The sequence below is a fragment of the Tamandua tetradactyla genome, chromosome 23 (assembly GCF_023851605.1).
Source record: "Tamandua tetradactyla isolate mTamTet1 chromosome 23, mTamTet1.pri, whole genome shotgun sequence".
NCBI lineage: Eukaryota > Metazoa > Chordata > Mammalia > Pilosa > Myrmecophagidae > Tamandua > Tamandua tetradactyla.
Genome location: NC_135349.1, coordinates 37,838,321 through 38,126,678, shown reverse-complemented (window position 1 = coordinate 38,126,678; position 288,358 = coordinate 37,838,321). Strand labels below are relative to the sequence as shown.

Here is a 288,358-nt window from a genome sequence, read left to right as displayed (position 1 = left end):
CCCAGGCCAGGAGATACTAGGAAGGGCAGAGAGAGGGTGTACCCATTTGATCTGACTCTAAAAGCTTTCTTAGGAACCATGCAGGGTGGGGAGGAGGGGAGGAGAGTGAGGGGATGGTGAGGGGTAAGGCAGAGTTGGGATGGCTGGGTCCAGCAGGCAGAAGGAATGGGGGAAGGATCCTCAGAAGTAGGAAAGGGATGCAGAGACTGGCAAGAGCAAAAGCCAGTGGTGCAGTGCTGGGGAGCCTGGCGCCAACGCAACCCCTCAGAATCACCTACCAGCTTGCTCTGGGTGTCCTATCACATTGACTCTCAAATCCTATGCAGCCAAAGCCTGACTGTTACGGATCCAATGGTGTCCCCACCACCACCACCACCACCCCACAAGTACAGGTTGAAGTTCTCACCCCTGTACCTGACTTTACTTAGGAAAAAGAGTCATTGGGATGGAATTAGTTAGATTAAGGTGAGGTCATACTGGATAGGGTGGCCGTTAATCCAACATGACAGGGGTCCTTATAGGAAGAGGAGAAGAGACACGGACACAGAGAAGACGGCCAGCATGACGACTGAGGCAGAAAATTAAGAGCTGCAGCTGCAGGCCAAGGAGCACCAAGGATCTCTAAGGAGCACCAAAGAGCGCCAAGGAACTCCAGAGAGCACCAAGGAGCACCAAGGAGCTCCAAGGAGCACCAAAGAATGCCAAGGAGCACCAAGGAACACCTAGGAGCATGAAAGAGCACCAAGCAGTGCCAAGGAGCATCAAGGAATGCCAAGAAACCTGGCAGACCACCGTAGCTGGAAGAGGCAAGGCAGGACTCTCCCATACAGGCTTCAGATGGAGCACGGCCCTACTGACACCTTGATTTCAGTCCTGTGGCCTCCAGGACTGCGAGACGATAAATGTCTGTGGCTTTAAGCCACCGAATTTGTGGTATTTTGTGACAGTTGCCCAAGGAAGCTATGCAGTAACATACACACTGTGTGCAGAAAACCTCCTCTTGGAGCCCTGAGCCATGGCGAGGAGGCAGGTCCTGAGAATCCAAAGGGACTCGTCAGAAAGAAATTCTACCCCGTCACGGAGTGGCAACAACAAGGAGCCTCTGGGTGGTTTCCACGTCTTTCTTCTGACCGCAACAATAGTAGTGACAAGAAGGGGAGTTCAAGGAGACCCGCTTGACACGGCCAAGGGTTTCTGCACAGGGTCAGGAGCACTGCCATCATGCCGGGAATAGTGGAGCTGCCCACTCTGGAGGAGCTGAAAATGCAGGAGGTGAAAGTCATCTCTTCTGTGCTTAAAGCTGCTGCCCATCACTATGGCGCTCAGTGTGATAAGCCCAACAAGGAGTTCACGCTCTGTCGCTGGAAAGAGAAAGATCCAAGGCGATGTTTAGAGGAAGGCAAGCTTGTCAACGAGTGTGCTTTGGACTTCTTTAGACAGATAAAGCGTCACTGTGCAGAGCCTTTTACAGAATATTGGACCTGCGTTGACTGTTCCAACCTGCAGTTATTTCGTCACTATCGCAAACAGCCGGCTAAATTTGACGAGTGTGTGCTGGACAAACTGGGTTGGGTGCGGCCTGACCTGGGAGAGCTGTCAAAGGTTACCAAAGTGAAAACAGATCGACCTTTACCTGAGAATCACTGTCACTCAAGACCAAGACCAGAGCCCAACCCTGAGATAGAAGGAGATCTGAAGCCTGCCAGACATGGCAGCCGTCTCTTTTTCTGGACCATGTGAAGATGGAGTCCATGGCCCACACTTTGTCATGTGCCCAGACAACGAGTGATGAAAACGCCCATGCAATTTGCATGATTTGATAGGGTGTTCTTTCCGGGATCACAAGTTAACAAAAAAGTTAATTTATGTGACTTGGCAGTTATTCTATACCATTTCCTGGCCATTAAAGACTTTAAAGGAAAAGAAAAAAAAAATAGTAGTGACAGCTGGTGTTTGCTGCGCCCGCCACCATCCAGCGAGGTAGGGGCTCTGATTGTGCTGATACGACAGATGAGAAAGGAAGACCCAGATGAGGGCCTCACCAAGGTGACACAGCGCGGGAATGGCAACGAGGGAATTCAATCCTTTTCTGCTGTTGGACCTCGCTGTCAGGTCTTTGACAGACCCAAAGCTGAGGGACCAGAATTGCACCAATTGGATGCGGTTCCTTAAAGCCTAGAAAAAGAGTCACCACCAGTGTGTGGCTGCTCAGACAAGGGGCCTTGGCTCAAGGCATTCACTGAGTTCCCAAGCGCTTCCCCAGCTATTGCCCAAGCACAGGTTTAGAGAGTTTTTTGTGTCTTTAAAAACATTTTTTTTTATTGTAAGTATTTTCAAACAGAAAAAATATATATATAAACTGTACAATAAACACACATATGTACATTATCTAGATGCAACAGTTGTTACCATTTTGCCTTAACTGCTTCATCTATATCTACACATGTAAATCAATTTACTAATAGACTGAAATTGCAGAGTCATTTAAAAGTAATTAGACTTTTTATGACACTTGACCCTTAAATATTTCAGTAAGTGCCTCAAGACATAATGACTGTTCTAGTTTGCTAGCTGCTGGAATGTAATATACCAAAAACTGAATGGCTTTTAAAAAGGGGAATTTTGATAAGTTGCTAGTTTACAGTTCTAAGGCCAAGAAAATGTCCCAATTACAACAAGTCTATAGAAATGTCCAATCAAAGGCATCCAGGGAAAGATACCTTGGTTCAAGAAGGCTGATGAAGTTCAGGATTTTTCTCTCTAGTGAGAAGGCACCTGGCAAACACAGTCACGGTTTTTCTCTCATTTGGAAAGGCACATGGCGAACACAGTCAGAGTTCCTCTCTTATCTGGAAGGGCAAATGGTGAACATGGCATCATCTGCTAGCATCTTCTCCTGGCTTCCTGTTTCATGAAGCTCCCTGGGAGGCATTTTCCTTCTTCATCTCCAAAGGTCACTGGCTGGTGGACTCTGCTTCTTGTGGCTGCATTGTTCTCTGCTCTCTTAGAATCTCCTTCATTCTCCAAAATGTTTCCTCTTTTATAGGACTCCAGTAAACCAATCAAGACCCACCCAAATGGGTGGAGACATGTCATCACCTAATCCATTTTAACAACCACTCTCGATTATATCACATCTCCAGGGAGATAATCTAATAACAGTTTCAAACATACAGTATTGAATAGGGATTATTCTGCCATTACGAAATGGGATTTTGATTAAAACATGGCTTTTCCAGGGTCCACACATCATTTCAAACCAGCACAATGACATTCATTTACGTAACCACGATACCAGGGTTACGCCTAACAAAATTCCCTCACAACCTCTAATACTCAATTCATATTAAAATTTCCTCCAAACGTCCTTTTAAAAAAAATCTAATGTTTTCAAGCCAGAACCTTATGGTTGTAACCCACTCAGCAAGCACAACCAGGAGCAAACCTAGTTCCAGAAATCTCAGGTTTATTTATTCATGGCAATGAGAGAGAGCACACCAGAGGAACTGTGGGACATCCCAACAGACAGAGGGAAAGTTGAGAGTTACCGAGAAAGGAATGGTATAGCAGCTTTGCATCATTTGTCACCTTCCCAAAAGGAAAAGAAACATTGACCCAACTGCAAAGCAGCCCCTGGGTGACATCATTTTGTGTGTGTGTGTGTGTATTTTCCCGATCCACCTGTGGGCAAAGCCAGAACTTTGGGAATGCCACAGAGTAGCAGCTTGGAGGAGGACCCCTTTCTTCTCGGATTCTGTTACTGCACACAAGAGAAAGTATGCAATAGATGATAAGTTTTTCTGAACCTTCTGGGAGAGATTTGCTCAGCATCTCCAATGGTAGAGGAAGAGCTCATAATCATAGAGGACATAATGATGGTGAGGAGTCCTTGACTCCTAGAGATGTCAGCCCTTTCAGGTAATGGATAGAATGATGTCAAATATGCGAAACAGCATGCAGGTATTACAAAGAAACATTGGTCTGCTGTCAGTGAGTCCGAGTGGACATTGGTTCTGCACTTCCAAGTTATGAATTATTCCAAAGTAGGAGGTGAAACTACCAAAGGTCTTCCAGGTCCGAACTCAAACCCATATGCTCCTGGAGGAATAAAGGAGACCAGGAGAGCCTTGAGAGATTCTGACAGTGGATTGGAAAAAATGGCTGCTGGTCATCATTTCCATGTGATTATAACATCAAAGGACAACAGGACTGAAGATGAAGAGACCAATCAAGAGTTCATCAACATGAATGACAGTGACACTCATGCTTTTCATGTTGAGTGGCAACATTTTGAAGTCAGACCAGGGGATCACGGCAGAACCTCAAAAACATTAGGATGCAAAGCCTTGGTCATGAAAACTCAGGATCCTGTGAAGTTAAAAGAAGGAAGAAAGCTTACCCAAGTCCAGCCATTGAAAGTGAAAGAAGAGCAAACGTTTTTGTGGACAAACTCAACGTCAAAGGATCTCCTGCCAAAAATCAGCATGCATTTGATTTATATAGTTTGGCATGTATGGCCAGAAAAGTGATGGTGCTGGGTTAATTTACATAAGCTCATTATCTTGTTTTTAAATCAATACTGTACTTCACAACTCTCTCCTGATAACTGAATGTTCTTGGAACATTATATCGGCCTTACTGTAGGAATAAATGCTTGATTTTCAACGGTGTGAATAAATCATTATTCTGCAAAACTCTTTCAGCTCTTTTAAAGCTAAGCTGCTGATTTTGCTTTCCCAATTATTTTATTATGGTTGTGTATTATTTTATACTTCATCTCAAATTTTATAATGTGTTTCATGGCCAGACTTAAAATATATATATATTGGTGTTGTTTTATGAGAATCAAGATATTATTTTGTTGAAGAAAATAAAGAATAATCAAATACTCATTTTCAAAGAAAAATATTTTAAACTGAGAATGTAAATGAGTTTTCTTGTTACAATATCCTTACACAGTGTACTCCTTTTGTTCCATATACATTTTTTTCACAATATCATCACTCCGTATACATTTTTAATATTCATCAAACTTTACATTGACCATGGACCTTTCTCTTCAACATCTCCTTTCCCCAAAACAGGTTAATCTCTGCCCAATGTTAACATTCTACAGTTGCAGTGCCCTTGGACAAACTCAGTTCAGCATTTTTGTCACATTTAGAAAAATGCGTTTGGGATTCTGCAAACCTGAATGATCGATTATCTCAAAATTTGTTGGACAGGTGATGTGTACTTTTGAGTAAGCTGCCTAATAATTCAGTTGCAACCTTTTAATTACACCATTTAAAAATTCACTTGTCGCTTCTTCATTCTGGAATTCAAGCATTCATCTGTTTGTTTGTTTGTTTTTTCTGGCATGGGAAGGCTCTGGAAATCAAACCTGGGTCTCCGGAAAGGCAGGTAAGAATTCTGTCACTGAACACTGTCACACCTCATCTGTTTTTATAAAGGTTATGTTTGAAGTTTATGTTTCTCTCAAGGAAAAAGAAAAACAGAACAGAAAACTCAAACTATCACTCTATAGTCCTAATTCTAAATGTCCCCTTTTTAAATTTTAAAAGTAAAATTATGTGGCCATGTTTATACTCCCCTAATTTTCTTTATCACTATTCATTTCAATAACCCATAAGTTTAGTATTATTTCCATAGTATCTAGTTGTATTTAGTGGGAGGAATAAGGAGTACCTTTTCCAGTACCAAAAGCCTCTTCTGTCAAATTCAGCTTTATATATATATGTAAATAGATAGATAGATAGATAGATAGATAGATAGATAGATAGATAGATAGATAGATAGATAGATAGATATTGCACGGGCAGGCTCTGGGAATCAAGCCCAGGTCTCCGGTATGACGGGTGAGAACTCTGCCACTGAGCCACCGTTGCACTGCCCTTGGCTTTATATATTTTAATGTTGATATCAGGCATATATAAGTTTAGAAATGATTTATCTTTTTGGTTAATTGCATCTTTTATTGTTATGTAGAGTCTCCTGTTATCTCTATTAATACCTCTGGCATAAGTGTTTTATTATAACATACATTATTAATTATATTTTATATATATATATTACCAACACAAAAGGGAATGTCTTTTTGGGTATACATTTTAGAAACATCTGGAGTTAATTTTTTTTTCAGTTTGGACTGACAACTTTATTCTTTTAACTGGAGAATTTAAACCACTTCTTTTGTGATTACTTATCTTATATATTTGTATTTCTTTCTCACCAACTTATTATGGCTTCTTTGTATTCTACCTTTTCTTTTTTCCCCCCCTTTTTGCCTTATTTTGCATTTCATTTCTTCTTTTCTTTCACTTTTGCATTTACTGCTCCAAAGTAACTATTTTGACATTCATAACTGAGCACAGGCATCAGTAATCATTTATCTTTGCTTTGTACCCTAAGAACACAGGACCTTAGAAAATTTTAATGCTGGTCACCCTCTTCCAATTTATATCTGTTGCCCATTATTTTAGTTCTAGCATGTTTTTCTAAAGGATTATTTATTTTTTTTGAAGCAGAATTTCTTATTTTTTACAATTAGAAAATTATCTGTAAAACAGTTTCATAGACCTGAACACATTGTTTTTACAGACTTTTAAAAACAATTTAAAAGTGTATCCCTTTAAAATACCCTGTAATACATACAACAGACTACTGAGCAGCTGCAAGAGGGAATGAAGTTGTGAGCCATGCAACTAGGTGAATGAACCTTAAGGACTGTATGTTGAATGAAATGCCAGAAACAAAAAGACAAATGTTATCATGCCTCACTCATGTGGATTAATTGTAATAAACAAACTCAGAGATTTGAAGTCAAGAGCATAGGTTATCAGGTTGGGATTTATAGTAAATGTTCCTAGATTGTAAGCTCTTACAACAGTCAATATATTTAGAAGTTTTAACTGTTACTTCTATATTCTGAGCTGTTGAGCTTTTTATATATAACCTGGTCATTCCCTGAAACTTTGCATATTATGTGATATCTTAGACTCAGAGTTAGAGCCCTGAAGCTATGAAAGTCAGTAGTACCCCATTCAGCAACTGTTAAAAAGGCTGAAAAAGTGATTGGGCTTTGTCTAGAGATATGAATGAAGCTGATCTGGAAAGGACTAAGATAAATCAGAACACTGGGTACAGGATGACATGGCCTATAATCTGAAACTTCAACCTCTGTGCAAGACCAAAGGGAGAGATGTTTATTTGGTGCAAAATTTATATTTTGGGTAGCACATCATCTAATTTAACCTGTATGGTCAATTTACTTGAACACCATAATTACATGGAATCTTGAATAGGGTGTGAGACTTTGTTGGTTTGTCCAGGTTAGTGTGATGCCATAATATATCCCTGAGTAATTAGGGCAGAAAATTTTAAAAAGTATTTGCAAAGTCTTGTTGGGTGGAGAAAGGAAGAAATATTCAACTTCCCAATCTGGGGAATTCCTCATATTCTCGCCAATAGTGGGGACAACCAATTCAATAGGCTGAGCCTTCAATCTTGGGACTCGCCCCTATGAAGCTTATTCCTGAAAAAGAAAAGCTAAGCCTACTTATAATTATGCCTAAGAGTCACCCTCAGAGAACCTCTTTTGTTGCTCAGATGTGGCTTCTCTCTCTAAGCTGACTTGGCAGGTGAACTCACTGCCCTCCCTGCTACGTGGGACATGACTCCCAGGGGTATAAATCTCCCTGGCATCCTTGGACCTGACTCCCAGGGATGAACTGGAACCCAGTATCACGGGATTGAGAAAGTCTTCTTGACCAAAAGGGGGAAGAGAGAAATGAGACAAAGTAAAGTCTTAGTGGCTGAGAGATTTCAAATAGAGTTGAGAGGTTACCCTGGAGGTTATTCTTGTGTATTATATAGATATCCCTTTTTAGTCTATGGTGTACTAGAGTGACCATAGGGAAGTTCCTGAAACTGTTGAATTGTGTTCCAGTAGCCTTGATCTTGAAGGGGACTGTATAACTATAGAGCTTTTATGATGTGGCTGTGTGAGTGTTAAAATCTTGTGTCTGATGTGCCTTTTGTCCAGGTATGGACAGACGAGTAAGAGGGAAAATAAGAATGAAAAATGGGTAAACAGTAGGGAAAGATAAAGTGTGGACATTGTGTAGATTAAAAGACCATGGCCAATGAGAGAGGGAGAGGTAGGGGGTATGGGATGGATGAGTTATTTAAAAAAAAAAAACCCTATAAAAGGTCACACTGTAAAGAAAAATACGTACTATTTCTGGGGGAAAAAAATCTTCCTCTTGTCAAAGACTTTCAAGAATAAAAACAAAAGGCAGTCCTATGAAACAAAAAATAACGTACAGATGAAAAACAAGTTTCCACTTTCTATTTATTTCATTTGTAAAAACCCAATTCATATGTAAAATAATTCATTAGCTCATAAAAGGAATGGAAATATATTAATTTAAAATTAAATTAGTTTTAAAAATACCCAACATGCTATATAATGTGTCTATAGTCTTAAATAGTTTAATTTATAGAATAACTTGGTATTAAACACCTAGCTTAGGGAGCCATTACAAACCCAAATATTCTTCTAGGGATATATAAAGACAGTAAATCCTCTTTTTTTGTGGTACAAAGATACTGTGAAGTACTAACTTTTAAGAACACATCTTTTCTTAGTGCTGTAACCGAGAAATTAGGATTTAAGGGATGATTTTGATTACTGAATCTTTATATAGATAATCCTTTTTGCTTTCTGGTATATTGGAGTAGACAGAGACATTTCTGAAGCCTCTAAATTGTTATCCAGTCGCCTTGATCTCTGATAATAATTGTATAGCCTTTATCTTCAGCCCCTGTGATTGTAAAAACTTTGTGACTCACCAAAGACAGCCCTAATGTTTATTAATGAAGGGTCTTGAGTCAGCCCAGAACTAACCCACCCCAAGTCCAAAGATATCTTAACCGAAAATGGACCTAACCAAAGTGGGCCCGCCTGACATGTGCAGTAGCTTAGACTTTAACCTACAAGCCACCTATACCTCATTCTGCCATTTTCTTACATACATTCTGTGACTAAGCATGTAATTAATCTGCGCATGCTCAATAATTAGATCACCTCTAATTATATCAGCTTGGAGCCCCCGTGCTCCTTATCTTAAACCCTGTCCATCCTCTTCTCTAATAAAACCATCAGAATTACTGCAGTTTGGGGAGACAGATTTTGGGCTGGTAAGCCATCTGATCTACTACAGTGCGCCTAGTAATAAAGTTTTTCTCTCATTGAAACCTCAGTCTCAGGAATTGGTCATTTGAGCACATCAGGCAAAAGAATACATGGCCTTTGGTAACAGTACTTCAGTCTCAGAACTTGCTTCACCACCAGAATCATGTATTTCCAAGAGCTGAAGCTTTCTAAGTTTTTATTTTTAAAATGATCAACCTTGCTATTTGATTATATCCATTGTAGAACATTTTTTAAATACAGAAAAATATGAAAATCAAAATTGCCCACTTTCCCTCCCATTAAACAACACAAGATTTGTGTGTCACCTTCTAGACTTTATTTGGTGAAAATACAGAATTAATACTGTAAAACATATATATATTCTGATTGACACTTTGTGCTATCAAGTAAAACAATAAATACCATTTGAAATCTGAAAGAAAAAAGGAGTTACTGGGGAAAGGTGGGGTTTAGATGAAATTGAAATGAAACAGTGTTTTGATAGGCTCAAGAAGCAGAGCTGTGAGTAAAACCATCAGTTTTGGGTGTGGACTGCAAACTGAACTCAAGGTTCTGTTCCTTTGTATTAAAAATAAATGTGGGCTATTGGACTCAGAAATCCCTTATCTGAGGCTCTGTAACTGAGTTGGAAAGTACGGAGACTTTCCTGTGTCAAAGTAGCTTAGCTCCACCAAGTAAGAGTCAGAGTAAGAGGTGTCATGCAAAGTGTGAATTTTCGGACCGTCTATCATTGTAGAGAACAATGTATCTTGTGAGAAAGAAAGCAGTAGGCACCCAGAGAAGGGGTGACTCTGACATTTCCCTTTAACATTGCAGCTGGCTTTTTCTGCATTAGTTATCCCATCCTGATGAATGGTCTACTTGAGTTTTGTTCTCTCAGTCTGATCCCATTTTGTACGTTCTCACAATTAAGGACCATGCATTGCATTTGTCTCTTTAGTGTCTTTTAATATAGAACAGTCCCCTGCCTATTTATTTTGATGACATTGCCTTGTTGAAGAAGCCACGCCAATTATATGGTAGAATGCCCCATGTTCTGGATTACCCTGTTCATTTCTTCGTTGGTGTGGTTTAATTTGTTCTTCCATCACCTCCATTTTCTATAAACTTTAGATCTAAAGGTTTGGTTAGATTCACGTTAATAAACGTTCTTCCCAGATTAAGTGCTCTGGCAAGGAGAGTTTTAAGAGGATCCCACATAGATTTACCAGAAAATACACTCCTAGATATTTGCCCAAGAGAAATGAAAACGTTTGTCTAAAGTACTTCTACTTGAGCGAGCACAGCAGTCTGATTATAATAACTCCAAACTGGAAACAACCCAAACGTCCATCAACAGGTAAATAAGAAACAAGCTCTAGTATGTCCACACAATGAATACCACTCAACAATACAAAAGAACCAATGACTCCATAGATACATCTCAAAACTCTGCTGAGTGGGAGGAGCAGGATGCAAAAGAATACAAACTGTATAATTCCTTTATAAGAAATCTTAGGACAGGTAAAACTAATCATTAGTGGCAGAAAGCAGATCAGAAGTTGCTTGGCACTGTGGGTGAAGGTAGGATTGACTGCCAAGGGGCATGAGGGAACTTTCTGGATTGGTGGAAATGTTCTTTCTATATCTTGATTGTGGTTACACAATACGTTGTATTGCATTAAATTATATCTCCCTCCCTATGCGGGGGCGGAGGGAAAGAGAGGGAATCCCTTCAATCCTCAGCTTCTTGTTCCCTTTCCTAAAACTGATCTGCTTGAGAAAGTGCCTAAGTTCCAAAAACGTCCCCTCCTTCAGCATTGCGCTCCCCTATTTCACAACAGTAAGATAATACCTCCCCCTCACTTTGAATCCTGCTGAAGTGTGTTGGCCTGGGATGTAAAAACCTCCTAGTACCAAACAGAGGCCTCCTGTGGAATAACAGCGTGTGACTAGGAAAGAAAATTAACCTACTGGTTAATTAGGCTAACTATTACTGATTAACAAATCCTTCTGTAATTTAGATGTTTTCCAATTCTTTGCTTTCAACCACCTAGAAGGGAAACCTCAGTGAGTCATGGGCTCACAGATCTTAACAAATAATTTGTGATAATGGATCATAGTATGATTATTAGCAAATTAACTAAGAGTTCAGACTTGGGTGATTGTGAGTTGAATGACTATAACAAAATTCCCATTCTCATCTCCTGTTTAGGTGAAAAAACATTTCTCAATGCTTACTTTTATAAAAATAAAAATTTGGAGTAGCATTTATAAGTAATATTCGTCCACAGATACACGAAAAAAATAACCAGCCCCATCTGTCTTGTTAGAGACTCATTTAGAATAAAAATATACTTTGTATGTATAGTTATTTCTGATCTGAATGTAGTACATTTAGGTTGTTTTGATCAATTATATTCAAATAGCAATTGTAATGATAATCTAGAGAAAAATTTTAATATTTAAACCCGTATAACCACAGGATATTCTTTAAAGTCAGAGCCACAGGTATTATATATATATATATATGTATATATATATATATATACATATATATATATTTATACAAATATTTTCATTGCAGGAAGTGTAAGTGATTAATAAAAACTTTAAAGTATATTACATTAGTATAGAAACTGTAACTGAGAAATCAGGATTTAAGGGATGATTCTGATTACTGAATTATTACGAGTCACCTGTACTTCGTTCTCTGTTTCCTTACACACATTCTGTGACTAAGCATGTAATCAATCTATGCATGCTCAATAAATAGATCGCCTCTAATGACATCATCTGGGGCCACTGTGCTCATTATCCTAAACCCTGCCCATCTTTTTCTCTAAAAAAAGTAGTATCAGAATTATTGCAGTTCAGGGAGACAGATTTTGGAATGACAGGTCTGTTAAGCCTCAGAAAAAGAACTTTAAATATAAAAAGGACATTTTGACTCAGGGGTCCCACAGCTTCTTTTGCAGAACCAGAAGTGGTGGCAAGATAAACGATCACAAGGTTTACAGCTCAAAGATGTGTGAGAGCGCCAGACTTGCCAGTGCTGCACCAACTTGGAGGTGACCTGCTCGATAACCCTTGTCAGTAGAGGCAGTTGCACATCAAAGGAGAGCAGTGCATCAGAACCCCAGCAACCAATCAGATCATAAGTTAACAAGCCCCCATCCTATCAAAGGAGGATGCATCGCCTAGTGGGCACCCTCCCCACCTGGCATAATTTTCTTTTTAAAATGCCATTCCCAGAACAAGGAGCCGGAGCTATTTTTCTTTCCTTTTGCTGGCAGGTTTCAGCTGGCTCCCACCTGCCTTCTACCTGCTTTCTCCCTGCTTTCTCCCCTCAATAAATCTGTTAAGCTTTGACTGTCTGTCCTGTGAAGATTCCTTAATGACTCCACTGCCTAACAAGGTCATCTGCTTTCTTACTGCCTATGTGCAAAGTAATAAACTTTTTCTCTCTTTGAAACCCCATTGTCTCAGGAATCGGTTATTGTGTTAGTTAGATTCAGTTGTCAACTTGGCCAGGTGAGCATACCTACTCTTGTTGCTGCGGATATAAGCCAACGGTACGTGAACCTCATCTGTTGCCAATTACATCTGCGGTTGGCTAGGAGGTGTGTCTGCTGCAATGAGTGACGTTTGACTTAATTGGCTGGTTCTTAAATGAGAGAGTGCAACGTAGCACAGCCAAAGCATCTTGGCATTCCTCATCTCAGCACTTGCAGCTCAGCCCAGGCCTTTGGAGATGCAGAAAGAAGTCACCCCGGGGAGAGTTGTTGGAACCCAGGGGCCTGGAGAGAAGACCAGCAGAGACCATCCTGTGCCTTCCACGTAAGAAAGAACCTCAGTGGAAGGTTAGCTGCCTTTCCTCTGAAGAACTAACAAAATAAATCCCCTTTTATTAAAAGCCAATCCGTCTCTGGTGTATTGCATTCCAGCAGCTAGCAAACTAGAATAGTCATTGAGTGCATTGGGCAAAAAAATCCATCGCTTTTGTCTGGTAACAATTTGGTGACCGAGAAGGGATGATACCCAAGGCTCTGAAACCCTGGCAGAGCAGGTAGGCCAGGTGACCAAGCCTCTTGTGACTGCTGGATTGAATTTGTTCTAGAGGCTTGGCAGCCAGGGTTCCCTGTCCTACTGGCACTCTAGAGACTTGGGGCACCTTAAAAAGCTTCAAAGAGGGAAATGGTTGCCAGTTCCAGGTCCAGACATCTGACTGGGTGAGTGGGTCATCAAGGAAAAAGTGGACTGGGGAGTAAATATGGCAGTTTGAGTCGCCTTGGCCTAGGCCTGGGTCATGCTTCCAGGACAAGCCCCTTACTCTGACCTCTACACCTGCCTTCTGAGAACCATGCTGGATGGAGTTTAAGACTTGACCTAAATTTGTCTGCTGTATATACTCTTAAAAACTGAGTAATCCAAAAATTAATGAGTATGCAATGAAATTAAGTAGACCTGTTTGAGTGCCAGCCAATGTGCTACCTGAAATAGTAAGAGAGTTTAATGTTCGTTAAATTGCTTATTGTGTGTTAGGTGTTTAATGCCTGTTTAGCTGTTACTTGATGTGTTTGGTCTAGTTATTAATTGGTGTGTTACATAAATATGATAAATGTTAAGTGTCTGTTTAAATTTGTTGATTGGTATGTTTCTGATTTGTATTGATCAAATGCTCCTAATTGGTTACTGATTACGGAAATTCTTTAAAAAGGGAACCCTTGGGCTGTATGGAAAATATTTTAGTTTTATAGACTTTTTTAGTCTATAAAAAAGGTTTATTTCTGTAACACAATCTGGCCTCAAAGTGATTTAAAATGAAAATACTACCATTACATTTAAAATTAAAGATATTACAGTTAAAGTTGTTCTTCAAAAAAGTAAAAATTGGATAATATATTCAGTCCTTTATTTGTCACTCTCAAATGTATTTCTGTGTTTCTGTTTCTTGCATAACTAACTTTCTATTTGTGTCTCTCTGCCTACTCAATGTATATTCTCATACCTCCAGATAGTAATAACAAAGTAACAAAAATTCTTTTAAAAAAGCTCTATTGGAATTGCTTAAGAAATACATAGGTAGCTTTATATATATTTTATATAAATTGATACTTCTGAAGTAAAAGGAGAAAAAAGATCATAAAAAAAAGAAAAACCCTCTGAACAACAAGATTCAAAACCTTGGTTTTGCAATTACTGTAAAGTAAACATTAGAAAGAAACTGCCCCTGGAATTTCCCTAAGGCAGAAGAAAACTGCCAAAGGGCTGCCTCTGGAAAAAGCAAGGACCTTTTCAAATGGTTCTGTTCATAGCTTTTAGTAAAATAAATATAATAATTGGAAATAGTTACAGAAGGGCAAAGGAACTGCCAAAATTCCATGTCCTTCACCTGAAACTTTCAAATGCAAGCTCAACGAGCCGGATGCTTTACTTGCCTCAAGCCCTAAGCACCTAAAGCAGTTATGGGGAGAGGGTTAGGCACAGAAAGATGGGGGAGGTGTGCTTTAGAAGTCTTTTCTTACTGGACCTGGAGATTAGAAATAGTAAGCATACAAAATGCTACAGAAATGGCTATGTTTGTTAATATTATTATTTCCAATAATACCTTCGCAATGGTGTGCTGGTTTGAAAGGATTATGTACGCTAGAAAAGTCATGTTTTAATCTTGATCCAACTTGTGGAGAAAGCTGTTTCGTCTCATCCTTATTCAGTACTGCAGTTTGGAGACCTGATTAGTTTATCTCCACCAAGATATGGCTCATCCAATTGGGGCTATTAACCTTTGATTAGATGGAGATGCGACTTCATCCATTACACATTAGTTCACTGGGATCCTTGAACAGGGGAAATATTTTTGGAGCGATCCATGAGAATCACGAGAGCCTATGCACCTTTGGAAATGAAGAAGGAAAACACCTCCGGGGTAGCTTCACGAAACAAGAAGCCTAGGGAGAAAGCTAGCAGACGTCGCCATGTGACTTTCCAGTTGTGAGAGAAACCCTGAATGTCATCAGCCTTTCTAGAGTGAATGTAACCTCTTGTTGACGCTTAATTTGGACATTTTTATAGACTTGCTTTAATTGGGACATTTTCATGGCCTTAGAACTGTATATTTGCAACATAATAAATCCCCCCTTTTAAAAGCCGTTCTGATTCTGGTATATCGCATTCTGACAGCTATCAAACTAGGACAAATGGTAACTGTGGTAATCAGATCATTACTAAAAATGTAAATAGATTTGTGAGAGGAGTAACTGAATAAAATCATGACCAATTTTCAGTAAGTAAAATGAAAGATCTTTGAGAAGTGGAAAAGTTTTTCTGGATTTAGGCTTGGGACAAATTAAACAATGGCAGTATATTTTCCAGAACTTGATAATGTACTTTTAAAACTGCTTGTAATTTTATGATTTTATGAAGACAAAGGGATTTTTTTATCCTCTGATAAAAGGAATTGTATGATAATTTTTTACCTAGGCTTTTCATTGTGAAAAATAACATATATACAAAAAAGCAATAAATTTCAAAGCACACTTCAACAATTAGTTTAGAACAGAATTCAAAGTTTGGTATAGGTTACAACTCCACAATTTTAGTATTTTTTGGTTTTTTTTTTTTAATTATCCCATCTCAGTCTTTATTGTCTATCTTTCCTTCTGATTTCATTTGTGCTCCCAGACCTAGCATTCTCACATTCAGCTTCATTCAGTGTTTTAACATTATTGTATTGTTAGGTATTGTATTGTTAGGTAGTATTGTGCTGTCCATTTCTGAGTTTTTTCAATCAGTCTTGTTGAACAATCTGTATCCCTTCAGCTCCAATTACCCAATATCTTACCCTATTTCCATCTCCTGATGGTCTCTATTACCAACTGATATTCTCCAAGTTCATTCACTAATGTCAGTTCATATCAGTGAGACCATACAGTATTTGTCCTTTTGTTTCTGGCTAATCTGACTCAGCGTAATGTCCTTAAGGTCCATCCATGCTGTTACATGCTTTATGACTTTATTCCGTCTTACAACTTCATAATATTCCATCATATGTATATACCACAGCTTGCTTAGCCACTCGTCTGTTGATGGACATTTTGGCTGTTTACATCTCTTGGCAATTGTAAATAATGCTGCTATGAACATTGGTGTGCAAATGTCAGTTTGTGTTCTTACCTGCATGTCCTCTGAGTAGATACCTAGCAATGGCATTGCCAGATCATATGGCAATTCTATACTTAGCTTCCTGAGAAACAGTCACACTGTCTTCCACAGCAGTTGTATCATTTGACATTCCCACCAACAGTGGATAAGTGTGCCTCTTTCACCACATCCTCTCCAGCACTTGTCGTTTTCTGTTTTATTGATAATGGCCACTCTGGTGGGTGTGAGATGATATCTCATTGTGGTTTTGATTTGCACTTCTCTAATAGCCAGGGAAATTGAGCATCTCTTCATGTGCCTTTTGGCCATTTGTACTTCCTCTTCTGAGAAGTGTCTGTTCATGTCTTGCCCATTTTGTAATTAAGTTGTCTGTCTTTTTGTTATTGAGTTGAACACACTCTTTATATATTCTGGATACTAGACCTTTATCTGATATATCATTTACAAATATTGCCTCCCACTGTGTAGGCTGTCTTTTTACTTTTTTGATGAAGATCTTTGATGCGCAAAAGTGTTTAATTTTGAGGCATTCCCATTTCTTTCTTTCTTTCTTCAGTGTTCGTGCTATGGGTGGAAGGTCTAGGAAACTGCCTCCTATTACAAGATTGATAGGATATTTCCCTGCATTTTCTTCTAAAAGTTTAATGGCATTAGATCTAATGTTTAGGTCTTTGATCCATTTTGAGTTAATTTTTGTATAGGGTGTGAGATATGGGTCTTCTTTGATTCTCTTGCATGTGGATATCCAGTTCTCTAGGCACCATTTATTGAAGAGACTGTTCTGTCCCAGGTAAGTTGGCTTGACTGCCTTATCAAAGATCAATTGTCCGTAGATGAGAGGGTCTATATCTGAACACTCTATTTGATGACATTGGTCAGTATATCTATCTTTATGCCAGTACCATGCTGTTTTGACCACTGTAGCTTCACAGTATGCCTCAAAGTCAGGTGGCATGATACCTCCAAATTCATTTTTCTTTCTCAGGATATTTTGAGCTATTTGGGGCACCCTCCCTTCCAGATAAATTTGGTTATTGTTTTTTCTATTTCTGAAAAGTAAGGTTTTGGGATTTTAATTGGTATTGCATTGAATCTGTAAATCAATTTAGGTAGGATTGACATCTTAACTATATTTAGTCTTCCAATCCATGAACACGGTATGCACTTGCATCTATTTAGGTCTTCTGTGATTTCTTTTAACAGTTTCCTGTAGTTTTCTTTGTATAGGTCTTTTGTATTTTTAGTTAAATTTATTCCTAATTTTTTTATTCTTTTGGTTGCAATTGTTAATGGAATTCTTTTCTTGATTTCTCCTCAGATTGTTCATTACTAGTGTATAGAAACACTACAGATTTCTGAGTGTTGATCTTGTAACCTGCCACTTTCCTGCACTCATTTATTAGCTCTAGTAGTTTTGCTGTGGATTTTTCAGGGTTTTCGACGTATAGTATCATATCATCAGCAAACAGTGAGAGTTTTATTTCTTCCTTTCCAATTTTGATGATTTGTATTTCTTTTTCTTGTCTAATTGCTCTGCCTAGAGCTTCCAACACAATGTAGAATAACACTGATGATAGTGGACATCCTTGTCTTGTTCCTGATCTGAGGGGGAAACTTTTCAGTTTTTTTCCCATTGAGGATGATGCGAGCTGTGGGTTTTTCATATATTCCCTTTATCATTTTGAGGAAGTTCCCTTCTATTCCTATCCTTTGAAGTGTTTTCAACAGGAAATGATGTTGAATTTTGTCAAATGACTTTTCTGCATCAATCGAGATTATCATGTGGTTTTTGTGCTTTGATTTGTTTATATGGTGTATTACATTAATTGATTTTCTTATGTTGAACCATTCTTGCATACCTGGGATGAACCTTACTTATTCATGGTGTATAATTCTTTTAATGTGTTTCTGGATTCGAGTTGCTAGAATTTTGTTGAGGATTTTTGCATCTATATTCATTAGAGAGATTGGTTTGTAGTTTTCTACTTTTTTTTTTTTTTTGTAATATCTTTGGCTTTGGTATGACGGTGATGCTGGCTTCAAGAATGAATTAGGTAGCTTTCCATCCTGTTCAATTTTTTTGAAGATTTTGACCTGAATTGGTACTAATTCTTTCTTGAATGTTTGGTAGAATTCACATGTGAAGCCATCTGGTTCTGGACTTTTCTTTTTGGGGAGCTTCTTAATGACTGATTCAATTTCTTTACTTGTGATTGGTTTGTTGAGGTCGTCTATTTCTTCTCGAGTCAGAGTTGGTTGTTCATGCCTTTCTAGGAAGTTGTTCATTTTATCTACATTGTCTAGTTTATTAGCATAAAGTTGTTCATAGTGTCCTGTCATTACTTCCTTTATTTCTGCGGGGTCAGTGATTATGTCTCCTCTTCCATTTCTGATCTTATTTATTTGCATCTTCTCTCTTCTTTTTGTCAATCTTGCTAAGGGTCCATCAATCTTATTGATTTTCTCATAAAACCAGTTTCTGATTTTGTTGATTTTCTGAATTGTTTTCATGTTCTCAATTTCATTTTTTTCTGCTCTAATCTTCATTATTTCTTTCCTTTTGCTTGCTTTGGGGTTAGTTTGCTGTTCTTTCTCTACTTCTTCCAAGTGGACAGTTAATTCCTTGATTTTTACCCTTTCTTCTTTTTTTGATATAGGCATTTAGGGCAATAAATTTCCCTCTTAGCCCTGCCTTTGCTGAATCCCAAAAGTTTTGATATGTTGTGTTTTCAGTTTCATTTGCCTTGAGATAGTTACTGATTTTTCTTGTAATTTCTTCCTTGACCCACTGGTTCCTTAAGAGCCTCGACATATTTGTAAATTTTCTGGCATTCTGCCTATTATTGATTTCCAACTTCATTCCTTTATGATCTGAGAAAGTGTTTTGTATGAGTTCAATCTTTTTAAATTTATTGAGACTTGCTTTGTGACCCAGCATATGGTCAATCCTTGAGAATGATCCATGAGCACTTGAGAAAAAGGTGTATCCTGCTGTTGTGGGGTGTAATGTTCTATAAATGCCTCTTAAGTCTAGCTCATTTATTGTATTATTCAAATTCTGTTTCTTTATTGATTCTCTGTCTAGTTGTTCTGCCCATTGGTGAGAGTGGGGAATTGAAGTCTCCAACTATTGTGGTAGATGTGTCTATTTCTCTTTTCAGTGTTTTCAGTGTTTGCCACATGTATTTTGGAGCATTCTGGCTTGGTGCACAAATAATTATGATTGTTATGTCTCTTGCTGCATTTTTCCTTTTATTAATACATAGTATGCTTCTTTGTCTCTTTTAACTGTTTTACATTTGAAGTCTAATTTGTTGGATTTTAGTATAGCTATTCCTGCTCTTTTCTGATTGTTATTTGCATGAAGTATCTTTTCCCAACCTTTCACTTTCAACATATGTTTATCCTTCGGTTTAAGATGTGTTTCCTGTAGATAGTATATAGATGGGACCTTTTTTTTAATCCATTCTGCCAGTCTATGTCTTTTGATTGGGGAGTTTAATCCATTAACATTTGGCGTTATTACTATATGGGTAGTACTTTCTTCTACCATTTTGCCTTTTGGATTTTATATGCCATATCTAATTTTCCTTCTTTTTACCTTAACTCATATTATTCATTTCTACACTATTCTCCACATCTCTCTCTTCTGTTTTTTCATATCTGTCTCAAGTGCTCCCCTTAGTATTTCTTGCAGAGGTGGTCTCTTGGTCACAAATTCTCTCAGTGATTTTTTGCCTGAAAATGTTTTAATATCGCCCTCATTTTTGAAGGACAGTTTTGCTGGATATAGAATTCTTGGTTGGCAGGTTTTCTGTTTTAGTAATTTAAATATATCATCCCACTGTCTTCTCACTTCCACGGTTTCTGCTGATAAATCTACACATAGTCTTATTGAGCTTCCCTTTTATGTGATGGATTGCTTTTCTCTTGCTGCTTTCGAGATTCTCTCTTTCTCTTTGCCCTCTTACATTCTGAATTATAAGGGTCTTGGAGTATGTCTATTTGAATCTGTTCTCTTTGGGGTATGCTGCACTTCTTGGATCTGTAATTTTAAGTCTTTCATAAGAGTTGGGAAATTTTCAGTGATAATTTCCTCCATTACTTTTTCTCCTCTTTTCCCTTGTCTTTTCCTTCTGGAACACCCACAACACGTGTATTTGTGTGCTTCATATTGTGATTCAATTCCCTGAGTCCTTGCTCATATTTTTCCATTTTTTCCCTATATTTTCTTTTGCTTGTCGGATTTCACATGTTTTGTCCTCCAGTTCACTAATCCTATCTTCTGCCTCTCAAAATATAACATTGTAGGTTTCCATTGTTTATTTTGATCTCTTCTACTGTGTCTTTCATTCCCATAAGTTCTGTGATTTGTTTTTTCAGACTTTCGATTTCTTCTTTTTATTCATTCCTTGCCTTCTTTATATCCTCCCTCAATTCATTGATTTGACTTTTGATGAGGTCTTCCGTGTCTGTTTGTATATCCTGAATTAATTGTTTCAACTTCTGTATCTCATTTGAATTGTTGGTTTGTTCCTTTGACTGAGCCATATTTCCAATTTTCCTAGTGTGATTTGTTGTTTTTTGCTGGTGTCTAGGCATTTGATTACCTTAATTAGTTTATTCTGGAGATTGTTTTCACTTCTTTTACCTAGGGTTTTCTTGCTGGATGAATTTTTTGGCTGTTCTTTCACATTCAGTTCAGCTTTTTCTGGACCTCTAGCTTGGGTTTTGTTTAACAGAGGAGAATTTTTCAGTTCTTATTTTCTTATTTCTTGCCCTGCCTGGATGGTGCCTTTTCCCCCTCACTCTTAGGAGGGTCTATTTAGGTATTATAGATCCCAGCCAGATTTTCTCAGACCAAAATGGCCTCCTGTCAAGAGGAAAGAGTCACCTGTGTCAGTTTTCCCTGAGGGTGAGACCCAGCAGGTTGAAAGACTTTCCTGTGAAGTCTCTGGACTCTGTTTTTCTTATCCTTCCCAGTATGTGGTGCTTGTCTGCCTGCAGGTCCCCCCCAGCATAAACTGATGTGGTACTATTAACTTTGGCAGGCTCTCCCTGCTGGGACCATGGTAGAGACAGAGAAGAGATTGTAGTGTTGTTTTAATGCCTTCAAATTACCAAGACCTGGTGTCTGAATTCCTTAAGGGAGGGATTCTACCTCGGTTGGGCTTCACCCCTCTCCTGGGGAAAGCACAGGCTCCAAACAAACCTTCAAACAATCTTGTTCCTGCCTACGCCTGGGGCAGTTGCAGCCTGAGAAGTCCTGCCAGTGTGTCCAAAAGCAGTCAAGACTTTGTAGAAACACAGCCACAAAAACCCCTGTGTTTTTCTTTTTCCTTTTTCCATCAGCCCTGCCCCCTTGGCACCTGGGCAAAAATAAGTGTCCTCCACTTTGATCAGGTTCGCCTGAGCTGGGGGCCTATTTTTAGTTGTCATAATTTGTTAATTAATTCCACAATTGACGTTTGGTTGGGCTCAGCTCCTGTTGCTGGTAAAGTCTCTTTCCTTTCCCCTCTGGGAAGCAGCCCGTGGGGGAGGGGCGCCGACCACCATGGCTTGGGGTACTCATGGTTCTGGGGGTGCTTGCAGCAAGTCCAGCTGGTTCAGCCTGTGTACACTGTGTGTCCAGTCACTGATGTGGCCCCGGGAGCTGTTCTGTACTGTTCCTGGTTATTTAATAGCTGTTCTGGAGTACGAACTAAATCGCACACCTTGCTAACCACCATCTTGGCACCCACTGTTTGATTTTTGATGAGGTTTTCCATGTCTCTTTAAACATTCTGAATTAATTGTTTCAACTCCTGTATCTCATTTGAATTGTTCATTTGTTCCTTTCACTGGGCCATTTCTTCAATTTTCCTAGTATAATTTGTTATTTTTTGCTGGCATCTAGGTATTTAATTACCTTAATTAGTTTATTCTGGAGATTGTTTTCACTTTTTTTTCCCTAGGATTTTCTTGCTGGATGACTTTGTTGTCTATCTGTTCTTTGACATTTAGTTCAGCTTATTCTGGACCTCTAACTTAGGTTTTGTTTAACAGATCAGAATTTTTCAGTTCTTGTTTTTTGCTTCTTGCCCTACCTGTATGTTGCCTTTCCCCCACCCTTTAGGAGGGTCTACGTAGTTATTATAGATCCCAGTCATATTTTCCCTGACCAAACTGGTCACCTCTCAGGAGGAAAGAGTCGTCTGCATCAGTTTTCCCTGAAGTCTCACACCCAGTAGATTAAAAGGCTTTCCTATGAAGTCTCTGGACTCTGTGTTTTTCCTATCCTGCCCGTATGTCGTGCTTTTCTGCCTGCGGGTCCCACCCACATAAGGTGATGTGGTACCTTTAACTTCAGCAGACTCTCCCTGCTGGGGGCATTGTGGAGACAGAGGAGAAGTTGTAGGCTGGCTATAATTGCTTCCCTTTTCCAGACCCTGGGGTCTGAATTCCTTGAGGGAGGGATTCCACCTGAGCCGGGCCCCACCCCTCTCTTGAGGAAGACACAGTCTCCAGAGAAGCTGTCAAACAAGCCTGTTTCTGTTTATGCCTGGGGCAGTGGAGCCTAAGAAGCCCTGCTACTGTATCCAAAGAGTAATCAATCCATAGAAATACAGCCACAAAAGAGAAAAAGAAAAATCATTTTCAGAGCAGGACCTCGTTCCTTGGGTTTGCAAATCAAGAGCTTAAGTTGGTATGTTGCTCTGTATATCTCCAGGTCCTATGTGCCCCCTCTTTTCCTGCAGGGCCAAGACCTCTTCAGATCCAAAAAAAAAACCCTGTTTTTTTAAAATAATTTTTTCATTTTCTGTCAGCCCACCCTCCTCTGCGCTGAGGCAAAAACCAGTGACCCCCGCTTTTACTCATGGTTCAGCTGAGCTGGGGAACTATTTTTAGTAGTTAGAATTTGTTAATTAATTCCACAATTGGTGTTTGGTTGGGCTCAGGCCCTGTTGCTGGTAAAATCTCTTTCCTTTCCCCTCTGGGAAGCAGCCTGTGGGGAATGGGCTCCGGCCACCATGGTTTGGGGAACTCACGGTTCTGGGGGGGGCTCGCAGCCAATCTAGCCTGTCCAGACTGGGGTACACTGTGTGTCTGGTCACTGATGTGGCCCCAGCAGTTGTTCTGCACTATTCCTGGCTATTTACTAGCTGTTCTGGAGGACAAACTAAATCCCACACCTCACTATGCCACCAACTTGGCTCTCCTCCCTTAGGTTTCCTTTCTAGCTGCTCCAAGACACTGGAGACTAAAGAAATATCAATGTAATGACTCAGCAGTCATACTCATTTGTTAAATCCTATCTTCTCTGTTACAACTCCACCCTCAACTTTGGTCTTTCTCACAATATTTAGGGGTATTTGGGCTATGCCCATTCTAACTCTTTCATGTCAGGAAGGGCTGTTGATAATACACAGTAAGGGCAAGGAGCTAGATGACATTTTGGAGAGGCTGGCCCCCTGGGTTTCAGAACTTATCTGGCCTAGAAAGCCAATTGGAGGTTGTAGGTCTATGGAAAATAATCATAGTGGATGAAACCTTTGTAGAATCTCAGATAATGCCCTAGGCATTCTTTAGGGTTGGAAGAATGGTTTTGGCTAGGGTCAGCAAACCATTGTAAGTAGCAATATCTAGCTGAAGCTTACATAAAAGTAGCCTCTAGAGTAGCCTCTTGACTCTATATGAACTCTTGCAGCCACTCTAATACTTTATTTGTTACTGTTCTTTTCCCTCTTTTTTCAGGAAGTCATTATCTATCCAACAGTGCAGGGCCAGGCTCATCCCGGGGAGCCATATCCCACATTGTCAGGGATACGGTCACCCCTGGATGACATGTCCCATGTAGGGGAGCAGATGATGATTTCACTTGCAGAGTTGGGCTTAGAGAGGGAGAAGCCACATCTGAGCAACAAAAGAGGTCTTTTGGAAGTAACTCTTAGGCATAGCTATAGGTGGGCTAAGCTTCTTCACTACATAAATAAGTTTTAAGAGAGGGAGAGGCCACATCTGAGCAACAAAAGAGGTCTTTTGGAAGTAACTCTTAGGCATAGCTATAGGTGGGGTAAGCTTCTTCACTACATAAATAAGTTTCAAAAAAACAAATCTCAAGATCAAGGGCTCGGTTTATTAACTTGGGAGTCCATAATGATTGAGACAGTATCAGGGGTTTCCCCCATGGTAAAGTTTAGGAATTCTTATGATAAATTTTGAATTGAACAAATGTGATTTTTTTTGCCTGGGTATGTTCTTGCTAAATTTATACAAGTTTACTGATAAAGGTAGCTATTATTATAAATATATTCTCAAAATTCCTCATAAAATAGCCTAACTAGATAAATTAAGTCATGTAAACTGAGCCATGTACCTATTAATAATAACACATATAAAGTATAATAAAACTAAGAATGTGTTGATCTTCAAATACACCCTATTTAAGAAAGCAGTTAAATTTAGTAAGAAATATAATTTTTTTATAACCTTCATTATCTGGATTTCAGAGAATCTGGCTTTTGGTTATTTAGCCATTGGTCTATTGACTTGGGAGTCAGTATGTGGACGAATATGAATTTGTAGTGGCTTTGTTAATATTAATCAGTATATCTTTGTTAGTAAATGCTGTGATAATAGAGAAAACCTAATTCTTAGCTTCAAAGTGATTATATTCTAGTTGGGATATACATGTACTAGGGTATAGCATAAGATAGTAATCATAAAGGAATAAAAATTCTTGGAGAGTTTAAGAAGCAAATAGATTAAAGAATGACCTAAAGGACCTCAAAGAAGAAATGTCACTTGTAAGACATTTAAATAAGAAAGTAGCATTCAAATAAATAGAGTGCTGAACTAGTTTTTTTAGAAGCCATAAATTAACTTTGTAAGCTAACATATTTCTGGTATTGTTTAGCATTTGGGAAATGTTGTGGAAAATTTGAGGGTTTTTTTTTTTACTATAAGCCCCTGAAATATTGAAAAGTTGATTACATTTCAAACTTGGGGCTTTTCTGACATTTGAAGGTAGTGCTGAATTGGACAGAGATTTAAGCGTATTGTAAAGTAATCACTTGTTCATATCCATTATTTTGTATCTCTTCTTCTCCCCTTCATGAATACTATAATTGGAAGGAAATATGCAGATTCAAAATGCTTTGTGAATTTATTTTCAAATTTATTTCTGATTATGTGCAGTCTAGATAAATAAAAACTATAGGTGGAATGGATATGGAAGGTGGTGGAAAGTTTAAGCAAATCTATTTTGTTTGTTATAGTTGTTGTTGATTACGAGCCCTGAATGAATACAGAAAGTAGTAGAGAGTTAGACTATGTGAATTTTTGTTGTTATTGTCATTGTTGACCATAAGCTCTGAACGAATGTGGAGAGTTGTAAAAAGAGTTTATGAAAGTGAATTCAGTCTGTCTTAGTCAATGCTGACCAAAATTTAATAAGTCTGTTTATTATATATTTTTTAAAAAATGTGTTCATGTCAAACCAGATAGTCATACAAAACTAAAGTTTAGTTTTCTCCCTGTTAAAATAATATGGATTGTAAAAGAAGAAAAATTAGATATGACATTTAAAATCCAAAAGGCAAAATGGTAGAAGAAAGTACTGCCCTTGCAGTAATAACACTAAATGTTAATTGATTAAACTCCCCATTCAAAAGACATAGACTGGCAGAATGGATTAAAAAACAGGAACCATCTATATGCTGTCTACAGGAGATGCAATTTAGACCCAAGGTCAAATATAGTTTGAAAGTGAAAGTTTGGATAAAGATATTTCATGCAAACATCAATCAGAAGAGAGCAGAAGTAGCTATACTAATATCCAAAAAATTAAACTTCGAGTATAAAACAAAACAGATAAAGAAGTATACTATGATTTAATAAAAGGAACAATTCAACAAGAATATAACAATCATAAATATTTATGCACCAAACCAGAGTGCTCCAAAATACATGAGGCAAACAATGAAAATAGAAAATAGACACTCTACCATAATACTTGGAGGCTTCAATTCCCCACTCTCATCAAAGGACAGAAAATCTAGGCAGAAGCTCAATAAAGAAACAGAGAATTTGACTAATACAATAAGCAAACCAGACTTAAGAGGCATTTATAGAACATTACACCCCACAACAGTAGGATACAACTTTTTCTCAAGTGCTCATGGATCATCTCAAGGATAGACCATATGCTGGGTCACAAAGCAAGTCTCAATAAATTTAAAAAGATTGAAATCATGCAAAACACTTTCTCAGATCAAAAAGGAATGAAGTTGGAAATCAATAATAGGCAGAGGGACAGAAAATTCACGAATATATGGAGGCTCAAAAACATACTCTTAAAAACCAGTGGGCCAAGGAAGAAATTACAAGAGAAATCAGTAAATATCTTGAGGCAAATGAAAATGAAAACACAACTTATCAAAATTTATGGGATGCAGCAGCAAAGGCAGAGCTAAGAGGGAAATTTATTGCCCTGAATGCCCATATCAAAAAAGAAGAAAGAGCAAAAATCAAGTAATTAACTGTTCACATGGAAGAACTAGAGAAAGAACAACAAACTAATTCCAAAGCAAGCAAAAGGAAATAAATAAGGAAGATTAGAGCAGGAATAAATGAAATTGAGAACATGAAAACAATTGAGAAAATCAACAAAATCAGAAGCTGGTTCTATGAGAAAATCAATAAGATTGATGGACCTCAGTGATGTTGACAAAACGAAGAAGAGAGAGGATGCAAATAAATAAAATCAGAAATAGAATGGGAGACGTAACCACTGATAGCACAGAAATAAAGGAGGTATTGAGAGGATACTATGAATAACTTTATGCTAATAAACTAGACAGTGTAGATGAAATGGACAACTTCATAGAAAAGCATATACAACCAATATTTACTTGAGAAGAAATAGACAATCTCAACAAACCAATCACAAGTAATGAAACTGAATCAGTCATTAAGAAGCTCCTAAAAGAGAAAGCCCAGGACCAGATGGCTTCACATATGAATTTTACCAAAAATTCAAAGAAAGAATTAACACCAATTCTGCTCAAACTCTTCAAAAATATTGAAGAGGAGAGAAAGCTACCTAACTCATTCTATGAAGCCAACATCACCCTCATACGAAAGCCAGACAAAGATACTACAAGAAAAGAAAATTACAGACCAATCTCTCTAATGAATATAGATGCAAAAATCCTCAATAGAATTCTTGCAAATTGAATCTAGCAGCATATTAAAAGAATTATACACTATGACCAAGTAGGATTCATCCCAGGTATGCAAGGATGGTTCAACATAAGAAAATCAATTAATGTAATACACCATGTCAACAAATCAAAGCACAAAAACCATATCATCATCTCAATTGATCCAGAAAAAGCATTTGACAAAATTCAACATCCTTTCCTGTTGAAAACACTTCAAAGGATAGGAATAGAAGGGAACTTCCTCAACATGATAAAGGGAATATATTAAAAACCCACAGCTAACATCGTTCTCAATGGGGAAAAACTGGAAACTTTCCCCTAAGATCAGGAACAAGACAAGGATGTCCAGTATCACCAATGTTATTCAACATTGTGTTGGAAGTTCTAGCCAGAGCAATTGGATAAGAAAAAGAAATATAAGGCAGCAAAATTGGAAAGGAAGAAATAAAACTCTCACTGTTTGCAAATGATATGATACTATACGTCAAAACCCCTGAAAAATCCACAACAAAACTACTAGAGCTAATAAATGAATACAGTAAAGTGACAGGTTACAAGATCAACACCCAAAAATCTGCAGTATTCCTATAAACTAGGAATGACCATTCTGATTGGGAAATCAAGAAACAATTTCATTTGCAATTGCAATGAAATAGATAAAATATTTAGGAATAAATTTAACCAAGGATACAAAAGAACTATACAAACAAACTACAAGAAATTGCTAAAAGAAATCACAGAAGAACTCAATAAATGGAAGGGCATACTGTGTCCATGGATTGGAAGACTAAATATAGTTAAGATGTCAATTCTACCTAAATTCATTTATAGATTCAATGCAATATCAATTAAAATCCCAAAAACTTACTTTTCAGAAATAGAAAAACCAATAACCAAGTTTATCTGGAAGGGCAGGATGCCCGAATACCTAAAAATATCCTGAAAGAGAAAAATGAAGTCTGAGGTCTCACACTACCTGACTTTAAGGCCTATTATGAAGCTATAGTGGTCAAAACAGCATGGTACTGGCACAAAGATAGATGTACTGACAAATGGACTCGAATAGTGTGTTCAGATATAGACTCTCTCATCTATGGACAATTGATCTTCGATATGGTAGTCAAGCCAACTCACCTGGAACAGAACAGTTTCTTCAATAAATGGTGCCTAGGGAATTGGATATCCACATTCAAAAGAATGAAAGAGGATCCATATCTCACACCCGATGCAAAAGTTAACTCAAAATGAATCAAAGATCTAAACATTAGATCTAAGACCATAAAACTATTAGAAGAAAATGTAGGGAAATATCTTATAAATCTTATAATAGGAGGCGGCTTCCTAGACCTTACACCCTGTGCTGGTTTGAAAGGATATATGTCCCCTAGAAAAGCCACTTTTTAATCTAAATCCCATTTCGTAAAAGCAGAATAATCCCTATTCAATACTGTATGTTTGAAAGTGTAATCAGATCATCTCCCTGGAGATGTGATTAGATCAAGAGTGGTTGCTAAACTGGATTAGATGACTACATGTCTCCACCCATTTGGTGGGTCTTGATAAGTTTCTGGAGTCCTATAAAAGAGGAAACATTTTAGAGAAAGAAAGAGATTCAGAGAGAGTAGGGCAGAACGACATAGCCACGAGAAGCAGAGAGTCCACAAGCCAGTGACCTTTGGAGATGAAGAAGGAAAACCCCTCCCAGGGAGCTTCATGAAACAGGAAACCATGAGAGGAAGCTAGCCGATGACACTGTGTTCACCACATGCCCTTCCAGATAAGAGAGAAAACCCTGACCGTGTTCACCATGTGCCTTTCCAGATGAGAAACTCGGACTAAGTTCACCATGTGCCTTTCCACTTGAGAGAGAAATCCCGAACTTCATTGACCTTCTTGAACCAAGGTGTCTTTTACTGGATGCCTTTGATTGGACGTTTCTGTAGACTTGCTTTAATTGGGACATTTTCTCGGCCTTAGAACTGCAAACTAACAACTTATTAAATTCCCCTTTTTAAATGCCAAATAAATAAATAAATAAATAAATAATAGGGGGAACAAATGTTAAAATAAATTTAGTAGATTGAAATGGTAGTGATCAATGAAAGGGAGGGGGAAGGGGTATGGTATGCATGAATTTTTTTCTGTTTTCTTTTTATTTCTTCTTCTGAATTGATGTAAGTGTTCTAAGAAATGATCATGATGATGAATATAAAACTATGTGATAAAAAAAGAATGTTCATATTGTGTGTTGATTGGTTTTATTAATAAAAAAAGAACAGAGGTCATCAAGAGGTAGAATAAAGGTAGATATTGTGTAATTGGAGATGAAGGGATACAGATTATGCAACAGGACTGATTGTAAAAATTCAAAAATGGATTGCACAATACTACCTGACTGTAGTACAATAATGTTAGCACACTGAATGAAGCTGAATGTGAGAAAGATTGAGGGAAGAGGCCTAGGGGCACAAATGAAATCAGAAGAAAAAATAGACACTAAAGACTGAGTTGGTATAATCCAGGAATGCCTAGAGTGTACAATGATAGTGACTAAATGTACAAATTAAAAAATATTTTTGCATGAGGAAGAACAAAGGAATGTCAGTGTTGCAGGGTGTTGAGAACAGATGGTAATATACATTTTAAAACTTTAACTTACGTAAGAGACTAAAGCAGAAAATGTTTATTTGGTACAAAATTCGTATTTTGACTACTGCATCTCCTAATATAACTTATCTAGATGGTTTAATTGGACACCATAAGTGCATGGAACCTTGAGTAGGGCATGAGATTTTGTAGATTTGTCCAAAGTGATGCCCTGATAAATCCCAGAGTGATTTGAACAGGGAATAAAAAAATATTTGCAAAGTCCCCTTGGGGGAATGGTGAGAAAGAGGGAAAATTCAACTTCCCCATTTGGTGAAGGCCTACTATTCCAACAAACAGTGAAGACAACAAAATCAATAGGCTGAACTCTCAATCTTGGGGTTTGTTCATTTGAAATTTAATCCCACAAAGGATAGGCTAAGCCTACTTAAAATTAGGCCTCAGAGTCACTGCCAGAGAACCTCTTTTGTTGCTCAAATGTGGCCTCTGTCTCAGCCAACACAGTAAACAAACTCTCTGCCCTCCCCATCTCTACACGGGACATGACTCCCAGGGGTGTAAACCTCCCTGGCAACATGGGACAGAAATCCTAGAATGAGCTGGGACTCAGCATCAAGGGATTGAGAAAAGCTCGACTGAAAGGGGGAAGAGAGAAATGAGACAAAAAAGTGTCAATGGTGAGAGATTTCAAATAGAGTTGAGAGGTTATCCTGGAGGTTATTCTTATGCATTATATAGTTAACCCCTTTTTAGTTTAAGGTGTATTAAAAGGGCTAGAGAGAACTGCCTGAAACTGTAGAGCTGTGTTCCAGTAGCCATGTTTCTTGAAGATGATTGTATAATGATACAGCTTTCACAATGTGACTGTGTGATATGAAAACTTTGTCTGATGTCTCTTTTATCTACAGTATAGACACATGTTCTAGTTTGCTAGCTGCCGGAATGCAACACACCAGAGACGGATTGGCTTTTAATAAAAGGGGATTTATTTTGTTGGTTCTTCAGAGGAAAGGCAGCTAACTTTCCACTGAGCTTCTTTCTTAGGTGGAAGGCACAAGATGGTCTCTGCTGGTCTTCTCTCCAGGCCCCTGGGTTCCAACAACTTTCCCCGGGGTGACTTCTTTCTGCATCTCCAAAGGCCTGGGCTGAGCTGCTAGTGCTGAGATGAGGAATGCTGAGTTGCTTAGGCTGTGTGCTACATTGTGTTCTCTCATTTAAGCACCAGCCAATTAAGTCAAATGTCACTCATTGCAGCAGACACGCCTCCTAGCCGACTGCAGATGTAATTAGCAACAAATGAGATTCATGTACCATTGGCTTATGTCCGCAGCAATGGTATGCTCACCTGGTATGCTCATACCGCAAGACTAGGCATGCTCACCTGGCCAAGTTGACAACTGAATCTAACTAACACAACAGATAAGTAAAAAATATGGATTATAAATAACCAAATAAATAATGGGGAAACAAATGTTAAAAGAAACTGGGTATAGGGAAATACTAATGGTCAATGAGAGGGAGGGGTAAGGGGTATTGTATGTATGAGTTTTTTCTTTTTTCTTTTTATTTCTTTTTCTGGAGTGATATAAATGTTCTGAGAAATGAACATGGTGATGAATATACAACAATGTGATGATAATGTGAGCCACTGATTGCACACCAAGTATGGAATTTTCATACATTAAGAATGTTCCTGTTATATGTTGATTGGTTTTATTGATAAAAATTGAAAAGAGAAAACAAAGTAACAAAAATTCAACAAATGATGCTGCAATAATGGGATACAGAGATGGAAAAGAATGAAATGTGACCCCTCCCATACAGCCTACACCCACACACAAAATAATATGGATCGTTAGTCTGCTCTTTTTTTTTTTTTTTTTTCCCGCATGGTCAGGCACCCGTTAGTCTGTTCTTTCTTTCTTCTTCTTCTTTTTTTTTTTTTTTAAATATGGAACACTTCACGAATTTGCGTGTCATCCTTGCGCAGGGGCCATGCTAATCATCTCTGGGGCCGTGCTAATCGGCTCTGTATCGTTCCAATTTTAGTATATGTGCTGCTGAAGCGAGCACTAACCTGTTCTTAATGTAAAGTTTTCAAAAAGCTTTACTTAATCATCCAAGTAGTCTGTCTAGAGAACAATTATTTTACATCGGAATAATATCCTTGTTAATGTTTATGTTGGGCTTATCGTTTATTTCAGAAGTCAAGTCTTCTCACCATTAAGGGAAAAACTTACCAATAATTTGTTCTTTCACCTTGTATAAGTAAGGTGCTAAAATATTTTGACCTATTGCATAGGAGGTTTTTGGGTAGTATTACAGTGATTAAAAGAGATTTTCCATCCTGTTGCTGGTTAAATTAGTATAGGTAAAATAATATTAGTCATATATTTAGAGACTATAAAATTCCTAAAAATTTGGCAGTGTCCTCATTATCCATGCTATATCCTGACACTAATCCGTATGATATTAAACAATGATAGGGTGTTGTGAGTCATGGTTTTAGTTTTTCTTAAGAAGCCGCAGATCATAGAAACAGCCAAATTGTTGGTTGCACTGCTTTGCTCTAATACGTCTCTAAAAGTATTTGTGGTCAGCTGTGGATCAGAACTCCATCCGTAACAAGGAAAGACTATAAAAGAGAGGCAAGACAAATACATACATTATATTGTACCTGTTAATTAAGATAACTCTGGTAAATATGTAAAAGTGAAACAGAACTAAACCTTGGCTATAGTTTGCTAATATAAAACAACTGTCTAATGTTTTTATTTCTGAAAGTAGCTTCATTTAAAAATGCTTATAAAAATTACAGTTTACCACATGGGAGATTCCTGGACCGTGCACCGCCCCCCCCCCCAAAAAAATGACAACTTACATTGTAAACTTTCACTGTTATCTTTAACTTCTGAAATGCTTTGCACTTCATATGACTTAGTCGTTCCTTGGAACTTTATGTATCTGTGTGACACCTGAGACTCAGATTTATTTCTCTAACTCTGAAAGTCAGCATAAATCCATATAGCAACTGTTAAAAAAATCTGAAAAAAAAAAGATCAAACTCTGATTAAAGATGTGATGAAACTGTTCTGGTTAACACTGAGGTAAATCAATATACAAGGTAAAAAATAATGTGGTCTATATTTTAAGGCTTTAACTTTTGTGTGAGACAGAAAGAAAAATGTTTATTTTGTCCAAAATTTAAACTTTCTATTGCACATTATCTAATTTATACTGTTTAGTCAGTTTATTTAAACAAACTAATTCAGCTTTCTTTGATAGATCCTAGAATAAGGAATAAAATCTTAATATTATGTACAAGTTAATGTTATATCATGTTGCATTTCAGAGTATTTTGGGCAGAAAATGAAAAAGTGCTTTCAAAGTCCCATGAGAGACTAGAAAAAATAGAACTATTAAACGGCAACTGTTTAATATCCCACAGGGGAATTCCTGGTATTTTCTTAAGCAAGAGAATCTCTGAATTTATTAAGCCAAGGCCTCAATTTTTTTTGCTTTAATTTTTTTATTAATTAAAAAAACAGCAACAAACACAAACATTCTTAACATATGATCATTCCGTTCTACATATATAATCAGTAATTCACAATGTCATCACATAGTTGCATATTCATCATCATGATAATTTCTTAGAACATTTGGATCAATCCAGAAAAAGAAATAAAAGACAACAGAAAAAAATTCATACATACCATACCTTTTACCCCTCCCTTTCACTGATCACTAGCATTTCAATCTACTAAATTTATTTTAACATTTGTTCCCACTATTATTTATTTTTATTCCATATGTTTTACTCGTCTGTTGATAAGGTAGATAAAAGGAGCTTCAGACATAAGGTTTTCACAATCACACAGTCACATTGTGAAAGCCATATCATTATACTATCATCTTCAAGAAACATGGCTACTGGAACACAGCTCTACATTTTCAGGCACTTCCCTCCAGCCTCTCCATTACAGCTTGACTAACAAGGTGATATCTATTTAATGTGTAGGAATAACCTGCAGGATAACCTCTCGACTCTGGAATCTCTCAGCCATTGACACTTTATTTTGTCTCATTTCGCTCTTCCCCCTCTTGATCAAGAAGGTTTTCTCAATCCTTTGATGCTGAGTCTCAGCTCATTCTAGGATGTTTGTCCCATGTTGCCAGGAAAGTCCACACCCCTGGGAGTCATGTCCCACGTAGCTGGGGGAGGGCAGTGAGTTTGCTTGTTGTGTTGCCAAGGCCTCAATTTTGAGGCTTGCCCTTATGAAACTTATTTCTGTAACAACTAATTGGACCTACTCATGATTAGCAGCTCTTTAGAATCTCTGCTGTTGCACAAATGTGGTCTCTTTTTAAGCCAGTTATGTCTCCCTATGTGTGACATAATTTTGGGGCTGTAAGCCTGGCCCTGGCATCACAGAACATAACTGGTCCTGGCATCGTGAGACATAATTTCCAAGGATGAGCCTGGCCCTGACATCATGGATTAACTTACAAAAAGGGGGGAAATAAATAGAGTTTCGAGGGCTAAGAGATATCAAACAGAATCAAAAGGTCCTTCTGGAGGCAACTCTTATGCAAGTTTCAACTGGATATTGCAAACTGCCACAGTATGGCAAACCACCAACCAACAGTATTCCTGGAAACCCTAAAAGATATCCTGGGCTCTATAAAATTTTTCTTATTTGTTTGTATTCAGAAATTTAAAACTTTGAGATTGTTCAAATACCAGAGAAGCTCTGAAATCCAGAAATACTGGCCTCTCAAGAGCTACCACCAGTCTCATCATGGCATCCATTTGTCCCTTAATGACAATGCCCTTTTTCAGCCTTGAAGCAGTTAGAAAAGTCATAGCCCAAATATCCCTCAAGACTGAGAGAAAATTATCAAATGGGAAGAAGAAATTGTAACCGAGAAATCAGAATTTAATGGATTATTTAGATTACTGAATCATTATACAGATATTCCGTTTTGCTTTCTGGTATATTTGAGTGGACAGAGGAAAATACCTGAAATCTCTAAATGTAGTCCAGCTGCCTTGATCTCTGATAATGATCATATAGCCTTTATCTTCTGCCTTTGTGATAGTAAAAACCTTGTGACTAATTTTCATTTGGATCCATTTATCCAGCTGTTCAGCTTTAGAGTCTTGTAGGCACTAAAGACAGCCCCTAATGTTTATTAATGAAGGGTCTTGGGTCAGCCCAGAACTAACCCACCCCAAGTCCAAAGTTATCTGATAACCAAGACTGGATCTAACCAAAATGGGCCCACTTGACATGATAGTAGTTTAGACTTTAACCTCATTCCACCATTTTCTTATATATGTTCTATGACTAAACATGTAATCAATCTGCTCATGCTCAATTAATTGGTGCTTAATTACATCACCTGGGGCCACTATGCTCATTATCCTAAACCTGTCCATCTTTTTCTCTGATAAAACTATCAGAATTATTGCAGCTGGGGGAGACAGATTTTGGGCTGATAGACCATCTGCTCTCCTACTACGTGTCTAGTAATAAGCGTTTCCTCTCTTTGAAACCCCAGTGTCTCAGGAACTGGTTGGTCATTGAGTGCATCTGCCAAAAGAATCTACCACCTTTGTGAAGTAACAAAATCTGTAGGGAAGTGGAATGGAAATATAAGTTCAAGGAGAAAAATAAGTGAGGTAAAATTTCTAACTGTTAATGAAGACCTGCTCTTGTAAATTTTTTCTTTGAAAGCATTCCATTTATTTTCATGATGTTGTATGATTATGCTCATGAATTTTTAAAAGGAGTGAATGGTAAGGATCAAATTTAGATATATTTAAAGTGTGAAATAAATGTTATATTCTAAAATGATATCTTTTAGTAAGTGGGAAAATACACTCTTGGTAATTATTTACACTTATGACAAACAAATTTTAGTTATCAACTTGAAAATGTAAAAGAAATACACAGTTCTCTGCAATTCTTTTAGGGGGAACACAGAGAACAAGATGCCTTGTCTATTGAGCATCAGCATGTGCCAGACAAAATGTTCAGGATAAGATTGACAAGTTCTCAGCTCTCATGTAGCTAATGTCTAGTAAGTAATAAGGATAAACAAAGGAGAATAGCTGGTTTCAGGAATTGATGATATTTTGAAGATCACAATGTAACAGAAATTCCCTTAGGTGAGGATGGGGGTGAATGTAGGAGTAGAGGGGACAAATGGATTGGTAAAGTTAAGCACAGGGGAAGTGACATTTGAGCTGTGACCTGAATGATGAGGATGTCAGTAACCAGAAAACCCAGGAAAGAAAAAGCCAGGCTGAGGAAGCACCAAGTGCAAAGGTGCAAACCTGCAGAAGGAGCAAGCTTGGTGTGCCCCAGAAATGGAAGGAATGTGCTTCTGGCTGGAGCACAGTGACCCACAGGGAGCATAGGTAGACTGGGGCCTTAAAGTTGTGTAGAGTCTAAATTTTACTCTAAAAACAATGGGAAGCCTCCCCTCTACATGGGACATGACATCCAGGGATGAAAATCTCCCTGGCAAAATGTGGGACCTGACTCAAGGAATGAGCCTGGCCCTGGCACTCTGGGCTCGACAATGCCTTGTCTGACCAAAAGGGGAAAAAGAATTGTAATAAATAAGGTATCAGTGGCTGAGAGAGTTCAAATAGAGTCAAGAGGCCACTCTGGAGGCTACTCTTATTGCAAGCTTCAGCTGGACATTGCTACTTATCATGGTTTGCCAACCCCCAACCAATACTATTCCTGCCAACCCTAAAGAACACCCAAGGCATATATAAGATTCCACAAGGGTTTAGAATTAGAGTAACTTTCCAGTAACCTACGACCTCCAGGTGGGTCCTGGACCAGATAAGTTCTGAAACCTGGAGGGCCTAGCCTCTCCAGACCATCATCTCCCTACCCCATATTATAGACAGACCCTTCCAACATTAAAAATTTAGGATGGGCATAGTTCAAATACCCCTAAAGAGAGAGAAACAAAGATCAAAGGTGGTAGTGGAGTTATACAGAAAAGGTAGGGTTTAACAAATTAAAATGATTGCTGAGTCATTAAATTGATATCTCTTTCAGTCTGTAGTGTCTTAGAACAGCTAGAAGTAAAAACTAAAATTGTGGAATTGTAACCCAGGCTAAACTCTGAAGTATGTTCTACAACTAATCATGGTGCCATGCTTTGACATTTATTTATTTATTTTTGTATATGTTTTTTCACACAAAAAGAAAAAAGTCAATTGTGGTGATAAAAAACTATTTATGCCTTCTAGCCTCCTATATTCTGGAGCAGCTAGAAGGAAAAATCTGAGAGGATCATATGGGCTAGCCCATGACATACTCTGGGATCTGTCCTGTAACTACTTGTTGAGGAGTGCTTTGAAAACTATGGCTTTTGTCTTTCTTTGCTTTCCTTATATGTTATATTATACAATAAAAAGTTAAAAAAAAAAATAACAGAGGGTTGCATCAGAGGAAAAAAAAGGCAATACCAGCCAAGAGCTTCCAAGTCACTTTTAGAAATAAGCTTGCATAGTAAAAACTATGTGATATTGGGCGGGCCACGGTGGCTCAGCTGGCAAGAATGCTTGCCTGCCATGCCGGAGGACCCGGGTTCAATTCCCAGTGCCTGCCCATGTAAAAAAAAAAAGACTATGTGATATTAAATTCATAGACATGGTGGGTCCCAGGTAAGGGAAGGAGGCCATATTACCAGGAGCATGAAAACTCACTCTGGAAGGAGACTTGTCAGCCTGAGCAAAAGAACTTGAGGAAGTCAGAGAAAAGCCTTCAAATCAAACTGCAAAATCAGACATAATGAAAACAAAACAAGTTTGAAACAGGAATAATGATAGCTCACAAAAATAATCATAGGTAACATTTTTTTTAGTGCTTACTTTATGCAGGCTCCAACTAAGGTATTGGATGTTCTCTCTCAAGAACACTGTGTGGCTGGGATGCTTAATGTTACCATTTTGCAGATGAGGGAGTTGAGGTCCAAGAAGCTTGCCTAAAGCCACAGTGGCACTAAGAGGCATCTTGTCTCAAAGCCAGGTCTATTCAACTCAAAAATGCAAACATGATGGGGGAATTGCCCAGCAATTCTCAAGGATAGGAGAGAGGCTTGGGAATAATACTTATGATGATTTCAAACATCTATCTGTCCAAAGACAGATTGTAGGCAAATACAGGGTCTTCATATGTTAACATAGAGGCATACACTCAGTTGCACGGTATCACTGAGACTTTTTAGGATATGAGTTAAAATGAATGGAAGACATGTCCCACAGCAGGATTATTATTATGTGTTTTTACATTGAGGAGGTATACATTTAAAGTCAGAAAGATTACACTTGTTACTAGGAAACAAGTCAAATATCTATCAACAGGGTTAAGCCAGGTATGGTACATCCACAAAAGGACACTACACAGCCATTCTAAATGATGAGCTATAGCTGATGAACAGGAAAGTTATGGCAGATTAAACACACTTTATCTCTGTCCCCACCCATAAGCTGCCTGAAATAACCACTGAGGAATAAAAAAGGTTGAAGTTCAAGAGGAAAATGTGAATGGGAGAGGAAACATCAGATAGGGAATGTCAACAAAATTTGAGAAGACGGAAAGCAGATGGTGAGTGGATTAGCAGAACACATAGATGGAAGGGATCAAGAACCCAAGCTTATTCCACCATAGAAGTCAGAGAAGTCTGAGAAACAGAAAATGCCAGTTACCAATGGAGGCCATGGTGAGATGGGAGAGAAAACTAAAGACCTGCTTGAGAGTCAGTATAAGGAAAAGTTAGATTCCCAGGCCCTCTCTTCCAATCCCATGCATCCATGTGACTACATTAATTCCCACCCACAGCCAAAGACAGGAGGCTTACTCTGCAGAGAAAATGAATCAGAAAGAGGCTTGAATTTGGGAATAGGTACATTAGAGGACAAAATATATCATGGAACTGAAAACAGTTTAAGTTCCCCAAGGAGGGTTTAAGGGAAAAAGTACCTAGGAATGGTGAGATCCCTAAGCCCCCATCCTCATTTTACTCCCAGAATAGTGTCCATCAGGCTGAGACCTCTGAAATAGCCACAGTAGGCTAAATTATGCTATAGTAACAAAAATCCCTAAATCTCATAGTTTGGAACAATTTAGCCTGATTGTTTGCCCAATCCTGAGATTAGCAAGGGGCACTGCTCATTGCATTCACTCAGTCTGATGGAGCAGCCACCATGCGAAGGGGAAAGAGAGCTTTGGAAGGTCCCACATGAGCCATGTCATTGGAGGTGACAGTGACATGCAATTTTCACTCATAGCTCATTAGTTAGAACCACTCACACAACACCACCAGTGACCACCGCAACCTTGAAGAAGGAGATCGGAGAATTATCTGGGGAACTCAGTAACCCAAGAAAAAGCACTTATGGCTACTGATGCTTAGAGATTTCCAGTGAAACAGCTGGGCCCTCCGCAACTCCCTACAATGGAGCCCACCAGTTGCAAACCTTGCTTCACAGGCAGAGCTTCCAGTCTTCTTTTAGTGCCGCTCCAAAATGTGAATACGCAACCGAAGACCCTAGACATCAGAGAAAAGTTGTTGTTAAAATGAAAGACAAATCCAAAACAAACAGGCAAATGGAACTTGGAAAATAGTGACAATGAGGGGAATAAAGTAAACTTCCAAAAAGCTACCCTAAACATCCTTGGAGATACAGGAGATAATATAGCACTCCTGAAACAAAAACAGGATACCTTTTTTTTTCCCTATTTTCAGCACACTGCAGTAATGACATTCTTTTGTTCTTCCTCATGCAAAAACATTTTTTAAATTTGCACATTTGGTCACTATCATTATACACTCTAGGCATTCCTAGATTATACCATCTCAATCTTTATCGTCTATCTTTCTTTGTGATTTCATTTATGCCCCAGCCCTCTTCCCTCTATCATTCTCATATGCAGCTTCATTCAGTGTTTTAACACAATTGTATTAAAGTTAGGTAATGTGCTGTCCATTTCTGAGTTTTTATATTCAGTCCTGTTGCACAATCTGTATCCCTTCAGCTCCAATTACCCAATATCTTACCCTATTTCTATCTCCTGATGGTCTTTGTTACCAATGAAATATTCCAAGTTTATTCACTAATGTCAGTTCATATCAGTGAGACCATACAGTATTTGTCCTTTTGTTTCTGGCTAATTACACTCAGCATAATGTCCTTAAGGTCCATTCATGTTGTTACATACTTCATAACTTTATTCTGTCTTACAGCTGCATAATATTCCATCGTATGTATATACCACAGTTTGTTTAGCCACTCGTCTGTTGATGGACATTTTGGCTGCTTCCATCTCTTGGTAATTGTAAATAATGCTGCTATAAATATTGGTGTGTAAATGTCCATTTGTGTCCTTGTGTAAATGTCCACTTGTGTCCTTGAGGATACCTTTTAAAAAGAACATTAGAGGACAAAAGGAGCTTTTGGAAATTAAGAAATTAAGAAGCAAAACATATTCAATGAGAACAGGGTATGAAAACGATAAGGAAATCTTGCAGATAGAAGAGAAAATACCAAACATTAGATCATGTCAGAAGGGCCAACATCCAAACATTAAACATTTCAGAAAAATGAAAGTGAAAAAATAGAGAAGAGAAAATTATCAAACTAACTGACCTGATGGGTATGATTATTTTTTAGAGATGTGTACTGAAGTAGAAATATTTTGATCTTTACAACTTTGAAATACTTCCACAAACTACAGTGAGATACTGCATACTAGAATGGTTGTAATAAAAAAAGACAATGTCAACAAAGAGATGTGTTTCAATTTGTCCTGCAGGTTCTGGTTTGTCTTCCCTCCCGCCGCTTCATGTCTAACTTTTTTTTTCTTTCCAACTGCTGGCCTTGTTGATTTAGAGAAATTTTTTGCTCATCATCTGAAGCACAGATAGCAGCAACCTTCCACAGACTTCTCCCCCCCACCACAATTGGGAAAGAGTTCATCTCTACAATAAATCCCTTTTTCTCTTATCATTCATAATGGTTCTGCCTCCCAAATAAAACACTAACTGATGTAAATCTGTGTATTAGTGAAGGTTCTCCAAGGAAATAGAACCAACAGGAGATAATTGCAAATATTTTGAGATTTTATAAAAGTGTCTCATGCAACTGTGGGGATGCATGAGTCCAAATTCTGTAGGGCAGGCTACAAAAGGGAACTCTGATGAAGATTTTTGATGAACTCTGCAGGAGAAACTGACTGGCTGATGTAGAGATGAAAATTCTCTCTTTTGAATGCAGGAAACATCACTTCTCCCTTTAACGCCTTCAATGATGGGGTGAAACATCTCTCATTGCTGAAGGCAATCTCCTCAGTTGATTGTAGATGCTGTAGATGCAATCAACTTGATGATTTAAGCCCATAAAATGTCCTCACAGTAACAATTAAGCTAGTGTGTGCTTGACCAGACAACTGGGCACCATTACCTGGCCAAGTTGACACGTGAACCTAACCATCACGTTATGCTACTAATTATCTGAGGAAAGGGGCTGTGTATGCAAACATGCTGTTATAAACATAGAATATCTTTGAAATGCCACACAAAAAAAACTGGTAACAGTGGGTGCCTGGAGGAAAGAGCTTGGAGTCCAGTGATAGGGAGATTTACTTTCCGCCCATTTGCTTTGTTTGAATTCCTTTTTTTTTCACTTTGTGCATGAGATTTTGTAGGTTTGTTCAGAGTGATGCCCCAATAAATTCCACAGTGATTGGAACAGTGAATAAAAAAGTATTTGCAAAGTCCCCTTGGGGGAATGGTGAGAAAGAGGGAAAATTCAACTTCCCCATTTGGAGAAGGCCTTATATTCTCACAAGCAGTGATGGCAACCAAATCAATAGGCTGAACCCTCAATCTTGGGGTTTGTTCATATGAAGCTCTCTCTCTCAGCCAACACGGTAAGCAAACTCTCTGCCCTCCCCCTCTCTACATGGGACATGACTCCTGGGGGTGCAAACCTCCCTGGCAACATGGGACAGAAATCCTAGAATGATTTCAGCATCAAGGGATTGAGAAAAACTTCTCGACTGAAAGGGGAAGAGTGAAATGAGACAAAATAAAGTGTCAGTGGCTGAGAGATTCCAAACAGAGTCGAGAGGTTATCTTGAAGGTTATTCTTACACATTATATAGATAACCCCTTTTTAGTTTAAGGAGTATTAGAGAGGCTAAAGGGAAGTGCCTGAAACTGTAGAGCTGTGTTCTAGTAGCCATGTTTCTTTAACATGTTTGTATGATATAGCTTTCACAAAGTGACTGTGTGATTATGAAAACCTTATTCTGATGCTCCTTTTATCTACAGTATGGACAGATGAGAAAAAATATGGATTAAAAATAGATAAATAATAGGGGGAACAAATGTTAAAATAAATTAGGTGAGTAGACTACTAGTATTGACTAGTAGTCAATGAGAGGGAGGGGTAAGGGGTATGGTTTGTATGAGTTTTTTCTTTTTATTTCTTTTTCTGGAGTGATGTAAATGTTCTGAGAAATGATCATGGTGATATATACAAGTATGATGATATTGTGAGCCATTGATTGCACACCAAGTATGAAATGTTCATACATTAAGAATGTTCATGTTGTATGTTGATTGGTTTTATTAATAAAATTTTTTAAAAATATATGCTCATGGTAAAATATACATCAAGAAAAGACACATAATGTATGTAAACTGTATAATGACATCTCTTTGTCATTGTAATTTGCATTTCCCTGATTAAAAATGAGGCTTGAGCACTAGTTCATATTCTTACTGACCATATTAATTTTCCTCCTTTCTGAAATAGAATGTTAATGTCTTTTGCCATTTTTCTGTCATTTTTATTAGTGATTTGAAGGAGTTCTTTACTTAGTCTAAATACAAATCCTTTGTCACTCGTATGTTTTGCAAATACCTTCTGTTGCTCTGCGGTTTTTGTTGTTTTTCTTAAACCCTCTTTTTTAAAACTTTTTTTATTGTATAATATAACATATATACAAAGCAAAGCAAGAAAAAAGCAGTAGTTCTCAAAGCACTCTTCAACAGTAGTTAAAGAATAGATCCCAGAGTTTGTCATGGGCTACCATACACATATATTTTTAATTAATTAAAAATTTTTTTAAATACCAAAAAATCCAAACAAATGCAAACATTCTTAACTTTTGATCATTCCATTCTACAAATATAATCAGTAATTCACAATACCATCACATAGTTGCATATTCATCATCATGGTCATTTCTTGGAACATTTGCATCTATTCAGAAAAAGAAATAAAAAGAAAACAGAAAAAAATTCATACATACCATACCCCTTACCCCTCCCTTTCATTGATCACTAGCATTTCAATCTAAATTTATTTTAACATTTGTTCCCCCATTATTCATTTTTATTACATATGTTTTACTCATCTGTTGATAAGATAGATAAAAGGAGCATCAGACACAAGGTTTTCACAATCACACAGTCACACTGTGAAAGCTGTATCATTATACAATCATCTTCAAGAAACATGGCTACTGGAACACAGCTCTACATTTTCAGGCAGTTCCCTCCAGCCTGTCCACTACATCTTGACTAACAAGGTGATATCTGTTTAATGCATAAAAATAACCTCCAGGATAACCTCTCGACTCTGTCTGGAATCTCTCAGCCATTGACACTTTATTTTGTCTCATTTCACTCTTCCCCCTTTTGGTCAAGAAGATTTTCTCAATCCCTTGATGCTGAGTCTCAGCTCATTCTGGGGGATTTCTCAATCCCTTGATGCTGAGTCTCAGCTCATTCTGGGGGATTTCTCAATCCCTTGATGCTGAGTCTCAGCTCATTCTGGGGGATTTCTCAATCCCTTGATGCTGAGTCTCAGCTCATTGTATTTCTGTCCCACGTTGCCAAGAAGGTCCACAGCGCTGGGAGTCATGTCCCATGTAGACAGGGAGAGGATGGTGAGTTTGCTTGTTGTGTTGGCTGGAGAGAGAGCCACATCTGGGACTACCATATTTTAACCCTCTTTGATAAAGTTTCTTAGATGAGAGTTTCTAAATTTAGTATAGTTGAACATATTATTCTATTTCTTTATTGTTAGTGCTCTTCACATCTTACTTAAATCTTGCTAACTGTAGTCTTTTAACTCTTGATATCCAGTAAAGCAAATCTTCTCACTTTGTTGTTTTTTTCCTTCAAGTATCTTAGGGTATTTTTGGCCCTTTTCATTTCCATATACATTTTGGAATCACATTGTCAAATTCTAAAAAAAAAACAGCTTAAATTCTCATTGGGATTGCATTTGATCTATAAACCAACACTAGGAGAATTGACATCTTCAAATTCTGGATCTTCTGATCAATGAACATGGTATATTTTCCCATTTATTTAGGTCTTCTAACATCTCTCGACAAAGTCTTATAATTTTCTCCAAAAAAAAAATGTACTCTTTTGTGAGATGATAGATCTTTTAATTAGATCCTTCTTGAGTAAAGGAGAGATTTGCTTTTCACCCTTTCAAACTGTTTGGATTTTTTAGCCACACGCATGTATTCTTCAAAATAAGAATTAAGATCTTTGAATCAGTATTGTATTGTCAGTGTTCAAACCTCAAAATGCATATAAAGGTACACAGTGGACAGTCTCTCCCAGTCATGTACCTATTCACACAGTACTCAATCCCTCCCAACAGGTAGCGGCTATTAATAGTTTCTTGTTAATCCTTTCAGCATTCTTCAAGCGCACACTCCTAAATATGTATCACTTCTGTTTTCAAACAAAGTACCATAGACTATGGATGTTTTTGATAAAGATGCGGATGAGTAAGATGAGATAACATAGACCTGTTGGCTGTGTCACTTGCATTCAGGAGAAGCTGAATCTGCATTCCCAACAAGTGCTGCTAAAGGGACCGCTGGGAGACATTTTCTAGGGTTACACTCTGCTCTCTGCACAGATCTTTTTTCACATTAGATCATCACTCATTAAGTTACAAAGAGCCAGGGCCTTGGCTAAGCGCTTTATATACTTGCCATATTTTCTCAGCAACCATAGCCCACGTATTCATCAGGCACAGAAGGTACAGTGCCTACCCAGGGCACAAAATACTTTTAGGGCCTCAGAAAAATGTTTTATTTTAAAATCAGAAGAGAAAATGAATATAATCCAGCTTCTTTACACCAGCATGGTTGCAAAATACAACTCTAATTTTTTTATAGGCAAGAAGGGTCCTTCCAAAGTCACAATGTGGCCCAGCCAGCAACGCTGAGAGGTAGTTAGCACTGTTGCATGAGTTATCCAAGGGAGAACTCAAGTCTAGGAAGTGACTTGGCCAAGGTCAGACAGCTAAAAAGTATGGGAATAGGGCCTCAAACCCAGGGCTAGGGGACCCCTAGCATTTTCATATCCAGGAGATGTATCTGGCCAGAGCTGGAAGGAAGGAGACATAGAGGAGACTTGAGACAGTCTTCACCTATTTTAAGGTCTGTCATGTGAAAAAAGGATGAGGCCTGCTTTGTGTTGTTCTAAAAAAAAAGTTGGGACAACTAGGATAGGGTTGCAGGAAGGTGGATGCTGGCCCAGTGACATTAATGAACTTACCGGACATAATGGAATTCCTGTTAGGGGTGAATTTTTCTGAAAAAACAGAGATGAGGCTTTGATCCCAATCCCCAACAAGAAAAGAATTCAAGCTGAGACTGTGATGTAAAGAATTGCTGCCTTAGGGTGGCGGAGGTGGGAGGGAGGTAAGGGAGTAGGGATGGGAGATCCACAAAACCTAGATAAACTCTTACTGTCCTTTCAACACTAAGATTCTGTGGTCACAAACATCAGCAGTTCAGCAGGGTAGAGAAGTTGGGAACTTCTTCCCACCAACCCAAATTTAAGAAATACTTATTCAGCCTTCTCATATACAATCGGTGAGAATATAAATGGAAACAATCTGTTTGGAAGGGCTGTTTGGCAATATCAAAATTTAAACTGTTCATATCCTTTGACTTAGCAATGCTCTATGTGAGAATCTATCCTTATGAGGGCACACTACGCAAAGATACTTGTCCAAGAATGTTCAGCACGGTTGGTTTGTAATAGCAAAAGGTTGGCAATAATCTAACCGAAGTGTCCATCAAAAGGAGACTGATTAAATAAATGATACTCCAGCCATACAGTATAATGAGCCAGGTTCTGTTGTGGACCCTTGGGACCCATCAATGAGCAAAACTGACAAATATCCTTGCCCTTGTAGATGTGTGCCTCACGGAAGGTTGAGAGAATGCTAGACAATGAACAAACACATTTAAGAAAATTATATAGCACATTAATGTTAGATAAGACCCCTTCCCCATGATGCAACTTGCCCTTAATGGATATTCCCACATAACACTCCCTTGATGGCTAGCCCCTAACAGATATTCCCACAGCAGTTCCATAATGGTCAGCCCTTAACAGATATTTTCACACAGCAGTTCCACACTTGACCCCATCCCCACCCTCCAGCAGTTACAGCCCTGCATGGCTGCAGCAGCTTTTAAGTCTTCACCTCGCCCAGACCCTCAGGTATAAAGATACCCTAATTGCTCTCCCCAGCCAGCTGAAGTCTGACTTCAGATCCCCACCTTGCCAATGCCTAAATAAATTCCTTCATCTGTGGTCAGTCTGTCTCCATGCCTTCTTTAAATCTAACAGTTAGGAGGTGGTGAGGGCTATGAATTTAGACTGTTCATATCCTTTGACTTAGCAACGCTCTATGTGAGAATCTATCCTTATGAGGGCACAATATGCAAAGATATTTGTCCAAGAATGCTCACCACGGTTTGTTTGTAATAGCAAAAGCTTGGCAATAATCTAACCGAAGTGTCCATCAAAAGGAGACTGATTAAATAAATGATACTCCAGCCATACATTGGGAATGTGGGGAGGAGGTGGGGACAGGTCACGATTCTAAATAGGACGGTCAGGGTAGGATGCACTGACAAGATGACGAGCAAAGTCTCAGAGGTGGGCAGGACACCTGCCACTTCCTATGGGTCTCAGGCACAAATTCCTTGGGAGATCACCTAAGAAGTTCATGGCACCCAGCAGGTCCTCTAAAGACAGTAGCTATCGTTCACTTTTAGTCCTGAAATTAATGAGAGCTCACAAAATGCTTACCTAAAGATGCCTCAAGGTATTACGTTTGCAGGTGAAGAATAGGGAAGGTGTGGGCTCTGGTGACTGTTTTATCTGCCTCTCAGAAACAAATCTGAACATCTTGTTCCAAGGATGTTCCAAGGAGAAGGTTTCTGCCTATGGACCCTGTTTGCCTGCCTGCCTGTGTAGCAATCTGCCCATGTCTTTCCATGAGTTTAACAGCATGGGGGCGATCCTCAGCACCCTTCATCCTTGATAAAGCCCCACAAAGCCTCCACTATTAGGCAAAGATAAAGACACTGGTGCAATGAGCAGTTCCTCAGTCACAGGAGTTGGTCCATATCAATGCATTTATCCTGAGTCATGACAAGACAGTGGTACAATGTCCAAGAAATCAGCTGCTTGCTTTCCAGGACTCCAAGCAGGCTTATCTAGTTCCTTCTGAAAATGGCTCTGCCCCTTTCTTTAGGGTGGCAAGGATCTCTTGGAGTCTTCTCAAGAGAAGAAAAGACAAATAGACTTCAACACAAAGCTGGAAATAAGTACCCCAAGAGACGTCATAAAATTTTCTTAGGACTGATAATGCCTTGAGGCCAACTAGGAGAAAATCTTTGCTCTCAGCAGATACATGCCCAAGTATTAATGGTGAAATGTCATAGTGTCTGCAACTTAATTTCAAATGGTTTAACAAAAAAGTTAAAACATATAGGTAGATGAAGATACAGAAAAATTTTTATAATTGATAAGCCTCATTGAAATCTGAGTGAAAGCTATTTGGGGTCAAATTTCCTGCAAGTTTGAAAATTTTCAAAACAAAAACTTAGAGAAAGATTGTGCAGTTGATTCCTCTACTTAGACATCATAGCTGCCCTTCTTTCTAAGGCTTAGTTGTTGTGCTTTTCCCATGAATAACTCCATATCTCTTCAACACATTTCTTTTTGTTTAGGTTTCAGATAATTTTCTGTTTGCTATCCCAGATCTCTAACAGGATCTAACCAAGGCTGAGGACAGAACTGAGGGAAATGCTAACATATCTATGGGGCAGGGCAAAAAGGAGAGGTCAAGCAAAGACAAAAAGAAGAGGTTAAACATGTTGAAAAAGATTAGCAGAGTGTGGTATAAGGACAAACTAAGGGAAAAAAATAATTTGGGGAAGGGGAGGGAAACTAATACCATGAAATGTCACAAGGAGGTCAAAGACAGTAAGAAAAGGAATTCCAGTGGATTTGGAGATTGGGAAGGATTTGTGAATTCTGAGTGAGCCATTTCAGTGACATGGTTGGGATGGAAGTCAGGTAACTAGATATTAAGCAGGAGATGTTAAGAGATGTTAAGCAGGAGATGAGGAAATGCAGGCAGAGGTTAAAGAGACTCTCCTAAAGTTTAAACAGGAAAGAAAAGAGAGGGATAAGGCAGTAAAAGGAGGGGGCTATAAGGCCAAGAGACAAGGTTTCTTCTCACAATGAAAGACAGAAAGGGAGAGAGATAGAGAGAGAACTTTACTGATGACACAAAAACAAAGGAATAGCTGGAAACAAAAGAACAATTATGGTGTGGTCTTCTTTAGAAAATACTTATAAGAAAACAGGGCCTGGATTGTAAGCTTTTATAGCAGACACATTTAGTCTGGAATGGTAATTATTATTTCTGGATTCTGAGAGGCTGTTTTACATATATATATATATATAACCTGATATTTAGAGATAAGAATAAAGTCAATCAGGTTGGGGTTAAAGTAATTCAGAACACAGGGGTAAAGAAGGCATTGTCTATATTTTAGAACCACACATACTCTTTGAGACCAAAGATAGAATGGTTCATTTGTTCTGGACCTGAAATTAGCACATAATCTAATTCAACCCATCTGTATAGCTCATTTGAACAACTGAAACACGGGGAGCCCAGAATAAGAAATAGGTCCTTTAATCCTGTTTAGATTAATGTAATGACTGGATACATTCTAGAGTATATTAAGCAGATAATCAAAAAGTATTGGCAAAGTCCCTTGAGAGATGGGGGGAAAATATGGAGCTATTAAACTCCCCTGATATTGTGTCAAACTTTAGGGACACCCAAATCAATAGGCCATACCCTTGATCTTGAGGCTTAGTCTTGTGAAGCTTATGTAGGCAGTGGAGAAGCTTAGACTACCTATAAGTATGCCGAAGACTTACTTCTGGAGGACCTCTGCTGTTGCTCAGATGCGGCCTCATTCTCTCTAACCCCAACTCTGCAAGTAAAATCATTGCCCTCCCCACAACATGGGACATGATATCCAGGGGTGAAAGTCTCCCTGGTGGTGTGGAAGATGGCTTCCAGAGATAATCCTGGCCCAAAACAGTCAGATCTTATAAGAGAAATAAACTTCTATCTTATTTAATCCCTGTGGAAGTTAGGTACAGGTGACAACTTTGCCAAGTGATAGTGCCCCCTTGTTTGTGAAATTAATCTATGGCTGATCACACCTGTGGTTGGCTAAAGGGCGTGCCTTCCACAATGAATGAGGCTTAAACAGAGAGGTCAGAAGGGTGCTCAGCCCAGCCCAGGACAATACAGCTCAGAGCTCAGAGCCAGCTCAGAGCTCAGAGCCAGCTCAGACCCAGACATTTGCAGAAAAGAAACAAATGACCCTGGGGAAAGCTGTTGGAACCCAGAATCCAGTAAAGAAATCCAATAGACATCACAATGTGGCTTTCCATGTGACAGAGAAACTCAGATGAAAGCTAGCTGCCTTTTCTCCGAGGAATTGCAAATTTGCAACTAAATAAATCCCCTTATAAAAGCCAGTCCATCTCTGGTGTATTGCATTCCAGAAGTCTTAGCAAACTAAAACAATCCCCTATTAGTTGTTACTTTCAGCTGAGCCTAATAATAAAAAGTACAGAACATCACACATACTTTGATGCTGACGCTGTTGGACTCTGACTACCTCCTCCATCTGAACTTCTCAACAACTGAGAATAATGAATACCTTAGTTTGTTCAAGCCATTATTTTGAGGGGATTTCCTGCCTTATAAGCTGTGTAAAAATCCTTAACACTTATCCCACCATTAAACTGTGAACTCTTGATGGCAAAGTTTATGTCTTGCTCTCTAATTATCCTACAGCAAAACACATTATCAGCCTCAACAAGTATTGATATAATGATGGAGCACGTCCCAGGAAGAAGACGTGCTCTTCTGGATCAAGATGACAAGTATAAGGGAAAAAAATCACAGATACGTATATTGATAATGGCAAAAAGAGAGAATCATCAATTCTTCCAAGATAACAATGAAGAAAGAAAACAAAAATGGCAGAATAGGGAACTCCAAAAGCCCATCCCTCACAAAAATGGTGACTAAATTGGCAAGAAATGTCAGAATCAACTTCATCAGAAATCTGGAAAAAATAAAAAGTTTACAGCAATGACGTAAATGTGTAAACAAACAAACAAAAAACTGAAATACAATTAAAGGTGGTATTTTAACTTACCTTGGCTGCATCTGTGCTCACCAGCTCAATGGTGGCCTTCAAGACAACAGCCTCCATTCCCAGAATAGGTTCCTAATATCTGAAGGCAGGTCACTTGCTGAAGTCCTTTAAAAGGGAACCATTTTGGAACAAGGTTCGGAGCTGACACAGACAGAGACATTTGAAAATGAAAGTGAAGCTGTTTGAAACCAGAAGCCAAAGGGCCAGTGGACACTAGCCATATGACTTCCCAGCTGACAGAGGTATACCATATCATCGGCCTTTCTTGAATCAAGATCTTTTTCTGGATGCCTTAGTTTGGACATTTTTATGGACTTAGAACTATAAACTTGTAACTTAACAAGTCTCTTTTGTAAAAGCCAATCCACATGGATGCAAGGGTAGTTCAGTGGTAGAATTCTTGCCTGGCATGTGGGAGACCTGGGTTCGATTCCCAGTCCATGCACTTCCCCAAAAAACAAACAAACAAAATTCAACAAATCGTATTGCAATAACAGAATACGCAAATGGAAAAAAAAATGAAATGTGACCCCACCATACAGCATACAAAAAAAAGCCAACCCACTTCTGATAATGCTGCATTTTGGCAGCATTAGCAAACTAAAACAGTGAGAGATGGGGCAGAAAGGCAATTAAATAGATAATGGCCCAAACTTCTAAATTTGATGAAAAACATGATTCTATGCAACCAAGAACCTCAAGTAGAATAAATAAAAAGAGATCCACACTGAAACACATTATAATCAAATTTCAAAATCCAAAGCAAAGAGAAAATCCTGAAGAGTAAGAGATGAATGACTCATCACATACAAGTAATCCTCAATAAAAGTAACAGCCAGATCCAGGGAGGTCAGAGGCAATAGGATGACATATTTAAAGTGCTCAAAGAAAAAAACTGTCAACCAGGAATTCTATGCCCAGAAAAACTGTGCTTCAAAAATGAAGAAGACTAGCCCATGCACCAAAATAATAAAAGAAAAGAAAGAGAGACTTCTGGGGAAATGGTGGAAGAGAGCGGGAGCTGCAAGGCTCACTCTTCTCCCCAAAACAGTGAGTGGAGAGAATCAACTGCTCTAGGGCTCCAGAGACCAGGGGAGCATGGTGCAGCATCCAGGCAGATGCAGGACAAAGAGACTGAGAAACCGTGGGAAAAGACTGTGAATAATTTTGCTGTGGCTCAGGGCACTCATCCTTCACCTTTGAGACAAGCAACTTCAGGCAGTCTGAACACTGATTGGCAGGCTGCTGAAGATTGGGAGGGCTGGGAGAGATCTCTGTCCCAAGAACAGAGGGGAACACCACCCAGTACTGAGCCAGTGGGACTGTCCAGTGAATTTAGACCACTGGATCCCACTGTTCTAACCCATCCCCAGCAGTCACCACTGAAATATTGTTTCCATGCTTAAGAGGTGGAGCTGGCAAAGGGCTTAAAGTACCTTAGCTTCTTTGGGCTGGGGAAAATAGGTTACAGAAGAGTGCCACCTTCTGGGAAGCTCAGGAAAGCATACTTCTTGGAAAAATGAAAAAAGGTGTTTTGGTGAAGATTGCCATCTGCTGGGAAGGTCAGGAAAGTGCAGCCTTGGGGAACTGAAAGTAAAAGACCTTTTGTAGTCTTTCCTGACCCTCTCCCCAGGACCATCTGGATCTGGTCTGCATCCCTTTCAGAGGTATCAGGCCCTGTTTGGTCAGGGAAATACTGATGAGCCAACTGTCAAAGAAGAGCTTTAACACAAACCCAATCAGGAACAATCCTAGATAAGCAAGAGAATCTGACCTTCAGAATAGACCCACTGAAACAATAAGATGCCCAGATATCAACAAAAAATCATAAACCATACTAAGAAGCAGGAAAATATGGCCCAGTCAAAGGGACAAATTTAAAAAGTCAGAGGAGATAAAGAATTTGAAAAAAAAAAAACTAATTGAAGATGTTAAAATAAATCTCCTAAGTCAACTCAAAGAGATGAAGGGAAAGATAGTTAAACAGATAAAATATATGAAGAAAACATTGTGTGAGCATGAAGTACAAGCTTTGAAAAAAATTAACCTTATGGGAATGAAAGACATAATAGATGAGGTTTAAAATACACTAGAGACATACAACAGCAGATTTGAACAGGCAGAAAAAAGGATCAGCAAATTTGAAGACAGAACATCCAAAATCTTACAGACAGAGGAGTAGGGAAAGGAAAGAATGGAAAACTTGAACAAGATCTCAGGGAATTGAATGACACCATGAAGCACACAAACATACATGTCATGGATGTTCCAGAAGAAGAAGAGAAGGGAAAGGGGGTAGAAAGAATATTTGAGGGTATAATGGCCACAAACTTCCCAACTCTTATTAAAGAGTTGAATATACCTATCCAAGAAAGGCAATGTTCCAAACAGAATAAATCCTAATAGACCCACTCCAAGACACATACTAATCAGACTGTCAAATGCCAGAGGAAGATAATTCTGAAAGCAGCAAGAGAAAAGCAATTCATCACACATAATCCCAATAAGACTAAAGTGTCAATTTCTCATCAGAAATCATCCGGAGGGAAAGGGAGTTGCATATGTTTAAGAGACTGCAAGAGAAAAACTGCCAGCCAAGAATTCTTTTTTTTTATTTTTTTTTTATTTTTATTTTTTATTTTTATTAACGGAAAAAAAAAAAGAAATTAACACAACATTTAGAAATCATACCATTCTACATATGCACTCAGTAATTCTTAACATCATCACATAGATGCATGATCATTGTTTCTTAGTACATTTGCATCGGTTTAGAGGAACTAGCAACACAACAGAAAAAGATATAAAATGTTAATATAAAGAAAAGAAATAAAAGTAGTAATAATAGTAAAAAACAACAACAACAAACAAACCAACAAGCAAACAAAAACAAAAAAAACCCTATAGCTCAGATGCAGCTTCATTCAGTATTTTAACATGATTACTTTACAATTAGGTATTATTGTGCTGTCCATTTTTGAGTTTTTGTATCTAGTCCTGTTGCACAGTCTGTATCCCTTCAGCTTCAATTACCCGCCAAGAATTCTTTATCTCACAAAACTGTCCTTCAAAAATGAGAGGGAGTTAAAAAATTCACAGATAAACAGAAGCTGAGAGAGTTCATTAACAAGATATTTGCCCTACAAGAAATTCTAAAAGGTGTTATGCCAGCTGAAAAAAAAGAGAGAGAGAGAAGCTCAGAGGAGAGCAGAAATGTAGATTATCAGGAAAGGTTTTAAAAAAAAAAGGAATAAAGAGAAAGAAAAATAATACAATCTGACAAATAAAAGCCAAAGGATAAAGTGGTTGAAGTAAGTACTGCCTTTAAAGTAATTACATTGACTATTAATGGATTAAACTCCCAATTAAAGACCCAAATTGGCAGAATGGATGACAAAATGTGATCCATCTACATACTGTTTACAAAAGATCCGTTTTCAGCCAAGAATACAAATAGGTTGAAAGTGAAAGATTGGCAAAAGATATTCCATACAAACAATAATAAGAAAAGAGCTGCAGTAGTTATACTAATATCAGACAAAATGAAATTTAAATGCAAAAATGTTCTGAGATAAAGAAGGACATTAAATATTAATAAAATGGGCAATTCACCAGGAGGAAATAACAGTAATGTGTATTTATGCATCTGATCAAAAGATCTCAAACTATGAGGCAACACTAGCAAAACTGAAGGGAGAAATAGACAATAATAGTTGAAGACTTCATCACACCACTCTCATCAATAGATAGATCATCTAAACAGAAGATCAATAAAGAAACAGAGAACTGAATAAATTAATTACATCTAACAGACATATATAGAACATTGTACCCCCAAACAGCAGGATATACATTCTTCTCAAGTGGTCATGGATTATTCTACAGGGTAGACCACATATTGGGTCAAAAAATAGGTCTTAATAAATTTTAAAAGATTGAAATTATACAAATAGTTCTCACTGATCATAATGAAATGGAGCTGGAAATCAATAATAGCTGGAGGACTGGGAAATTCACAAATCCATGGAGTTTAAGCAACACACTCTTAAGCAACCAGTGGCTCAAAGATAAATTGCAAGAGAAATTAGTATATCAAAATGAATGAAAATGAGAATACAACATATCAAAACTTATGGGAGGCAGCAAAGACAGTGCTGAAAAGGAAATGTATAGCCCTAAATGCCTACATTAAAAAGGAAGAAAAAGCTAAAATAAAATACCTAACTATAGAAATAACAGCAAAGCAAACAGAAGGGAAGTAATAACAAAATTAGAATAGAAATAAATTAAACTGTGAACAACAACAAAAAAAAGAGAATCAATAAAATTAAAAATTTGGTTCTTTGAATTATTGGATAAAATTGACAAACTCTTTGCTACACTAACAAAGGAAAAAGAGAGAAGATGCAAATAAATAAAATCAGAAATGAGGGGGGGTCATTACCACTGACCTCATAGAAATTAAAAGATCATAAGAAGATATGATGAACAACTTTGTGACAACAAATTAGAGGAAATGGACAATTTCCTAAAAACACACGCTCTACACTGACTCTAGAAGAAATAGAAGACCTTAACAAACCAATCATAAGTAAAGAGATTGAATCAGTCATCGAAAACCTTTCAATGAAGAAAAGCCCAGGACCAGAGAGCTTCAAAAGTCGGTTCTAGGAATCATTAAAGGAAGAATTAATAACAATCCTGCTCAAAGTCTTCCAAAACACTGAAGAGAAGGGAACACTATCTAATTCATTGTATGAAGCCAAAATCACCCTAATACCAAAGCCAGATAAAGATACTACAAGAAAAGAATATTACAGACCAATCTCTCTAATGAATATAGATGCAAAATTCTAAACAAATACTTGCAAACTGTATTCAGCTACACATAAAAAGAATCATAAACCATGATCAAGTTGAATTTTATTCCAGGTATGCAATGGTGGTCCAACAGAAGAAATCAATTTAATGTAATACAACACATTGATAAAATGAAGGAGGAAAAATGAAATAATCACCTCGATTCATGCAAAAAAAGGCATTTGACAGAATCCATCATGCTTTCCTGATTAGAAAAAACCAAAACTTTGAAAGATTGGAAAAGAAAGAAACTTCCTCAGCATGATAAAGGACATATATGAAAAGCCCACAACTAACATTGAACTCAGTGGTGAAAAACTGAAAGCTCTCCCTCTAGGATTGGGAACGAGAGAAAGATGATAACGGTCAGCACTGTTATTCAACCTAGTGTTAGGAGTTCTAGCTAGAGCAATTATGCAAGAAAAAGAAATAAAAGCCATCCAAGTTGCAATGGAAGAAGCAAAACTTTCACTATTTGCAGAAAATACGATCCTATAGTTAGAAAGTCCCCAAAAATCTACCACAAAGCTACTAGATCTCATGGACGAGCTCACTAAAGTGGTGGGACAATCAGTAGTGCTTCTATACACTAGTACTGAGCAATCTGAGGAAGAAAGAAAGAAAAAAAAACCCCATTTACACAATAGTAACTAAAAGAATCAAATATCTAGGGATAAACTTAGCCAAGGACGTAGAGGACCTGTATTCTGAAAACAAAAAAACATTGTTTAAAAACATCAAAGAAGACCTATATAAATGGAGGAATATTCTGTGTTCATGGATTGGGAGGCTAAATATCATTAAGATGTCAATTCTACCCAATTTGATTTACATATTCAGCACAATTCCAATCAAAATTCCAAAAGACTACTTTGCAAAATGGAAAAGCCAGTTACCAAACTTATTTATTTTCTCAAGGTTGTCCTTAACCTTAAGAAAAGAAAAATGAAGTTGGAGGACTAACACTTCCTGGCTTTAAAACATATTACAAAGCTACAGTGGTCAAAACAGCACAGTACTGGAATAAGAATGACCTATTGATCAATGGAATCAAATTGAGAGTTCAGAAATAGACCCTCACATTGATGGTCAAATGATCTTGACAAGGCTTCCAAGTCCACCCAGCTGAGACAGAGCAGTGTCTTCAACAAACAATGTTGGGGGAACTGTATGTCCATAGTCAAAAGAATGAAAGAGGACTTCCATCTTACACTGCTTTAAAAAAATAACTCAAAATGGATCAAAGACCTAAATTTAAAGCCAGAATCATAAAGTTCCTAGAAGAAAATGTAGGGCAGCATCTTCAAGATTTTGTGTTAGCCTGTGGTTTCTTAGACTTTACACCTGAAGCACAAACAATAAAATAAAAAATAGATAAATGGAATCTCCTCAAAATTGGATACTTTCTTGTTTCAAAGGACTTTGCCAAGAAGATGAAAGACAATCTACTCAGTGGGAGAAAATATTTAGAAACCACATAATAATAATAATTTAATATCCCAAATATATAAAGAAATCCTCCTACTCAACAATCAGAAGACAAACAACCCAATTAAAAATGGGCAAAAGATATGAACAGACATTTTTTCAAAAAGGAAATACAAATGGCTAAAAAACATAGGAAAAGATATTCAACTGAGCTAGCTATTAGGGAAATGCAAATCAAAGCAGCAATGAGATACCAATTCACATCTGCTAGAATGGCTACTATTAAAACTACAAGTGTTGGAGAGGATGTGGTGAAATGGGAACACTCATTCACTGCTGATAGGAATGTAAAGTGATACAGCTGCTGTGGAAGACAGTTTAGTGGTTCCTCAGGAAGCTAAGTATGGAATTGCCATATGATCTGGCAATCTCGCTACTAGGTATATACTCAGAAGAACTGAAAGCAGGGATGTTAACAGACATTTTCACACCGCTATTCATAGTGACATTATCACAATTGTCAAAAGATGGAAGCAACCCAAGTATCCATCAATGATGAATGGATAAACAAGTTGTAGTACATACATATGACAGAATATTATTTATCTTTAAGAAGGAATGAAGTCCTAATGTAGGCAACAACTTGTATGAACACTGAGGACGTTATATTGAGTGAAGTAAGTCAGACATAAAAAGACAAATATTGTATGATCTCACTAATGTGAACTAAAACTAATGAGCAAGTTCATGGAGCTAATATCCAGAATATATGTTACCAGAAGATAGAATGAAGATAGAGAGTGGGGAAGTGATGCTTAATACGTTCAGAATTTTTAAATAAGTTTGATTTTAAACATTTGGAAATGGATAGAGGTGACTGTGGCACATTGTCATGTGTGTAAATAACAGTGCCGAATCACACGTGTGATTGTGGTTGAAAAGGGAAGTTCAGGGTTACAGGTACTACTAAAAGGAAAGCTGGAGGATGAAAATGTAACATAGTTGCATTTGTAACATAGTTAACACTGTTGTGGATGATGAGGTGGTTAAAAGTACAAACACAAGAATGTTCTTTCTTGATTTAGAACATGTGTATGTCACAAATACAAGGTTAGTAGTGTTGTGATATATGGGGAAAATGTACCTAATGCAACAGTTAATATCTTAACATTCTTCCATCAGTTATAACAGAGGCACCTACCAATGCTAAGTGTCAGTAATAGGGGGGTGTAAGGAGTGGGGGTTTTTCTTTTTGAGCTGTGAAAATGTTTTAAAATTGATTGTGGTGATAAAAGCATAGCTCTATGGTTACACTGAGGGACACTGGTTATACACTTTGGATCGAATGCGCAGTGAATGACTAATAGTGTTTTGAAAAAATGAAGGACCAATTAAGGAATTCTCAGATAAACAAAAGCTGAGGGAGGTCATTTCTAGTAGACCTTCCTTACAAGAAATCCTGATGGCAGCCCTTCAGGCTGAAATAATGAACACTAGGCAGTACCTGGAATCTATTGAAAGAAAGAAAGAACATTGGTAAGGGGGACTACAGAAGTAAATAATTAGGCCAGTTTGAATGTGCTTTTGGTTTGTTATCTCTCTTTTTTCCTATATGATTTAAAAGACACTATATAAACTATAATTATAAATCTATGTTGATGGTCATACAATGTATAAAGATTAATATATCGGTATATAGGAGCAAAGTTAGTATACTATTGAAACTAAACTGGTATTAATTTAAACTAGACTGTTATAAATTAAGATGTTAATTGTAATCCTCATGTCAATCACCAAGAAAATATCTTTAAAATAAACCCAAAAGGAAATGAGATTATCCAAATGCTATGCTATGAAAAAAATCAATTAAATACAAAAGAACGAAATAATGAAGAAATTAAGGAACAAAAAAATATATGTGATATGAAAAAAATAGTATAAAACATTAAAAATTACTTTAAGTGTAAATGGATTAAATTTTCCAGTTAAAAGGCAGAGATAGAATAGAAAAAATAACATGAATCAACTATATGTTGTGTCTTAGTTTTCTTGAGCTGCTCTGAAAAATCCTACAAATTCTTTTTTATTTAGGATTCTGCTGGTTCACAGGATATAAAGACAAGAATGCTTGCTTACTTCCAGGGTTGGTGATGTTCTGACTGGCCAAAAAGCTATGGTGATAGCCTCTCCTTTCTCTCAGGTTGCCTCTAACTTCTGGTTTCTGGGTCATCTCCATAGCTTTCTTTTCCTAAGACTTCAAGTAATAAGGTTAACTCTTAACTTGATTCATTTGGTGACACCTTAACTAAAAATAACATCTTCAAAAGATCCTATTTACAAACAGGTTCACATATGAAGGAATGAGATTTATATTAAAAACATGTTTTTTTTTCTGGGGTTTATGATTCAACCTAAAACAAATTGTTTACAAAGACACGCATTAGATCCCAAACCACAAATATGTTGAAAGTAAAAGGATATAAAAAGATAGTCCACGCAGAGAGCTAGAGGGACTATATCAAAATCTGACAAAATAAGCTCTAAGACAAAAATTGTTACAGAAGACAAAGAAGGGCATTTTCTAATATAAAAGTATAAACTGTCAAAGAGATGAAAATTATAAACGGATGCACCTGACAACATAGCCCCAGAACATACGAAGCAAATGCTGACAAGATTCAAGGGAAACATAGTTAAACCTTAATAATTGGAGTTATCAGCACCCCATTTTCAATAATGGATATAACGACTAAAGAAAAGTTAAATAAGAAACGGAACATTTGAACAACACTATAAAGCAACTAAATCTAACAGGCATGTATAGAACACCTTACCCAACAATATCAAAACACACATTCTTCTCAAGTCCATATGAAACATTTTCCAGGGTAGACCAAATGTTAGGCCACAAAGCAAGTCTCAATAAGTTTTACTTTTTTTTTGGTGCATGGGCCATGAAATGAATCAATAAATTTTTAAAGATTGAATCCATACAAAGAATCTTCTCTGACCACAATAGAATGAGGCTAGAAATTAATTACAGTGGACTAACTGGAAAATTTGCAATTACATGGAAGTTAAACAGCATGCTTTTAAACAATCAATAGGTCAAAGAAGAAGTCACAAGGGAAGTTAGAAAATACTTTGACATGAATGAAAATAAAAGCAGCATAACAAACATTTATGGGATGCATCAGAAGTCACGATGAAGGGCACATTTTTAGCTGCAAAGGCCTACTTTTTCTTTTAAAGAAAGGAAGATCTAAAATCCATCACCTTACTTCATGCTTAATAGAACCAGAAAAAGAAGAGCAAAGTAAAACCAAATCAAGACAAAGGAAGGAAATAAAAAAGAATAGAATAGAGATAAATTAGAGAATAGAAAAACATTAGAGTCAAAAATTCAAAAGTTGGTTCTATGAAACGATCAACAAAACTGATAAAGCTTTAGCTAAGAAGAAAAACAAGGAAAAAGACAAAAAGAAGACCCAAATTGCTAAAATCATGAATGAAAGTGGGAACATTACTATCAACCTTACAGAAAAATTTTAAAAAGACTATGAGTACACTATTAAAAATTGTATGGTAACAAATGAAATAACCTAGATGAAATGGGGTAATTCCTATAAAAACATATACTACCAAAAACTGGCTCAAAAAAAGAAATAAAATCAGTGACTAAGGGATTTCAAACAGAGTTGAGAGGTCATTCTGGAGATTGCTCTGATGCAAGTGTCAGCCAGATATTTCAATTTGCCACAATATGCCAAGCTCCCAAGGCCATATTCCTGAAAACCCTAGAGAATACCCTGGGCTCTATCTAAGACTCTAGAAAAGTTTTTCTTTGTAAGTTTATTTTTTCAGAAACTTAAGTTCTCCAGATTGTTCCTATGCCAGATAAGTCCGGAAGCCCAGAAGAACCAGTCTCTCCAAAGATATCAACCAGGTTCATTCTTCTACCCCAGAAGGTCAAGGCTCCTTTCCAGCACAAAGAGCATTGCCCAGATGTCCCTGAACAATGAGACAGTGATCAAGTGGGAAGGAGATGTCATTGACAAATTAGGTCCTAACAAATGATTATGACTCCCGACTCACTAAATAGATCTTTCTTTTGAGTTCCTAGTGTATTATAATAACTAGAAAAAATACTGAAAATGTTGAACTGTAATCCAGTAGTCTTGAGCTTTGATAATGATTGGTAATTATTTATCTTTTATCATGTGACTGTGTGATTGTAAGAAACCTTGTGACTGACACTCCTGCTAACCAATGTATGGGTAGATGAGTAATAAAATAAAGACAAAAAAAGAAACAGAAAATCTGAACAACTTATAAAAGAGATAGAATAGATAATAAAAAAAATCTTCCACCAAAGAAAAGTCCAGGACCAGATGCTTTCCTGGAGAATGCTACTGTGGTAGTTAGATTCAGTTGTCAACTTGGCCAGGTGAAGGCACCTAATTTTGTTGCTGCTGACGCAAGCCAATGGTACATGAACCTCATCTGTTGCTAATGACATCTGCAGTCGGCTAGAAGGTGTGTCTGCTGCAATGAATGATGTTTGACGTAATTGGCTGGTACTTAAATGAGAGAGCACAAGGTAGCACAGATCAAGTAGCTCAGCGTACCTCATCTCAGCACTCGCAGCTCAGCCCAGGCCTTTGGAGATGCAGAAAGAAATCACCCTGGGGAAAGTTGTTGGAACCCAGAGGCCTGGAGAGAAGGCCAGCAGAGACCATCCTGTGCCTTCCCACATAAGAAAGAACCCCAGTTGAAAGTTGGCTGCCTTTCCTCTGAAGAACTAACAAAATAAATCCCCTTTTATTTAAAAGCCAATCTGTCTCTGGTGTGTTGCATTCCGGCAGCTAGCAAACTAGAACAGCTACCAAACATTTAAAGAAGAATTAACACCAGTCCTTCTCAAACTCTCCCAAAATAGAAGAGAACGATTTGTTTAACTCCTTCTATGAGGCCAAAATTACCCGGATACCAAAACCAAACAAATACATCACAAGAAAAGAAAATTGCTGTCCAATTTCCTTTATGAACTATAGATGCAAAAATTCTCAAAAAATAATATCACCTTGAATCCAGCAGCATATTAGGAGGATTATGCATCATGAACAAGGGGGATTTATCATGAAAATTCAAGTGTTGTTCAATGTATGGAAATCAGTCAATGTAATACCCATATTAATAGAATGAAAGAAAAGTAAAATACACAATTATCTCAATTGTTGGGAAAAAAGTCTTAGATGAAACCCAGTATCCATTCATAATAAAACACTCAATGTTTTATTATGGGAACTTCGTGATAAAGGGTATATATGAAAAACACACAGATAATATCAGGCTTAATGGTGAAAAACTGAAAGATTTCCACCCCAACATCAAGAATAAGGCAAAAATGCTTGATTTCACCACTTCTATTCAACATTGTACTGGAAGTTCTATCGGGGGCCTATTAGGCAAGAAAAAGAAATAAAATGCATCTAAATTGCAAAGGAAGAAGTAAAGCTACCTCCATTCACAGATGCCATGACCCTAAAGAGCTAATAACAAATTCAGTAAAGTTTCAGGATATGTGAAAAACATACATGAAAGAAATCAGTTGTATTGCTATGCACTAGCAATGAACAGCCCCCCCCCCAAAAAAGGAATTACAAAAACAATTCCACACACAAAAGCATAAAAAGGAATAAAATACTTAGGAATAAATTTAGTCAAGGAGATAAAAGTCTTGTACACTGAGAAATACAAAATATTGATGAAATAAATTAAAGAAGACCTAAACAAATAGAAAGACATCATATGTTTATAGATTGGAAGCTTAATGTATTGATAAGATGGCAATACTCCCCAAATTAATCTACAGATTCAATGCAATTTCTCTGTGCTGTACAGTTCCATTGTTTGTATGTGTGTAGTAACTTATATACAACCAAAAATTTCCCCCTTTTAATCCTTTTCAAATACGCAATTCACTGTGTTAGTTACATTCCCAAATTGTGCTTCCATCTCCCTCAACCATTGCCCAAATGTTTCTATCACCCAAACAGAAACTCTTTACCTATTAAACATTATCTCTCCATCTCCTTCCCATCTGACCCTTGGTAAACTTTGTTCTGCTTTCTGGCTCTATTAATTTGTATATTTTACTTGTTTCATGTAAGTAAGGTCATGCAGCTTTGCAATTTTATGTCTGGTTTATTTCACACAACATGACGTCTTCAAGACTCATCTATGTTGTGGCATGCATCAGAACTTCATTTCTTTTGACAGCTAAATAATTTTCCATGGTATGTATGCACTGCATTTGGTTTACCTATTCAACTGTCGAGGTGTATTTGGGTTGCTCCTAACTCTTGGATGTAGTGAATAATGTTGTTATGAACATCGGTGTGTAGATATTAGTTTGAGTCCTTGCTTTCAATTATTTTGGATATATTCCTAGAAGTGGGTTGCCAGGTCATATGGTAAATCTATACTAAAATTTCTGAAGAATCACCACACTGTTTTCCACAGTGGCTGCACCATTTTACATTCCCACACACAATGCACAAGAGTTCCTATTTCTCCACATCCTCGTCAGCACTTGTTATTTTCTGTTGGCTTCTTCTTTTTTTTTTAATAATAGCTACAACCTAATGGGTATGAGGCTGTATCTTATTGGGGTTTTGATTTGAATTACACTAATGGCTAATGACATTGAGCATCTTTTCAGGTACTTATTGGCCACTTACATATCGTCTTTAGAGAGATATCTATTCATGTTCTTGGCCAATTTTAAAAATTAGGTTGTATGTATTACTATTGTTGAGTTGTAGGAGTTCATATATTCTGGAAATTAAACCCTTATATATATATAGTTTCTCAATTTTTTCTGCAATTCTTTAGATTTCTTTTACTTTCATGATAAAGTCCTTTTATGTACAAATGGGTTTTTTAAATTATTTTGATTAAGTCAGATTTATTTATTTTTCTTTTGGTGTAAAGGCGAAGAAAACACAAGTTCCTAAGGATGTTCTCCTATGTTTCCTTCTAGGATTTTTATAGCCTTCATTTTTATTTTTAGGTCTTTGGTTAATTTTAAGTTAATTTTTGTATATGATGCTAAGTACAGGCCAACTTTCGTTCCTTTGAATATAGCCACCCAATTTTCCCAGCACCATTTGTTGAAGAGATCGTTATTTCCCAATTGAATGGATTTGACACCCTTGTTAAAGACAATTGCCAAAAAGTTTCAGGGTTTATTCCTAAACCTCAATTTGATTCCCTTAGTCTATATGTCTGTCCTTGTGCCAGGACTATGCAGTTTTCATTACTCTAGTTCTATAATTAATTTTAAAACTGGAAAGAGTGAATCCTCTAATTTCTTTCTTCTTTACAAGACAGTTTTGGTTATTTAGAGCCAAATTAAATTTGACAATTGGCTTTTCCATTTCTGCTAAGAAACTGATGGAATTTTTATTGGGAATCATTGAATCTGTAAATCGCTATGGGTACAATTAAAATCTTAACAGAATTTAGTCTTCCAATCCAGGAACACGGAATGTCCTGCCATATATTTAGGTCTTTAATTTCTTTCAGCAATATTTTATAGTTTTCTGTGCACAAATCCTTTACATTCTTGGTTAAATTTGTTCCCGGGTGTCCTTGGTTAAATTTTTTCCTGGGTGTTTGATTCTTTTAGTTGCTATTGTAAATGGAATTGTTTTCTCCATTTCCTCTTTCTGTTACTCATTACTAGTGAATAGAAACCCCACTGATCTTTGCATGTTGACCTTTTACCTCACCACTTTGCTGAATTCATTTATTATCTCTTGTAGATTTCTTGTGGACTTTTCCAAGATTCTCTGTAAAGGATCCTGTCATCTGTACAGCAGGAGAATTTCATTTCTTCCTTTACAGCTTAATTCTTTTTCTTGCCTACTGCTCTGGTTAGAACTTCCAGTCCAATGCTGAATCACGGTCATGACAGCGGGCAGGCTTCTCTTGTTTCTGTTCCTAGGGGAAAAACTTTCCGTCTTTCACCAGTGAGTTTGATGTTAGCTGTGGGCTTTTCATATATGCCCCTTATCGTGTTAAAAATGTTTCCTTTTATTCTTACTTCTCTGTGGCTTTATCTGGAAGGGGTACTTTTCTCTTTGTTGGTGTCACTCTCAGCCAGGCTCTTCGTACCCAGAGGCAAACTTAACATCTCACGCTCCCAGCTTTATCTTGCTCAACAACCTCCAAAGAAAGAGAGTATGACTTGTCCAATAGTTCCCATAGTGTCTTGGGTTTGAGTCTCCTTGGCTCTGCTTGGGTCACATGCCCATTTGAACCAATCAGAAAGGCTGGTGGGATGCATGGAATGCCTGGAATGGCTAGACCTGAGTCTTATGTCCACTTCTGCAGCCCACTGAGGGCAGCGGGAAATAAATAGTTCCTCAATGGAAACTTGCTGATGCTGGAAGAATGGGTGATGGAAGCTGAGCAGAAGCAGCAGACGTCCAAAGCACACAACCAACAATATCCTGTGTGGTCAATCCCTGCCTCCCTCTCCTCCTCGCTCTGCTCATTATTTGGGCCTGCTGTCACATCTTTGAAAGTGCTTATCTTTCAACCCACTAGTCGCTCTTCGTGGAATGCTCTTCCATCACTCTGCCTAGTTAACTACTTATCTCTCAGCTGCCAGCTCAACCTTCACTTCCTCAGGGAAGTTTGGGCAGTCGTACTTTCCAAATATGACCACAACTACCTCTCCCATTCCAGAGGCTCTTCTTACAGCGTGATATTGACACTGACTTCACTGAGAGGTGTTGCCTGTATTCCTTTCCTTTGAATCCAGATAAGCTTGAGGGGACTGCGGAAGTGACACTACATGACTTTAGAAGCTAAATCATAAAAGATGGAAAGCTTCCCCCACATACTCTTGGGAGGCTCACTCTTTTTTCCTCCTTCTTTTTTTTTTTTTAGTTAGGAATGAGAGTCTTTATTTTTATACATATTATTTTATATTCATATACCATGTGTGCTAGTTTGAAAAGATTTAAGAACCCTAGAAAAGCCTTGTTTTAATCCTGATCAGTCTTGTGGGAGCAATGGTTTCTTCTAATCCCCATTCAGCACTATAGGTTGGAAACTTGATTAGGTTGTCTCCACGGAGATGTGACTCAATCAATTGTGGGTATTAAACTTGATTAGATGGAGACATGTCTCCACTCGTTCTACATAGGTCTTGATTAGCTTATACATTCTAGATGGATCTTGGAATCCTATAAAAGAAGAAACATTTTAGAGAGTTCCTTTTGAGAGCCGCAGAACCAGACAGAAGGATAAGAGAACCACAGAGTCCACAAGCCAGTGACCTTTGGAGATGAAGAACAAAAACACTTCCAGGGCAGCTTCATAAAGCAAGAGGCCTGGAGAGAAAGCTAGCAGATGTTACCATGTTCGCCAAGTGCCCTTCCAGCTGGGAGAGAAATGTTGACCATCATTGGCCTTCTTGAACCAAAGTATCTTTCCCTGGATACCTTAGGTTGGACAGCCTTAGAACTGTAAACTAGCAATTTACTAAATTCCCCTTTTTAAATGCCATTCTGTTTCTGGTATATTGCATTCTGGCAGCTAGCAAACTAGAACACCGTGTAATCATCCAAAGTGTGTAATCAGTGGTTCACAATATCTTCGTATAGCTGTGCATTTATCATCACAATCAACTTTTTGTGAAAAATAACACATATACAAAAAAGCAATAAATTTCAAAGCACATCACAACAATTAGTTGTAGAACAGATTTCATATTTTGGTAGGGGTTACAATTCCACAATTTTAGATTTTTATTTCCAGTTGCTCCAAGACTCTAGAGACTCAAAGAAATATCAATATAACAATGCAGCAATCATACTCATTTCTTAAATCCTATCTTCACAATTGTAACTCCACCTTCTTTGATCTTTCTCCCACTCTTTAGGGGTATTTGGGTCATGCTCATTCTAACTTTTTCACGTTGGAAGAGGGTTGCCGATAATATGGGATAGAGGGGTGAAACTAGTTGACGTTCTGGAAAGGGTTGGCCCTTCTGCATTTCAGTACTTGTCTGGTCCAGGGACCCATCTGGAGGTTGTAGGTTTCTGGAAAGTTACCCTAGTGCATGGAATCTTTTGTAGAAGGGAGGCTCACTCGGAACACAGCCACCATGCCGTAAGGAAGCCCAAGCAGCCTGTGGCTTGGCCTCCACAGGGAGGACCTGAGAATGGGCCCCTGCCCTGGCTGAGTTCCCAGCCAACAGCCATCACAAGCTACCCATCACATTAGCAAGCCGTCTTAAAAGTGGGTCCTCTGGTTGGGTTCCCAGTGCCTGCCCATGTTAATAAGGAAGAAAAAGTGAATCCTCCAAAACCTTGAAAACATTCTGCTAAGTGAAGGAAGTAAGACACAAAAGGGCACATTTTGTACAACTCCGTTTATATGAAACATCCAGAATGGAAACAGAAAGCAGATTAGTGGTTGCCAAGAATAACGGGAAATGATGTTAATAGATACAGGGTTTCTTTAGGGAGGTGAAAATGTGCTGGAATTAGATAGTGGTGATGGTTGAAAAACCTTGTGAATGTACTCAAACCCTTTCGTATGCACTCTTTAGAAGGGTGAATTTTATGGCATGCAAATTACAATCTAAAAATAAAAAGTGGCTAATCCAGCCACAGTCAAGCTGCCCCTGCTGACGCTGGGGAACCGAGACTTGCTGCTTAGCTGCATTCTGCCCACAGGGGAGCAAAAGAAATGACTGCTGTTGTTTTAAGCCACAAAGTATTGGTATGGTTTGTTATATAGCAGCAGATAGCGACACCACCCCTATTCACCTCCCTTTTCATTCACTCAAAGCCTCTGCAGTTTTTTTATTGTAGCACTTATCTCAGTTTATAATTAAATACTTCTCATTATTCGATGAATTGCTATCTTCCCCCAGTTGAACTGTGACCTCTGTGAGGCAGTGAGAAAAAAAATATTTTGCTCACTTCAGTATCTTTAGTACCCAGCACAATGGCTGGTGCTGAGTAGATGCTTAGTAAATATTTGTTGACTAAATGAATGAGTGAATAGAAGGTTATCATGCAAGGAATGTAGGATGGAAATAGAAGGCTCATAAGGTCTTCCTAGTTGAGTAGGGGGCAGAGTCGCAGCTGAGAGAGTGGGAGGATGGAGGAGAGGTTGAGGACCTGCTGAGAATGGAGGAAGGTTAGAGAGAAAGGACTAGGAAATTAACAAGAGCTATTAGGAGCATGAGTGTATTTTTCTAGACCTAATCCTAGCAATTCAGCCTTCTGGGGACAGTCATAGAGGCAGGGGAGGAGTGGACTAGGCTGGGCTGGAAACTGCCAAAACGGAGAATGTCAGAGAAATAGCCATTTATTGAGGGTTTACTTTGTTCTAGACGTTGTGCTGTGCTTTTCATGCATTAGCTAATTTGTAGCTGCAACATCCCAGGAGATGCAGAAATGGAGGCTCAGAAAAGTGTAGCACTTTGCCCAAGGTAACACAGCTACCTAGGATTCACACCCAGATTCCTGTGGAAACAGAGCTTGTACAGATAGCCAGAACCCTGCAGTGGTGTCATGGGCAGAAAACTGGAGCTCCAAGGAAACTAAGACTGTGTCTCTACAAATGTTATCCAGAGCCAGTGCAGCAGGGTGGCCTGGCCACCACTTTGCCTGGCTGGGTTCAAGCCTGGCTCTGCCATAAACCAACCACGTGATCTTCAGCAAGGCCCTTCTGTTCCTCAGTTTCCCTGTGTATTATTATCCCTGAAAGGATCAGTGCCCAGAGTGGCAAGGAAAGTCTGTACTGGGAAAAATGCTAGGAAAATTGGGAGTGGTGACTTTTTCTCCTTAAACGCTAATTTTCTCATCTTTAAAATCAGGATAACAATAGTACCTGCCTTCTGGGATTTGGGAAGGATTAAATGGAATGGTGTATACAATGTTTCACAAAATACAGGCAAAGGGATAAGCACGCAAAAGCAACAGCCTCTCCTGTTCTTACGATTACATGCAGTGCAACAACATTGTAAATAAAGGTAGTTGCTGCTTTCCTCCTTAGTAAATCCAGAGAGCATTTGAATTTTCTGGAATTCAGAGCCATCCCTTTGAACTGGCTGCTTAGATTTGGTTGCCATAGCATCAAGAGCTGTGAAGGGCTGATGCGGAGGCATGTCACATTTTCAAAAGATGCCTTGACTTGTCGGATGAGGTAAAACAGTTGCTGTAAACTAGCCATCTCCAATTTGTAAAATTTCTTCTGTGCAGTTTCCCCGTATATTCCATAACCTCTCACTGCAGCTCCTAAGGAAAGCACACCAACTGGAATGAAAGTTGGCTAAATCTTGGTAAAGGATATCTGATTCTTCTGAACTCAACGTAAAGCTTTTGTCCAGCTGAGTTTCTCTCATAATACACATTTCAGCAAGTTACCTCAAGAATTCCTTAATCTCTAAACCCCTCATAATCAGGCATTGAATGAATTTATTGTTCATCCTTCTGTAAATAAGCTGTTGAAAGTGGCATGCAAATATCAAGTTATCTCAGAGGGTTCGTTTTTACCTCCTCTAAAGGAATGACATTCATATCCAGCCCCCCATCCCATTAAAAAATTCTACCTTATGACAGTGTGGTGCAGGGATGGTTCAGTGGTAGAATGTTCACCTTTCATGCAGGAGACCCGGGTTTGAGTCCCAGACCATGCCCGCACCCGAAAACAAAAAACAGAAAACAAAAACAAACCAACAAAAACATGACAATGTGCAAATATGAGGAATATATACATATCTTTATCTACAGCTCAGAGATGCGCACCTCTAGTCCCCGTGGATTGCATGTTCTCAGCCACCACATAGGGCAAAGAGCTGGGATTTGGACCCACCCCAATCTGGGTTTGAACCCCATTTCCACCACTTCAGAGTCCAACTGCTTTGGGCCAAGTTGCTTCATTTTCTCTGAGTGTCAGCTTCCTGATCTGTGAGATGTGTGTGACGATTGGTGTCAGGCGGGAATTCATTCAGTCATTCTGCAAATATTGCTTCTTGTAGAAATAAGCAAGGCAGACAAGGTTTCTGTCCTACAAAACAGCCCAGCGTGGGCACCACACATTGAACAAAGAACAACAGCAAAGGCTTGGCAGCGCTGCCAGGGTGGTGGCGCAGGACGGGGAGATTCTGGGAATTTCTGAGGGATGACTGTCCCCCTTGTCCTCCAGAGGCAAGGCAGGGAACACCCTTTGGGGGAATTACAGGCCCTTTGGGGTTATCGCAGAGCAATGAGTCAGCCCAGAGAACCTAGGGAGGTGGTGCAGGTAGGCAGCCTGTCCCTGCCCCTGGGATTGAGTCATGGTTTCCCTGAGAAGCTGTCACTGAGAGAGAGATGAATGTGCATATTTATTAGGGAATGCCCTTGGGAACAACACCTTGGAAGGGGGAGTTGGAGAGGGGGGGAAGAAGTTGGGCCGCCATGTGGTCCTGACCAAGGGCTCAGTCTACCTCCTCAGGAAGCTCTGAATTCAAGAGGACCCAGCAGAATTTTTGCAAGCAGGGGCAAGAGGGTCAGACCATGATACCTCAGCATGGACCAGGCATTGGGAGTGGGCTGTCCCTAAGAAGGGGACATGAACTGGAGCCTGGGATTGCGCTCCACTTGGAAGCCTTCCTTTATCTCTATACCCCTCCGTTCTCTCAGCCCCTTCTTCTTCCTAAAACACATTCGAAAAGAGGAACCTAATCTAATCAGGAAAGAAGAGTGAGTAGAAATTAAGAAGGGAGAGAAAGAGGACAGGAGGAAGTTAGGAAATTATTATGCTGAGGGAGAGATTGAGAATGAGAGACACCATCCAGGATAACTAGAAACAGCAGACTTGGGTCAAGTCCTGACTCAACCACATACTCACAAGTTGCTCAAACTCTCCAAACCTCAGTTTCCTCATCTGTAAAATGGGGATGACAGTATCTGTCTCCCAGTTGTGTTTAGGATGATATGAAATCATATACACACAGTAACGGCTGGTAAATGTTGATTGTTGTTTTTATTATTATTTACTATTGCTCAGAAAATAATGATTTGTTAATCATATATTCTTCACCTAGAAAATTCTGGAACAAGAATTCAGGAGTTGGCAATTTTTTCTTAAAGGATCAGATAAAAGATTTTAAGCTTGTGGGCCATATGGCCTGTTGCAATTACTCTGCTGTTGTAGCGCAGAAGCAGGCAACGTGTAAATGAACGGGCATCACTATGATCCAATAAAACTGTTTTATTTACAGAAACAAGGGGTGGTCCCATTTGCCACCCCCTAATACTAGATTATTAAAACATCAAAACAAGCTCTGTTATTTGAGAATCTTTTCACTCTCTTCTGTCATTAGTGCTTTCCTCCTGGCCTGGAATGTTCTTTATAAATGTCAGTTGCATATCTCTGCATTGTCTTCCAATATTGCATAATGATAAAACAAAAGGCAAGATGCTGTACTAGTCAGGATTCTCTAGGGAAACAAAGCCAACAGGAAACATCTGTAAACAGGAGATTTTATAAAGGTGTCTCACACAACTGAGAATCACAAGTCCAGATTCCGTAGGGCAGTCTGCAAGCTGACAGCTCCGATGGTCTTAACGAACCCCTCAAGAGAGGCTCGCTGGTTGAAGCAGAGAGAGAGAGAGAGAGAGAGAGATTCTGTCTTCTGACTTCTTTAAAGCCTTCAGGTGATTAGATTAAATGTTACTAACCATGGAAGACACTCCCCTTGGCCGACTGAAGATGTAATCAGCCATGGATGCAATCCATTAGTGCTGATGATTTAATAAGCCAACCTTCTGGTTTATTAAGCAGCCACAGTTAGTCCAGTGCTTGCTTGACCAGACAATTGGGCACCATCACATGGCCGAGTTGGCACATGAACCCAAACCATAACCAATGCCAACAGTGAAATTTCCATATTATCATCACAAGAGTCATAAATTCAGATTGATGTTCATGAATGGTCATTTATTCCACCTGAGATAATTGCAATTTCCCTGTATTAGAAGTTGAAGCTTGTAATTGTCATAATGAGGAATCACACAGAACTCTGCTTTTACTTAAGGTAATTATTCTAGCTTAGTTTACTCCAAAAAGCAGAAATTTACTTTGTGATAACTCAATGAACTACATACTTCTGATTTGTGCAGGTTACATACTTGGATGAAACAATTTGAAAATTAAAAAAAAAGGCAGAACTTGAGACAAGGACTTCTGTGCAAATGGTGTATTTGGGGAAGAATTCTAGGGAACTGAAGTGGGGGGACTTGGAAGAATGAAGAGTGAATAAGATGGGAGACAAAGCTATTGCAATGGTGGATTATTGTGCTCCGTATCACTCAAGGCAACTTGGGGTTCAATCCCTCTAGAGAGACCCTGAATAACTCTGAGGAATATGTCTCAGAAATGTCAACCTGATCCATGGATTATTCACCAGCTGCACCTACCCATTGGTCAACGGAGGTGTTAATTCTCTCACGGTTTCTGAATTGAGCTGGTGCCAACCTGGCTGAGAGGACTCATAACAGGCAGCTCATGGAGTATGGCAGCAGATGTCTCAGGACAGAGAGGAAGAGATATTCAATGCAGACAAGAGTAAGTGCTATCAGGATGCACTCTAATAGAGCTGAGTGTGCACAGTAATGTACATACATAATTGAACATTGAAATTAGTCTATGGATAGAAAAGTAAATCTCTTTCTGATCACTGACCTCTAACCACCCACTCCTTTCCGTGGGCAATTCTTGTTGATACCTTCTTTTCTTCTCTTTTTTAAACTTTTATTGTGGTGACATATATACAACATAGCTCCCATTTTAATCAGTTACTTATAGTCACAATATTGTGCTATCAGCACCACCGTTCATTACTAAAACTATCCATTACCCTAAACAAAAAATCTGTACCCATCTAGTGCAAAATTATTCTCCATTCTACACTCAATCTCACCCGTAATTGCCTGTAATCTATTTTCTGTCTTTATGAATATGCACATTCTGGTTATTTTATGTAAATGGAGTCATACAATATTTGTCCTTTTGTGTCTGGCTTATTTCACTCAACGTGATGTCATCGAGGTTCATCCTTGTTGTGGCATATCCATTCCTTTTATAACTGAATAATATTCCATTGTATGTATATATCACATTTTATAATCCATTCATCTACTGATGAAAACTTGGGTTGCCTCTACCTCTTGATTATTGTGAATAATGCCACTGGTAACATCTGGCATTATGGACAGCTATCTGAATCTCTGCTTTCAATACTTTTGGGTATGTACCTAGAAGGGAAATTGCCAGGTCATATGATAATTTTGTACTCAAAACTGTTTTCCAAAATGGCTGCACCATTTTACCTTCCCATGAATAATGCAAAAGGATTCCCTGCTTCTCCGCATCATTGTCAACACTTGTTATTTTCTGTTGCTTTTTTTTTTTTTTTTAATAATAGCCATTCCACTAAGTGTGAGTGGGGTTTTGACTTGCATTTCTCTAATGGCAAAGATGTTGAGCATCTTTTCATGTGCTTATTGGCCATTTGGAAATCTTCTTTGGAGACATAGCTATTCAGATCCTCAGCCCATGTTTAATTGGGCTGTGTGTCTTTTTGTTGTTGAATTGCAGGCTTTCTTTATATATTCTGGATATTAAACCTTTATCAGACTTATACTTTCCAAACATTTTCCCCTGTTCTCTTGGTTACCTTTTCACTTTCTTGAAACACAAAAGTTTTTAAGTTTTTTTTTTTGATGAGGCAACATAATTTTTTTTTCTTCTGTTGTATGTGCTTTTGGCATTATATTTAAGAATCCATTGCCTAATCCATTGTCACAAAGATTTGCATCTATGTTTTCTTTGAAAAGTTTTATAGTTTTAGCACTTACATTTAGGTCTTTGATATATTTTTGAGTTAATTTTTGTATATAGTGTGAGGTATGGGTCCATTTTCATTTTTTTGCATGTGGATATCCAGTTTTCCCATCAACATTTGAAGAGGCTATTTTTACCCAATTGAATGGGCTTGGCACGTTGTCAAAAATCAGTTGGCAGGGGTGCAAGGGCAGTTCAGTGGTAGAATTTTCACCTGCCATGCGGGAGACCTGTGTTCGATTTTCAGTCCATGCACTTCCCCAAAAGCAAACACACAAAGAAAAGAAACAAAACTTTAACAAATGGTGCTGCAATAACAGGATACTCATATGGAAAAATATTAAATGTGACCATGCCATACAGCATTAAAAAAAATTAGTTGGCAATAGATGTGAACATTTATTTCTGTGCTTTTGATTCTATTCCATTGGTCTATATGTCTGTCCTTCTGCCAACACTATACTGTTTTTTTTATTAATTAATGGAAAAAAAAGAAATTAACCCAACATTTAGAAATCATACCATTCTACATATGCAATCAGTAATTCTTAACATCATCACATAGATGCGTGATCATCGTTTCTTAGTACATTTGCTAGTACATTTCTTAGTACTAGCAATACACCAGACAAAGATATGGAATGTTAATATAGAGAAAAGAAATAAAAGTAATAATAATAGTAAAAAAAAAAACAAAAAAACAAAAAACAAACAAAAAAACCCAAAAACAAACAAACAAACAAACAAACAAAACCTATAGCTCAGATGCAGCTTCATTCAGTGTTTTAACATGATTACTTTACAATTAGGTATTATTGTGCTGTTCATTTTTGAGTTTTTGTATCTAGTCCTGTTGCACAGTCTGTATCTCTTCAGCTCCAATTACCCATTATCTTACCTGTTTCTACCTCCTGCTGGACTCTGTTACCAATGACATATTCCAAGTTTATTCTCGAATGTCCGTTCACATCAGTGAGACCATACAGTATTTGTCCTTTAGTTTTTGGCTAGACTCACTCAACATGATGTTCTCTAGGTCCATCCATGTCATTACATGCTTCATAAGTTTATCCTGTCTTAAAGCTGCATAATATTCCATCGTATGTATGTACCACAGTTTGTTTAGCTATTCTTCTGTTGATGGACATTTTGGCTGTTTCCATCTCTTTGCAATTGTAAGTAATGCTGCTATAAACATTGGTGTGCAAATGTCCGTTTGTGTCTTTGCCCTTAAGTCCTTTGAGTAGATACCCAGCAATGGTATTGCTGGGTCATATGGCAATTCTATATTCAGCTTTTTGAGGAACCGCCAAACTGCCTTCCACAGTGGTTGCACCATTTGACATTCCCACCAACAATGGATAAGTGTGCTTCTTTCTCCGCATCCTCTCCAGCACTTGTCATTTTCTGTTTTGTTGATAATGGCCATTCTGGTGGGTGTGAGATGATATCTCATTGTGGTTTTGATTTGCATTTCTCTAATGGCCAGGGACATTGAGCATCTCTTCATGTGCCTTTTGGCCATTTGTATTTCCTCTTCTGGTAGGTGTCTGTTCAAGTCTTTTTCCCATTTTGTAATTGGGTTGGCTGTCTTTTTGTTGTTGAGTTGAACAATCTCTTTATAAATTCTGGATACTAGACCTTTATCTGATGTGTCATTTCCAAATATTGTCTCCCATTGTGTAGGCTGTCTTTCTACTTTCTTGATGAAGTTCTTTGATGCACAAAAGTGTTTAATTTTGAGGAGCTCCCATTTATTTATTTCCTTCTTCAGTGCTCTTGCTTTAGGTTTAAGGTCCATAAAACCGCCTCCAATTGTAAGTTTCGTAAGATATCTCCCTACACTTTCCCCTAACTGTTTTATGGTCTTAGACCTAATGTTTAGATCTTTGATCCATTTTGAGTTAACTTTTGTGTAGGGTGTGAGATATGGGTCTTCTTTCATTCTTTTGCATATGGATATCCAGTTCTCTAGGCACCATTTATTGAAGAGACTGTTCTGTCCCAGGTGAGTTGGCTTGACTGCCTTATCAAAGATCAAATGTCCATAGATGAGAGGGTCTATATCTGAGCACTCTATTCAATTCCATTGGTCGATATATCTATCTTTATGCCAATACCATGCTGTTTTGACCACTGTGGCTTCATAATATGCCTTAAAGTCAGGCAGCGCGAGACCTCCAGCTTCGTTTTTTTTCCTCAAGATGTTTTTAGCAATTCGGGGCACCCTGCCCTTCCAGATAAATTTGCTTATTGGTTTTTCTATTTCTGAAAAATAAGTTGTTGGGATTTTGATTGGTATTGCATTGAATCTGTAAATCAATTTAGGTAGGATTGACATCTTAATATATTTAGTCTTCCAATCCATGAACACGGTATGCCCTTCCATCTATTTAGGTCTTCTGTGATTTCTTTTAACAGTTTTTTGTAGTTTTCTTTATATAGGTTTTTTGTCTCTTTAGTTAAATTTATTCCTAGGTATTTTATTCTTTTAGTTGCAATTGTAAATGGGATTCGTTTCTTGATTTCCCCCTCAGCTTGTTCATTACTAGTGTATAGAAATGCTACAGATTTTTGAATGTTGATCTTGTAACCTGCTACTTTGCTGTACTCATTTATTAGCTCTAGTAGTTTTGTTGTGGATTTTTCCGGGTTTTCGACGTATAGTATCATATCGTCTGCAAACAGTGATAGTTTTAATTCTTCCTTTCCAATTTTGATGCCTTGTATTTCTTTTTCTTGTCTAATTGCTCTGGCTAGAACCTCCAACACAATGTTGAATAATAGTGGTGATAGTGGACATCCTTGTCTTGTTCCTGATCTTAGGGGGAAAGTTTTCAATTTTTCCCCATTGAGGATGATATTAGCTATGGGTTTTTCATATATTCCCTCTATCATTTTAAGGAAGTTCCCTTGTATTCCTATCCTTTGAAGTGTTTTCAACAGGAAAGGATGTTGAATCTTGTCAAATGCCTTCTCTGCATCAATTGATTTCCAACTTCATTCCTTTATGATCCGAGAAAGTGTTGTGTATGATTTCAATCTTTTTAAATTTGTTAAGACTTGCTTTGTGACCCAGAAGATGGTCTATCTTTGAGAATGATCCATGAGCACTTGAAAAAAAGGTGTATCCTGCTGTTGTGGGATGTAATGTCCTATAAATGTCTGTTAAGTCTAGCTCATTTATAGTAATATTCAGACTCTCTATTTCTTTATTGTTCCTCTGTCTAGATGTTCTGTCCATTGATGAGAGTGGTGAATTGAAGTCTCCAACTATTATGGTATATGTATCTATTTCCCTTTTCAGTGTTTGCAGTGTATTCCTCATGTATTTTGGGGCATTCTGGTTCGGTGCATAAATATTTATGATTGTTATGTCTTCTTGTTTAATTGTTCCTTTTATTAGTATATAGTGTCCTTTTTGTCTCTTTTAACTGTTTTACATTTGAAGTCTAATTTGTTGGATATTAGCATAGCAACTCCTGCTCTTTTCTGGTTGTTATTTGCATGAAATATCTTTTCCCAACCTTTCACTTTCAACCTATGTTTATCTTTGGGTCTAAGATGTGTTTCCTGTAGACAGCATATGGAAGGATCCTGTTTTTAAATCCATTCTGCCAGTCTATGTCTTTTGATTGGGGCATTCAGTCCATTAACATTTAGTGTTATTACTGTTTGGATAATATTTTCCTCTAACATTTTGCCTTTTGTATTATATATATCATATCTGACTTTCCTTCTTTCTACACTCTTCTCCATACCTCTCTCGTCTGTCTTTTCGTATCTGACTCTAGTGCTCCCTTTAGTATTTCTTGCAGAGCTGGTCTCTTGGACACAAATTCTCTCAGTGACTTTTTGTCTGAGAATGTTTTAATTTCTCCCTCATTTTTGAAGGATAATTTTGCTGGATATAGGAGTCTTGGTTGGCAGTTTTTCTCTTTTAGTAACTTAAATATATCATCCCACTGTCTTCTAGCTTCCATGGTTTCTGCTGAGAAATATACACATAGTCTTATTGGGTTTCCCTTGTATGTGATGGATTGCTTCTCTCTCGCTGCTTTCAAGATCCTCTCTTTCTCTTTGACCTCTGACATTCTAACTAGTAAGTGTCTTGGAGAACGCCTATTTGGGTCTAATCTCTTTGGGGTGCGCTGCACTTCTTGGATCTGTAATTTTAGGTCTTTCATAAGAGTTGGGAAATTTTCAGTGATAATTTCTTCCATTAGTTTTTCTCCTCCTTTTCCCTTCTTTTCTCCTTCTGGGACACCCACAACATGTATATTTGTGCGCTTCATATTGTCCTTGAGTTCCCTGATACCCTGTTCAAATTTTTCCATTCTTTTCCTGATAGTTTCTGTTTCTTTTTGGAATTCAGATGTTCCATCCTCCAAATCACTAATTCTATCTTCTGTCTCCTTAAATCTATCATTGTAGGTATCCATTGTTTTTTCCATCTTTTCTACTTTATCCTTCACTTCCATAAGCTCTGTGATTTGTTTCTTCAGTTTTTCTATTTCTTCTTTTTGTTCAGCCCATGTCTTCTTCATGTCCTCCCTCAATTTATCGATTTCGTTTTTGAAGAGGTTTTCCATTTCTGTTCATATATTCAGCATTAGTTGTTTCAGCTCCTGTATCTCATTTGAACTATTGGTTTGTTCCTTTGACTGGGCCATATTTTCAATTTTCTGAGCGTGATCCGTTATCTTCTGCTGGCGTCTGGACATTTAGTCAGATTTCTCTGGGTGTTGGACCCCACAGGTTGAAAGATTTTTCTGTGAAATCTCTGGATTCTGTTTTTCTTATCCTGCCCAGTAGGTGGCGCTCGTGGCACACGTTTGTCTACGGGTTCCACCAGTAAAAGTTGCTGTGGGTCCTTTAACTTTGGAAAACTCTCGCCGTGGGGGAGGTTCGGCAGCGGAAGCGGCTTGGAAGAGTGCCAGCCGGCCGGGGGTCCGAACGCGGGGGTGGTCGCCGGCTGCCGCAGCCCGAGGGGACTGCCTGCCCAATTCTGCCAGCTGGCCTGGGAAGGAGGAAGGGAGGGACTCCGGCCACTTGCCGTCCCGCCCAGGAAAGCCCGCGCCCCTCGGCGATCTCACCGGAGCTGGTTCTCCCAGACAGTCAGCCGTTCCAGGATGGGGTACGCTGTCCCTTTGATCTCCGTTGTGGCTCTGGGAGCTGCTCTGTATCGTCTGCACTCCCCCCAGTAGCTGTTCTGGAGGAGGAAAGGTGAGGGTGGCAAGGCTGTCGAGGCCGGTGGCGGAGGAGCCGGTGAAGGCGGAAGAGGGCACGGTGGTGGTTGGAGAGCCGCCGGAGCAGGAGGAGAAAGGGAAGGATAAGATGGCGGATGGAGCGCCGCTGGAGCAGAAGGGGGAAGAGGGAGAGGAGGGCGGGCTGGCTGGCGGGGCGTGAGTGCCGCGCCGGGCCGGCGGACAAAGAGGGAGAGGAGGGCGGGCTCACTATACTGTTTTGATTACTGTAGCTTTGCAATAAGTTCTGAAATTAGGACTGGTGAGTCTTCGAACTTTGTTCTTTTTCAAGATGGTTTTGGCTATTTCAGGCCCTTTGCCTTTCCATATAAAAAATTTTTAGCACAATTATATTCATACATTATACAGTCCATCCAAAGTGTACAATCAATGGCTCTCAGAATAATCACAGAGCTGTGCTTTCATCACCACAATCAATTTTAGAACATTCTCAGAGTTCCAAAAAGAAAACCCCCTTGCCTGCTGATCCCCTAATTTGTTCTAATTCATGGAAAAGAATTCTTGTATTTGTACTATTAGCCACATCATCATCCACAATGGGTTCACCATGATATACAATTCCTTGTTTCATCCCCTAGATTCCCTTCTAGTAAAACTCACAACCTTAAACTTCCTTTTAAAAATAATTTACTTTTTATTGATATATATTATATATTCACATACCACCTAAATGTCTTTTTTCAACCACAATCACAGGTATGATTCAGTGCTATTATTGACACATTTAATAATAGGTTCCCATCACCACTATCCATTTTCAAACATTTACAATCAACCTTATTAAAAAATTCTGCACAAATTAAGCATCAGTTCCCTATGCTGTATCCTTATTCATTCTTTTGTGTAACCTACATTCAGATATTAACTCCATGAGTTTGTTCATTACATTTAGTTCATATTAATGAGATCATACAATATTTGTCCTTTTATGTCTATTGCACTTAACATTATGTCTTCAGCATTCATCCAAGTTGTTACATGCATCAGGACTTCATTCCTTCCTAGAGAAAAATAATACTCCATTATACGTATATACTACAATTTGTTTATCCATTCATCGGTTTTGGACACTTGGGTTGCTTCATCTTTTGGCAATTGTGATAATGTCACTATGAATATCAGTGTGATAATGTCTGTTTGCATCCCTGCTTTCAATTCTTCTGAGTATATACCTAATAGCGGGATTGCCAGATCATACGGCATTTCTATACTTAGCTGCCTGAAGCTGTCTCAGGACTGTCTTCCATAGTGGCTGCACCATTTAACATTCCCACCAACAGTGAATGTATTCCTATTTCTCCACATATTCTCCAACACTTATAGTTCTCTATTTGTGTAACAGCAGCCATTCTAGTAGGTGTGAAATGGTGTGTCATTGTGATTTTGATTTGCATTTCCCTAATAGCTAGTAAAGCTGGTCATCTTCATGTGTTTTTTTAGCCATTTGTATTTTTTTCTTTGGAAAAATGTCTATTCATATCTTTTCCCATTTTTAATTGGGTTGTTTATCTTTTGATTGTTGAGTTGTAGGATTTCTTTATATATTTTAGATATCAAACCTTTATCATAAATGTATTTTCCAAATACTTTTCTCCTCTGAATAGGCTGCCTTTTCACCTTTTGACAAAGTCCATAGAAGCAGAAGAGTTTTGAGGAGGTCCCATTTATTGTTTTTTTCTTTGGTTGCTAGTACTTTGGGTGTAAGGTTTAAGAAACTACCACCTGTCACAAGAGCTTGAGGGTCCTGCCCTACATTTTCTTCTAGCAATTTTATGGTCCTGGCTTTTATATTTAGGTCTTTGATCTATTTTGAGTTAATTTTTGTATAGGGTGTGTGCTGCTTTGAAAGGATTATGTACCCTAGAAAAGTCGTGTTTTAATCCTGATGTGTCCTGTGGAGGCAGCCATTTCTTTTAATCCCTATTCAGTACTGTAGATTGGGACTTGATTATCTCCACACTCAATTGTGGGTATTCACCTTTGATTAGAGGGAGATGTGACTCCACCCATTCCAGGTGGGTCTTGATTAGTTTTAATGGAATCCTTTTGTAAAGGAAACATTTTGGAGAGAGCCATGAGAACCAGGAGAGCCCATGCAGCCAGAGACCTTTGGAGATAATGAAGGAGAACACCCCTGGGTAGCTTCATGAAACTAGAAACCTGGAGAGAAAGCTAGCTGACGTCGCCATGTTTGCCATGTGTCTTTCCAGTTGAGAGAGAAACCCTGAACTTCATCAGCCTTTTTGAGTGAAGGTAACCTCTTGTTGGTGCCTTAATTTGGACATTTTTATAGTCTTGCTTTAAATGGGACATTTTTATGGCCTTAGAACTGTAAACTTTCAACTTAATAAATTCTCGTTTTTAAAAGCTGTTCCATTTCTAGTATATTGCATTCTGGCAGCTTGAAAACTACAACAGGGTGTGAGATAGGGATCCTTTTTCATTCTTTTGGGTATGGATATCCAATTACCCCAGGATCATTTATCGAGGACACTGTTCCATCCTGATTCAGAGACTTGGGAGACTTGTCAAAGATAAATTGACCATTGATATGAGCGTCACATCAGTGTGACCTGAACTCTCAATTTGACACATTGATCAATATGTCCATCTTTAGCCAGTTCCATTCTGTTTTGACCACTGTAGCTATGTAATGTGTTAAAGTTAGGAAGAATAAGTACTCCATCTTCATTCTTCTTTTTCAAGATGTTTTTGACTATTTGGGACCCCTTATCCTTCCAAATAAATTTGATGACAAGCTTTTCCATTTCTGCAAAGTGGGCTTTAGGAATTTTGATTGAAATTGTGTTGAATCTGTAGATCAATTTGGGTAGAATTGGCATCTTAATGACATTTGGTCTTCCATCCATGAACATGGAATGTCATTCCATTGATTTAGATCTTCTTTGCTTTCTTTTAGCAATATTTTGTTGTTTTCAGAATACAAGTCCTTTACATCATTGGTTAAGTTTATTCCTAGATATTTGATTCTTTTAGGTACTACTGTAAATGGATTTTTTTTTCTTGATTACCTACTCGAATAGCTCATTACTAGTGTATAGAAAAACTATTGATTTTTGCTCATTGATCTTGTATGTCGCCACTTTGTTGAACTTGTTTTATTAGCTCTAGTTGCTTTGATGTAGATTTTTTGGACTTTCTAAACATAGGACAGTGTGAAGTATTGTAAATGAAAAAAGGTCATAAAGATTTGCACCTATGTTTTCTGATAATCTTCATTTATATATGCTCCTCCAAGTCTCTCTTTCCTGTATTTTCAGCTGGTAGAACTTCCTTTTGTATTTCTTGTAGGGCAGTTGTCTTTTTATCGAACTTTCTCAGTTTCTGTTTATTTGTGGATATTTTAATTTTGTGTGACAGTTTGCCAGATAAATAATTCTTGGCTGGCAATTTTCCTCAATCAGTGTCTTAAATATATTGTACCACTGCCTTCTTGCCTCCATGGTTTTTTATAAGAAATTGGGTCTTAGTCTTACTGGGCATCCCATGTATGTGGTGAATTGCTTTTCTCTTGCTACTTTTGGAATTCTCTCCTCAGTCTGTTTAGTATATGTGTCTTGGAGTGGGTCCATTTGGACTTATTCTATTTGGAGTACGCTGTGCTTCTTGTATATACATATTTTCCTTTGATGTTTGAAGCTCTATGTACCCCCAGAAAAGATCCGTTTGGTGTAGGCATATTGTAGGTGGGACCTTTTGATTATGCTATTTCAATTGAGATGTGACCCACATCATTCAAGGTGGGTCTTAATCCTCTTACTGAAGTCCTTTATAAGAGGATAAAAGACAGGAAAAGGCCCCAGAGAAGCTGAGAGGCAAGGACACACACAGAAGCTCAGAGAGAAAGGCACTGAAGCCTGAAGCTAGAAGTAATGAGACCCAGGAGAGAAGGACCAGCAGACTTCACTATGTGCCCGGCCCTGTGACAGAGGACCTGAGGAACACTGGTAGCCATTCTTCTGGGAGAAGGTACTATCATGTTGGTGCCTTGATCTGAACATTTTCACAGCCTCAGAATTGTAAACTTGCAAGTCAGTAAATCCGTATTGTAAAAGCCAACCCATTTCTGGTATATTGCATTTTGTCATTCTCAGCAGACTAAATAATGTTTTTTACAAGAGTTGGGAAATTTTGGGCTGTTATGCCCTCAAATATTCCTTCTGCGCCCTTTCCCTTCTCTTTTCCTTCTTGGACATATGATGTGTATATTTGTGCATTTCCTGTTGCCAATCATTTCTCTGAGACCCTGCTCAAAATTTTCCATTCTTGTCTCTCTTTTTCTTTTGTGTATTTGAATTTGGATGCTGTGTCTTCTGGCTTGTAGATCCTCTCTTCTGCATCTTCAGATCTGCTTTTCTGTGCCTCTAGTGTAGTTTTAATTTCATCTATTGTTGCTTTCATTCCCATAATATCTGTTATTTTTCTTTGCATGCTTTCAAATTCTTCTTCACGCTCACCCAGTGACTCCTTAATATTCCTTATCTCTTTAGTTCTCCCCTTGAATTGATTTAGGAGATTTGTTTGAACATCTTTGATTAGTTGTTTCAAATTCAGTATCTTCTCTGACTTTTTTTTTTTTGTATGTTGTATAGTGGGGACCACTTTTCATTCTTTTTCCACGTGACAATCCCATTATTGCAGCACCATTTGTTGATTTTTTTTGGGGGGGGGAGGTGCGGGAGAGTGCATGGGCTGGGAATTGAACCTGAGTGTCCCGCATAGCAGGCTAGAATTCTACTACTGAATTACCCTTGCACCCCCTCCCCTGACTTTTTAATTTGTTCCTTTGGTCCATATCTCCCAATTTCTTATTATGGCCAGTCATTTTTTACTGTAATTTGGGCATATGATTATCTTTATGGGCTTATTTGAAGGTCAGTTTGTCTCTCATCTAGTATTTTGTTGTTGATTGAGTTTGTGTTAAGACTCTTCTATGACAGTTGGTTCATCAGTATTTCCTAGCCAAAACAGGGCCAGGTATCCATGCAGAGGGTACAGGCCAGATCTAGTGGGTCCTGGCAAAACGGTCAGGGAAGACTCCTAGAAGTATTTTTTTCCCTTCTACTTTCTGAGACTGCACTTTTGTGACGTGCCCAGCTGATCAAGCTGTTCCCCTCAGCCCTTCTAAAGGCAGGTATTTTTGACCCTTTGCCAGTTCTGCCTCTGATGTGGTAGAAACAATTGTGCATGGTGCCTGACTAGGATGGAATAAAACAGTGGCTACCGTGGTCTAAGTTCATTGGCCACAGCTAGATCAGTAATGGGCTGTGTCCCCTTCTGTACTTCGGGCAGAGGACTCTGTGGCTGTCCCCATCAGCAGCAGCCCACCAGGCAAGGATTGGACTGCTGGATGCTGCTTCCCTCCAGGGTGGGGGATGGGTACCAGAAGCCACAGCCTGAATTACTAACAGTCTCTGATTGTGGTTTCTTAGTCTCTTTGTCCTGCACTTCCTTGGTGGCTGCACAGAACTCTCCTTGTCTTCAGAGCTCCAGAACCGTTGATGTGGACAGTTTCTGCTTGTGTACTCACTCCTTTGGGGCCTTGTAGCACCCTCCCTGTTCCTCCATTTTCCTGGAAGTACATATTGGGGACATATTTGAAGAGAGTTCCCATAACTTTCAGCACAGTTTCAAAACTGTGACCTTGAAAAGGTTGAGAAGCACTTCTGGAAGGCATTATTGTCTGTTACAGTGTCTTGTGTATAGCATAGAATAGGTCTTTAATAATGGTGCATGCATTTTGAAGACCGTTTCCCAGTCAGTAATACCTAGGCCAACTGTGCGATCTGGTCAAGAATTTAACCTCTTTACACCTTAATTCCTTCACTTGTGAAATGTGAATAATAATATCTAATTGAATATTGTTAAGATTACATGAGGTAATCAAAAGAAAGCTTGCCCCATATTAAGCACTTAGTTAATGCAGCCATTGTTCAAATAAATTGTATTTCAGAGACCATTAAAAAGAAGGGGTAAGGGAAGGGCCATGGTGATTCAGTGGCAGAGTTCTCTCCTGCCCTGCCGGAGACCCAGGTTCAGTTCCTGGTACCTGCCCATGTCAAAAAAAAAATAGAGATGAGGTTGCTGGATTTTCTCAAATGCCTTTTCTGCACCAACTGAGATCACTGTGTGTTTCTTTTTCCTTTCATTCTATTAATATGATATATTAATTTATTTTCTTATGTTGAACCACCCTTGCATTCCTGGGAGAAATTCCACTTAGTTGTGGTGTATGATCCTTTTAGTATGCTGTTGGGTTCAGTTTGCTTATATTTTGTCCAGGATTTTTGCATTGATATTCATAAGGGATATTGGCTGTAATTTTCTTTTATAGTAATATCTCTAATTAGCTTTGGTATTAGGCATCATACAATGAGTTAAATGTTAGTACTTTCTGGTATATATTTTCAGATATACAATATTCAAGCAAATTGTATTTCCCCTACGCTGTATATAGGCTATACACTATACACTGTATAACGAACTACACTTTAAAAAATATCTTTGTATGCATCTTGGTGACAATAACTGTGTATATATATATATATAGAGATATATGTATATATAGTCCCCCTTTTCTTGGAATGACTTCATATTGTTTTATTTTATGGCTGTATTATAATTTATTTAATCGGTTCCCTCTTACTGACGATATTGATATTTTCAGTATTTTTTTAAAAGTCAGGTTTGGGGACACATAGAGTAAAATTTACACTTCTTAGTGTACAATTCTATAACTTTTGATAAATGTGTAGTCATGTAGGCACAATCATGTTATAGAACATTTCCATCACTCCAAAATAGTTCCCTAGCGTACCTGTGTAGACAGTCCCCTCCCTTCATACGTAGCTCCTGGCAACCCCTGATCTGCTTTCTGCTCTTATAATTGCCTTTTCCAGAATGTCATATGAGTAGAATTATGCAGGATATAGCCTTTTGAATTTTGTTTCTTTCCCTGAGCACAATGCATTTGAAATTCATCCAAGTTGTTTCATATATCAGTGGTTGATTCCATTTATCATTGAATAGTATTTCATTGTACACTTATAACACAGTTTGTATATTCATTCACCATTCATGAAATTTTAGGTTGTTTTCAGTTTCAGGCAATTATGAATACATCTACTATTGTGTAGTAGTTTTTCTGTGGACATAAGCTTTTCTTTATTTTGGGTATTACCTATTAAGTGGATTACTGGATTATATGTTAAGTGTATGTTTTACTAAAGAAGCAACTGCTAATCTGTTTTCCAAAGTGATTATGCCATTTTGTTTTGCCAGCATTTGGTGTTACCAATTCTTTTTATTTTAATCATTCTAAATGCTGTGTATAATTTTGTCTGTGATAAACAGTACTATATTAAATATCCTTATACATATATCCTTCATGTTTAAAAGACATTTTGGTTAAGTGAATGACGCCAAACAAAAAGGTCACATACATTTTGATTCCATTTATGCATACTATCCAGAGTAGGCAAATCCATTCATACAGAAAGTATATTTATGGTTGCCAAGGGCTGGGAGGAGGGGGGATGGGACTTGGGTTTCTTTTGGGGGTTGAAAATGTTCTGGAACTAGATAGTGGTGCTGATTGCACAACATTGTGGATCTACCAAACGCACACTGTAAGACTGGTACAATGGTAAATTTTATGTTCGTGTATTTACCCCCATTAAAAACAATGCTCATTGAGATTCATCAAAAAGATTTCAAAACCTGTTGATGAGTTGAGATCTGCAATTCAAAGAACACTAATGTAGGGTCTAGGTTATATACTCTTATTTACCAAGTCTTTTGGCCATTCTGGCAAACCCCTGGAATCACAAAACTTCACTCTGCCTTTTAGGTATATTATTCTCATGTTCACGTTTCTTCACTTCCTTGGGATGCTGGAGATTATTCTTTCATGAATTATTTCCACAATTAACTCTTAGACTTTTTGTGTGCACTGCCCAGTACTAAATGCCAGTGGAAGCGAACGGGCTCTGAAAAGCAAGAATTCTGAATTCTGGTCGCAGTTCTACCATTTGTTGGTGATCTCACTATCCAAGACTCGCTTCCGCATTCGTAAAAGGGAGCTAACAATAGAAATCAATGAGCTCAAGCATGGAAAGAATTTAGCCCAGTGTCAGGCTCAAAGTAAGTGATTAATACAGTGCTTCTCAGAGTGCTCCCGGACCAGCACCATTGACATTACTTGGCAACTATTAGCGGTGCAAATTCTTGCACCGTCTCCCAAATTTGCTAAATCAGAATCTTCAGGGGTGTGTGGGGTTCAATAATCTGTTTTACCGAGTCCTTCCGGTGGTTCTGATGCATGCTCGAGTTTGACAACCACTGGCTTAATGCGTGGGAATTATTAGCAATTAGTCCTTGAGGCTGCAGAGATGAGCAGTTGGGAGATTACGAAGGCTGATATTAAACACAAAGCTGACAGCTACACCAAACAGGTAAAGATTCCGGACTCTTTCAGTTGGCTCTCCCCCCTCCCTCCCCTCACAGGAGGGCCCTCCCACAGCGCCCGCTGATTGGTGAAGTTTCTCTTGGGCCGTTCCCCACCCACCCAATTATGGAGATTGAGAGGGGCGGGGACCAGGAGGAGTGAGGTCTGTGTGCCTATTGGCTACAGACCCTCGAGCGGGGTGGAGCTGCGCGTGCGCACGGGCGAGGCGCGGCCCCGGCGGCCGTTGGAAAATGGCGACGGTCGCCGAGCTGAAGGCCGGTGAGTCCGGGAGGGGAGGCTTGCTGGGTTGGAAGTATCGGGCCTTCAGCCTGTGAAAAGGATGGGACGGAAGGAGAACGCGCGGAACGCAAGTCTTTTGGCCATTCTAGGGGTCGTTTTGGGGTCAGTGTCCAGCTGGTGTGGCGGCTGCTGTGTAGGGGTCTGTGAGGGAAGTGTTTGCATTGGGGTGATACTGAAGCAGGCTTTGGTGTAGAGAAGGAGTCGCAGGATGTGCAGGTACCCGAGCGGCATGTATTCCTGCACCTTGGGCCGCTGTCCCGTCTCCCCGGACCTGGAATCAAACCTGAGTTTGCCGGATAAAATTCTAAAAAAAAATTGTTTATCTGAAATTCACATTTAACTGCGTGTCCCGTATATTTATCTTCTGAGTCTGGTGACCCTACCAGACCCTGGGCAGGGACTAGGGATGCCCAATGGTGAGAAAAGCCGACGAGGTCCTCAGGGAGCTTATGGTCTAGTGAGGCAACAGACAATAATTGCTGCAAAGGAAATTTGAAAAGGGTGATGGTTTAGATCAGGGGGTCTCCACTCGCTTGACATTTTGGGCCGGGCAATTCTCTGTTGTGGGGCGACAGTCCTGTGCATTACAGAATGTTTAGCAGCATCCTTGGCCTCCATCCACCAGATACCAGTAGCTGTCTCTACATCCCAAGTTGTGACAACCAGAAATGTGTCCAGACTTTGTCAAATGCCCCTGGTGGGGGTGTGGATGGGCAACATCTTCCCCCCCCCGCCCCCGCGTTGAGGACCTCTGGTTTAGAGAGGGTTGCAGCAGGGAATAGCCCAAAGCCTTTGCAGGTGCTGGTTGCTGATATCACCCCGAGCTGCTCCAGTGAAAGATTTTGTCACCGATCAATATCTTGAAAGGTTTACTGAGCTTTTCTGCCTGCTTTAATGAGGGTACCAAAGCAAGCCCTGGGTTTGGGGAGCTAATTTGGAAAAAAGAAAAAAGAAGGTGATGATGATGATGATGAGTACAGTCACAACCATTATTGTGTTAGGTACAATTAGCCATTTGTGAGGTAGGTTCTGCCTTTCCGTTGGGAGAATGGAGGTAGTAAGTTTCTTAGCCCTGCATTCTCCTCTTTGTGTAATAGGAATATTGCTCTGAGGTAGTTACGTGCAAGTCTTTAAGGTGATAACATTCGTACACTGTTATCTTTGAAGCAGATATCCTGACTGGTAATACAATTATAGTTGTCTGTGAGTGAATACTTATATATTTATATGGCAGGCCCCATGCTGCACATGTATTATCTGATTGATTCCTTGTAATAACCCAATGAGTTAGATGGTATACTACATCCACTTCATAGATTGGGAAACTGAAATTGTGAGCGGTGATGAAGTAGCTTGTCCCCGGTCATTTAGCTAGTAAAAGGCAGAGTCTGGAAATCTAGATATTGACGGGCCAGAGTTCTGGTTCTTAACCACTGAGTTATACTGTTGTCCAATGAATAAAACTGGTTCTAGTTTCCAGGAAACTCAGGATCTAAACCAGTAATTTTTTAAGATTTGGGGGGAAGGTTGAACCTTTTGAGAATGTGACTCAGCAACCATTGATGTAAGTCTGTATTTGGGGCACTGCACTGGTGAAAAATGATTTTTTAAAAAAGATATGCCTCTGTCCACAAGAAAAGACTACATGAATCTATGGACTCTCTGCCCCTGGGAGATACACTTCACATATGATACAATTTCAGAGGGTTTAAAGATCCTCTGTGGGATATAAATCAGGTTAATAACCTCTTTCTGAAGAAATTGTGGTAGTATTTTTAGTACCATAATAGAGGTGAAATAAGATGTGTCCTGCACAAATCATAGGGAGCCCTTTATATTTCTTCTGTATTCTTCAGTTCTGAATGTATTTGCATCCAAGAGAAACCCACTTAAAATCGGTTTGCCTGCCAATTATCTAATGTTTTATGGCTTTTATCTTTTCTAAGCACTTTCACATTTTCCAGTTCACTTGGTTCTACCTCTAGAAGGTAGAATATTGTTTTGGAGAAGACAACTAAGTAAGGCATGTGTTAGTGATCCTTCAATGAGGAGGATGAGGCATACTGGGTTTCCTGACTCCAGCTCCATTAATTCTCATTTCTTTGCTGAGATTAAGCTGTGCTATGTGCAATACCAAGTAATTTGGACAGGATCCTTGCCATTTAAGGAAAAAAAATCTCTCCATCTAATTTCCAGAGATGGAATTAGAGAACAGGTTGTTTTGTGATCCTAAGGAGAAGTCTGTACCTTCCTTTTTATGTCTGTTAATAAGTGTAATTGAGTGATAACGATACTTAGAAACCTGCAAAAGCGTTGAGGGATGACTTAAAACATGGGAGAAGAAAGAAAAGGAAAAAGTCTAGTCTACATTATATCACTTTAAGTATAAGATAGAGAATATTTTGTTTTTGTTTATCAAGGCTTGAAAGATCATTTATGCCTATGCCTACATAGATAAGCTCCCAGGGCTCTCCTTATGAATTGTCATTATTGTGGAGTACTTATTTGGTGTTTTTAGCAGAGTACAGTACAGTGGTAAACTACGTTTATTTTGCACTAGTATATTACATTGTATTGTAAAGCTCCTAGGTAACTGTGGTAGTTAGATTCATTTGTCAACTTGGCCAGGTGAAGGCATCTAGTTCTGTTGCTGCGGACATGAGCCAATGGTACATGAACCTCATCTGTTGCTAATTACATCTGTAGTCTGCTGCAATGTATGACGTTTGACTTAATTGGCTGGTTCTTAAATGAGAGAGCACAATGTAGCGCAGCTAAGCAGCTCGGCATTCCTCATCTCATCTCAGCGCAGCTCAGCCCAGGCCTTTGGAGATGCAGAAAGAAGTCACCCCCGGGAAAGCTGTTGGAACCCAGGGCCTGGAGAGGAGGCCAGCAGAGACCATCCTGTGCCTTCCCACAGCTGGATTGTTGAAAGTTAGCTGCCTTTCCTCTGAAGAACTAACAAAATAAATCCCCTTTTATTAAAAGCCAGTCTGTCTCTGGTGTGTTGCATTCCGGCAGCTAGCAAACTAGAACAGTAACATTTGAGTTTTTGCTATGTCCCAGGCACTGTGGGTAAGTTGTATGGATTCTGTGGAGTTAAGTTATTGTGCCATTAGAGACTAATGGGAAACTCAGTTTCTGGCGCACTGCAAGGGATGGAACCAATTCAGCCTCATGTTCTTCGCTATCCTTTTATAGCTGAATGCCATATCACAGCTGCTGATATTTGTAATGATGACCCTAGCTCATCAAGAATATGCTACATTACTTCCAGTATATATATTCCTGATTCCTTAAGATGATGCTGATAAAAGAAACATGACAACTAAAGTTAATGTGGTATTCTGGATGGGATCCTGGAGTAGAAAAAGGACATTAGGGAGGAATTGGGGGGGGGGGGGGAAGGAATTAAAAAAAAAACTCAGTGATATAGTCTCATGTTAGATTTCTAACTAAGCTTAAATAATTCAGAATCCTACTGTTTCAAAGTAACTCATAATTGCCTTTATAAAAAAATAACATTTAAAAATCATCTATTCCCCAAAGCTTCTGGATAGCCAAGGTGTTTATACAAAAGGCACTATATATTCCTTCCTTTTATGGAATGTACTTATTTTCTTTAATCAGTCGTCCTCTTTCTAGACCAGTCAGAGGTTGTTAGTGATGCAGAACTTGTGGGCAGTGAGAAACACTTGAGAATATATGTGAGACTATGGGTCAAGGTCAAGTCCCAGTATGCTAACTGTGATTTTATTCCTTATTTTTTTCTCCTTCACTAGAGAGAGCATATTAGACAGTGATGATGTTATAGGGATAAACTTGAATTTGCTCAGATATATTAAATATATATTAAAACAGTGGATCATTGCAACTTGGAAACTTTTTTTTTAATTACAGACATGGCTGGAGGTAGCTAATGTGATAATTGTTCTCTTTATCTCAGTGTTTAGGTGGAGAGCTGCTCTTAGGCCATTTACCTTTTAAGTATCTTCACAGTACACCTAAGAATAACAAAGGTTTCTTCTGTAATGGAAGCATTAATATGTTAATGGTTTATGTTTAACAGTATTAAAGGACACCCTGGAAAAAAAGGGTGTACTAAGTCATTTAAAAGCAAGGATCCGAGCTGAAGTTTTCAGTGCCCTGGATGATGACAGTGAACCCCGACCACCATTGTCTCATGAAAACCTTCTAATTAATGAATTAATTCGGGAGTATTTGGAGTTCAACAAATATAAGTACACAGCATCTGTCCTCATAGCCGGTAAGTGGGTATTTTTAATCGCTTGGGTCAAAATCTATTTCTCCCTTTCTCCCGATTATCTGAACATGTTTAGCTGGAAGTCTAATTCCGTTACCAAATAGTGGAATATGAGTGACTGGGACATAAAAATTACATAGCCTCCTTCTGTAGATTGAACAGGTTCTCATGAGAATAATGAGCCTTAAAGGAAAACTAGTAACTAAGTGCATACCTGAAAAAAGCATCATAATTCTTGACACTGACAATAAGCCATTGTTGACATTTTGTCCTGTTTGGTTTCCGTCTTTTCTGTGTATATTCTTTAAAAATAAACTCACAGATTAAATGTATAGATTCTTTTAAAAAAAATACAAAACACTGGTGATAAAGCCTCAAAATATTACTACTATGTATCAGTTAGGGATCTTTGATGTATATATATATGGATATATGGATATATATACATATATATATGCATGTATATACATACCAGCACGGTATTTAAGTGGACTAAATGGGTAAACTCCAAACTTACTTTCATGTGAGAGAGAGAAATTGTCTTAGAGGCAGGGGGTAGGTAGTTAAAAGAAATTTACTTTATCTGTTAAATTTATTTCTTTAGAAAAAAGTAGAAAAACAAGTAATATTCTCTTACAGTCTAACAGTTATTAATTTGGATAGTGAGACTGTGGTGCTTATTGTATTATCATTAATATCTTTAAAAACATCTAACTTTTAAAATATTTTCCCTCCAAAAAGGGGAACAAGACTGGAAGTATATACACAATAGTCGAGACAGTGGTTACATCTGGGATGGGGGAAAGGAATGAGATTTGGAGGGATGTCCAAAAGCACAATGTATGTACATTCTTTATTTTCCTTGTTTAAGGTTTCATCTATACTTTTAAGACTATTTCATGCCTTGGAGCTGTGCCTCATCAAAAAAAGAGGATATGAACAGATTTTGGAAGACAGAATGAATTCTTTGTTTGTGAAGCTGGAACTTTCAATTTCAGATTCTTTATTAAGCATACCTCTTAACTGAATCAAGACTAATTATTTTATTGGCTTAAGGATCTTTGATATCAGTATCTCCACATATCTGTTTGTTGTAGATGACTATGCAATACCAGTAACACTTACAAAAAAAAAAAGATTAAGGCATGTTGTTGTTGTTTTTGTCCCCTGAATAGCATTCCGTTGTATGGCTGTACCAGTTCATCTATGCATCCATTGATGTTCATGTAGGTTGTTCATAGTTTTTTTTTTTTTATGAATTAAGCCACCATAACATTGTGTATAAATTTTTATGTGAACATAAGGTTTCATTTCTCTTGGGTAAATAGCTAAGAGTGAGATTTGCTGGCTTGTTTGTTAAGTATATGCTTAACTTTTATAAGAAACTGCTCAACTATTTTCGAAAGTAGTTATACCATTTTGCTTCTTCACTAGCAGAGTTCCTGTTGTCCTGCATTCTTGCAGTACTATTTCTTATTATGTTTAATTTTACTTTTAGAATTACTGCCCCAATTTATTCTCTAAAATAAGTTATTGGTGCTGTCATGTGTTTAATTCACTAGTTTCTTAGAAAACAGACTTCTGATATATAGTATTGTAGTCTAGATATAGGAACAATATTTTCCACATCAAAAATTAAGGGATTTAAAAAATGTGTTGCACTATCATGTTATTCATGTATAAGTATATATACTTTGAGAATCAGAAAATCATATGCAATTGGTTCTGTATTGGTTTGTGCTATTCTTCTAAAATCTAAAAAATGTGTATCCCAGGTAAGCATGGTTCTTATCAGAATCATATTTGCTTTTTTGATTAATTAATAAAGACTCAGTATTTACATGAATTTTTTTTCCCAGAATCTGGTCAACCTGTTGTTCCATTGGATAGACAGTTTCTCATCCACGAGTTAAATGCATTTGAAGAACCAAAGGATAATACGATGTAAGAATTTTTTTAAAAAAATTATTTTTCAGATATTGTTGTATTGGAATCATAATTGCTTTCTATTGGTTTTATTTGAGTTTAATTCAGTAGATATTTATTTAGGTCTGATATGCATCAAGCACTGTATTGAATCCAAGCTATTCAGTGAACAAGACAAAGTTCCTGCGGCTTCAGAGGTCTAAGCATCTCTACTTCTTTCTAAGGGTAACCCCTGTTGGCTTCTTGACTCATCCCTTTTGTTCTTCTGAGCCTAGGCTCTTTCAATTGTTCCCTTCCTCATTTTTAATGCTTCCTCTATACTTCAGTTTATGATTCAGGGGATCAGTTCTCCCCTCTCCTAGGAAAACCATCTATTAACTCCCATCTCCCAGCTGCTTCTTGATCTGCTTTTTACCACCAGACTGTCTGAAAGTTGGCACTCCGTTTTCGATTTGTTATTATGCCATTTTAACAATTTAAATTAATTACTCCTGTAATTTAAATCCTCCTGTCTTCATTCATTTTGCAACTATGCTCTTGTAAATGAGGTGACCACCTCCTAGTAGCTTTTTAGTTATTTTCCTCCTTCAGTTTTTCTTAAAGTTTTCTCAGAGGATCCCTGAATGACAAAAAAAGTTATTTAGGAAGTCTGGGAACACAGCCAAAAGCTGCCTGCCCTGTAATTGATTGATTACAGGGCAAAAACTGTAATCAATCAAAAGTTTAATCAAAAAATTTGATTACTTTCCTAATACATTCTATTTTATATCACTGAGGCATGTGTTGTCCATGAATCCAGCCCTCTAAATTAAAAGGCCACAAATACCATGTTGCCTTTCATGCAACATTGTAACCTTTGACTAGCTGTACATAAAGATGTGTCTCCATCCATTAAAGGTGTGGTTGCTTATTCCAGCCCTAGCAAGTAATTTCTTTGAAGTCTTATGTTTTCTTTTTAAAAAAATTCATTGGATTTTTTTCATTCTTCTTTATGGCATAATTGTGTTTGTTTACCATTAAAGTGTTTTAAATTACCTAACAGTTAAATTTATCTCCCCTACATATCTTTGTGTAAAATCAGTGTTCCAGGATCATATACCATGTTTCAGGTTGTATAGGATTGGGTGAGTGTCCTCAGCCTTCTTTTCCTCTTTACCCCTTCCTTTTGTAAGTACTTTTGAGACTTTAATGATGCCTCCATGCTAAATCTGACAGATCTTCTGTGTTGTGGGCTCATATTTCTGCTGGCATCTTAAACTCAGTGTCCAAAAATCAAATCCATTATTTTTATCTCTTCAACCCTTCTTGTAGGTTCCACAAACTCAGTCTGCCTTAATTTTTGGCTCTTTCTCAGTTTTTCACGCATCAGTTTGCAGCTTCCATTAATTCTGCCTCTGCAATGTCTTCTATCTATTCTTGCTGCCCAAAGCTATTCTGTTCAAGAGCCCTCTGATTAGCTTCCCTTTCCCCCAGATGCTTTCTTTTACAACTTATGTCTCACATTGCCAACAGTTTATTTTCTTAAAGACAGTCATCACTTGTTTAAAAATATGTGACAATTCTCCATTGTGTATACATGAAGTCCAAATTCCTTGGCAGAGTGTTTTTGGCCTCTATCTTCCTACCACTGTTTCTAAATCTCTCTCTCCCACTCTGATGATCCCTCATTGGTACCTGAGGACACCTTGTGCCATTATGTTCTTTGCCTTTGCATTAATTCCTTCTTTGACCTAGAAGCACTAGATCACTACCTTCACCATCTTTTTCCTATTAGAGTATAGCTCATCTTTGTTGGCCCTGTTCAGATGTTATCTCCTTTATAACATTTTTCCTTTTCCCTTCCTCTTCCTTTTCTCTTAAAATTGAAATGAACTTTTTTCCCCTATATTTTTTTAAGATTTGTTTTATCTTTATTGCACATGTGTTTCATTCTTCCTTATAGTTTGCCCTTTCACCAAACAGGAGACTTATAAGAACAAAGACTCTGTGATATTCATTTCTACTTGTTGTAGTATCTAACTATGCTCTTCAGACATATGGATGCCCAATTAATGCTTGTTGAGTTAAATTTCAGTTATCAAGAAAATTTGTCATCTATATAAAAATCAAGGTGATTTTTAGAGAGAAAGAGAAGAAAACATTTCTTAATTCAGTGCCATGATTTTTAAAGTCTTTATGCTGATATTAAATGCTTTCAGAAGTCCTTAGTAGCAAACTAAATTGACTGAAAAGAAATTAGTCTCCATTACATTACATTTTGGAACAAAAATTTGATATGAAAAATTGCAATTTGGAATAATGCTCTGATAGAACATTGTTAGATGACTATACACTTAACTAGTAAAGTAGCTGTTATGACATGGATTTTAATTTAAGTATCTAGAGTCTGTCCAGCTCTGTGCTGGGTAGCTTATGATCTAGCTCTAACAGAAGAAGTTTGTAAGCATAAAATGATGCTTGAATGTAGCAAGCTGACTGCTTGTTTATACATCCTCTGATTAAATATTGACCTGAAATGCCATGAACTCATAAGGGAAGGACAGTAGCTGAAGTAGTTAGGATAACTCATTTGAGTAGAGTGGTTAAAATTTGTTTTAATTATAGTGTAAGTAATAATTGTTCATTGTCAAAAAATGTAGATAGCACAGAATAATACAAATAGAAGAGTGAAAGGATTGTACCCTAGTTCCCTACCCACTGCAGGCTAATCTAACTCCCCAGTGATAACCATTTAACATTTTCTTTTGCATTTATTAAAGCATACTATATATTTAAAGTATATAAACATGTATATTTTTCTTCCATTTTTTAAGGGATTGTCCTCTACATGGTCTGCAACTTGTTTTTCAGGCCAGCAAATACAGATCTCCATTTTTCTTTATCTTTTTACAATTTTAAACGTACAAAAAGTACAGATGACAGAACAGCATTTGTGATCCTAGTGCTCAGATTTGGAATGTTATGTTGTACCTCTGATTTTTTTAATACTTAAAATGCTAGGGTTATCTTTGAAAGCCACCTGTCCTATTCCCATCCCTCCCTAGAATAAACGTGGTTTTCCTTATTGTCTTAAACAACTATAGAGTATTCATTTACCATTATTGATTTATATATTCTCTTACTGATCAACATTTGGGTTGTTTCCAGTGTTTTGCTGTTGTAAGAGACATTGCAGTGCTCGTTGATTCACTTGAAAATATTTGAATGCCTTCTGTATGCCAGGCATGGTTGTGGGTACAGAAATGTTGCGGTGAACATTATTTTCTGTAATGTTGAGAATCAGTTGCTCCAAGAGAGTAATCCATGGAATCTTGTTTTGTGAGAAAAGGGATCTGGGGCTAAATGAGTCTGGGAAGGCCACAGTGTCTGATCTCCTGGAGATTCACTGTGCCCATCAGTATAGCAAGGCTCTGAGAAGTCCTCTAATAAAGAGAGCCTTCTAAATTTATTTGAGTAAGAAATCCTTTTTTTGCCATAATTATTCACATCCTGCAGAGTTCCATGGATGCACTTGATTGAGCACAGTTTTGAATGTTTGAGTGTGAAACACAAAAAATGGGAAACCATGTGGGAGACCCAGGCTCGATTCCCAGACCATGCACCCCCCCCAAAAAAAATGAATAAAAAAGTGGGAAATATTTTAAAAAGATTCTGATGATTTTTGAAATGTATAGAAAAGATACTGAAAACACTGGGAACATAATTTGGAGGAGTCTAAGTGTGACTTAGGATAAGCAGTGAGATAGTTCATTGTTAAATAGTACTCCACAATCACAGTAATATTTTTCAATAAAACTTAAGAATTTTTATGCAAAGGAGGATAAAGTCTATAAATTATAAATAGCTTTATGCTAGGTTAAACATGCCACAAAATGAGTGTGTGCCTGAGGCTTTGTGTTTCTGAATTGCCAATAAGGTATTGTGGGACTGTATTTTTCTTTAAATTATCTCTTTTTTTTTTAAGCTTATTTTTTAAATAAGAAAATTTAATATGTATGAAATTGCAGATCAAATGTGTTGGCTATATATTTTTTAAAAACACTTAAAAATATCTATTGAAATTTTAAAATCTTAAGTAAATTTTTTTGTTTGTTAGTTTAAAAATAAAATGAAAAAATATGAAAATCTTAAATCAGTTAATACTTTGGAAACATTGGTTTAAAGTGAACAAGGAGACCTATTTTGTATTCCTAGTTGATGTTTTTATAAGAGTTGAAGCATTTTGTTAGAAAACCTTACTTTTCTGCTTTCCTCTTGATATGGAAAATCGCTTTGATATGTCACAGTATTAATTTATTTATTGCTGTGTAACAAAGCACCCCAGAATTTGAGGTTTAAAATAACCAATATTATCAGAAACTTGGGAGTGGCTCGGCTGGGTGATTCTGTCTCAGGGTCTCTCATGAGGTTACAGTCAGTATGCCAGTCCAGGCTGCAGGCATCCGAAGGCTTGTTTGGGGCTGAAGGCTTTGCTTCCAACCGGTTCCCTCACACAAAACCTCAGTTCTTCATCACTTGTGCATCTCCATAGGGCTGCTTGAGTGTCCTCACGATACGGAGTTTATTTCCTCCAAATCTAAGAGAGCATAAGAAGGGAGCCACATTGTTACCTATGACCTAGACTCTGAAGTCACATTCTGCCACTTAGGTGTTACTCAGTTCTTTAAGTGAAAGTGAGTTCAGTCCACACTCAAGGAAAGGGCAGTTAGACGCCACCTTTTGAAGGAAATGTCATACTTTAAAAACAGCTAATAAGTAGATAGATATCTCAAAAAATAAATCCATTAAATTATATTTTCAGTTATGATACTGGAAACAAAGGGCAGCATTTGTGGTATACCTCTCTTTGTTGTCAGTGAAGCAGGTGCAAGGGTACTAATATAAGTCTCCAGGCAGGAATGTAAGGGAAAGGACATGTGACTGAGGTTCAAGTATATACTTTATTTACCTACTATCTAAGGGTATCTCTTGCAAATGCTCTGAGATACGGTTTTCTGTTTATAAATTAGGGATGATGATAGGCATCACCATGTGGAGATACAGAGAGGTAAGAGTGCTTTGTAATCTGTAAAGTGGCTTTTAAAATATTAGATATCATCCAACTCCTGTGTAGCTAACATTTGTATACCATTTACTATGTGCCATGCACAGTTCTAAACAGTTCACATTTTTTAACTCAGTTATCCATAAGAACCCTATGCGGGGTGGGCAACGGTGGCTCAGTGGCAGAATTCTCACCTGCTGTGCTGGAGACCTGGGTTCCATTCCCGGAGCCTGCCCATACAAAAACAAAACAAAACAAATCTGTATGAGGTAGGAACTATACTTAATCTCATTAATAGAGGAAGAAACTGAGACAGGTTAAGAAACTTGCCCAAGGTCATATAGCCAGGCAATCTGGCTCTAGGGACAGAAGACCTTACTTCCCTGGGTAAAGATTTATTGATTCAACAGGCATTTATTGAATACCTGCGTATATCAGACAATGTTAAGTGCTGGGAAATATTTTACTGGACTTTGGTGTTTAAAAGCTGAATTCCTGTGGTTTGATTGAAATTGTTTCAGTTTAGATGATGTTTAAGTTTTAACATGTTCTCTCTGGTTTTTAAAACTGTCATTGGAGCTAGTATCAGTGGCTGAGAGAGTTCAAATAGAGTCGAGAGGCTACTCTGGAGGTCACTCTTAGTGGTCAATTGACTTAGAGGTCAATGTTCAGTTAGACATTGCTACCTATCATAACTTGTCAAGCTCCAACCAAAACCATTCCAGCCAATCCTAAAGAACACCTAGGGCAATATATAAGATTCCACAAGGGTTCCATGCACTAGAGTAACTTTCCAGAAACCTACAACCTCCAGAGGGTCCCTGGACCAGATAAGTCCTGAAACCTAGAGGGCCCAGCTTCTCCAGAACATCAGATAGTTCCATCTCCCTACCCCATATTATTGATAGCTCCTTCCAACATGAAAAAGTTAGGATGGCCATAGTCCAAACACCCCTAAAGAGAGGGAAAGAAAGATCAAAGGTGATGGTGGATTATACACCATCTCTTATACAGAGAAAGTAGGATTTAACAAATGAATATGATTGCTGAATCACTAAATTGATATTTCTTTTAGTCTCCAGTATCTTAGTGCAGCTAGAAGTAAAAATCTAAAATTGTGGAGTATAACCCCTACCAAACTCTGGACTCTGTTCTACAACTAATTGTTGTGCTGTGCTTTGAAATTTATTGCTTTTTTGTATATATGTTATTTCTCACAAAAAAGAAAAAGTCTATTGTGATGATAAAAATATATATATTCCTTCTTGCCTTCTGTATTCTGGAGCAGCTAGAAGGAAAAATCTGAGAAGATGATATGGTTGCCCATGATAAACTCTGGGATCTGTCCTGTACTTGCTGAAGAGTGCTTTTAAAACTATTGCTTTTTTCTTTCTTTGCTTTGTATATATGTTATATTATACAATAATAAAAGTTAAAAAAAAATAACTGTCATTGGGGCTAAATAGTATTCTTAAATTTAAAAGAGCATAAACAGTTTGCAATTTGAATTATAATCATGTAACTTTTTTTTTTTTTAGAGAAGTTGTGGATTTACAGAAAAATCATGCATAAAATACTGGTTCCCATATACCACCCTATTATTAATACCTTGCATTGGTGTGGTACATATTTGTTAATTAAGTAATTTTTTAAACATTTTTTTATTGTGAGATATATAGACAAAAGATCAATAAATTTCAAAGCACACTGCAACAATTATTGATATGGGTTACAATTCCACAATTTTAGGTTTTTCCTTCTAGCTTCTCCAAGACACTGGAATCTAAAAGAAACATCAGTATAATGATTCAGCAGCCATACTCATTTGTTAAATCCTATCTTTTCTTTTATAACTCCGCTTTCTCCTTTGATCCTTCTCCTAATCTTTATGGGTATTTGAACTCCCTTAACCGCTGATGCCTTATTTTGTTACAGTTCTCTTCCCTTTTCCCTCAGTCAGGAAGGTATTGTCAATCCCATGGTGCCAGGGCCAGGCTCATCCCTGGGATTCATATCCCACTTTGCCAGGGAGACTGTCACCCTGGATGTCATGTCCCACTTGTGTGTGTGTTGAATGATTTTACTTGCATATGTGGGCTTAGAGAGAGAGAGAGAGAGAGAAGCCACATCTGAGCAACTAAAGAGGTCCTCTGGAAGTGCCTCTTAGGCATAACTATTGTATATGCACCAGTACATAAATAAGAGCAAGAGCAAGCCTCGAGACCAAGGGTTTGGCTATTGATTGGGGAGTTAATAATGTTTGGGACAGTATCAGGGATTTCTCTGGAGGTAAATCTTGATCCATATTTTTTCTCCCGTCTCTCAAGAGACTTTGCCAGTACTTTTTAGTTTTCTACTCAACATGCTCTGGGATGTATCTGGGCATTACATTAAGCTATTCAGAATTACAAGCCCTCATGTCCATTCTGGGTTCCATGTGTTTGGGTTATTTAAATGATCTATGCATACATGTTGATTTAGATTATGTACTATAGAAAATTTAGGTTTTGGGCAAAATAAACCTCTCTTTCTTTGGTCTTATACAGTAGGTGAAGTTCTAAAATATAGACAATGTCCTCCTTACCCCTGTATTCTGATTTACCTTAGTCCCGAGTCAGTCAGTTTCATTCTTATCTCTAATTGAAGGCTGATCTCTGTTTGGTTTCTTTAACAGTTGTTCTATGTGGCATTGTGATTTTGAGACCTGCAGAACTCCTCTGAGTCTTAGGTGTAACACAGGTATCCAAATTCCAGGGAAATACCAGGTTATACATATATAGCACTGCATCTCAAAATCTAGAAATAACAATTATAGCTCTGGACTAAATCTGACTGCTATAAAAGCTTACAATCTAGGCCTCTATTTTCTTATAAGTATTTTCTAAAAGAGACCATACAATGTTTGTTCTTTTGTTTCTGGTTTATTTTGCATCACATAACGTCCCCCAGGTTCATTCACCTTGTTGCATGCTTCACAACTTCATTCTTTTCTGAAGCAGCACAATATTTTATCATATGTATACGCCACAGTTTGCCATTCTGCTTCTCAGTCAATGAAACCTATCCATTGGGCATCATGTATCATGTCCAAAGTCAATAATCCATGTCTCACATTAATCATGTCACTTTTTTTGTTGTTGTTGCATGGGCAGGCACTGGGAATCGAACCTGGGTCTCTGGCATGGCAGGCGAGACCTCTGCCTGCTGAGTCACTGTGGCCCGTCCTAGTCATGTAACTTTTTTTTTTTAAGACTAGTCAATTGAAGCAGTGGGAGTGGAGAATGAACAAAGTAATCTGTAACTGACTGTAATCAATTAGTTGTAACTTCCACTGTACTCAGACCAGCCTGGTCATGTAACTTTTTAAAGTCTAGTGAATTACATGGCCATTTTGGTATCAGATCTACCTTTTAAAGAATAAATTTCACCATAATTACATGGAATTTTGAATAGGGAGTGAGATCTTGTTGGTTTGTACAGGCTAGTATGATGTCCTGCTAATATCCTAGAGTAATCTGGGCAGAAAATAAATAAGTATTAGCAAAGTCCCCTACAGGGACTGGGGAAAAATGTGGAAATATTAAACTTCTCCCACCTGGAGAATTCCTGATATTCTCACAGGCATTGGGGACTACCAATTTAATAGACCAAGCCCTGGATCTTGGGGCTTGCCCTTAAGAAACTTATTCCTGTGTAGGAGAAGCTAAGCCTACTTGTAATTATGTCTGTGAACCATCCTCAAAAAACCTCTGTTGTTGCTATGATGTGGCTCTCTCTCTGAGCCAATTCTGCAGATAAACTCTGCCCTCCCCCCTACATGGGCCATGACTCCGGGGATGAGCCTGGCCTGGCCATCTTGGGATTGATGAGAAAGAATTCTTGGCCAAAAGCGGGAAGAAAAATGAAACAAAATAAAGTTTCAGTGGCTGAGAGATTTCAAATAGAGTTGAGAGGTCATTCTGGAGGTTATTTTTATGCATTACATAGATATCCCTTTTTAGTTTTTAGTGTATTAGAATAGCTAGAAGGAAATACTTGAAACTGTTGAATTGTAATCCAGTAGCCTTGATTCTTGAAGGTGATTGAGTAACTATATAGCTTTTATAGTATGATCATGTGATTGTAAAAACCTTATGACTGACACTCCCTTTATAGGGTATGATCAGATGAGTAAGAAAATAAAGACAAAAATAAATGAATGATGGGGGGATAAGGGGTATGGGATGTTTTAAGCGTTCTTTTTAGTTTTTATTTTCATTTTTTTGGAGTAATGAAAATGTTCAAAAATTGTGGTGATGAATGCACAACTATATGATGGTACTGATTGTATTCTTTGGATGATTATATGGTATCTGAATATCTCAATAACATTGCATTAAAAAAAAGAAAATCTACGAAGATCTGTTTAGATATAGATTCATGTTCATGAGCTAGGGAGATATACCAAACGATGATTAAAAGATTGGTGTTAAAAAAAAAATGTTATAAGTTTTTCCTATCTATGCAAATTTCATCAATTTTTTATTTTCTTCCTACTATAGACCTCTTTTATATGGAATTTTAGCTCATTTCTTACATGGAAATAAGGATGGCATCCAAAATGCATTTCTGAAAGGATCTTCACTTCAACATCTAAGCCCAAATTCTGGCAGACAGCCTTGTAGAAGAAAACAAATGGGTATGAGTTTTCCGAGGTTTCTCATTTAGCTGTCATGGGGTATATATTCTTCCTATGTATTTTTATCTTTGGAATAGTTTTTCTTGAACTTTTGAGTCATAATTTAATTCTGTTCATGTCTGTTATAGTTAACTTGGGTTACCCTCCATAAAACAAAATCTTTTTGGAAAGACTCTTGTAGGAGAGGGAGTGGTGGGAGGGCATGGTGTAGAGGAGACTGACCGGGCAAAATTCTTAATTTTTATACAGAAGTATTGAAAAACCTGATTTTCACCTACATTTGTAGTCTTTGTAGCAGCTTAGGTCCTCAGCATACTGCATCTGTAGCTTTTTAGCAAGTCATCTTTTTTTTTTTCTCTGCAGCAAATCATCTTTTTTCTTCTGCCTCCAGACTGAAAAATAAAGGAAGGCAAGATTACTGAATACAGAATCACTTCACATTTTCAAAATGTCCTTTGCATTTTCAAAATACCTTTTTTTAAAGAGTGATAGTTATCTACAGATAACAAGTTCTTAGGAGAATAGCCCACATATCTTCCATAGGGTTCACTCTTTAAATGAGCATTCAATTGATCAGATCAGCAATAGAACCACGATTTGGTGATCTGAATATAATGGTTTACAGCTAATGTTTCCAAGTATGGTAGTGAGTCGAGCTCTTTTTCAAGAAGGACAGTCATAGATAGTGCTCAGGGAGCTAATTATCAGAGCAAATGTAAATCTCAAATTTTGAAATCAGCTTTTAGGAAATATCTGAAATATGAGCTGCTGTTTGTAGTTTTCTTAAACTGCCAGTATCAGCATTGATCATGTTACATATTTGCTGTGTCTCTTAAGATCTGACAGCAAAATATTTGTGAATGAAGAGGACCTCTTTTGGGTTTATTTATGATTTCACTAGGAATTATTTTCCCGTGTATCTTAGAATTCTGAGCTGGTTGGAACATTGGAGAAGAGGTCATTCCTACCCCTTTATTTTACAATTAGGAAAACCAAATCTAAAAAGTTAAGTGACTCATCTAAGGCTGTACCTGATACTTATCAGTGGAATTAGTATACTTTTCCATTTAAAGATTATGGTGAAGTTTTTCTAGTTTCCTATTCAGGGAATTATAAAGAACTGTCATTAGTGCCTACTATTTGGCAAGTACTTAAAAAACAAAACAAAATTCTATGTAAGTACATGAGCGAATCCCTAAAAATTTCAAATAATATAAAGTCCCCTTTAACCTCTTTCTTTTTTGCCTCTCCCCTACTCCCAAGTTCTCCTCCCTTCCACAGAAGTAACCCTTGTTAACAATTTGGTTGGTATACTTGAAGACACATTTCTGTGAATTTACATAGGATATGTGCTGTTATGTATGTATTATACTGCAATTTGCTTTTTTTGCTTAATGTGTCCTGTAACTTTTCCTATGTAATATGTGTAGATATTCTACATCATTCTTAAGTGTTTGTAGCATTCCATAGTGTGGCCTTACCTGATATACTTTAACATGTTTTTTAATTTTTTGCTTTGAAAATGTTGCAAAGTAATATTGCTTCTTTACACACTTACCATTTATTCACATGGTTTCTCTATTCATTTGTCACTAGTGAATATTTATATATTAACGCTTTTTAACACATCAACCCAAATTATCAATTAAGTCCTGTGAAGAAAAATAACCTCTTGAGAAATAACCTTTCTCGTTTGTAAACTTTCAATAATCTCTTTAGTATTTGCGGCTAATGACTGTTAATAGAATTAAGGCAACAGAAATGTTTCTCTCTCTTTTTCTTTTTTAAAGAGAAGAATGTTTACAGAAAAATCATGCATAAAATACAGAGTTCCTGTATGCCACCACCCTATTATTAACACCTTGCATTAGTGTGCTACATTTGTTACAATTCATGAAAGAACGTTTTTATAGTTGTACTATTAACTATAGGCCATCATTTAAAATAGCACTCACTGTGTTGTACAATCCTGTGTTTGTTTTCTCTTACACCAGAGAGAGAAAGAGGACTTTAGTTCTTTTGGGTTCTTTAAATATAAAATGTCAGAGAAGTCGAGTTCTGAAATTCATTAAAGCTTTGTAGAAAGCTTTGTAGAAAGCTTTAATGGAATTTCAGAATTCTAAGAAAGCTCCGTGGTAAGGCCCAGCGATAAGGCTGAACTAATGAGGGAAGACCAGTGATTTTGCAAACTATTTTTCTTAATCATCAAAAATTTTCTTGGCACAACAGTAACCTCTTCGTGCAATGAATTGAGAAAAGGTGTCTTCCAAAAATGGCATCACATTCCAGTAGCACACTTAAGTGTTCCATTTAAGTTTCTTAGCTCTAGCTTACTGTTTGAAGTCCATATAACTCTTATTTCACAGCTTTGGAAAGGTTATGAAAATATCAAAATAATTATTTTTCAGATTATAATACCTTATCTCCACACAGGCTCATACAACTGAAATTTAAAACACTAAAAATTTCTCTTTTATTAGAAGTCCAATGAATGCCAAGATGAAGGCAATCCTCTCATCAAAGTTTTCAAAGTGCTGAAAAAGAAGAGGGCTCATATAGGCATGCTCACCTTTGAAATGATAACCAACTTTTTAGTGCTGCTGAGAATAATGAATTATAAATATTGGAGGCAAAATAGTTTTTGCTATAAATGAGAGAGCAGATTTTTTATAATAGAGAAAATCATCAGCTCAACCTTATTGCACATTTATCAAGTACATAAGTAATGTATTTTTTTTTTTTTTAACACTTTTCTAGAAAACTTAAAATTTTTGTGTTCTAAGGAAATTGTTAATTTTGGTCTCTTCAACAAAATTGCCTAAAATTGAGGGAGATAGATCTTTATCTGTTATCCAGACCTATAAAGAAGTACTAGCACTTAGGATAATCAGCTGCGAGGACAAGTAAAACTGTGTATATAAACAAATTGTCTTTTTGCATGTATGTGGCAACATACATAACAAAAAATTCCCATTTTAACCATTTTTAGGTGTATATACTAGTGGTATTAATACATTCAGTTTTGTTTTACCATCACCACAAATTGTCTTTTAGAATTAGAAAATTCAGTATATTTTTGTGCTAAAATTGCATTTTTCTAGCAACTTGCCTACATTTGTATTCTTTTTCTCTTATTGAAATTGTCATAAAAACTTTTTTTTTCATAAAATATGCTTGGAAAACTGAGGGATTCATATTTTTTCAGGAACCTAGTTTGTCTATTCCATTTGCATTGCATTTGGACATTATGTCCCGTAAGGTTCTTTTAATCTGCAAAACTTTTACCCTCCACCTCTTTTTCCTATGACAAAAGAAAGTGAGTGGAGGTGGCCAGAGACCCTGCCTTTCCTCTTGCTGGAGCGTAGTGGGTGGTCACAGGCTCTGGGCTCCTCTGAACTCTTGGAGCTTTACTGTGTTTGTTTTGGGCTTAAGAACATTTTCTACAATTTCTTAGATAGTTCTTAAGATTTGGGTAGGAAGATGTGGACTGTACCAGTTTTTTCTTTGTCACAAGAGGGTGCTGCTGAGAGGTTTTTTTTTTTTTTTTTTTTTTTCAATTTAAGAGGTTTGGCATCCATCACGTTGCTGACTGAACAGCCTGTCCTTTCTTGGGGATTTCTTTCCTTACATATGATATGAGAAGTTTTCAATGCATGGGCTTACTTCTAATGGGGTGTTCTATTCACTTGAAAAAGAAAGTCAAGAAACATTTTAGAATAATTGGAATGAGTCTTTAGTATTCAGCATTTCTGATTTCTTCAATAATGTTTTTTAAAAGGTCATTTTTTCATTGTCCTAAACTGTTTAAAAAACCCACACAATATTAAATATATACCATCCTAAAATATATGTATCCTAAAATATATTTTGCATATTTGCTTTTACTGACTCAGGATAAGTATTAACATTTGTTTTTGTTCATTTCAGATGATCACCTAGGAAAGGGGAAGGGAAAAAATGCTGATATTGAAGATTTTCATGTTTCTCAAGCAGTGAAGAGATGACGCTTCCATTTGGGACACCTTTTATCTTAAAATTATAGAATTAAATAACTTATTTATTGTCCCAGTGTTACCAAAATGCAAAATTAAGCCTCTCATGTTTTTCTGCAGTTGTAAATAAAATCTAATTCTGTAATCTAGCTTATTGGATTTGACTTGAAAGAAAATGGTTTTTTTTTAAGGATCCTTAAATTAAAGATCCTTAAATTTGTGAGAAATGGAAGGTTTTTTAGTACTCTGTACATTCCTCTTTAAAAAAAATACATGTCTGTAAAACCATATGCTCTTTGACATGGCACATTAATTAAATTTCTTTCAGCTGGAGTAACATGAATTTGTGGGAAAATTCATTCATGTTTTAAAAAAACATTTAAGGGACCATTAAAACCAGAAAAAAAACCCACAGTAATTTTGATAAAGTTTGAGTTTTTAACTAGCTTTTTTTCAGATAATCATTTATAATGAGGTTTAATTATCTGCATTACTATTTAAAGTTGAACTTTTAAACTGGGTAACAATGTACGTTTTCTTTCCTTAGACCATTTGGCTTCTACTGGAAGATTTAATTAAAAGGTAGAGGGAAAAATAATTCTTTTAATTTTGCTGTAAGACAAAGAATTTATTTTATTTTATAAAGAATGTGAAATAAGCATGAAGAGACAGGCTTTGGGAGAAATACCAGAAAGTACCTTTTAAAAGATGGCATTGTTCAACATCCACATGGCCTTCAGTTGTGCAATTACAAGGCGAACTGTGAGAAGGCCAGCCCCTGCTTATTTGGACTCTGAAAGTCTTATTAGATGTCAGTTTTTATTCTTAGAATAGAAAAATGGGACACGCTCTTACAGTGCTATCACTTTATTTATTAAAGAAGTTTTTATAGTGTACTACGGATTCACATCCCTGAAAACATCTGATTATAATAGTAAACATCACCTGACTAGCAGAAGTCATATGGCATATTCAAAATAAAACTTTCCTGGGTACCTGTACACTAACAATGTTTAGCTTAAAAGTTTTCCACAGGAAAAGCAATAAGGGCTGTAATTGGTGAAAAGGACATTTGGTTAAGATATTGATTCTGTGTAGTCTTTGATAATTATTAAAATTTTTCTTTTATATTTGGTGGTGTCAGTCAGTGTTCATTCTTTACAGATTGAGCAAGAATATTTCTCGAAATGCAGAAAATTATTAAAGAAATTGCCTTACACCATGCAAGTCAGAATTTTGAGGGGCCTTGTTGGTGGGCTAAGAATAAGATCCATTTCCATTTCTAGATGAAATCTATCTGACTACAATTATGAATTCCATCGCATTGTATGTGGGATCATAAACATCTGTATTCTTCCCAGAGGACTTAGTAAACACCCAAGGGTGTTGGCAGTGGACACTTAAGTCGACCTCAGGAATTGCTATCATGCAGGACTAGATTAAGAAAAAAGACTGGAGTTTACAATTTTGGATACAGATATAAAAATCTAGATGCTAACAAAATTGTCATATGTAGTCCATAATGCTTTTATATTCATTACTCTGTAACTTGTACCCAGGCAACTTTTATATTTTTAATATTATTAAATAAAAAAACATTAAGCAAAACTTTTGTGCAAAGGGTATTTGTTTTACTATTCTATCATCAAGTGATGCACTCCAGACCTGAAGAATGATTGGCTCCTCATGGAAAAGAGGAAAAGACAGGCCTTCTTTAGGCTCCCTAGCAGTCTAGTGGTTGGAGGGTGTGGAGTGAGAATTGAGGGAGGGGAACTTCTGCTGATCCACATGCACTTGGCCTAAGCCATGACGCCCTGGAACAGTTATTCCTGATAGGGTGGTGGCAGGGCAGGGAACTGGTGGTGTCAGTCTTCAGGGGAATAGTATTTATAACCTGTGAGGCCATATGCGGTTTGAAAAAGCATATTTAAAACTACGTTTTTTTATTTGGAAAAGAGAAAAATACCCATCTTCAAAATACCATGAGGGATTTGTGTTCTTTAAAAGTTGAGAAAATCTGTTCTAGAAATTTCTATCTCAGGATTTATGAAGAGTATTGATTAATTCATAATCCAGTAGTTTGAGTGCATAGGTTGCAACATTTAAAAAAACTCGGGAAGAAAAGACAAATGCGTAAAAACTAGTCTCATAAAATCATTCTTAGTACATTGTTGGTAGTTTTCATGGGTTGGAAGAAGTTCTCTTTTAGAAATTCTGTAGACATTTTAGGAGCAAGCTTGGCTTCATATAAAAATAGGATGGGAATTGGAATTGAAGAGGGATTTGGAAAAAGTGGAAATTAGGAACTTGGGCAATCTAAAAACTCAAACAGGAGTAAGGTGGCTTTTGAAGATGATAAATTTAAGCTTAGCATGTATGTTTGCATAGAATAAATTGTAGCTTTATAATTATGTGCAAGAAAAATTTGTGTATGACTCACATGCCTTGTATGATTATATAAAAGTTGATGTATTCTTTTAACCTAAAGCCAAGTGTACATGAAGGATTAATGTCAGTGGAATTATGCCTTTAAAGGCATTTAGGACAATCCCTCCCAGCCACTTGCTTGTTACACAGTGATCATTTGATTTTTGTAACAACCATTCTGCCAGAATTGTATAGTCATTATTATTATATTTTTAATGAAAGTGAGTTAAAACTATTCTTGTTGAGAATGCTAGGACCCTTTCTCACAGAGGTAGAAAATCTGGAGTTGCCATGACAGCAGGGTTGGACATTGGTGCTGAAGGAAAGAGGTGCATGCTACCATGCGATGCAGTCTTGTACCTGGAGAAGCATGGGGGCCATGGTGGTTGAAAGAAAAGCAGTTTTGTGTAAACGAGTTGGAGCTGAGCCATGCACGTGGAGGCGGAGTGCTGTGCAGATCTTAGACTGGGTGGACTTGAGTGCAGATAAACACTGTTAAATAGTTAAATCTTGAAGCACACACGAGTAAAACATGCTCAGACCCAATCACTGACATTACTAAAACAAAGGGTGTCACATTTTGGGGTTTTTTAAAGCTGGTAGTGAATATTAAGATACTTGATTTAAAAAACACAGAAATTTCCCATCTGCCCTCTTGCTTCATGAATTCATGGAAATCCCCACTACATGGTACCTCATGGAAAAGAGGAAAAGACATGCCAAGGAAAATTATTTGACAGTTTTCAAAGTAACATTTTTTAAAAATTAACTTTTTTCACCCTCAATCTTAGAATAATGAGGATTTCAAGCTATGAGAATTAAAATAGAGATATTTAATTAACATAATAATGTACTTTTGAAGGCTCAAAAGTCTGAACTATACGCATTGGACATATATTTATGAAATGACTTTTAGCTGCAATACTGTCTCTGGGTACTTCTAGAAGTGAGCCTTCTAGAAAGTTTTGGAGTGCTTTATATAAGGCCTTCACATGAATGATCACATTTAATGACCCAGCAAGGTAATTGAGGCAAAAATTCTAACCATCTCTGCTTTTCCTTGAGGACATTGAAGTTCACAGAGGTTCACCGACAATCCTGAAAGTGGCTGGCTGGTGCTTAGCAGATCTGGCTTTAAAATCCTCAAGACTCCTCATCCGCTTGCTGTGGACTCAGTAGCAGACATCTGGGGTTGCAATTCCTGCTTCATCACTATCTGCGCCAGGCTATTTAACCTCTCTAAACCTGGTTTCTCAACATTGAAATGGGGGGGAAAAAGTTTAAAGTACCTACTTCACAGGGATGTTAAAGGGATTACAGTAAAATTCACTGTCACAAAATCTCCATTTATTAATTGCAATTATTTTTCTCCTGTAAAAGAACCATATGCAACCTGTTTGGAAGTAATGTTGATGCCTCCAGGCAAAATGCTGCTACTTAGTTTGCAGTCAGCAAGTTAGATCCTAAGAGCCTGCTCTGGATTATCTCTGCAATATGGAAAGCTGATGATAGACTTCGGTGTTTCCCCCTTCTATTATTTATCTGCTGCACATCATTTCTGTACTAACACAGGGCACTTTCCACTCCTTTTACAGTGTAGACTTTCAGAGGCACAAGGGAAAGAAGCTCATTCATCATTGCCAAAGAGCTTTACCCGACCAACTGAATACTGGCTGTTCTCACTTCTCTAAGTCAGGCCTACAGGGGCACAGGAGGCCGGGCTTGGGTTTTCAGGGGCAAACACCAGGTTAGCTTGATGTTGGAGGGAGGCAGAGTTCTGGAGAGAGAACAGAGAACCTGCAGACCAACACTGGGCAAGACAGGTTCCTCCTTAACATTATGTCCCCAAGGGCCCATCCAATTCTACTTGGTTTCATGTTTGTTGAGAATAACAGCAGCTAACACGAAGCAGTGTAATATGTTCATTTTACGTGGGTCATCTCAAGGATTACTTACAAAAAGCCAGGAAGCGGCTGATGTTCTTCCCATTCTCTAGATGGGATAACTGAGGCACTGAGAGGTTGGTTAAGTTACTTGCCCATGATCAAACAACTAGAAAGTGGCCCTGTCAAGTTTAGTCTCCAGTACCTGATCTTAAAAACCCTGTCCTTAGCCTCCAGGCCAACTTGGGTGGTGTTTCCCTTCCCTCCCTCCACCCTGGAAGGAGTCCCAGCACCAATCCTTGACTATTCCAGTGAGAGCTAGGGCAAGGTGCACTCCTCTGGGGCCTCAGTTTTCTCGTCTGCAAAATGGGAGTATTAATAATGACACCCTCCTCCTTCCCACTTGGTTGCGAGGACAGGTGTTGAATGAGACAGGGCATGTGCTAAGCACAGAGCCTGGTTAGGGCTCCCCAACTCCTTTAGCCCCATCCCCAAATCCTCTGGCTCGAAACAGCTGGGACCCGCGTGGGTCTGAAGAGCTGCGTCCCCAAGCAGAGGGGTCCCCTTCCCACCTGGTAGGGGGCTGCGGCAGGTGGTCGGGTGAAGGGCCCCCTCCTCCGTGCCCGGCCGCGCCGGGAGGCCGCTCGACACCATATTTAGTCAGGGGGAGCGGGCAGCCCCGGGCTGGTATGCGGCGCTGGGAATTCCTGCAGGAAGGAGCCCACGCCTGCCCTTTTTGGGATGCCTCCCGCCCAGCGCCCCCCGCCCCGCACCCCCCGCCGCGCCCGAGGAGGGAGCACGGGCTGGGCACGGGGACCTCGGGCCGGGGCCGGGAGAGGAGCGGGGCGCCCGGGCTGCCTGCGAGTACCCAGCCTGGCGCGGGGCCAGCCACCGCCTCGACTACCTTTTATGGCCTGTGTGTGCGTGCGTGTGACAAGAGAGGGGAGAGAGTCGAAGGAGAAGACGGAGAGCCAGAGAAGAGAGAGAGATGGATCTTGAGCCAGGGAGGCAGAGCGAGACACAGTGACCAGAGACAAAGAGGGAGACATCGGGGCGAGACCCAGAGTGAGAGACAGAAACAAATTGATGAACAGAGAGACAGAGAGGTACAGACAGACCTAGAGGCAGACAGTAAAAAGACAGATACAATACGGGAGAGACAGTGTCAGACACACAGGAGAGAAAGAGACAAAGACAGACAGACCACAAGGGGGAAACGGGATGGCACTAAGAGAGAGAGTGGGGAGGGAAATTTTAGGGCGCCTCTCCATCTGCAAGGGCTTCTTGGGAGGGGAAGAGAGCAATTGAAGGGACACTCTCAAGCACCTGGCGCTCACTCACATTCTTTTTGGATCCTGACATGCACTTTGTAAATTACACAATTATCACACACACTCCTCCCTCCCTCCTCCCGCCCCTGCATTTTGCAGCTGGGGACACTGAGGTGAAGCCCAATAAGGGAAGTGATTTGTCCAAGACCACGCAGCTGAGTGGCATACCCTGGCGAAGTCAACAGCAGCGGATCTTGTTTCATTTTGGTTGGGGGTGGGGACGGCGAGTTGGGAAAAGAAAAACTTTCCCTTCTCAGTCAGTTCCCAGCAGTGGGGGCTCCTGCCTAGCGCTTTGCAAAGTTCAAAAAATCCCCTCTCCCTACCTTCCACGCAGCACGGCCGGCCCCCTTTCCAGACATAGGGAGACAAGTAAAACGGGGAGGGAAGGAGCGGCCAAGTCAGACCCACCGCTGTCCCCCCGCGTGGCCCGGGCGGCTGGAACCGACTCAGGGAGGACAGGGAAGAAATCCTCAAGCGTCCCCTCTGGACGCTGCCCACCTGACATTTCTCCCTAGGGACCCAGAGACTTGGTGACTCCACCAGGCCCGCGCGCGCCTGGCCGTGGCGCCCCTGCCCAGGGCGCCCCGGGCCCAGTGCGCCTCCTCTTGGAACCCCGCCGCGCGCCGGATGACCTGGGCGCAAGCCGCAACCTCGGGCGCTGCAGGGGGCGCTGCGGGAGGCTCAGCGCCGAACCTTCTCCCACCCCGCCCCCCCCACCCCCACCGCCCGGCCACCTCCCCTTTCCCATCCGCGGGCAGCTCTCGGTCTATATAGAGAGGCGTCCCAGGCGAGCGGAGAGATTTGGACGCCCCAGCCTGGGAGGTGTTGCGGGATCTGAGCTCTCCATCCAGTTTCTTCTCCGCTGTCCCCCCCCAGTTAAAGCTCTGTAAGTAGTGATGGTCCTCCGAGAGAGAGTGGGTGGAGGGTTTGAGGGACCAGCAGGGCATCCTACAGGGGCTGGGGGCCGGCGAGTGTTTCTGTTGTCATCCTCTTTAGGATGATGATCAAGCTTCACTATTTTCATTTCTCTCTGCTCCATCATCCTGGATTTTCCCCAAACCAGTATTTTCCCACGGTTGCTAATGAGAAGTTATTACTTATTAAAGATACCCAGGCCTGAGTCCAATTCCAATTGAATTAGAACCTCCAGAGAAACTTTTTTTTTTTTTTACTAAGAGTCCCAAATGATTCTTGTTAAGAGGCAAATTTAAGAGACTACCTCTCCCGTAGATATTTCAGCTTTGATCAAATAAGGGTTCTAACTTAATTCTAGGCACAAAGGAAATGCAGCTGAATGTCACTGAAAAGCCATTTGCCATCACTTAGGCAGGTAAAATGATGCTCCTCCTGGATTTAGTAGCAGTGCCTAATTGGGTTAATAATATGTTAAATCAGTCAAAAACACACGGGCATACACTCATAGAAATGGCAGTATTCATTATCAGCCTAGGGGTGTGCTCATTGATAACCCTGGGGAGATAAGGGTGATTATGATTCAGTTCATTTATTAGAGTGGACTCTTCTTCCAAGCCTACCCCCCACCATCTACTTCTACCCTACACACACACAAACACACTCCTCTCATCCAGCAGATTTTTAAAAATCTCATCCAGGTTGACCCGGGGCCCTTGACACCCAAGCAGAAGCCAAAGTTCCATTTGCATCCAGGATTTGCAGGTGACCTCGGTTAAGAGTTAAGCTTCCCTGCAGAGCAGAGGCTGCAAATGGTACTTTGTCGGATAACTTGGGCAAAGTAAGAGAGAGCATGGCTATTTCCTGCTGTAAACCTGTTCCCTGTGTAGAGGGTTGGCGGAATTTCACTGCTCCAGGAAAGGCATGGTTCAAAGCCAAGCTTGTCAAGAAGGAAAAGAAAGTATTTGGAAACCCAAGGCCTGGAGCCTTTCATTACAGTATTAAGAACTGATAGTTTATATTGCAAACTAGCTAGGGTTTAGCAAAGGGGAGGGAGGCAGACTATTACTAAACTGCTTTGCATGCTTTTGTTTTGTTTGGTGCCATCTTATTTATTTGGTTTGCTTAAAGATACTATTGTAGAATTTTTTAAAGAGAGGGACTTGAACATGAATTGAACTGAAACTCATAGAAGGCAAAGAAAATTCATCTTTCTTTGGGACTTTCCCATGGAAATAGCTACTCTTGATGGGTTGCTTATTGTGCCAGGCACTGCAGCGACATTTGACATGATTTATCTCATTAGTCATTGCAACAACCTTATGAGGAAGATGCTAGGATGTCTGTTTAGTATATAAGGCAGCTGCGGCTCAGAGAGGTTAAGTAACTTGCCAGGGTCACAGAGTTAATAAATGGTAGATCCCATTCCTGGGTCTGTCTGATGCAAAGTTTATGCCCCAACCTCACCTTTCTTTTTCTTTACCATGGATAAAAATCTCCCGTCAGAGTCAGGTTTACGGTAGGACCAAGTGCTTCCAGCAAGGCAAATGTTTATCATCTTCTCTTTGAAGGAAACACAAACTAACCTTTCATGAATTTAAAATAAAATGCACTGTTTGTCCCCTGGTGCTGGGGTATCTCTTTTGAGCTGGTGACCTCAGGTGGCCTGATGACCCATGTGTCTGAAGGGTGAACTAGCTGGGTCTTCAAGAAGCCTCCGGGTCTTGCCTTGGTAAACACCGTGTTTTAAAAAATTATCCTGCCTGAAATAGGCATGTTATTCCGTACAAGGTATTTGCTATGGATTTGTTATCCTTACTTTCGTGTGCAAGGGCTGGGATGAAGGCAAACATGCCCATTTAAGGTAGTGTTTTCCTTGAGGCCATCTCTGGTCCTTTGCAAATTACCCAGCCTTGCAGCCTGGTTAGTCTGGGCTCTGGGGAGTTCTCACCCGTGTCCTTCTCTCTCCAGAAAAAGTGGAGAAGTCTGGAGGAGAAGACATTTGGGAGGAAAGGGGGATTATTTTTTTCCTGTTTCCCTCTTATCTGGAAGCTTTATTTTGGGGGAAGAATTGTCTCTTTCCTGCAGTACATTGAATCCAAACAGGTAGATTTTATGCTTTAAATACAAGTGTGTAATTCTAAAATCAGATATACATTAGATTTTTTAGAAAACCAAGTCCAATTTTAAATCCATTGGAATCGTAGGATGTCACAAGCAAATTTAGAAATCATCTGCATGGGCCCACCCAAACCTCAGTGTTCCCATCTGTAAAATGGGGCTAACTGAGCATAGCTAATGTTTGGGGAGTGCTTTTGCCATGTAATGTGCTAAACCCTTTACGAGGGTTCTCATCAAAATGTCTTTGCAACAACCTTTTGGGCTAGAGACTATTGTCATTGGCCCTCTTTTACAGATGTGGAATCGGAATGACTTGCTCAAAGTAGCTGTACTAGCCAATGAAGGAGACTGGAATCCACCACCCTACTCCTTTGAACTTTAGTTGTATTCGTCCACTTGTGATTTGTTGAGGGTTATGATGGTGGGCGTCCTTTAAGAGCCCACCTGTGAAAGGGGAGAAGCCTGGCTGCCTTTCACAGTGGGGCCTTTTTGCTCCCTGGGTCTCCTTCCTCCACCCCCAACCTTAAAACACAGTTAATCGCAGCCACCCAGTTGAGGAAAGACTGAATATGGAAGGCCAAGCTAGAAATTGAAGGAACTTTTGTAGGTGATCAGAAGGTCCGGTGTCCTTGCAACACTTTATCAAGTGTTCAGGGGCTCAGGAGGAAAAGCCCCCTCCCCCATCAGAGCCACTAATGAAAGACTCTAGGTTCTCTGTGTATTCATTGCAGGCTTGGCCTTGCTGTGCCCACTACCCCCTCCCCGTGCACCCCCCGCCCCCCACTCTCCTGGCGAAGCGCACAGCAAACGATACAGAATCTCAGAAGGGCCCAGTGTCTGGGATCACACGAGGTCATTTTAGCTATTCCCCAATCTGCATGCAGAAGAATGTTTTTCTCCCTGATTCTCCTCCAATTTGCACATTCCATCCCTTCCCCATCTCCAGATATAATCATGGTTAATATATTCTCTGTATCTTTCCAAAACATCTCTTTATCAAATCTTCCTTTTTCACATTTATATCGGCATTCTGTAGATCAGTTTCTATTTCACTTAATTATGTAACTTCAGCACCTTTCTCTATCAGCACGTTAGCCTTTTCCCCTTTTTATCAGCTGCATAATACTCGGTTATGCAGCAGTACAGCATTTTCCTTAAATTACCCCACTGAAAGATACCAGGTTCACTCCACCATTTCTTATAAACAATGCTTCTGGGCCCTCCTTGCTTTCTATTTTTTTTTTTTTTTTTTTTTTGTCTAATGATATGAGTTTATCTGCAGGATAAATGCCCAGCATTGTGATTGCTAAATTAAAGAGCAGGCACATTTAAAATTGATAGATATTGGAAATGGCTCCTTAAAGACATTATGAATTTAAACTTCTAACAGCCACATATGAGAGTGTCAATTTATTTTAAGCTGGGCTATGCCAGGGTTGTAAAAATACAAATGACGATGGAACTTTTAGGACCAGATGTGACCAGTTTTCTGAATTTTTGGAATATCCCCCCAGGGGCAACCATACCTTTTGCTAACCAACTTTACTTGGGTGAGAGGAAAACAATAATTTTGCTTTACTAATTAAAATAACTTCCTTTTGGAGTTACTTTGAACAAATCAGTATTCAAATGAGTTAGGATAGTGCCACAAGGCCATGTTGAAGAGGCAGATTTACTGCTCCCCTTTTCTCCATTAAGCTGAGGTCCGGCTTCCTGGGAGCAGTGGGGCGTCCAGATGGCGGGAGAGGGACAGAGCACAGGATCACAAGCAAGAAAAAGATTTTCTAAGAGTAAATTGGGTGTCAGAGAGGGCTGGGTTCAAATCCTGCCTCCTGCTCTTACAAGCCAGGGCCTTTAATTCCCTTTACCTTCCAGGGTCTCAGTAGTCCTAATAATAGAATGGGAAAGATAAATATTGCCCACCTTGCCAGATGCTTCTGAGATGTAGTGAGGTGTTGTCTATAAACTCCCTGGCCCAGATCCTAATGGTTTCCAGGGTGCCCAGGAAATGCAGTGGCCATTACTGATTATGGATTACAATTTGGGGCCTCGAGAACTGGAGCTTTTGGAGCATTCAGTCCTTCTCCCTGCCTCCCACCGCCTACCCACTGCACATTCAGCTCTTCTCATACCTTGGCCAGTCCTTGCACCTGTGTTCCCAGGCCTTAAGTTAGTTTCCTCACTACAGATGTACTTCCACCTGGTGCGTTGTATTCCTTCTCCTGTGCAGAGAGCTTTTGTTTGCCTGTATGGCATTTAAAATGTGAGCAATAGTTTACTTCTCTTTTTGCAGGGGTGGGGAAGGGCAGTATCTGATACCTAAACTCAGACTTCTGGCTTCTCTTGACAATCTGGCAATGCAGCACCCCCTGGTCACTAGAAGAAGCTGCTGCCCCCCTCCGGCTGGCCACCTCTGGCCTGGGTCAGTCTGTACTGATCATCCTGACCCCTGGGGGCTGTTTAAATTTGTATGTGTCTTCATAAAAGCAGCTGAACATTCCCAGTTGGTTCAACTTCAGACCTTTGATCCAGAATCACAGGTGCCATAAAATAGAGATAGGTCAGTGCTCCATAAAAAAACATAATGTTTTTGTTTTTCCCCAAATGAAAAACCTAAGGCCCAGAGAGGGAGTGTGACTTGCCCAGGGTCACTCAGCAAGGCAGAGCTGGGACTTGTAACTCAAGGCCCTGTGGTGTTACAGAGGCTTTCGAATGGCTCGTTTGTGCTCACGGAAGGAAGCACTGAGTTCCTGGTGAGGATGTTGTGACCGTGCATATGGTCGATGCAATCAGATGTGTCCAGTATTGCTGACGCTGTGATCATAGAGTTCTTTGCTTTCATCAAAACCTTAGCGAGCTACCCTCAATCAGCGGATTATACTTAGTATCCACCAGTTCTAGGTAATAGTTGCAAAGATGTCCTTTCACCCCTTGGAGCTGATGCAGGACATGGGGGAAGCTGGAGGAGGAGAGATTGGCGAGGATGAACAAGATAGGTGGTGCCTTAGGAGGACCACAAACTGGGTGGCTTAAAACATCAGAAATTTATGCTCGTATAGTTCTGGAGGCCACAAGTCCCAAGCCAAGGTGTTGGCAGTGCCAGACCCCTCTGAAGGCTCTAGGGGGACTCTTGTTTTGCGTCTTCCAGCTTCTGGTGGCCCCTGACAATCCTTGGCTTGTAAACGCATCCCTCCACTCACAGCCTTGGCTTCACATGGCGTTCTTTTCTCTGTTTCTCCTCTTTAAAGGACATGTGTCATTGGATTCAGGGGCCTATCCTATGACCTCATCTTAACTGATTACGTCTACCATGACTCTATTTCCAAATAAGGTCACATTCTGAAGTTCCGGGTGGACATGAATTTTGATGGCCAACAGTATCTAGCCCAGGACAGGTGGAGTCTCCTTGAGGTGGGGCCGGTTGGCGTGTGTCTCTCTTGCCTGATGTGCTCACCCTCCCCCTGTTTGTCTGCCCTCCTGCAGTTGGCACTCCAGGTTGGTGTTAGCTAAGTGACAACTATCCTCAGCTTTAATCATCTTTCCCTAAAAAGATCTTGTTTTCACTCAAAAGCAGTAGTTTTCGGCTAGGGACAGTTTTGTCTCCTAGAGACATCTGGCAATGTCTAGAGATGTTTTTGTTTGTCACAATGGGACAGGGCTACTGGTATTTAGTGGGTCGAGGCCAGAGATGCTGCTAAATATCCTGCAAAGAATCATCCAGCCTGAGATGCCCATAGTGCTGTGGTTGAGAAACCCTGGTCTAAAATAATCACAGAAAGGAGCAGCAGACCAAGTTTTGCTTCAGTTCAGCACCAGAGAATTCTATTACTGGGATTGTGCTTTTCTGCTGCAATTTTGTGAGCTACTTTTCTCTCCTCCCTATGCCAATCTTAATATCTGCCCTGGCACATTGTCTGATTTCATCACCCCAAATTTGGAAAATGTTAGACTCTGGGTGCATGCCAAGGCAGGTCCTTCTATCAATGCAGCCACTTCACCTGGAGCTTTCAAGTCGTCCAGGTTGACTCAGGATGTGTCCAACGCATGCCTTCCTTCCTTCTGTCTTCATGTTTTCTGTGCATTTAAGAGAAGGGAGACAAAGCTTTTAAAAAAAGCCTGTTTGACAATACATTGTTGTTCACACCCCACCTCAACTAGCCATGTGATGCTGGGCAAGTTGCTTAACCTGTCTGTTGCTTGGTTTTCTCATCTGTAAAGGGGGAATAGTGTCTCTGTTGGATTCTCAAAGGGATTAAATGAGATAATAGCTGGCATGCCATCAGAGTTAGCAGCATGTATTATTATTTTCGTATTTTTCCCTTGTTAGACTCACAGAGTTTTCTCCAGGGCAAACGCGAAGTGAGCTTCCTGGGAGCTTGGTAGGAAAATAATTCTGTGGCCAAATGTTGCTTTGGGAGCCCTGGGCTTGAAGGGGTGAAGTTGCTTTTGAATTTTAGGACCTGCCAGCACATTGGGTGTCCTGACCTGTTTTGTGCTTCTTGGTGAAGGGGAGGGAGCAGGTAGCACTTTCCAAATAGATTTGACCAAATAACCATTTTTGAAGAGTTTCTCAAATTCCCCAGTCCCTCTTCCCCCATTGCCCCTGAGTATTTCAGGGGAGTAGGGTTCCATGGAGCACACTCTGGGAAACGCCATTCTAGCAGGACCATGGATGTCTCTTTCCTTGTCCCCTTGACCAAAGTGGAATTCACACATCGTAACTGTCAGAGGCATCAAAGGCCTGGGAAGCAAGCCAGTTTCTCTCTCTCCTTTTATGGACAGAGAATGAATCCTTGCACTTGATCTTGTTTGTGTGTGTATGTGGTGTGTGTGTGTGTTTTTTGAGTTCTAGATAATTGAGAGTTCCTGGCAATGGGGATTCCTGGATCCCTTTTTTCCCTCCCATTATATATTTTCTGATTTTTAAGGCAACATATCAACATCACAATTAGAAAGTGCAGCTTACTTGTCATGTTGCTTAAAACAAACAAAGTACCCCTCCGGCCCATAGGTATAATTGGCTTCCTTATTAACAAACTTTTCATTGAAGTATATGTTACATCCAGAAAAGTGCACATACCATGGCTCAATGGATTTTCACAAAACGCGCACAGCCCTGTAACTGGCACTCAGATCAGGAAACAGAGCATCGGCCCCCAGGGGCCCTTCTGGGCCTCCTTCCCCTTCCGGTCGCCATATGCCCAAATCTATCCTGACTTCTGATGCTATAGATTAGTCTTTTTCCTGACTTTGAACTTCATACAAACAGAATCATACAGCATATCCTTTTATGCTGGCTTCTATAGCTCAAGAGTATGTCTGTGAGATTCTCCTTATTGTGGCATGGCATTTTAGCTCATTTAATCTGATTTGGGAAACATTTTGAATGCTAATGATATGCCAGACACAGTGCTGGCTACCTTACATGACAGTTCACTTATTGCAAATATTCTGATGAGCTTCTGTCAAATGCATCAAGCTCATATGGGAGACAGGAGAGCATGAGCTCTGGAATCAGACCTGGGTCAGACTCCAGCTCTGCCGCTTAGCTATGTGACCTCAGGCAGATTACTTTACCTCTCTGAGCCTCCATTTCTATATTTTTAGGGTGGAATAAAACCTGACTCTCATGGCCATGGTGATATTCCCTGATGATGCTGCAAGTGAAAAATTTAGTCCACGGCCTCTAAGGGGTCCAAGAGTATTAACTATCACTGCTAATGTTCAGAAAACTCAACCCTAGGGACATCCAGACCAAGTGGCAAATGATACAATCTCTACATTGCTTATAAGTAGAAGGTTGTTTTATAAATGTTATATAGTAACCCTGTTCCTTTAAGGACAATGTCCAGTACATCTAAACCAGAGAGAACAGTATCACATTTCCCTCTTTAACAGTTACCAACCCAAGAGCTAATCTCAGTTCATCTCCAGCTCCAGTAGTGCCCTGCCTGCCCTGATTATTTTGACATAAGTCCCAAATGTATCATTTCATCTGTAAATACTTTACAGTGTCTCAAAAAAATTAAGGCCACTCACAACATCCTTATCCTTTGCATACCAAAGACTTTAACAAATGCCCTAATATAAAATATCTTGTCAATGTTCAGAATTTTCTGATTACCTCATAAATGTTTATTCTGGGGGAGGGCATTGTCAAATTTTATTTTTGCTAACAGTTATGTTCAATTTCCCAAAGTTTTCCATTTTAAGAGTGACTTTTTAAGAAATGTAATATAAACCTTTCGTTTTGATTTGCCCTGTTTGTGTACATGTGTATGTGATCTCTGTCAGTGTTTATCTTTTTCTGTGCTGGTTATACTTTTTCAATATGAAAAATGGGTAGGGCCATTATTTTACTTACACAAAAGTAGAGAGAGCTGTATAATACAGTACCACATATCCATCACTCACCTGCCCAATTATCAACATTTGAGACCAACCTTGTTTCATTTCTAGCCTTATCCCACTTCTTTTATGTGTCTTCAAGTTTTTTTTAATCTGTAGGTTCCCTCCTGCCTTTTATTTTTGTACTTTTTTGGCTAAAGAAACCACGCCCTTCATCTTACAGTTTCCCACCCTCTGGACTTGGCTGCATGCCTGCGACTTTATTTAACATGTGTCCTGTGGCCTGTGTCCTGTATTTCCCATAAACTAATGTTAGATCCAGAGGCTCCATCAGCTCCTCCCTCTTTTCATTTTTCTTCTTTTTTGTTTTTGTATGCTATATGGTGGGGGCCACATTTCATTCTTTTTCCATGTATCTGAATTTCCCATTACTGCAGCACCATTTGTTGATTTTTTGAGGGGAAGTGCACGGTTGGGAATTGAATCCAGGTTGCGTGGCAGGTGAGCATTCTACCACTGAACTATCCGTGCACCCCCTACCTTTTTTTGTGTGTGTAAAAATATTTCATTGGTGGTAGCGTCACTTCCTGTGGCATACCATCTAGAGGCACAGAATGTCTGACGGGCTCTCCCCCTTTGTGATATTTAAGATGAATTAGTAGGTTTAGATAGTGCCAGCCTGATCCATTCATTTTAAAGTTCTCCATCAGCTTTTCATCTAATACTGTCATTCTTACGTAGACCTGGTCTAGCAGCATCAGCCTGTTCTGGGACATGTTAGATTTGCAAATACTGGACGTCCTGCCCCAGACCTACTGAGTCAGAAACTCTGTGGTTAGGGCCCAGAGAACTGCACCTTAGCAAGCCACCCAATGATGCTCATTGAAGTTAGAAAACCCCTGGTCCATTGGTTTTAGCAGCTACTGATGGCCATTGCCAAGAACCATTATTTTCTTAGGAGTTACAAAATGGTTATATTCTAATCTTATCATTTTATCCACATTTATATGCTAGAATTCTTCCAAGTAGAAGGGAGCATATTTTTCAGATAGCAAAGGTGAGGTTGGAAGAGGATGCTGTTGGGATTTTTATCCTAAGCAAAGTTCAAAAATGCTTTAAAAACAGAGAGAATGTGGTCATTAAGTCTGGGACAATGTGTGTTCTCTACAAGTCTTTATTTCACTTTTTGGATTATTACTTTTTTAAAAATAACAATGACTATATCAGGTCCCCCAGGAGAAATTTAACCTTTCCCTCTGATGAGAAAATTAGCTTCTGGTTTTTATTATTATTGGTATTTTCACCTAAAAGGGAAAAGTAGATATTGGGACTTTGCTGTGCAAAATCTGTGTCACTATTTTAGAAACTGGCTGCTTGGCTCTGGTGGCTCAGTGATGGCCTGTGACCTTATTATGACTCCACAGAATGGTTTGGGACCCAAGCATGGGGAATACCAACTATAGGAGGTCAGACATTTGTGTATTTCTTAATCTTTGTTGTTATAGATAATGATGCAAATGTTCTCCTATAGGGCCTTTGGGTTGTTTACATTCTTTGACAAACATAAACAGTTCTGCAGACAACATCCTTGCACTTTGTGAAGTGTTTCTGTAGGATGTCTTCCTAGACATGGTGAGGCAAGAGGCTGATCTGCCTTTAAGGCTTGGTTCCAGTATGAATATGACCCTCTCTTATTCTGCAGGGGACCAAACAGGCACCATGGCGCAGAAGGGCCAACTCAGTGACGATGAGAAGTTCCTCTTTGTGGACAAAAACTTCATCAATAGCCCAGTGGCCCAGGCTGACTGGGCTGCCAGGAAGCTGGTCTGGGTCCCTTCGGAGAAGCAGGGCTTTGAGGCGGCCAGCATCAAGGAGGAGAAAGGGGATGAGGTGATCGTGGAGCTGGTGGAGAATGGCAAGAAGGTCACGGTTGGCAAGGATGACATCCAGAAGATGAACCCCCCCAAGTTCTCCAAGGTGGAGGACATGGCGGAGCTGACATGCCTCAATGAAGCTTCTGTGCTGCACAACTTGAGGGAGAGGTACTTCTCAGGACTAATATATGTGAGTATCTTGGGAGAGCTGTTGCTTCCTCCTGGACTCCTGGACCCCTAAGGAAGGAAGGGTTTAGAAGTGTGCTTGGAGTGCAGGTTGGGAGGTCAAAGGTTTAACTGGGATCTTCCCAATGTGTGTTCACATCTGAGTTCTGCCTACCTAGTTCTGTGCCATTGAACAGGTTATTTCACCTTTCGAAGCCTGTTTTCCCATCTGTAAAATGGTCATGATCACCCTCACTATATTAAGTAAGTGTGAAGAGTCCATGCTGATCACACATGCAAAATGTCAATTTGCATGATAAACGCTCAACAGATTGCCATAAAATAGTCTCCTGTCCTCCACCTACCTTGGAAATAAGAGTTCATCATTGCTTTGGCAAGTTTGGTCCATCCTGGCAGCCAGGTGTGTAGGTCAATTGTGGATCTGGCTAGGTTTTGAGAAGAACGTTCCTGTCACAGATGGGAATACCCAGCTTGGTCCTGGGATCCCTTTGGGTCAACAGGGTAGATCAGAGAGGACTAGGGTTGCACCATCCAATATGGTAGCTGCTGCCCACATGTGGCCTTTACATTTATATTTAAATTTAAAATAAATCAGAAATTTATTTCTTCACTCATACTAGCCACATGTCAAGGACTCAATAGCCCACATGTCTGGTGGCTATTGGGTTGGAGAGCATGGATAGAGAACATTTCTATCATTGTGGAAAGCTCTGTTGGATAGGCTGGAGTTGGTTATGGAGGAAGTGTGTGACTCTGGGGAGACTGGCTCCTGGTGGGGTTGGACCAACTGCCCAGAATAAGAGGACACAGCCCCATGTATCTTTCCTCTCTGAAAAGTCATGGTAATCCCTTGGGCAAGTTACCTAGTTTCTCTGAAATTCCATTTCCTTCTATGAACGGTAAATACCAACCTCAAAGTGTGGGGTCCTCTTGAAAGAAAGTACTTGGCGCACACTGAGCACTCAAAAATGTTAGCTGCTATTATTATTGGTTTTGGTTTTTGTTGTTGTAATCATCTTCGTTGTTATTAGACAGATGTTCTTGGATCCTTTGTTACTTTGTGGAAACAGCTACTTCTATCTTTTTGCCCCTTTGTTCTTGCCCTTTATGGTTTGCCAAGTGGAAATTTCAGAATGTCCCTTGTCATCTCTAAACATGTTTGCAAATATTTTCCTAATTAGGGAAATAATATATATTCAACACCGAAGGCTCCGTAAATTCAGAAAAACAAATTGAATACAATGAAAATCAATCTTTAGCCAGAGATAATAGTTGATAAGATGCTGGTGTGTCCCTCATCCCTTTCTTTGCAAGAATATTTGCATCAATATTTATGTATTTAAAAGCTTACCCTGATAACAGTTTAGTGACCGGCTTTTTCTCTGTGAACAAGTAATTACTGTGCATTTCCACATCTCATTCAGTAGCCCTCAAAATACCCTTTTAAAAGCTAAGTAATCTTTGCTTTATTTAATATTGTGGATGTGCCATAATTGATTTGTCCACTCTTCTTGTGGCTATTTCAGAAGAGACTATAGTGGCTCTTCTTTTAAGAGCCAAAGGGGAAGGGAAAACCAGCTCCTAACTGTTAAATATCTCCTCTAACCTCAGGACTGTACCTTGACCTATTTTATCTTATTTAATCAGCACGACAACCCAATAATTTGCATATGCTTGTCCAATTTTAAACACACAGGCAAGATGAGGCTCAGAGAGGTAAAGCCCATTCTTACATTCCTCACTAAGCAATGGCAACTTCAGAAAGGAACAGAAACATCTTTGTCCATGGCACCCCTTGAATGGAAATATTGTCAGCTGGGCCCCTGGTAAGGAAAGGGCATTTTTAAGGATGGTCAGTCTGCAGAGACCTAGATGGAAAACTAGGCTCCTTTGGTACCAGGTTTCCCATCTGAAATGTCCCATCTCCGTCCAGGGAGGCCAAGGATGGGCCTGCTGTCCTCCAACATAGTGCTTGAGCCCAAAATAGAAATCAGGAAAAAAAAAAAAAAAAGCCTAAAACACAAGGGTTTGTGAAGGTTCCAAGACCCAGCATATCATCTGACAGCAGATTAAAAAAATGAATCAAAGCTTCAAATTCCTGCTATGCTTCTCTGGACAGATTAGATTAAAATCCTTTCAGCCTTATGATGTGCCTGCTTCTGTCTTGGTCCTTTCTGGTCAATTTAATCACTTAATAGAAACTGTTGCCCATGATGGAGAAGATAAAGGGTGGGGGGTGGGGAGGTTTATAGTAAATTGCTATCCCAGCACATGACCGCAAATGCATGACTCTTCTTAATAAGCAGGGTGGCCAGGCAATGCTGGGGCCATTGCAGGGCACCTGGTATGTCCAACTTTGCCCTTGGTGATGAGAACTTCCCCCTCTACTCTGCAAGGCTCACCTCAAATGATGGGTGTCCAAGAAGGTCCTTGCAGACCTTGCATCTTCTTGGATCTGGAAGAGTCTGGGAATGCCAGAGGGTCCCGTGTCACCATCTTAGAGATGCCAGTTCTGGGGTCCCAATGTTCCGCGACTTGCCTGAGCTGCCACAGATCACTTAAGACCCTTGTGGGGTGTGCACATAGCTCCAATTCCTGGTCCCACCGTCTATTGTTGTTGGCTGGTCCTCTCTGCCTGCAATGTTCCTGAACTTCTTAGGTAGTCTGTTGTGCCTGGGAGATGGGGAGAAAGAAGCTCAATGAAAGTGCCAGGTACTGTCCCTATGTCCCCAGGACCATTCAGTCATTTATGTCCCTTGCAAGAACGAAGCTAGTATCCCACTCTGCAGATGAGGGATCGAGGCAGAGAGAAGACGGGACTTGCCTAGAGTCACCCAGTTAGGAAGGGACCTGGATTCAGACTCTGGTCTCGTGTGATTGCAAATATGTGTGCTTTCTTCACTCTCCTGTTTCTCTCTGGGGCACTGAGGAGTCAGAGAGCCACTTCTTACTGTGACGTTGCTTAATAATCAAGGTGAGGAAGACAAACACACCTGAGTTACATGCAAATCTGGGAAATAGATGCTAAAACATGTGACTAGGCGCTGCGAAGTTTCTCAGCCTCTTGATACTTAAGGTTTGTGCATATGTATAGCTTGAGCAGAGGGTCTTAATGGTCATTAGGTTCTCAGAGGAGCCCTGGGACTCTACTGATAGTTACAGCAGCCGCCATTCATTTAAAATTTACTGTGTTACGGGTTCATACAAATATATATTATGTCCACTCTTCTTCTCTTCATATAAGAGAGGCTATTATTCTCCTTAGCACCCCCCCTTTTTTTTTCTGCAGATAAACTATGGCTTAGAAAAGTTAACTAACTTGATAAGAAACCAAGGTATATCTCAAATCCAGGACAGCTGGCCCTGCAAGCAGTGCTTTTCACTGCTAACTGTGCTCTCACTTGCTTCCAAAGAGCCTATGAGGCAGACACTGTTGCCCCATTTTCTGGATGAGGACACTGAGGTTCAGGTGTGCCCAGTCAGGGCACTGATGAGTGGGCAGGGCTGGGATTCAAACAAGGCCCGTCAGACTCCAGGGCCTGGGTGATTACCCAGGACGATGTGAGGCCTGAGGGTAGCGGGAAGTTTAGAGCCCAGGGTGGTAGGCGTGGGCTGGGGTAGGGGCACCGAGGCCATGGGCATTGTTCACTCTGGTTTGGATCTTGCAAGTTGAGCAAACTTTAAGTACCCAGAAGGTCAGAATCTAACCTTTTATTATGATTTTTTCTTTTTTTGTTTTTTAACTTTTTATTTGGAAATAATTCCAAACTTGCAGGACAGTTGCAAAACATAATCCAGAGAAAAAAATATATCCTCTACCTGGAAACCCAAATTTACCAACTTTTAGCATTTTGCATTTGTTATATTATTCTATCTAACCTGTCATCTGTCTGTTTCCTAACATTTGAGAGTAATTTGTATATGTTGTGTTCCTTGAATGCTTAATACATCCTAAGAATAAGGATATTCCCTTATATAACCTAATATATTAATAAATTTCAAGTTAAGAAATTTACATTGATTTAAGGCATAGAATCTGTATTCCATTTTTCTCATTGTCCCCTTAATGTCCTTTTGGACATTTTCTCCTCCATTATTAGATCCAATCCAGGATTGCGTATTATGTTTAATTGTTATGGTCTCTTTAGTCTCTCTCTCTCTCTCTGTCACTTTTAAATTGTGAAAACATATATACAACATAAACTTTCCCATCTCAATCAGTCCCAGGCATATAATTCAGTGGCATTAATCACATACAATCTCTCCCCTTTTGCATCTGACTTATTTCACTCAACATCTCTCTCCAAGGTTCATGTATCAGTACTTTCCTTTTTACAGATGAATGATACTCCATTGCATGGATGTACCACATTTTATTTGTCCATTCATCTGCTGATGGACACTTGGGTTGCTTCCACCTCTCTGCTACTGTGAATAATGCTGCTATGAACATTGGTGTACAAATATCTGTCCGAGTCAGTTCTTCGGGGTATATACCTAGAAGTGGAATTGCCAGGTCAGACAGTAGTTTTGTTTAACTTTGTGAGAAACCACCAAACTTTTTATTATCATTTTTGAGCACTAACTATGTGCTAGACCAGAGATTGAAGGCTGTTGGCACAGAATGAGTGATTATTTTTAAATATTTGAGTTAATTTGATAGATTTTAAAAAAAGAAAACAAAACCTTGGTATCTGGCATTGCTTGAAAAAGCAGAGGATCTGTCACCCCTGGACCCACATCCTGCAAGGCCACAGCCCTATTGGGTGGGTTGCTCTTGCTTCTCCACAGGCCCCACCATTCCCTATTGTCTCCCAAACCCCGGACTGTAGGACCCCTGTATCTCTGTTTTTCTCACACCTGGCTGGCTTCATTTGTGTCTTACCTGCTTGATTCCTGTGCACAGTAGGACCTTCTACCCCAGGGCCGAGCCCCTGGGGTTGGGGAGCAACCTGAGGCCTTCTTACTCATTGAGTCCCCTAACTCCAACCCCCCACCTCTGAACACAAAAGGATATTTTCATGGTTCAGATTCTGGTATTCTGGGGAGACAAGGGGGTGAGGGGGGACCTTCCTTCAAAACTCCTAGAGAGCTGGCTCAGCAATCTTAGCCATCTCAGCTCAGCATCTGCCTAAGGATGCCATGAGCAGGCTGTGAGTTGAGGCCTCTTGGATGCCAGACACTGTGCTGGGCCCTGGAGGGAGGAAAGAAAATACCCCAGATGCACTTTATTGAGCCCTGTGTATTAGCTCTTCAGATATTTCAAGGTGTTTTTGCTTTAAAGAGCCTCCTTAAATAATACAGGGGTATCTATGCAAAAAGATATACACACACACACACAAAAAAAAATACACAAGAAAATGTATTTTAAAATAACTATGCAGCATAAAAAGCAAGCACCTCCCGCCCTTTTAGCCCTAGAGGTGAGGTGAGCGCAAAACGGGGTCATGCGGTATGTGTTCACATAAAACAAAGAACAAAAATCACCCCATGAATGTTTTGCAGCTTGCTTTTTGCACATAACCATGTCTTGATTCTTTTTCTGCATCTGTTCATAATAATCTACTTAGATTTAAAATATATTTTTGAATAGGTAAGACATGCAAATATTAAATAAAATAGTACGCAAGGTATATAGAACTTTCCCCTTCATCTGTGACTCTCAACCTTCTAGTTCTAGCTCTCCTTCTAGAGAAACTGTGATCACCAGTTTAATATACAGCCTTCCAGAAATACTTTACACATATATGAACAAATACAGGAACAGATACATGCACGCTTTTGCTCTTAGCAGCATTATTTACAGTTGTAGTAAGCTGAAAAACAACCCGTAAAAACAAATTGTCAACAGAGAAGCAGATAAACAAATGTGCTATATCCGTACACTGGAACATTACTCAGCAGGGAAAAGGAATGACATTCTGATACAGGCGACAATATGGATGAATCTTGAAGAGATTATATGAAATAATTCAGACACAAAGGACAAATATTGTATGATTCCATTTATATGAAATACCTAGAATGAGTAAATACACAGAGAAAGACAGTAGATTAGAGCTTACCAAGAATAGAGGGTAAGAGGAAATGGGGAGTCATTGCTTAATAGGTCCAGAGTTTCTGTTTGGGCTCATGAAAAGTTTGGGTGATGGATGGAGGTGATGGGAGCACAACATGGTGAAAATAATTAATATCATTGAAGTATGCACTTATAAATGGATAAAATGGGACATTTTGTGTTTTATGTATGTTGCCACAATAAAAATTAATCAGTGCTGCTGCAGAAAAGCCTTCTTAGTAGACATGTCTATGTCTCTAGGACAGATATTTAGAAAGCTGTGATATTGCACAACTACCCCATAAAGAAGGTGGAATTATCCATTGTTTTGGAGACGAGCTAGCGGAGGCTCAGGGGGTTGGCTGTCTGAGTAAGTCATGCAGGTAGGGAGGGGCAGAGCTGGGATTCCCTCTGGGGGTGTGTGACTTCAGGCCTGGTTCCTTCCACCTCCCCACTCCTGCTCCTTGTTTCTGGGAGGCTGTGGGAGCAGTCTCTCCCCTCACCCCCCCCCACCCTAGGCTCAGGGCTCTGCCACTGACCATATAAGCGTGTATGGGTGTGTGTATGGGGGAAGGTGGAGTGGGGGGGGATTGAACTGCTTCCTAATATGGTCACAAGAGGGAAATCCTGGGCCTGCTGCTGCGACTGCTGTGGTTCTGGGTCCCTGAGATGTTGGGACAAAGGTGAGGATGTTGAAACCTTTGAACTTGACCAGCTGGAGAGGGGCTCCTGGGGCAGGGGAGGTCGGAACACAACCAAGGCTGGGGTCAGGGGAGGGTTTACCGAGGTTGAACGGTGAAGATAGAGCTGCCTGCCCTGCGTGCTCTGCCTGCCTGGTCCTCCTTCTCAGATTCTTGGACCCCGGCTTGCTCAGGAAAGCTCTGCTCGACTGAACAGAGATCCAGGTCCACCTGAAAGCATGAATTAAGTACTTGCTGTGTGCCTAGTGCCAGGAGGAAGGTAACACTCCTCCCTCAGAAGCTGGTGGTAGAGTTGGGAGGGCCATGCTTTCCTTCCTTCCTCCTTTTGTTTGTTTTATTCAGTACGTGTTTTCTGGGTGCTGGAGATGTGATGGTGAGGATGACAGTGGTTGTGCAGCTCACAGTCCAGGGGGTGACATTTAGGCTGAGCACTGAAAGGGGAGATAGATCCAACCCTGAGAAGATGGGGGAAAAGTGTTCCAGGTAGAGGGAACAGCATATGTGAAGGAAGATTCCAAAACACAAGGTTTCATCATTGTGAAACATCATGAAACAGGACTGGTCTTTTAATTTGCTAAATGCTGCTGGAATGCAATATATCAGAAATAGATTGGCTTTTATAAAGGGGATTTATTCAATTACAAGTTTACAGTTCTAAGGCCAGAAAAATGTCCAAACTAAGGCATCCAGAAAAAGATACCTTAACTCTGAAGAAAGGCCAATGTCTGTCACATGGGAAGGCATGTGGCTGGCATCTACTGGTCCTTGTTCCTGGTTCCATTGCTTTTAGCTTCTGATTCCAGTGGCTTCCTCTTTAAGTGTCTGTGGATCCATACTTAGCTGCTCTGGGGCAAAACTCTGGGTTTCATCTCTTAGCTTAGCATCTCTCTGGGCCAGAGATTTTTTCTCCTCAGGTTCTGGCTATTTCTGTGAGTCCTTGCTTCGCACCTGGGCTTTTTCTGCTTGATCTCCAAACATCTGTGTCTGTTGGCTCTGAGCTTTTTCCAAAATAGTTTCCTCTTAAAGGCCTCCAGTAAGTGGATTAAGACCCACTTTGAATGGGCAAAGCCATATCTCCATGGAAACCACCTAATCAAAGGTCCCGCTCCCACTTGGGTAAGTCACATCTCCATAGAAACAACTTTAAAAAAAGATCCCACCCAACAGTAGGTCTGCCCCTACAAGACTGGATTAGGATAAAGAACAAAGCTTTTCTGGGGTACATAATAATTTCAAACTAGCACACATGGTAATAGTCACCAACATTTATTCAGTATTAGGTACTATATGCCAGGTTCTATGCTAAGTGCTTTATGAGCATCATCTCTCAGCAAACTTTTGAAGAAGTTACTGTATGTTTCCATTTTATATATGAGGTTAACTGAAGCTCAGATAGGTTAAGAGATTGCCAAGAGTCACACAGCTAGGAAGTAATAGAGTAAGGATTCTAACCCAGGTCCTTCGTACACAATTGTCCTTCGCCACTGCCCTTACTGCCTCCAGGACAATGGTCTGGGATGAGGTGGTTTGGGTTGTAAGAGATATCCATATACTAAAAAGGGCATGCAGCTGGGAGTGGGTGTGGCCCCCAAGGAGCTGGAGGGGAAGTTGAGACCTGAAGAGGTAGGGCTTGTTTGACTTTCATTCAAACGATCATCTGAGGGCACCTCTGTGCTGGCAACCAGGATACAGATGACAGCACATAGTCCCTGCCCTGGAAGAGCCTGGCAACTTACTCAACAAACATCTGCTGAGCATTTGCTTAGCACACAGATATGGAGCTGAAGGCAGCAATGCTACAGGAAAATTTTCTAATTAATTTATTCTGAGGCATTCATTTAGTAAGCATTTAGGGAGCACATACTATATGCCAAGTCATGTGCTAGGACTGAAGAGGATGAAAAAGGGGCTGCGGGCTCTTGACATATTTGCAGCTGGTCTTGTAGCTGGGAGGGGGTTCAGGGGCCAAAGGGGGAGGCAGGGCGTGGTCCAGGCAGAGCAAGAGCCCCTTCAGGGCTGGATCCTGGCCCCACTTGCCTCTGCAGGAAGCTCATCGCTCTGCCTTTGCCTGTCGCTGCTGCCTCATGTGTCCTTCCACTTCCTGAGCTCTTTAATACCTTCTTGTCCTTTATGACTCAATGCAGGGAGTTCCTCCTGCAGGAAGCTCCCTTGACCAACCCCCAGAACGGGTCAAAGCCCTCTTTCTTCCTCGCTCCATAGTCCCCTTCTTTTTTTAAAAAAATTATTTTTAAATATCTTTGTCTCCCCTTCTGATCTGTGAGCATTTGGAGGGCAGGGACTATCACTGATTTATATACAGCCACTAGTATAAGACCTGGTATACAGTAGGTGCTCAAGAAATGCTTGATGAATGCTTAGACTGGCCTGCTGATTACCTTCCTGTCCTTCTAAGGGGAATGGTGAGAACCTGGGAGATTCTTTCTTCCTCCGCTTCCCCCAATCCTGTGCCTTTTGAAGAATGCCATTCTCCCACCTCCCACCCTCCAGCACACATAATGGTACCTTAGCAGCCTGAGCTCTGGAGGGACTCTCCTGCTCTCTAATCAGTTTAAGCCCTTGATCAGAAGCCCCTTTAAGGAAGGGACCTTGCCTATTTTTGCCTAGTACTATAGCCCCAGCACCCTGCACAGGGTCTAGCACATATATATGGAATGAATGAATGAATGGAGGATGAATTGTTTCTTTTTTGGGGATCATAGGTCAGCAGCCTGATTGACAGGCTGGGAGTAGGCCAGGGAGGCTCAGTGCTGCCAGGCTCTTGCTTGGTGCTTTGGACCCAGCTGCTCACTCTCTCAGAGGCTGGCTTGCCCTGCATGCAGTCCAGAGATGGAACATCTGCCCTTCCTTCCCTGGCCACTTCTCTGGGGAGCAGGAGAGAGATCATGGTGGGTGGCCCTTGGAGGCTCGGGGCAGTGCTGATGTTCTCATTTGGGGAAAGTGACTCATGTGGGTAATCAACATCTGTGTCCTGAACTGTGACCTTGACCCACGAGAAAATCTGATGTAGGAAAAGGACCGATACGAACACTGATAAAGCCTCACATGTGCCTAGCCTGGTAGGGTTTGCCATGTGCCTTCACAGCCTTCTCCCCGTTCTGGTTATTTTCAGTACTCTTATTGACCATATAAGGCAGGGCAGCTGTGTGTGCGTGTTTTAATTGGGGTAAAATGCACGTAACATAAAATTCACTCTTTTAACCATTTTACAGCATACAGTTCAGTGGTAGCAAGCACATTCACCAGGCCATGCAGTCATCACCACTGCCTCGTTCCAGTATGTTTTCACTGCCTAAAAGGAAACCTGTACCCATTAAGCAGTTGCTTCACACTGCCCCCTCCCCCAGCCCCTGGAAACCCTTCCTCTTCTTTCTGTCTCGATGGATTGTCCTTTTCTGGCCATATCATATAAATGGAATCACACATATGTGGCCTTCTGTGCCTGAATTCTTTCACTCATAATGTTTTTGAGATTCATCCATGCTGTTAACATTTATCAGAACTTCACTCCTTTTTCAGGACAGCAGGGTTTATGGCCATTTTTTCAGATAAAATGGCACTTTATTCAAATGGTTGAGAACATGAGCTCTGTGGTAAAGTCATCATTTCTACTAACTTCCCAGCAGCAGTGACCTGATGACTTCACCTAGCTGAGCCTCAGTTTCCTCAGCTGTCAAATAGGCAGAGGGCAAGTCATAGCATCCTGTCACTGGGTAGTTATAAAGATCAAATGGGAGAATGCCTGTGGAGTGCTGAGCTCAGTGCTGGGCACACAGTAAGCATTTAATAAATGGTAGCTGTTATGTAAGCCCATGAGGCTCAGTTTGCCAAGGACCTTAGGAGTGGAACAGGAATCTGAACCCAGGACTCTTTAAAAATCACACAGTTGCAAAATATAACATTGGTGTCCTCAAGATTCAGTCTTGCCCCTTTCTTTCCTCCCCCCTGCCACACACAGCATGGGATATCAGTGACACTAAAGGATTTCCACTATGACTCTCTGGGCCTCAGTTTCCCATCTATAAAATGAGACCATTGAGTGCCTCTGTCTGATAGTGCCATCACAAGGATGAAGTGAGAGGATGTACACAGTGGCGCTCAGCAAATGCAGGGCTTGGTGGGGGAGGGCATGGCTGGACCCAGTCGGTTGGGTGTTCTGGACTCTACTGAGTTCATGGTAACCTGGGGTTCTCTGTTTGGCAGACGTACTCCGGCCTCTTCTGCGTGGTGGTGAACCCCTACAAGCACCTGCCCATCTACTCGGAGAAGATCGTCGACATGTACAAGGGCAAGAAGAGGCACGAGATGCCCCCCCACATCTACGCCATCGCCGACACGGCCTACCGCAGCATGCTGCAAGGTGAGCTGGCCCGTGGGTGCACAGGGACCTGCGCTGGGATGAGGGGGGCTGGCTGGGCCTTCTCCCTCCAGGGGGCCCACGCAGGGGAGCCCACCAAGAGGCACTCAGGGCTGCCTCCGGAGAGCCGTCTGCACTACTGGGCCCCTCCTGTCCCCCCTGTCCTCCCTGCCTGCAGTTCTTACCAGGAATGTGGAGTTTGGCAGGAGGAGCAGGGAAACAGGAACGCTGTGACTGAAAAAGGGAAAAAGCAAGCCCCAAACATCTGTGTTTGCAGCCTTCTGGCCCGGAGGGTGGGGGAGAGCAGATAGCTTGGGCAAATACGGGCATGGGCCTGCTCTTGCTTCAGCATTTTTGGTCCCTCTGGCTGCCTGAGGTCCCCAGCCAGGCCAGCTATCTGGAAAATGGTATAATGCTCATTGGTCCCCTCAGAAGGAAAGAAGGGTAGGGAATGGTCCCGGGACTGGGGCAACAGATCTAGGTTTTATTTTTATTTTAAAATAACTTTTATTATTAGGGAAGTTGTAGGTTTATAGAAAAAATCATGCAAAAAATACAGAGTTTCCATATACCCTCTCCTCCATTCTTAATATCTTGCATTAGTATGGCACATTTGTTATAATTGATGAAAGAATCTTACTGTGATTTTATTATTAACTATAGTCGTGGTTTACATTCGGATTTCCTGTTTGTGTTGTACAATATAGTAAAATATATACAGCATAAAATTTTCCCTTTTAACCACATTCAAATATGTAATTCAATGCTGTTAATTACATTCTCAATGTAATAGTGTAATTGTTGCTACCATCACCACCCCCATTACCCAAACTTTTCCATCATCTCAAATAGAAACTCTGCACAACTTAAGCCTTAACTCCCCTTTCCCTTCCCCACCCTGACCCCTGGTAACCTATATTCTAGTTTCTGACTCTATATATTTGCTTATTCTAATTATTTCAAGGCAGTGAGATCATACAGTATTTGTCCTTTTGTGTTTGGCTTGTATCACTCAACATAATGTCATCAGGTTTCATCCATGTTGGAGCATGTATCAGAATTTTATTCCTTTTTACGGCTGAATACTCCATTGTATGTATATACCACATTTTTGTTTATCCATTAATTGGTTGAAGGACACTTGGGTTGCTTCCATCTTTAGTGATTGTGAAGAATGCTGCTATGAGCCTTGGTATGCAAATATCTGTTGGGTCCCTGCTTTCAATTCTTTTGGGTAAATGCCTAGAAGTGGGATTGCTGGGTCAATCAGTAGTTCTCAACATTCTGAGGAACCACCAAACTGTCTTCCACAAAGGCTGCACTATTTTACATTCTCTCCATGTCTTCTCTAACACCTGTAATTCTTCGGTTTTTAAGTAGTAGCCATTCTAGTGGGTGAAAAATATTATCTCATTGTGGTTTTGACTTGCATTTCCCTAATGGCTTGTTTTTGTTTCCTAGGCTGCTCAAGTAAACATGAAATGGGTCAGGTTAAACAATAGGAATTTATTTGTTCATGGATTTGAGACTAAAAGAAAGTCCAAATCAAGGTGTCATCAAGGCGATGCTTTCGTTCTGAAGACCAGCATTCTGGGACTGGCTGCTGGTGATCCTTGGCTAGGCACATGGTAGTGCCTCCTGGTCTCTCCTTTCTCTTCTGGGGTCCATTGAATTTCAGTTATCTTGCTTCCTGCAGCTTTCTCTCTGTTGGTCTGAATTTCACTGTTATAAAGGACTCCAGTAATAGCATTAAGAACCGTCCTGACTGAGGAGGGTCATACCTTAACTAAAGTAATCTCATCAAAAAGGTCCCACGGTTCATGTCCATACGGATGGATTAAATTTAAGAACATGTTCTTCTGAAGTACCTACAGCTTCAAACTACCACATGACTAGTGATGCTGAGCATTTTTTTTATGTGCTTTTTGGCCATTTTATATCTTCTTTGAAGAAATGTCTATCAAGACTTCTTCCCTTTATAAAATTTTGAATTGAAGTATTCCTTTATATATTCTGTATATTAAACCTTTATCAGATATATGGTTTCCAAATACATATTTCCATTCTGTAGGTTGTCTTTTTATTTTCATGATCAAGTCCTTTGAGGAACAAAAGTTTTTAATTTTGGTGAGGTCCCATTTTTCTCTTACTTCCTTTGTTGCTCATGCTTTTGGTGTAAAGTCTAGGAAACCACGGGCTAATCCAAGGTCCTGAACATGCTTCCCTACATTTTCTTCTAGAAGTTTTATAGTTCTATTTCTCATATTTAGGTATTTGATGAATTTTGAAATTTGTATATGTGTTGTGAGATAGGAGTTCAATTTCATTCTTTTGTGCATGGACATCCAGTTTTTCAAGCACCATTTGTGGAAGACATTGCTCTTTCCCAATTGAGTAGACTTAATACCAGTGTCAAAATCAGTTGGCCATGCTTTATTATTAATTCTCAGTTTGATTCCATTGGTTTATATGTCTGTCCTTGTGCAAGTACCATGCTGTTTTGATTATTATGGCTTTATAATATGTTTTAAGATCAAGGAGTATGAATCATCCAACTTTGTTCTTTTTTAAGACAGCTTTGGCTATTTGGGGCAACTTAAGCTCCATATAAATTTGATAACTGACTTTTCCATTTCTGCAAAATAGGCTGTTGGAATTTTGATTGGCATTGTGTTGAATCTGTAAATCAGATCTGTAAATCTGTAAATCACTTTAGGTAGAATTGACATCTTAACAGTAGTCTTCCAATCCATGAACATGGCATGTACTTCCATTCATTAAACTCTTCTTTCATTTTTATTGATAATGCTTTGTAGTTTCTATGTACAAATGCTTTATATTCTTGGTTAAATTTATCTCTAGATATTTGATTCTTTTAGTTTCCAATGTAAATAGATTTTTTTTCTTGATTTCCTTTCCAGAGTGTTCATTTCTAGTATATAGAAACAGTACTGGTTTTTGCATGTCGATCTTTTACCCTACCACATTGCTGAATTAGTTTATTAATTCCAGTAGCTTTGTTGTGGATTTTTCAGGATTTTCTAAATATAAGATCATGTCACCTCTATTTGTAAATAGAGAAAGTTTTACTTCTTCCTTTCCAGTGTAGATGCCTTTTCTTTCTTTTTCTTGCCTAATACTCCAGATAGCACTTCTAGGACAATGTTGAATAAGGGTGAAGACAGTGGGCATTTTGTCTTGTTCCTGATTTTAGAGGGAAAGCTTTCAATCTTTCACCAAGTATGATGTTAGCTGTGAGTTTTTCATATATGCCATTTATTATATATGATAGAACTTTGCTTCAATTCCTTGTTTATAAGTGTTTTTATCAAGAAGGGGTGGCTGGATTTTCTCAAATGCCTTATCTGCATCAATTGAGATGATCATGTGATTTTTGCCCTTTGTTTTGTTAATTTGGTGTATTACATTACTTGATTTTCTTATGTTGATCCACCCTTGCATACCTAGGATAAATCCCATTTGATCATGGTCTATAATTCTTTTAATGTGCTGTTGGATTTGGTTTACTAGTAGTTTGTAGAGGATTTTTGTGTCTGTGTTTATAAGGGTATTGGTCTTTAATTTTAGTTTCTTATGGTATATTATCTGGCTTTGGGATTAGGATGATATTGACCTTGTAGAAGCAGAAGTTAGGGAGTGTTTCTTCCTTTTCAATTTTTTGGAACAGTTTGAACAGAATTAGTGTTAATTCTTCTTGGAAGGTGGTAAAATTCACCTGTGAAGCTATCTGGTCCTGAGCTTTTCTTTGTTAGGAGGTTTTTGATTACTGATTCAATCTCTTTACTAGTTATTTATGTATTGAGATCTTCTATTCTTCATCAGTAGGTAATTTGTTTCCAGGAATTTGTCCATTTATTCTAGATTATCTAATTTATTTGCATGTAGTTGTTCATAGAATCCTATTATAATCCTTTCTATTTCTGTGGGGTCAGTAGTAATGTTCCCATTTCATTTCTGATTTTAGTTATTTGCGTCTTCCTTCTTGTTTCTTTGTCAGTGTAGCTTGTCGATTTTATGGATCTTTTTAAATGACTAACATTTGGTTTTGTTGATTCTACTATTTTTAAATTTTCTATTTCCATTTCATTTATCTCTGCCCTAATTTGTTATTTCCTTCTTTCTGCTTGCTTTGGGTTTGGTTTTCTCTTCTTTTTCTAGATCCACCAATTTTGAAGTTAAGTCTCTGATTTGGAATGTTTCTTCTTTTTTTAACGCAAGCATTTTTGAGCTATAAATTTCCTTCTCAGTACTGCCTTTGCTGCATGACATAGATTTTGGTATGTTGTGGTTTCATTTTCATTTGCCTCAAGATATGCCCTAATTTCCTTTACTTCTTCTTTTACCCATTGGTTATTTAAGAGGACATTGCTAATTTCTACATCTCTGTGAATTTTCCAGTTCTCCCTCTTGTTGATTTCTGTCTTCATTCCATTGTAATTGGAATAGATATGTTGTATGATTTCCACACTTATGAATTTATTGAGGCTGGTTTTGTGGTCTAATATATGGTCTATCCTGAAGAGTGATCCATGTTCACTAGAAAAAATGTGTGTTCTGCTCCTATTTGGTGAAGTGTTCTAAATATGTCTGTTATGTCTACTTGGTTTAGAGTTTCGTTCAAGTCTTCTATTTCCTTATTGATCTTCTGTCTAGATGTTCTCTCCATTATTGAAAGTGTGTACTAAATTCTCCTAATGTTAATGTAGAACCATCTAGGTCTCTTTTCAAATCTGTTGATTTTTGCTTCAGATATCTTGGGGGCTCTGCCATTAGGCATATATATATATATTTATAATTGTTGTCTTTTTGTTGAATTGACCCCTTTTTCAGTATACAGTGACCTTCTTTGTCCCTTATAACAGTTTTTGCTTTAAAGTATTTTTTAAGCTGATATTAATATAGCCACCCCTATGCTCATTTAGCTGCTATTTGTGTGATATATTTTCCCCATCCTTTCAACCTACTTGTGTGTTGAATTTAAGGTGCATCTCTTGTAAACAGTACCTAGTTGGGTTATTTATTCTGCCAATCTCTGCCTTTTGACTGAAGAGCTTAATCCATTTACATGTAAAGTAACTATTGAACTATTGAAAATGCAGTGTTTTCTTCTGTCATTTTGCTACTTTGTCTTTGTAGTATAAGGTATAAGTTGGAAGACTTATACCTTTATTGATCATCAATTTCTTCATTAATGCCTCATTTCATATTTATTTGAGTTTTTCTATTGTGCCATCATAAGTCCCTTCACATTGCTTTCTGAACATATTTTTCATATATTTTCTTTGTGGTTACCATGTGGCTAAAATTTGACATTGTAGATCTATAACAATCACATTTGATTTGCTACCAACTTAACTTCGATAACATTTATATATACTGTCCCTATGCTCCTCTACCCCCACCTTTTTGTTGTGCTTGTTACCAATTATGTCTTTATACATTGTATGTCCAAAACCATAGATTTATTGATACTTTTAAAGCCTTTGTATTTTAGAACCTATAAGAAATAAAAAGTGGGTTATTTGACAAAAAATAGAATATAATAATACTGGCACTTATAATTACCAATATGGTTACCTTTACCAGAAGTCTTTATTACTTTATACCACTTTGATCTAGCATCCTCTTCTCTCAGTTTGAAGAACTCTCTTTAGCATTGCTTGTAGGGCAGATTTGGTGGTGATGAATTCTCTCAGGTTTGTTTATCTGGAAATATCTTAATCTCTTCCTCATTTTTGAAAGAAAGTCTCTCCTAATATAAAATACTTGATTGGCAATTGTTTTCTTTCAGCACGTTAAGTATATTGTACCACTGCCTTTTTCCTCCACTGTTTCTGATGAGATATCAGCACTTAATCTTATTAGGATTCTCTTGTACACAACTCACAGCTTTTGTCCTATAGCTTTCAGAACTCTGTCCTTGGCCTTGGCTTTGGACAGTTTGAACACAGACAGCTGCCTGTGATCAAATCTTATCTCTACCACTCACTGTGTGACCTTGGGGAAAATACTTACTTTCTCTGTGATTCTGTTTCCTCATTTGTAAAGAGAGGATTATAATAACAGTGACCTAACTCATAGAACTGATATGAGACTTAAATGAATTATTGCATATAAAGTGTTTAGAACAGTGTCTAGTACTTGGTAAAAACTCAGTGAGTATAAGTTGTTTTAATCATCATCATGCATGAAACCAAAAGTTAAACATGCCAGTTATATATATTTTTCCAATACACACTGAAAACAATTAGGAACTATTAAAATAAAAATTATTAATCTGGTGGCACTTAGGGTCCCCTCAACAAGTCACACATTAGCATGTATGGAATTAAGGTATTTACAAGGCTTTATGCAGTTTATGACATGTGGCAAAAGCTAACAAATAGAGGCTGTTATTATGGACCTTCTTCACAGCTTCCATCTGGATGAGACTTAGGGTCTGGGTGCCCAGCCCCTTCAACACACACACACACACACATATGCCCTCTTTCTTAATCCTCACAGCAACCTTGTGAGCAATCCTGTCAGGGTACTCCCTCTAACTGATAACAGAAAAACAATGGGGTGGCAGCCAGGCTTCCCCCAATCCCTGGTTTATGTGCCTCACCCTCTTTGAAGCCTGGGGTACCAGTTCTCTTCCTGAGCAATGATGTGGAGGCCTACCCTCTGCCTTCAGGACAAACTCACGCTCTCCAAGTGCATGGGTGGGTCCTCTCTCCTGGCCTGAGATTTCCTGGCTCCAGACCTTAGTTTCCATGGTTCTGCCTCTGAAGTCATTTTTCCTTCAATTTGTCCCCTTTCTGTCCAGACTGGCAGTGGTTCTATTTATACAGCTCCTGCAACATCCCTATTGGTTTTCTATGTAGTATACAGGGATCATAACCATCAGACAATAGGACTTTCTACAAATCCTTTCTGCTAACACTGTCTGCAATCCTGGATTTTTCTGAAATGGCTGACCGATTCCATGTTTTGTTAAATGCTCACATGGGGCACTATTCTCTATGGTATCCTTTTCTAGAAACCCAGAATTTTCCAGACCAACAATTCCTGGTTTCTTTGTACCCAAGAGTTCAGTTCTCCATCCTCTCTTTCCTGTCACATTTCACTATAAGCTGCAAGGAGAAACCAGGCTGCACTTTCCACATTTAGTTTGGAAATTTCCTTAGCTATGTATCCTAGGTCATTGCCTTTAAATTCTAACTTCCATCTAACAGCAGTACTCACTTTGGCATAATTATCTTCCATTTTAAAACAAGGGCCACCTTCCTTCCAGTTTTCAATGACACATTCCCCATTTCTGTCTCAAGCCTTGTCAGAGGTATCTTTAGAGCACACATTTCTACCAACAGTCTCTTCAAGGCATTCTAGGTCTTCTCTTTCAAGATCCTCAAAACTCTTCCAGAATCTTCCCCTTTTCAATTTAAAAAGCTGTTCCAAAATGTTTGGTATTTGCACACCACAGCAGCACCCCACTTCTCTGGTACCAAAATCTGTTTTGGTTTGTTAAAGCTGCCAGAATGTGACATACCAGAAATGGAATGGAGTTTTAAAAAGGAAATTTATAAAGTTTTAAGTGTACAGTTCTAAGATTCTAAAAATGTCCAAACTAAGGCATCTAGGGAAAAGTACTTGACTCAAGAAAGGCCGATGGTGTCCGGAACACCTCTGTCAGCTGGGAAGGCACATGGTGACATCTGCTAGCATTCTCTCATGCCTTCTCATTTCATAAGGATTCCCCGGGGGTGTTTTCCTTCTGTATCTCCAAAGGTCTTTTGTCTGTGTCAGCTCTGAAGCTTTTTTCCAAAGTGGTTCCTCTTAGGGGGCTCTACCCTTGAAAGGGTGGAGACACATCTCCATGGAAACCACCTAATCCAGGGTCCCACCTACAATTGGGTGGGTCATATCTCCAGAGAAACAATTTAATCTAAAAGATCTCACCTAACAATATTGAATGAGGATTAGAGAACATGGCTTTTCTGGGGCACACAACATTTTCAAACCAGCACAGAGGGCTCAGGTAGAAGTGTCCCAAGTTATTGACAGAGTTAGTCAAATCCCCAACGTGTGACCCACACCTGATATGGGGCTGCCATTACCACTGAAGATCAGCAGGTGGAGCCCTGGGGGAACCATGCAAAGAGGGCGGTAGAGATACAGTTTATGGGATTTGTAACCCCTAGGGACCACTGGAGTTAAACATAGGTTTGTGTGTGAAAAAAAAAATCCCTTGCGGTTTCCCTTGATAGAAGAATATAAAACAGTGGTTCATACATTTCTTTGGGAAGCTGAATATCACAAAGTTACAGTACTCATATCATTTGGGGTTGATTGCAAGTACCATAACAGCCAAGTACAGCGGTTTAAACAAGAGGAATTTATTAACTCGTGTAACAGGAAATATGGAGGTTGATGATTTCAGGGTTGGTTATTCAGGAGTCAGATGTAGACTTTATTTTTATTTTCTTGGCTTCTTCCTCATGATCACAAGGTGGTGGCCATCGCTCCAGGCATCACATCCTCATGTGATACTATTCAAAAGCATGAAGGAAGGGGATATAAATTAGTTTCTTTTCCTGCCTCTTTTTATCAGACAGCAAAACCTTTTCCAGAAGCTCTTTAGCAAGCTTCCTCTTAATGCTTCATTGGCTAAATCTTGATCACAACGTTTAAACCAGTCACTGGAAAAGGAGACCAGGACATTCATGATTGGTTTGGACTATTCCTGATTCTTTCCTGGAGCTGAGGGGGGGATCCATTAAACACATTTTATCTGAACACCAAAATGAAATTAAAATTCTGTTAGCAAAGTTGAAGGAGGAGCATCAGTTGGGTAAATAATGCTCTTAAAAATATTTATTCATAATTTCAAAAAAATATTAGTATTATATATCATTCCAGAAAGATGAAAACATATATTTAAGCAAAGAAGAATATGACTGACACCCATAATTCTGTCAGAGATCATTACCATGAACGTTTTGGTGTGCAACCTTTCATTCGCATGCTGAGGTGAATTCTAGCAAATGGATACTTGATTCCAGGAAAAGGTCACTTGAGGCAGGGACCTAAATTTCACTGTAGCTACTGAGAGGTAATAAAAAGGTTTTGACTGGGTTTGAAAAATGAAATTACAAATGATGAAAATCCATTTATTTTATCTTACAGGTAGTAGAAATTTGGTTGTAATTGCAGCTTAGATGCTAATTCTTAGATGAGTATGAGATGAATTAAGAGTGATTTTTTTTTGCCTTAATTTTTTTCTTTTGGGCAAAATCATGTGTGATTATAGTATGCAATATTCTTCACTTTGTACTTGATGTCTGTGGCGTGGGTTAAAGAGGATCATTTTGGCAGATTTATTTTAGGAGTTACTAGTTTTCCCAAGAGCTTCTTAAAAGAAGTAAACTTCCTTTGTATTTTTAGTAGTTTCTCAAAGTTTGCTCCCCCCCCACACACACACTGTATTACTGTTTGCGATAATTTTCTTACATCCAGTTGTGAACTGATCGGAATCTCTTTTTGGCCAAGGTCATTGGCTTTGTGAAAGAGTCCATCTTCAGGACTTAAACAGAGATGTTGGGTTTTGTGTTCATCATATGATGGTAGATGTTTCACCTAATAATCAGTGAGATTAAGCCATTGAGTTAATGGGTGGCAATAGTGCAGACAGAAACAGATGTTTTACTGGCATCTGATTTCCTGAAAAACATTCTTGTGTTTTGATGATTTTGCTTCCCTAGACAAACTCCTAACCTGTCATGAGTTATATCTGATGACAAGGGCCCCTGTAATAATACATCTCATTTCCTTGGGCTATATGTTTTATCATAAAATTATATAGCCTACTCTCTAAAATTTCTTTTAAGTGTTCAGTTGACATATTCTAAACTCTAGGGGAAAACATCAGTCATGAGTACACCCAGCCACTAAAAAAATAAGCTTTTCATCCAGTTTAAATGCTAATCAACAGTTGCTACTTGCTCATCTATTTTGCATTCATCCAGGGTTTTCTGGCAAACCATTAATGATAGAATCCAAAGGTCAAAAAAATTCATGGAGAAAAAGTATGCTTGGAAAGAACTATGTTCATCCACTTATTTTTTTTCCTTATACAGTGGGGATTTGGTTTGTGTAAAGGGAAAGTGTAGACCCAGTTTGTGATTCCATTGCCACATGGAAGCTTGGTTTTGGGCTGTTAATTCAGTTGGCCAGGAGTCAATCAGCTTCCTGTCTGGTTGAAGAGGCAAAGCTCACAACTGAGGCTTTCTCCCCAGGTCCTTGGTGGGGAAAGATGGGTTGTGAAGAGATGGAGTTGGGGAGATTGAATAACACACCTTCACTGAATCTAGAATGAAGCATTCAAATGTTTACATGGACTATAAGATAACAAGGATCCATAAACTCCATAAGAGCAGGGACCTCACCTGTGTCTCCATCATATATCCTTAGCATGGTTTCTAGGGCCTGGCCCATAGTAGCTGCTCAGTTAACATTTGTTGATTGAAAGAAGGACTATTAGAGATCTTGAAAGAAAGGAACAAGCCAGGGTCAGGATGGGTAGTGCAGGTTGTCTGGGTGGGATGGGGCTCTACAATTGTTGCAGGAAGGTTTACTGAGATGGGGCAGGGGAGCCAGGCTGGCATTCCATATGAAAATAATAAGAGTATGAGAGTGGAGGTGAGAATGGGTGTAGTGAGTATGGGAGGAGCCTATCTAGAGGGGCTGACTAGGAGATGTGGTGGGGCACTTAGTGCTGTGGGTTCAGCCCTTTGCTGCTTCAGGGGAGTTGAGAACATAGGAAGAACTTTCTAAGACATTGGTCACTGAGCCTCCGAAAGGAAGCCCTATCTTGTGTGTGTGTGTGTGTGTGTGTGAGTATATGTGCAAGAGAGGTGGACATATTTTAAAAGCACATCTTACATATGTGTATGTATGTTTAAATTGTCACGTTTACTTTTAAAATTTCCCCATGCTTTTTTGTTGATTTTTTGGGGGGAGGTGATACATTTCAGATTCAAAAGGTAAAAATTCTCCCTTCAACTCCTGTGCATCAAAACTTCAGTTCCTCTCCCCAGAGACAGCCATGGTTTCCAGTCTATTGGGTATGATTTTAGAAATAGTTTTTGCACATGTAAGCAGATATACATATACATTTCCCACTCCCCACTTTCCCCCACAAATGGTAGTTTTTCCATATGTCCTGTTCTAAACTTGGCTAGAGAGAGTGTTATGTAATAGTATGTACAGAGAGTCCTTGTTCTTTTTTAAAAATTGTTAGTTTTTATTTTTATTAAACATATACATGCAGATAATTTAGAGTCAAATAATTCCTCAAGGCTTATTAAGAAAAATATCCCCACTCTGCCCCTTTTTCAATTTCCTTTTCTCAAGAAATAAATGTTATCAATTCCTTTATTTTTTTTGTTATTTACCTCAATATTTCTAAATAATTTGGTTATATTGCTGATATTTTATTTTTTCAGTTTTAGACATTACCTATTGACTTGTCACCATGAAAGTTGAGGATTTAATCTGTTCACCCCCTTGCTTTACCCTTACTGCCTCCTCCCAACACAAACACACACACACACACACACACACATACATTTCCCATTCCAGAGACACCTGATATGGGTTTGTTTGGGTTTTTTATTTTACTTTTGGTTGAGTCAGTATTTACAGATTACTAGGCTCGCGGTTACTTTTCTTTCCCTGAACAACTTATTCTTTTCCCTGGAGTTAGCAGTTGCCTTTTTTCATCCCCCAACTTGGTTTACTATGTTCTTAATCACTAACTCTACCCCCAACTCTCCTTTTAATTGTATTTATCTCCTCTTAACATGTTCAGATATGTGTTGGGGATCCTACTGATTTCCTCTCCTCCAGCCTTCTGACCCATCCTGATGCCAGCCTGGCTGCCATCTATGACAGGTAGCTGACATCTGGGATTTTCCCCCATCATCCAGGGAATTCCCTTCAGTGCTCTTGGAGTGTACGCCTCATTTCCTGGAGTCCATGTCTTCCTCTTCCTTAGTTTACTCTCCTTTTTCAGTGGAACACCTCCTCCAGTAGCTTCTCAAGAAAGGATGCACACGAAGTAAATTGAGATCTTGCATGCCTGAAAGAATTGGTGCTCCTCTCACACTTTGGGATGGTTTATCTGGGTTTAAACTTCGAGGTGAGAAATAGTTTTCTTGCAGATTTTTAAAGTTGCTCCTTCTTTGCCTTCTAGCTTCAGCACTGTTGTTGTTTTTTTTAATCTATTAATTCTTATTCTAATAGCATATATATGACCTAAAACTGCCCTTTTTATCCACATTCATATAATTTAGTGTTTGCTATTAATTACACTCATAACTGTGTGCTACCATCACCACCATCTACTTTCAGAACTTTACAATCAACATAAATAGAAATTCTATACTAAATAAGCATTAACTCCCCATTCTCTACCCCCACCCCAACCCCTCGTAGCCTATATTCTAGATTGTTACTCTGTAAATCTGCTTATCTTAATATTCTAATTATTTCATAACAGTGAGATCATACAATACTTGTTCTTTTGTGTCTGGTTTATTTCATTTAACATGATGTCTTCATGTTGTCGCATGTGTCAGGACTTCATTCCTTTTTATGCCTGAATAATATTCTACTGTATATTTATACCACATTTCATTTATCCATTCATTGGTTAATGGACCCTTGCATTGCTTCCATCTTTTGATAATTGTGCATAATGTCACTGTGAACATCAGTGTGAAAATATCTATTTGAGTTCCTGCTTTCAATTCTTTTGGGTATATGCCTAGTAGAGGGATTGCTGGATCATATGGCAGCTCTATACTTGGCTTCCTAAGGAACTGCCAACTGTCTTCCACAGTGGCTGCCCTATTTTACATTCTCACCAACAATGAATGAGTAGTCCTAGTTCTCCATATCCTCCCACACTTGTAATTTTCCATTTTTTAATAGTAAACTTTTAGTGGCTGTGAAATAACATCTCATTATGGTTTTGATTTGCATTTCCCTAATAGCTAGTGATGTTGAGCATCTTTGCATGTACTTTTTAGCCATGAAAACATTAGTTTTGGAGAAGATAAAAGTCAACTTGATTCTTGATCCTTAATGTGTGCCATTTTCATTTTCCTCTCTGGATGCTATTAGGCTCTCTTTATACTCTCATTCATGACAATGGGACTCAACAAGGAATAATTTTAATCCATTGTGCTGGGAATTTAGGGGACCCTCTTAATCTATAAACTAGTGTTCTGGGAAATTTTCATCAATTATTTCCTTGACTATTTCTTTCCCCCGTGTTCTCTAATCTGCATTTCTAGAACTCCTATTATTTCCATAATGGAACTCCTGGGCTAATCCTATAATTTTTCTCTTTCTCCTTTTCCATCTTTCTATCTTTTTATTCTACTTTATCTTCCGAGCCTTCTGCTGCGTTTCTAACTTACAATATACATTTCTGTTTCCAAGAACTTTATTTTGTTTTCTGAATGTTTCTTTCTTGTAGCATTTTTTTTCCATGGGTGTGAAAGCCAATTTCCTGGAGGGCGTTTCGTCCAAGTCATGATCTGTCCCTGTTGATTTGTTTTGACTCTGTCATGCTAGTAGCTTTCTTCATTGTCTGGTGGTTCTTGACTGTCCGCCAGGGGCACTTTAGTGCATGAGGCACCAAAAAGTTGATGTCAACTCAGTGCTTGTGGGAGGGGCTTGCTGAACTTGGCCATACAATTAGGTGCTGGGACAGTCCACTGGGTACTTCTCATGAGTCTTCTAGTCTTTTCTCTTGGGCTGATCAGGTTCTTCACAGAAGGCTTGTGCAGTCTCCTGCCTGGAGAATATTCTGGCTACCCCATCATTTTTTGAGAGGCAAATAGAGAAGAGGCTGAGGGTTTCAACATTTGGGGATGAAACTTTATTCTCCTTCTTTTGATAGCAGTCCTGGTGTCTCCCAGGCCAGGGAGATTCTCTGAGAATAACTCTGCTACTTTCTGTGGGATGTGGGAAGGCCAGTCACTCACTTCCAAGGAGTAGAGGTATTGGGAAGGCTGAACAACTTTTCAAATAGACATTCAACCCTTCCTCGTGTTTTCAGCTTCTCCTTCAACCCTCTCTTCCAAAGGCACTTGGTGCTGCTAATTACTGAGTTGGGGGCAGGGAAGGTTCTGTGGCATAAATCGGGTTCCTTCTCAGCTTTCCCCATTGCTAATTTAGATGTCTCCTTCCTTGGACCGTCATCCCTCATTCTGCTTTCCAACTTCCAAGCTGTTGTTGCTGGTTTCTCCTCACCAGTTCTCTGTCCCTTTACTGTCATTTTAATAGGGTTTGGAGATGTAGAAGGGCTAAATGCATGCTTTCAATCTACCATCCTTTGATAAAAATTCTCTGATGCCTTCTTTTTCAAATAAATGATAATAACGATAGCATATTTTTATTGTACGCTTGCTATGTGCCCAGGGCTTTACAGGAATATTCTCAATCAATCCTCATCATATACCTAAGAGATGGACAGGACTAGGTTAGCATCTTGCAGATTAAGCACTACTACTATAATTATGCTACCTGCATATGGAAACCAAAATCAAAGTGGTACTAAATTATGAAGGTAATTGAGGCAAGTCAACAAAATTTAAAATTTTCCCATAATGTTTACCTTGATTATATATACATAATATATATTACCTTGACTATATATATAAATAAAATAGCAAATTCTTTTAATTTTTTTTATTTGGCCCTCCCTTCCTCTCTTTCCTCAGGTGTGTTTATGCACACGTGCCCTAAGCTAGACTTAAGTGACTTCTTGGGTAATGGAGGTCAGTGCCAATATTAGCCCCATTTATAGCTGGGAAACTGAGGCTCAGAGAAGTGAAACTTGATGAAGGTCACAGATGTGGAGAGCTGGATTTGAACATGGTTTATCTGACTCCAAAGCTCAGGCCATTTCCAGTTGGCCAGAGGCACTTAGCTACTGAACAGAGCACCCTACCACCCCTTGGAAGGCTGTGTGCTCCCCTAGAGCCATCTCTTTACATCTTGGAGTGTTGAGTGAGTGGTAAGCACCAGTGAAGTTTTCCTGATAAAAACCACTTTGGATGCCCCTCCTCCCCTCTGTACATCCCTGAGATGGCGGGTGGTGGTGAAAGGGAGATAAGAGTTCATTCTGATGTGCTGAAAGGAACCATCAAGATTCTTCCACAGGTCCTTTGCAAGAACATGACTGGAAGTATTTTGTCCTCATCTAATTAGCACCAAATGGCCACTCTCAGGGGATTAAAGAAAAACTACAGCGAGTCGGTAGGAGCTTGGGGGTCTTGGCTCAGCCCTCTCCAAACTGAAGAGAAGTCTGAAGATGGGGTGATCAGAGCCCCACTCTCTCCTTTGCAAGGTCCCACCCTCATTTTGATCCCTTTAACTATGGCTGGCAGCCCCGGGGAAGGGCTGGCTTATGTCCTCCCAACTCCCCGGAGACTGCTCTGCTTATTAGACAGAGAGCGAAATATGCTGAGGTTGCTGGGCCTGTGCATGCCACATCCCGGGCTCGCTGTTCTCTCAGTCTACATCACTCTGCCCTGGACAGCACCTTCTGGGGTGCATGGCAGCACCTCCTCTTGGCCAATGAGGAAACTAAGGCCTTTTTATTGTATGCTTGCTTGGCCCAAGAACCACCACTCAAACCTGGGCTCAGGCTTGACACCACTTCTGCTACCTGGGAAGTGTTTTAGCTTCCTTGGGGGCAGTGGCAGTTGACACCCTATAACAGACGAGGGAACTGAAGCCCCAGAAGGCTCAGGGACTGGCCTTGTAATTAAGAAGTGGTGGAACTTGGCCTGATACCCTGACTTCCTGATCGCATGGAAGCACTTGCCGTCCATGACCAGGCCACCTCACAGGGTCACTACTTTTAAAGTTGTTGTTTTTTTTTTTATATATGGGCAGGCACCAGGAATCGAACCTGGGTCCTCTAGCATGGCAGGCAAACATTCTTGCCTACTGAGCCACCGTGGCCTGCCCTGGGTCACCACTTTTAGATGATGATGGTGATGATGATGATGGTGGTGGTAGTAACGATATTAAAGATGGTAGTAATAGCAAATATTGAGCTCTGCCACGTGTCGTGAGTCATTTGAAGCTTTGTCAGTGTCCTATCTCATTTAATCATTTCACACCCTCGGGAGGTTTAGATTGTCATCCCAGTCTCCCTGGTGAGGATGCTGAAGCTCTAAGGGCCTATGACAATTGCCAGAGAAATGGACCCAGAGGTTATTTCCAAGTTGTTTTACTCCGGAGACCATGTTCTCTTGATGCACATCCCGAGAAGGGGACAGTCACACTCCTTTCTGCCTTGTGGAGGATTTTCTCCAGATCCTGGCCTGGTAGGGGTGAGGGTTGATGGTGAGAGCCATGAAGCATCTACTTTTTTTTCTTTTATAAATATATATATTTATAAATATATATATATTTATTTATAAAATATTGAGTCACTGAAGTAGAAAAGCTTAAAGGAGTGGATTTGAGACTCTCCGATTGCTATTTGGCTACTCGTCTCTCTGGGCGATGCAAGCTCCAGGCCCCTCTGTGCCCTCCCAGCCTCGAGGGGGTCTGGCCCCTGCCATCCCATGTTCACTCAACAGTGTTTCCTGAGGGTCTCCTGGGTACTAGGTGCTGCAGTAGCAGAGTCTAGCGGGAGAGGGCAGGTAGCAGTCAAATCATCACACCACTGAATGCAGAAGCAAGGGTGTAAGTCCTAAGCTGCCAGCTTACCTGGGAGCTGGAGGTGGGCTCCCTGAGGCTGGAGGGGCTGAAGCAGAGAGAAGGAGGGCTGAAAGCAGAGAGAAGAAGGGCTAGGAATGGAGAGAAGAAGGGCTGGGAGCAGAAAGAAGGAGAGCTGGGAGCGGAGAGGAGGAGGGCTGAGAATGGAGAGGAGGAGGGTTGGGAGTGTAGAGGAGATGGGCTGGGAGTGGAGAGGAGAAGGGCTGGGAACGGAGAGGAGGAGGGCTGGGAACGGAGAGGAGGAGGGCTGGAAATGGAGACCCAAGAGGCTGCGAGTGGAATATTGTTCTTCCTGTACCTCACACCTCCCTCAACTAGCTAGTCCTGCTTTTTTTCCCTAAAAATGTATTATAGTAAATTATATAAAACAGAAAATTTTCCATTTTAACCATTTGTAAGTGTACAACTCAGTGGCATCAATTACATTTGCAAAGTTGTACACCCATATCCACTATCTAGGTCCAAAACTTTTTCATTACCCCAAACAGAAACTCTGTACCCATCAAGCATAATGCCCTCCTTTCCGTTCCCCTAGCGCTGGAAACCTCTACTCTACTTTCTGTCTCTATTTCAAAAATTTCATGCAAGTGGAATCCTACAATCCAGTTCTGCTTTTAAAGATACCAGGACTTATTTGGGGGTTGGAAAATGCCTCTCAGGGCCTCAGAGTATCTCCCCTTACCCAGAATCTCTTCCTACTCGCCTCTGCTGGGAAGAAAAAGGCCAGAAAATAAAAAGAATGACCCTGCCCTCAAGACAGGACATGGGCCCTGGAGCCGGGTTTGAGTCCCAGCTCTGCTGGTACCTGAGCTTCCCTGTGCCTCATTTTCCTCATTTGTCCCATGAAGATAATTACTTTGCCCACTGCAGAGTGCAGTTGTGAGGGCTCATCTGGACAGTGCATATGAAGCACAGTGCCAGGGTCAGGGTAAGCATGCAAAAGGGGTCAGCTATTACTTACTGGATGCCCACTATGGAGGACTGGGTATTTTATATGACCACATTTATCTTTCCGTCTGGAATCCTCTGGCGTCCACCTCTGTGTGTGCATTGGGAGGGGACACACCTTCCTGCACACCATGGAAGCTGCTTCATTCATTTCTCACTGACCTGGGGATATCGGTGACCCTGCAGGCACGGACCTCCTTCTTGCAAAGCCTGAGAAGGAAGGAAGAGAAGCAGTGAGCCCAGCTTGGTTTTCTCCTTTTATGGTCAGCCTGCAGGCTTCTGGCTCCCCAGCCATAAACCATGAGCTTGTGTCTGGGATCAGGCCGAAATAGCTGGTCTGTTGGGAGCTGGGCGCCTCCCCGGACCTGCAATGGGGGAGGGATGGCTGAAGCCCTTGATCTCCTTGGAAAACTCACCCTGGAGACCTGTACTTCCAGGGCCAGACCTTGTGTGAGGTGACAAGGGTTCCAGGTGCCAGGGCTCTGGGCTCTGAAGCTTGGCTAGGGGGAAGGGATTCTGGAGGCTGTCCCCTCAGCTTTAGCATGTCCCAGGATGTCCCTTGGGATACTCTGCCTCAGTGTTCCCCCTGGGGATTCCTCCACATCTTTCTGCATGTCACTTGTCTGTCACCTCCACTGTGAAGTCTTCCTGACTCCCTCACTTGATAAATCTTCTCAGAAGCAAGCACTAAGAAGTTCTTAACAACCTAGCATGTAGAGGGCTCAGACCCTGTCTGCTGAGCGAATATGTGGCGACATTAATAAGCATTGCCCGTGGTTCTACCACATTGCCTTCCAGAACGAGAGGGCAGTGCAACCCAAGGCTAGGCACTGCCTTTGAACTTCACAAGCTCACGGCCTAGTGGGACAAGCATTAAAAACACTTTTGTAACAGCTGGAAACCTAAGCAACCTGGCAGAAGCTTAAAGAAGCAGATCTCTCTTGATTCAGAGACAGTATAAAATTAAGGTGATTCTTTTAAATAAAAAACTTAACTGTGGTATAATTTACAAACAATTCACTGAATGTCAGCAAATTTATAGGGTTATGCAGCCATCACTGCAATCAAATTATATATTCCTAACACCCCCAAAAGAAATCTTGTGCTCATTTTTACTCACTCCCCATTCCCATCCCCTGCCCCAGGTAATTTGCTTTCTGTCTCTGTCAATTTGACTATTCTGAACATTTCATACAGATGGAATCAGACAACATGTAGTCTTTTGTGACTGGCCTCTTTTACTCAGCATGCTGTTTTTGAGGTCCATTCACGTTGTAGCACGTATCAGTACAGCCTTCCTTTAGATTGCCAAATACTATTCCGCTGCATGGATGTACCACATTTTGTTTACCCATTCTTCAGTTGATGCGCATTTGGATTGTTTTTCCACTTTTTTTACTATTACAAATAATGTAAATCATTATCATTCCAAATAATCCATACCCTTCTCGCATAAAAAGCATTGAAAGGTAGGTGGGTTAAATCACAGCGAGATGAAGTGCTGTGATGGAGGAAACCTTGGGACCATGGAAGCCAGAACCACTGCTGGGCCACGTAACACTTTTGCAGAATTAGAAAAAGGCACCTTTCTAAAGGCACTTTACCTCCATCTGCTGGAAAACTGTTGCAATAAATATGCAAATCTATGACTATGTGAATGATTCCCCCTTGAGTTAGGCAGTGCACAACCTGCACAGCTGTCCCTGGCAGCCCTGGAGGGGAGCTACAGACAAAAGGCCCATCTCAGCTCTAGGGAGGGCTAGAGTTAGAGAAGGCACCAAGGAGGAGGGGATACCCAAGATGACGTTTAAAGAATGGGTTAGGCAGGAGAAGAAATGGTGGAAGAAACAGCCTGAGGAAAGCCTGGAGAGTGGAAACTGGTAGCACATTCCTAGAACCTTGCTCTCAAGTCAGACCACAAGCTCAGGCTCAAGAGAAGAATCAGGAAGCTCTGAAAAATCAGAAAGGCCCATGAAATCAGTTTCTTTGGGTTCCTTAGGGGTCAGCAAACAGTATCTATGTGGAGGCTTTCTCCTCCTCATAACAAATGCTCTGTTAACTTCCCATACTTGGAGGTGGTGTGTTTCCAATGCATATGTACCCAGCCAGAGGTCTCCTGGCAGCCCCCTGCATGAAGCTGCCCTGTCGTCCGCCAAGCCTTCCTCTGGAGCCTGCTCCCCCTCCAGGCGACCCGAAAGGAAAGGGCCCCTGATGAACATCTGACCCTTTAACTCTCTTGTGCTCTGGACCCAGCTCTGCAGGCTGCTGGGAAAGCATGGCTTTCTCCCTGAAGCCGATGGATCAAGATAGCTCTTCCTTCTTTCATCCTCAAAATCATTCCTTAAAATAGTGGAGGCTGTCTAGGCCAGTCCCACAAAGCTCTCCCGCCTGGGTTCTAAACACACCATCTCTCCCGGCTCTGTCCCATCCTGTTTTTAATCAATTTCCCATCAAAAAAATAAATATATGTACACATATACACACACACACACACGTGTGTATTATATGACGTAAAATCTGCCACGGTAAAATTCTATTTTTTTCATTTTGTTACGGTCACAGGTGTATTTGCCATTCTAACCTTCGTAAGCGTAGACTGCAGTGGCATTAATTACAGTCATAATGTTGCGTAGCCATCGCCACCATCCATTCCCAATCCTATTTCGTGTTTTTCTTCTTCCTCAACTGGATTTCTCCTTCTGGGTTGAAGCTGCAGGCTCAGGCCTCTGTGCTCCCTCTATTCCAGAACCAGGAGCAGGTCATGCGGAGGCAGGGCGCTCCACTCCACGGTTTTCTCACACACAGGAAGGGCGGCCATGACGCCTGCAGTCTTTTGAAAGTGTACGGGGAGGATTAAGTGTGGCTTTTTCTTCCCCTTGTTTCCCCGGAGGAGATGCCACCAAAACACTAGCTCGGTCTGAAGAAGACAAAACAGCGCTGTGGCAAAAACAAACAACAACAACAACAAAAAAACAAGGACATTGGGGTCAGGCGAGGGTCCTAACCAATTGGTGGGTGCGTGACCTGGAACAAATGACCTTGCACCTGGGCACCACTTTCCTCAGCCGTAAAATGAGCGCGCCCTCAGGGGGTTGCCGGGAGAATTGACCGTGATCACGTGAGCACCCTCAGGAGGCTGCCGGGAGAATTGACCGTGATCACGTGAGCACCCTCAGAAGGCTGCCGAGAAAATGAACCCTGATCACGTGAGCGCGGAAGGCACAGGTGCAGGCGCAAGCCTGGGGGGCGGGGGACAAGGGGGAGGGAGTTGCCGGGTCCTCTGGGGTTGTCTTTTTTTTTTTTTATTTTCTCGTCCTAGCTTTGTGGTCTTAATATTTGCGTCAAGAATGATATTGGCTATTTTTACATTGACTGTTTTTTGGGGGGATGGGGGATAGCTTATACATATTCAAGGTAAAAATGTAAACAGAAGAGAAGTAGACTGTGAGAAATCTGTTTTCCATCTGGATTCTCTCCTCCCTCAGATCTCTCCTCACGGGCAACCGCTGTGGGCGGGATCTCGGGTGGCTGCACAGTAGACGCCGTATGTATACAAGTGCCTAAGGGTGTGTGTGCTCCAATGTGCATACATATACAGATGTGTGTTATATGTGTGCGTGTCTATAGCCATCTCTCTTCCTCTTTTTGAAACATAAAGGGTGTAATGCTTGCTACTTTGCCTTTTTTTAAAATCTCTCTTCCTCTTTTTGAAACATAAAGGGTGTAATGCTTGCTACTTTGCCTTTTTTTTAAAGCTCATATCCTTTCTATTTTTTGTAAGCTGTATGGTGGGGGTTACATTTCATTGTTTTTCCATGTGAGCAGCACCATTTGTTGAATTTTTGTTTGCTTGTTTTGTTTATGTATTTGTTTTGGGGAAATGCATGGGCCAGGAATCGGAACACGGGTCTCCCGCCTGGTCATCGAGAATTCTACCACTAGACTGCCCTTGCACCCCTCAATATATCCTTTTTTTAAAAAAAAAAAAAAATATATATATATATATATCCTTTTTAAAAAATATTTTTATTGAGATATCTTCACACACATACAGTCACTAACTCACATTATCATGCGCTGTGTATTCATCACCATGATCATTTTTAGAACATTTGCATCACTCCAGAGAAAAGAAATAAAAAGAAAAAATTCACATCCCATACCCCCTACCCCTCCCTCTCATTGACCCCTAGTATTTCAGTCTACCCAATTTTTACCTTTTACCTTGCCTGTTAATTGTTTTTATCCTTTTTTTTTTTTTTTTTTACTCATCTGTCGGTACCCTGGATAAAAGAAGCATCAGACACAAGGTTTTCACAATTACGTGGTCACATTATAAAAGCTGTATAGTTATACAACCGTCTTCAAGAATCAAGGCTCCTGGAACACAGCTCAACTGTTTCAGGTGCTTCCCTCTAGCCACTACCAATACACCATAAAGGGGTATCTGTAAGTTCAATGTATCTTGGAGATTGTTCTGTATCAGTCCATAAAGTCTTCCTGGTTGTTTCTAATGGCTGCCTACTATGCCGTTGTATGGCTGTATCAGAATTTAACTACCAGACTTTATTTAACTAGTTTGCAGTTGATGGACCAGGTCAACAGTTAATTTCTAGTCTTACTATTGTAGGCACTTGCAGTGAGTGACTTGTGGGTGCATCTTTGGGGGCATGCGTGGATGCTTCTTGTGTGATCTGGAGAGGGTGGTGGAGAAGTCCAGGGATCGTAGCATGGGAAGCTAACAGAGCACTGGGTATAGGAGGAAAAAGGGTCCCATGTGAGCTGAGCCTTGTGAAGCCAAAAGAAATTGACTTCCTGGGGCTTGCTGTCTGGTTTTTTCCCTGAGCCTGTGCTTGTGGTCTGATTTAAAAGAGAGAGCAACGCTCTTGGAATGTGCTAGCAGGTGGCAGGGGTGGCGGCCCTGATAGGAATCAGCAAGGGGAGACAGGCCTGGGAGGCCAAGGGACGTGCTGATCCTGAAGGAGGAAGGCCCCTCCTTCTGCTCCATAAGGTGCTGTGGACCTTCTCCCTGCAGAGCCCCCCACCCCCACCCCTTGGTCCTCACTCAGTTTGGAGACCACACTTACCTGGATTGGAGCCTCCCCATACACCCAGAACGTGGCCTCTGCAGGAAGCTGCAGGCCATGATACCACCCCAAGGTAGAAAAATGGGAGTGAGAAAGGGAAATTAAATATCCTTTTGGCACTTCTGCCTTTTGTATTGAAGATTTGACTCAACTAGTCCACCAGAACATTCATCTGTAACCTGAGGGAGGAGAGAGAATGGATTAATGGTGAGGTTAGGATCCATGGAATTTGCCCAGCTACCACTTTCATTTTCCCCTGATGAGGGACTGGACCAGATCTTGTTGTAAATCCTCCTACCTCTGCATATGGTCATTACCTTTCTCTCTGTCTCCTAGTCATGTACAAGCATGTGGTCTCAGACTCATCAACCCACCCACCATCTTCCTACCTGTCAGCCCACCTACTTACCCATCCCCACCCACCCACCCATCTACCCATTCGTCTGTCTGTCCCTCCATGCATCCATCCATGCACTCATCCACATACCCACCCATCCATTCACCCACTCATCCATCCATCCATCCTTGTATCCACGTATCCACACACCCACATATTCTCCCACCCACCCATCTTTCCAGTCATCTATCCATTCATCCATCCATCCATCCATCCATCCATCCATCCATCCACCACCCATCTATTCATATAACCAATATTAGTGAGCACCTACTGTGTGCCAGGTACTGGGAAGAACAGGGAGGCAGCCATTTTGGAACCCGCTGGGGTAATGAGAGAGTGGTATCAATGAGACAGTGAGTGGGGGACAGACTATAGTGGACCTCTGAGAAGACTGAGGTATGATCTAACTGCTTTCAGACTGGGAATGAGGATCTGGGCCAGAAATGATGTTCCTTGGACCAGAGTGTGGCAGTAGTGTTGGGGACAGGTCTACAGATTCCAGAGATACTTGGGGAATGGATCTCTCCAGGGAGGCCACTAAACCATCCAGGGGCCTGTTCGTGCCTCAGTTTCCTATTTTCCTGGCTTAGAAATAGACCTTACTTCCTCTCTTGGCTGTTCTATGCTGATCTCCCCGAGTTGCCTGATCCTCCAAATACTTTCCCAGTGCCCCTGGACCTTGGGCTTCTCAGGACCCAGGTTCCATTACCTATGCACTGTCATATACTTGGAAAAGCAGAAAAGGCCCAGGCCGTGAAAAAGCATAAAAACCTTGGTCAGTCACTGATGGGGCTATGTGACTTTGGGCTACCCAGCCTCAGTTTTCTCAACCCTGAAAGGGACAAGATCAAAGGTCACCTGTGGGAAATGCTGGGCAATGGGTGTGTCTGTCCCATAGTAGGTATTCAGCAAATGGTAGGTGTTAACCTTGTACCCAGCATGGATGCTGTTTTATTTTATTTTTATTTTTTGCAATACTTTCATTCCTGCTGGTTTGGAGTATCCTCTAGGACAGGGGCCATGCCAGTTTGGGACATATGCTGACAGCAGCATTACAGAGTGATTAACAGCCTGGGTTGGGTGTTCAAATCCTGGTTCAACTGTGTCATCTTGGGCAAGTTATTTCATTTCCCTGTGCCTTAGTTTTCTCATCTGTAAAATGAGAATAAACTTGGTCTGTCTGCATCATAGAATGTGTGAGGTAAATGCTTAAGCGACACATGGCACAGAGGAGGGCTGTATGTAAGTATCACATACTATTATATGGTATTTTTAGGTATATGAGTATAGTGTCTGATACCTGGTAGATGATATGCAAATATTTGTTGAATGAGTGAATGAATGAATGAGTGGGTCAATTTGTTGTATCTGTTGGGCTCCCCTGTCAAGACGATTATGTCTTTTGGTTTGTGTTGGCTTTTAAAAAAGCTTACCAAGCTTAGCTTTCTCTGTGTCAAGGGCAGAGGGTTTGGGGACTGGGGTTCCAAAAATGGACCCTGGATGCTTGTAATGGGTTTGTAATTCCGTGAGGTCACACAAGGAAAGAGAGAAAACAAGCCTGCATCAGAGCACGCCACAAGCACTAGGTGTTATGGACCTCAGAGGTGGGGCTTTTAGTAGCTCCAAAATTTCCATCTGGGAGGGGCTTGGAGGCACCTGTTCCATTTTGTGAAGGAGGATCTAGAGGCTTTCATTATGGCTTATTTTCTATAGCAAGGGCAACTGTGTATTTGAAATCACTTGGGAGTATTGATGGGGATCTGCAACCAAGTCCCCCCCGGCTCCATTGCTGTGTGAAGGCTTCAGGAAGAGGCACTGATGTTGAGACTGAAGGACACGGAAGTCACCAGGAACAGCAGAGGGGGAAGATTTCCTAGGGAGAGTGAACAGTGGTGTTGCTGGAGCACCAGTGGGAAGGGAGTTGGCAGAGCCCAGGCTAGGAAGGCAGTCAGGGGCTGATCCTGGGAGCGCAGGAGTGGGGGCGTTATCCTAAGGGCACTGGGGAGCCATAGATGGTAGTGGTTCAAAAAAATACAAAAACTAGCTTTATTGTGGCAAAATTTACATGCCAAACATTCACCAATTTTAAGTGTAAAAGTCAGTAAATTTACAGAGTTGTGTAGAAACCCAACATATTCCATCATGCCCATTTGCAGCCATTCCCTTTTCCCACTCCTGGCCTCTGACAACCACTCATCGCTTTTTGGGCTCAATGGATTTGCCTATTCTGGACATTTCCTATAAATGGAACCATAGCCTCTGTGGCCTTTTGTGTCTGGCTGCTTTCACTTGGTGTAATGTCGTTAAGGCCTTTGGTTATGTTGTAGCCTGTATGGGTACTTCATTCCTTTTAATTGCTGAATACTATTCCATTGTATGGCTCTATCACATTTGGATTATCTGTCCATCAGTTGATGGACATTTGGGTTGTTTCCACCTTTTTGCTGTTATGATAATGATGTTATGAATATTCATGGGCAAGCCTTTATGGGAACATATATTTCCATTTCTCTCAGGTAGATTCTTCAGAGTGGTATTACTGGGTCATAGGGTAACTTTTTAAGAAATTGCCAAAACGGAAGGAGCGAGAGAAGAGATTGGTTGGTTAGCTCAGTGTGTTAGAAGGTCACTCTTGGAGGCTTTACAGTGAGGCCTGGAAAGCTCTTTGTGGAGGTAAGGATTACGTGGAACTGAATGTTGCAATGGTGGGATGGAGCCAGGGAAAGGGGTTTAAGAAATAGCATGTGGCTATGGCATTGCTCATCGTTGGATAGGACGCCCTGACTTCTAATCGTTCCCATCCTACCAAAGGGGGAGGAAATGGGCTCCGGCATCAGGCTCCACCCTCTGGGGACACGATCAGTAATGCCTGCTTAGTCACATTTGATCTCACCACGGCTTCTGGGTCTGCCAGGATTCTCTGGTTGCATGCAACAGAGCCCGACTCTGGCTCCTTTTATAGGAAAGGAATTCATGAAGGAGTATTGGATTGTTCACAGAAGGGACAGGGAGATAGGAGGGCCGGGCTTGGAAAATGGCAGAAACAGGGGCTGCTACAAACTCTGGGGGCACAGGAAGCGGTGGCCTTCTTGGTGGCCCTGTCCACCTGCTGTGCTTGCCCTGTCCTCAAATCACTGTGATCAAAACTCGGAGTTTAGCTCAGAGAATCTGACTGACGCAGCTTGGGGCAAATTTTTCATCTCTCGACTAGGGACGGGGAAGCTCGTTGGGCCATCCTACCGAGACGGTTCATGGTTGCAGGGGCGACGAGGGGGAGAGGTTTTCCTAGAGGAATACAGAGTGGTCTTCCCAGAGAAAGAGGGAATGGATGCTGGATTGCCCAAAAAACAAAAATGTGTATTTTACCATATCCTAGAGAAAGGAATAGAGGCACGAAGAGGTTAAAAACACTTTTCCAAGGCCAGGAGGTGGGAAGCAGCCAAGTGGGACCCAGTTTGTCTGGATCCCAATTCTGTGTTCTGTCTGTGACCTTATCTGGGCAGGGTGGATATCCTGGGACCCTTTCAGAGCTGGTGTGGCTGGGATGCTCATTGCCTTAGAATCAGTCAGGTGCCAACATCTTGCTGGGGAGGGTTTGCTCGTTGCTCTCTTGGCTTTCTTTGGTCTTGCCCAAAAGAAATGCTATGGGCAACGAGCCCAGCTAGCCCCTTGCCACCCCCAGTGGGTCCAGCATGCAGGAGCTTAGATGGGAGGCCCTGGGAAGAGCTGTCACCAGACCAGAATGAGCTCGGAGCTAGTTCTAACTCACGGCTCTTTTTTTCTTTCTGTTCTCAGATCGAGAGGACCAGTCCATCCTATGCACGTAAGTGGAGCTGCTTTTCAGTGTTTTTTGGAGCTGAGATCCAACCTAGTAAAGAAAAAGGTCTGTGAAGGCAGAGATTTTTTTTTTTAATTTTGTTGTAGAAACATAGATACCAACTCAAACTTTTCCATTTTAGCCACTTTCAAGTGTAAAATTCAGTGGTATTAATTACATTCAGAATGTTGTGCTACCATCACCATATCCATTACCCCCAATTTTCATCATTTCAAACAGAAACACTGTACCCATTAAGCCACAACTCCCCTATCCCCCAAAACCGTCCTACCCCTGGTCCCTGATAACCTGTAATCTACCTTCTGTCTCTATGAATTTGCCTCTTCCAGGTATTTCATAAAAGCAACATCATACAGTGCTTGTTCTTCTGTATCTGGCTTATTTCATTCAACATGATGTCGTCAAGGTTCATCCATGTTGTTGCATGTTTCAGAACGTCGTTCTTTTTTATGGCTGAATAATATTCCATTGCATGATATGATATGCCACATTCTTTTGTTTATCTGAAGTTGTTTCTAATTTTTCCCTCCAACAAAAAAACACCATGGTTTGGGGACCTTTTTTGTGATTTCAGAGCTTGTCTCTGGGGATGGTTCCAAAAGTAGGAACGCGGGGGCAAAGCTGTGAAAGGTATTGGAGATTCCTGATTCAGATTGTGATGGGCAGGTTTGAAAAACAAATTGTGCCTCAGGCACCTGCTGGAGGCTGAGAAGTGGTGTGTGAGTCCGATTTCCCAACTTCAGCCACACAGCACAAAATTTATGATTTGGCTGTACATGCAAATTATAATTCAATTCAATATTATTCATTGAGTGGAATCACTTTTTTAAAGGCAGTTTTATTCACACACCACAAAATGCATCTAAAGTGTGCAGTCAGTGACTCTCAGTATAATCACAGAGTTGTGCATTTATTACCACAAACAATTTTAGAACACTTTTCAAAGCTCCAAAAAGAAAAATCCCATATTCCTCACATGCCCCTTTTATTAACACTTAGCATTGGTGTGGTGCCTTTATTCAAATTGATGGATGAATATTATAACTGTTAACTATAGTCCATGGTTTGCATTGGGTATATATTTTTCCCATATACCACCCTCTCAATAATACCCTTGTAATAATGACATATATTTGTTCTAGTTCATGGAAGAACAATCTTATGTTTATACAATTAACCATGTTCATCACCCCCAACAGATTTCATTGTTATATTAGTCCCATGTTTCCTCCTCTAGCTTTCCTCTAGAATGTACACGACCCCAAACTTCCCCTTTCAACCCCAATCATGCACAATTCAGCGCTATTAATTACACTCATGATAATGTGTTATCATTACCTCTATCCAACTCCAAGCATCTACAATAAACCTTATTAGAAAGTCTGCACAAATTAAGCATCAGTTCCTCATTCTCTACCCTCATTCTATCTTCTGGTAACCTATCTTCTGGAAATTAACTCCGCGAGTCTGCTCATTATAATTAGTTTATGTTAGTGAAATCAGACACTGTACTTTTATGTCTGGCCTATTTCACTCAACATAAGGTCCTCAAGGATCATCATGTAATTGCATACATCAAAAATTTCTTTTCTTCTTACAACTGAATAAAATTCCATCATTTATATATGCCACATTTTGTTTATCCAGTCATCACTTGATGGACGCTTGGGTTGTTTCCATCTTTTGGCCATTGTGAATAATGCTACTATGAATATTGGTGTGCAAATGTCTGTTATTGTTCGGCCTTCAGTTCTTCTGAATATATACCTAGTAGCAGGATTCCTGGATCATATGGCAGTTCTATACTTAGCTTCCTGAGGAACTGCCAAACTATCTTCCACAGTGGCTGCACCATTTTACATTCCCACCAGCAGTGCATAAGTGTTCCTATTTCTCTACTCTTTTCTAAAACTTGTAGTTTTCCGTTAGTTTAATAGTGGCCATTCTAGTAGGTGTGAAATGATACCTCATTTTGGGTTTGATTTGCATTTCCCTGATGGCTAGTGATGTTGAGATCCCTTTCATGTGCTTTTTAGCCATTTGTATTTCCTCTTTTGAAAATGTCTATTCAAGTCTTTTGCCCATTTTTAATTGAGGTATTTGTCTTTTTATTGTTGAGTTGTAGTATTTCTTTATTTTTTCTGGGTATTAAGTCCTTATTGGATATGTGATTTCCAAATATTTTCTACCATTGACTAGGCTGCCTTTTCACCTTTTAACTTCAGTTTTGAAGAGGTTCTATTTATCTATTTTTCTTTTTGTTACTCGTGCTTTGGGTGTCAAGTCTAAGAAACCCACATAGATCAGAATCTTGAAGATGCTTCCCTACATTTTATTCTGGAAGCTTTAAGGTCCTATCTCTTCTCTTAGGTCTTTGATCCATTTTGAGTTAATTTTTATATAAGGTGGAGATGGGGTCCTCTTTATTCTTTTGGATATGGATATCCAGTCCTCTCAGCATCATTTGTTTGAAAGACTTTTATATCTTAGTTGAGTAGATTTGGCAGCCTTGTCAAAAATCAACTGGCTGTAAATGTATGGGCCTATTTCTGAACTCTCAGTTTGAGCAATTCTATTGATCAATATGTCTATTTTTATGCCACCACCATGCTGTTTTGACCCCAGTAGCTTTGTAATATGCTTTAAAGTCAGGAAGTATGGGTCCTCCAACTTCGTTCTTCTTTGTTTTTCAAGATGTTTTTGGCTATTCAGGGCCCCTTACCCTTCCAAATAAATTTAATGATTGGCTTTTCCATTTATTCATAGTAGGCCATTGGAATTTTGATTGGTATTGTGTTGAATCTGTGAGTCAGTTGGGGTAAAGTTGACGTTGTAAATATATTTAATTTTCCAATCCATGAGCATGGAATGTCCTATTTGTTTAGATCTTCTTTGATTTTTTTAAACACTGTTTTGTAGTTTTCTGAATACAGGTCCTTTATATCTATGGTTAAATTTATTCCTAGAGATTTGATTTTTTTAAATGCTATATAAATGGAACTTTTGCACCGATTTTTTCCTGAGATGGCTCATTACTAGTGTATAGAAACATCAGTGATTTTTGTGTGTTAATCTTAAATCCCATCATTTTGCTGGACTATTAGCTCTAACAGCTTTGTCATAGATTTTTCTGGACTTTCTAAATGTATGATCATGTCATCTTCAAATAGTGAAACTTTTACTTCTCCCTTTCTGATTTAGATGCCTTTTATTTCTTTTTATTGCCTAATTGCTCTAGCTAGAACTTCTAGCACAATGATGAATAGCAGTGGTAATAGTGGGCATCTTTGTCTTGTTCACAATCTTAAAGGGGAAGCTTTCAGTCTTTCACCACTGGGTATGGTGTTAGCTCTGGGTTTTTCATATAAGCCCATTATCATGCTGAGGAAGTTTCATTCTATTCCTATCTTTCTAACTGTTTTTACTGGGAAAAGATGTTGGATTTTATCAAATGCTTTTTCTGTATCAATCCACATGCTCATGTGGTTTTCCCCCCTTGAATTTGTTAATGTGGTATATTACATTAATTGATTGTCTTGTATTGGACCGCCTTTGCCTATTTGGAATAAAACCCACTTGATCATGGTATATAAATTTTAAAATATGCTATTAGATTCAATTTGCAAATATTTCGTTGAGAATTTTTGCTTCTATATTCAACTGGAGGGATTGGCTTGTAATAGTCTCTTCTTGTAGTGTCCTTATCTGGCTTTCGTATTAGGGTTATGTTAGTTTCCTATAGTGAGTTAGTATTACTTCCTCTATATTTTGAAAGAGTTTGAACAGGATTGGTATTAGTTCTTCCTAGAATGATTGGTTGAATTCAGCTGTGAAGCTATCTGGTTTGGGCTTTTGTTTTTTGGGGAGGTTTTTAATGATTAATTCAATCTCTTTACTTGTGATTGGTTTATTGAGGTCTTCTGTTTCTTCTGTAGACAGTGTAGGTTGTTCATGTGTTTCTAGGACATTGTTCATTTCATCTAATTTGTTGGTGTGCAGATGTTCATAGTATCCTCTTATGATCTTTTTTATTTCTGTGGGGTGAGTAGTAATGTCCCACCTTTCATTTCTGATTTTATTTATTTGCATCCTCTCTCTCTCTCTCTCTTTTTTTTTTTTTTGTCAGTCTAACTACGGGTTTGTTAATCTTATGGATCTTTGCAAAGAACAACTTTAGGTTTTGTTGGCTCCTTCTGTTGTGTTTTGTTATTGTTGTTCTGAATTACATTTATTTCTTCTCTAATATTTGTTATTTCTTTCCTTCTGCTTTCTTTGAGATCAGTTTGCTGCTCTTTTTTTTAGTTACTCAAGGTGTGAAGTCAGTTCTTTGATTTTAGCTCTTTCTTCCTGTTTAACATAGGCATTTTGGGCTATAAATTTCCCTGTCAGCACTGCCTTTGCTACAACCCATACATTTTGATGTGTTGTGTTATCATTTTCATTTATCTCAAAATATTTACCAATTTCTGTAGCAATTTCTTCATTGACTCACTTATTGTTTAAGAGTGTGTTGTTCAACATCCATATATTTGTGAATTTTCCTATTCTCCATCTGCTAATTGATTTTCAGGTTCATGCAATTATGATAAGAGAGAGTGCGCTGTATAATTTCAATGTTTAAAATCTATTCAGACCAACATGTGGTCTATCCTGGAGAATGATCTATGAGTTCTTTTTCTTTTTTTTCATGGGCAGCCACCGCGGCTCAAACCCGGGTCTCTTGCATGGCTCCGAGAACTCTGCCTGCTGAGCCACTGTGGCCTGATGTATGAGTTTTTTAGACGAATGTGTATCCTGCTGTTTGGGGATGTAATGTTCTGTAAATGTCTGTTAGGTTAACTTCATTTATCATTTTATTCAACTTCTCTCTTACCTTGTTAATCCTCTAAATGTTCTGTCTATTAATGAGAGTGGTGTATTGAACTCCCCAACTGTTATTGTGTAGAAGTCTATTTCTTCCTTCAGTTTTACCTGTGTTTGCCTCACGTATTTTGGACACCCTGGTTAGACACATAAATATTATGATTGTTATTTCTTCTTGGTGGATTGTCCCTTTTATTAAAATATAATGCCCTCCCTTGTCTCATAGTATTTTTGCATTTAGGGTCTATTTTGTCTGATATTAGTATAGCTACTCCAGCTCTTTTTTGGTTACTGTTTGCATGAAATTTGTTTGAACATCTTTGATTAGTTGTTCCAGATTCTCTGTCTCCTCTGACTTTTTATTTGTTCCTTTGACTGGACTATATCTTCCTGTTTCTTAGTATGGCTTGTAATTTTTTTTTCTGGTATTTGGATATCTGATTACATTGATGCCTTGTTCAGAAGGTCGGTTTCCCTCTTTCATCTAAGATTTTGTTGTTGATTGGGTTTGTGTTGAAGTTCTTCTTTGGCACTTGGTTCGTCAGTACTTTCCAACCAAAACTGGGCTAGGGACCTGCACAGGGGATGCAGACCAGTTCCAAAGGGCCCTGGGGAGAGGGTCAGGAAAGCCGCTTTCCAAGACTGCACTTCCCCAGCCTGCCCAGCAGAAGGCAATCTTTGACAGCCTGTTCCCCACAGCCCTACAAAGGCAAGTTATTTTTAGCCCTCTGCCTGCTCTGCTTCTGAGCGAGGTGGAAACTACCGGGCTGTGCACCTGTCTGGGAACGGCAAGGCTGCAGGACACAGAGGTCCAATTTTGCCAGTCAACAGTTGGATCAGAACTCTGCCTTGCCCCTACCACAGCCAACTTGGTAGGGTCTGGGCTGATCAGAAGCTGTAGTCCTTAAGGGGAGGTGAGCACCAGGAACCGTGGCCAGACGAGTCGTCCACTGCAGTTTTTCTTTCAGTTTCTCCATCCCTTCGTCCAGCTCTTCCCTGGATGTTGCACTGTACTGTCTTGGTCTCCTGAGTCCCTGAGCAGGTGCTTGGGACAGTGTTTGCCTGTCCTGCAGGTGTTTCTGGTGGAGTGAGTTCTGCCACTCCTTATTCCACCATCTTCGCCAAGTGGAATTACTTTTTTAAAATGAAATCTTTATTTGGGAACAGTTTTAGAGTTTCAAAAAAGTTGGAAGGACAGTACAGAGAATTCCCACATGGCCCTCACCCAGTTTCAGTTCCCTTGTGTTCCTTTCTGTCCTGGTGCATTTGTTGCCACTAAGAAATCCACCTTGGTACGTGGCTGTTCACTGCACTGCAGATTTTATTCGGATTGCATTCATTTCCTCACTAATGTCCTTTTCCTTTTCTGAGATCTCATCCCAGCTCCCTCATTATACCGAATCGTCATGTCTCTTTGGGCTCCTCTTGGCTGTGGTAGTTTCTAGACTTTCCTTGTTTTTCATGAGCTTGACAGGATCTGACAGGACTGTTCAAGGACTGAGTAGAAAGTCCCTAAATCGGGGTTTGTCAGATTTTTTTTTCTCATCCTGAAACTGGAGTTATGGACTTAGGGGAAGAAAACCTCTGTGTTGGGGGGTACCTGATAACCACACATTAACCTTCATCACCTGATAAGGGGACACCTGCCAGGTTTTTAGCATAACTCTCCTTCTGTGGCATCACCATTTTGCTGTTTGCACTGTATATTCTCCAACCACGTACAGCCTCAAAACATCTCAAGTACCACTGGGGTCCTCCTAGACCACTGTCCCCATACCTGGCTGGGATTAATGGCCAGTGCTGGAGCTGAGGAGACCTGCATTTTTATCTAGTGTCTTGCGCATTTGTGAAGCAGCCTGGCCAGCCAGGGAGAGAAGCACTTGTCATATACACTGAAAATGCTGGTGATGCGGCTGAATCCAAGCACATGTGCCTGCTTTGGGTAGGAGGCGCTCTCCAACCCAAAGCAGGCATGTGTGCTTGCTGGGGTTCTGGAGCTTTAATGTGGCCCCTCTGGGGCCTGTTTGGAGCTCACAGGGGGCAAGAAACCTAAACTGGGGGAGGAGAGGAGGATCCTGGAGGTTCCGTGCACACTGCAATGATAGTGTCTGCCTGTTCTCACTTGCCCCGGTGCAGCTGTGCAGCAGGAAATCTGAGGGCCATCTGGTGCCTCCAGAGGTTGGCAAGAGGTCCCTGATCTTGGTCTCCTGGAGCCAGGGCTGGGGGTGAGTCAATCCTGGGACCAGGGTTATCAGGCTGTTAGCCAGCTGTCCTGGCTTAGGAAATGAATCTAGGGGGCATGTTCCGATCCATTTTCCTCTTTTCTTCCTAAGCCGATGTTGTGGCAACATTCAGAGGCCCTGAGTAAGGGAGCATGTGTTATATTGACTTCAGGACAGGCCAGCTTTCCATTTGGAGGTAGCCAGTGGACTGAGTCACGGCCTGCAATGTGTGACAGGCAGACGCAGAGAGAGCGGATGCAGGCCTCTGTAACAGGCAGGATAACCCAGCAAGAATGGTTGCTGATGGCGTCACTCAATTTGCACGCACACATAAAGTTTAAAATGAACAATGCATGCACATGGCAAAATATTTAAAAGAGCAAAAGGAAAGTACACAGTAAAAAGCAAGCTTCCCTCCAAACCCAGATGCAAAGATAATTACACGTTTTTCTTTATGTGTCCTTCAAGAGAATTGTATGCAAATGCAAGCATATATATATATATATATATATATATATATATATATATATATATATAGTATTCCTGCTATTTTATAAAACACACGTTTGTATTCTGCATATGCAGGTCTGCCCTTGCTTTTCCCATGAACAGTCTATCTCAGAGTACATTCTGTCTGAGCATACCTAAATCAGCTTCACTCCTTTTAACAACTGCCTGGGAACGTACTTTATTTAGCCAGTCCTTGTCAATGGACACTTCGTTTGTTCCCAAGTTTATATATATATATATATATATATATACCCTGTTGATTTTTGTGCTGAATGTGAGCAGGCTTGTAACATATACTATGATGTTAAGTATTTATTTGAAAATGCATTGAGAATATTTTCTCCAACTAACAGTAGATTATGTCAATCGTTGTGTCCCCTGGGTTAATTCTTAATATTATGCATAAGAAGAATTTTTATTTGAAAGACATGCTGCATGTACTATATAGTACTCTATTTTAGAATACAAAAATATATGGAAAAAAAACAGAAATGCAGGCAACAGGTTATCCTGGAGGTTATTCTTATGCTTTATATAGACACCTCTTTTTAGTTTATGGTATATTGGAGTGGCTAGAGGGAAGTACCTGAAACTATTAAACTGTGTCCAGTAGCCTTGATTCTTGAAGATGATTGTATAACTATATAGCTTTTACAATGTGACCGTGTGATTGTGAAAACCTTGTGTCGGATGCTCCTTTTACCCAGAGTATGGACAGTTGAGTAAAAAAAAAAATGTATGAAAATAAATAATAGGGGGATAAAGCGTAGAAAATTGGGTAGATTGAAATACTAGTGGTCAATGAGAAGGAAGGGTAAGGGGATGGAATGTATGAGTTTTTTCTTTTTATTTCTTTTTCTGGAGTGATGCAAATGCTCTAAAAATGATGATGGTGATGAATACACAACTATGTGATGATATTGTGAGCCATTGATTGTATACTATGGATGGACTGTGTTTATGAAGATTTCTCAATTAAAAAAAATATATTTTTAAATGTGGGCATCAAACCACAGTGATATTAACACTAAGTGGCTTTGGTTCTAGGCTTTTTCTGCTACAACTTTTTTGGCATGGTTAGAGCTGTGAATGACTGGTCCTGAATAAGGAGCTAAGGAATTCTAATTGCTATGACCTTGAAATTGGAGCCTGCTTTCTACTTTCCAAAAGTGCTTTTCCAGCTGTTGTTCAGATGTTCCCTGCAGCAAATTTCCAAGGATGGCAGGACACAGTTGGGCTACTGTATCTATCCAGTGCCAGCTAGTGCCAGCATGGGCTAGGTCCTGCGGTCCGGTTTGTGAATAAGATAAGTAAGAATTCAGATGGTGATGGTTGCTATGAAGAGTGAGAAATAGGCTAGTGTGATTGAAAGAGAGGTGGGGCTGGTGGGGCTAGTTTTTTGGCTTCTTTGAGGAGGTAACATTTGAGCAGAGAACAAATGATGAGAAGTGACTAGACATTTGAAGGCCTGGGAGCAGAGGTTTGCAGATAGAAGGTGCAGCAAAGGAGAAGGCCAAGGGGTAGGGACAGGCTTGGTGGCATTCAGGGAGCCAGCAGAGGCCAAGGCTGGAATAGAATGGGTGGGGATTGGAAGGCCGATGAGGAAGGGACAGGAAGCAAGGGGCTCCACCTGGCAGGGCCTTGTGAATCTCCATTGGTAGGGTAATGTAATGGGGAGTGATGGAGGGCCATGGGGAAATATTCTATCAGGCAATCAGGGAAGTCTTCTTGGAGAAGGTGGCATTCATGCTCAAGCCTGAAGGTTGAAGAGTAGGGGCCAACAGATCTGATTCTTCTGCTCTTTAAGGTGGAGAAATGGTCTGGGGCAGTCATAGCTTCCTCTCACACAGGCTGGTACAAATACATGGGGCCTTATTTTTTGATGGAACTTCAGTTCAGCTGAAGTATGAGTCAGTCTGGCATCCAGAAGAGGAGAGTTCTTTCAGACTGTCTGAGACACACTGTTAAGTAGAATAAGGAGCACTGGACAAAAGGAAAGCTATCTGGCATTATATTTTGTTTCAGAGTAAAATGCTTCTGTACTAGCAAGACCCCAGGGCAAGCAGGAGGTTTGTGACCCTCCAGAGCAAGACCTGGGGGAGGGGCGGGCATTCACAGGGGGGACAGAACTCCCCCCACGGCGGGTGTTTACGGGGGGGGGGATGGAACTCCCCCCACAGCGGGCATTCACGGGAGGGACCCCCCCATTTGTGCGCTGTTAGCTTGTTAACATTTTCTCTTTAGCTGTGGGTGATAATGCAGTCTCGTCTGTAGAATTGATTTACTAGTCTCCCAGAAACTGTTTTAATTCAAAAAGAAGCCAGATCACTGTGGAGGCACCTCATTCTTCAATTTTGTATTTTGAAAGAATTTTAAATTGATAGAAAAATTGTAAGAAGAGTCTAGAGGGTTTCATTCACCCTTCCCCCCGATTCATGTTGTTCACATTTTATCACATTTCCTTTATCATGCTCTATCTCTCTCTCTTTCTTTCTCTCTCTCTCTCTCACACACACACATGCACACAATTTTCACTTAATTTTTTCTGAACATTTGAGGTAAGTTGCAGTTATGCCTCTTGGATATCCTCTAATTTAACCCCATTGGTACAATGTTTATATCTAATTCATGGGCTCATATTCCAATTTTCCTAACAATATTCATTTTAGCATTTTCCCCTGCATCACAAAATCCAGACAAGGATGAGACATTCATTTAGTAGCCATGTCTCTTTAGGCCTCCTTTAATCTGGAATGTTCCTAAACCTTTCTTTGACTTTCCTGATGCTGACATTTTGCAGAGTGGGTCTGTCTGGTGTTTCCTCATGATTAGATTCAGGTTGTGCAGTCCTGGCTGGAATGCTACATAGCTGATGCTGTGCTATTTCTCAGGGTACCACCTCCTGAGACATTTGATGTACAACAGCCCCTCATTGGTTCTATGAATTTTGATCACCAGGTCATGGTGTTTTTCAGTTTCTCATTGTATGGTTTGCATTTTTTTTATTGCAACTAATAAGCAGACTTTGGAGAGACCCCTTGAGACCCTACAAATGTCCTGTTCCTCATCAAAATTTCACCCCGAGGTTTAGCATCTATTCATAATTGCTTGAACCAGCCTTTCCATAATGGCTACAAAGGGGTGATTTTTTTCCATTTCTTTCACTCCCTCTGCATTTTAAGGCTTGTGTACTCTAATGTAAGGAAGAATGAGCCCTCCCTCCATGCAGCCATCCATCCATGCCTCCAGGCAGCCATCTGTTACCAGTGAGAAGTAATGGATTCCCATTTTATCCAGTGCATCACTCTCCTTGTTTATACTTATGCTCAAATTGTACCATATTTGGTCAGTGGAAGCTCCCTCAATTTGACTCCTGTTTCTTTCTCACATGTCCCATCTTTTCTTTTCTTTTTTTTTTTTTTTTTTTTTTGAGTATTTTCTTCTTTCTGGCACAACAAGTTGTTCGGGATCATCTTGCATTTTCCCTATTCTAGCCTTGATATTGGTCCTTACTCCAAGGATTCCTTTTTCCTTTTATAGGAGAATGGTATTTAGAAACCAAAGTCTGGATGCTAGGTGTGCTCACTGCTACTGGGATATTACTACTTCTATACCATTTTAACAAAGAAAGCTGAAAGACACCATGAACTTATATTGATACTTCCAGTTCAACCAACCCAAAGGGTTCTTTTGGGAGGAAGGTACGTCTTTTAAAAAAAAAAAAGAAGAAATAGAAAAATGAATATCAAGCAAGCCACTCTATCTATGAAACTAAATTTCCTTATCTATAAAACATTACACCCTATTACTGATGATTGGTAAAACTTTACACCTTAATTATACCTCAAAAATGTTATAGTGGATAAGGTCAGCTCTGCTAGAGCCAAATTGCTTGGCTTCTCATCCTGGCTCTGTTACTTACCATTGGTGAGGTCTTGGGCAAGTTGCTTTGCCTTTCTCAGCCTCACTTTCCTCATTTTAGAAAGGATTATAATAATATGTCTTAGGGCCATTGTGAGAATTAAGTGAGATAGGTACACCATAAACATTCCAAGGTTTACTCTTATAATAGAAACCATTATTAATAAACAGTAATGAAATAAATCAGTATTAATAAAATAAACTCACATACAAGAACTGAAACTACCATTTAACAAGGAATTTTTATGTACCAACACCACTGAGAGTTTTCTTATTCTTTATCTCCATGTATCTGTCAAGCACACCTGTAATGTAGACTATAAACCCCATTTTACACATGAAATAAAAGAGGTTCAGAGAGGTTAAATAACTTACCCAAAGCCACACAGGCAGCAGGTGGTAGAGCCACAATCGTACTCAGGTATTCAGGCTTCAGAGGTTATGCTCTAACCTAGTAGTTCAAGCTAGGAGCGATTTTGCCCCCCCCACCCCGGGACATTTGGACATATCTGGAGGTATTTTTAGTTGTGACAGCTGGGAGAATGCTAGTGGCACCTAGTAGGGAGAAGCCAGGGATGTTGTAAACTATCCTGCAGTACCCTGGACAGTCCCCCACTACCCAGTTATCTGGCCCCAAATGTCAATAGGGGCTGAGGTTGAAAAACTCTGCTCTAACTGTTGTACTTCCCAACACATTGGACCTGTCATTGCATCAATGATGTAAAGTGTCATTTTTAAATCAGTTCATTTAGGTAAAAGATTAAAAGGGGGGTATAGATGAAATTGATAAATGATCTGATACATTGAGAGAAGATTTATACAATAACTGATAAATTTTGGGTTGAAGTTGTGATATGTACATCGCAAACAAAAAATAAGGTAAGTATTAATTCCAGGGAAAACCAAAAGGTGGGCAGGATGGCGGAATAATCACAGTGGACTCTGGGGTCCAGCTGTGCATGGTGCTTGTGTTGTCATCATAATGCAAACCTGGAATATTGATCTGGTGAGTATCTGTGCATGACCAGGTCGGCTCTGTGGGTAAAGGGGAGAGCATTGAATGGGAGCTGAATTCTCATCTTTCGTGCTAGGAAATCAACATTTGGTGCTTAAGACTGAAATATCAAGCAGATAGGATAGAATGCTATGCATATGGATGTAAATGCAAAAACAACCTGCTAAGGCAATTGACATGGTATCCTAGCCTTTTCCAGCTTCTCGAAGCCACCTGCATTCCTTGGCTCATGTGTTCATATAAGATTACATAGCCATCGGTTCTGGGGATTTGGACGTGGACATCTTTGGGAGCCCATGACAGCTGACCGCATAACCCCTCAGGCACCTGTGAGCCAGAACTGTGTGCTAGTCTCATGTCAGGGTACCAGGCTAGAAAACTAGCATTGTTCGACCAGCCTCTACTGAGTGGCTGAATTGGGTGTGGTGACAGAGGGGCACAGGGGACAGCATATCTTACTGTTGGCTTTCTAGCTGTATGACCCCACTCAAGTCACTTAACCTCTCTGAGCAGAGCTTCTGGAGTGGATATAAGGGGAGGAACCAGCCTGCCCTCAGCCCCAACATGCATGTCATCATCATGTTCTGTTGGTGTTTCCTCTAAAATAGTGTTAACCGATAGAACTTTCTGCAGCGATGGCTATCGAGCCCTTGAAATGTGGTTAATGTGACTGAGGAACTGAACTGCTAATATTATTTCGTTCATTTAAATAGCCACCTCTGGTTAGTGGCTCCTGCACTGGACAATGCAGCTCTGAAACCTATTTCACCTTCATGCACTGCTGAGTCCACTTCCTGTGTTTAGGAAGTGGTCCCCTTCACCTCTTGCCTGAACCACTGCAGTAGCCTCCCAACTAAGCCCCCTGCAGTCACTCCTTCTTGATCCCTTCTGTGATTGCACCTCATTCACTCATTGAATACATGTTCATTATGAAAAGCAGTGTCTTGGAATTAAGGGTAGGTTCCAGAGTCAAATCTTCTGGCTTGAATTCAGCCCCATCCCCAACTAGCTGTAAGTCTTAGAAACAGGTCACTTAGCTTCTCTGAGCCTCAGAGAAGCCTGTAAAATGAGGATCCTAAGCTCCCACTGGGTGTTGTGTGGATTAAATGAGCTAATCCTTGGGAAGGACTGAGTTCATTGCCACTGCCTTGAACTTGGGAAGTAATAGGAGTCAGCTGTCAGATAATAGCAACCACTTTCAGTATTCCCTCCTGCCACCCTGTCTCCACCCAGCAGTTTTGATTTTTTGAAAACCTGACTCTAAAATCCCACTTCTCTTCCGAACTAGTTTCCCACTCCCATCAGGCTCAAATCCAAACTCCCTACTGTCCTAGTTGCTAGCTGCTGGAATGTGATATTCCAGAAATGGAATGAATGGCTTTGATAAGGGGAATTTATTAAGTTGCAGGCTTACAGTTTTAAGGCTGTGAAATTGTCCAGATTAAAGCAAGTCTTTAAAATGTCCAAATTAAGGCACCAGCAAGAGGTTACCTTCACTCAAGAAAGGCTGATGAATTTCAGGGTTTCTCTCTTAACTGGAAAGGCACATGGCAAACATGGCACCATCTGCTAGCGCTCTCTCCAGACTTCTTGTTTCACGAAGCTCCCCCTGGGGGTGTTTTCCTTCTTCATCTCCAAAGGTCTCTAGCTGTGTGGGCTTTGGCTCTCATCATTCTGAAGCTTTCTCCAAATGCTTCCTCTTTTAGAGGATTCCTGTAAACTAATCAAGATCCACGTGGAATGGGTGGAGTCACATCTCCCTCTATTCAAAAGTTAAGGCCCACAGTTGGGTGAGTCACATCTCCACGCCAACAATAAAAAAGCTCCCAGCCAGCAATATTGAGTGAGGATTAAAGAACATGGCTTTCCCGGGGCCACCACAGATGTAGGTCGGCACAAGGGGCCTAAAAGGTGGTCTGTGAGGCCCTGCCTTCCTTCCCTTATCACCCACCACCGCCTCCTCCTCAGCCCTCCCTCTGCACCAGGCTGTTTTCTATTCCCCACATCTGCCCAGCATTTCCCTACCTCAGATGTTGGCCTTGCTATTCCCTCTGCCTGGCAGGCCCTTCCCGGCTCCTTCCCAGGCCAGCTGCTTTGCAGCTTCTGGGGCTCAGCTCTCCCCCAGCCACCCCATCTGCAGCCACCCCTCTCCTCAGTCCTCCTGTCGTTCCTTCACAGCAATCCTCATCACTTCTGGTTATCCTGATTTATCCATTTATGTGGCTGTTGTCTCTCTCCTTCTCCCAGAATGTAAGCCCGGGTGAGGGTGGGGACAGTCTCCTCGTCCCGTGACCTGCTACCCAGCGCACAGTCATTGCTATAAGGGAAATCCAAAAACTGTCTGACTTCTCTTTGAAATGCATCCAGCTCACCCCTCCACCGCCAACAGCTTAACTCTCCTTATTAAAATTTATTTTGGCAATTGTTAAAATCAGCCGAAGTGACTTGAAATTGATAGAAGGGTTTGAAGTTTTTAGAAATAACTAGTGGTCATGAGAAGCCAGATTTGGATTAACAGTGAACAATGTGGATTAATAATAGTTTTTTACACAGTTAAAACTGAAAATTGAATGAATGTAATTTTTAGACATGCGTGACATTTTGTCTAGCGTGTGGTTCATTCAGTATGCACAAATTGGAGACCCTGGGTGATGGGAGAGGGCCCCAATTGAGAAAGAGCTGTGTGTGCTCAAGGGACAGGGTTAAGAGAGACAGAGGGTGGTGGGGGGTGAGATAGAAGAAAGGTAGGTGGGTCCTTTTAGGTACTGGGGAGGGGATTGTATTTTAATCTAAGAAGGATGGGAAAGCACTGAAGAAAGTAAGCAACCTAAAACGTGACCATGCAGCCAAATCCAGCCCCTGTCTGTTTTTATAAATAAAATTTTATTGGCGCATAGCCATACCCATTCTTTGTACATTGTCTTTGGCTGCTTTCATACTACAACAGCAGAGTTGAGTAGTTATGACCGAGAACACATAATAGCCTGCAAAGCTTAAAATATTTACTGCCTGGCTCTTTGCAGAAACCTTTTTCTGACTCCTGGCTTAAGCAGTGGGAAAACCACAGTGTGATTTACAATTTAATGATAGTATGAATGTTGAATCTTATAGTACAAACAGAATGTAAAAGCACTAGGATGTTCCACACTAGAACACACTAGTGGTTATAAAGGTGGTAATAACTAACATTTTTGTGCACTTACTATGCACCTCGTATTATTTTAAGAGTTTTACATATATATACTCATTTAATCCTCATCACAACCATAATATAGTGTAAATGCTTTTATCATTACAATTTTATAATAAGGGAACTGAGGCAAAGGGTAGTTAAATGACTTGCCCAAGGTCACGTAAGTTACTGGCAGAGCAGGGATTTGAACCCTGGTAGTCTGGCCCTGGAGCCCATTGTGCATTTCTGCTTCTTGGTGTTGCAGAGGAGGGAGGCATTCCTTCTGCCTTGGAGAGCCAGAGTCAGTCTTTGGAATAGAGGCAGTGCTTAACTGGGCTTTGCAGGGTATGTAGGAGTTGGTCAGCACCAATGTCAGGGACTGAAGAGCTCGAAGGTTTCTACCCAATTGAAATTTCCTCCCAAGAGCAGACCACAGGCTAAAAAAATCTTGGAAATGGTGTTCATTCCTGAGGGTCAGGACCAGCCACATACTTAGCGGGCCCAGTGAAAAATGAGAATGAGGGGCTGGTTCACAAAGTATTAAGAACCATTATTAAGTCATTATAAATTATTATTAAGTGGTCAAGATGGCCACTGTAGAGCATTGAACCAAGGATGGAGCCCTTCTCAGCACAAGTCACACGTCCAGGAAGCTGGCCTTGCTTTGGGCTGAGGGGTTAAGCAGCCATTGGGCAGCTCTACCCAGCTGCTGGGGTTGGCCTAATAAACAGGACTTGGTGGTGGGCTACTTACAGAGCCTGCGGGCACATATGGAGGGAGCTTGGTCCCAGGATCCCTAAAAGGGAGGTCAGGGACTTAGGATGCTCAGACCCTGGAAAGGATCTTTAACCTCAGAATTCAGAGATCAGAAAAGCAAAGATAATAAGGGTTCCAAAGCAGCGCCATGCAAATCAATCACCAGATACTCGATATTTTCTTTGACAGAACCTCCCAGGTCAATTTATTATTATTGATAGAGATTGGAAACTTTGCTGATCCTAACAGCCCACATGGGGGAAAGCAGCTTCTCGGAGTTTGAATCCCACCCCCCCTCCCCTGCAAAGTGAAAGACCAGAGTCTCAGGCAGGTCATGCCAGGCAGTGTTTGTTGTGGTCAAAGGAAGGAGGTTGGAGATGCTGCAGGCCAAGGTGGAAAATGGGGGAGTCGTGGTGGGAAAGGAGAGGTGCACTTAGAGACTCAGGGGCCTTGCCATGTTGGTGCATGTTCTGCACACGTGGTTTGCATGACCAGCTGACCTCATTCGTGTCTTGGACTTGAATGGATCCAGGACCACCTACATAGGAGGTTTCACACACTCAAAATTATTTCTTCTTCTTGCTCTGATTAGAACCCAGCCCTTTTGGTTTGTGGTGATGTCTGTCAAGTGTTAGGACATAAGCTTGATTTGAGTACTTCATACTACGGGGTTTGTATGAACCCGAGTATCTTGGTTCATTGGACCTAGTCACATTTTCAAAGAGTCTGTGCAAGCAGGTGAAGCACTCCCGTGATATATGGAAAAACTTAGATGGAATGGGGTAAGGGGCTGGAACTTCTGTCTTTCCTGCTGTGTTAGTGGTCTCCAGAGAAACAGGATTTATATTTTATAAATTGAATTATGTGTATGTATGTTATAAGATTTATTACAGGAATTGGTTCACATAATTGTAGGGACTGGCAGGTCCACATTCTGTATGACAGGCTGCAAGTTGGGAACTCCAGTGAAGGTTTCCATGAATTTCCCAAGAGAAGCTGGCTGGCCCAGAGTGAGTAAGCACCTTGCCCCAGGCCACACCACAAGGAGGACACAATCTTTCCAAAAAAAAGAAAATTTTCTTTCTGACTGCTGTAATACTTAGTTCTCCCTCTGAGCCTTCCAACTGAGTTGGATGAGACATCACTCATTCTGAAGGCAGTCCCCTTTGTTGAGTGTAGATAAAATGAGCCATAGATGTAATCAACTGACTGGTGATTTAAATCCATCTATGAAATACCATCCCTGCAATAATCAAGCCCATGTTTGCTTGACCAAACAATTGGACACCTTCACCCAGCCCCCTTCATTCCATCCCCTCTTCTTACCTATCAAAATAAAAGGGCAGTGGGCAGAGCATGGGCTCTGGAATCAACTAGATTCATGTTCAAATCCTGCTCCTCCTTCATTTCTATCTGTAGGACCTGGAACAATTTACTTCAAACTCTCTGAGCCTCGTTTCCCCAGTTGGATGATGCAGATGATAAATAATGCCTTTGTTAGGTTATTGGGAGGATTGAATAAGAAGATTTTTAATCCAATGCTTACTGCCAAGAGAGCCTTCAACAAATATCTATTCCTTTCCCTCTTCCTGTCCTCCACCTTAGAAAGGAACGTTCTAGAGGGTTGGGGCTGTGTTATGGGGTGCTCTTGGTGAAGTGTTGTGGAAGGAGTCCTGATAACACTGGAGTCAGAGACCTGGCTTTTAATTCTAATTGTGTCCTCCTTGCTGTGTGGCCTGGGGCAAACTGCTTACTCACTCTGGGCCAGAAGTCCTCTTCTGCAATAATATGGAGGTGATAAATTGGATTTGGGGGAGAGAAGGGAGAGGAGATAATGCATGTGAAACAATCAGCAGAGGACTTCTACTTTCCCCCCCAAAAGTCAATTTCTTCTTTAAAATCAAAATTTAAAAGATCATTGTTTGGCTTTAGTTTCCTCTTTCAGGAGAGTAGGGATCCTAGTTTCGTAGTTCCCATTTCTCAAACTGCCTCTGAGTCCATGTGAAATAATGCAGCCGAGGGTGACTGCTGGCAAAGGACAGACCTCTCACGCCTGTGCGAGACAACCTATCATTCCTGGCGATCAGACACATGCTTTCTGGGGCTCACAGGATTGGCGCCAGCAACTCGGGGTACATGTTTCTTGTCTTTTCATTTTTAACCTTGAGCGAAGTTATTATCAGGCCCATGGCAGAGGAAAAGAATTTCTTTATTCCCTAATTAGGAAGAAGAACAGGGTTGTACTCAAACTTGTGGCACTGGTTCAGCACAGAGAACCTTGAGCCTACCTCAGGGTGGACAAATTCTTTCCCAGACTTTAAAATATAAAAACCTATTTCTTGCTGCTCAGAATATTGAGAGAGGTTGGGAAATGGCAGAATCTAGGCAAAGAGAGTGGGGAAAAAAAAACATGAGGGAAGGAACAGAAGGGAGGAGTATTGTGGTTAAAGCTCTGCCTTTCCTTTTTACTAGGAGTGATGGGGAGCTAGAAGCAGAAGCTGAAACCCTTGAATAAAGTTGTCCTACCGTGATGATCTGTAGTGGCCAAGGGAGGCAGCTGGCTCAAAAAGGCCATCTTTGTCAAAAATATACCTCTCATATTCTAAGATTTCTCCTTTGATAAAACAAACAGTGCCCTGCTGAGCTAAACCTATCAGTCATTTACACTTTAGCATGAATTACTTCAACCAGTTGTATCCTTTGATACCTAACTGAGATCATTAAGTAGCTGCCTGACATTTAGGGTGGGATTCCTCAGTGGACCACGGGGCTTGCATCTGCCTGGGGGCAGATGGAATAACCAGTTCTTTTTTTCCCCAAGGGGAGGTACTTAGGTCTTCCTTGATGGCTACCTCTTGCCTGATCTTTCCATTATTACCAATGCAAATAATGTCTAATGAACCATCCAAATAAACTCTAAGTCTGGACCTCAGTAGGAAGACTCAGGTTTTCTCTTTCACTCTTTTTGTCTGAAACCTATCCTGCATCCTCCTGGGAGAAGCAGACTGAGTATTAGACTGGGTTTGAGGTCCAGCTCAGCCCTCTACCAGCGCTATGATCTTAGACAAGCCACTTCCTCTCCATAAGCCTTGGTTTCCCCACCTGGGAAAGGGCAGTGATGGTAATTTTCATACTCTTTACTGATGGAGTTGCAGGGTGGTGCCCCCAGAACACCTGTGCAGGGTTATTTCTGGTAGGTTTTGGATCATTCTCCCCATGTCTTTCAGAGGCGAGTCTGGAGCTGGGAAGACAGAAAACACCAAGAAAGTCATCCAGTACCTGGCCGTGGTGGCCTCCTCCCATAAGGGCAAGAAGGACACGAGCATCACGGTGAGTGACTGGTCCCACCTGGAGGCCGTGCTTAGAGGGCAGGGCTTCCTGCTTATAGCCCGGCTGACAGGCGGAACCTCCCTGAGACAGGCCACGTGTCTAACTGTCCCCTCTCCTGGCAGCTCACGGGTGGGGTCGTTCTTTCACAGGTCTCAGCTTGTTTGGGCTTGGACAGGTTCCTTATCCAGCTGGGAGTATGATCCTGAAGGGGCCCCATTTAGCAAGAATGGGAACGCGCCCCCTCTTCACTGTACTGAGGACATCTTGCTTTAAATCAGGGTTTCTCAATACCAGCACAATTGATGTTTTGTACTGGCTAATTCTTTGTTGTGACATCTAGCAGCGTCTGTGGCTTCTGCCCAGGAGATATCAATAGCACAAGTCTTGACAATCCCAAATGTCTCCAGACATGAACAAGTGACTCCCTGGGGGGGCTCAGATCAGTAGAGAACCACTGCTCCTGAGTTTATTGAGTTTAAATCTCCACTCACTTGGGTTTAAATCTCTATAAACTCACTTGAATTGAGGTAGCCTGGACTGCTCCATCCTCTATGTCCCCTTCAACTGCAACCCCAGGAGGTGGGGGTATTGGAGTCACTCAGCATGGGGGTTTCCACCCAACACCATTTGGTAACTATTGATTAAGCCCCTACTGTATGCGCTGCTAGGGTGGGGGTTTCAGTGATGAGTCCAAGAAGTTCAGCTAACTCTATTCTCTCAACTTCCAGACTAGTGGTAAAGAGAGGTGGTTGTCAGAGAACTACACAAATAAATCTTGAATTAAGGAAAGGAAGAGCAGGTTTCTAGAGCCCTCCCTTCTTAGATCTGTCTTTTCTCCTCCTCCGTCTTAGCCCTGGTTCATTGGTCCCAGAAGAGGAGACAAGCACTAAGGCTGCTTGAAGGATTCGCTAGTGCCTGTGTCTGAAGGTTCAGGGGTGGGAAGGTGGTAAAATGGAGGCCTGCAGGTAGCTTGGAGTTGCCACCTGTCCTGTCGCCCAGGTCTTGCCTCAGGCCCTTGAAGGACTGCGTGGAGCTGAGCATTCCTGAAGGCCATCGGAGAGCGGGGGCAGGTGCCAGTTGTAGCTTCTGGGAACTTTCTTTCCTCAAACACATGCAGAAGACCCAAGATTTGACATTTCAGAAATGTCCCTGGCTAGCTGGTTTCCAGCCACACCGTATGGGAGCAAATTGCCCCAACGTTGCTTGGGAGTTAAAACCCTGTTTCCCACTTTCTTCCTTCTCCCTGAGATAGTGAAGATAAGAAATAATAATGACCAGTCTTTTTTGGGTTCTCACTATATGCCAGACACATTTTTTCGTTGCATATGTAAACTCATCTCAGATAATATTTCATCTGATACATTTTTAAAGAGCCAACCACGGTCCTGACAATTATGAAAACCTTTAAAACATCTGGGTCTCTAAGAAACTAGGAGAGGAAGGGGGCTAAACAATAAGGAAGCCAGATAATGGAAAAGAAGCTGCTGTCCCAGTTATGTTGGTGAATCCAGGCTGTTTGGGGGTGGATGAAAATATAATCCCCAGCCCCCAATGCACATGTGATTGAAATAACACTGACATTTGTTTTATACTGTATTATTCAACCACAGCAAGGCCCATCTCTTGCCTACGTGAGTAACTGAGGGTGTTTTCTCGGTGTGTGCGGGAGGCACGGAGTGTATTTAGATCTGCATGCTCCTGTTGCATCCGCTGAGTCCTTTAGCTGATGGTAGAATGGGGTAAGCCCCCAGGTTCACCACTCAAATCAAAAGAGGCACCAAAATACTGTCTGCAGGTGTCCGAGGCCAGCGTGGGGCGGGGCAGGGGAGTGTTTGTCATCCGCAGGACTCCTGTTGGAATCCCCAGGATTGTCTTCCAGCCGGGAATGGATTTCCCCACTTCAGAATGCATCCCTGCCCCCTCCCACCAGGGTGGCCACCACCCGTGTCCCTGAGTGAACAACCTAGAGACATTCATCCCGTCTGGTTGAGCGCTTTAGGACTGTTGGGCCCTGATGCTTCCCTGGCTTGATTGACAGTCAGTCGGTGCATGGCCGTGGCACGCTCCCCTTCGTTCCCGCCCTCATTCCGAAACCCCAGCCCCCCGCCCTGCCCCCACCCGCACACCCGTGTGCCTTCATGCATGCGTTTGCCGTGTGTGTCTGTCTTCCGCATGCTGGTTGCTTGACTCAGAGGCTCCGGAAACGCAAGTCTTGCAGTGCGTGGCGCACAAGCTTTGGTGGTGGCGCGGTAAGGCCCCAGCTACGTGACACACAACCAGGTCCTGATGAGTCCAGGCTTGGGGAGGCTGGAAGATGAGTCCCAGCTTCTTAGAAGAGACTCAGGGGATTCCTACGGCTCCCAGAAGGATCCCACTCAATCCATCTTAGTTAGACCCTGGGATGGCATCGTGTACCCAAAGGAGAATCAGGATTCTTATTTGGGCTCGACTCCTGTGTAACCTCAGCCAAGTCACTTAACTTCTCTGGGCGATAGTCTTGTCATCCATAAAATGAAGAGTTTAGACCAGGTCCCATCTTACTTTTTAGTTCCACATTTAAAGTTCTCCTGCGAAGGACCTTTTGGCTCCACCAGCTGAAATTTCTATTCTAGACAGAGAACCTTTTTCAGGGGACATGGGAACCCCAAGTTTGTGTGGATGGAAGTGATTCCTTCCATCATCTTCCCACTAGCTGAGGAAAGTCCTTGGCTCTTGTAAATTTCCACAAGTCCCAGTTACAGGGATTCCAGTTGTAGCTGAGATTTTCATGGAGATGATGCCTCTGCTTCATCTTTCTTTGGGTGCTGCAAAGTTGGAGGACATACGTAAAAATTTTTTTTAAAAAATCATAAAAAGTAGCTTCTTGCTTTGTCCCATTAGGAAAAGCTACCCATGATGTCCTCCTGGTCTGCAAAGGAGCACGGAGAAAGCTAGGCCTACCTTTTTCCCTCTAGACCCCTGCCCAGTTTCTGAGCCTGGATACAAGTTAGGGCAAGGCAGCAGGGAGCACAAGGAAGAAACCCTCAGAACCCAGTAGTTTCCTGAGAATGCTAGGAGAAAGAGCTTGGCCTCTGGGCTAGCCTGCAGCTGCCATGTTTGGGAGGTGGGCAAAAAGCAGCTCATTGGCTGTCCCAGCATGACTTACCTGGTTGGCCCTTTCCCGCCACGATTCATCACGTGACCGCCTTTGTGCAGAGGGGGCCGGTGGGCTCAGCTGCATTTAACCCAATGAATGGAGCTCAGACAACCCGCTTTGAAGCTTTGTTCTGCAGTTGGTTAGAAGCATTCCCAGTGAGTTCTGTGCATTCCTTACTTGTCCTTCGTAGGAGAGTTCAGACAACTGGTCCTGGGAAAGGAAAAATGACAACTTTTGAAAAGTGCACTGAAACGATCAGCAGAAAGATTGTTTTAGTTTGCGGAAGGCTGCTTATTAAACGCAAGCAGCAGCAGGGCCACCGTGCACAGTAGGGCAGAGTTGGCACTGCACAAATCCTTGGGGTACCACTGGCTGTGGTGGAAATGGCGTCCCCGGCGTTGTGCAGTGGAGCGGCCCAGAGGGACTGTGATGCGGTGTAGATGAGCAGGCCTTGGTCCTGGAAAAGGTGGCCCTGGGGAACAGATGTCCGAGCTACTGGAGAGGCTGGCCAGGGCCCTTTTCCTGAGATCCTCAAGCAAATCATTAGCATTAGGGTCTCAGGCGAGAGGTAGGATCACAGAGAAACTGCAGGTTAAGGGCAGAGTCTTGGAACAACGTCTGTCTAGGATAAAACAGTCTGGGCCCGGGTTGCTTCCTCCAATAACTAGATGCGAATTAATTTTAGGGTGAGCTGGAAAAGCAGCTTCTTCAAGCAAACCCGATTCTGGAGGCTTTTGGCAACGCCAAAACGGTCAAGAACGACAACTCCTCACGATTTGTAAGTAATGAAGCCACATGGGTTTTCTGGCAAAGACTCGGATCCCTGGTGTCAGCAAATCTGGGGTATGAGTGTGCAGGGGAGCGTCTGAGATAGAGGGGGTGGGGGGATGTCACAGTGGCACTTTGCTCTGCATCTTCAGTGTTGTCTTGACCTTAAAGTCCCGCGAAGTCTCCTGCCACTCCTTCACACATTCATTTGTTTACTCTTCATTGGCCAGATGTTCAGGGTGCCAAGCACCCTGTTAGGTGTTTGACATTCATTAATTCATTCAATATTTATTGAGCAGCTAGTATGAGCTGGACATGTACATACAATACTCAGGACTCAAGCAGTCAACAGAATTCTAATTGAGTACCTACTATATACAGCACACACATATCCTTCAACAAATACTTATTGAGTACCTACTGTATACAGTCATTCTGGTAGGTGTTTTTACATACACCATTCTCTGTTTTTTTAAATTGCTATGTTATTTTTTATTAAGCACCTGCTGTGTACCAGGTGCTGATCTAGCTCAGAGTATTGGCGGTAAACAATTTAGATAGGGTCCCAGCATTCATGAAGCCTGTGGTCTATTTGGGGAGCTGGGCACTGCACACGGCAAGAGGCACCACCTGCCCACACATGTTTCTCTAGGCCCTGAGAGTCCCCCCTTTCTCACTTGAGCCTAATGGGGGCAGGAGAAAGTGGGCAGTTGATGACACATGAACAAAAGATTGTTTTATTATACAAAGAAGTGGGCCTCCAGAGGGGAACCAGAAAAACAGTTTGAGAATAATTCTGAGAAAAGAGGGCAGAGGAGAGCAGTTCTCAGCTGATCAGTGAGTACCACTCCCCCGAACTGTCGTTCACTGGGATGAGACCCTTTGAAACAATTTATGGGAAGCCTCTGCTCTGCTCATCTACAGATGCTTTCCTGAATAATCTTGCATCCTGCATATTCACACAGTGGTTCTCAAACTTGTTTCATCCTGTATGCATTTTTTTGGGTAACAAATAATTATGTAATGTCCCCTTTTCTGTTCTGAAATTAACAACATGGTCATATCACCCACTGTGCATATAGAATGAGCACAGATCAGTATAAGACCTTCACTGTACTAAGAAGAAATAAAGTAAAATAATTAACCATAAAAATAATGAACATTTCAACATATCCATGCCCTGGCCAGACCACAACAGAAGATATGATGCAGTAGTTAGAAACTTGCATCTTTATCTGGAATCACTGTGACTGTGATAATACAAATACACTGATACTAGGGAGGGGAGCATTACGGGGTGTTGGCCAGGGTCCAAGATGCCAAGAGTAGCCTTCCCACTGGAACAGGAATTTCCAAAATGGCAAGTATCTCTTGGTAAAACTCTGAGCCCAAGGACACTCTTCTCTAGAAGATGATGCTTTTATGTTAGAACACCTTAAAAAAATTTCTTTGTGTTTTTATCTTTGGGTTCTAGACTCAACTAATTCAAGACATGTTTTCACCCACATGAATGTCAGGTGGGACGCTGGAAAGCCACATGGGATATGGGACCATGCTAGGTTGTGGGGGGGCTCTCCATTCACTTTGGAACACCCTGCCTCCTTGGCCCCTGTCCACTGGGTGCCAGTAGCCCCTGCCATTGGGTGGCAACCTTACCCAGTCGCTCCCCCGGATTTTTAAGATACCAGAGTAGATGGTAGCTCCTGTGCTGAGACTTAGCACAATCCATTGCAAAGTTTCTAGCAGGTCAAAAGTGAGAGCAAGTTCATGATTAACCCTGGAAAATGCCCTCCTCTCACTGGTGTCCTATGCCCTCTTGGGAGGAAGAGAGGGAGGGAGGGACAGCACTTGGGTCTCGCCCGTGGCCAGCAGGCTGTCCATTGCAGTAGCCATGACTGTGGCCATCACAGATCTTCCTGCTGTCTTACTTCCTGATGGAGAACATTTGAGGGTTTTCTCGAGGCCTGAGCAAGCCTAGGGATGTGTCCACCAAGCGAACACCTCCTGCCGTGAATGTCCTGGTGGGAGGCGGTGGGGGTGGGGTGGGGGGCAGAGAAGGACGCGATCCTTTGCCAGCTACTGAGAAAGCAGGAAAAGGGTCAAGGTTGCCGAATCCAGAACTGGCCCCTGACCTTGGTGTTATGGACAGCTCAGACAGAAGGCCCTCCTCTTCCCTCTCAGTTATCTGTAGACCACCAGGGCTGGAGCTGGGGTCCAGTCCTGCCCCCAGAACCTCCCGTGCAGGGTCTGCTGGAACTGTGCCTCACGCTCCCCTGTCCCAAGGAGGAGGTTTACCCAGCAGTTGGATGAGAGTGGGCCAGAGGGAAGGTGTGGGTGGCAGCATGCCCCAGGCAGAATGGGGAGGGGACGGCACCCTTCAGCCACTTGGGTGAAGAAAAACGTGCCTCCTACTTACCATTCTGCCTCTTAGGAGCAGTGCCACCCTGGGCAAGCCATTCTGCCCACTTTCAGCATCTGCTCTCTCACCTTTATGTTTTTTTTTTTTTTTTTACATGGGCAGGCACCGGGAATCGAACCCAGGTTCTTGGGCTTGGCAGGCAAGCATTCTTACCTGCTGAGCCACCGTGGCCCGCCCTGCTCTCTCACCTTTAAAATGGGGTTGGTCATGACCTAGAGTCATTGCAAGAGCCAAATGCGATCGCTTTTGCAGAAGCGTGTTGTAAGTTGATCTGTGGCTGCAAAGCCCAGATGGAACCGCTCAGCAGATGTGTTTTCTTCTGACAAGCTGACTTGAGGCTCAGAATGTTTGCAAGAAACTTTTTTCTTTTCGAATGCCCCCCACCCCCAATGTCTCCCTCCCCAAGTGCTTGCATCGTGGGGGTTGAGGCGGGCAGAGGTTGGGCAACCAACCATGAGCTGTGTTTTTCCGGTCGGCAGGGCAAATTCATCCGCATCAACTTCGACGTCACCGGTTATATCGTGGGAGCCAACATCGAGACATGTATCCTTTGGCTTGTCCTGAGCTACATGGGACCACCCCGCCCCCCAGCCTCCTTCCCAGGGGCTGGAGCATGGGGTGGGAGGCAAGAAAGGCAAGATGACTTGCACAAGAGCCACCCCTCTCTCCCCTGACTCTTGGGTTCCTTCCAGAACAAATCTTCACTGAGGTTGTCCTCCCTTAACAGCAGGTGCTAGTAGTATGGTGGACTCTGAATTTGAATTGTTATAGCCTGGGTTTGATCTCTTCCTGCCTGAGTGACCTTGGGCCAGTTACTTAACCTCTCTGTGCCTCAGTTACCTCATCGGTGAAATGAAAATGATGATAGAGCTGGTTGCATAGAGTTATTTGTGAGGATAAATCAAATTAACTCACATAAAGCTCTTACAACTGTGCTGGGAGTCCGAGTAAGGACTGATTATCATATGATCTCCATCACCAGACAGGGCTTCCCTACTGAGCCAGGGTCCAAGGTGAAACCCAAGACCCGGTCCTTCTCAGAGAGTTAGTCTGCGATCAGCTCCACTCCACAGGCAGGAAATCAGTGAAAACGCCTTTCCAAGAGGAATTCAGGGGATGCAAAGCACAAGTAGAGCGTCTCTTTGGAGAATCTGCATGATGACATGAGATGAGTTAGAAAGCCATGGACTCGGAGGTCAGGTCTAGGGTTCAGTGTTTCATCAACATCAGAAACCTTACAGGTACCCCTCAAGCTCAAGGGTGGCAGGCTCCCATAGGTGCTCATAGAGTGTCTGCTTGGGTTGGTGGGAACTGGTTACATATGGGTGCCCTGCATGAGAGTGGACTATGGAGTTGCACAGGTCTGAGTTCAGATCTCAGATCTGCCATATTAGCTGTGAGGTTTTGGGTAAGTCACTTAACCTCTCTGAGCCCGTTTCTTCATCTGTAAAATGGAGCTGTGAGGTTTTGGGTAAGTCACTTAACCTCTCTGAGCCCGTTTCTTCATCTGTAAAATGGAGCTGTGAGGTTTTGGGTAAGTCACTTAACCTCTCTGAGCCCGTTTCTTCATCTGTAAAATGGAGGCGATAACAGCACCACCTTCATGGAGCTGACATGGATGTTGATGGAATGATACGCCATAGCCCTTGGCATGTTGCATGACCCCAATGGAGCATCAGATACACAGTGGCTATTGTGTATTATTAACTTTTGTTGATTTCTATTTTAATACACCCCCTATTTTTTTTCTTGGAATATTGATGTTTATCTACTGATGTTTTAAAAATCTATGTTCCTCTGGAGAGATACCCATAGCAAATTGGGTCTTCTTAGATTCAAAGGTGAGAAGCACCTGTATTTGGCCAGATCACACTGGGCCACCCTTCACAGCTGAACAGAGGGACAAGGGGCCTGAATGAGCTCTTCTCTGTGCCCCCCAAGCCACTGGATTAGATTGTGTCTGCTCCCTGATCTGCCATGGAGGGTTGTGGAGACAAGTTTCTCTTAATCATCACACAGGCCCACAACCCTTCCTCTGCAATTCCGAAATCCAGAAACCTCTGGAAATTAAAATTCATTTAGTGACAAAACCTGTTTCGAGGCTCTTATTGTCTCTCTGTCTTAGGAGAGTATTTCTGTTTTGCTGCTTGAGTGTTAATGGGGTGTCCCAGTTGCACTGGGGTGCTATATGGTATTTGTTACACATGCACCATAGTTTATCCAAGATCTGGAAACTGTGTACGCTCCTTTGGTCTGAGGATTGGGGAAAGAGATGGTGGGACCGTTACGTTTTCATGATCACGCAGCTTTGTGAAGGTGCTGTTGTGGATTGGGCACCACCTTCTTGGGTCCTGGCCTAAGCTCTGGGAAGTGGGGGGTGGTGCTCCTTGGGTGACCCCGGCCATGCCCTGAGCCCCTACTCAATTGCAGTGAGAAAGTGTTGGGGATGGGTGAGCTGGTGGCCTGGGAGGTCCCCCAGACTCCCAAGAATCGTGAAACTTTAGGCTACAGAAACAGCTACCTCTTGGCTTCGTGGTCAGCAGACCTCCAGTTACCCACCAACCCTGATGCCCTTGGAGCCCAGGTGTCCTGTCCTGGGGCTATCCTGCCAGCCCACCCAGTGAGGATTCCTGTCCAGGAGCTGGAAGGACAGCTGGGCCTGGGCCAAGTCCACAGCTGGTGTGCCATGTTCTTGGACTCCTGCACACACTTCTGAGCTGCCCAGTTGTGGTGTGTTTGCATGCTTCAGTCCCTACCTTACCCCCACCCACCAGAGTAGCTCTCCTTAGAATAGCCATTCCTGTCGGAGCTGCCTTCTTGGACAGGGAGCCTGGAGGGTGTGTGGTTCTCCTTTAACCAGAGAGGTTAGGCGACCGGGTCAAGATCAGTCAGCAAACCAGGGCAAGTACCCAGTTCTCCTGAAGCCCAGCCTCTTGGCTGTGATGTTTTTGGCTCCCCTTGGCTTTGCCACTTGCTGCGTGGCCTTGGGAAATGACTTCACCACTACCAGCCTTAGTTTCCCTGGTATTGACAGTGGGGATAATATTGACACTGCCTTTCTCGAGTCGTTTGTGAGGCTTCAGTGAGGCAATGCATGTCAAGCGCTTGGCACTGGAAGTAGTAAATGGTGGTGGATATAAGGATTTTTACTCTGGAATTTCTAAGGACAGCTCATTTTGAAGAAGAGGCGGTGACGGTAATCGGGAACAAATCTCATTGCCAGCCTCATCATAGCCCTTCATACTGGGGCCTTTTTACTCCTCTCCTTTTATGCTTTCTGGGCCTGGGGCCCAACAGCATAAGTGGTCATTTGCCCAAGGGGCAAAGGTTAAAGTTCAGGAGGTTGCCAAACCCTGGTCCAGAACTGGAAGGTCAACCTCTCCGAATCAGGTGTGGATGGCTTGAATCTAGCCTCCTCTGGGGTTCTTGGAAACTTTCCAGTAAGTCTCTCCTGGGGCCTGGAGACCTCTTCTCCAGCAGCATGTGCTACAGGAACTGGGCAGGAAGGTTAGGGTCCCATAAGGGAACACCCATGGCTTCCCCAGACTCCTTAACTCCTCCCAAACCAGATCTGCTGGAAAAGTCACGGGCGATTCGCCAAGCCAGAGACGAGAGGACATTCCATATCTTTTACTACGTGATTGCCGGTGCCAAGGAGAAGATGAAAAGTAAGTGCCTAGCAGTGACATCCAATGGAGGCTTCTGCCTTCCCTTTCGTCAGGATTGTGGGTTAAGTGATTGACTGTTAACACAGAGTCTGAGATTGTGTCAGAGAAAGTACTGCTTCTATGGGTGGCAGTTGCTGTCGTCCTCATCTCTTTCCAGCAGGTGAGTGTCGCTCTTGTCATCTGCATTTACTGAGCACCTACTAGGTGGCAGGTACAATCTTTGCCTTCAAGGAAGGGAGAAAGACAAGAATCATATTTCCCAGTTTATAAAATTTGCAAGTATATGAGATGCATTTCAGTTCTATGAGAAACTACAGAGAGGGAGGCATTCATCACACATGTTCCTTACACAGCATTTTGAAAGTAATCTTGAAGTGGATTTATAGAACAGAGGTCAACAGACTTTTTCTGTAATAGACCAAATAAATATCTTAAGCAGTACTGGTCTTTGTCACAACTACTTAATTCTGCTGTTGCTGCTCAAAAGCAATCATGGGAAAATAAAATTAAAAGAAAAAATAAAGATAGTCATGGGCAATATATAAATAAATGGGCAAAGCTGTTTACCAATAAAACTTTATTTACAAAAACGAGGAGGCAGATTATAGTTTGGCAACCGTTATTGTTGGAATTTTTTTTTCATGTAAATAAAATATAGTGTATGTCAGATTCCAGTAGGAAATTGCACGCTCTGGATATGCACTAATAGTCTAGTAACTCAAAAGAACATAAAAGTCACATAGCTAAAAAAAGGAATATGTTAGTGAATTTAGGTACATAGTAAGATCATTCTAGTAATGATTTTAAATCTCAAATATTATGAGAATAATACGTATTTTGCTTCCATCAGTTTTGTGACTCGGGGTTAGTTATTTGGGTTGGGAAAATTACCAAAAGGACAAGCTGAGCTTGTGCTTTTTTTGCGATGGGGTGTAGTGCAGGGCTCTGCCACAAGGGGGTGGCATCATCCTTTTTTTTTTTTTTTTTTTTTTTAACCTCCTTGATGCTTCTGGATGATAGGGATGATGGAGCAATTTTTGGATAAAGGAGCGAATGCTGGATGAATGGTATATGCTGGAAAATAAATTAGAAATTGCTGTGCAGGATAACATGAGGAAGCCTAGTGCAAAGTGTTTTCCTTCCTCCTCCCTTTATTTGGCACCAAAGTCAATGGTTGGTTGTTTGGCGACTTGGGTTCGGTTTGGTGCTCAGCCTCTGGCCTCTCGTTGTGGGTTCTCTGCATAATTCCAGCCATTGGACAAGGAGAAGGCTGACAACTAAATGTTCTGGGTCATTGTTAGTCAAGATGTAATGGAGAGGCTGGAGGGAACTGCCTAAAAATGTAGAGCTGTGTTCCAGTAGCCATGTTTCTTGATGATGATTGTATAATGATACAGATTTCACAGTGTGACTGTGTGATTGTGAAATCCTTGTGTTTGATGCTCCTTTTATCTTATCAACAGACGAGTAAAACATACAGAATAAAAATAAGTAATAGCGGGAACAAATCTTAAAATAAATTTAGTAGATTGAAATGCTAGTGATCAATGAAAGGGAAGGGTAAGGGGTATGGTATGTATGAATTTTTTTCTGTTGTCTTTTTATTTCTTTTTCTGAATTGATGCAAATGTTCTAAGAAATGATTGTGAAGATGAATATGCAACTATGTGATGATATTGTGAATTACTGATTATATATGTAGAATAGAATGATCATATGTTAAGAATGTTTTTGTTTGTTGTTATATATATATTTTTTAATTAATTAAAAAAAATTTTAAATAAATGTCCTAGGCCATTTGGATTCCTAATGATAGACCTGAGAAGGGGTTAGGCTGCCAGAGAGAACTGAACCGCGGACATAACCTCCATACCCGAGAAAATGAAGGCTTGGCAAAAACCCAGTCCCTCATGACTTTCATTAGTCATTTCAGTTAATCCAAAGGCTTGAGTTAACTGGGGTCTGAGGTCACTTTAATCTCGAGTTTATGAAGCAGCTAAGAAGTGACTTGACCCATAAAAGACCTTTGTTATAAAAAAAAGAAAGAAAGAAAGGGAAAGAATTATCTCACTGACTCCCTTCAAAAGTATAATCTGATCCAGCCTAATTGAAGATTGGTCTGGGATAGGATATTTGATGTTTTGGAAGATATGATAAAAAACAAATAGTGTGGAAAAGAAAAGAAAAGCAGTTGTAAAGTCTTGGGGAAGAGAGGAGTTATGCAGCAATGAAAAAGAAAATATAACCATAGAATATGACTTGCAGAGAGCAATATTTAATAGGTATACTTATATAAACAAGGAATGGGCAAACGTTTTCTGGAAAGGGCCAGATAATAAATACCTAGGTACTGTGTACCATATGATTTCTGTTGCATCTACTCAGCTCTGCCATTGTAGCACAAAAGCAAGCAAAGCAATGGGAGGGTCTGTTCCAATAAAACTTTGTTTACAGAAACAGGTGGTGTGGATTTGGTGATCCTTGATATAAATCCCATCTATCGATTCAACTAAAAATAATTGGAGGAAAGGGATGGTGGTGGAAGAGAGCTAAGTCTATCATAACAGGAAGTCATAGATAATATCTAAATTTCCAGAAATTGCTGTTAAGTCTATTAAATAGAGAGATGTGGTAACCACCAAAAAAAACCCAGAAGAAATAAAATCAGTCATTATAGAGTAGGGTAGGAGTTGGAGAAAATGTGGAAGAGAGGAATGTTGTTTTTCACTATAAATCTTTTGGTAGTAGTTAGTAGTGAGTTTTTAAAATCTCATGCATGTGGGCGGGCCACGGTGGCTCAGCAGGCAGAGTTCTCACCTGACATGCTGGAGACCCGGGTTCGATTTCCGGTGCCTGCCCATGCAAAAAATATATATATATATGTATATATATATATATATATATATATATATGTATATATATATATATATCACACGCATGTATGATTGTGATAAAAATTTAATAAGAGGATGAATGAAGATCGCTGTGGCTCTTCAGACAGTTTCGTTCTTAAGGGCAGGGTGCCTTTGGGTAATTGAAATAAAGGCACCCCTTCTTCTGGGTACATGCAACCAGGTCAGGGCTTAGCAGAGCTGAGGCTGGATTTTGGCTGCTAAAATTTGGTCTGCACCGCTGTATGAGTCACCCTGAGCTAGACAATCTATGCCATGATGAGGGAGGAGGGTTTTAAACCACCCAAGTCCTTTTGGAAAAGGGAAATAAATGATAATGGCCCAGATCCTTTACCAGGACCCCGTCTCATTTTGAAAGTAGATGCGTAGCCCCCTGACCACCACCCCCTTTCCTCTCTTTCTAGATGACCTGCTTTTGGAGGGCTTCAGCAACTACACGTTCCTCTCCAACGGCTTCGTGCCCATCCCGGCTGCCCAGGACGATGAGATGTTCCAGGAAACCTTGGAGGCCATGTCAATCATGGGCTTCACCGAAGAGGAGCAGCTGTGTAAGTCTTCACATTTTTTTTTTTTTTTTTTTTTTTTTTTTTTTTTTTTAAAGAGAGAGGGAGGAAAGACAGAGAAGGAAGGAAGGATGGAAGGAAGGAAGGGAGGAAGAAAGGGAAACATTTTTAAACATTTTCTTGTTTTATTATATTTTGTTTGTTTGTTTGTTTTTTACATGGGCTGGGGCCGGGAATCGAACCGAGGTCCTCCGGCACGGCAGGCAAGCACTCTTGCCCGCTGAGCCACCGTGGCCCGCCCAAGTCTTCACATTTTGTGTCTGGGTTGGTGAGGATTCCTAGATCCATGCTCTCAGTATCACTGGAATCAGTTAAGGACTTTTCTCTGCTTAGGACAGATCTCTGACCTCTCGATTCCCTACCTCCTCCTCAAAAAAAATAAATAAATAAATAAAAGGAAAATGAATGTCATTCTAGGTGGATTTATTGGTGTTTTAGAAAAGTAGCTGTATAAGTAAGGGCTCTTTATAAATTATCCAACTGGCTTTAGTGAAAAGGGAAATGGTTCACTAATAGAGCTGAAAAGTTTGGGGATACTGGCTTTGGAGCATAGCAAAATCTGGGAGCTCTAAAGATGTCTCCAGAGCCTGGTTTCTCTCCTTCCATCTCTCACTGACATTGTCTCTAACTAAGCTGCATTGCTTAGTAGCAATAAGGCTGCAGTAGCTCCAGCCCTTACATCCTGCTGGTTTAAGTTAAGCACAAAAAGAACAGAGGAGATTCTCTTATTGAGCCCCTTGGTAGAGTCCCATTGACTATGGCTGGTCAACCTAAGTTGATATACACAGTCCTGAGCTACTGTTAGTAGCCAGGGAAATAGATTAGATTGTGGGTAGCTTAGATTGTGGCCTCCATTCCATTCTTGGGGCTAGAGGTAGATATGTGCAACATATAGGCAGAAGTGGTTCCCCACAAAACAGGATGGTGGAGGGAAATTGACCAAGGCAGCGGGTTTAAATTGGACTCTTCCTGGAAAGGCAGGCCAGTGACAGGCCAATATTGATCAGTATCATCGACTAAAGGCAAAGAAAGACATTTGAGTCTGAGAACAGGATGGCTCAAAGAGATATCCATGATCCTGCCACTGGGCTTTGAGAAACACTTTTCTTTCTGGGTAGGACGTGCCCCACTGTTGAAGGTTAAACTCTTTTGGGAACATTGGGGCAAGACTGTGGAAAATTTTCCTTCCTTCCCACGCCCATGCCCCCTTGGAGCTCCGGAATAGCTCTGAGGTTGCCAAGATACAGCACATAGGGAGGGGCAGCTGGTCCCGAGATAACTTAGGGCCTAGAAAAAGAGGGCTCTGTGGTTCACTTGACAAATGGATGGCCTTTGTGGGTTTTGGCCAGGGTCCCACAACTGAATCTAATTCTAACAGCATCCCTGCCTGAGTCATGTAAGCTCTCCAAGAATGATTCATTTTACTTGGGACATGGTTCAGTTTTGCTTCTAATCTTTGCCTAAAACAAACAAACAAACAAACAAAAAAACAGACAAAAAAGAAAACACCTACAATTAAGTACTTGATGTATGCTAGGCAGGTATGTTTTCAAAATGTAACATGATGTTCAGTATAGTTTTATTTAAATAAAAAGAAACTGGAACAAATTAAAATAATTGACTCATAGAAAATGCTCATAATATATTTAAAGTGAAGCCATCAGGAAATATGCTAAGGACTTTATATTCATTATTTAATATTGTAACAAAGGTAGCCATTGTCAATTTGCAGGTGAGGAAACTGAGTTACAAGTACAGGAACTTGCCCAAGATCACACAGCTTGTTGCTGGTAGAGCCGAGACTCGCTCTCGGGTCTTGTGGAGCCCTGGGCTGTGATTCTTTGTGCCTGTTTTTATCTGTGAGAAGGTGGTTTTTGTTCTTTGAAATGCTTTAAAACTTCTCAGGTATGAAAACCAAGGCTAGCTGTATGATCTAAAATGTGGACTCATGTCACTGGGCAACAAATGACATGGGATCCCACCATGAAACCTTGTTCCTTTCTCCACCCCCCTTTAATCCTTCTGATGACCTTCAAAGAGATGGTGATGGTTTGGCGCTTAGTAGGTCATCAACTCCTCTCTGCTGCTTGCTAACCACAGAGAAGCAGATCCCAGGACCAGCACCTTGAGCAGGCCCCATCATCTTGCTAGACTTTGATGATAGTGTTTGTTTTCTTTGCATTTATTTTTGTTTTTTATTTTTTGCATTTATTTTTATACATGCCATCTATTTATGTGAAGTTGATTTTTCACTTACAAGAGAGGGGAAGTTTTCTGTAAACTAAATTTAAGGAAAGAGCAGTACGTATATTTAAAGAAAAGGGTTAAGTAAATAACAGAGCAGATGGTATGCAGATAGAGAAAACATTAAGATGATTGTGTGCAGATGACTGATTTCCATGGGACCAAGATGTAGATGGGTAAGTATACCAGCACTGGTTATAAATCCAGGGCTCCATGGCAAAACTCTCCATGAGGTAGCACATACCCTGGGGCTCTGTGAAACTCCACTTGACCAAGAGAGGCCAGGATTTCCTCTGCCATGTTGAGTTCTGCTTGTACATGGAGCACCTGCGCAGTCAGAGTCCAAGAGAAACACCCCAAAAGGACATCAGAAGCAGTCAGTCTAGACCCCTCTGATTCAGAGAGGGAAAGGAACTCAGCCCAGGTCACACAGAGAGCTGGTAGCAGCATGGAACTGAAATAAGTGTCAAAAGACAAATGAGAGTTGAGTTTGCAGATAACAGCATTTTATTCAGGATACCAAAAGTTTTGCTGCAGCAAGGAAGGTGGATCACTTGCAAAACGGAAGCATCTTCAAGCATCTGGGGATGACAAGCAATTTTTGTAGACGTAAAAAGAAAGTTATCATGAGTCCTATTGATTAAGATGGGGGGTTGTCCCTCTTATAGGGCTTTATTTTGTTTGGGGCCAAACATAACTAATTACAGGCTTGATTAGGTGTCTGAGTCGTCCACCTTGGTGAGGATTTCAAATTTCAGAAGATTTCAAGAGGAAACCCAAGAGGGAGTTCAAAGAGGAAGTAGGGCAGAGAGGTTTGTTGTTGTTTTAGCTCTGAGTGGGCTGGTCCCCAGAGCTTTATATAATTCTATCAATTTTCCTCCTTTTAGGTCATTTTAATTACAAGGTCTTGACCAGATCTGCTGCTAGTTTCTCATTCACCAGTAGAAGTCTCTCACCTTTCATTGTGATTCCATGGGTTGGCTGCAGTTGAGATTTTTGTCTTCCCATCCACACTGGTTTTAAACTTTTTTATTGTATGCTGTAACATATATACAAAGCAAAGAAAGAAAAAAAGCAATAGTTTTCAAAGCACTTTTCAACAAGCGGTTACAGGATAAATCCCAGAGTTTGTCTGGGCTACCATACAATCCTCTCAGATTTTTCCTTCTAGCTGCTCCAGAATATAGGAGGCTAGTGGGCTTAAATACTTTTTTATCATCACAATTGACTTTTTTTTTCCTTCTTTTTTTTGTGAACAATAACATATATACAAAAAAGCTATAAATTTCCAAGCACAGCATTCCAGTTAATTTCAGGCTTTGACATAGGTTACAATTTCACAATTTTAGGTTTTTACTTCCAGCTGCTCTAAAGTACTGGAGACTAAAAGAGATCAATTTAATGATCCAGCATTCCTATTCATTTGTTAAGTACTATCTTCTATGTATAATTCCACCATCACCTTTGATCTTTCCGTATCTCTCGTTGGGGTTGTTTGGACTATGGCAATTCCAAATTTTTAATATTTGAAGGGTCTGTCACTAATATGAGGTAGGGAGATGGAACAATCTGATGTTCTGGAGAGGCTGGGCTAGGTCTCAGGACTTATCTGGACCAGGGACCCTTCTGGAGTCGGCACTGGTTTTATATCCTTAGTTGTATCGTTTGTCAAGTTAGTGGCTGGTAGTAGCAATTAAGAGTTGAGAGATCAGATAACAACTGAGAGATATTATGAATATTATTATTAAGAGGATAATATGCCCCTGTTAGGGCATCTCTAAGCCAAGGTCCCCATGACCTTAGAAGATAAACAAAAAGAGACTCAGATCAATCGGATTTGGGAACTGTGTCAGCTGATTTGGCTGCTGCTCTAACTTGGGCTCCTGCTGTCACTTCCTCTTGGTGGACTTCCTTTTGACTTCATTAGTAAATACACATCACTGGGTGCCCACTTGTGTGTGCGTACCTCCTTGGGATACCAGAATCTAATCTAATGCCAATTGATCTTACAGATTCATTTTGTAAATTCTGATACCTCATCAGCTGGTGAGTTGATGGCTTGCCGTAGGTGAATGATAGATTTTCCTAGCTCTAAAGCTACCTTTTCTAATCCAACTGTAGTCTTATGGTGTATCTTCCAACACAGGGGAAAGCTGCCCCAGAGATGGAAATAATAGCAACAATAGAATACCTAGTGAATTTTACCTGGGTTAATGGGTTTTTCCATGATTCATTTGGAGCTGTCTCTAGTCTGGCAATAGTCTCTTCATGAGTTTCTATAGAATGGAAAGAAGTCCTAAGAGCCCTTAGATGTCTAATTTTCCCTTCTGGAAGCTTATCATAACTAGCCAATTAGGGCATAGCATAATCTATATAACAGGAACCAGCCCAAGTTATAGGTAGTACTTTGTATGCTTTGTGTCCACACACAAAATAACATCCTGAAGAGCATAATGAGGGTATCTATTGCCTTTAAGGAATGTGTTACTGGCTTGCAGAGCTTATTATCCAAAAGGAGTATCATAACTGTGCTGTTCTGAAAGGATTTGTATCCCCTAGAAAAGCCATGTTTTAATCTAAAGCCAATTCCATAAAGGCAGAGTAATCCCTATTCGATACTATATGTTTGAAACTGTAGTCGGATCATCTTTCTGGAGATGTGATTTAATCAAGAGTGGTTGTTCAGCTGGATTAGGTGATGACCTTTCTCCAGCCATTTGGGTGGGTCTTGATAAGTTTCTGGAGCCCTATAAAAGAGGAAACATTTTGGAGAATGAGAGATTCAGCGAGAGCAGAGCAGAATGACATAGCCATGAGAAGCAGAGTCCACCAGCCAGCAGCCTTTGGAGATGAAGAAGGAAAATGCCTCCTGGGGAGCTTCATGAAACAGGAAGCCAGGGGAAGAAGCTAGCAGATGACTCCATGTTCGGCATGTGCCCTTCCAGATGAGAGAGGAACCCTGGCTGTGTTTACCATGTGCCTTTCCAGATGAGAGAGAAACTCTGTGTTCACCTTCGCCATGTGCCTTCTCACTTGAGAGAGAAACCCTGAACTTCATTGGCCTTCTTGAACCAAGTTATCTTTCCCTGGATGCCTTAAATTAGACATTTCTATAGACTTGTTTTAATAATTGGGACATCTTCTCGGCCTTGGAACTGTAAACTAGCATCTGATTAAATTCCCCTTTTTAAAAGTCATTCCGTTTCTTGTATATTGCATTCTGGCAGCCAGCAAACTAGAACAATAACCATTATCATCTTTATTGTTATCTGATGTCTTGGTTCCAACTGGGGCTTGATCTGTGATATTGGGCATCAGCCACTTCTTCTGACATCTTGGATAGAAGCCGTCTACATCATATGCTGTCTGCTTCTGGAGTCTTTTCTGTCAATTTTCACTTGAGATTCAAAATGGAAGTGACCTCTGAAAGGCTTGGAACTTCTTTTTGGTATGACGTTAGACACAGGGGTCACTTTCCTCTAGTTTTACTGCTGTAGTGATAGTCAGACTTGATAGGTCCTTCCCATCTAGTTCCTATCTTTTGTTGATGTCTCTTCCAGGAGTCCAAGTCTCTGGGTTGAAGGTCATGTAGCATCTACTGTGGAGTAACCTTGGGAAAGGCAGCCTGGATTTGTGAATGGTGGCACTGGGTAGATGCTATTAGTCCCTGTGCTGGTTTGGAAGGAAGTATGCCCCCTAAGAAAAGCCATGTTTTAATATAAATCCCATTTCTTAAAGTTAGAATAATCCCTATTCAATACTGTATTTGAAACTGTAATGAGATCATTTCCCTGGATGATGTGACTTAGTTAAGAATGGTTGTTAAACTGGATTAGAGGATGACATGTCTCCACCCATTTGAGTGGGTCTTGATTAGTTTCTGAAGTCCTATAAAAGAGGAAACATTTTGGAGAATGAGAGATTTAGATAGATTCAGAGAGAGCAACACTACGAAGCAGATAATCCACCAGCCAGCAACCTTTGGAGATGAAGAAGGAAAATGCCTCCCGGGGAGCTTCATGAAACCAGAAGCCAGGAGAGAAAGCTAGCAGATGATGCCGTACTTGCCATATGCCCTTACAGCCAAGAGAGAAGCCCTGACTGTATTCGCCATGTGCCTTCTCACTTGAGAGAGAAACCCTGAACTTCGTTGGCCTTCTTGAACCAAGGTGTCTTTCCCTGGATGCCTTTGATTGGACATTTCTATAGACTTGTTTTAATTGGGACATTTTCTCAGCCTTAGAACTGCAAACTAGCAACTCATTAAATTCCCCTTTTTAAAAGCCATTCCGTTTCTGGTATATTGCATTCCAGCAGTTAGCAAACTAGAACAGTCCCTTACGATAATTAGCAATTTCAAAGTGTAATAGATTGGAGTCCGGTATAGAAGGAGAAAAATAATATGAAGAGTCCTATGATTCTTCCCAATAAGATTTCAAAGACAGTATTTCCTGAGAGACTAGATCTTGTGGCCATAAAAGCTAAGGAAGAACTTGAGACCAAGGTGAAAGAGGGAATCAGATAATTTAAGTTTTAAGATACCATCTATTCTTTCTACCTTTCCTGACATCTGAGGATGGTAAGGACAGGGGAGCTTTTGGTTGATGGGTGAGACCTTGCAAAGTTCTTTGATTACAGTCCCAGTAAAACGTGCGACTCTATTGCTTGAGAGAATAGCAGGGATTCCTCCCAAAGGGAGAAAAAGGTCTAATAACTTCTTAGCTACTGGGAGGGCAGTGGCCTTCTGATAAGTCTCTCTCCATCCAGAAAATAGATATACAATAACAAGGACATAGTCATATTCCATAGAAAGGGGTAGCTGTACAAAGTTCATTTGGAAGATGCTCAAAGGGGCCTCTTGGCTGACGTAAACCTTTACAGTTTACCAGGGTTATGTGATTGACAGATGGATCAGGAGTCATATGCTCGCATTACTTCTCATTTAAAGCCCCCCACCAATGATTTTTTAGAGTTGAAATGAGGGACTCTGGACCGCAGTGGGTGTATTCATGTAGGATGTTGGCTGTGGGTCATTTTAGGGACCCACACTACCAGGAAGCTGTCCTGGAACCACCAGGAGCCCATCAGAATGGAGGGCACATCTAGCTCTGAGCCTTTTTTTTTCCAATTTCAGAAGCCAGTTGTTAAATAGTAACCCTTGGCAGTCCTCCTTAATCTTGTCTGCAGGTTTTTAAATCATAAGCCATGGACCCAACATTGTTGTTTATGCTGCCCTCTTAGCATAGAGATCAGACAAAGCATTTCCTTTATGCTCCTCATTGTCTCTCCTTGAGTGAGCGTCTATTTGTATATGGGCTGCCTCTCTTGGATGTTTTAAAGCTTTGAGGAGTTCATTTACTAGAAGGCCATTTTTTTTATGGGAGCCCTTGCAGATGTCATGAATCTCCTTTGCTTCCAGAGCCTCCCAAAGTCATGGACTACACCACATTGTATTAACTATCTATAAATGTTCACTTGCTGAGAGTCTGCCAATTTACAAGCTTCAGTCAGAACTTAAACAGCCATTTGGGCTGATTTAACCTCAGATAAGGGTTGAAATTCAGGAGGTTCCTGGGAAGTAGTTATTGTGTAGCCCCCCTGTTAGCTACCATCTTCACTCTCAAGATATGATCCACTATGGAAAGAATAAGGTCAGGATTTTGGAGGGGAGTGTCTCTGAGATCCATCCTGGGGGTAGAAACTTTCACAAATAAGGGACAGATAGTCAAGGGGCTGGCCTTCTTCCAGAAGAGGAAGGAGCATAGTTGGATTGAAGGAATTACATCAATTGTTCGTATGTGGGAAGGGGTCAGGAAAAGGATTTCACATGAAGTCAATGTGCTAGCAGAAAAACACTGGGTATTCACCTTTGGAAGAAGAGTTTGTACTGCATGGGGGACTGTTAGACATAGGGGAGAGCCTAGGACCATAGTGGCTAAAGATTCAACCAGTTTAGTGGCTGCAGTGACTGCCCGAAGACAAGGTAGATAGGCCTTGGCGACTGGGTCAAGGGTTAAGCTATAATTAATGATAGGCCTCTGCTTGTCTCCATGCTTCTGCGTTAGGACTTACCAAAGCATGTCCATCTCTTTCACGTACAAATAAAAAGATATTCTTATAATTTCAAAGTCCCAGAGAAATGGTTGTGATAAATTTGTCTTTAGGTAGATAAATGCCTTTTATGCCTTATCAGCCTGGGAAAGGAGTTCTGGAATACTAGTTTTAGTAGGTTCATGGAGTGGGGCTGTTGTAGCTGAGAAGTTAGCTATCCATTGCCATCAATGGCCAGATAACCATAAGAATCCCCTAAGTTGCCTCTTCATGATTGGCCGAGGGAAGTTTAGAATGGTGCAGAGCCTGTCAGGAGTTAGTCTTTCCCCCCTCCTGAGATAGAACATCATCCAAGTATCGTATAGTCCTTTGACAAAATTGTAGTTTACCCATGGATACCTTATGTCCTTTTTTGTCCCAAACCACTAGTAAGTAAAGGGCCTCTTTCTCACAAGCCTCCTTACTTTTAGAACAAATTAGTAGGTAGGTCATCTACATATTGTATTAACATCGATCCTTGTGGGAAGTTTATGTGCTGAAGATTCTGATTAAGAATCTAGGGGAAATAGAAGTAGGTTCTGTAAATCCTTGAGGCACGACAGTCCAGGAATATTGTTGTTGTTCTCAGGTAAAAGGAAATAGGTACTGACTTTTAGAATCAAGAGGGACATCAAAGGTTGCTGAGCTTAAATTTATTACAGTGAAGTAGGTGGCATCTGATGGGATGGAAGGCCAGATGGTATTTGGGTTAAGAACTACTGGAAGTTTGGGGAGTACAACTTTGTTTATAGACCTTTTAGTTTGGACAAACCAATAGCCATGTCTCCTGGTTTCCAGTGCCCATGAAGTCAGCTGCCATATCCTTCCCTGGACCGATTTCCCCCTTCATTCCCCCCTGGTGACCTTTGAGGGAGTCACCAGGCCCCTCTGAAGAAGAGGCACCTACCAGCAGCCACCTAGTACAGGTGCTCAGATTAGGTGGCCCTGGCAAACGGGAACGTTCTTTACTAAACCCTCCCAGGAATCTCTAGAGCCATTCCCTTGACTTCAGTAATTTGTGAGTGATGCCATTTCCAGATTCCATTTGTATTACTGCTACCTTAATATTTTTATGTATGGGTGGATTACTATAGCCTACCCATTATGGCTTTGTCCTAAACAATAATATCTGCAAAAATCACGAATTTTATGTCCTGGTAATACTGTTTCTAATAAATTAGAATATATACCAAATTACTAAATGTTTAATCCACCTTAAGTCATCCATCCTGAGTACCTCGGTGGTACACATGCCATACATTGGGAACTCTTATGGTGACCTAATCGATATATTTTGTCTGACTGCAACATGTCCTCTTCTCACTCTAGTACTAGATAGTAATTGTTTTAGGCTTTGTAGGCCATTGATTTCTATTGCAGTGATTCAGCCTTGCCACTGAAGTGTGAAAGCAGCTGCAGACACTAAGTAATGAGCAAGTGTGACTGTTTAATAAAATGTTTTTACAAAAGCAGACCACAAAATGTTCTAAAATTGATCATGGGGATGCATGCAGAACCATCTGTAAACCAGTGATTGTATACTTAGAATGGTGTGTATGGTGTGTGAATATATCTCAATAAAACTGCATTAAAGAGAAAAGCAGACGATGGTTGGATTTGGTCCACAGGCTGTAGTTTCCCAATCCCTGCTGTATAATATTTCACTGTGGCACAATCTGAAAATACTCAAACCCCGCCCTGCCCAAGTTCTCTTTCTTATTGGCAGGGACTTTGAGTAGTTTCACTTTATCCAAGGTTTGGAGCTCAAAACTGAGTCTTTTCAGGAGAAAGACATGGACTGACTCTGGGCCTCCAGTGACTTTTAGACTCCAAATTGCCAAAGCGCTTCGGTCTTGACATTTGTGCTTTGCTCTTCTCTCCCCACTTCAGCAATTTTGAAGGTGGTGTCCTCCGTCCTGCAGCTTGGAAATATTGTCTTCAAGAAGGAGAGAAACACGGACCAGGCGTCCATGCCTGATAACACAGGTACTTGCTGCTCTTTCCCAATAACTGGAGACTTAGTGGATGAAAGGGAAGTTCACTTTCTTTCATTTATTTTTCTGGATGAGGGTCTCTGGAGTGTTAACAAGAGCAGGGTTGGGTTATTGTCCCTGACTTCTCTCTTCTTTTCAAACTTTTCACTTCTGAAGACCCTAATGTGTAATCAGAGGTAGAAAAAAAACTAATAATTTTAGACCAGATAGAGCCCTGGGAACCACCCCCTCCCACACTCATTTGTTTTATTAAACAGATATTTCTTGAGCATCTAATTTGTGCTTGGCATTGGTATATAGGAGGAAACAAGACAGGCCCAGCCCCTGTTCTTGTGGTACATACAGTCTCTTTAGGGACACAGACCTTAAGAGTCCCCACAAACAGGGTTGCCAGATAAACACAGGATGCTCAGTTGAATTTGAATATCAGATAAATTACAGAGAATGTTTATTGTAAGTTTAACCCATGCAATAGCTGAGAAATAATTATACTAAAAGGCATTTGTTGTTTATCTGAAACTCAGATTTAACTGGGCATCCTATATATTTTTTATTCTAAGTCTGACAATCCTACCTGTAAATAAGCAATGTTTTATGTCAGAGAAAGATTGTTCTGGATGCCACTGTGCTTGTTGATTAAGCCAAAAGGGAAACTGAGGTTCCCAGTCTGCCCAGCTCTTGTCCACCTGCTGCCTGGAACCCCTCAGCACAGCTGGTACATCAGGCTGCATTTTCCAAGCTGCCTAGAGCTCGCACCTTATCACCTGTTTATTGCTTCTTGTGTATCAGACTCCCAAAACATGGGGAGTTAAAGGAATGCACATTCCAAGGAAAAACCTTCAGAGAAAGAGAAACCTTAAAAGTACTCTTACAAACAGATGGAAAAATATCCTAAAATCTATCACCTGCCTCGAATGTGAGAGCTGTATTAACAAATACAGCTAATGGTGTATTTATTTTTGGTTTTTTTTTTTTTGAGAAAACGTTCTTAAATGCAGAAACAATAATGTAACAACAATCCACATGCTCATTATCCAGAATTGACATTTGTGAATATTTTATAGTATTTATTCTTCTTTAAAATGAGCTAAAACAGTACAAATACCATTGATGTCCCCTTGATCTTCCATTCTCACTGTGTGTGCGTGCCCCCAGCATCCACAATTGTGTTATAGTATGTACTCTGCCAATCTCATTTTATACTCTTATATATGTCTACCTGAACAACATATAATATAGCTTTGTGTGTTTTTAATGTATATACTATAGACACTATAGACTATATTTTAATGTACACACTATAGACAATATTCTGTTACCTAGATCAGGGTTTCTCAACCGTGGCATTATTGACATTTTGGGACAGATAATTTTGGTGGGTGGGGGTGGAATGGGGGACTCTGTCCTGTGCATTGTAGGACGTTTAGCAGTATCTGTGGCCTCTACTTACTAGGTGCCAGTAGCACCCCACCCCCTCAACTTTTGACCATCAAAAATTTCTCCAGACATTGCCAGATGTCCTCTGGAGCAGAACTGGGGGCAAAATCACCCTCCGTAGAGAACCATTGGTCTAGAGAGAAGGAGAAAGAGAGAGGTCATTCCTTCAACTCCTATTTGGAATTCCATATTTTGAAAATACTACATTGTACTTGTCCCCACCTCATAATAATGGAGATTTAGGTTATTTCCAACATTTTTGCTATTGCAAATAATGCTGCAACACACAGCCTTTGGCAAGTATTTATTGAACAGTTGCCATATGTCTGGCCCTCTACACACCTGACTTTATGTAATCCCAGTGACAACCCAACAGTGTCATATAGTTGCCCCTTTTGAAAGCTCGGGAGAGCAAGGTTCTGGGAGGTTGCATAGTTTGTATCATGTCTAGGAAGTAGGCAGGGGCCAAGAACTTGAACCTGGAATGGTCTGACTCTAAGCCCCCAGTTGGGGTATATTCATCCTTCCACCCCCATCACTGCCTCTTAACAAAACATTGGGACAAGATCATTAGGGACAGCAGTTTTTAAGACTTTTTCATGCTTTATTCTCTCTTATCATGCTCCATTTCTCCTGGAGAAACCACAGGTCATAAATATCCATGTGATGCAATTTCCTTACCAAGTCTTCTCTTTGGTGATGAACTCAGGATGTTTCTTTTCTCCATCTAGCTGCTCAGAAAGTTTGCCACCTCATGGGAATCAATGTGACAGATTTCACTAGATCCATCCTTACCCCACGTATCAAAGTTGGTCGAGACGTGGTGCAGAAAGCTCAGACAAAGGAGCAGGTAATGATGCCCTTGCCAGTTATTCTTGCAGAATCTTCCTTCCACCTACCCATCCCTCCATACATCTTTTCATCCACCCACCTTCTGTTGATCATCCATTCATCCATCCGGCCATCTGCTCATTCACGTGTCCCTCTCTTTATACTTCCAGCCATCCAATGCCCTTTTCAAAGTCCCTTGTCAGGTTCAGAGGATCCGGTACTGTGAATAGCACAGTTCCTCACTTGTGTCCTTATCTTGATCTCTTGGTGGTACTTTTTCCCCTTTCTAGCGTCAGGGCTCTCTTCCTCTGAATGGTCCCTGGGATGGAACAGATTCCACAGTACCTCTGTAGGGAGTTATTTAACCATCTATCCATTCATTACTGAGTTCTGACCACTCTATTGCTTGCTGCTTCTTTTCTGCTGGTTGTCAAGATGGTCTAATTCCCTTTTGTTTTTGCTCATTTGTTTTGTAAGGACTGAGTATAGTTAGGGGGAGAATAAAAATCTGAACCACCAGCCTGGCTCATGTGAAAAAGCACCCCCTGCCCCGCCCTGGAAATAACTGCATTCCCCTTGCTCACCCCTGCAGGCGGACTTTGCTATAGAGGCCCTGGCCAAAGCCACTTATGAGCGCCTTTTCCGCTGGATACTCAGTCGTGTGAACAAAGCTCTAGACAAGACCCACAGGCAAGGGGCCTCGTTCCTGGGGATCCTGGACATCGCTGGATTTGAGATCTTTGAGGTATAGCTTGGCAGGATCATGACAGCCATGGTTTTGGGTCTGTGGGACAAAGCTTTCTCTTCGAGAAATGATTATTTTAGAGAAAGGCAGACAGATGGCCGCTATAGGATTGGAGGCTGTCTAGTTAAGGTTAGACCTTTGAGGGTATAGGAGACAGAAATCCGACAAGGACTGGATTGATTTGTGAACCTCAGAAAGCCAGAGCACAGCTGTCTCCAATAGGCAGGACCTGATCACTTACCATCTTTCTCTCTCTTCCTCTGTTTTAGCTTCATTTTCAAGCAAGCTCTCCCCTCAAGGTGGCAGAATGGCTGCCATAGCTCCAGACTGCCTCTCAGCAGCCTTGGAGAAAAAGAGCCCATGTTTTCCCAACAGGTTCCAACCAACATCTTAGAAATGAATCTCCTTTGACTCATCTACCTGGGGCCACATGATCACCTCTGATTCAACTATTGTCTTCAGGATCTTGTAGCACTTAACATAGCACAAATATGGCCACTGTATCCACTTCGACGAGTGGAAGTTCTCGGAGAAAGGGAAGGTCTTTGAGTGACAGATTTTCCAAAATACGTCTACAACAAGAGTTACTCCCTCTCTGAGCCTCAGTTTCCCCAACTGTAAAATGGGAGTGACAATGTTCACTCTGCAATTAGAAGAGATAAGTGCATGTGTGAGGGCCATGTGACATAGGAATAGCGTAGTATTAAAAAAAAAAAGACAACCTTCATTGGGGCCCAAGCCCTCACTGGATGCTGAACAAGTAGAACAGGCTCTCGTGGAAAGGGTGTCAGACCGTGGGGCTCTCCCCAGGGTGGAACATCTAGAGCCTGAGTCCCCTGCCCTCATACCAGGGAGCTCACTGGACCACCCCTGGTGTCTTGTGTGCAGGTGAACTCTTTCGAGCAGCTGTGCATCAACTACACCAATGAGAAGCTGCAGCAGCTGTTCAACCACACCATGTTCATCCTGGAGCAGGAGGAGTACCAGCGTGAGGGCATCGAGTGGAACTTCATCGACTTCGGGCTGGATCTGCAGCCTTGCATCGAGCTCATCGAAAGGCCGGTGAGAGGCCGGGCCTGGCCGCGTGCCCACCTTCCTCTGGCACACGCATGTGGCCTTCACGTAGCTGACACGTGGACCCCGCATGAGCTCCACGTGTGCACAGGCTTCCCCTATCACGGGGTCCAGAAAGGCTGTAGACTGAATTTCTATGTACTAGTCACACTTTCTGTGAGCCCACATTTTAATGTCAAAGGTATTTTCTCTTTTTCTTTCTTTCCTTTCCTCCCTCTCTTCCCTTCCTTCCTTCTTTCCCTTCTCTTCCTTTTCCTTTTTTTCTCCCTTCCCTTCGTTTTCCTTCCTCTCTCTCTCGTATTCATTCCCCAAAGTCTTTGTTTTGCTTGCCAACATTTCCCAAATTCCTAGAACAGTGCAAACAGTAGGTGCAAAACAAATAATTGCTGTAAGAATATTTGCTGAACACCCACTAAGGGCTAGGCCGTCTTCTAGGGGCTGAGGATGTAACTGTGAACTAGATAGACACAATTCCTAACCTCCTGGAGGAAAAGACAATGAAGCCAGGCTAACAGCTAAAGAAACTAAAACTCCCCAAAATGGAGAGTAACTTAGAAAGGCTTGTTTTGCGTAGAACTGTCAGGAAATGCTTGTCCCAGGCACTGGCATTTTAGCTGAGTCCAGAAAGTAAAGAACTTAAGAGGGAATGGCACATGCAGATTTGGCAGTGCTCCTGACGCCTTTGTTTAGAATATCTCAGCCACAAGGAAATGCTCTACGAAAAGAAACTCAGGTGGATTGTTGTGCAAAGCAACGAATGGAAGACTTGTGAAATCGGTGTGCTATGTGCGCGTATTTTCCACTAGGGGGCAGCAGCAAACACTCTCTTCTGTAGGTGCCTGCCTTTCATCCCTACAGAAGAGAGTGGCCCATTGGACACAGAATCATTTGAGAATAGATTTTTCGGGGGGTTGGGGGTGAGCATAATCCATCTTTATATGTAGTCAAATATGTAAAGGAAGTAGGGGGCCTGTGCATTGAGAATGATGTTTGAGTGGCCAGCTTTAGGGAGCCTGAGGCTGGGATGCCCTCCTCCCCTACTCTGACCCCATCTTACCTGTCTTCCTCAGAACAACCCTCCAGGCGTCCTGGCCCTGCTGGATGAGGAGTGCTGGTTTCCCAAAGCCACAGATACGTCCTTCGTGGAGAAGCTGTGCACCGAGCAGGGCAACCACCCCAAGTTCCAGAAGCCCAAGCAGCTCAAGGACAAAACTGAGTTCTCCATCATCCACTATGCCGGGAAGGTACCAGCCACGGGTCCCAGGGCTCTCTCTGTTCCAATGGAAATGGAAGGCAGGATGTTCACAATAGGAATAATTTGGGAATGGCAGAACCCCTGGACTGGGTGGGAATTCCAAAGGTACCTGGTATGTATTGAATCTCAACCAGGTCTTATATATGATATTTTAGAGCAAGTGTAGGGGACAAGGTTCAGCCTCTCTTATATATCTCAACCATTGTAGCCAGGAAGTTCTTTCTTGGGTAGACTAAATCCTTCCTGCTACAAGTTAAAGCCAACAGGAACAGCCATCTGGAATGGGGTGACCCACGAACCTGATCGTGGGCTCAATAAGAATCCCTTAGCATGACCTTGGGCTTGCCATTGCTAGCATGTGCCATCTGGGGCAGCCTATTACAGTGTCATCATCATGACCGTTATTGTTACCATCATCATCACTCCGTCATGGCTGCTATCGTACGAGACCTTCTCCTACAGCTCCTGAGGGTTCTCGGAAGAAGATGCAGCAAAAACATAACTTAGTGAGGTCATAGAATCTTCTTGATTGACTTCATGGTGTCTCCAGTGCATCACAGAACAGGCGATGTCCTGTACCAGGGATTGGCAAACTAAAGCTACAGACTAAGACTGGCCCACTGTTCTGTTTTTGTAAATAAAGTTTTATTGGAACACAGCCACACCCATTTGTTTACACACTGTCCATGGCTGCTTTTGTGCAACATAGGTAGAGCTGAGTATTTGCAACAGAGGCCAGATGGCCTGCAAAGTCTAAAATACTTACCATCTGGCCCTTTACCAAAAAAAGCTTACTGACCCCACCCTATACTCAAGGGAGTACATATGTTCCATTAAGCATCCAGGGGGAACACTTTCTCTTCTCTGTATTTCATAAGTGTCTTTTTCTTCAATTTCCTCTCAGGTCAGTCCTGGCCATCACCATTACAACCCAAATCTCATAATAATCCACCAAAGCTATTTTATTCATAGTCACAGCATTTCATAGTCACAGTAACAAAAGTAAGGTTTGTACCACTCTCTGTGTTCAAGTCATGAATCTAAGAATCCTTCTATGTCCTTTATCTGTACATTCATGTATCAAAATCTCCAAGTTACAAAAATTATATTCCTCAGAGAGGAGAAAAGAGGTCCCCAAACTGAATTTAAAGATCAGGTTTTCTGTCATGCCTTCTCTGATTGCGAGGAGAACTTTGGATGTGAGGAGGAGGGTATTTCCCATGATAAAATCTCTTAAATCTTTGATAACTCAGCAGGCATCATGCTGGGGACACCAGAGAGGGTTACTAGACTATATGGAATAGTGACGAGTCCTTCCCGGCAGTGGCTGCCATTTGTGGGTGACCTGTTGTCCCCTGCAGGCTCTTTAAAGTTTTGCCCTGTTGGTATCTCCACTGGCGCTTATGGATTCCCATCATGGCAGCTGCCCTTGTCATTTCCTCCTGACCCGGGATGATCCAGGGGGCGGGAAACGGGAAGGCCTGGGCCCTGCCCTTGCCTTTTCATTGAGGCTCTGATTGGTGGACGGTTCTTGGGGTCTTGGCAGGTGGACTATAATGCGAGCGCCTGGCTGACCAAGAACATGGACCCACTGAACGACAACGTGACTTCCCTCCTCAACGCCTCCTCTGACAAGTTTGTGGCCGACCTGTGGAAAGATGGTAAGGCAACCGGGATAGAGAATAGAAAACAGTAGAGAGAATCAGCAAAACCCAAAGTTGGTTCTTTGCAGAGATCAACAAAATTGACAAACCTTTAGCTACATTGACCAAAAAAAAATTTTTAAAGACAGCACAAACAGCTAAAATCAGAAATGAAAGTGGGGATGTTGCTAGCAACCTTACAGAAAGTTAAAGGATTAAAAGAGAATGCTACAGGGTAAGTGCAAGAGAAGGGCAGTGGTAGAATTCTCACCCACCACGTGGGAGACCCAGGTTCGATTCTCAGCCCATGCACTTCCCAAACAAATAAACCAACAAAAACAAAAAAATTCAACAAATGGTGCTGCAGTAATGGGATACTCACATGGAAAAAAATCAAATATGATCCTGCCATACAGCATAAAAAAAAAAGGGGGGGATACTACGAGGAGCTGTGTGCCAATGAGTTAGAAAACCTATATGAAATGGACAAATTCCTAGAAACACACAAATTACTAAAACTGACTCAAGAGGAAATGGAAATTCTGAAAGATGGTGAGGCCCTCCTGGCTCAGGTTGCTACTTTCAGCAGGAAAACTGGCTCCCTAAGTACCACGACCTCTTCCAGCTGCCCCGATGCCTACACTTGATGTAGATATGGGTATTGTTGGCATGTGCTAGTGACATCTTGTTGAGATATTCAACCACTTATTTTCCTGAATGGTAAGCCCTGAGCCCCTCACCCCACACGTGTACCCTAGGGGTGAAGGTCCTGAGGTTCGGACTCAGGTGGCACATGGAGGAAACATAGTGTCTGAGACATGGTGATGCCCTAAATCAGGAGTCATAAAGACATAACTTCCTACCTTGTCTCCGCCTCTTACTCGCTGTGTGATCTTGGATAAGTCATGTTACTTGATTAAGCTTCAGACTTCTCATTAGTAAAACTAGGGAAACAGTAATGGTTCTCACCTCTCCCAGGTTTATTAGGAGGGTTAAATTAAACCAGTGGTGCTGAAACGTGAGTGTGCCTCAGCCTCAACTAGGGGATCTGCTAAAACCCAGGTTGCTAGGCTCCACCCCCAGAGGTTCTCATTCAGTAGGTCTGGATGGGGCATGAGGATGTGTATTTCTAAAAAGCTCCCAAGTGATATTGAAGCTGCTGGTACAGAGGACCACATTTTGGTTCATTTTGAGAGCCAACAACTAGGAAATCCATGTGAGTGCTTAGCACCTCACGTGCCCAAGGCAAGTGCTCAATAAATGTTGGCTGTGGTAATCATCAAGGGTGGGCGTGCTGTTTTCGTGCATAGTGCTCACAGAAGATTTCTTTCTTGACACAAGGAGCCTGTGGGCCTGGGGCTTATGGGATTAGCTGCCCTTGTTTTAGGTTGAAAATGCTCCATGGAGAGTCAGTTGTGCTAACGTTGCTGAGCAGTCAAGCATGTGCCAAGCATGGGGCTGGGTACAGCTCTCAGCCTGGACCGATCATCTTTGGGACTCCTGTGCATTCGGCAGAGCCCTGCCCTCAGGGAGCCCACAGTCTTATGGGAGAGATGGACAAGCAAAGAGATTATTATAGCACACCTTAATTGAGTCTAAGGTGCAGAAATGGTGCAATCCAGTGCCAGTGCCAGTGGGTCGAGCTGGTTATGTGTAGCACCTGGCTAGGCTGGTGATAGTCTTTCATTCCATTTGGAAGAAAGAAGAATCCCTGCAAAATGTTTCTAGCTGCTCTTTGCTGAGCACTTACTAATGTGTTGGGTTGCTACCACAGGGTGTTTGTCATACCTCCTGCCTGGAATATTCCTTCCCTGCTGTCTTAGTTTGCTGGGGCTGCTGTAACAGACTGGTTATAGGAATTTATTGTGGAGGTTAGATGCCCAAGATGCAGGTGCTGGCAGGGCATGCTTCCTCAGAAGTCTGTAGCATTCTGCTGGTGGCTTGTAGTCTGTCTCCTCCCGACTGTGTCCAGGACTTAGAAAGGCTCCAGTTGTGTTGGATTTGGTTTGGCTTCCCCTTAAGTAATTGGATCTTTGAAGATCCTATTTACAAATGCATTTGCCTCCCAAGGCTGGGGTTTGGGACTCCACTGTGCCTTTGGGAGGGATGTGATTCAATCCTTAACACCTGGATGTCTGCATGGCTGCTTCCTCACTTCCTTTGGGTCTCTGCTAAAATACCAGCTTATCAGAGAGACCCCCCCCCAATTGCCCTAAGAGAGCACCCCATTCCTCTCCCTCTTTACCTTGTTTTATTTCTTTATTTTCCTTCTAAGCATTCCTCACCACCTGAGATATTTTATACTTATACGTGTGCTTGCCTGTCTCCTTCATTAGGGTAGCCAAAGATAATGAGTCTCCTGGGTATGTGGGGGAGGGGTGGTAGGTGGGGGGATTGGGGGGGTCTCAGTTTTGTTCAGGGCTTTATCCCCAGGGCCTGGCATGTAGCAGGTTCACAATCAGTATTTGTTGGTGAGCGAAGAATTAAAGGCTGGGCAGAGAAGGCAAAGGCTTCCACATGCCTTATCCATGTCTTCCTCCATATGAGGTGCGTGCTGTCATTTCCTTCATTTTGTGGATAGGGAAACTAAGGCACTAAGCGGTACACCACGGTGAGGTCGCCCAGTGAGCCAGTGGCAACAGCAGACTTTACTCCAGGTCTTGTGGCAATGTCAGAGGGAATTTGTCCCCCTCCCATTCCCCCACTCATGAGCTCCTGGAGTTTCCCAAATAGATGATGCTTAGAAGCCAATCCTAGCACCCCTAGCACCCCTCCACCTTGCCGGAGGGCATGGAGACAAGGCGTTGGCTGGCAGAGGAAGGAGTGAGAGGGCGTGGTGAGGACCTGGGGTCTCCCCGGGAACGTCCTCCGCGGGGGGGGGGGGGGGGTCCTCGCCCACCCACGCCGCCCTCCAGGTCCGCTGCGGGTGGGTGGCTGTGGGCGGCGGAGGGCTGACGCCGCCCCGTACGTGCCCCGCAGTGGACCGTATCGTGGGGCTGGACCAGATGGCCAAGATGACGGAAAGCTCGATGCCCAGCGCCTCCAAGACCAAGAAGGGCATGTTCCGCACGGTGGGGCAGCTGTACAAGGAGCAGCTCGGGAAGCTCATGACCACGCTGCGCAACACCACGCCCAACTTCGTGCGCTGCATCATCCCCAACCACGAGAAGAGGGTGAGGGCCGGCGCGCGGGGTCCGCATCTCGGGAGCGTCGGGGGTATCCGGGGCATCCTGGGCAGGGGCTAGGGAGGCACTGAGGGCCCGGGTGGAGGGGCAGGGGGAGGAGCTGACCCCCCCCACGCCTGGGGGATTTGGGAGGCAGGAGGAGGCCGGGTAGCAAGGGAGGGAGTACCCAGAGACGGTTACAGCCTTCAATGGGGTCCCCAGTCATCCATTCGTTCACTATTCCAGTAGATGTTTACTGAACTCTTCTACCTGTGCCTGGTGCTAGGAATCGGGTGCTGGACGAGATGTTGTCCTTGCCTGCAAGTTTCTCATAATCCAGCAGATATCCTCAAGAAGGGGTGATTTTTGTCCCCTGGCAACACTTGACAATGCCTGGGGATGTTTTTGGTTGTCACAACTTAGAGTAGGGCATGCCGTGGGCATCTAGTGGGTCAAGGCCAAGGATGCTAAACTCAGCATCCTGAAGGCCCAGGATGGTCCCCAACAAGCAAGGATTATCTGGCCCCAAATGCCAATTATGCTGAGGCTGAGAAATCCTGATCTAGTGGGACAGGTCGACACACAAATTGATAACCACGGTGGAATGTGGGAAAATATGAGGACACCAAGGAGCCAGGTCTTCCACGCCAGTGTCAGGGCTCCACAGGAGGATGTGGACTTTCAGAATGAGCAGGCGTCTTCTGGTGAAATGGAGTGTGGGGTGGGGAAGCCTCTTAGGCCGAGGGACGAGTATAAGCAAAAGTGTGGAGTGAGGAGTGAAGGTAGTTCTGTGTTGGTGACATGAGATGGTGTGAGGCAGGGATTGGGAGAGGGAGAGAAGGCTAAATGGGGAGGGGAAATCTTTGGGAGGTAGGAGCTACAGAACTTGGTGGTGGGCAGGAAGGGAAGGGGAAAGGAGGTGGCAAGGAGGAAGCCTTAGTTTCTATCCAGGTGATGCTAGTGCCACAAAGTATGAGACCCATAAAAGGGCCTGAATGCCCAGTGAAAGTGCACTCCTGGGTAACTTGTACTGCAGCTGAGACCTCATTTGGTGCCTCTGCTGATATCCCCTGAGTTGGCCTGGTTGGTCATCCAGGAATGAAACTTGGGGCTTGTGGCCTCCCTACCCCCTGGTCCACTGCCTTCTTTCACCCTTGCAGTCTGGCAAGCTGGATGCATTCCTGGTGCTGGAGCAGCTGCGGTGCAACGGGGTGCTGGAAGGCATCCGGATCTGTCGCCAGGGCTTCCCCAACAGAATCGTCTTCCAGGAGTTCCGCCAACGGTGAGCCCGCTGAGGACCAGCATTGGCTGCGTTGGCTGGGCTGGGGCCCTGGCAGAGGGACGAGCCTTGGAGGGTGCACCTGGTGGAGGGTGAGGGTGCACTCGGTGACTTCTGCCCTGTGTTTCAAGCTACGAGATCCTGGCCGCGAACGCCATTCCCAAAGGCTTCATGGACGGGAAGCAGGCCTGCATCCTCATGGTGAGCCTGGCCCGGGACCCACGCCCCCCCAGAAATCAAACTGCTGACCTCGAGCCACTCTGGCCACTCTGCTCCAGTGGGGACCGGTGCTCAAAAGGAGCAGCTCAGTACAGGAACTTTTCCTCTCCTTCCTTCTGCAGATCAAAGCTCTAGAACTCGACCCCAACTTGTACAGGATTGGGCAGAGCAAGATCTTCTTCCGAACCGGGGTCCTGGCTCACCTGGAAGAGGAGCGAGACCTCAAGATCACAGACGTGATCATGGCATTCCAGGCCATGTGCCGCGGCTATCTGGCCAGAAAGTAAAGACTGTGTCCTGCGTCCTAACACCTTGCCACAAGCACAGACCAGAAACACGAATAGTCAGGGGGGTTCTGGCCTTGTGGTCTGATTCCCCAGCTCTCAGAGGCCATCTGGTTTCAGAAGCATCATTGATCGAAAGGCAGCTTTTTCTTGAGGGGGTAAAAATGCCGCCACTTTAAATAGATGCACACATGCAGGGCAGGGAAGCCCATGGGCTCTGGCATTTTAGACCTGGATTCTCATCCCGGCTCCTCCACTTATTTGCTGAGTGACCTTGGAGAAGTTACTCTACCACTCTGAGCCTCACGTTCCTTTACTGTAAAATGAGCATAACTGCTTCTACCTCATGGAATTGTTTATGAGGGCTCAGTGAGATGAGGCGTGCAAAAGGCTTAGAACAGCACCTGGTTATCATTTCAGAAATGGTAGAATGTGAAAAAGCATATGAAGAAACAGCGCTTGGCTGTCTCTAGAGCCCCTTGTCCAGTAGGATGCATAGGTGGGGCCTTGGAAGATCTGATGTCGTTTCTGTTTTGTGAGGGCTGGAGGCTGGGTGGGGGCTAAGGCTCCTGGTGAGAGTTACCCTGAAGAGGACCCAGTGGTTGGGGGCTGGGGGAGAGCTCTCTGTCTGGAGCCTATGTTATCAGTAGGGTCAGATCACACCGTCAGCTGCACACCTGTTGTGCCAGTTGATTTGCTGCCAAGTGGCACCAAGATGGGTTCAAGGCCAGGTCAGCTGAGCTCTTGGTCCAGAGACAGACCTAACCTGTTAAGTTTCATAAGTTGATTCTCCATCGTCACCCCTCCTACCTTCAAACTAACTGGGGCAATTTCGTTCTTGAAGTTCACCCCCGTCTAATGTGGTGGCTAGGATGGCATCTATGGTTTCTCAACCTCTCTGACCCTCAGTGGAAGAGTTTGGGTTCAGTGTCAAGGTTTCCACGTAGAGAGTTCTAAAACACAACCTAGGAAAGAATAGGTGTGCTAGAAACCCAGCTTTGGGAAAGGCAGGGCACCTCTGGGGCAGTGAGGAGGGGTCCCCTTTCGGGAAGACATGGTGTGGATTTATTTCCTGGGTGGTGTCTGGACCACAGCTGAGTCTGGGGCACTGCGGGTGCCTTGGGTGTTCCTTGCCTTGAGGGAGGTCCTTGCCCCCAGATAGTGTCAGTGTCTCTACCCAGACAGAACGCTCGTGCTGGAGGCGCTCGGGGGCTCCCTGAAGAATCTGAGCTGGAGGGAAGGGGGAGCGTCTCCCTGCAAGTCACAGAATCACAAGTCCAGCAGTCGTGGCTTGGTTTGGGGGTGCTGCGGGGCAGGATGCCGGGGCCCAAGGGGTGAGGTCCATGGTGGGTGGGGGGCCCTCACGGCACTGCCTTCCGCTCCCCAGGGCCTTTGCCAAGAGGCAGCAGCAGCTGACAGCTATGAAGGTGATCCAGAGGAACTGCGCCGCCTACCTCAAGCTGCGGAACTGGCAGTGGTGGCGGCTCTTCACCAAAGTGAGTGCGGTGGCCTGGGGCCTGCCTCTCAGGGGGTGTCCTGCCTCCGCCCAGCACCTCCTCACCCCTCATCCTGTCCTGCCTCTGCAAAGCACCCCCCCATTCTGCTCCCTGCCCCCCACCCTGCCTCCGCCCAGCATCCCCCGTCTGCCTCCACCCAGCCACCCAACTCTGCCTCCACCCTGTATCTCCCCAACCTGCCTCCACCTAGTCCCACCCCCACCCCCCACCTCTGCCCAGCCCCCTGGCAATCCAGGTGTGAACTGGAGATGATTAAAAGTGGATGTGCAATGGAGGCCCTCTAGGCAAAAACCCAAAACCTTGCCTGTGGGTGACTCCCCAGGCCTGAGAAATCCCCTCCTTGGTGGCATGTGGATTATGGATGCCCCAGCACAGATAGGAAACTTTCCATCACTCTAGGGAGCCTTTGTCACACCCCCCTCCCTCCTGCTCCGTCCCCTCCCTAAACCCTGGCGAGCACGAATCTGTTCCCCATTTCTATACTTTTTTCATTTCAGGAATGTTATAGAAATAGAAATCATAAATGTATAAACTTTGGGGAAGTGGCATTTTTTTATGCTCAGCATCCTCTGGCGAGCCATCCAGGTGGTCATGGATGTTAAGCATTCATTCCTCTTTTATTTTTTATTTTTTGGCATGGGCAGGCTCTGGGAATCAAACCTGGGGCTCTGGGAATCAAACCTGGGACTCCAGCTCAGCAGACAAGAATTCTTGCCACTGAGCTACTGCTGCACTGCCCCGTTCTTTTTTTACTGATAGTAGAGGCAGGGGCTTCTGGGCACACTGGTCCCTGCAGTGCCGTGGCTGTAACACATCCACACGTGAAAACTTATTCTGTCCCAATAAGCTGGGCTTCCTCTTCTGTGCCCTTGAGTGGGTACATGTGTGCATCAGCGCAGACCTGTAGGGTGCAGCAGCTATTTATTGTCTCCTGCCAGGCTGGGTGTTGGGGACATGGCAGTGAACAAGACACCAGGGCTGGGCTGAGGGAGGGGCAGGTGATAAACAGATAATCACAGAAATAAATAGATGACAGCAAACTGCGGTGAATGTGCAAGGGAAGCTGCAGTTGTGTGTTGCAGGGGGTCAGCCCATGAAGAATGGTAGGGCGAGCTGCTGTTTGGAAATGTTTGTGCATTTTGACCTAGCTTCTGCAAAACTATCCTCAAAAAAACCACCTTAAATAAAGGAAAGTAGGAAATAAGGGTCTTATTTATAATAGCAAAATTTCAATGTCCAGTCTTGGCAGATTGATTTGTTCAGTAATGGTTCATCCCTCATGGAATATTTTTTAGCTGTTAAAAATGATGGCTATAAACATGCTTTAACAGCATGGGGTGATCATTATCTTGTAATGTTAAATAATGAAAACAGCATAGAAAACGGCAGTATAACCTCAAGTCTTAAATATGGGGAGGAAAATACTGAAAGGAAATGGTAATAAGGGTAAAAATGACTTTAGCAGGTAAGATGAAGGGGATTTTTTTTTTTTCTTTCCATGGAAGGAAAAATATCAATTTGTCAGCTCTATCTCCGGATGAAATTTAAGGGGAAAGAGGGCGATTTTCTCTTTTCACTTTGTGCATTTTTGTATGGCTGTAATTCCGGGTTTCTCAGCCTCAGCACTACTAACAGGTGGGCCAGTTAAGTCTCTGTTGAGGCGCTGTCGTGGGCATTTTAGGATGTTGTGCAGCATCCCTGGCCTCACTACTCTGTCCCCTAATGTCACAAGGAAAAATGTCTCTAGACAGAGATGAGTGTTCCTTGGAGTGCAAAACTGTCATAGGCTGAGACCCAGTGCTCTAATTTATTTCAACAAGAGTGTATTCCTTCTGGGTGGGCCACAATGGCTCAGTAGGCAGAGTTCTCGCCTGCCATGCCAGAGGACCCGGGTTCGATTCCCAGTGCCTGCCCATGTAAGAAAAAAAAAAGAAAAAAAGAGTGTGTTCCTTCTGCGATAAAAACAAACAACAGGCTGACCTGAGCATGTGTGTGTGCAGGTAAAGCCACTGCTGCAGGTCACACGGCAGGAGGAGGAGATGCAGGCCAAGGAGGATGAACTGCAGAAGACCAAGGAGCGGCAGCTGAAGGCGGAGAGTGAGCTCAAGGAGCTGGAGCAGAAGCACACGCAGGTACCCGGGCTGGGAGCCGCGTTACTGGGGCTGGGGAAGCAGGGCCGTGCCCTTGGCGGAGGGCAGGACGTGGGCCCCCGTAGGCTCACCTGCTTCCTCCTCCCCACCCGTGTGCAGCTGGCTGAAGAGAAGAACCTGCTGCAGGAACAGCTACAGGCAGAGACAGAGCTGTATGCTGAGGCCGAAGAGATGCGGGTGCGGCTGGCGGCCAAGAAGCAGGAGCTGGAGGAGATCCTGCATGAGATGGAGGCCCGCCTGGAGGAGGAGGAAGACCGGGGCCAGCAGCTGCAGGCGGAAAAGAAGAAGATGGCCCAGCAGATGCTGGTAAGGCATTGCAGGAGCCACCCTTGGGGAGTTCCGGTCACTAGACCCATGCTACATTCTGAGGAGTGCATCCAATCACATGTGTCCCCGATGGATGAGGCCTTGGAGAAAGAAGGCCACCCGCCCAAGGCCACGTAGCTAGGGCTGGAATTTGAACACAGGTCTCCTCTAGAGCCTGCTCTGCTCTACTGCTCTGCCTGTCATGTGCTAACACCTTTTCTCACGGCAACCCTGAGTGGTGGTTACTTGGATGGTTAGCTATTGTTATATAACAAAACACCTCAAACACAGTCACCATGTATAATTTCACACAGTTCCTGTGGGTCAGGAATCCAAAAGTGGCTTAGCTGGGTGGCCAGGGCTTAGGGTCGCTCGTGAGATGGCAGTGAAGATGTTGGCTGGGGCCACTGTCATCCAAAAGCTTGACCGGGGCTGGATGAGCTGCTTCCAATATGGCGCCAGCACATGGCTATTGGCAGGAGGCCTCAGTTCCTCACCTCAGGGGCTCTCCACAGGCCACTTGAGTGTCCTCACCACATGGCAGCTGGCTTCCCCCTGAGCAGGCGACCCAAGAGAGAGCAGGGAGGAAGCCACAGAACCTTTTATGTCTTATAACCCTAAAGCCACATTCCATCACATATTATTTGTTTTATTCATTAGAAGCAAGTCACTAAGTTCAAACTATTCACAAGGGAAAGGGAAGTAGGCTCCACCTCTTGGAGGGAAGAGGGACATGTTTTAAAGCCCCCATGGTACTTTCCCTCCCCACTTTACAGGTGAGGAGAGTGAGGCCTCATGAAGCAGCGTGGCTTGCCCCAACTTTTTCTTCCCCATAGAGAGAGATGATGCAGTGTTGGGTGATCCATCCCCAGAATATCTTGAGAATGAGTTTGTTTTAAGCAAGTCCATGATTATTTTCCCTCCCCACAAAGGACCTGGAAGAACAGCTGGAGGAGGAGGAGGCTGCGAGGCAGAAGCTACAGCTCGAGAAAGTCACAGCTGAGGCCAAGATCAAGAAACTGGAGGATGAGATCCTGGTCATGGATGATCAGAACAATAAACTCTCAAAAGTGAGTGGGGCTGAGCATCTGCACAGAAAATTTCAGGCTTGCCAGGTCCAAGGGCTCCAGGCTTCCCTTTTTGGCCAAATGCACCCAAGGTATTGAAGGTTTGGCCAAGGGCAACCTTCCCATGGTGCCAGCGCAGCCTATGAATGCTTTCTCGATGCAGGTGTGCATGGGACTGGGTCCCTGGTCATCCCATCAGCCAGGGAGTAATTCTCACAAACACCACGATGAGTGGAAATCCCCAAGTTGAAGCAAGGCAGGCAATCATACCCGAGAGTCAGGGGCTTCTCCCGCATTCTGATTCACGACTTCCAGTTGGTAATCTAGTAGCTGGCCAGTGGTCCCAGTTTGCCTGGGACCTTCAGTGCTAAATCTGGGAAAGTCCTGGGTAGAACAGTACAGTTGGTCAGTAATCACTAGCCAGCCCCACTGAGGGCTGGATTAATTTAGGTCTTTAAGCTAGCCATCAACAAGGCACCTAGTGGGACTGGATGCTCTGTTATATGTACAGGTGGAGGAGGACCCTGACCTCATGGGCTTATACTCTAGTAAGAGAACAAAAAAGAAAATCATCCAAATGACCACTGATTACAGTTGTGAGCAGGGTTCTGAAAGAGGAGCTCCCTATATTGGAAGTGTGGAGAACTAAGAGATGTAGGTAGAGGTATTCAGAGAAGGCTTCCTGGAGGAAGTGACATTCAAGTGGAAACCCGAAGGGAGAGGAGTAGTTAGTTACCCCAGAAGAGGGGGTAGAGGAATGTCCTAGGCAGACAGCCCATTCTGTGCAAAGGCCCTGGGCACGTGGGAGGGACTGAAACCACTTGTTGGTGATTGAAGTGTCAGGGGCTTGGGATGAGAAGTATAAAAAAAATTTTAAGTATCATTATTATTAAGAAATTGCTCTTTACCATTTTTAAAACTCTAGGTTATATTTGATTTTTTTGTTTTTTGTCTTGTGGGGGGCGGGGGGGGGGGCAGGCACCAGGAATCAAACCCGGGTCCCTGGCATGGCAGGCTGAGCCACCGTTGCACCACCCTGTGTTTGATTTTAATATGGTTTTAACTGTTTATCCAGAAATTACTAGAAGTTAAATGTCCTGGAGAAAAGAAAAAAAGCCAATGATATTTCTTTTTCTTTCCTCAAAAAGGAGAGAAAACTCCTGGAAGAAAGGATTAGTGACTTAACGACAAATCTTGCAGAGGAGGAAGAGAAAGCCAAGAATCTTACCAAGCTGAAAAACAAGCATGAATCTATGATTTCAGAACTGGAAGGTAAGCTGTCTGCACGAGTAAAGTTAGTTGTGAATTGGATTTCCTGAAAACCAGGAAAATCAGAAAGGAAATTTGAGAAGGGCAGATTATTTCTAGAGAGTCCCAGCTCCATCCAGGCTTAGTCAACACACACAGTGATAAAAGATGCTTCTCAGCGGGACTAACTTTCCTCCCAAAGGAAAACGTCTTGGGCAGCGACAGTTACTGGGCGGGAAGATACGCGTGCGTTCCCCCAGTGTAAAACCGCTGAGCAGGAAGGCTCACCCCCACCTCCTGAGGAACCCCTGGCTTTGTTGCAGTGCGGCTGAAGAAGGAGGAGAAGAGCCGGCAGGAGCTGGAGAAGCTGAAGCGGAAGCTGGAGGGGGAAGCCAGTGATTGCCACGAGCAGATCGCCGACCTCCAGGCCCAGATCGCGGAACTGAAGATGCAGCTGGCCAAGAAGGAGGAGGAGCTGCAGGCCGCCCTGGCCAGGTAGCGAGGCCAGGCTGGGCATGTCGCTGTGGGCCCCGGGGGCCCCCGCTCATCCTCGGCAGGCCCGTGGTCAAGGCAGCCCCAGACCTCACGGCCCAGGCCCAGCCACCTTCAAGCACCCCCAGACCTGCTCATGCCTTTGACTTTTCTTATCTTCCCTCCCAACTTGCACCCCCTTTGTAGTCCTAAAGAGGACCCACTGTTCTCCGCCATGCCCCAGTTCTGAATTTCCAGGTGCCACTGATGCCTTCCGTCAGCCTCTCAAACACCACGTGTCTAAGACAGAGACAGTCCTCACCTGGCCACCTCCATCGGGGCCCCTCTCTTGGGAGATGAGGATCAACTCCATAGCTGCCCACCTTTGTCATTGCTGCCTGCCCTTCTCCTCCCATCTACAGCATGCGGCAAACCCCGAACTGCCCGTCCCAAGAAGAAGTTCCATGCCCATTCCTGCTGTTTTCCCCTTCTCGTGGCTCTTAGCTGGCTTCCCACCAGTGGCCTTGTACTTGTACAGTGGCCTCGAACCGGGAATGTTGCAGTAACCACTGACGATTCCTTACATGCTCGATGTACTCTAAGCAGTTTTCAAGTGTGATCTTCCCAGACACCTGGGCAGGTCCACTTGGAGGGGGAAGGGATGTGCACACAGCCACCCAGCTTTTAGGAAGCAGGTCTGGGATTCAAGGTGGAGGAGGACCCTGCCCTCATGGGCTCATGCTCTAGTGAGAGAAAAAAAATCATCCAAATGACCGTTGATTACAGTTGTGAGCAGGGTTCTGAAAGAGGAGCTCCCTATATTGGAAGAGTGGAGAACTAAGAGATGTAGGTAGAGGTATTCCGAGACGGCTTCCTGGAGGAAGTGACATTCAAGTGGAAACCTGAAGGGATTAGAAGGCTCGAGCACCAGAGCTTTCTAATCCTTCCCCTGGCCCAGGCCCTCCCTTGCACACTTTGTGCAGCTGATGGCACTGGGTGATCGGACATAATCACTGCCCAGGGACATGAACCTGCACAGGGAGGTGGGTTTCTCAGCCTGACACCCAAAGCCCACTCACCCTCCACAGTCTGACCCTAACATGTATATTTATTGCCCTCACTCCCCTTCACAACTTCACAAGTGCAGTGAAGTCCATGTGCTCACCTCCCATCCCCCTTGACTCACTGCTGCTTTCCCCTCACGCTGTCCCTTCCCATCCATCACGGTCCAGGCCAGACCCCAGGAGGGAGCCCACCTTCCACAAAACTCCTGCCTAAATCATGTGGTGCCATTTGAACCACACTTCCCATATCCTGCCTTGGTTCACATTTACCCCTCCACCAGATTGGCAGCTCTGGTGTCAACTTCTCCAGCTGCACCTGGCCAGGTGCTTTGCTTGTAGCAGGCACTCCAGAGCTGCTTGAGCAATGGAAGGAAAGAACAAAGAGAGTTCCCAGGAGAGAGTAGCCACTGGGCATTCAGAAAGCATCTATTAGTTCCTATTGGGAACCAGGCACTTGTTAGTCACAGCTCCCCCTCATTGTGTCCCATGGCCTGTTCGTACATCAGCTTTGGTGTTGGCTTCCTGCCTAAATCTCCAGGTAGTCCAATATAGCAAAGAATCCTGTGTGTCTTGGTAATGTGGATGGAACACATTTCGACATCTGTAGAATATAAGAGTGGCTGGTTGCAGAAAATGATGTTTGAGAGAGAGCAGGGGTCAGGGGCCCTGGGGGTCCTCATTCCGGGGATCTGTCCCTGGTAGGCTTGATGACGAAATTGCTCAAAAGAACAACGCCCTGAAGAAGATCCGGGAGCTGGAGGGGCTCATCTCAGACCTGCAGGAGGACCTGGACTCAGAACGGGCTGCGAGAAACAAGGCTGAGAAGCAGAAGCGAGACCTGGGGGAGGAGCTGGAGGCACTGAAGACGGAGCTGGAGGACACACTGGACAGCACAGCCACCCAGCAGGAGCTCAGGTGAGAGGGTGGCCCACTGACGGCGGCCACCCCCGCTGTCCCACTGCACCGACGGGATGGGCAGTGTGAAAAGGGGCAGCCCCAGAGCAAAGCTTCCATCTCAGGATTTCTCAGGCACTACATTCATCTCCTCATTGCATTTTACTTAATATCAGCATGATTATTTTTAATCTGCCTGCTTCTATTACATCACAGTATAGTACCTGTGCAATTAAAGAACAATTTGAGCAGTACTGAGAGACAGGTACAAAAAAAAAGTCCACCTTAATCCTGCCAGTTAACATTTTTGAGTATTTCCTTACTGTCTTTATACACGTAGATATAGGTGTGTGTGTTTAAGTTTTTGTGTTTAATTTTTAAACATGTTTATCAGATTGGTCTGGGACATGAGATTCATGGCAGGCAAATAAACAACAAACCCAGTGAATGCTGACTCCAGTGAAACAAGGTGGTTTGTTAACTTAATACACGAATGTGTTTTAAATGGGTACCTTGGCCAGGTGCTATGCCCTGAGATTCATTTCTCCATGCTTAGAGGCCAGCACAATGTTCTCTTCCCTTCCCACCTTGCAATAATATAGAAAAGTAAGGCTCAGGGTTAAACTGTTTGGGTTCAAATTCTGGCTCTGTCACATCATGGCTGTAACATCATAGGCAAGCCACTCACCCTTTCTTTTTTTTTTTTTTTTTTTTTTTTTTTTTTTTTTTTTTTTTTTTTTTAAAGGAAAGACAGAGAGAAGGAAGGAAGGATAGAAGGAAGGAAGGAAGGAAGAAAGGGAAACATTTCCAAACACCCCCCTGCTCTATTGTATTTTGTTTTTCCGTTTTTGTTACATGGGCTGGGGCCGGGAATCGAACCGAGGTCCTCCGGCACAGCAGGCAAGCACCCCGCCCGCTGAGCCACCGCGGCCCACCCACTCACCCTTTCTTATCCTTGTTTTTTTTCATATGTAAAATTAAAATTCTAATTTACGAGCCACTTAAGGTCACTCTGAGGATTATGTGTAATGATGTGTATAAAGAGCTTAGCTCAGGGCCTGGCACCTGGTAAGTGTTCAATAAATAGCACCTAATATTAATAGTTGAGGCACATTTTGTAGTTCATAGAAGTTATTTCAACTGTACTGTTTTGTGTATTGTTTGTTTGATGGCCCTGAGAGAGATTCTGGGCAGGGGACATGCTCCCCATTTTGCAGTGGAGGAAATTCGAGCTCCAGAGAGGTTAGGTGACTCATCCAAGGTCACGCAGCTAGGGAGCGCAGTGCTGGGGACTTCAGCTCTTCTTCCTTTGCACAGTGCTGAGGTGAACCTCGGTCTCCGCCCACCTCCCCCTCACTGTGTTTTTCCTGTCCAGGGCTAAGAGGGAGCAGGAGGTGACGATGCTGAAGAAGGCTCTGGATGAGGAGACTCGATCCCATGAGGCCCAGATCCAGGAGATGCGGCAGAAACACACACAGGCGGTGGAGGAACTCACCGAGCAGCTGGAGCAGTTCAAGAGAGTGAGTCGCGATTTTTTTTTTGGTGACAGTTATGTTGATAGCTTCAAATAACTACATATCAGGGTCTGTAGGAAGGTGAGTGAGCCAGACAAGGTTCTAGGAAGATCATAGCAGCTAACATGTATTATGGCCCTACATACTTGATGCCGATCAATCTTCACAATCCCCCTATGAAATACATACCATTAAATCAATGTTCCACGCAAAGAAAGTGAGTTCCAGAGTCCCAGAGGTGAAGGACTAGCCCCAGGCCAGGGCTGCAATTTGAACCTCTACAGGGTGGGGTCTACAATACACTGCCCCACGGAGATAAGCAAAGGTTTAAAAGATTCTGGGAGGATACTGAAAATTGAGAACATTTTATCCCCCTTAATTTCTCTGCAGGTTGGAGGAAGATTGTCATGATCTGAGTGTAGTGGTAAAGCAGCTCTCTCTGGCCTTGTGTGAGAAGCTCTGTATCTAGGCATTCTTTCCCCTGTTGTTAGGCTATTTGGGGTATATAAGATTTGGGACTATGAAAGCACACTCTAAATCATTTTATATTGGGTACCTTTCTTTCCCTTTGGACTATTTCTTTGTGCTTCTTTCCTAAGTGTGAGGTTTGTAGCTTGTAATATCCTGCCAAAGTGCTTCCCTGAAAATATGATCAATTTTATGTCATACTCAAATAGGTGTAGTGGTTTTCCCATATACTCTTCAGTGTGGTGTTTTGGTTCAGCAAGATGACGTGTGCAGCATACCTAAAAGTTTTAGGAGTTTGCATTTGTTTCTATCACTAGTCAAGCTGAATATTATTCTTTGAGGTGGTTTACTGAGCTCCTTGCTGGGAGGTGTTTTACCACCTTGTATTAGTTAGGGTTCTCTAGAGAAACAGAACCAACAGGGAACACTTGCAAATATAAAATTTATGAAAGTGTCTCACGTGACCGTAGGAACGCAGAGTCCAAAATCCACAGGGCAGGCTGCGAAGCCGACGACTCCAATGGATGGCCTGGACGAACTCCACAGGAGAGGCTCACCAGCCAAAGCAGGAATGGAACCTCTCCTCTGAGTCCTCCTTAAAAGGCTTCCCATGATTGGATTTAGCATCACTAATTGCAGGAGACACTCCCCTTTGGCTGATTACAAATGGAATCAGCTGTGGATGTAGCTGACGTGATCATGACCTAATCCTATGAAATGTCCTCATTGCAACAGACAGGCCAGCGCTTGCCCAATCAGATGAACAGGTACCACAACTTGGCCAGGTTGACACCTGTCCCTAACCATGACAGTCCACCCCTTGTCAACTTGGCACATATATATATGTATATATATCACCTTAGACCATACTTAATTTCCAAATGAAAACAAATAAGCACACATTTTTTCTTTTACCTGACAATACTCAACTGTCCTGCATATAACTGGAAACACATTAAATCTCTCCAGAATAGCTTGCAAATCCTTGGGCAACATTCATCCTTAAACTTGATATCTTACAACTTAAATAGTATAACAAAAACAAAACAGCATTACAGTCCTCGTTTCTGTAACTGATCACGTGGTCGAAGTTCATATTTATCACTACCTTCTTCCACTACCCATTCCATGTTCCCTTTCCCCTCAGCAAGCACTTCAGCTGGCCGTGGTTCTTTGCCTGGTGGGGTGACCCAAACCTTCATTCCTGAAGTCTCAGAGCCATTAGTGGTCCTGCCTGGATTGTGTTGTTGCAGTTTTCCATTGATTTTAATCACAGGGCATGGTAGTACTAATAGACGCCCCAGGGGATCTCCTATATTCCAAGAAAACTCTTCTTTACTTCCATTATGTAGCTGCAGTCCTACTTCCTTCTGATAGTCAGGGTCAATTACCCCAGACAATAATGTAATCCCCTTCTTGGTGTGTTGATCCAGAGGCATAAGTAGCCCAAAGTGGCCAGGTGGCAATCTTAACTTCCAGTTCAGTGGTATCACTGTTGTTTCTCCTGGAGAAAGCACACCCTGTTTTGGAACTAAAACCTGTAGACCAGCAGAACTCAGGGTAGCAGGGACAGGAAGCAAAAATTTTCCTAGTGGATCACTAGGAGTAATAGTGAGTGGCACCACACCCATTTCCACCCCTTGGTTCCTGGACCCATGGATCCTGGCTATGGGAGAAACAGCACCATACAGTGGACGCTGATTCAGAGCATACACAGCTTCCTGGAGAACATTACCCCAGCCTTTCAAGTTTTTACCACCTAGTTGGCACCGTAATTGAGTTTTCAAAAGGCCATTCCACCGTTCTATCAATCCAGCAGCTTCTGGATGATGGGGAACATGGTAAGACCAGAGAATTCCATGAGCATGTGCCCATTCCCGCACTTCATTTGCTGTGAAGTGTGTTCCTTGATCCGAAGCAATGCTATGTGGAATACCATGACGATGGATAAGGCATTCTGTAAGCCCACGAATAGTAGTTTTGGCAGAAGCATTGCGTGCAGGGAAAGCAAACCCATATCCAGAGTATGTGTCTATTCCAGTTAGAACAAATCGCTGCCCCTTCCATGAAGGGAGTGGTCCAATGTAATCAACCTGCCACCATGTAGCTGGCTGGTCACCTCGGGGAATGGTGCCATATCGGGGGCTGAGTGTGGGTCTCTGCTGCTGGCAGATTGGGCACTCAGCAGTGGCTGTAGCCAGGTCAGCCTTGGTGAGTGGAAGTCCATGTTGCTGAGCCCATGCATAACCTCCATCCCTACCACCATGACCACTTTGTTCATGAGCCCATTGGGCAACAACAGGAGTTGCTGGGGAAACAGGCTGACTGGTATCCATAGAACGGGTCATCTTATCCACTTGATTATTAAAATCTTCCTCTGCTGAAGTCACCCTCTGGTGTGCATTCACATGGGACACAAATATCTTCATGTTTTTAGCCCACTCAGAAAGGTCTATCCACATACTTCTTCCCCAGACCTCTTTGTCACCAATTTTCCAGTTATGGTCTTTCCAAGTCCCTGACCATCCAGCCAAACCATTAGCAACAGCCCATGAGTCAGTATACAAACGCACCTCTGGCCAGTTTTCCTTCCAAGCAAAATGAACAACCAGGTGCACTGCTCGAAGTTCTGCCCACTGGGAGGATTTCCCCTCACCACTGTCCTTCAAGGACACCCCAGAAAGGGGTTGTAATGCTGCAGCTGTCCACTTTCGGGTGGTACCTGCATATCGTGCTGAGCCATCTGTAAACCAGGCCCGAGTTTTCTCTTCCTCAGTCAATTCACTGTAAGGAACTCCCCAAGAGGCCATAGCTCTGGTCTGGGAAAGAGAAGGTAATGTGGCAGCAGGAGTGGAAACCATGGGCATTTGTGCCACTTCTTCATGTAACTTACTTGTGCCTTCAGGACATGCTCTGGCTCTATCTCGTATATACCATTTCCACTTTACAATAGAGTGCTGCTGTGCACGCCCAACTTTATGGCTTGGTGGGTCAGACAACACCCAACTCATGATAGGCAACTCAGGTCTCATGGTAACTTGGTGGCCCATGGTTAAGCGTTCAGTCTCTACTAAGGCCCAGTAGCAGGCCAAAAGCTGTTTCTCAAAAGGAGAGTAGTTATCTGCAGCAGATGGTAAGGCTTTACTCCAAAATCCTAAGGGTCTGCGTTGTGATTCTCCTATAGGGGCCTGCCAAAGGCTCCAGACAGCATCTCTATTTGCCACTGACACTTCCAGCACCATTGGATCTGCTGGATCATATGGCCCAAGTGGCAGAGCAGCTTGCACAGCAGCCTGGACCTGTCGCAGAGCCTCCTCTTGTTCAGGTCCCCACTCAAAATTAGCAGCTTTTCTGGTCACTCGATAAATGGGCCGGAGTAGCACACCCAAATGAGGAATATGTTGTCGCCAAAATCCAAAAAGACCCACTAGGCGTTGTGCCTCTTTTTTGGTTGTGGGAGGGGCCAGATGCAGCAATTTATCCTTCACCTTAGAAGGGACATCTCAACATGCCCCACACCACTGGACACCTAGAAATTTTACTGAGGTGGAAGGCCCCTGTATTTTTGTTGGATTTATCTCCCATCCTCTGACACGCAAATGCCTTACCAGTAAATCTAGAGTAGTTGCTACTTCTTGCTCACTAGGTCCAATCAACATGATATCATCAATATAATGGACCAGTGTGATGTCTTGTGGGAGGCAGAAACGATCAAGGTCTCTGCGAACAAGATTATGACATAGGGCTGGAGAGTTGATATACCCCTGAGGTAGGACAGTGAAAGTATATTGCTGACCTTGCCAGCTGAAAGCAAACTGTTTCTGGTGGTCCTTACTAATAGCTATTGAGAAAAAAGCATTTGCCAGATCAATAGCTGCATACCAGGTACCAGGGGATGTATTGATTTGCTCAAGCAATGATACTACATCTGGAACAGCAGCTGCAATTGGAGTTACCACCTGATTGAGTTTACGATAATCCACTGTCATTCTCCAAGACCCATCTGTTTTCTGCACAGGCCAAATAGGAGAGTTGAATGGGGATGTGGTGGGAATCACCACCCCTGCATCTTTCAAGTCCTTAAGAGTGGCAGTAATCTCTGCAATCCCTCCAGGAATACGGTATTGCTTTTGATTTACTATTTTGCTTGGTAGGGGCAGTTCTAGTGGCTTCCACTTGGCCTTTCCCACCATAATAGCCCTCACTACACGAGTTAGAGAACCAACGTGGGGATTCTGCCAGTTGCTCAGTATGTCTATGCCAATTATACATTCTGGAACTGGGGAAATAACTACAGGATGGGTCCGGGGACCCACTGGACCCACTGTGAGACGGACCTGAGCTAAAACTCCATTGATCACCTGGCCTCCATAAGCCCCCACTCTGACTGGTGGTCCAGAGTGACGTTTTGGGTCCCCTGGAATTAATGTCACTTCTGAACCAGTGTCTAATAATCCCCGAAATATCTGATCATTTCCTTTTCCCCAATGCACAGTTACCCTGGTAAAAGGCCGTCGGTCTCCTTGGGGAAGACTTAGAGGAAGGTTAACAGTATAAATTTGTGGCAGTGTAACAGGTTTCTCCCCCATAGGGACCTGGCCTCCCCTTCATTCAAGGGGCTCAGGGTCTGTAAACTGTTTCAAGTCTGGAAATTGGTTAAGGGGCCGTGACTCTGTGTTTTTGTAATTCAGGTTAGACTTCTGTTCCCTTGACCTAGAACTCTTTTGTTTATACAGCTCCAACAAGAATTTAGTAGACTGCCCTTCTATTGTATTTCTAGGCACCCCATGATTTACTAGCCAATGCCAAAAATCTCTGCGTGTCATATAATTTTGATGCCTCCTTTGAGTTTGTTGTCTATTATAATAGCCACGTCTGCCCTGTCTTTGGTGATTAAGTGCTGCCACCTGGTTTCTGCCAACTCGGGATCCTGTCATCCCCATTGTGTTTAAGGATTCCAGCTCAGTGACAGCAGTTCCTACAGTAATATCTGACCTACAGAGAAGTGCAACCACAGAGCTCTTGAGGGATGATGGTGCTAGTCTCACAAATTTATTTCTCACTGTTCTGGTAAAAGGTGCATCCTCTGGACATTCCTGGGGTGTAAGAGCAGGCTTTGCATGATAAATCCACTCTAACATCCCAATCTCTCTAAGCCTCTGGATCCCCTCATCTACATTATACCAGGGCAGTTCTGGCATTTCAACCTCAGGTAATGTTGGCCACCTTTTGATCCATGTTTCAACCAACCACCCAAACAAGCTGTTAACACCTTTTCTAACTGCTCTAGCTATAACATTGAATGCAGAATCTCTGCTTAGTGGGCCCATATCAATAAATTCAGCCTGATCCAGCCTTATATTCCTCCCACCATTATCCCACACTCTTAAAATCCATTGCCACACATATTCCCCTGATTTCTGTCTATATAAATTGGAAAACTCACACAGTTCTTTTGGAGTATAACGTACCTCCTCATGTGTGATACTTTGTACCTCACCTTTAGGGGCCTGTTGGGACTTTAGTCTAGTTATAGGTCTAGAAGAAATGAGGGGTGGTGGGGGTGGGTCATGAAAAGAATTAGAAATATCTTCCAAGCCATTTGCTTCAGGGCTTTCATTTTCAGTTTCATCTGGTGAAACAGGATTAATAACTCTAGGGCTAATCCCTTCAGGAGGAGGTTGGGTGGCCAATTCCTCAAGGCAAGCTGGAGGTGGGGCGGCTATGTCCTCAGGGCAGACTATTACAGGGTTATCTAAAGAAGGCTCAGCATGGTCTAGGGTTTCAACCTCACCCCCAACATCATTATCAATCCATATGTCACCATCCCATTTTTCAGGGTCCCACTCCTTTCCAATCAATGCCCTCACTTTAACAGCAGACACCATGCAAGACTGAGATTTCAGTTTACGTTGTAAAGTTGCTACTCTAACAATAAGATTCTGAGTCTGATTTTCAGAGATCTCAAGTCTACGGCTACAGGAAATAAAATTTTCCTTCAGGATACTCATAGAAACCTCTACATCTTTCAGACGGCACTTAAGCTTCTTGTTTGAAGCCTTAAGCCCATCCCTTTCATCCTTTAATGTAGACAGTGTATCTAACAACAACCAACCAACATCTCTATAACTCTTATTTCTACAAAACTCTGTAAAGGTGTCAAAAACATTATCCCCCAGAGTCTGGCTTCGTACAAGCGAAGCATTAGGAGAATCGAATGATGCTATTTTGACTATCTCCTTTGCCAACTCAGTCCATGGATTGGGAGTGTCATTCTGATTACAGGAATCAGAGTCCTTAGTGTCTCTGAGCCCAGTCAGAGTAGAAAACCATTCATAAAAACCCATTTTTAAGATTCTGTTCCTTAAGAACCACTCCCGGTACCAAGATGTATTAGTTAGGGTTCTCTAGAGAAACAGAACCAACAGGGAACACTTGCAAATATAAAATTTATGAAAGTGTCTCACGTGACCGTAGGAACGCAGAGTCCAAAATCCACAGGGCAGGCTGCGAAGCCCATGACTCCAATGGATGGCCTGGACGAACTCCACAGGAGAGGCTCACCAGCCAAAGCAGGAATGGAACCTGTCTCCTCTGAGTCCTCCTTAAAAGGCTTCCCATGATTGGATTTAGCATCACTAATTGCAGGAGACACTCCCCTTTGGCTGATTACAAATGGAATCAGCTGTGGATGTAGCTGACGTGATCATGACCTAATCCTATGAAATGTCCTCATTGCAACAGACAGGCCAGCGCTTGCCCAATCAGATGAACAGGTACCACAACTTGGCCAAGTTGACACCTGTCCCTAACCATGACACACCTGCTCTATCAGAATCCAAAATTTTACTGTGTATTAAGATCATCATCATCATCATCATCATCATCATCCCGTATGTAGCACGTTTTATGTGCCACACACTATCCCAAGTGCTTTATGTACCTTAACTCATTTAATTTCACCTATGCAGATTTCCATGCCCCACCCTCAACTCTGATGGGGATTGTTTTGGGACTGCACTTTGAACAGTGTCACACATTCGCTCTCACCCTCCAAATGAAGAGGCACATGCTTATGTCCCCTGCTCACTTGTCAAGTGGAATCTGAATATTCACCTTACACATTTAGTCAATCCTTTATATGTTTTAGAAAATACAAGTTTGTTTGTTATAATTTTGGCACATATTTCCCCTTTCAATTTATTTCCTTTTATTTGAATATACTTTGAGCCAGATTAGGCAGTTTCAGCCTTCTAAAATAATTAACCCTGAAGGCAATAGTGAGGCATCCACGTCCTTTTTAATTTTAAGGGTGGAGGAATAGGCCCCAGAAAGACAACCCTTAAGCTTGTTAATCATTAGAGGTGGGCAGAAGTTGGAACCCAAGCCCAGGATTCACAGCCAGGGTCTTTGGAAGCTATGAATGCCACCAGCAGCCAGCCTTCGCTGCTCAACTGTGTGAATGCAGGTAGAAGCTGTGACTCTCTGCCCACCAGCTCAGGTGCACTGAAAAAGACTAGATTTGATCTAACAACTGTGGTTCTGACTTGGAACCTGGGTTTTATCAGGTTGGTGGGGAAAACAAGTTCTCCCTGGGTTCCCCTCAACGTATCTGCAGTTTTGCTGTAGTTCTGGGGTCTTAGGCTGGGCCGTGGTTTCAGGAGAGCCCAGACCCCCTAAGACCCTCTAGGGTCCTTACTCATCACCCAGCATTATTACCACCAGGGGGACCCTTCAGGGTCTGGCAGCTCTTGGCTGTGCTTGGGGTGGAGGAATGGTCTCTGAAGCTGCCTGGGCACTGCACAGCTCCTTCCTGGGGGTTCTGGGAAAGCTGAGTGTTATATTTCCTCTGCTCTGGGGACCTACATACTTCTCTCTTGCTTCTTTCTTCCTCCCCATAGCCCTGGGAGAAGGTTCCTTCATGCTCTTGCTTTTGTCCCAATTGCTTTTATCTTAGGGAAACTCACATGCATAGAGGAGCTGTGTTGTCACAGAAAGCCAGTGTAAGTTTGATGATACAAGTGAGGGGTGATAGGTAGCCCACTGCAGTCTTGGCCGTCCCCTCTACAGAGGCAGTCACTACTCAAATTTGGCTGATTGTTCCCTAGAGGAAGGCAAGACCCATTTTCAGATCTTTGGTTTGTTTTTCTTAAGTCAGAATTAATGAGGTATAGAAAGCAAAATCCACCAATTTTAAGTTACAGTTCAATGAATTTTGACAAATATACACACTGGTGTAACCATCACCACAGTCATGATATAGAACATTAGATTTTTTTAAGAGAAGCTGGGAATCTAGATATTTATGTGAAGTTTCTTTATTAAAATGTAGGCAACTAATTTTTTTTTTTTTTAAAGAACCGAATGGGTCAAACAGGACATATGCAGCGCTAGATGCAACTCATGGGATTCTGGTTTGCAACTTCCAAGCTTTAAGAAAGCAGAATCCAAAGTCTTACTGATGGGGGCAGATTTCCCAACCTGCCACGTCCCTCCCGTGAGGTGGCAAGCATAGATCCCTGGACTTACCTGAATGAGGAGAAAGGAGGAAGATTCCCAGACAGGTTTTAAGATAAGTTCCTATCTTAACACACTGCCCCCGCCCCCACCTCACTTCTTTGGCCAGGCCAAGGCAAATCTAGACAAGAATAAGCAGACGCTGGAGAAGGAGAATGCAGACCTGGCTGGTGAACTGCGGGTCCTGAGCCAGGCAAAGCAGGAGGTGGAGCACAAGAAGAAGAAGTTGGAGGTGCAGCTGCAGGAACTGCAGTCCAAGTACAGCGATGGGGAGCGGGTCCGTGCCGAGCTCAATGACAAGGTCCACAAGCTGCAGGTAAGCAAGCAACACAGAAGGCAACCTTTGGGACCAGACAAGTGCAGCCTCCCAGTTTTGTGGGGATGAGGATCTTCCCAGCCAATGGAAAGCCTCTCGCTGCAAAGCAAGTCACTTTCCTCTAGTTTACATTCCTTGGCGAAAGGAGATGGCCACCCAGTTGGATCTAATCTTTAAAAACCTTCATCTCCTCATTCAACAAGTATTTATTGAGCACCTGCTGCATCCCTGGTTGTGGATTTAATCTTAAGATACAACAGCAAAGAACAAAATAGACACTGTCCTTGCCTGGTTGAGCTCCAGCCTACTGGAGGGAAAGATATCATTTTAATCACACAAAAGAATGTAAAATTATGCTGGAAAGGTGAGGCAGTTGGTACAACAAATGTAAATAAGGGGTCTGGTATGGGAAGGGGGACATCAGGGAAGGCTTCCCTAAGAAGGATGTGCAATCTGGTGGGTAAGTAGAAGACTGCTAGGCAGAGGGAACAGCATGTGCAAAGGCCCAGTAGTGGGTAGGAACATTAGAAAAGATTGAAAAAGGCCAGTTCAGCCAGAGTGCCAAGTTGGAAGGGAAAACACAATACAAACAGGACTACAGAATTAGGCTGTGACCAGGTGGTCCAGGACCTTTGAGGGCCTAATATGTGGATGCTGATCTTAATGCTGCATGATGGGAAGCCATTGATGGGTTTTAAGCTGGGGAAGGACCTGGTCTCTTTAATCTTTGGTGTGACTTAGCTTTGAATAGACAATTTGGCCTGTCTTACCATTCATGGAATATGGTTGAGCTTTTGATAAATATTTAATATGCTTTCTGGCTAGGGAAAAGGGGGGGTTGATTGTTCCACATGCAGTCGAGAGCAGTGATTTTGCTATCCTGATAAAAGCAGATGAAGGTTTTAAAGATTGGAGTACAACCGAGCTACTTTATGTCCTCACTGTGAATAGGGAGAGGATGGATGACGGGCTGATATATCTCCAAAAGGATCGTCTCAGACATACAAGGGGCTGGGATGAAAGGCAACGAATATAGTAGAGGGCTTTTACCTTTGGTGTCTGTATTTTTGGTTTTGGCCATTAGAAGTCAGTGAAAAGGCAGAGACATGGGGTTGGGGGAGGAGGTGGTGGGGCAGGGCCCTTTGGAAGTTCAGGTGCCAACCTGGCTTTTCCTCTCCAACTTTAAGTTAGGGAATGGTCAGTTCAGTGCAACATTCTGCATCTGAGCTCTCAGACCTGCTGCTTTGTCTTTGCCAACTCTGGTAGAGATCTAGATGTGGTTAGTGGGATTAGGGCCCAGTCAACACAATTTGGGGACTCTGACAGGTTCTTGGAACCAGAGAGCCTTGAATCAGGATCTCAGGTTGTTGGCCAGACTTCTCTAGGGGCCACAGAGATATCATTGTAGAAGTTCCACACCTTCATGGGCATTTTCTCAATCAATGGATACAAGTCTTGTCACATGAGGGTGTGATATGTCCTGGTAAAAAAGGCTCCTCTTCCTGAGGGCTGGGATCCTGTCCTAGAAGTCCTGACTAACCACAGGCTTTCTGCACCCTCAGAATGAAGTGGAGAGTGTCACAGGGATGCTCAACGAGGCGGAGGGGAAGGCCATCAAATTGGCCAAGGATGTGGCATCTCTGGGGTCCCAGCTCCAGGACACTCAGGTGGGTACTCTGCCATACCATCCAGGGAGGTGCTGGTGCACGAGCATTCTGGGGATGAGTCCCTGGGACCTCTGTGTGTCCTTTTCATAGGAGCTGCTTCAGGAAGAAACACGGCAGAAGCTCAACGTGTCCACCAAGCTCCGCCAGCTGGAGGATGAGAGGAACAGCCTGCAGGATCAGCTGGACGAAGAGATGGAGGCCAAGCAGAACCTGGAACGCCACATCTCAACTCTCAACATACAGGTGCTGGCCACACAGCCTTGCTTCAGTCGTGGGTCTTCTCAAAGTCTTTTCTGGGCCTAGGGCACCTGCATGGAGGGCATACGCTCTGATGTTTTGCTAAGCGTAGAACATGGGTGCCACTTTGCTTGGCTTACTGTGCCTAGCCCTGCTATTGGATATCTTCAACGAGGGAAAAGTGGTTTTCACTTTGCAGGGTTTGGGGGTCGGAATGGGGTCCACTCAAGGCCCACTTCTCAACCCTCCCCTGCACACTGCCATTCCAGCTCTCTGATTCCAAAAAGAAGCTGCAGGACTTTGCCAGCACCGTGGAAACCATGGAGGAGGGCAAGAAGAAGCTCCAGAAGGAAATTGAAGGCCTCACCCAGCAGTACGAAGAGAAGGCGGCTGCTTATGACAAACTGGAAAAGACCAAGAACAGGCTTCAGCAGGAGCTGGATGACCTGGTCGTCGATTTGGACAACCAGCGGCAACTGGTGTCCAACCTGGAGAAAAAGCAGAAGAAGTTTGATCAGGTAGGGGCCACGTGTCCTCAGCTTTGTTCAGGGACACTGGGTGGGGAGTCCAGGTGGTGCAAGTCCAGCATCAGAGGTGGCTGGCGAGTGTGTGGCCAGGTCCCATCCTCTGCTTTGCCAGAAGCAGTGGAAGGCTATCTTGCTCTGTGTGGCTGTGAAACAGTAGGGCTAGCAGAGCAGAGTGAGGACAGCGGCGGGAACCCGGAGGGGTGGGCCACTCTGTGCAGCACCATCTCAGGGCCATGGGCAATCACAGTGATGCCTACAGTTCTCATCCTGAGAAGGAAGGGAGTTCCTTTATTTTATTCACACATGCATTTATGGAGTGCTTACTGAGTATTCCAAGCAAATTGAAGTTTATGCTCTTTACCTACTTTTCCTCAACATTTCATTATGAAAAATATAAGAAACACAGCAAAGTTGAAAGACTTGTACAGGGGACACCTGTGTACCACCCACCAGGATTCCTTGGTTAACATTTTATTGCACCTGCTTTAAAATATTTGTTCCTAAGGATGCACTGTATCTATCAATCAGTCCTTTTGGATGCATTTTAAAGCAAATTAAAAATATCTACACTTCTCCCTCAGTATGTCAGCATTGCATATCATTAACTAGAATTCATTTTTCTTTACATAGTTTTGCTTCTTTTCAGCTAAGATTTACATATAATGAAATGTACAGATCTTAATGTTTGGATAAATGTATACACTTGTATGATCCAAACCTCTTACCAACTTTTAATATATGTTACCCTTATTTAATAAGCCTGCTTTAGTTTACAAGTAACCCAGGGTATCCTAAAAATCTGGTTCTAGATTGTACCATGAGGCCAAATGTCAGGGGCTTAGGAGCCCATTCACCTCCCCAAATGGCCTCAGAGTGCCGGGCTCCCCCATGGCACTTTCAATTCTCCCCTTTTCGTCAGTGTCCCTTGTCTATGCTGTGTTTGTCTTCACTGCTTCTAATCCGCTGCTTCATTCTCTGGTAGTGGGCCTGAAGTTGCCGTTATTATTTCCCGTCATGCATAATGAAGGGTTTTTATGTTGACTGTGTTGCTTGGAGACCCCTGTTCCTCGCCTGTCTTTGAATTCTGGAAGTCTGGTCTTTGGACACTACAACATACAACACACTTCTCTGTCTGTCTGAAGATGAGATTAACATCAGGATGTGTTCAAGTTGCTTCTGCAAGAAGGGAAAATGCATACGGGTCCATCCATACACGTACTCTGCCCTGCTCTGACTGACAGGGTGCTTCTATGAGATAGTTACTTGTGGTCATGATATCAGAAAAGAATTAGCCTCTGACAGGATTATATGCCATTCTGACCTTGGTAGCAGAATGTTCTACCCACTTATGGGCAACTTTGGTAGTTTCAAAGCACAAGGAGTCAGCTGATTTGGGCTCTGTGTAAGGTTGATGTAGAAGTCAGAAACCATGAATATTATAAACTATTTCCATAGATAGCTAAATTGCTTACACCTTCACTTGGAGAATTCAAGGGAACACAAGCTTCTTCCTCATATTTGTAAATAAATGAAGCCAAGCCTCAGACATGCCTAGCATTTCTCACAAATGCCTGCTGATGGATCTTGTTTTGTAGTTGTTAGCTGAAGAGAAAAACATTTCTTCCAAATATGCGGATGAAAGGGACAGAGCCGAGGCGGAAGCTAGGGAAAAGGAAACCAAGGCCTTATCCCTGGCTCGGGCCCTTGAAGAGGCCTTGGAAGCCAAAGAAGAGCTCGAGAGGACCAACAAAATGCTCAAAGCTGAAATGGAAGATCTGGTTAGCTCCAAGGATGATGTGGGCAAGAACGTAAGTTGCTTGTTATCATCTTTGCTTGTACACATTTCATCAGCCCAACTCTCTGCTGTTTATAACTATACGGAGTGCGGGACTCACCCTGTGCCTCTTAGTTAGTCATGATTGGGAACTGAAGGCAGTTCCTTGGGCAATGCAAAGGTGAGAGTGGTTTAAGAGCAGTTGAGGACAGGGTCTGAGGGGAAGACTCCAGTCTGAGCTCTCAGGGAGCCACCTTGCTACCTGGTCATACCCCCTGCATGCAGGCAAGGGCCCTCACATTGAGGGTTTCTTGATCTTCTTAACGAAGTCAACGCTCAAGTAAATGGTATTGCCTGTTCTGCTGGTCAGGTCCATGAGCTGGAGAAGTCCAAACGGGCCCTGGAAACCCAGATGGAGGAGATGAAGACCCAGCTGGAAGAGTTGGAGGATGAACTGCAGGCCACAGAGGATGCCAAGCTGCGGCTAGAGGTCAACATGCAGGCCCTCAAAGGCCAGTTTGAGCGAGATCTCCAAGCCCGGGATGAGCAGAATGAAGAAAAGAGGAGGCAGCTCCAGAGACAGGTAGTAGATGTCAGGGGGTAGGGAGGAATGGGAGGGGTTGTGGTGAGTCGGGAGAAGGGGTAGCCTCACTCATGCCTCACCCTCACACTGACTGGTATCATGGAGACTCTATTTTTTTACCTGTACCGTGGGGCTGAGAAAACCTACCTTGCAAGTGGTTATGATGGTTGAAAGAGTTGTATGCATATGGGAGCTTGGTAGAAGCTGGAGCCAGCCCCCCAGAAACAGCCAAGCAGCACATATCTCTCTTCTGTTTTTAGCTGCATGAGTATGAAACGGAACTGGAAGATGAGCGAAAGCAACGTGCACTGGCAACAGCGGCCAAGAAAAAGCTGGAAGGGGACTTGAAAGACCTGGAGTTTCAGGCTGACTCGGCCATCAAGGGGAGGGAAGAAGCCATCAAGCAGCTTCGAAAACTGCAGGTGAGTTACGGGCATAGGCTGGAGTTGCTGCCGTGGACCAGCTATGTCAGCAGCAGCAGGAAGCAGTGGGCCTGCCAATACATTGGTGCCAGTTCAGCTGGTGTCCTTCCATCACTAGCTTTTGGTGGTTGTTCCCTGCCCTGGGTTGGGCACCATTCATAGGCATTTGGCCATTGCCTGCAGATCAGATCAGTGGCTCAGCTCCCTGAGTCGATAGATGGGTCTGCTAAGCCCATCCAGAACAGTGTCCCCAAAACAGCCACCTGATCACCTGGTGCTGAAGACAATGCCTGCAAACAGGGTCTTCTCTGTGGTTTACTGAGGAAAATCTAAGGGGTTGGCATGGAAAGTTGAGCAGGAGAATTTGGGTAAGGCCATCTTAACTTGTCCCTCCTGCTAATTCATGTAGGCTCAGATGAAGGACTTCCAGAGAGAGCTGGATGATGCACGTGCCTCCCGAGAGGAGATCTTTGCCACAGCCAAAGAGAATGAGAAGAAAGCCAAGAGCTTAGAAGCAGATCTCATGCAACTACAAGAGGTAAAGGCTTCTTGATACGAGGGCCTTAGTGGGGACATCATCTCAGCACCCCAGAGATGCACTCATGGGTTCCTTTCCCTTGCCCAACATTCTAGATATGTGAATCCCATAGTAAGCGAGTGGAAAGATACATCCTTTTTTCTCTCATGTATTTGAGGGGCTCCCCTGAGCTCAGATGAGAAGCAGTCACTTTCAAGGGTGGCCGTAGAGATGACTGGGGCCTGGTAACAGGAGAGGGTGGGTTCTCAGGTGGGCTCACTCCTCCCTTGCAGACAACAGGCTCCCTTCCCTCCCACCTTGCCCTCTAGGATCTGGCTGCTGCTGAAAGGGCTCGCAAACAGGCAGACCTGGAGAAGGAGGAGCTGGCTGAGGAGCTGGCCAGTAGCGTGTTAGGAAGGTAAGGCCCCACCCCTGTGCCCATGGGGAGAAGGATGTTCTAGGAGATGAAGTGAGATGCACCTCCTAGAACATTCTCCTGGGCCCTGTCTTAATGCTGATGAGGGGGAACCCTCAGATCCACAGTGGGGAGAAGTTTTTTCTCAGTGTCTTCATGTCCCTCTTTGGAGGCATGGCCAGTGTCACTCATTCTGAATGAAGACGGGGTGGGAAGGCTGGGGAAGACTGGCAAGTCAGGGAGCAGAGAGTAGGTCCTCGCTCACTCAACTGCTTTGGCCTGACACACTGGGCATGAGTCCCAGCTCCCTAGTTACTAGTTGTGTAGCTTTGGACAAGTCCTCTAATCCTCTCTGAGCCTTGGTGAAGGTACTTCTGAGGCCCTGCTCATCCAGAGAGGGGCATTTTTCTGAGCCAGGGTAAGGGGGGAGGCCCCAGACGTTCCTCTCCCCTAGGAACACACTTCAGGATGAGAAGCGCCGCCTGGAGGCCCGGATTGCCCAGTTGGAGGAGGAGCTGGAGGAAGAGCAAGGCAATATGGAGACCATGAACGACCGGGTCCGGAAAGCCACACAGCAGGTGAGGGTGGAGTGGGCCAGAGTCCGGGTGGGGGCCTGAGCAGCAAGTGGCTTGGAACTCCCCTGGTGCAGGGATGAGTTTAAAAACCAGGCCCAGTGCAGTCAGAGGCGTTGTGGGCCTCCTGGGCATTGGGCCTGGGGTGGTGGCTGGGAGAGTGAGGCACAGGGCTCCAGCTGCCTCGCATCTCTTCTGGTTGGCATCCCCTCAAACCCAGTCACTGCCATCTTCAGAACACTCAGTGCCACCAGACTGTACTTCCTGGTTTGTTTGCCAGCTTATTCTGGCTCCCTGTGCTGGGTTCCATGTGTCTGGGCAAAAGGACTCCTGACTTTCTTCTTCCCAGCTCATTACCAGCTCCAAGCCATAGGTGTTGGAGTGAGCCCCAGTGACCATTATGGAATGAAGGTATTCTTGAGGGCCCACTCTGTGATGGGCACTGGGACACGTTATGTGAGCTAAAGCAACTCCCAGTCTAGGGCGGAGAGGATGCAAGGGCCAGAAGGCTGCAGACAGGGAGGGAGCATGGGAAGCATTGTAAACCTTCCTGAAGAGGTACCTGTTGAGCTGAGCCTTTAAGGAAGTCCAGGAGCTGGCTGGCTGGAGAACAGGGAGGAGGGAAGGGTGCTGCAGATCCAGGGATTTCTGTGGAGGCCAACAGAGGCTAGAGAGCAGGGATGGATGACCTTGCCTTCCACCTCCTGACCTTGTCCCTCCTCCCTAGGCGGAGCAGCTCAGCAATGAGCTGGCCATGGAACGTAGCACAGCCCAGAAAAATGAGAGTGCGCGGCAGCAGCTGGAGCGGCAGAACAAGGAGCTCCGGAGTAAGCTGCAGGAAGTGGAAGGGGCAGTCAAATCCAAGTTCAAGTCTACTGTCTCCTCTCTGGAGGCCAAGATTGCACAGCTGGAGGAGCAGCTGGAGCAGGAGGCCAGGTACCCATTGCCTCCACCCCACCTCCTGTGACATGCCGGAGTCCCAATCCCAATCCCAATTTGGCATAAGTGGCAAGAAAGTGCTGGGGAAGTCAGCTAGCCTCTTTGAGCATTGGTTTATGGAATATAAATACAGGGGTAACTATGTGCAGGTATATCATGGGAACTAAATGGAGACAAAGTCAAGACCTATGCCTGCCCTTGAGGAAGCCGTTAAAAAGTCAGCTGCTGTTAATCTCATGACTGTCCCTGGTGACTTTGGCTAGCCTTCCTGGGGGGGTACCATTAACTTTTCCTAACCTGTGCTTGCAGTGACAACATGTTAAGATATGCTGTATGCATGGTTTTGGGAAGGCTTTTCACTGTTAATTATGGTAGACTGAAGTTAAGAGTTGTAGCACCTTTGTAGCCATCAGATTTCAAGGATCCCGACCTGTTCTAGGGCTGAGTCCTGACTGGGGCCTGGAAATCATGCTCTCAGTGAGCAGGATGCTGTGTCTGGCTTGTACATACCCTGGAAGGGAAGCCCCTTCCCTCCCCCCACCATCTGAAATCATCTCCCTACTTCTTTCAATGTGTGCAGAGATAAGCAGGCAGCTGCCAAGGCACTGAAGCAGAAGGACAAGAAGCTGAAGGAGATCCTTCTGCAGGTGGAGGATGAGCGCAAAATGGCAGAACAGTACAAGGAGCAGGTAACCCTGCGCCCAGCCTCTCCCACCCCTCACGGCCCCACTTCCCAGCCCCCTCAGGGCCTCCCTGATCCCTGGCTTGCGTAGGCGGAGAAAGGAAACACGAGGGTCAAGCAGCTCAAGAGACAGCTTGAGGAGGCGGAGGAAGAGTCCCAGCGCATCAATGCCAACCGCAGGAAGCTGCAGCGGGAGCTGGATGAGGCTACCGAGAGCAACGAGGCCATGGGCCGGGAGGTGAACGCACTCAAGAGCAAGCTCAGGTAACACAGCCCAGTCCCAGTCCCAGTCCCAGCCCCAGCCCCAGCCCCAGCCCCAGGAAGCTGAGGGAGGGGAGTGGGAGGCTGGGTTCTTGGGGCTGCCTGAAGTATTCAGGTGAGTCAAGGCCTTGGTGCCAATGGCTCTTCTCCCCAAAGCCCTCCTTCTTCCAAGGGTTCCTCTCTGTGCACTGTTACTGGCCAAGCACCATCTGCACCAGGCACTGGCACAGACATGAGGCAGCCCAGGGCCCTGCACCCAAGGACCTTTCCTTCTCTAAAACTTTCTCATTCCACTGTGCTGGAAAAAGAATGAGACACCACACCCCCATCTCCTAAAACCTTTCCTTCGTTCCGTCCTTGACAACTCAGAACCTCTCCCTCCTTACCTCTCTTCTGAGAATTCCCTCCTCCTTCTTGCTCTAATTTGGGGTTTCCCAGCCTCAGCACTGTAGACATTTGGACCCGATAATTCTTTGCTGGGGTATGGGGGGGGGGGGCTGTCTTGCACAATTAGGATGCTGAGCATCCCTGGTCTCTACCCACTGATGCCAGTAGCATCCTCCAGCCCCACTCCATAATCATGACCACCCAAACTGTCAGCAGACATGGCCTCATGTCCCTGGAGGCACAGCTATCTTGTGGATGAGAATCCTGCTCTCCCTGATGTGGGCTCTTTTCTCTCCCTCACCCTCATCCCTCAGCCTGAAGGTGGGGTCTGCAGCTCCCTTGTTCCTTAGGGTTGCTTCTTCCCTACCCCCCTTCCTTGCAGCAGTCAGCTGTCCTCACCACCAACTCCCCTGCAGCCCTGGATTGTCCATCCTCTAGGATCCTCGAGCTTCTGTTCACCACAACCTTGCCACTCCTGCGGGCACGACCAATAACTCTGGGCCTTCTTAATTTTAGAATCAGGCATCTCATAAGCCTTCCATACCTTTCTTCAAATTCATTTCCTCTGATGACACTGACACACTCATCCTCTCAGCAGCCAGCTTCACGCCCATGGCGAATCATCACATCCCCTCCTTTCTCATACCCTCGGCAGCTTGGTGCGCCACTTGCTTTGTTGGACTCACATGGCTAAAATGCAGCTCTAGTAAAATTCAGCTTCCCACTTTCTCCACATCTGCTACTGAAAGTGGCAGGAGAACAGATGACCCCGGTGCTGCTTCCCACCTTAACTGCTGCTTGCTAACATCAAGCAGGCCTCACTCCGTGCTTCCTGGGCCTCGTGCCCCACCCCACCCAGGTCTCCCAGGTACCTACTTCTCACTTCTCACCGGTCCCCATCCTCACTCTCAGCTAATAACCTACCTGCATTTGTAACTGAAAGACAGGAACAATCCAGTAGCGCCATCTGCCACCTCCCTACATCTGTGCCCACGTGTTCTGCTTCTTTCGCATTTCTGTGAGGAACAGCCCAGCATCAACTAAGGTCCATGCCTCCATGAGACCTGCCCCTCTTGTCTACTCAAGGACATGGCTCCAGAAATCCCTACCTTTTTCCTTTGCAACAAGGTTTTCCCTCTCACTGGTTCATTCCATCAGCTTAAAAACCTACTTAGTCCCACTTCCCTGATGCCTTTTCCAGCAAAACTCTATTGGAAAAGTTGTGTTCTTCAGTTCTACTTTCTTTTAACCCTGTTCCAGCCAGGCTGTTAACCTCCATCACTCTCCCAGTGGCCCGGATGTGGTTGTCTGGTGGTCAGTCCTTGCCCTCTTCTGACTCAGCAGCAGCAGATCCCTTCCTTCTCTGACACTTCCTTCACCTGGCCTCCCTCTACCTTCCTGCAGTCTTTCTTGACTCCTTTGCTGGCTCCTCCTCGTCTCAAGACCTTCATGACATTTGGCGCCCCAAGCATCCTCCTTGGCTCTTTTAGTCTCTGACTCTGCTCCAACTGTGGCTGATGACTTCCATGTCGACATCTCAAGCCCAGACCTCTTCCCTTGACTCCAGACCTGCCCCACATTTCCCTTGTCCAGCAGATGTCTTACACCTTACACCTACTTTGAACTCTCATTTAGCCCTTCTCCCCCAGGCCAGCTTTTCTTACCACCCTCCCCAGCTCAGCAACTGGAATCGTGAAATGGCCATTACCTTAGACCAAGAACTTCAGTCATTCTTCATTCTTCTCTCTTCCTGACACTCCATATCCGATCTGTCAGAAAATCTAGTCAGCTTTCCCTTAAAACTACCATATGTCAGAATCCAGCCACTTGTCAGCTTGGTCCAAGCCTCTGTCAGTTCTCATCTAGATTACTCTCACAGCCTCCCTCTTCTTCCATGCCATTCTAACACAGCAGCCAGAGGGATCCTGTTAAAATGAAAAGAAACTTCCCTCGCTCAGTATCCTCCAATGGCTTGTCTTACTCCAAGCCAAAGCAAGGTTCTTGCAATGATTTGAGTCCAGTTGTGATCTGTGGCCACGGCCTCCTAAATCATGTATGTCTCTGACCTCCTCACACATGGCCTCATGGCCTTTGCACTGGCTGTTCCCTCTATGTAAGTCTGGTTCCCTCCCTCACTCCTTTCAGGTCTTTACTCAAAGTCAGACTGTCTAAAATCTCCAACCGTACCCTCTGCCATTCCCTCTTCCATCCCCATCTATGTCTTTTCCTTCTAAGCCATTGTTGCCATGTAACATGCTATCTATTTTACTTATTTATTTCACTGATATCTTCCCTTTCAGTCTGTAAACTCCAAGAGCATCGAGTTTCTGTCTTATTCATCCCCAGCATCTAGGACAGTACTGGACACACAGTAAACCGTCAATCCTTATGGGTGATATTTATGCCTCCGTTGTCATTTTGCTGTAGCCTCTTACTACCAGTACTACTGACACAATATTTTCTTTCAACATAATTGTTTTAATCATACATAAATCTTTTTTTTTGCAAATAATACTTACCAACTGAACTAGCATCATCTGCATTTTCAGGTGACAATGCAACAAAATACAGTGGAAACAAACAATACTGAGTTTTAGCTACTATGGCTTATCAATTAAAAATGGAGAAAGAAGAGACATTTGTACCAGACAGACCCCCTCTGGCATGATCAGAGCATTTTAAGAGAGTTGAAAACAGAATACTTTTCTCAATGTGCAATTCAGTTATTCAGTGGCATGCCCTGGAAGCACCTGAAAGCAGTGAGCGTGTTGGCTCCACACTTTGGGGACCACTGCATGGGGCAAAGTGAAAACCCAACCCCTGTGCAGAGAGGGAAGACAGCAGTTGGTTCAGGGCTTCAGAAAGGGGCTGCAGCTCTGGAGATGAGGGGCTTGTGGGTCCCCACATGATGGAATAGAACCAGACCTAACCTCTCAGGGCCGGGAGCAGCTCCCAGGATCAAGAGCTGCTCTCAGCATGAGGTCTGCTGGTACCTGGGTCCCCCACCCTCCTTAGTGGCTGGGCTGAGTGGTGGGAACAGTCAGCTGTTTCAGTTCTTTCTCCCACCTGCTGTTTCTGCTCCCTTTTCTTGGGATTTCTTTAGCACCCTAAGCATCTCCTATGGGGTTCACTCCAGACAAATGACACTTCTTACAGGCAACACGGGCCAGTACTGAGCAAACGGTTCTCACCTGTCCTAATCAGAACCTACAGATAATGGAGTGTGAAGACACATCATACCTCTCTGCCTTGCCCGAAGGTGGCAAACCTAGCCAGCTCTTCTGCAAACACGGAATGCCAAGCAAGTTCTACACAATTTTATCAGCCAGAAAAGTCTCCACACAGGCTGTGCTTAGAGCCTGATCAGTGTACATTTGTCTGCCACGTTGCCAGTCATATCCAACCTGAGCCGCAAAAGGCCTCCACTGCTACCTCTGGCAAGAGGCATAAAAGATAATGACCAAGTATTAATAAAGTGAGATGCCACCGCAGGTTCCTTGCCTGGTACTTTTTAGCTTCTGTTCCAGCACTGATATTTTGGAGTAGCTTACTCAAATACCTTTTACCTTCCTGAACAGGTATGCATGATGGAAAGAAGCAAACTGCCTTCTTAAAAGAAGTTCTGAAGTATAGACCTTTTCTTTTTAACTTAAAAAACTGCATTTTTTTTTTTTTTTGTGCACCAGCCTAAGAGCTCTTGGCTTCAGGTACCTAGCTACAAGGTTGACTTAAAAGTGCCTTTAATTATTTAATTGACGCAAATGCCTTTAATTATTAAAAACCTATTTAAACGGGCTCCTGCATTTGCTGATGGTAACCACCAGGGACTCTCTCTCTCTGTTTCAGAGGCCCCCTCCCCCAGGAAGCCTCGCAATGACTCACCAGGTACCATGCCTTCAGCTCTGCAGCTCATGTGTGTTGCACCGAGTTTTCGTTTCCTTTCTGTCCATCCGCTCCCCCACCCCTCCTTTTTTCAGCTGTTGCAAATTTCCGTGAGATTCCTGCAAAATCTGAAGGCCTGGATATCTTAGTTCGAAACTGTCCTGTATCAAAACCACGATGAACATGACAATAAGACCTTATCTCTTGACCCATCTTCCTTCTCTACCTCTGGGGAGCGCTTTGGCATTTGACATGGCACTGAATGGCGTGACCTTATCACCCTATGAGTTGATGGGATTGTAGAGGCTGTATGTTGCTTGGATGTTTCCTACCTGCATGGTGAGGGCCTCCTCTACACTGCTAGGCCACATGGCTCTCTTCCCTTGTACCATCCTGACTGCCCACTGAGTGAATACGACAATTCTTACAATCTAGGTATAGTCCTGGAGAATGTACTTGGCTTCCCTCTAGCCAGGCTGGCTCACCAATCAGAAATAACAGGTCCACGATAGTCACAGCCCAGCAACTTGCTCACCCACAGTTAAGTTTTCACAAGCTTGCCTGCAAAGGAAATGTACTCTTGCCACAATGCTTTCTTCACAAACACCAGCACTGCATAATGCTTTGACAAGGTCTCGCTGTTAGCTGCATTTTTAGTGCAAACCCGTGGAAGAGGTCACTGCAAAACCAAGCATGTCCTTGCAGAACCCTTTCCAGAGGCCTCACAGGCATGTATTCAAGGACTGGGGAATGGACAACAAAGACTTAAGGAAGTCCCTGGGGCCCTTTATATGGGAGAAGGAAGAAAAGAGGCTACCACTCTTGGATTTTAACTTTGCCATGTGTAAAATCAGGCAATTGGGGCCTGATTTCCCTTTTACCCATCTTGAGATGGCAAGTCCTAGTTTGTGTCCTCGTCTCTTTTGGAGAATCTCAGCTTTGCTACTGCTACCAAATACTTCGAACTGGATAAGGTCTTAGCAAGAGCTTTAGTGTCAGTTTCATGGAGGAGTAAATAAGCCTCTAGGACATGGAGCTCTCAGGCAGCTTTCCTGCCAACCCACTGGAATCACAGCATAAGCTGAATTCTAGGATTGGCTGGATGGAACGAAGGACCCAACAGTGAGGAGGAAATGGAAGCTTTGCAAAGTATCGGGGTACTTACCCTTTTGTACTTAGAGCTGGTGTGCCAAGAGTGCCTTGGATAAGTTCTGACGCCACAAACAGAATCCAAGTTCTCTAGGATCAGACCCTTTAAGTTTCCTTTTTCTTTAGAGGATTCCCTTAATTCCTATGACAGATATAGCCAGTTTCAACACTTGCCAGGGATTTGAAACCAGTTTCTTGAAAAAATGCACCTGAGTGTGAACAGACTGCCTTGTGGGACTAGCATCTGTCCTGGGAATTTACAGTGACTGGGGCACAATTTACTTCTTAGATCTAGGGAACAAATTTATCAATTAAACTCTTCTAGTTAGCAACTACTGACTCTTCCAAAAAGCAAAGAAGAGAATGCCCAGAGCCTGAAACCTTAGATTAGGCACTGTTTCTGCCTCAGGCTATCTTTTGGGAGCTGGCTTCTTTCTCCTTTCAGCCCCTCACCAGTTTGGAAACTGAAAGGAGAAAAGCTGGACAGATGTATAGGCAACAGCACAAACTACTATGCCAAAGACGACAGACTTTTAAAGGTCACGTCTAGAGAGATGGGGGCGAAAAGTTATTTCTAAGGGATTAGGAAGCCTAGAAGCTTCTAAATGAAGCTAGCACAGAAGTCTTTCATTGGGAATAGCTCCATCTTTAAGTATTCTTTCCTGATCACTGCACTTTGGAAAACACAATGCCATCCTCTGAACCTGGGTGGGTTTTACTAGCTGGGTTTCTCATACCCTTTAACCCCTAAGCCTTCTCGGTGATCATGAATCTTTGGGCCTTGCTTACGCTTCATGTCTTACCTGTTAGAGCTGTTCCTTTCAAGAACAATTTGAATCAGTAACGGGGGGGGGCTTACCTTCACAGCATCTCCATCCAGCCTCTGTGTTGTGAGCAGTTCATTGTGTTACAAAGAGTCTGCTTTCTTCTTAGGCATCCTAAAATAAGTTAATGCCTGTCCTCCAGTGCAGGTCAAACAGGGTCAGATGGCAGAGACCAGCAACAATTATCTATTGTGGTCACTGCTACCATTTCTTCCAAACAGCAAAGGTCAAGTGCAGGTGGATCTGACTACGCACCCATCTGTAGCCCCAAAACTCACTTCACATGACCAGCCCTCTTTATAGTCAGGTGGAACCTGGGAGGTAGCTCAGACAGGGGATCCAGCAGGACTCATGAAAGGGAAAATGGGAGAGGTAAGGACCGAGAGGGAGAGATGTCCTACCAATTAGAGCTAAAACACACCAGGGATCAATACAGGTAACAATTTTCTAACCAATATGTAACCACCTATTACATACCATGCATAGGGTCTACTGCCGTGGGCAAAAAAAAAAGAAAAAAAAGGACAGAACCTGCCCTCATGGGATTCAATCCAAGCTCTCAACAAGCAGGGGGCACTGCCTTGCTCAGAACTAAGAAGCGCCTTCTGTGGGCTGCTCAGCATCATCTTGGCCTCAATACTGCGCATGATGTTCATTTTCACCTTTTTAAAACTGAACACTAAATACCCCGCCACCTGTATTCCTTCTGGAGTGGGGTGAGGCGGTGTAGAAGGGAGACACAACATGTTCTAACCTGCTGGGAACCGCTAGGGAGGGGCCCACCCAAAACGATGGGTGAAAACATGGGATAAATAAATCTCCACCTGCCTATTTTTTTTAAATAAAAGACAGCAGACCAGATTCTGTGGGTCAGCACATAGCCAAGCCAAACACGTTTTTAAAGCAGATAGTCTTGCTTTGAGAAACTGACCTTTCCTCCCTTTCAGCTGATTCATTGTAACTGTCACTTAAGACTGGTCAGGATTTGTTGGCTTCAACCTGAATATCTGCACCTGATTTGTCTTGGAATTGTTTGTGGTTGTTTTGTTTCTTTGGACCGTTCTAAACATCTATTCCAACCTTGAGGGTGAGTTCTTTACTGAATACACGTGTATTTTCTTAAAACCCATAGGCGAGGAAACGAGACCTCTTTTGTTCCATCTAGAAGGTCTGGAGGACGCAGAGTTATTGAAAATGCGGAGGGTTCTGAGGAGGAGGTGGATTCTCGTGATGCAGACTTCAATGGAACCAAAGCTGGCGAATGAACAACCGGCTGGAGCTTTGCACCAGAAGGAAAAAAAAAAAACCACACACACAAACAGAACAAAGCAGAACCCAGCGGAGAGTCCTCAGCACTGTCGAAATCCAGTTTCAAATTCCAAACAGCACAGACACCCATCACAATGAATATCAAAACACTACCCAGTACTCAAGGGTATAAATTTGCATTTTTATGGTGTACCAGATGAGAAAAAAAACAACAGGGAGCACGAACACACCCTTTTGCTCTATCAATGAATTGTGCAGAGATTTTGAGTTTTTAGAAATAACATCCGCGGTAACCGATCACTGAGAGCTTACCTGAAATGAGGAGAAAGGCACCAAAACAGGTGCCACTGCCCCCCACTCCTGATTCATTCCCTAACCTGCGTCCCCTTCCGAGTTCTTGAGTAGGGCCTTGTCTGAAAATTCTTTTTTCCCCTCCCGGTTATGACACCTCTGACACGCACAGCTCACCAAGACCAAGTGCCTTCTTTAGTCACTCAGATGGAAAAGAGCAGGAATGTCACCCTGTTTCATATGCACCCCAACTGTACTTGCACCCCGACTGTATTTCACTAATAAAAGGTTATAAAGCACCAGAATGCAGTCGGCTTTTTTGTTGAGCCCTTTTTCACAGAGCAAAAAAACTGGGAGTGAACAGAAGCTTTTCACTCCTTACCACATGTGGAAAGTTGGGGTTACCATTTCATAGATGGAGGAACGAGGGCTGCTGCGGGAGGTGAATGGAATAATTTGCCCGAGATCTCACTGTGGCACAAGTAAGAGCAGAGACGCACATTGAGACTGTGGGTGGGGGTTCCTCCAACCAGAACATGGGAGGTCCAGGCTAGGGGACCACGATGCTGCTCCGGGGCCATCCCACACACTCGAGGATGACCGGGAAGGCCCTCATTATCCACTAAAGCTGGTATGCGCATAATACGAAGAATGCTAAATGTCCTGGAGTTTTTACAGTAAAACACACGAGTTCCTCTCCTGCACACCAGGGGTCAGCAAATGTTTTCTGTCAAGGCCAGAAAGTAAATATTTTAAGCTCTGCAGGTCACACTTCTTCATTGTTCTTAGCTGGAGGGCCACACAAAGTCAGATTGTGGACCCTTTTCTTCTTCCGCTTGCATCTCACAGCTATCTGCTTGCAAAGGTTCTATGTAACACTAATCTACACCCTTGACTCAGAGGGATAAAATCAATTCGAGAAAAGAAGAAAAACATGGAAACTAAAAGGACTCAACCAAATGATCAAAGGCTAGTAATATTCCTTTAGCAATACATATACATATCCCAAACGCATTTCTAAAAAGCTGAATTGAATGGAATTTTTAAAAATTAGTTTAGTTAACTTGTTAAAAAATAAAAGTTCTTCACTGCCATGTAAGCAAACATAGAAGTCCAAACGTACAAAGCAGTATTTATTAAACACCGACAAACTAATTGGACACTGATGTCTCTTGATTTTATTGTTCTTTTATAAAAATAAAAGCACATCTTTTAGTGATACAGGTTAAGAAGGTTTCACAGGGGAACAAACCTGGCACTGTGATTTTTCTGCTGAATTTCAGTAGCATTTAAAAAGCTAGATTCTTAACTCAAATGTATTTTTGTGGTTCTTTGGGAAAATAACTTAGTAATAAAGGAAGGTAAGTGAGCTGTGCACGTGCTCCTGAAATTAGTGAGTGCTTTTTACTTGCATCTGGAAGTGTCAGTTCATAAACCAACAGTGATGAGGACACAATCCACCTGTGAGTGTTGGCAATCCTGTGTTCCTTTCCTTGTTTGAAAAGGAAGCTTCCAATGACAGTCCTCGTGCTGTGATCCTATCTGAAGGTCACCCCAATTAGTTCATTATGCTGTGAATAGGGAAGTCCTGTTCTGAAGAGCTCATTACTGAAGCCACTCTGCCCCGGCGACCCTCAGCCTTTCCCATGTCAGGGAGACTAATGGTCAGGATTTACCTAAAGACAAGGGACCCTAGTCTACATAAAATTCACTCTGAAACTTGACCATGCCTCTAAATCTCTAAATGCCTCAAGGCGAGGCAGATTAAAAAGTCTCAGAGGTACACTACCATGGTTTAAGAAAAAGGCACAGGCCTCCTCTACTCTTCAGTCCTAAACATGACTTTAAGTACGCCTAGCCTAACTCTGCCATAAAGCACTGGAGATTTTGTCCTGGACGACAGCACCACCTGAGCGGGGTAGGGCGTGAGCCTCTGTGATGAGCTCCGACTCCCAGGTTTAAGGAGTCTCTCTGCACGTTAAAAATACCTCTCAAGACCAACCAGGACTCTTGGTTTCACTCAAATCTGGCCTCATAGCCGATGCCTTAGAGTTATTTCCCAGAGGATCCAGTCTGTCTCTGTCCCTTTGCAATGCACGATGAGAGGGAGGCTTGGAGATCATCAGACATTCTTGCAATGTCTGAAGAACACAAAGCTAACTACGGTGACTGCTTGCTGTCATTTTTTTCAAACTAACTTACAAAAACAGTTTAAAGAGAGGAAGAAAGGTTAACGAGAACAACTCCTGAACAAACACCAAGGGCTCCGGCTTCAATGGTTTTCCTAAAGCAACATCTTGACTACACCCTGGGCTGATGGCAGTGATGGTGAGGAAATATTTGAAGGCGGCTTCCCAAATTCCAGGCGCTTTCCCAACCTTCAGACAGAGCAAACCAAAATAAACTGATATTACAGCTATTAAACCAAAATAAACTGATATTACAGCTATTACAAGCAGGCCTAGCATCAGGGCACACAAAGTTCTGTGAGTGAATATCAAAAAAGTCGAGGGGAAATACGAATAAAGAAAAAAAAAGTCGAGGGCGGTGCTGCCCCATGTCTCACTTTTCTCTCTTGAGAAACGAAGCAAAGCACCCTGGTTCTCCAGCCCTCATATACATACCTAAGGTTGGACAAAGAACTCAGTTTCTGAAGACCCTCTAAACACATCCCTTTCTCAAGGTCTGTTACATGCATGTAATGGAAAATAAGTCTTAATTTCCTGTCATTTGTCTGCCACAGACCCATCAAATGAATGTGGTCTGGGGTGAGGTAAGTATTTTCCAACTAGGTAACTGGCTTCAGGATTCTCCTCTGGCTAAAACTGAGTGTTAGTTGCCTGAAGGTTCTAAAGATTGAAAAAAAGATTCCCTTCTGGGGCGGCAGAGAAGTGTCTGAAGCTCTATTCCCAAACAAGTGATTTGTATGACATCCCACAGTCCAACTCCGAGTTGGGGCTGAGGAATCAAATAATAAAAACCTTCTCCTTGGCCATTTGCCCAAACCAGAAACCATAACTAATTCTGTCTCAAGTAAAGGAGGGTAGAGGATAAGGTATGCCGACATCACCTACCATTTTTTTAAAAAATGGCCTCGGGCTGGGGGTTAGAGCTCCCACCTGGTGTAGACTGGGCCCCACTGGTGAGGGGACGGATCACAAGTACTAACCCTTTGTCACCCAAAGGCACGCTGGTGCTGCTTGGCCGCTTGTCACTGCCATCTCTGCTCTTGCTCCCCCGTCCTGAGGCTGGGACACTTGCTCGGTTTGGGGACTGATCATACACAAAGTTCCGGCAGGATGCAAGTTTGGACTCCAATGCCTGGAGAGAAATATGCTTTCAAATTAAAGACAAAACTCTTCCCTCTCTCAAAGGAGCCCACACTGAGAAATTACCCAAAAAGGTGGCTCTTAAACTATGCTGAAGGTTGGAATTCCAAGGTGGGACTTCAAAGGACTCCAATGTACATTCAAGTCTTATAATCACCAGCTTAAATATTAGATTTCTAAAAGGTTATTAATTCTACCTACTATCCGACTCTGTTTATTGGAAATCCTGTCCATTCCTTTGTTTACCTTGTTAAACATGCACAGAGCCAGCTGCAGGCTTGAACAAAGACTTTGCCTTGCTGTGAGGAGACCCTTCAGAATTGGAAAGAGACCAGCCTGGGCTTCTTTGTACTACAGCAAGCATATATCTCTATACTATAACTTAGTCCTAAAACTGAGGCCTGCTTACATAAGTGGAAAGCAGACAACTTTAAAGCCAAAAGTAAAAACGTAAGAAATGAGATGCAAGCTTCCCGCACACTGTAGCTATGAGCACACTGGGGAAGAAGACAAGCACGCAGGGTTAAATCACATGAGCTTCCAGGCATCCTTTTTTAAAAGTAAAAGAAATAATTACAAAGAATGCCTACATAGTTTCTTAAGCCCCAAAGAATCTCTCCCTGTAATTAATATAAAACCTGCTGGGTCAAGTTCTTCGCCTTAGCCTTTGAGGTTTTCTCTTAAACTCCTTGAGAAAGAAATTTTAAAAAGAGGCCGAGGAGAGAGAAGGCAACTTCTAAATGCACCTCAGTTTCTTCAAAGTAAGCAAAAGAAAATCCAGACGCCATTCTCATTTCCCAAATTATCTGAAGGGAAAATTGTACAGGGAAAGCAAGATACACCGGGAATCGAAGGGAAGATTTAGATCCAGGGTTCTGGTGCTTGGCAGTAAGAATCCCCCAGAAGGCAGCAATGATTCTAAGGGGGTCTGCAGAACTAGAAGCACACCTAAAAGTCAGCATGTCTCTACTGAAGGAGAAAGGAGCCGAGAAGATGAACGTTCTCCAATATCCCGAAAGACAAGCAAGAAGCTGTGAGTCTTACTTACCCCTACTTTGCGCAGCAGATCTCCCACGATGTTGAGAGCAGATATTCGGGCTGCAGGTGTGAGAGGGGTCCCACTGGAAGAATCATCCAGACCTGGAGGACAGAAGGGAGCACACATAACGCTTGTCCACAGACATAACTGTGGTCTGGCATTAAATGAGAACCCCCCAGGGAGGGCGCGGGACAGGGAAACTAACATTTGCCCTTTGATTCTGGATGCTGATTTATTTCATTCAATAGTCAACAGTGTAGCATGCCAAGAGTCTATTTGATGACCAACTCCTTGAGTCCTTACAATGACTACATACACTTATTTTAACATGCTGTTCTTTTTAAACAAAATCAAAATAAGCTCTTCGAAAATTCTAGAAACTCAATCTTTTTAATTAATACTAACAGCACCTGTGATAAACGCAATTCTAAGAACGCGTGAGTCTCATTGCTAAGTGTTGGACTCTGCATGGTCTTGCTACTTACAGCAGCAGCATCACCGGTTAGAAATGAAGACTCTCAGGCCCCACCCTGGACCTCCTGAATCTCAGGTGCATTTTAACGAGATCCCCAGGGAGTCGAGTGTGTGCAACACCGTGCTAGGCTGAGATCCTGGAAATTTAACCAGCATCTTCATCCGCAGGAACAAGCTAAGGGGAGGCTGCAATATATGGCAGCGTAAGCCTTGAAGCCGGCCTGCCGGGGTTGGCATCCCAACTCTGCATCTCCGAGCTGCGTGGCTGTACACGAGCACGCACTATAAGCAGAGGGCCTGGCACCCACTGAGTATGCAGTAATTATCTCTCATTGCTCTCTGCTATCAGCGGCTTGAAAGAGTCTCCCAGTTGATCAATGAGCAGAGTAGCTGGGTAAGAACTCAAATTTCTTGGATATTTTTGCACAGCACAGGTTACAGGCTGGATCCATCCAATGGATGTGTTACTGGACCCAGAAAATGCTTCTTAGAATTTTTATTGGCCAGGGACATTTTAAATTTGGGAGATAGCACATTAAAAAGAAGGACCTGTGCCTTCTGGTTGCTAATGTGTTCTTTGGGGGTAGGAGCAGAGGGGCAGCTGCTCCCTTTAGATGGGACTTCCATTCTCCAGTTCACCAGAGATTCCACTGCTCCTTATTACCTCCTGACTCCAGCCCAGGAGGCTCCTCCTGTTCACCTCCTGTTCAATGGCCTGCGCTGTGAACATCTCGTTTGCTCCCCTGTCGTACAGACTCATCCAAATGTGTCTCATCCCAGACCCACCCTGCGTTCTCACCTTGGAAAGTGTGATGAAACAAAGAAAATCCTCCTGATTCCCACTCCCCCGGGAGCCACCCCTTACCACGTCGGAATGTCGCTGGTGTGTTTAAACTTGAGCTGGGTCCTCGGTGACCGCTGGGAGTGGAGGGCAGGGAGCCAGTGGCCTGGACGGCAGTGTCTGTCCTCTCAGTTTCCATCGAGCTGGGCATGGGGGTCCTGGGTTTCTCCTGCTTCTGCTGCACGGCCAATTCTTGCCGCAAGTCTGAGTCAGGAAAAAGATGCAGAAAGCTTATCCTCTTTTTAGACGAAGCCCTTGCTTTTGGAGGGGGGAAGGGAGTGGGAGGGAGGTGCCAACAGCAAACACTGGTTGGGGAAGAGAACTAGGATGGTAAAGAATACAAGGTAGAAATTCCAAATGTAGTGAAACCCACAGGACCTCACGGGGCAGGCTTACACAGAGGCAGTTTTTCTTTTAGGTAAAAGCCAAAAAGGTCTTAATTAAAAACAAACAAATATAACAGTCACTCATATTTTTGTTAAAAAAAAAAAATTCCAACACAGCAGTGCATCAAGAATACTAAGAGAAAGTATTGCTTTTGCCACTCCCCCAAAATGCCTGTCCTCACTCACAGTTGATCACTACAACATTTGGGAGATCCTTTCCATCTTTTCGTCCTGCATGTTCATATATACATTGTATAGGTATGTGTATTATTTATGAAATGTGTAATATGAATAATTTTTATGAAGCATAAATAGAAACAGACACCGCCTACGGTTCTCTGACTTCCTCTTTCCCCCTTTACTTGTGTATCTTAACAGTCTTTCTAGGATTACATTTAGACCTACGCCTTGTTCATTTCAACAACTGTTTATTATTCCACAAAATAAATCATGTTATTTATTTAACCATTTCGCTACTAAAAGGCATTTAGAAAGTTACCTTTTAAATTTAAGGGGTTCTTCTTTTTAATTCTTCATCTACTGGCTATACATTAGACATGGAATTAACATTATTAAATAATTAATTGGGACTCTTTCCTTTTTTAATCTCCAAACTTAGAGGATTCACTGTTTCTCCTTCACAGTTTGAGAGCTTTACCTCTGAAACAGCTAACCGCTAAATACTGGGATGGTTTGAGAGTTCTTGGACGAATGTATCAGTTGCACCAAGTCACAAAAATAACGTGCTAGCTGGCAATCCCACCAACAGAAGTTTTCTCCCAAAAAAACTCTTGTGCTCCCAGAGTAAAGGGCTGGTTTGACATGTGCACAAATTACAGACCAGGGAGCATCCTTCCTAAAATGAATTCTTCTGTCCAGAAGTGAAATACAAATACAGGAGCTGCCTCTGTGAACCCCTACACCGTTCCCACGAATTCCCTCTAGAAGTCACTACAGATTGGCCATCTGACAGTCCTGAGCAGTGGGCAGGGACCAAGCCAGGAGCCTGCCTGCCTGCCTGCCATGGTTCGTGCCCTCGGACTAGACAGGTTCCGTGTGTAGGGACAGAGGGTGGATTTCCAGCAAAGGCAACGCAGGGCAATGCTGTGGGACAAGATTCTCAGATCAGGAGAGATGACAACATTGGGGAAGAAATACAAAACCACCCCAAGCATGTCCTAACCTCTGGCCTCATCCTTGAGTCGCTGAACGGATTCTAGGAGATTCTCCTTCTCATCAAGTTCGCTCTCCAGGAAGGCATTTCTTTCAATGGCTTGATTCAAGCGTTGCTCAAAGTCTTCTAGAGACATGATCGTGGCCCTGCGTAAGAAAAGAGCAAAGTGACCCAAGAGAGCTAATTATCCGGTGCCTACCAGCCTGGGAGATGTGGAGACTGCGGGGCTCTATGGTCAGATACAATGGGCACACGCCCCAGCACTGGCTCCTCCTAGATGCACAGACCCAGGCAAGTCCCTTCCCCTCTCTGGGACTCAAGTTCTTCACCTGCAGGATGGGCTCCAGTGCACAGGAGGTATGCAAGGTTGTCCTGAGGGTTAAAGAAGATACTGCACAAATGACACAGCAGTGAGCCTAAGCCTGACTATGACTGCATACAGGGGCCAGGCATTTGAGAAAAGCACTCTATCCTCTCCTGGAATTTCACAATGCAAATCAGGATTCTGAATATACGAACAAAATGTATACACAATGTGATAACATGCATTCAATGGGTAGAAAAGTCAGCCTTTAGCCTCTCAGTTACCTTAGAGATTAAAAAAGTTAAAAATGCTCACCCACAGCCCAAAAGTTAAAAATGCTCACCCAGAGCCCAGCTGCCCTCTTACCAACAGTGCAGACATCTCACTGGAATACTGTGTGTCAAGGGCATGGTAAGTGCTGTAATTTTAAAAAGCCCTGTTTACTCTATTTGAGCAGACTACTTTCTCTGTGCCTCAGTTTTCTCATATGTAAATGAAATAGTAACAGCACCTCCACACAGGACTGAGGAAGGTACAAGTAAAGTAATACACAATGTACACTTGTTTCACATGTAAGTGCTTTAAAAAGGGCCGTGATTTTTACTATTGACCCTGCGTCTGTCCCCAGAGGACCGCTACCATCCTGCTGAGTGTATCTCATGGTGGTTACGTTTGGAGCAGAACCCAGAAGGTAACACCTGGTTCCTCCACCTAAGCCTAGCCAGTTTTCTTAAGGTGTGACTTAGCCTCTTTGAGTCAATAATCTGATATAAAAATAGGCAAAGAAGTTCCTTGAGGCACTGGAGAAAAAAAAACTATTAAACTTCCCCACCTGGGAAATTTCTAATATTCTCTCAAGCATTGGTGACTCCCAATTTAATAATCCAAGCCCTCGATCTTGAGGCTGGCTTTTATGAAACTTACTTCTATAATGGTGATGCTAAACCTCCCTAAAACATGCCTAAGTGTCACCCCCAGAGAAATGCTTTTGTTGCTCAGATGTGGCCTCTCTCTCTCTTTCTAAGACAAACTCTGTAAATAAACTCATTACTCTCCCACCTTCACCGGACATGACTTTCAAGGCTGAGTCTGGCCTTCTTAACCAAAAGAGGGAAAAGAAATGTAACAAAATAAGGTTTCAGTGGCCAAAAGATTTCAAATAGAGTTGAGAGGTCATTCTGGAGGTTACTCTTATGCAAACTTCAGCCAGATATTACAAATTGCCACGATATGCCAAGCCCTAACCAACAGTATTCCTGAAAACCCTAAAGGAAACCTAGGGCTCTAGCTAAGACTCTATAAAAGTTTTACTTATTAAGTTTATTTTTCAGAAACTTAAAACCTCCAGATTGTTACTACACCAGATAAATCCTGAAACCCTGATTTAAAAGTCTTTCCAAGGGCATCAACCCATTGCATTCTCTTACCCATAACATCGACACCCCTTTTCAACATGAAGAAGTTAGAACGGTCATTGCTCAAATATCCCTAAAGACTGAAAGAATGATCAAATGAGAGAGAGGAGTTGTAACAAAGTGATTTAACAAATGATTATGACTACTGAATCATTATGTAGATATTTCTTTTTAGTTTCTAGTGCATTAGAATAGCCAGAAGGAAATACCTGAAACTGCAGCACTGTAACCCACACTATACTTTGAAATTTGTTCTACAACTATTTGTCAAACTGTACTTTGAAATTTATCACTTTTCCATTCATATTTCACAATAAAAAATGATTTAAAAAACTGGCAAAGACAAACAGAGGATTCATGAAAAGGAAATAAAACAGTCCCTAAATGTATGAATAGGTACTCCCGGTCACTTATAATTCAGAAATGCACCTATTTCTCACCAGTTAGAGTGTCAGAAATCTAAAGTTAGAAAACCGCATTGTTAATGAGGCTCTATGAAAAACAAGGACTCATATACAGAGCTGCTGGAAATGCAAACCAAGAAACAACCAAAGAGAGAGTGACCGAGCAATAATTATAAAAATCACACATGCATATATCCTGTCACAGCCATTTCATTTCTGGAACCTTATTCTACAGATAAACATCTGCACAAGGTTATTCATTACAGCAGTGCTTCTCACTACAAAAGAATGGACACAGAAAATAACTGTGAGCAGTGAAAGAGTTAAATAAATCATCCCATAACCGTACAATAGAATACTATGATGCATTTGAAAAAATATATATAACAAGGAATGTTCTGTGGCCTCATAAAGAAAGATCTCCAAGATTTATTATTACATGCAAAAGCAAATGCAGTAGTGTGTACAGAATGCTATCTTTTATGGGACAAAAAAAAATAGAGAAGGGGAGAGGGTTAATAAGAAGTTCTTTTTTCATGTCTGAATCTGCATAAGGATGATCTAGAAAGCCACAGAAGAAACCAAAAGCAAGGAAGCCAGAGGTTAGAAACAAAAAAGCAAAGACTGATACCTTTGACCTCGTGGATACTTCTAGGGGCAGGAGGAAATAAGGGGAAGACTTTTTGCTATATATTTCTTTCTATATTATTTTTGAAACATGCCAATGCTTTACCTTTTTGAAGTACACTACATCACTGGTCCCGATCCTTTATCCCTCCCTGCAACCACACCCTTGCCATGGCCTCATTGTGGGTGGAATGTACTTTCCTACCCTTGATGGGGGTTGGCTGTTTGATTTGTTTGATCAATGATATATGTATGGGTACTGGGTGACCAAGAAGGCAGCATAAGATACTCCAGGGTTCTGCTCCTCACGGACCTTTGAACTGTGGCTGGTTGAGCCAGGACACTCTTTCTTCATTCAGCACCCCAGAAATTGCCCTGCATGTAGAAAGAAGCAGCTTGCAGACAGCTAAATCAGTATAAAAAATAATCTAACAGCAGTGGCCTGGGGCAAAGCATTATCAGTTTTCAGGCATACAGTAGAGCACCTGGGACTAGGGAAAGACTGTTTCAGAGGGAGCAGAGGGGCATCCAGATCCTTGTAAGTAAGGGAATTTCCAAGACAACAAGCACATGCTCGGAAAAGACTGGAAGGGACCTTGCATTTTTGTCTTCAAGTTCACTGGTAGGAGAGATCAACCAGCTCAGTGCCGATTTATAAAGACTTGTGAAAGGTGTCTTTTTGCACCGGTTTGTTTTTGTTAGCACCTGGCATTCAAGGAAATCTCTGTTGTATCATTAGCTGGATACAAACTATAGGAACAAAAAGGGGCAACAACTAAACTCCAGACTTATTCGTTAAAACACTGAATTGTACAATGTGCAACAAGAAGTTATCAGACATATAACGAAAGAGGAGATGATGGTTCATATAAGGGAATAGGATAAAACATTAGAAACTATCAACACAAAATATCAACCTTTGAAAATACCAGGTAAAGACTTTAGAAAACTGCTTTTAAATATGGTCAAAGACCTAAAGAAAACACTGACATCAAGAAAATGATATATGAACAAAACAAGAATTTCAATAAAGTGACAGAATTTATAAAGGGAGGCTATTACTAATAACCCCTCAGAAATAAAGGAACATAAGAGGATATGGTAACGGCTATATGCCAACAAAATAGATAATCCATATTAAATGAACAGTCCTTAGAAACATAGACATTACCTAAACTAAATCAAGAAGAAATTGAAGACATCAACAGACCAATAACAAGTTAAGAGACAGAATCAATAATCAAAAATCTCTCAACAAAAGAGAAGTACAGGACCCAGTGATTTCATTGCTGAATTCTATCAAGCATGTAAAGAACTAATACCAATCCTCCTCAAACTCTTTAAAAAAAAATTGGAAGAGGAAGAAACACTTCCTAATTCATTCTACAAGGCCGACATAAAGCCAGATAAAGATACCACAAGAAAAGGAAATGACAGAGCATTATCTTTTATGAATATGAATGCAAAAACCCTCAAAAAAATTCCAGAAAACAGAATCCATCAGCACACCTTAGAATTATACATGATCAAGTGGGATTTATCCCAGGTATGCAAGAGTGACTCAACATAAGAAAAATCAACTAATGTAATATACCACATTAATAGAATGAAGGGAAAAAATAGCACATGATCATCTCAACTGACATAGAAAGGCCTTTGACAAAATCCAGTACACTTCTTGATAAAAACACTTCAACATGATAAAACGTGTCTATGATAAACCCACAGCTATATCATACTAAATGGTGAAAGACTGAAAGCTTCTCCTCTAAGATCAGGAACAAGACAAGGATGCCCACTGTCACGACTAACATTCAACCCTGTACTGGAAGTTCTAGCGAGAGCAATTAGGCCAGGACAAGAAATAAAAGGTATTCAAAGAGGAAAAAAAGAAGTAAAACTTTCCCCTTTTGCAGATGGCATGGTCTTATATAAAGAGAATATTTAAAAACCCATAATAGAGCTATTAGGACCAGTAAATGACTTCAGCAAAGTGGCAGGATACAAGATCAACATGCAAAAATCAGTGGTACTTTTATTTGAAAAGGAATAATAAAGGGAAATTTTAGGTTGTATATAAGTTACCATATACACTCACACACACAATACCCCATAGAACTGTATGAAACAAAGCATGAACCCTAATGTAAACGGTGGACTAAAGCTGATAACACAATTATAATAATATTAATAATACTCTCTCATCAATTGTAACAAAAGTACCACACTAAGGCAAAATGCTAATAGGGAAAATCATGTGCGTGAGAGGGGGGTATATGGAAACTCTGTCATTTCTGCACGGTTTTTCTGTAAACCAACTGCTCAAAACAAAACAAAACAGTGGTCTTTCCATGCATTCAAATAAATAATCTGATAAGAAAATCAAGAAATATATTCCATTTACAATAGCAACTAAAAGAATAAAATATTTAGGAATAAATTTTATCAAGGATGTAAAGGACATACACATGAAAATTACAAAACACTGCTGTAAGACATTAAAGAGGACCAAAATAATTGAAAGGACATTCTTTGTCATGGATTGGAAGACTAAAGATTGCTAAGATATCGATTTCACCCAAAACAATTTACAGATTCAACACAATCCCAATCAAAATTCCAAAAGCCTTCTTCGCAGAAGTGGAAAAGCCAATCATCAAATTCATATGTAGGGATAAGGGGCCACAAATACTCAAAAAAATCTTGAAAAAGAAAGTTGGAAGACACACTTCTTGATTGTAAAAACTATTAACAAGCTACAGTAATCAAAATAGTACGTGTGCTCATTTGGAAGGATTTACGTACCGTAGAAAAGCCATATTTTAATCCTAATCAATCTTATGGGAGAAACTGTTTCTTCTAATCCCTATTCAGTACCATAGGTTGGAAACTTGATTATGTTATTTCCATGGAGATGTGACTCAATCAATTGTGGGTATTAAACTTGATTAGATGGAGATGTGTCTCCACCCATTCTACGTGGGTCTTGATTAGTTTACTGGAATCCCATAAAAGAGGAGACTTCGTGGAGAAGGCTGCAGAACAACGGGAGAATGAGTACAAGGACTGGAAAGCAAGAGAGGAGAGTCATGAGAATGTTGAGAGAACAAAAGAGTCCACCAGCCAGCGACCTCTGGAGATGAAGGAGGAGCATGCCCCCAGGAAGCTTCATGAAGCAAGAGGCCTGGAGAGGAAACTGACGTTGCCATGTTTGCCATGTGCTCTTCCAGCTGAGAGAGAAACCCTGAACCCCACTGGCCTACTTAAACCAAGGTATCTTTCCCTGGATACCTGAGATCAGACATTTCTACAGACTTGCCTTAACTGGGACATTTCCATGGCCTAAAATGTAAACGTGCAACTTACTAAATTTGCCTTTTTAAGATGCCATTTCAGCAGCTAGCAAACTAGAACAGTATGGTACTGCCACAAGGACAGACAAAGAGACCAATGGAACAGAACCAAGATTCAGAAATAAACCTTCGTACTATGGCCTAATAATTTTTTTACAAAGGTGCCAAGTCTACTCAATGGGGAAAGAACAGTCTCTCTAACAAATGATATACATTGGAAAAAAATGGAAATGGATGCCTGCACTTCATACCATATATAAAATTAACTTTAAATGTATTAAAGATTTAAACTAAAAAATGAAAATTATAATAATTCCTAGAAGAAAACACAGAAAAACATCTTGAAAGCCTTGTACTAAGTGACAGATACTTAAAATTTACACTGAAAGCAAGAACAAAAGAAAAATGAGATAAACCAGACTTCATTAAAATGAAAACCTTTTGGGCATTTAAGGACATTACCAAGAAAGTGAAAGGACAACCAACAGACTGGGAGAAAATATTTAGGAATCATATACCTGATAAGGGTTTAATATCCATTATATAAAAAGAATTCCTATAACTCAATAATAAAAAGACAAGCAACCTAATAAAAATGGGCAATAAGACTTGAACAGACATTTCTCCAAAGAGGATATACAAATGGCTAATAAGTACATGAAAAGATGGTCAACATCATTAGCCATTAGGGAAATACTAATGAAAATCACAATGAGATACTAACTACCTCATATCCACTGGAATGGCTAATATTTATCAGTGGCTGAGAGAATTGAAATAGAGTTGAGAGGCTACTCTGGAGGTCACTCTTATGCAAGCTTCAGTTAGACACACTACCTATTATAACTTGCCAAGTCCCAACCAAAACCATTCCTGCCAATCCTAAAGAATCTTATATAATGACTCTTCAAAGGTTCCATGTACTAGGATAACTTTCCAGAAACCTACAACCTCCAGATGGGTCCCTAGACAAGTACTGAAATGCAGACGGCCAGTCTTTCCAGAACATAAACTAGTTCCATCCCCCCTACCCCACATTACTGACAACCCCTTCCAACACGAAAAAGTTAGACTAGGTACAGCCCAAATACCCCTAAGCAGTGGGAGAAAGACAAAAGGTAAGGGTGGAGTTATATAGAGAAGGTAAGGTTTAACAAATGAGTATGAGTGCTTAATCATTATAGATATTTCTTTTAGTCTCCAGTATCTTAGAGCAGCTAGAAATAAAATTGTGGAATTGTAACACCATACAAAACTCTGAAATCTGTTCTACAACTAATTGCTGCAATGTACTTTGAAACTTATTGCTTTTTTGGTGTATAGTTATTTTTCATGAAAAAGATAAAAAAAGAGAAGACTATTTAACAGAGAAGATAGGATTTAACAAATGAGTATGACTGCTGGATCATTATATTGATATTTCTTTTGGTTTTCAGTGTTTTGGAGCAGCTAGAAGAAAATAACGAAAAATCGTGGAACTATAACCTATACCAAACTTTAAAATATATTCTATAACTACTTGTTAAAATGTACTTGGAAATTTATTGTTTTTTTTGTATATATGTTACATTTCACAATTGAAAAAAAAAGTCAGTTGCCTAGGAAAAAAATGCCTATTATTAAAAAACAAACAAACCAACCAGGCAAGAATATAATATATAATATGATATAATAAGGCTGGCAAGAATGTGGAGAAGCAGGAACCCTCATACACTGTTGGTGGAATGTAAAATGGGGTAGCTTCTGTGGAAAAGAGTTTGGCAGTTCTTTAAACAGTTAAAGAACTACCATATGGGCCAGCTACCCCACTTCTAGGTACATATCCAACAGAAATGAAAGCAGGGACTTGGACAGATATTTGTATACCAATGTTCACAGCAGACTTAGTTACAATAGCCAAAAGGTAGAAGCAACCCAAATGTTTATTAGCAGATGAAAGCATTAAAAAAATAAAAGTGGTATATACACATAATGGAATATTACTCAGATGAAAAAGAATGATGTCAATCATATTGAGTGAAATAAACGAGACACAAAGGGACAGATATTGCATGACTACACTTAACAGAATATGCAAAAGCACAGACACAAGTTATGGTGACAGGGAGAAGAAGGAAAGTTAATGTATAATGGGTGCAGATTTCTGTCTGGAAAGTGATGGAGAAGTTCTGGTAGTGGAGGGTGATGAGGGTGGCATAACACTGTGAATGTGATTAATGCTACTGAATTTTATGCTTGGATGTGGTTGAGATGGGAAGGTTTAAGTTACATATAAGTTTTCAAAATTAAGAAAAAAGAGCAACTAAAGAGATGGTGACAGTTCAATGCTACACATGATTCTAGATTAATAATGGAGGGGAAGGAGGCCCCAAAAGACTACTGGGGCCTATGAAAAAAATTGTAATATAGGCTGTAAGCTTTTACATCATTGTTTTTTCTTGAACTTAATAACTGCACTTAAGATGGTTACATAAGTGAATATCCTTGTTCTTAGGAAATGCACGTGGAAGTATGTGTGCAAGGAGCACAATGTGTATATCCCATACTCAAATGTTTAGAGAATGGATGGATGGATGGAATGATGGACAGACAGAATGATAGAGCAAATGTGGTAGTAAAATGTTTAAATTGCAGTCCGCATATTTGGAAAGGGGTGTGTGCTGGAGTTCTCCATATAAGTTTCGTATTATTTTTACAACTGCCCTGCAAGTGTGAAATTTTTTCAAAATAAAAACTTCAAAAAAAGAAATCCCCATCAGCATAAGTACAAATAAAACCATATCTAGGTACATGATAATCAAACTGCTGAAAACCAAAGAAAGAGAAAGTCGGAGAGCAGATAAGAGAGAAAAATATCACAAATAGGATCATGGCTATACTAACGACCCCTAACTTCTCACTCAAAACAAAGAGACCAGGAGACAGTGGAACAATACCTTTATAGTACTGAAAGAAAAACTGTCAACCCAGAATTCTACATCCACTGAAAATATTGTGCAAGAATGAAGGCAAAATAAGGACATTCTAAAACAAGCAAAAACCATGAGAACTCATCACAAGCAGACCTGCACACACGAAATACTAAAGGAAGTTTTTCTAGCTGAAGGGAAATGATTCCAGATGGAAGCCTGGATCTCCAGGAAGCAATGGTAAATACATGGGTAAATACAAGATCATCTTTCAGTCCCCTCAATTTATTTAAAATGCAGATGAGTTTTTAAAGCAAAAATTATTCCAATGTCTCATGGCGTCACAGCAGCTGTAGCTGTAATCCATGTGACAAGTACAACCTGAGGATGCGGATGAGAAAAGTAGCTCTAATGGTGTGGGGCTGTTACATATTCATGAAGTGGTAAGGCATCAACACAAGCTGCCTGAAACACTGAGGATGTATACTGCAATCCTTAAAGCAACCACTAATGAAATAATGTAAGGAACTCCAAGGGCAATTAAATTGTGCCACATCTGGGTAGGAATGTGAGTTTCCTGAGTAGCGTTATGTGTGAAAACCGATGGCACTGCACATTTAAGATCTGTGCAATGTATTTCTTAAAAATAGAAAAAAAAAAGGACATGTTTTCTTAAAGTAAGAGTACCTGGCTCACAGTAATAATTCAGTGAAGATTAGCTCTATTAGTCTCCCAAACTACAAAACATGAGTTTATGAAATACTGGTCATGAACATGCTTCTTTCCTTTCTACCTTAGGGCCTTAGCACATACTCTCCGCTCCCACTCTTCCCCTGGACCCCTGGGCCATGCTTATTTATCCCTCTGGTCTCAGCCTAGATGGCATTTCTTCTGACATTCTCCCACTAACAGCCAAGTTGATATATCTGCTCACGTGGCTCCAAAGGACCCTGGAAATTCTAGCAGTTACTGATATCATTAATTTGCATTTACTTACTTATTTCCCCCATTGGCACTTCATACAGATCTGGCTTTGTTTTGCTCACTCTTAAATGCTATACTCAACGAAGTTGGAGCCACTGGTATCGGGGCAGGGGAAAGCAGAGACAAAATGTTCCAAAAACCTGTTTTTCTCCTTCCCAACATACCGCTTTGCTCTTTCCAAGTCATCATTTGCTTGTTCCAGCTCACGGATGTACTTCTGCAGTTGGTCTTTAATTGCTTTAGTCTGTGCGAGGTCATCCTCTAAGGCGGAGATGTGCCGGTAGCCCTCTGAATGCTGCATTTCAAACTTCTCCTGAAGGACAAAACAGACACTGAGTGAATGGTTTCAGACTTCAGATAAGTTTGTTTATTGCTCTTTCTTGTCATCTCCTTAAGCATACGAAGGGTTAACCCTGGACCTTGTGCTCTCCTGCTACAGAGGACATTAATCATTTTTACCCACTGAGCATCTTCTCCTCCCCCTTGTCCCACCCTCCCCACATTCTGACTTCCGTAGGGATTCAACTCTCCTTTATGGAATCTTTCTAGGACCATTTCTCCCATTACACTTGCTGAGGAGGCTCCAAAGTTCCTTTTGCAGTCTCCCACTCTCAGTAGGAGACTGAGAGTGGACCTGGAATCTTAAGCAAGTAAGAGGCAGATGGAGAAAAAAGGTGGCAGTCATACATCAAAGCAATCATGGCCTGACTAAGCCTGGTTCCTATAGCCTCTGGGTGAAATCAAGAAGTACCCCCAATAATCTTCATAGAAATAATTTTGCTTAGTGTCCAGGATCTATTTCTGTCACTTGCAACCAAGAACCAAGTCAAAGAAAGCCACATAAACCTCTTCAAGCCTCATCCACGAGGGCAATACTGACATACTTAATATCACCAAATGACAGAGAGAATATCGAGAACACCATGGCATTGCTTGCTGGCACCTCACAGTATATGAAGGCATGGCGCACTAAGTTAGACACACATTTGACTTTCTGATCCAGGATACTCCCCTGTAGCATGGGAGAGTTTATAAGGAACTTTTTGACCTCTGGGGTTTTGTTTGTTTTTTAAGAAAAAGGGAAAACATGTTATTAATTACCAAAGGAAACTTAGGCTGATTGGATTTCCAAAGTGAAAAACTAATCCGGATGATTTCTTCTTGATTCCCTGTTACTTGATTGCAGTAGCTAACAATCACATGCTTACTGTGTGCCAGCATGTGGGCCAAGTACACAATGTATGGTATATCATTTAATCCCATTTCATTGATGTGGAAACTAAGGCTTAGTGACTTAGTGAGCCCAAAGTCAACTGGTAGCAAATGACTGAGCCAAGATCCAACCCAGGTCACTTCAGCGCGTGCTCTTAACACAATTATGCTAAACTGGCCTAAAACCATTTTAATCCAGGTCATGTAGGCACTGGGAATGCTCACACTCAATTCTGCTCCTCTTTGGCCTTTTCTTCATCAAACATCTTTCCTAGATTCTACAAATATGAAAGAATATGCTTATTTCCCACAAGGAAGTCCTAAGGTCTAATTTGAAGGTTCAAAAAGGCAAGCGCTCTTCTTTACTCCATCATGTAAACAAAGCTGTTGCTGAAAACATTCTGGACAGGCCCGGGAATGACGTAATGGTGACTGGGCCAGTGAGGCCTGGCAAGAGCTGTCGTGAGAGCAGAATTTCCAAAGAACAAGTAGATTATTTACAGGCTGAGGACAGAAGGGACATCCCACATCCTCACGCTGCCTGGTCCCCTTTGGTACTCAAGTTTCCTGGCTGTGAGCAGAGAGGAAGCATCTCACTCGGCAAGCTGAGGCAGACCAGGCCAGACACACAGCCAGTTCCCAGGCATGGCTTTGACTCCCCCGAAACCCTTTATTTGGTGTCATCTCCAAATAAAAAGGAGGGCACAGGATCCTGGACCATTCATCTAAATCCAGACAGAGGTTCCACGAGGATGAAGTTCCACCCATGTATAGAGTCAAACGATCTCCTTTGAACATGTGGACATGAAAAGCTGTTGCTGAAATGTTCTGCTTTCATTTGGAGCCAATTATAATAAGCTGTCAGCTGATGAAAGCATCAATAGACGCTCTGTTTGATCCCTTACAGGCTTGCTTATTCAACTTGTAATGAATAAGCCAGTTGTCAAGAAGTCCATCTCAGTTGAATACATTTGTCTTAGGTGACTGACAAATGTTTGCTGGTGGCAGTATATTCTTTATTCCAAGGTATTTTTTTCTTCCCACACGCTATGCTCTGGGTCTCAGGCATCTGTCACGTGGTTGTAATGAAGAAGTCTTCTGTAGGCTCAAGGGTTCAGTTTTGAGACGGTTAATTTCATACTAATTGCTTGGTATTTATTCAGCATCCATGAAGGGTCCCTTACCCTCTCCAAACTATCGTTCATACGACTATGAGGCCCCTCAATTTAAGAGCTATCAAGAGTTTTCATTGCCTATGGCAGGATCAAATGCTAATGCCTGTGGGAGTCAGATTATTAACAAAGCAAGTGAAGTGGGCCAGGTGTAGGGATAAGCAGCAGCTGACTGTCAGCCACTTTAGTGTTGGGGAGAGGGGGACAGGGGCGGTGGGGACTGTGGCAAACTAAGGAACACTTGCTCTAAGCAACCACAACTCCATTTCTCACTGCTGTGGAAGAATGCAACCCTGGTGTGGCCAGACCGTTCAATTCTCAAATGAAGTCAGCAATCCAGGTCGTTACGGGAAGCTGCACGATGTTTACACGTTGACATCAAATATTAAAAACACTTTAAAGGTGTAAATTTGACTATCAAAAGAAACAAATGTCAACAAATACTGAACTCTTAATGATAAGAATACGGAAGCATTTAAAGAGAAATGTACAGATGCCTGTAATTTTCTTTCAAATGCACCAAAAAATAAGATGGACTGATGATGGATATATATTAAAAAGCACAGGGGGTGCACAGATAGTTCAGTGGTAGAATTCTCACCTGCCATGCAGGAGAGATAGGTTTGATTCCTGGTCAGTGCACACCCACCCCCTACCCCCCAAAAAACCCATGTTGTGAAAAAGCAACCCTGACAAAATATTAGTGGTAAAGGCTAGGTGGTGAACACAGGTGTTCAGTATAAAACTCTTTCAACTGTGCTGTGTGGTAGAAGTTTCATAATAAAATGCAGAAAAAACACTAAAGGCCAAGCTCATACTATTTATGGACAGATGACCTGTCGATGGACAATCTATGGTCTCTGCTCTCCCACACAACTGCTCAGCTTTCAAGGTCTTCAGCTTTCTCTCCATCTCTCCTCATCCTCCAATCCCTAATCCATTTGCCAGCCCCACTTGTTCCCAGGCTCCCAACGTGTGCTCAGAACTCATTTTTGTCCGCATTTGGGACAAGCGCAGTTCAGTGCTACATCAGCCCCTCTGGTGTCCGAGCTGGCTCCTCTCACACAAACACACACATCACTTTCGCACACCAGTTCAAGTCCCTCACAGCTCCTCCATAAGTCCTCCTCCATGCAGACCTTTATCCCTCTCCAAAGACTCTCACAGTGTATCTGTATCATCAAATTCAGCATCATTTCCCTCCTTGCTTCATTGGTGTTAGTTCTGTTTACAACAGAGCTCTGGAGGGTAAGGAGCAGGCCTCCTTTTGTACCATCCATCATACCTAGCCCTGGGTGCACAGGCTGTAGACCTTGGCTCTTTCCTCCAGGAAAGACATGGAGATATGCCAGGGTCTTACTGGCATGACTTACTGAGAAAACAAATCTCAGTGGTGCGGCATGGGGGAGGTTGTGGGTGTAGGTGATGGGTTGGCTCAGGTATGCCTGATGTTTATGAAGCTGGCCAGGTATTCTGACTGGTGTCAAGGGCTGAGGGCCACAGTCTTCAGGGTGCAGTGTTACTTCGTGATCACTGCCAAGCCCCTTTAGAACTGCAGTTATTGAGCTCTAGAAACCCTTGGCCATTTCAGGAGCCATTCTGGTTGTCACAGCTGGGGGTGTGGGGGGCAAGATATTTCTGGCATCTAGTGGGTAAAAAGCCAAGGATGCTGCCAAGCATACTACAATGCACAGGACAGCCCCCAACCACAAAGGATCATCCAGCCTGAAATGTCAGTAGTGCTGAGGTGGAGAAAACCGCTGTAGACCAGCACTGCCCAACAGAACTTTCTGCAAGGATGGATGTATCCTATTGTCCCTCTTCCCAGTGATGACACCCACATGGCTACTGAGCACTTGAAACATGACTGGTGTGATTGAGGAACCAAATCCTAGTTTTACTTGAATTACTTCAAATTTAAATAACCACCTGCAACTAGGGATTATCATACTGGACAGCCTAACTCTGGACCTTACAACCACCAGTCATTTTAGCGACACCCCACATTCTAAAAATTGCCTATCTTTTACTTGCCGTATGGAATTGTTAGAGGCAACCAAGAAAGGCTGTGGGGACAACTGCTTCTCACAGAGTTCCCCCATCATGGGCATAAAGAGCTTGACTACCATGCCCATGCACCAGGCCCACCCCCCAGGCCCATGCACCAGGCCCATCCCCCAGGCCCATCCCTCAGGCCCATCCCCCAGGCTCACAGGAGTTGGGCCCAGGTCAAGCCCCACCTTCTGCAGAGCTCCTTTTTCCAACCACACATGCCACGGCGAAGGTAGAAGCCTGTCCATCCCTGCATACATTCCCTTCTTACCCCCTCACCTTGATGGTTTCTAGCTCCAGGCGCAGACGGTTATTTTCTGACAGGAGGTCCCTGTTCCTGGTTTCAATTTGTTGCAACTGCGTCTCCAATTCAGCTTCATACTCTCGACTTCCCTCTTGGAATTCTCGGAGTTCCTCTTGTGTATTCTCTGCCCTGCAGTAGAATTCGCAAACATCAAACAGTCATTGAATACACTGGGCTGCTGTTTTACATGGATCATCTCTTTAATCAACTACTTTTGAGGCAGAAACTATCATCCTCCCCATTTTGCAGATGAGAGGATGAGGGTCATGACAAATGACTTGTGTAGAGGTCACCTGATTAATTAGAAGCAGAGCTTGGTCTGCTTTGAGTCAGGTTTACCTGACTCTAATTCACTGTTCATTCATTCATTCAACATGCTTTTTTTTAGCCCAATATGTAGCAAATATACGTTGGATTTTGTATTCTCTACAGATTTATTTCAAGGTATATCTTCAAAAATCAGAAATAATCTGAATATCTATGTATCACACCACTATAGCCTGCCCCTGCCTTATCCCAACCTCTCACTTCTGGTTTCTTAATCCTTAAAATCCAAGGGTCTTTTCTTTTTTTTTAATACCAACACTGAATTATCTTTAAATTGGCTAAGAATAAAGGAACTAGAGGGACTTGAATAAGAACTCCGTGTAGAGACTGTAAGTCCACGAGAAACAAAAAGAAATAATGCTGAACACCACACACACACATGCACATACAACATACTCACATAAATACCCACACAGTCACATATACACTCTCACACCCATATTCACACACGCACACACAGGCACAACTACTTCCAGATACAAACACTAAAACAAAGGCTTTAACAAGAAAGTAAAACCTTCAGCAACACATTCTGCTAGGCATAGGAAAAAGCTTTTCCCTCACTAAAGACTGATAGGAAGTGATAAAACCCTAGCAGACAAGAAGATGGGGGCAGTATATGATGGTTAGGAGCACAGGCTTTGGAGTTCAAAGTCCATCCTCACCTCTTACTGACTGTGAGACGTTGGATAAGTCATTAGCCCTCACTGAGGCTCAGATTCCTCATCTGTAAAAGGGGGTGATGCTATTTTCTTTGTGGGGTGGCAGTGAGGCGAGGTACTATACACCATAAGTCCTGTACATCATAAGCCCTTAATAAAGGATTGCTGCTGTGATTACAGTAAGAAGAAGAAGGGTGCACTTTGGAGAACTCACCTCTGCTTGTAGGTCATAGCCAGATCTTTCCAATAGTTAGCTTCTTCCTCCTCAGAGCTGAAAGTCTTCTTTCCTGAGTCCTCCATTATAAAAATGGGGGAAGAGATCTACTCTTCTTGTTGCATGTTGTCTAGGAAAAAAGGTTTTAAAAGCATTACTCACAGCTGGTAAAACCACTGATCTTCGATAGACAAAAATCCTTGAACTTTATGCTAAATTAAATGACAAAATGTCAAAAAACTATAAAACCAAACCCAAACAAAATACAGCCTGTTAAAATTCATGGATTAATATCAAGGCTTATTTACATCACTCCAGAAGTATTTATTGAGCACATACTACAGGACCTACAGGCCCAAATATAATGTCTTTAGGTCCCTTACCTCTAGGGAGCTCACAGTCTGGCGGGGGAGGGAGTTACATGCGAAGTATTATAAACCTACATAGTGAGTGTAACACTAGATATATGCACAGGGTATTGACATACGATAAACGGTATTATTAAGAGTTACAATTTGATGAGTTTTGACATATGTATATACCTGAGAAATCAATGCAATCAAGATAATAAATATTCCCATCACCACACAAGCTATTTAGGGAGTTCCAAATGCAAACTGAGAGTCAAAGAAAGCTTCCCAGAAGAAATGATTCATGAGATGTGGCCAAAATAATACAGAGGTGTAGACAGGTGAATGGTGGGGAAAGACAACATGTGAGAAGAAGGTACAAAAAGCCATGCTCACTGGAGAAACTGGAGGAAGTCTGATTGCTTGGGTTTAAGGTTGAGGAGGGGCAGGGAAAGAGACAAGGCTGGGCAGATTAAAACACAGAGGCTAAATCACAGAGGGGTTTTATGGCATGTTAAGGAATTTGAAGGGAATGATGAGCCACCGGAGAATTTTGATGAAGAGGGTGACATGATGCGTTCTGCTAAAATAGCTTGTATGGTGGCCATGGAAAGTTTGGGAGGGACAAGGCCTAAGGAAGATGCTCTTACAGTAATCCAGGAAAGGAAGGAAAGTGGCCTGAATTAGGAAGTGGAAATGAGGATAGAGAAGGGAGAAATGGATTGCAAAAATATTTAGGAGGCAAAGCTACCAGGATTTGATGATATATCACATTAGGTGAAAGGAGGAAGGAGGAAAAAAAGCAAGGACATCTGCAAGGGTTCTAGTTTATATGACAAGGTGCTGCCACCATCCTCATCACCAAATGAAGAGAATACCAGAAGAATACCATTTAGAGCGGGAAGATAATCAGTCCAGCTTTGGACATTTTCAGTTTGGCATGTCCATGAAACATCCATTTGCAATACTGGATCTGAACTCAGGGAAGAAGTCTGGGCTAGAGATGCAAATTTGTTAGCTGTGCGTTTACGTTGGTCTCCTTTTTCTGGTAACAGAACCATTAGAAAATCTAATGAGGACTATTTCTAGAACTCTGAGGCTCATCAACATTTGAAAGGTGTACAAAGAAAGAAATAGCAATCAAGGGAGGCAGAGAAGACTCAGAGTGAGAAACACGAGGACCAGAAAGAGAGCTGTCCTAGGAGTAAATGGTTTCAAGGTAAGAAGGGAACATTCCACAGTATCATCATTGCAACAGAGAAGCTGATAAGATAAGGACTGAAAAACGGTCATGAGATGGAAAATGCCAGTCCTTGGTGATCTGAAAAGAATAGTTCCAACATAGTAGAAGAGGAGAAAGGAATAAACTAAGCGGAGGAGTCACTGGGAGGTGAGGAAGAGGAAGTAAACCGAATTTGGGGAATTTAGGATTTGACGAGGAGGGGACAAATCAGACAGCAGGTAGAATGGGGTGGGTGGTAAGGGCATTGGCAGCTGAGAACTTTGAGATGTTTGGAGCAGAGGTTAGGGAAGCAAATATCGATGAAATTTGGGTTAGCAGTTTGTAGGCTCCCTGCTGATGCAGCCTCAATCAGTATAATATCTTATTTTTTGAGTTTATTTGAGGCTCTGAACTTTTCAAAAGGTCATTTGGGAGCCAAATAAGATGCTTCTAGGGTCCCTCCCTTTCCTCAAAGGAGCTCACAGTCTTGGGTGCTTCCCTGGGATAAAAGAAGGAACACAACTCATCACCTCGCAAGACACAACTAAGACTCTAAGAAACTGTATTTTGGGTTAAAAATTCAAATCGTTAGGCTAAATATGTTAGTGTCAACAGACATAGTCACAGGGGGATCCCAAGTGGGAACCGCACAATTCTATCTGTATTTGAGCACAGGACTTGCTGATAGCTCTAGATTTAGTTAACACCTGTGTTCACATTTTCTCTCTCTCTCCCTAATTTTTCTCCCTTTTCTAATTCTGAGAACACATGCGATATTTATACCCACTCATCCCTTCTGGGGAACAGTTTCTCTGAAAGCTTGATCAAAACGAAGAAGCTGGATGTAGTAGAAAGCTGCTTATTTTTCCCGTGCAGCATTCATTCTTCAATCTTCCTGTAACTGCATCTCTTTATTTTACCAACTCTACTCTCATTCCATGTGGTTCAAGTTGGACTTGTCGGCGCTTCTTTGCATGGGGAGAAGAAACAGGGAGCATTCCTTCCTCTAACAACAGTGATTGGCGAAGGGATGGGCCTGACACAAGCTGGGCCAATGAGAGGGAAGGGCCTGATCCAAGCTGGGCCAATGAGAGGGAAGGGCCTGATCCAAGCTGAGCCAATGAGAGGGATGGGCCTGACCCAAGCTGAGCCAATGAGAAGGATGAGACTAATCCTAGCAGGGCCAATGAGTGTCCAGGCCCTAGCCTTTTGCTGAACTATCTGCAAAAATGCTCTTACCTCTAGGTTTGGTGAGGTGGTAGGAGGTAAGCCTGGAGCTGCCAATAGTCATCATCATAAGGGGAGAATCTGCCTGAGAAAGAAGGGAAAACGGAGGAAAGCAAGGGATGAGATGGAGAGACTGGATCCTGACAATCTCATTTAAACACCTGGATCCAGTCATACCTAATTTAAGGTTATGGGGAGCTAATCAATTTCCTTTCTTAGTCACACCACTTAGATTTGAATTTCTGCCTAATTAACATATGGAGCATATGATCTTGTTTCCTGAAAGTAAAAAGGACAGAATAGCTAACATGTAATTAATGTGGCCAAGGACAGGGGTAAACCTAGGCTTGTAACTTCCAGGTCAAGCTTAAATCTCTAATGCGTCCAGACCTCATCTACTATGTAGTCACAATCCCGGGCGCAAGCAGTTATTACTGAGCTCTTTGCAGCCTTAAGGCACTGGTGATCAGATGGAGGACCCTGTCAGCGCCATGGCACATGAGGAAGTCAGTGTACAGGAGAATGAGGAAGTGTGGATTAGGAACACCTGAGATTTGGAGAAAGATCATATAAAAGATCCAATATAATCAATCCCCTGCCTACTCATTTCCTACCCTTACCCCCTCACTTGCTTATGCTGCAGCCATACTACCTTCTTTTTGTTCCTTGGACACACTAAGCTTGCTCTCACCTCAGGGCATTTGCACTTGCTGCTCTCACGGCCTGGAATGCCCCTCCCCCCACCTCCCCCCACTCCAGATCTTTGCCCAGAGGGTTTCCATCTTGTCATTCAGATCTCAGCTGAAAGGTCCTCCCCTGACTTTATTTGCATATCCCACTTAATCCCCACTTCCGCTCTTTGCTATCACTTTAACCCTGCTTTGTTTCATTCAGAGCATTTCACACTATTTCACCACTTTATATAAGTTTTGCTTTTGCTTGTTTCTTCCTGGAATGCAAGTTTCTGAGTATAGAGGACTTCTCTGCCTTGCTTTTTTTTATCCCCAGTGCCTAGAACGGTGCTTGGCAAAAAAAAAAAAAAAAACTTAAAAAAAAATACCTGTTGAATGCATAGGGGAAGACAGAGCTTGATCATGAGCTGGAAGAGGAAGGGCCCAAAGGAGGAAAGAGACACTCTAAAGGCTAGTTTCTATTCATAAGCCCCCAAGAGGCTTATCAGAGAGAACTGAAGGGGCAACCTGAACAGTGGTTCCTACTTTCTTCCCCAGAACCTGAGTATGTGTGATTAATGGGAACGGGTTGGGGTAAAGAATCCCATGTTGAAAACCAACCCCTTCCCAGTTTCCATGGTAAGGAAATCTGATGCAGTTATTGGAGTTTAATAACTCTCATCCTGTATAACCATGACAGAGGAGTTTCAGAAAAGGAAGAAAACACTTATCTTGGCCACTGAGGTTTAAAATTTAATCCTCAGGAAAGAAATGAATTTGAGATGTTTTAGGCAGAGCTTCCATTGTGGGAGAGGCTCTCATTACAGCCAGGCTGATGGGAGGGATCTGGTTTTGTACTTCAGGGACTGGCAAGAAACTAAGCAGAGACCTGGACTTATATCCTGGCCTTCATAATCCTTCACTCCTTCAACAAAAACCACAAGCATGGCATTTAAACCAAGAGCCCCTGCTTTTTAAACACAATCCTTAGGGAAGAGAAAAAAATATGCTAGAGACGAAGAGAAGAAATAATGGCTGAACTTAATTTTGTTTTGAATGGCAATCTTAAAAATTTAAGATTGTTCCCTTTGCTGTTTGAATAAATGTCTCAGAAAGTTCTAATACGTGCTACTCTCTGCCCCGAGAAGCAGGTAAGATGATTTTGCAAAGGGTCCCTTCTTCCAGCATCACTTACTAATTTTAGCATCACTTTCTCTTTGCAGTGTGCTGAGCATGTAATAGATTATTTTCAAACAACCCTATCCTCTTTAAGGCTACTGTAAGTAGGTAGGTAAGGCAATCACTCTGAGCTGGAGCAGAGGCTGGGAACAGGAGTGCTGTAATGTCTTGGCCATCCCCAAACATGCAAGTAAGCTGCAGAAGGGAACCATAACCCAAGGACAGAGGTCTCTGAATTCAAATCCAAGGTCTCCCAGGGATTGCAAACTGACTGACTGGAGGTCAGACTCACTCGTTTTGTTTGGCCCACCTAGTCTTGTAAAAGGTACTGTAATAGCAAATATACAGCTTTGCACCTACTATCTTAAAAAGGGATACGGCATGTCCTTATTTTATCTGCTTGTCCTTACAGGCAACATGGGGTTGTCAGGCCTCCTCCCCCACATTCTTAATGTACCATCATGCCATCATGTCCCAGTAGCTCAGATGAGCACCTCAAATATATATGCTACAGCACACAAAAAGAACAACAAAGCCGACAGACTGAGTGATTCAAAAAGTATCCACTGTGCATAAATTAGGTGTGTGTCACTATAAAAATTTGTCTGAGCATTCTTTTCCTTTTTTTTTTACTTTTTCATGTTTTATACCACGATCAATTCTAACTGGAGAGTGTGTCTTAAAATGCTTGAGACACACCTCTGGTTTCAAAACACTAGAAAAAAAATACCAAAGTAATCTCTTCCAGCCTTTTTCTAAGTGTAGAAAGCCAGCATATGAAGAAACGAGCATATAAATGAACCAGATTTTAATTCAACACCCCATTCCACCCTATCCTGTAGACTTCCCAATCTAAGCAAATGGAAGAACTAAAGGGAAAGGGAGGGAGAGAAAGAAGTTGCTAAATGTCAGCACATGCTCCAACAACTACCTTGTGACACAAGCTTTGCATTTTGCAGAAGTGACATCACTGGGGCAAAATCAGTCAAGAGTCAGCAAGTCTGGCTTCTGTCTTTTGTCCTCTCAAAGTCTATTATGATTTACTTAAAAAATACCTAGATAGGCACGTAAGGACATATGCTTATGGATGCACAGCGCCATTCACTAACAGAACACCACTGGCAAACAATGCAGTTGTTAAGAAAAATTATATGTACCAATATGAAAGAAAGTTCATGATATGTTAAGAAAGGATCCCATTTGTGTTCACAAATGTTTTCTCTTGAGTACACGAATAGAAAAGGGTCTGGAAGGATATACCAGGATGGCGGTGAAGCCAGTACTGAAATGAGATCTTGTGCTTGAAACACTTCTCTACTGCATAAATTGTACAGTAAGCATGTTTTGCTTTAAAATTTAAAAATGCTTAAATCGGAAAAAAGACAGAAACTCGACACTTTCAGGATAATCTTATTCTACTAAACCAAGATGCCAGAGGAAAAAGTTTTCCTCCTTTGGTTCTTCCTTCCCTATCCCTTTTCAAATATCTCTGCATCACCTACTAAGTGCTAGGTACTGCTGGGAGAGGTGAGAGCAAAGCACCTATATCATAGCACTCAGCGAACTGTAGCACAAACTTTCTGTACACAGGAGTGCTTGTGCGAGGAAATAATCTTGTGAGGAATGGGAGTGTAAGCTCATGTTCACACTTTGGAAACAAAAGATAACTTCCTAAAAGAATATGCCAAGTTAAGAAACTATTATCCAAAATGGGACAAAATATACAAATCAAAGGCCCTGAGAGTTCAGGGACATGGATCATCTGCCTCTAAGACACAAAGACACAATAATAGGAAAGACAGGTTTCAAAACTCTTTAGATACCAGTTTGGTTGAGGAGGGGAGTTGTCAGCTGACAAGAGGCTCTGGGAACAGTTGAGATCCAATTACTCTTCAAAGCATCCCACGTGCCCTAAAAGGCCATTCTATCCTGGAGCACACTGACAAAACCAGCCTAGAAAACAGCACATCTCGTCTCAGCAGGCTACCGAGGCCATTTCTTCACAAAGGAAGTTAAAAGGGGCCTCCCGCTAAAAGTAGAAAGGAAGCGGCACAACCTTGTACAGACAGACCCTGTACAAAGAAATCAGGGAAGCTAGGGCCCTCCTGTCAGGAGGCAGAGAACCCGAGATGACTGGAGAAGATAATGCAGCTTCCCAAAAAGCTGTATCAAGGTGATGGCAGGGTTTCCCGTGACCTCAGGGAGGCAGGTAAACCCAACCACCGCATTCAAGTTGTTAGAATAAGCGTTTTCATCCTTTGTCCAATCCTTTCCCAAAATGCTGTTAGCGGAAATCTGAGCGTCCTGCAGTAGAGATTTGAGAAAAACAGAGAGAAGGGAACTGTTCCAAACACGTTCCCGAAGTGAGGGAGGAGCAAAGGGTGATGGTGCTGGTGCTGGTGGTGTTTGGAAGGACGCCAGCTGCCAGGGTGAAATCAGGTTGGGGAAGTGGGAGTGAGGGCGTAGGCAGAGGTGGACGCGAAGGAATTGGGGAGAGGGTGGAAAGGAAAGGGGGAGCAGAAAAGAGGGGTTGTCGGGGAGCTAGGGGCAGAAGAGGGAGGGAGGAAAGAAAAGGAGTCAAAGGAGGAGAGTTTGGGGGACAGATAAGAGAGACGAGGGGAGTCAGGGAGAGGAGTGTGGGGCGTGAGAAAATAAACGAAAGAGGGACGGAGCCAGGCACTGGGGTTTGGGGACGAAGGGGACCGAAGGACTGAGGAAGTCAAGGAGAGAAGGGAGGGCTGGCAGAGTCTGGGAAAGATATGGGTAGAAAAAGTTTGCAAGGGCGAGGGGCCGGGCGTGAGGGACATAAGGGTGGAAAGGTGCAAAATGAGGAGGGGAGACGCCAGGGAAGTTGGGATTTTCGAGCCCCGGCGCCGGGAACTTGCAAAAGCGAGGGCGCGGCTGGCCAGTAACGCGGTGCCCGGGGGTCCGGAGAGCGTGAGGGGGAGCCGGGGTGGACAGAAGAGTGTTCCGGCGGCGAGTGGCGGTCCCCGGGCGACCACCAGCCCGGTCCCAGCCGCAGCTCCGCACTTACTTACCCGGCTCGGGAAGCGGGGACCAGGCGCGGGCGGCGGCAGCGAAGGGCGGCGCGACCGGGTCCCTCCAGCCCCCGCCCTGAGCGCTCCCGACCCGGGCCGCGCATTGGCTGCCGCGACACGGGACCGCGTCCGCCTGGGCCAATCAGCGCCGGGCAGCGCCGTTTGGAAACTTTTCTCCCAGTGCCCGGGTGCGGCGTGGCCACGCGGCGGGTTAGGCCGGGAGGGAACCTGGGAGGCGCTGGCTCTGGATCCCGGATTTGGCCGACCCTCGAAGTTTTGCAGGCTGCTTCCTGGATACTCGGGCCTCGAATTAGGGCAAGCAGGCCACGCAGTTTAGGAATTAACGCCTCCTCCCCTGATACCCATTACATTTTCCTGTTCTTGCCCCTTCCCCAAATCCGAGTTTAGGACAAAGCGTCTTACACTAAGCAAAGCCTCTGTCCTTCCCATCCTTTTACAAGCAAAGTAAAATCTTCACATCATTATTTTCTTTTTCAGAGGCAGTAACAGTGTTTAGGAGTTTGGTCCTCCCTGGCTTTGACTTTTAGCCCTGCTATATATTACGTGTATAATTGGACAAGTTATTTAACTTGTCTGTGACTCAGTTCCCTCATCTATAAACTGGATTCCTGATAGGATTCTACTTCGTAGGACTGTGCAGGGTAGTAAATAAGTTAACAGTATTTGTATTGGCACAAAGTAAGTATAATATGGGTTTTGTTAAATAAATGATGATTTTTAAGTGGATTTGTGTGTCAGGTATCACACCAACTTCTTGACATGTGTTTTCTCATTTAATTCTCACATCAGCCCTAATTGTTCATTAAGTATTTCTTGAGCACACACTTTAAGTATGGTGAATAAGTCATTCAAGGGTGCCTGTCTTCAGCCAGCTTATGCTGTTGAGAAAGACTAAACCAGCAAACAGAAAATGTAAAATAATTTCGGATGTTAGTAAGTGCTAGAAATAAAGCAGTTTATAAATGTGATAGAAAGAGGCTATCACATCAGATAGAATGGTCAGGGAAAGCCTGTCTAAGGAGGTGGCAGTGGAGCTATGACCCAGATAATGAAAACCCCAGGAAACCTTTTATTATACCCCATTTTTAAGATGAGAAAACAAAGGTGCAGGAAATTAATTGAATTGTCCTAAGTTTGACAACAGTTAAATGATGAAATCAGGCTTCAAAGCTAAGTCTCTGAAATTACACCCATGTTCTTCACCATTAGCATAAAGGCAAAGAGATTTTAGCTACTCCAAGACCTCCCTCCACACTCAAAGAATCTGTCCTTCATCCTTGCTATGATTAATGACCTTTCTCTAATTCTCTTTATTTTGATTCTTTGCTAGTTCCTGAAAAAGCTCAAAGACGCACAAGGGAACCCCAGCACCCATATCAACAGGTTTCAGAAAAGTACCAAAATGTCATTCAGGAAACTTCCACGCTAATCCCCAAAACGAAACATTTGCATCCTGCTTGATAAATTATTTTTTTCTAATGCTTTCAACCTCTGAATTTACTTCACCCTTACCACTCTGTGAGGTTTCTCAACAGGGAGTAATCTCCCAGCTAACAGATAAGGAAACTGAAGAATAAATTGGTGAGGTGTCAGTCCTAACTAAATGGCATTAGTCATTTAGACAATTTGGTTTTCAATTTCCTTCATTTTGCATAAAGAAAAAGGAGAGGGGATTGAAACATTTATCAGTAAAGTCCTTTTCGGGAGCAAGGCTTAGGGATATAGGTTTGTCATTGGGTAAAACCTTTAGAAAGAAAAGAAAATTTGGGGGTTCTTTGAAACTTTTTCCTTTCTTTTTTATTTCAACTTGTTTTCCTTGTAGCTTTGGACTTAGATGAATGAGCAGAAAGCTTGGTTTCTTTTTCTTCCACCATAATTTATCAATTCAAAACCCTAAAACCTAACATAGGCAGAAGAGTTGTGTGTGTGTGTGTGTGTGTGTGTGTGTGTGTGTGTGTGTATGTATGTGTACTGTTGGTTTGTTTTCATTTATTGCATTTACCTGTTGAGACTCTTTCAGCACTGTCTTGGTTAATTCAGAAACTGAATTGAATGTAAAGTAATCCCTTAAACAGAAAAAGTAAATCTTCAACTTCATTTGATAAATGTGGAGATTATTGTAATTTGGACAAGAAATAAACTAAAGGGTACTTTTACTCTCTGATAAAAGAATTTGCCCAGTAAAGAAACAGGAATAAGGTTAACAGCTGCTGTATTTAAGAAAATATATCTTGTTAAGAAAAATTTTAAAGCACTCTCACAAACATCAAGTTCTATTTCTATGCATAATTGTCTGCTTCTAAGAGCTGGGGTACTCTGCTGACACTAATTTTTTATTGAAAACAATAAAACTGTATTTCTTTAAAAAGTATTTGTAATGCATACTTTTCAACAGCCCTTTCATTTAATATGATTGGTTTGTTTGCGTTTATTGTGTTTACCTGTCGAGACCAACCACAGCTCTGGACTAAAGAAAGTCAACTAAAGCCAAATAAAATAGTCTGCTCTCTGTTTTGTGGCTAAAATCTTTTCTTAAAAGGTCATTAAAAAAAATCCACAATTGCCTTGTTTCCTTTTTTACATTTTTAGTTAATACAGTCTCCTGTGTTCAGAGATATTCAACTAGAATGAAAAGGAGGAAGAAAAATACCTAAAAAGGAAAGCATATTTGTTTGATACTTTGAAATAAAAAAACTCAAACACTAGAAACACGGTTCTCATTTGTTCTAATTCCCTCTTGGAAAATACTACCTACACACTTACACAATGATTC

At 41.9% G+C, this 288,358-nt stretch overlaps 3 protein-coding genes, 2 long non-coding RNA genes, 1 other non-coding gene and 3 pseudogenes across 14 annotated transcripts; 5 read left to right on the top strand and 4 right to left on the bottom strand.

The window, feature by feature from the left end:
- Positions 1-1,160: 1,160 nt before the first annotated feature.
- Positions 1,161-1,780, top strand: LOC143666626 (NADH dehydrogenase [ubiquinone] 1 alpha subcomplex subunit 8 pseudogene; annotated as a pseudogene).
- Positions 1,781-3,778: 1,998 nt separating this feature from the next.
- On the top strand, positions 3,779-4,543 carry LOC143666767 (myeloid leukemia factor 1-like; annotated as a pseudogene).
- Positions 4,544-32,116: 27,573 nt separating this feature from the next.
- Positions 32,117-32,244, bottom strand: LOC143667878 (U6 spliceosomal RNA; annotated as a pseudogene).
- An 18,937-nt stretch (positions 32,245-51,181) lies between these two features.
- TRNAA-GGC (transfer RNA alanine (anticodon GGC)) lies at positions 51,182-51,252 on the top strand. The gene has a single exon. It is a non-coding gene; the product is annotated as a tRNA-Ala (tRNA).
- A 36,650-nt stretch (positions 51,253-87,902) lies between these two features.
- CEP20 (centrosomal protein 20) lies at positions 87,903-108,098 on the top strand. Its single transcript, XM_077141672.1, has 5 exons — positions 87,903-88,028; positions 92,119-92,316; positions 94,173-94,257; positions 103,825-103,961; positions 107,889-108,098. The coding sequence occupies exons 1-5, from the start codon at positions 88,001-88,003 to the stop codon at positions 107,963-107,965; spliced, it is 525 nt and encodes a 174-aa protein (XP_076997787.1). The 5' UTR covers positions 87,903-88,000; the 3' UTR covers positions 107,966-108,098.
- On the bottom strand, positions 98,418-114,098 carry LOC143667434 (uncharacterized). The gene is made up of 4 exons (XR_013168039.1): positions 113,918-114,098; positions 104,240-104,353; positions 99,478-99,513; positions 98,418-98,815 (listed from the first exon to the last, which is right to left on the bottom strand). It is a non-coding gene; the product is annotated as an uncharacterized LOC143667434 (long non-coding RNA).
- A 257-nt stretch (positions 114,099-114,355) lies between these two features.
- On the top strand, positions 114,356-255,000 carry MYH11 (myosin heavy chain 11). 4 transcript variants are annotated; one of them, XM_077141663.1, is made up of 43 exons: positions 114,356-114,480; positions 124,678-125,039; positions 136,016-136,172; positions 163,209-163,236; positions 182,938-183,040; positions 184,651-184,671; positions 186,862-186,954; positions 189,843-189,906; positions 192,933-193,031; positions 196,348-196,491; positions 206,731-206,826; positions 209,003-209,121; positions 209,695-209,847; positions 210,736-210,909; positions 211,992-212,165; positions 213,723-213,837; positions 216,799-216,992; positions 218,144-218,265; positions 218,394-218,463; positions 218,604-218,764; positions 220,153-220,261; positions 222,283-222,414; positions 222,532-222,738; positions 223,671-223,808; positions 224,954-225,077; positions 225,377-225,548; positions 227,291-227,503; positions 228,858-229,002; positions 238,091-238,297; positions 239,860-239,964; positions 240,055-240,207; positions 240,471-240,719; positions 242,324-242,536; positions 242,873-243,085; positions 243,346-243,507; positions 243,917-244,045; positions 244,354-244,442; positions 244,894-245,017; positions 245,739-245,947; positions 246,531-246,639; positions 246,724-246,896; positions 251,127-251,165; positions 254,268-254,384. In XM_077141663.1, exons 2-42 carry the CDS (start codon positions 124,695-124,697, stop codon positions 251,155-251,157), a joined length of 5,838 nt encoding a protein of 1,945 aa, XP_076997778.1. In that variant the 5' UTR covers positions 114,356-114,480; positions 124,678-124,694; the 3' UTR covers positions 251,158-251,165; positions 254,268-254,384. The 4 variants fall into 4 exon arrangements, with proteins under 4 accessions (XP_076997778.1, XP_076997776.1, XP_076997779.1 ...); XM_077141661.1 differs by lacking the exon at positions 251,127-251,165 and having other exon boundaries at positions 254,268-255,000; XM_077141664.1 differs by lacking the exon at positions 184,651-184,671.
- LOC143667432 (uncharacterized) lies at positions 117,901-157,030 on the bottom strand. Its single transcript, XR_013168038.1, has 4 exons — positions 156,508-157,030; positions 153,940-154,136; positions 127,438-127,708; positions 117,901-120,701 (listed from the first exon to the last, which is right to left on the bottom strand). It is a non-coding gene; the product is annotated as an uncharacterized LOC143667432 (long non-coding RNA).
- Positions 255,001-255,815: 815 nt separating the features above from the next.
- NDE1 (nudE neurodevelopment protein 1) lies at positions 255,816-285,651 on the bottom strand. Of its 6 annotated transcripts, none has more exons than XM_077141667.1 (10): positions 285,565-285,651; positions 280,689-280,761; positions 277,878-278,007; positions 276,650-276,803; positions 272,099-272,247; positions 261,948-262,084; positions 260,403-260,582; positions 259,073-259,164; positions 257,865-258,016; positions 255,816-257,073 (listed from the first exon to the last, which is right to left on the bottom strand). In XM_077141667.1, the coding sequence occupies exons 3-10, from the start codon at positions 277,961-277,963 to the stop codon at positions 256,980-256,982; spliced, it is 1,044 nt and encodes a 347-aa protein (XP_076997782.1). In that variant the 5' UTR covers positions 277,964-278,007; positions 280,689-280,761; positions 285,565-285,651; the 3' UTR covers positions 255,816-256,979. The 6 variants fall into 6 exon arrangements, with proteins under 6 accessions (XP_076997782.1, XP_076997783.1, XP_076997784.1 ...); XM_077141668.1 differs by having other exon boundaries at positions 280,689-280,757; positions 285,565-285,621; XM_077141669.1 differs by lacking the exon at positions 285,565-285,651 and adding an exon at positions 280,854-281,027.
- Positions 285,652-288,358: the final 2,707 nt, after the last annotated feature.

Bases quoted from the DNA above. Each gene is read 5' to 3' on its own strand.
- CEP20 (XM_077141672.1), top strand. From the start codon at position 88,001: ATGGCGACGGTCGCCGAGCTGAAGGCCG. The intron at 94,258-103,824 runs GTAAGAATTTTT...TTCCTACTATAG, and splicing joins GAACCAAAGGATAATACGAT to ACCTCTTTTATATGGAATTT. The intron at 103,962-107,888 runs GTATGAGTTTTC...TGTTCATTTCAG, and splicing joins TTGTAGAAGAAAACAAATGG to ATGATCACCTAGGAAAGGGG.
- MYH11 (XM_077141661.1), top strand. From the start codon at position 124,695: ATGGCGCAGAAGGGCCAACTCAGTGACGATGAGAAGTTCCTCTTTGTG. The intron at 189,907-192,932 runs GTATCCTTTGGC...CTCCCAAACCAG, and splicing joins GGGAGCCAACATCGAGACAT to ATCTGCTGGAAAAGTCACGG. The intron at 193,032-196,347 runs GTAAGTGCCTAG...CTCTCTTTCTAG, and splicing joins TGCCAAGGAGAAGATGAAAA to ATGACCTGCTTTTGGAGGGC.
- NDE1 (XM_077141667.1), bottom strand. From the start codon at position 277,963: ATGGAGGACTCAGGAAAGAAGACTTTCAGCTCTGAGGAGGAAGAAGCT. The intron at 276,804-277,877 runs GTGAGTTCTCCA...ATTCTACTGCAG, and splicing joins GCTATGACCTACAAGCAGAG to GGCAGAGAATACACAAGAGG. The intron at 272,248-276,649 runs GTGAGGGGGTAA...TTTGTCCTTCAG, and splicing joins TGGAGCTAGAAACCATCAAG to GAGAAGTTTGAAATGCAGCA.